Source organism: Hylaeus anthracinus, unplaced genomic scaffold (genome assembly GCF_026225885.1).
Source record: "Hylaeus anthracinus isolate JK02 unplaced genomic scaffold, UHH_iyHylAnth1.0_haploid 11981, whole genome shotgun sequence".
Classification (NCBI taxonomy): domain Eukaryota; kingdom Metazoa; phylum Arthropoda; class Insecta; order Hymenoptera; family Colletidae; genus Hylaeus; species Hylaeus anthracinus.
Genome location: NW_026534329.1, coordinates 1492716 through 1756524, shown reverse-complemented (window position 1 = coordinate 1756524; position 263809 = coordinate 1492716). Strand labels below are relative to the sequence as shown.

The window sequence follows — 263809 nt, the reverse complement described above, 5'->3', positions numbered from 1 at the left end:
GGCTGGGGCGGGGCAGATTGGCTGGCGTCTATCCTCTTCTTCGGAGCAGTTTCAGTGACGAACAATTATCCCCTCCAGGGTGGCGGATCGAGCAACGAGGCCTCGACGAAGTGACAGGCCAAGGGGTGCGCCTACGTCGCGCTCGCGTCTTCTAATGAATTTTAAATTGCCTGGCATTCATAATGCAGCCCCGTTGACAGTCGGGATGAACCGGAGATGACAAAGTAAAACACGGTAGACCTAATATTTCCGGGCGTGTGCGAGCACCAGAGCCTTCGTCGACACTCGAAAATTACCAAGAGTTCAAGAGTAAGAGAGGACGCCAAATTCTGCTGCTGGGATCCTCCAAATACATAATTGATTACGTCTCTTCTGTAATCTTTAGTTTCGAGTAGAATTCGAGTATTTCTAAATATTTTTTAATCCAAGTGTTGCATCAGTCCCGAATAGTTTAATCGACTCGAAAGTTTCTTATCAGGGGGTGACTAACGGATTGGCTATTTCCTCTCTAACGGAAATATAAATTTCTCGAGACAGGTTTAGGTCCAGCGTCGGGAACTTGTGAGCGGTTTATTGTTTCTAAGAGAGTGAGTCACTCGAGACAGGCCTCTCGAGTGACTCGCACGCGTTCGGAAGCTGCATCAACTGCTTCGAGTGCTCGCCGTCGAAGAGGACGTCGTGCGTATTCATCTATATTTTTATACGCCGCTCGAAATGATTGGCGCAACCCCCGATTCAAGTTACTTGACTTTCATGATATTATATCTCGACAGTTTGAGATTGAACTCGTAATTGCAAATGGGTATTTCGTAGACGAATCTTCCTTCTAAATAATAAATAATTTATTACCAAGGTCGTTTGCGTGAAATTCGTGCGAAACGCGACTCGCATAGCACGGTCAGCAGTTTTCTCTATAAAGCAGGCCCTCGTACCGCGAAAGGCAGGGCTGTTTTGACCCGTATAATTTCGCTGGGGCCGATTCCGATCGCAGGAGGGCCAATTATCCCGATACGTTCGCCGCTGTGGTTTCGTGCCGATCGTAGATTAAAGCGTATCATCGACAACGTTACAGTTATTTAATGGTGGACAGTGGCGGTCGTTGCGCACGATTTACATGCGTGTAAATTATTACTGCCTTCGCCGATCCCATCTGCCCGACCGCTTACATTGTGTTCCCTGCTCTTTAATTCGCCACGGTGCATCGATCCAGCGTAGATTAATTTTTTATGATACCGTTGAAATTAGTATTTATTAGAGAAGCCGGGAGGGAGCGGGCTTTTATCCCTTTGGGCGCTCTCGTCTTTGAAATTGACGGTGTTTAAAAATCGTTTAGGAGACAGACGGAAGCGATAATCATACTTATACCGTTATTTAAACGCGCGTGTCAAATTTTCGTTGGGAGTTAGAGTTTGAGAGAAGTTTATGACGGAGGCAGGAAGGTGTATTTTATTATCTTCCATATTTTTATTTCGATGCTTCGTAAATGTCTTGGGACCTTTTTAATTAATACGAGGCTTTATACTTTCTAATTCGTCTTTTCCATTATTCTTCAAAAAATTCGTATTTTTTTTGAATCCTCGGTTTTATCGTTGACGAAGCAACGCGACTCTTCGAAGGACACCGTTCCAAATCAATGAATATCTATCTGGACGAACGTACCGAAACCTCCCGAAACTCTGGAGCAAAGACGAATCGCATGGGCGGAAACACGGTCCAAGTAATTATCGTTCGGGACTAGGGGTAGCCATTCCGGAACCGCATTCTCCCCAAAAATACTCGAGCAGCGCGCGGCGCAGGGTTAACATTACAGCGTACCGTAAATTGGCAGCTGGTATACGAGTAGTTGCATCGAATTGCCGCGGCTTGACGTGCATAAACCGCGAACAATTCGCACGGCAGAACGCGAAGATGCTGACTGAGCCGCGGAATGGCCATCTTGGGAGTCGTACCGTTGCTCGTTGCACATGCAGTCCCGCGAGTCGTTCGCCAGGATCGGGTCGGTGTTAACTCTTTGTAGCACGATAGCTACCTCGAGTGACCGCCTAGAAACTGTCCATAGAGGCTCGGTGGTTACCACTGGCTACTATGCTTCGACGATGCACCCAAAATGTGAACATTGAACAACAAGACCGGTATTAAATTTGGTGGAATTCCACGGAATTCGAATCGCGACGTGTTTATTGTTCACGACCAGCACGAAGGAGCCTGTGCTCGAGAAAACACCGAGACAGGTAGCCGTTATGAGGGCGGCACGAAAATAGACGGCCAACAGCGTCTGGCCAACGTTCTCGACGCCGACGTACAGATAAACACGCTACTCGAGCTCATGGCAACGAAAAACCGCGCTATCGCGTCGCGATTCTTTCGTAGCGACTCGCGACTCGATCTCTTTGCGGTATAGGTTGATCAAAGGACCACACTGGTGATAGACAGTGCCTCTACGACCTCGATCTCCTTCGACGTCAAACGCAGCCGCTGATAGCTCTATCGACAGCCTCCAGTTGCGAGTCGATAGCAGGGGAACGTTGCCAAACGTGGACCACTTAAGATATTTTATCTCGTATTTTCTGTGGTACTAAATAAGAAGTTGTAATTTAACCTCCAAGACAGCTATTTATAGTGCAAGCCCTTTTTTTTGCAAGAACAAATTAATTCGCTGGTAAAAAGAAAGAACCTTGGTCTTTTCTCACGAGGACTTCTAATGTCTCTACAGCTTCTGCCACCGACTCTAACATCACAGTTTAAATCGATCCATGGCCTTGCGAATAACCAAGGAATAATTTTCTCGCTTTCCTTTTCCGAAAGACAAGATTCGTGCAAAGAGGTTGGGAACTTCAGTCGTTGGGTATCCGTTTGATTCCAAGTCCTTCGAAACCAGATAATCAGAATTGCTTCGAAGTCTGTCTCTGGTGTTCGCAGCGAGCAGAAGGGGATGATGGTTGCAAGGGTTGGGTGGTTTTCGTTGAGAGTACGCTGTCGGTGTCTGCGGCTGGATGTTGCATCGCTGATACAATCGGATGATACTTGGCGGCCCTGGGGCCATTTCCAGTCTGTAAGTTAGCCAGGTGCAATTACCGCGCGTCTCGAATGGAGCTGCCGTTACAACGTTCGGACGAATGTTATGGATGGATAGGGCAACCGACTGTTGGCCAACTTCTCGAGAACCAAGAGAGACGGATAAAGAGAGAGCGGATAGACGGTAGTTTTGACGAGCAGTAGCCCAACTCGAGACGCGAAGATTAAGTAACGGTTAATCGTTTCAGGCGCGAGTCGGTGCTGGTTAATAGGATGGTGTAACGCCAGAGTTACGTGATGGGAAAATAATAGAAGCATTACAGACAGCGTGCTCCGCTTGCCAGTGTGTTTAGAATAACCGAGTCTATAATAGAATATTTACATACCGTAGCAAAGGAGAATCGAGCGAGACTTTCAATCTTAAGAGGGAGCGCAGATGCTCATAGATTCGACCTATAAACTAAACTACCCCTCGTTCGCCTATTTCGGTTGGTTATAAAAATAAAAAAAATATTGAAACTCTTTCCTCTGTAAAAAAACAACAAAATCAAAATCTCGTTAAAATAGAGTGGACAGAAATTTTGGAAAATAATAAACACTTTTCCACGTTTCTATGCCAACGTGGAATTTATTTGAAGCATTTTCCAATATTTATTAAACAATCGTGTCGGTGCAGCGTAATATAACGCAAATATCGAAAGGTACGAGTATCGTATACGGGTCGTTTATCTCTCACGTAGCAGTAAGGTCAGTAGAACGTTGATTTATGAGACGAATATAATTTCAGGTAAATCTTAATACAAGTCGTTCTCTCTCCCATTTAACAATGTTGCATTCACGTATCGCGCGCTGCTACTTATTGGTCCTGATCTACTTAGAACTCTTGGCCTGCTACCTGTCTTAATTCTCTTTCACGATTCTCAACGTCTCACCGTGGGGAACCTGCATTGACGATCGATTTTTATGGACAAATGCACTTATATCGAGATAGTAGTTAATAGAAACGCTGGAGAAAGCTAGATGTGGTTTCGAGGGTGTGGGGAACGTCTGGAGTTTGATCGAATGCGCAAGAAGGTCGACACGCGCGATGACTGATGATTACGAGGAGCGTGAATATATTGCGCTCCGATTCGATTGATTACACTTGGACATTTAATTAGGGGAAAGACAGTTACGAAGCGGCAAGTTCACTGGGCACTTGAAATTAACGCGATTGCAAACGACTTGTGATTAGTTTTCTTTCTTCCTTTTAAACAAAAACTCAGTGTCATATTTTCATTAATCGCCGCAGAAGTGAATTTTGTCGAAAGTAGATTCTACGAAATTGTCATACGAAAATCGGTTATTCTAAACGCATTCAAGCCGTTCAAACAACTCTCGGATCATACATTTAGAGAGTGATTCCCGACTCAGACTTAATTGCTCTACAAACGAGCCGACCACGCTTCCATTTCCCACGAAATCGATAATACCTTCGCAAGTGGGTCATCCCCATGTCTCGATCGGAACGCGATATACGGTGTGGATAGGTGAGAACAGCACAGCGTGATTCTTTAAGAAAAAATGTATCCAGTTGATTAGAAAATAGCGAAATCAACAGCAAATAGATAGTACTGGACCCCTGTCAATGTTTATAACCGTTCATGCAAGTAGAAATGCCCAGCAATAGTCAGACACGTCGGCCAAGTCTCGGTCGATGAAACGATATCCAAAAGGAAGTCTCGTATTAATTTCAAAGCACATGAAAATGACTCTAAAGTAGCCGATAATAACAATTTTAATTGCGTTAAATATCCAATTCATTTCCGTGTAAAAAACAACCCGTGTTCGCCAGTATCAACCCTTGAGTGTACTCTGTGTACTCTGACGTCGCAAAAGGATTCTCCCTTACCTCGAGAAAAATAACAATTGGGGTGAACAATCTCTGTCGTTGATCCTCGAGCAAATTAGGAAGAAAGATAAAGAAATCTGATTGAGCGGCTTAAGTGGATGCAACCCTTTGCTAGCCTATAAATGTCGACGAAGCCTGTGGAATCTGTCACCCTGACAAGCTGCGGTACTTTTTTCCTCGGTTAAAGTGCCAGCAGGGTGCGTCTGGGAGGGGGATGAGATTTAAAACAATTACAAGGAGTCGGGGCAACGGAAGCAGAAGAGGGGAGCTAATCTTGAGGGCGGTTTAATTAAAAGTGGTGCCAACTGACGGGTGGCCATCGATCAACGCCGCCGCGTCGCCGACTGACGTTTACAACGGCATTCCGTATTATTCTATGACAGTCCTGGCGTGGCTTCGCGGAAACGAGCTCCACTTTTGTTCATAATAACTTCTAGTCACGGACCGGCTGCCGCGAATCAAATTTATCGCCCGTGATTCGCGCCACGGCGGTGGAGTAGTCCGTTCTCGATGACTGAGTGTCACTCGAATCCCTTTTCTTTCCCTTCACAGAACATTTTTCGAACGAGGAGCTAAATATTAGATGTGTTTCAGAATCGTGTACACCAAATAAAGCCCGCGTCTTCGAGAATATTTCATTTAATTTCTAAATATTTCTGATAATGAAGAAACGTTCTGTGTACTGTAATCATGTCACGTGCTTGATGTACCAACGAAACAGATAATGGAAAGGAATTTAATACGATAGTCCACTTTCTAAATTCATCATTTCTGCATCGGTAGAGTTAGAGTTTTTATACACGAATATTTTCAATCGTAGACATTTTAAGGTCTTGAGGGTTTCCATGTTCTGGCGCGATCAATCCTGAACGAATCTCGGCGTCACGACGCTCGACGAACGAAGGAAACGTGGAGGACGCGTCGGCATCTTGGAATCCTAAACATGTCCGATGAAAGGACCTAGGAAGGACGAGTCTGGAGAGATTCCTCTTGGTATTTCGGAGTCGATCGGTATGTGTCGAGAATGTCCACCGTGTGACGTTGTAACGCCACGTCGTCCTGTCGACCTTTGCGTGCCAAAGTATCCCCCTGGGACATTCCTCGGCTGCTGAGAAACGTCCGATCGTCTTGGAACATTAATTGTGGAAAAAGGGCACTCGTTAAGCTCCAATTCGCTGGCTTCGAGCTGCTGAATGGACGCTGAATTCGCTGGGAGGAAGCAATGACGTCGAAAGAGCGTTCCGTTAGCATTTAACGTTAGTTTCAGGGCAGTGAAAGAGCTTTATCGCAAATAACCGAGGAACTCTGAAAATTACAGACGTTTTATTTGCTTCATTCTTCCTACTCGCGTTCATTTGGTGGTTGCTACTGCTAGTTTTAACATTTCTCAAGTATTTGAAATGGATTGTCAAGTTTGGTAAAAATGAATATTTTCTCTAAAAGCACTATTTTCTACTTCTTTGTCGGTCAAACGCAGCTCACCCTCGCAACTAAAAATTCCATCCACTTCGACGAGACGAAATAGATAATACAACTAGCCCTCGACCACTGGCGAGGGTGGATAAATCGATCCTGAAATCTCGCTGAAAACAAAGATCAACCGACTCCGGTATCCAGCAAGGTGGATAAGAGCAAGGAAAGGCAGATGGGCCGCAGGGCTTGAAAGCAGGGGTGGAAAAAGATCATGGGACTTTGCGTGCAGGCTGGTCATCCCTCGTCTTCTCGGAGAATTTATGCTCGTTGTCCCTACGCCGTCCTAACTAGTCCACTCGCCTACTCGCTCACGGAGCTAAGGAACTCGCGGCGTTCTCCGTCCAAGGGGGCGGGCCACCCTTGAAATATCACCTCCCTGCCCTTCGCTCGACTTTATCGTGCTTGGACGGCTATCCTTGCTTTCTTCTATTTTTTTTTTCCTCTAACCTGGAGCGCGCAATCTCGTCGACACGACGAATCTCATCGCGCGGACGAGGGAATTTACATAGCGGCCAACAGTTTTATCGCCGACAAACCCCCCTTTCCTGGAGGGATTCGGCTACGCGGACTCTTGCCTCGAGATTAGCTTTCGAATTTAGTGGCGGACTTCGATCGGGACCAGTTGCATTTGAGGGTCGAACCCGATGTTTTTAACGTGATTGCCTCTTACGGGGGATGCTCAACCCTTGACTTCGTGACTTTTAAGCCCCCGCCTTTTATCGGTGATTCTGAAAGCTTTTTTCCCTCGAACGGACTGGGCGCCTGTACGGAGGAACGAGTATTGGCTGGAACTTTCATCGAATTTAGTCGAAACATCGAGTAGTGTTTTACAGCTAACGATAAATGGCTGTAATTGTTCGAGGAATTTTCCTGGACGTCCTGTAAAGTAATAAGAGCATTGTTAGTAGAAGAGCTCGATTTCGAATATCGCAGGTGAAAAGGAATGAGAAAGAAGACGAAGATCCGAAGAAACTTTGCGTGGAGTTAGTGGGACGGATTTATGGTCATCCCTAGGAAGGAGATGCAAATCGAAAGACTTTCGAAACTCCATCTCGAGAGCAATAGCTTTTCATTTGACGCAAGTTTTCCTCCAAGTTTTATCCGACTCTCCCCTCTCTCTAAATAATCACTGTGGATGTATCGAATGCGAGAGCAAAACACTTGAAATGCAATAGATACTTCCATCCTATTATAAACCATCCGAACAATTTACAACATCTTGCTATACATACGTTGCCATTTCCACCCACTCATACTTCCCCTACGGTTTACATCCATAATAAGTAGGTGTACAGTACCCCTCGTAATCGAACCTGTCGACGTTCCGTCGAGAACACGAGTCCGAGTCGAATTAATTAGAACTTTTATCGTATCGTTACAATGTAACCGGTGTACAGTAAAGAATATAACTGGCCCGTGGAAGGCAACCGAGAGCCCCATGCTATCGCTGGCGGGTGCTTTAACCGAATAGCTTGTAGAAGCTAGCCCTCGGCGGCCAGTCGTTACACGCGCCCCTCCGGTTTAACGAACCGCAAATGCGTTGTTTTAACGACGTCATTAATATTTAACCAAATATCTGGCCGCTATCTTGCGTGACCTAAGACCGTGCGGCCACGAAAACGTCACGGCCAGCCATTTGCACACGATTTACCTAATTCTTCGGAGCCACGTCGAATCCGATGGCTTCGATCAGCAAACCACACGCTGCAAAATACTCAAAGGCTTCATCACGAGGAATACACAATATAATTGTGATAATAGGTTAACGGAAGTAGGAAGTTCGTTATCTAATATTCATTTCTTCCCTCGTTTCAAAACGAAAGCACGAGCAACTCGAATTACAAATTCTCGCGAAAACGAACGCGTTTCCTCCTACTTTGCGTAGTTCCGAGTTTTTGGCAGACGAATGCCGGAGTGTTTAATTAGAATCGCGAAGGAGGAGCGGGCGAGGGGCAGCGGAAAGGGATGGGATAAACCTGGTAAAAGTTAAAATGCAGGGACATCCCGGTGAAAGGAATTTACGAGACAGCCGAGCTGCTCGCGCAGTTCTAATAAAATATATCGGCAATTAACTCCCTAAATATTCTCACAGCGAAACGTCGTGATCTATAGGAGTCCGCGTGCCCGCGCTAAATTACTTTGAATCGCCATTTTTCAGAGTCCGGGGCAATTGCCTCTCTGCGGTTACCAATTATTGTGGAACCGACGATTCTTGCTCCTTTTTCCCACCGTTCAACTTCCGCGTACGTCGAACGTTTCCAAAGACACGCTTTTTGGACTGGAATTCCTCCCCGGAATTTCATTAAGGGACTCGCAACTCGAATCGTTCTCCTTCCTGACGAAGGAGAGCACGGTGGATTTTTCGTCGGTGGTTCTGCTCTGCGCGTGAGGGGGCGAATGAAAATTGTAGAAATATACGCTCCTTCCATAGATAAACTAATAAAAACTTTATCGTAAGTTCTGATTTAAATGAAACTTTGCGCGAATGTGAAGCACAATGTATGCAAAGAAATTTATTTCATCAAATATTTTTGTGAAACTTATAGTTTCGGAGGTGCTAATAGTTATTGCCTCGCTCTGTATATGCCCTTCGCCCATCCGAACGTCGCAGGTGCCATATAATCGACCATTTCGGAGCCGATCTGCCGACTGGACGAACTTTCACCGTCCAGCTGACGTAACCGTTTCGAAATAAAAATCCATCACGTTCGTCGGCGATATTCCTGCTCGCTCTCTTGTCGGTCCAAGTCCGCTAACTAGACCGCTTCGAGCGGCTCTAACTCATTTTTCTAATTACGCTGGCATTTCTGTCGCAGCGGTGATCACGAAGAGAAAAAGAGAGTTCCTTGATAGACTTAGTCGTGGTACGTGCCAGGACGAGTGCTCGCGACTCGCGTCGAAGCAAGTTCTTCGAACGAGTGTGTCTGCGGAAAAGGGCATAGGGATGCGGGGTGAGGTCGTGGGGGGCAGACCCTTTGGTAGATCAAAGCGCCCCCAAAGATCAATACGCTCCTGAGACGCAGGGGCTGGTGGTGTGCTCGGGACGGGAGCAGAACAGAGGAAACGCCGCGCAGAACGGGAGGAGCGCGATATAGCGCTTGATTGAGGGCACAGGGCATTAGTGGTCCAGACTGTCCGTCTCTCTCGCCTTCGTCCAGCCTCTTCTTTTCTCTTTACAAACACGTCACGTACTACTTTTCGGCCAGCAGGAAGCAAAGGGGCATAAATAGGCGCAATTAAGGGAGTCGGCGCAAGGAAGCAATTTACAAGGGAACGTCGAGACTTATCCCCCTCAGAATCGTGTCAAGGTTTGCGTGGAAGTAGTAAGAACTCCGAGTAAGGCCAAGAGGTTGGAGACACCATTTCCAGACAAACTCAAGGCGTATCCACCCCGCTATTGTTCGTATAATATTTATTTCGTATCACGTCACGCTTAGCGGCCGTAAGCTTCCGTCTCTGTCAAAATACGTCTTCGGAATTATTACCACAAATTGTCTGAATGTCTTCGAAGCGTATTCATTGACGGAGTTCATGCCACGCGTAAAGTGAACGGAGCTAGGAAGAAGAGGCTCACCGACTGGGCGCGCTGCACGGTGGTGATCAAATTAACGGAAGGTTCTTAGACGAAGGCATATAGTCGCGATTATTTCAGGGTCCCAGCGAATATCGCTCACGGCTAAGACAGGCGGCAAGGGGAGACACAAACTTCCGTTGTCAAACGCATTTAGTTAGTACAAACGGGAACTTGAGAGGAACCCCTCGGGCTGTGTCGTCGAGACGTGGAGCTTAATTATAGGAACGCGACGACAAAGATCCAAGGAGCTGGAATCGAACGCATCGCATCGACGTGGGCGCTTGTTCCGTGATCGACGGGACTCTATAGAGATCAACGACATGGTGGATTAAATCTATTCGGAACAAGCGTCGTACCAGGTGACCAAGGTAAACAGTCAATGGTCGAGGCAATCTAAAAATAATTATTGGAAAATGTAGTTATCGAGGTAGAATTGAGACGAGAGAGCAGAAATGGCAAACACCATCCAGATTAACGGAATTATGCGAGCCTGGTCTTCAGTTATGCGGAATTCCCCGTGCACTGGACGCAAACACGTGCGCCCTCGCCCCTGTATAAACAATTATCAGTCAAAGGGTCAGTCGTTGACCCGTCGATTGGCATTGTCGTTTGATCCCATCGCGCTGCTCACCGTGCCAAGTGTCACGCGCTCGGCGAAAGGGTTTCCTCGTAGAAATCCCCCTGGGAAATTCTTGGGAAATAAAGGAAAACGCTGGACGACGGCCAGGCCCCTCCGAGTTTAGCCCTAATATTAATTTAATAACGTGGAACGCGGAACAATTGACAGGCAATAACAGGCTGGCAATCAGACGACGTCCGCCTCGATAGTTAAGAGCCCTTCCTGCCTGTACATCTCGAAGAAGGTCGAAAGAACCGACTGAGCCGGGAGGAACGGACGCGAAAGGGGCGAGGGGCGCGCCAACCCTTTCACGGATGTCACTCGAGGCACCGAGTGCCTTTGCCCGTCCGTACAATGGTGGTTGTTGTTCCTGTTGATTTCATCGCACGTCCGCGACCCTTCGGGAATCGAGAAGGGGTTGGAACGACATAAGGATTTAAGGGGCAGAGCCTCGAACGCTCCCATTATTCCTGAGAAGCTAGGCCCGATGGAATTTCGCCCGCTGGAGGGCGATCCTGCCAAACCCCTGGGATCACGTAGCTCCGTTGTAAACAGAAAAACGCGAGCAGCACGTTGATTCGGTTCCCTCTTCATTGAAACCGTTGACACACCCCCCCCCCCCCCCACGATTGTTGATTGAGCTTTATCGTTGGCTGTGCCTTGTTTTCGATGGATTCAAATAAAACGTCTGTCGAGTTCGTAATAATAATAATAGTATAATATAGTGTTTTGGGAGTGTTGACGAGATATCTATTGTTCTATACCATATCTACTCAGATGGAGTATTTCTTGAAAAATGTATTCTTCAAACGCAAAGTATCTCGCGGCCCTGGAGCGTCTAAATTTGCAGCGCTAACGTTAACAACGAACGAGCCAGTTTGATCGCGAGTTTGTTAAACCTGCAGACAGCATAAATCAGTCGCCGCGGTCACGTACGCGCGCTTTGCTCGCGGAAAAAATAGAATCCATCGGCAGAGACCGTGTCGCGAGGTCACCTCGTCGACGGTATAAATATTTGAAGTCCCGAATTAAGACGAGATGATAAAGCGGTTCCAAGTAAGCACGCCCTGGTTGGCTTCTGGCTCGTATCAGCTCGGCGGTCCGCTCTTGTGCAGGCGTCTCGAGGCGTCCTAATACTTTTCGCTATCCAACCTCCGCTGTTCCTCTTCCTCTCTGTTCAGCGCGCGTACTCCTCGAGCTAGCCGTCTCGTTTCACGCGTCTCAGGTCCCCGTCCCGGGACGGTGTCTTCTCGAGGGCTGTCAATCTCGAGTGACGGGACGAGAAGCGTCGGTTGATCCTATATCCAGAGGGGAGCAGACCGACCGCCACTTCACGAAAGCCGTCGTGACGTCAGACGGCGACGCCCGCCGTGAAAACGGGAACGTGCACGCGCTGCCACGGGCTCTACGCGCAGCTCGACACGAAATGGCCAACCGAGGCTAGGATCAAAGGGTGCTGGGTGTGACGGAAGTCGGGAGTAACATTGCGCAGGGTACACCTGGTAAAAATAGCGACGGATGACTAGGCTTCGCTCTGTCATGTGTTTGCTCATTTACTCGGTGCGTAAGGTGACTCTAACAGACGTTTGTCGGAACCTGAGCTATTCGTCGGAGTTCTTGCTTTCTATTTCGATGGTTATTGTTGGGGTCTGGGCAGAAATCCGTCTAATAATTTTGGAATCCATCTGTAATATATCGTTTTTTTCGTGACAGATTTATTATATTGTAAAAGTGTACGGTATTAATAGATGCAGAGCGTAATGTAGAGGCGTCTTTAGAGGCTAATCTCAGCCTACGTCAGTGCTTTAGCCATTAACGATAATGTTGTGTGGTCTAATTTTTGACGGTTGCAGAGACACGAGCACTTTAACATCTGAACGATAAATAACGAACGTTAATAATGTAGCACTCGGTAACTAGTTTTATCTGGCTACTTGTTGATGTATATTTTGATAGCGCATTTAAGAAAAAAGATTCCATTTGAGAAAAAAGTACAATTCGTTATTTAAATACAGAGAGGCCAATTCGTAATGAGTTCAAGTCGAGGAATTCAGGTCGTCGGATGACAAGTCCACCTTGTCCTGTCCTCTCGCTGTCACCGTCCATTAAGATACGTCGGTACTGGCGTGTTTTAAACCTATATATACGTAACGTCTGTCACGAACAGTTGATAGCTAATGCGCGACCCAATTCTCGACAACATTTTCTCAATATCTGTTAAGTGTTGGAAGCAACAAAAATTAAAAAAGGAAGAAACGAACGCGTCGTCGACGTTCGCAGTAAACAAATATGTATCAACGATTTTCCATCATTATAACGTCGCAGATAAATTGTTATACATCGGTGCGTTTCGCCATCTGTTACACTAATGGACTTTTGCCCATCTATGAAGATAGGATACAGACGAAACTGACACTGTTACGAGCGGTGGCAGCGCGTTATCTAAACGCTCGACTATGCCGGAGAGAATAAGAAGAGTCGAGCGTGGAGCATTCGTGAGTAAGAGCTTGCAGACACGCGTCAAGCTCGCGACCATGCGTCGGCGATAACCAACGTCCGCTCTCTCCGACAGAAATATCCCACGAACGCAGATAGACACCTACCGCGCTTCAACTGACGTGTTTCTGCATAAGAAATATTCGGGACATTACGTCGTGTCAAGTTGACCCTCGAGCTGCAGTATTCTCGGCTCGATCTAATTTAGGTTCGACAGTCGACGACTCTGTTTATTTATCCCTGGGTTGGATTTGTGATCTGAAACATTTTAGCCAAAGACCTTTACGTATTGTCATTATTAGACACGTGTTTCTCTAATTAACGCAGAGTATTCTGTCGTTAAGGTTCAGTACCCTGTCGATAATGTGATGCTTACATCGACAAGATCTAGCTAGATAAAAGTCTAATTGTTCGAAGGATTTATCAACAGTGTTCCACACACAAGCATAGAGTGTTACACGGCGTTTTGCCAAAAGAATACCGTAACCACTCGATTCTTTATTTAGGAGAAACATTGTGATCCTATGGTGTAGATTCACCCTAGAATAAAGAAGACTAGGCGAAGAGGAATTCGCGCGGCGTAGGTACGTAGAGCAGGTAGCAGTACGGTGAGATCGTTCGAGCCGCAATCCAGTAGGACGTGCCTTGATGCGCCGTGGTGGCTCGAGATACGTGCGCGAAGATGCTACTTCTTCTGTGCAACTAGCCAGGGTAATACACGGGACCAGCCGCCGCGCGGCAAGTGCATCGAGAGCACGCTGCAGCCGCCGCGGCCCGAGATAATTTGCCCTCCAGAAAATAACAGGGTGGCGCAGAGACGCCCGCCAAGGAACGACTTGCACCGTACCGGCCCTTTGCCGTTTCTGCGTACCTACTTACATACCTACGTCGTGGAAACCAACGGGGAGGGGAAGACCTCTGTAGCTACCTCGGTATCGGTATTATCGAGCCTCTGGACCCTTTTCACGATCCTCGCTTTGCATGAACAGTCGATGACTCGGGTCGAAGCGGATTATTTAGGAAAGAGGAGGCGCCGAGTGTGTGGTTCGCGTGCGACAGAGGAAGGATAACTTTCCCGGCTGAAATTTTTGGGACAAACCTGCCAAGGCGAGATCCACCACCGTGGAAGTACTTCTTAGATTGCAATTTTTCTCACGGGCCACTACGGATTCTCCTCGATACACACGGGGTATTTAAAGATTCGTAACATCAACGATTAGCGATCACTCGAACCATTGCTCCACCAGCCATGCAATTCCTTTCCCGATGGAGCTGCGTCATTTCATCCTGACGTAATAAAAGATTGAATCGAAGAGTTGTCGCGTCACTACGCGGACAAAACGATCGGTTACCCAGGGGACCCGACGTCAGGGACACCGATGTTTAACTATCAATGGGAAGCCATCACTGTCGACTTCTAACCCGCGCTTAATATCCCTGTGTCATCGTCACTGATGGTCGCAACGATCGACGAATGTCAATTTCGACCGAGGCCTTCGATCCTTTGGAAATTTGCAAGAGGTGAATAATGGATTCTTGACAAAGATACGTTCCTGATACACGCGGTTCCCTAACGAGACACGGGATAATCCTTGTGTTTGTGGTGGCGTGTCATCAAAGTCTACGGAAATTGACGTGATCTTGCGCAGAAGTCACGGTTGCGTACTTCTACCTTTGAACTGAAAGACAGATGTGAGAAAATTTTATGGTAGACTTCTCTGAAGACTAAAATTTTGAATAGCAGCGAAGCGTGTTTCGAAACGTCTACTGAGAAGTTTTGATTAGGAGGTCTGTCAAAGTATTGGTAGATAGCGTCGATAGTTTAAATAAAATCTATCGAAAAGGAAGTCTCTCGAATGCTGTAGACTTCAGGGTTCGAGAACCAACTAACCGCATCGGATTATATACTATCTCGCCATCTTAAGGATGAAACCGCCCGAAGACATCTTCATCGCGTGCAAATAATTTCTGCGCTCCGCCATTAGGTTCCAAGCACACATCCTCGATTGTTCGATCAAAGCAACCGAGCGACCAAAGTATCCGTCTACCGACTCGATCTCTGCCATCGATAACCCTCCAATTAAAACGTTCCAGCGTAGTCGGTAATTTCCCCGAAAATCGCGGCCACTTTTTCGCGCGGCGAGCATCCAGCGGCTCGGTTAATCTCTGCATCGGCGATGAATCGTCGCTGCAACCCTTTCCCGTGGCGCATCGGCAGGTGTGGCCGTGTATCGAAGTTTAATTCCAGCAGAAACGACCCCGAACGCGGCCGAGGGTGGCCGAGAGAGCCCACGAAAGCGGAGGAGCGGCACCCGTAGTCGCTTTAACAAGGCGAACTCATTACCATTCGTCAATTTGAGCTACGTTCCGCCGTAGTGACCAATGGCTCTCTATTCCGTGTAATGGGGTACGGTCCGACATCCGTCACCGTGGCACCCGGGGCCGTTATAACTGGAGCACCCCGTTACAGAGCCCCGACCAACGATCCTCCGAACATTCTCCAGCGACAGAGGGTATCTTCGCCCCGATGGAAAGTGTTTGGCCACGCGGGGGCGTCGTTACACCGACGGAATTGCGTCCAGAGTGGATTTGAAAATGTGATGGGGATAATTTAGGCACGGTTAGTCGGTAGTAATTGATACAATAATGGCAAATTAGCTAACACGAAGGTACCGAAGATAAACAAGGAGCAACCCGTGCGACGGACAAAGGACACTACCTACCTGTGTTTATGCACCAAAGCGATAATAAACCCCAGACTAACCGTGACAGCACGACAAGGCGTAAATTTCGGCTTTCAGTCGCGATTGCTCGAGCGCGAAGGGGACGGAATAGCGATCGAGAGTGACTAGGCGGCCCCAGGAATGACGGAGATGGAACGAGAAAGTGGAAGAGGATGGTACGGTCAGCGCCCATGGCACGAAACGTGGCCCCGGGGTTAAACGAGTTCCACTAACGAGTTGACAAATCGAGTCTCGGGGGGGTCGTGCCGAAGTAGACCTATAAAGCGAAGGTCGAGGGGGCTGGGGTTCGCGTCGTACGTATCACCCGTTACTGCACTCCGACACGTTTATTGCTCTTGTTCGCGGCCTCGTAACGAATGACTCCACGGCAGCCTCTGGTGGAGGGAGGAACACCCGGGGACGGAGAGACGGATGAGGGAGTAAGACGATCGGAGTTCGTTGTTCTCGTTAATGCCGCACGCACGGAAGGACCCGTCTTTGTTCCGAGACCGATCCTCGCGGATCCTTTACGGAGGTCGAAAGGCTGCTGGGTCGGCTGGAGCTCGAACGACCTCGAAGAAGATCGTCAAATGGAGCAACGATGAGTTCGGAGAAGCGTGCCTCTCTCTGTTCTCTTCGTGCGATCATTTTTCGAATTCGAAGAGCATCTGAAATGAGAGAAGCTGAAAAGTAGGAGCGACAACGTCGGTTCGATGACGAAATTTTCAAAGTCAACAGCTCTCAGTGCGGATAGTCGAGGACAGGTTTAAAACTCGATAGTCACCGAGCTTAGGGCTTGGCACGAGAACGCGATAAATTCTCCAGCTGGACGGATAGGCGCGATCGATAGGTTTAAAAGCACGTCTCTTCTGGATCCCCTTGCGGACCAGTCGGTCTGGACCGGGCCAAGTCGGCCGCAATACCTAACGAAGTTTATTCGACATTGTTGAATGGCGGCAGTTGTAAAAATGATAACGGATGACCCGTGAGGCTCAGGGGCCTTCTAGGTAATGAAGTACGGTCAGTACGGCCTTCCCCTTTGCCGAATGCCACGGAATCTCCTAGAACGCGTTCCCCTCGGACGACCTACACTCGGATTTACACCCCCAGCCTCGGACACCCGTCACTTTGTGGTCTCTGCTGGAGCACCGATAATATCCTGGGAGACTTCCTTGTAAACGATATCGCATGTCCAAAGTGCAACCAAGACACAGTGCTGGATGAATAGCATGTCGCAATCTTACCGTCCACCCACAATTTACTGCGCTCGTTCTCTGTTCTTGCTCCAAATCGAAGCAACAAAGTCGCCAGTCGTAAAAGCGGGGAAGGATACTCGACGACGTAACAGGACCAGGGTAAACGTCGAAGGGAGGGCGACGATACGCGTTGCAGCCTTCATAAAATTCCACACCAGTACCGGGAAACACAACGCAGCCTGTAATTAGCACTTGACGATGCATTAGTACCGTGCGGTCTCCCTCATCTCGCTCGGAGAACGCCCTTGTAATAAAGTTGAAATGACCAGCCGTCCGTCGTTAGCCGCCCGACCACCGCTCTTGGAAAACCGGGACCCTTCTTTCACGCTTCCTGAAGAAGGATTTCGCATTCTACCTAGTGTCAATGCCGCTACACTTCGATTCGGAGGCCGTTGGGAGAAACAGAGATCCTGGAATCTCTGAATATAGTTCTTGGAATTATTCGACGGCTCAAAATAACCAACTTTCCAACGGTATTATATTTGGTATAGATAAGGAAAAGGAGCGTACAGTTTCGTTAAATCGCTACCAGACGTTTAGTAATTAAAAGCGTCCTCGTTTCAAATTCCCTCCAGTCGGAGTTTAGCCTAAGCTCGAGGCGTGGTCGTAAAACAGACATCCCGAAGAAGCTCTTTCGAATGGAAAGAGAAATCCTGGCAAAGGACGCCGACCGCGCTCGCGCCATTTTCTGCTCGCATCGCTCTCGAACTGCTTTCACCATCCGTCTGGACTCTTTTCTGTCTCTTTGCTTCCGTGCACCACGAGGGAAAAATGCTCTATGCGCGGGCATTACGTGTGAATTCTGCAGTCTCGGTACGGTATTCCTTTCGCAAACGTGGCTCCTTGGAATGCTGAGCACACCTCGGCCCGCGTAATCCTCGAGTCGATTCTTCAACCAGCTCGGATCTAAGCGTGTATCCCGAATACGAGGATACAAAAATTACTAGTCTCCGGGTCCGAAACGTGCCAGCGATTTTGTCGTTTTCTCCAAGCGCGGTCTCTCATGTAGGCGTCAATCATGTTGCGAAACTCGCGGCGAGATCATGGAATAGAGACACCTAAAATCCGTCGGTTTCCATTCCAATGACCGTTTCCACGCGATTTGCGAGCGAATCATAGCGACTGTTGCAGGGATTCGATTCATACCACGACATTTCGTTCGCCGCGTAGGAGAGGTTCGATAAATGAAGCATTATTGCTGGAAAATTGCTTTATTTCTCGCGGCACGCAGACAAGGCATCGATCGCGGTGGTTTTAAAATCGTCAGACCAATTGTCGAGGATTGCGAAACAGTTCGATGGAGAAAGCAAAGATGAATTTCACACGGAATGGTATTTTTTACCAACTCGAAGTTGGAAATTTTTTTTGGAGATTACTTAGAATATTAAGATAACGAGGATATTAACTAACATACAACAAATTAATAATAATTGAATCTACGGTTTCGAGCAACAGTCCATTAAGACATATTCGATCCTGTAGGGGTAGGTTGACCATTCGCCCGCATTTTTCGAGTCTGAAATTGCACCTGGTAAATGGCAATTCTCAAGGAAGTATACATTTTCCGATACTTAATTTACAATTACGATCGTTAACGGGGTATGGGAGTAAAAGGACGAGCGACGATCAAGAGTCGATAATGAAGAATCGCCGGTATCTTGTTCGACAAGCGCACGGAGATCTTGAAAATTGCATCGCATAGACGTGCGGCACCGACCGCCTTGTGCAACATTGTGCACCATGCGAGCAGACGTCACGTTTTCTATGGACCAGTTCGCGTAACGGTTGGCAAGGAATTTTGATCCTTAACCGGTTCAGGAATTCGATGTTTCCTCGTTAGGAGCTGTTCGAACCGTTTTTTCTTCAAATCTGGTATTCCTTCACGAGAACGATTAGGCTTGAGATAACGGTAGCGCGTCTTATCGCGTGCTTCTCGCTTCGCGGTTCTGAATAATTTTAAATCGATCGAGAGACACGTTGAGTAGAATACTTCGATTCCTAAGCCTCCATCGAAATGAACCTTTCCAGGAAACGCGAGTAGTTCCGCAGGAATGTTAAATCTTTCAAAATCGCAGGTCCGTTGCACCGATAAAAAGAGGTTCGGGCAAATTGCCCCCGGATATTTTTCTGGTCTCGAGGACGCATGGACGCTTGGCTCTCGGTCGTAAAAACCGTTGGCCGAAAGTATCTCCGTGTTCGAAGGCATTACAGGTTCGGGGCGGGTGGTGACGGGGCAGGACGTTAAAAGGGAAGGCCGCGATCGCGTCGGTGTGTCGGACGGTGGCGGTGCAGCGTGCAGTCGGTTCAACGTGCAGTCGGTGCAATTGTCGGCGCGGTGGTGGGCGCGGCCGTTCTCCAGAGGCCGAGAGGTCGTCCTGAGCCGCTGGGAACCGGCGATTGTCGCTTGTGCCTGCGCTCCGAGGAGCACGCACTCCCGGTGCACGGCCATCGCGCGCTGCTGGTACTCTGGGTCCGCAGCAACCTGCGATTACCGGACGATTTTCAGATCGGTAGCGGCAGACCGTCCGGGATTTTTTCGCACGCTGCACGATCGCCCCGCGCGCGCAACTACTTCTCGGGACACGTTCCTCCGTTCCTCTCAACGACGCCGTTTCAACGGCTCCTGGTAGCACACTCGATGCTTCGTTTACACGCCAGATACGTTCCAAAGAATGAGAACGATGCGTTGTTCAAATAGATTTTTAATCAAGTTGTTCAACTTACCTGAACGATGGTAGTTGTGTTTCCTGTCTACAGGAATCAGAGATTTTAATACTTTCAGGGCCAGACATACTCGTGAAAATACTTGCGAAGCTAAAGTTACGATCTTAAACAATAGGAAGTTATATGGTATTTAGTTTTACGATCCAATTCATACACCGCGTGGACTAGTCGCAACAATCATCACGATTAACCAGGGGAAGTAGTTCACCCCGTAGATAGCGGTTCCGATTTCTGTGCTCGCATTAATCGCCCGTCGTGACGGGCCGAAAGACGGAAGTCGTAAAAATCCGAGCGGCGTTGCGAATACGTAGAAACGCAGCCAGAGGAGGGTATCACGCGATGCCGTCTTCCGTGGTCTCGAGCGGAATTTTTCCTTGGGACGTTATTGCTTCGGAAGCAATTATAAGTACGGTAGCCCCGGACAGAATTGCATACTGCACACCCAGTCCATCGGTCTCTCTCTCTCGGTCTATAATTGTTTCGACGATTCCTCTACCCCGCCGAGCGGAGGCAATTGCACCTGCTTCGATTTTGCTCGCTTTTTGTGGGAGGGGCGATCGCCTTGTTCCCATCCATCCCATCTCCGTGACCTCAAGCACGCAACCTCGAGATCCGATTGATACGACCCCGCCAGAGCCTGAATCGTTTCATCGTCGACCCTGAATCCTTCGCGCCTCGCGATACTCCTCCAGTTCGGTATTTCCATCGATCGCATCGTCCAGTTCGACGTCCCTTCGATCCTCCTTTCGGTCATCTAAATCCTCCAAGGACCAAGGATTCACCACTCTTTCGTTCCTCGAATCTCTCGAATTTTCATCTTCGGGTTGCTTTGGCTCTTTCCTCTTACTTTATGGATACTAAACGTATACAATTCTATATATTTTTATTGTATATCGTAATCTTTGTTTATCTCACACAAAGTAAAGAACCGTATATCGAAATAAATAAACGGCAATCGTCCCTTTACTTTGGTCCAGCCGTATTAATAATTGCCCGCGTCTGGTCCGTTGCCACGAATGCAATCTCCTCGTTAAAAATAATAAATACCTGTTGCGCGACGGTAATAGAATAAAAAAGCGACACTGTTAAGTGCGTGCTCCCGGCCGCCTCTCCCCTTAGACGTTCCCGTGGAAAAATAGTCTTCTTCGACGAGATAACGGGATCCGCCGCGTTTTCTCATTATCGCCGGTATTACGAGGCTATTCATTCAAATTTACTCCGATTCTGGCCGAGAATAAACTCGGGATACGCATACCATCGCGGTGAGTCACGATATTACGGCGACTCAATTAACCTTACCTCGCGTAAATTTTCAGGAACGTCCAGCCGATACAGGTGGATATGTTTTTTGCCTAGAATTTAATTCGCTCGTCGATCCAGTTGGCGTTAGATCACGCAGAAACAGGAAACGAAGACGAATATTGCACGTTCTGCCGTTTAGCGTGCGATTACACCCGTTCCGACGCTCCTTTATGGCGGCAGGATATACGTATTTTGTTTTTATTCTTGATTGTATATCTTGATTGCCAGTAATGGAATATATAAATTTTAACAAGTTGTTCGAGGATAGTTACACGGCCTTGAATTAATTAATATCGCTGAGTCCATCGGTTCATTTAACTTCGTGATCGTCGAGGCGACTTCTTCCGTTCGGTTCAGAATATTCAGGATGCTCGAGTCCATCCTCTGTGCTCCGTTTCGCCGAATCGTAAGGAACTGGATCCGCGGTGGCGGTGAAATTTCCTCGATGAAAGTTCCGATACCGTTCGGGGTGATCGGTTCTCTCGACGCCAGCCAAGGGGGCGGGGGATCCGCGAGAGGACGTCAGGGATAATTCCACGTCTGCGAAAGTAACGACTTCCGAGGATCAGCCATAAAACAGCGCAGTTTTACCGAAAGCCACGAACTCGGCGGAGTAATATAAATTTGTCGGGCGTGTTGCGATCACGGGGCCCCCTCCTCTCGCCTTCCGCGGTGCCCCACGATCGTGTGCCGGTCCACGAGGCACCAGCTCGCTCTCTTTGGTCATTATCCTTTTATTACCAGCGCGTTATTTAGAGAGCCGAGGGATCCTTGGGAGCGTTCATACTCGCGGCCGATCGCTCGACTGGAAAACGACCCATACGGGCCACGCTGCATCATCGCTGCAACGCCCGCCGCTGCATCTCGTAAATAAAATACCGTTCGATCGTGCACCATCACCCTTCCACCTTGATCTCCCCAACCCCCCACAACCCTTGGTGCTCTACCGGTTTCTTACCGTCGCGCTACTTTAGATTTACGGCGAATTTACCAACGGACTTCCTCTTAACGACACACGTACTTTTTTTACAGCCCACTGAACTCCAGTAGTCCTCCTAATGCTTCCTCTTACTACTGCACTAGGCCTATGTCGTACGTCGAAACCTAAGAATAAACACTGCTTTGTTTCGAAAACGTTGGCAAAAGCACGAATTCACTGTTTCCATATTTAATTCTACAACGGGGGAGCTTAATTACCGAGGAGGGATGTTCTCCCGACAAACAACGAGCTCACGAATCGAACGGCCGCAATCTTCGCCAGGGCAAACAGCAAACGAAAGCAGGATGGCACGACGCTCTCTTCCAGTGTATAAATATACCGGGCCACGGTTATCCGGGGCTGTTCCATCGAAAGGCACGCGCAGCTACTTCCGGTTCTACCCTCTCGAGCGTCGAAATATCCGGCCTGCTTTAGATCCTCGGTGTATCAATCTGGGAGCTCTTAAGAGGATCTCCCTCGAGTGGGATCGCGATAGTAATTAGCGTCGGAGATGCGACCGTAGAAACGTCCTAGCAAACACACAGAGTGTCTCTCTAGAAACAGGTCGCTACTATACTCTATTTTTATCCATCCTCGATACTTTTTATCCGAGAATTTATCGTTTTATCAGACCCTATCATCAACGCTAGATATGTTAAGCATCGGGCAATAAAATTCGCAACGTCGTTAATAATGCATAATATGGCCGACGCGTAATAATGGCGCCTATCTATCACGCTGGTAATTGGTCTTTCAAAATGCGATTACGTCTTTCCGATTATTGCGAGTCGTTCCGACCTGTTGACTTTACGCGAGACTATCCACCGAAGAATCCAGGTGACCTTTCGTCCACTTGGAGCATTTCTGGTTTCAAGGAAGTCGGTTCGGTGCTTGTAATATCGAGATTAATTTCTCCTCTGCGAGAACTCATGCGTGAAAATCGAATGTATCGGCTGCAGTCGAGGAGTACGGGTTTCTAGGTATCGGTGACTCAAACCCCACGGGTTGTGTGTACAATTCTTTGCTTTCCTTTTCGAATGGATAGGAGATGGTGCATATTTACATGATGCGAAGTGATTCGAACTAAACTTGGCGAGCGTATAGATTCATCGAGAGATACGAAAGTTTATTCTTCATTCTAAGTGTATGGTTCTGTATATCGGTAGGAACACTACCGTACACCTAGTATAACAAGTACATCGCGATTACATTCTAGAAAAATTACACATCGAGTCCGTTTCTAAAATATCCACGTCCCTCTCGCTTCCGACTCGAGTGTTCCACGGAATCGTGGACCTAGTTCTTCAAGACCCTCCTCAAGATACACCCAGAATACCTCCGTCGAAGTGGCCAGAGCCACCGCCACCTCCAAGACAATAAACTCGCGGTAAGGCGTGGCCCACGGATAAGGTCTAATTCACGCTATCCGACGGGCAACTGTTCGTCCAGCCTGTTGTAATATTCTTGAACGAGCATTGAACAAAGTATCAACTGGAAACGTAAAGTTATGACGATGCATGCACGCGTTTATAAAATGATACATTGTCGGCGAGCGATCGGAACGGTCGCTGGTGTTCACACGAGTGTGCGTACCCTCCTGCCTGCTGCGGGGCAATTAAAAAATTAGCCACGGCTGGGGAACGAATGGGAAGCGATCACTGTTGCCGCGATTTCTCGGCGATGTGTGCGAGCGAGTTAGAGAGCTAGCGCGTGCGTGCTGCTCGCGAAGTGCCCGGTAATTATTTCGACGGAATCGGCTCTGACGGGCTTAATGGCAGCGAGTCGGTCTCAGAGCACCGGCAATTAATCACTATTCATTAAGAGGCCGAGCCGGAAGCCTCGACAAGGAAAACGAAATTACAAGTCGGGCGTCTTGCCTCCTAATCTTTTCCGTTTCCACCGAAACCATGTTGCTTTGACGCGTCTTTTGACACAGAAAGATTTTAATGGATTCACCATCGATGCAATAGATTGTACACCCCTCTTATCACCAATATACAAGTTCGAGTGTGAGACCGCGCAAGACAAGATAGCGCAACACTGTCAAGAAATGGTTAAGTAGAATCAGTCATGCCAGATCCGACAAGAGTCGCTAGGACTGCAGGAATAGGAACGACTGCGACTCGAGTAGATTCAACTGGCGATGAGAGCGAACTCAGATCCAGGGTACGCTTAACCCAGATCTTGTATAGCGAATTAAAAAGATGAAGGAATCATCGAACCCAGTAAGGTTTTTTGTGCCTCAGATTTTCCCGATATTCGGCGGGGAACATTCCTTCGAGTCTCGACGGCAAACTGATAATTCGATCGATCAAAACAGCCCCGCTATCGATAAATACCACAGGAATATACGGATAAGCGAAAGGTTCGGTAAAAATGCACGAACCGATAACCAATTTCCCCTGCAATTTACATCCAGGCGAGAGAAACTAATGCCTGTACTCTATGCCATTGGGTATCGACTTTCACAGCTTCCTGGTCATCCGATGAAATTGTTGCTCTGGCTACATTCGATAAAAGAAACTAATGGGAGATCGCGTTATGTAAAACTACAATAGAAATAACCTACACGTTCAAGCTTCTGGCTTCGTACCATGAAACTTTAAAGAGCCATCGGAATTCATCGCAGCGACAGGATGAATCGCGGCGATCGGAAAGTGACTTTTATCGGTGATCCGTGGACCTGGAGCGCGTCGCAGTAAGTGTCGAGGTTTCCCCGAGGCTTTGGGTTACATCCTGTACGAGACCAAGGGGATCCAGGACCCTCTTTCCGACCGCTTTAAACAATTTTAAGGCTCATTTCCCCCCTTAAAGCGAATATCCTGCGAGAGGGGTCCTGGACGGGGACAAGGAAGAGGATAGCTCGAAATCCAACGCGAGGGAAAGAGAAATAAGAGAACCCGCGAGGCATCTTACTTTGGGCTCGTAGCCCATCCGCCAACCCCTTGGTGAAAACTGGAAGGTAACCCTCGTATTTACCAATTACCTAAGTAATCTGCGGCGGCCAGACTCCGTCTCTGTCCTCACGACTTCCCGCAGCTCTCCTTCTGCGGTATCCGGAGTCCCTCGCTAACTTTAACTAGCCCACGGCGGAGCAGACTCCGTATTTCGGGGCTCACCTCTGACAAACACGGGACATTATAGCCTCGCTGCACTTTAAACGACAAACGACCGTCTTCCGCCTCTGGTGCTCGCCTGGTCATCTTACGAATCCTCTCTTGGGACTTTATTCTTGCTCGTCTGCGAGTCGACTATTCTTTGAGGGGAGATCGCCTGCAACTGGCAGGTGATGATCGAGAAGATTCCATCAGTTGCTCTATTAGAAGCTCTGAGATAACTCTGCTATCGACTCAGCTCTGTCCATCGATGACCGAATGGTTCGAGAGAGTGTCGTAAAACGTGAATTAAAATGCCCAAACGTTCTCCAATTCCAGAAGGTCACCCATCTCCGATCAAGCCTAAGCCAGCGACGCGTAACGAAGCGGCTGGATTTCAATTACACTTTCGTCACGCGTACCATGGTGTATCGTCGGAGATCTAATCACAGATTCTTCCGCTATTAGCTGTCGACGGTGCAGGGTAAACGACACCGGAAACCGGATGGTAGCGGCGCGATTCCAGGGGCGGCTCACCACCCTGGTGCTCGTACGCGATAGGTAAGAGGATTCTCCTCTCCGAGGCTTATTCAATGAGACCTTGGGACCGTCATGCGTCCCGAGTCAGCTTCCGTGAGAAACACCGGGGACAAAGTGCGCGAGGAGCGCTAACATTGGACGGAGAGGCTCGAATCGACGCTCGAAACACTCCACACCGGAGGACGTGTTCCACGTACGTACGTGTAATGTATGCAGATTGCCGGAGTACCATTATATGTCTCTTTCGCGCGTATACTCGCGACTTTGTCCTCCTCTTCCCACTGACAGCCCCTGTTCTCCCATCTCCGCTTCTCCTCCTACCTCCGCCAGTCGTCTTCTACGAGTCACGGGACCCAACGCGATCCATTCCTGCGGAAAGCGTACCCGCGATGCCATGATAATTAGTCTTGATTACGCAATAATCACCGAGACGGCCATCTTCGTTCGGCCCCGAGCAGGAGACTCGCACGTCGACCTGCGGACGCCGTGGAATTCCGCGGTTCCGGCTGACCCAAGGGGTTAACAGACTCTTTTTTGGCGCGGAGGCTAAGTCATGCGAGTCGGGATTTCTGGGATTCTCGAACTCCTTTAGAGGAAAACGATAAACAATTTCACGTTACGGATGTAGAGAAAACTTCCTCTGTCGTACGAAATTAAACCGCGATGTGCTCCAGCGTCCCACGGCTTAGAAATCGCAGCGAGAAGAGGAGGTAGACGATCTTGGCAATCAGGTCCCGACGGATCGAGCGCGTAATTGAAATCTCGGATGATTTTCCCGGCGCGGCGGTTCGGTTCCCGAGGGCCCGAAAGGCTAATTCCGTGGGTATAATTAGCAGCGACCGATGGCACTGGTAGGTAGCACGGCACGTCTTCGCAGAAAATGTTCGTCGGTCGTGTACGTCGGGCCAGATGTTTACCAGCGGCAGCGATGGCGGATGGCGTTCATTAATTAATAGGCTCCGTAGTCCGCAGGCTCATTGGACGTCTCGTCTGACATTTCGAGTGACAAGCTAGTGTTCCTTCGTAGCGTGACTGGCCGTGTCCCGTGCATTTATTATTCAGCTCTCCGATAGGTTACGTCGTTGGCAGTTGGTACTTGGAACTCGCGTTCGCTGGCCCGTCACGCGTCCCATTAACCCTTAAAGGACGAGCGTTGCGTTGCAAAAGAGGCGTCGTTGTCGTAAAAAAGTTTGAAAGGGATCATTTTGTACGTTTCTTGAAAATTCGTGTTCATTGTACGAGAGATTGAGTTGGAAAATACTCGTGACTAAGCGCAGATTTTTATCAATCCTCGCGGAGAACCCCTGCAGGATTCGCGTGGGATCCGTTCGCGCGATTAACTTGTTCGCGTCGCGCGAAACGGGCTTAAATTGGCAGGAAAACGGGCAAACGTTGTTACCACTCCGACGCCTCGATGCATAAGCACGATTACGTGCGTTGCAATCGACGTTTGCGGCGATAGCTCGTACCGATAAGTGTGCAAATTTCAAGAATGTGGATAGCACTGCCAGATGGCATTAAAAAAACGTGGGAAACTGGTGGCAAGGTGGCAGAGCTTCGCGTCGCCTGTTTCGACGCGTGCTATTCGCATCGATTCAGTTTCGTCTTTTTGTAGATATCGAACAGGATGGCTTGGTAATGTTAGCGTTAACATCGGAAAGGACAATTTTGCTTATAACTCAAACCGCAGAAGGTCCTTTTTCTCTACGGAATACAGGCCATCGAGAAGACATCGTTTAGGTGGAATCACATCGCAGGTTCTCGCGGTCCTTCCCAGGAACGAGGCGTATCTTCCTTGACAAACCGCGTCCCATAAAGCGTCGTTAGCCCGGGTCTGCTCGTGGGCGTCGCGGGCATAATCGTAGATTCGAGGTCGTTGCATATTTGATGTCGCATGCTCCGCGATCGCCAGAATTTTCCCCGGGTGGATCGTGGCGGGCGGTCATAAGAGGCCCCAGTGATTGAGGGTTAGGGCAGAAGCCGATACGCCATCTCCCGGCTCTCGCAGCTCCCGTCCCGCCATTAACTTTTCATCTTTATATAATTCCACGGTCATAGAGCGCAGGAGCCCGTTGCTCCTCGCAGACTTTTTCCAGAAACAGCGTGCGCGCGCGCGCTCCTCTGCTGGCCCGTAATTGCTGGTCATAAAGATCCGCCGAGATACGGGCTCTCGTTACGAGATTTGCCACCGCTGGGACCGATCCGACGTCTCCGTGTCCTGTCCTCGTTCTCCCCTTCCCGCCGCCATTTGCGTATTCAACGGTGGACTTTTACGAGCCACGTTCGTGCTACGCTTTTCTGGGTAAATCACTCGTGAAACTGCCGATTAGTTCGCTCTATCTTCACGGGTATATGTACGTCAGTTGCGTGAGAAATCTTGGTATTTCCATCCTCGACCTTCTTCGCCGTCGCTTTCCTCTTCGTTCTCTGATTTCGATGCTCGACGTAACGAGCATCGACAAATTTCGCCCAACAATTAATTACCAGGTCGAGGAACCAGGTCCACCTAGGATATCGTCGAGGAGAATCGAAGCTCGAGACCCTCGAGGTCTGTAGCCGCAACCCATTTCGAATTTACGACAACAAAAGGAAGTCGACGAGGACGCCGGGAGTGTATCGACGGGGGTAAAAGATACGAGACGCTGGAGGACTTACTACGTCGTCGTGCCGGTTCGAGGGCCGAGGAACCACTTGGAAAGAAATCTATTGCATCCGTGGGTCGTGTTCGTCCGTGGGTCGGGGGAGGCCGAGTGTGGGCTCAAATGACACGGAATAAAAGTAATGCTCCGCGATACACACCGCCCCTGCTAAGAACACCCTTCTTCTCGCCCTTCGCCCTCGCCTGGCGCCCTTCTTAGTGCCACCGCGGCCTCGAGGGTTCCCGCTGGGAAGCGAGCAATCGATATCCGGGATAAGAAATGTCTGCTCGCAACGGACCAGGCCTTTTCCCCGACTATCGCCACAGCGATTATTCGCCGATACAATAGCGACCATTTCACGCTTGTGGCGTTGTTCCGTGATTATGCGCCGCGATACAAATGTAACACGCTGGAATTTCGAGCACGCGTTGGGCTTTATTTAAATTATCGTTTTGAAAGTTAACGATTTGGTACCTGTGGATCGACTGCGAAGGTTGATTAGCCGAGGAAGAGATAGATAGTCCAGTGGATTTCGAGCTTTAAGCATGACAAGCACCGAGTTGTTTCTACACACTGAGTTAGCATATCCACTATGCGTAGAACTAATTTAATAAATGATAGAAAAAATAAATCTTGGATAAAGTAAAATGTCGAGTGACTGACGCGTTCTGAATCTCGCGCTACTGACTCGAGATTCGTTCAGACTGCTTCCAGCTCCATTAAATCGTTCGATCGAGCCTCCACCGTATTACGCCGCCCAAAACGCCTAACCGAAAGCAGAGCTCGTCGTGTTCCATTCTTTGATTCTTTGTTCGCAATCTCGGGACGTAAAAGTCCACGCTGTAATTTTGCCTCGGAGCAGAATCGAAGCATAAATTACCCGCGTCGGGTCGGATCAATCCCTGTAAGTACGAACCACAGCCACGAAGATCGATCTCTAACTTATAAACCTGTAACTTATAAATTCCCGATTGGAAATCGACCGAGAGCGCCGCTCCCTATCCATAATTCGATCTTCGGGAACCGAGGTGGAGGGAGGGCTTGAAAACTGAAACGAAATTAACAGAATTAAAGACGAAACGGGGATACAAGTGCCAGGAATATTGAATTTTGATGGAACTATCACGAAAGGGTGAATGTACAATTGAAAAATGGATGAATATTTATAAACTGGGTTTCCCCAAACGACATACTGACCTAGTGAAGGGATACGTGGTATGACGTCACTCTGCTTTCCTACGTAGGGGTAATTCAGAACCGTGGGGTATGCTCCACCGTAGGATCGATATTTCGGTCCATGGGGTTTGTCGACATTAAAGAGGAGAAGACGTCTATCAGCCGAAACTTGCCCATATTGTAGCGCGGATATCGATCACTTCCTAAAGCTGTGTCACATGCGAGTTTGTTCGGAAACTCCGAAATTGTTTAGTGAAGAAAGAAAACTGAACATCCAGAGATATGTTAATTGACATAAAAGCAAAGGGCGGCAGGTTTTATTGTAATAGCGTTTGACGATCCATCGCAGGAATTTTTCCTCCGCGCTGCAAAAAAATCGAGCTGGGGTCGAATAAAAGGAAGCCAACTTGGTAGACTGCGCGAGGCAATTCCACTATCGGCTTAGCGCGTAGTCGCGTGAAAAAGCGTCGAGGACAAAAAGTCGCAAGCGGAACTCTGTCAATCTTGTTTGCCAGGGCAGCCAATGAGCCAGAGCGCCTGCGAAAGTTTTAATCGACCCCGTCCCTTCGATGACAAAGTCGACAGTCTGCTATTTTTCTTCTCATGTACCAGGTAAAGAGGAAGATAAGAGGTCCAGCTTAATGGAAAGCTCGTTATTCTTCCATGCCTAAAAGATTAAAATAATACGGATGCCAGAAACAAAGACGTTGAGCCTATTCGTGAAACCGGAGCATCCTTAACCACGCTCGTTTTAAAACAGCGTGGCACTCGAAGCAAAACGAACGAGGACCCACCGGGTGGACCAGAGTGTGCACGAGGGGCATTCAATTAAAATATTCCTCCATAATTCATTATCGTATAATCGTTGAGCGTGTCGAGCGAGATTAGCGCGTCTCTTCTTGTCGGGGATTGGCCCGAGGCCGATTACCTTCATCCCCTCGGCCACGCGTCCCTCGTATCCCGTCCAACGACAAAGCGACTAGCAAAACCTCCGTAATGGAGCGATCAAAAATCATTAGAAGAACAGAAGTTCGCAAATGAACGGGTATTATCGTCACTGGTAGCACCGTGGCGGTCGTAAAAATCCGAACAGCGAAGCAAGCGGATAATTTCGACGCGCAAGTCCACGGGATGGGCATCGCATTGTAATTAGCATCGATATTCGCGGACTAATCGCGTTCTAGCATCGTCGAAAGCCTCGCCGTAGGATGCAATTACTTGCTACTTTCTTAACAGCGAATCCATGAATTATTCGGCTAGCGATGCTCGTCGACGGGCGCCAAAACTGACCGAAAGGGGTTTTATGAACATCGCAGGTGGCCAGAATTTTAGTATTCTATATACTGTGGTGTATTATCACTCGTGAAAACTTGTTCGATCCTTACTTGTCTAGGTGGGAGTTTCGTGCAGCTCTGTCGCGTTGTCAAAGCACGCTGCAGGTGTTTGGGATCGAAGGAGCGCGACGAGCGGCGCGCAACGTCCGGTGTGCAATCTGCCTAACGATCTCCGCGGAGTGGATTAATAATCACGGTCGTTCCGAGTCCTACGAAACAGTCCGGCTTGGAATCTTATTTAAAAATAATTGCGTACCCAGTTGCGATGGTTTCCTGTGCTTGATTACGGCTAATTGTTCGGAATTTACAAGTATAATGGCGCGTTTAACGCGACCGACTATGTAACGGCCGTGACTGCTAGCCGTGCGAGCGACAGAGAGGGGAAGTCGTCCTGTCGTCCTGCAGGCAACTGCAATTCCTGTGCTAGGGAGCGAAAAATGTTATAAACTCGTGACGCGAATCGACCTCCTTCCGCGTTTCCACGGGGACCCCCGTTGCAGGAACTCCGTAGAACCTCCGAGGAATCCTTCGAGCGTAATTGTCGACGCGCCTCGTGGCCATACACGAGCAAAATCCTTATCTAAATCGAAATCACGAATAACGAATGAAATATAAACAACTCTTTATCCGTTACTCGTGGAATAAAAGTTGGAATTTCAATCGCGGCGTGAAATATTTCACAGTGAACGAAGGCATGTTTATTTACAGAGTAACGAGCGTTTTGTTGCTCGCATCGGAGTGACAAGTGTGCTAATAGTTTCTCCATTTTTTTTGATAAACGAGAGCAGCGATCTTTCTTTTTCTTGGCATGTTTTCGTCTAGAAAACGAAGGCTGAGCGATCCACATTCGAAAGCAAGTTACATCCACGTTATCGTACCGTAACATCCGAGCCTCGGAAGAATAACGCTTCACGGACACCAACCTAACTTCAACACGATCTTCAGGAGAGTTAATTAGTCGCTGAATTACGTAAATTCCGCGCTCGCTAGGAGGTCTCTCGCGAAAACGCGATTGACAAGCGTCCGTGGCTCGCAAAGCTGAGGCGGGCAATTAAATCGTACCTCGAAAAAAGTCCACGTTGCTTTAAGCGTCGAAATGCTTTTACGTCGTGTTAGGGCAATTTACAACGGGTGAAAATCATGATCATGTGCGGGGAATGGTTGTGGAGCCACGTCCAGGCTGATTCCTTGTGTAAAAGTACATTGAAAATGTGGGACACAATTGTTTTATTAGAGGAATTTAATTTTTAACACTCTTGGAGCTCGCATACGTTAGCAATTTACTTTTGCACAAAGCTTGTACTTTCCTATAGATTCGCAGTCTATTTAGCAGATTAGCAAACTCTGTAAAGTCGTCCGATAATGAAACACCGTTACCATCGTTCCGCGTTCTGTCGAGGTCCAATTGGGCGCAGTCCATTAATTAACAAATTCCCAAAGTCGGGCGCGGGCATTGGGCTTTGGTTTAAAATGATCCGGCGTAGGGGAAGTCCCTTGTCCAGCGGCGCCCTCCGGTCACAGCGGCCAGACACGCGAAAACGTCTTTATGCGGGGCAACGATACGTTTGGACATTTTCGCTATCGGTTTCAGCTATCAGCGAAATGACCATTCGCCACCGTATCGCGAGTCAGACAGAGATAACACGCGGCAGAGAAAGAGGAGCGTGGAATCGGCTACCGCCAATCTGTCGCTGGCTGCATTAGCCCAGGGGGTTGCCTTTTGAAAACGTCCCGTTTGATGAAGCGCTCTCCACGGCGCGAGCCCCCGGATACTTTTAAAGTAAATTAGCTTTTTAGTTTTCTGTGCCTAAAACCCGGGGAATATAACATGTATAAAAGGAAGAGGGCAGCTCGAGTCGGCGCGCGCGCTGCCCGAGGGTTCGACCGCCTGAATGCCTGAATGGGCTCCTTTCTCTCTTACTCCAGCGGTCCTGCGCCGAGTATCCGCTTCTCTGGCTCTTCTGTGCACCCGTGGGACCGTGTGTGTACATACCCTGCACCGCCTAAGTCGGCCGCGGTCTACGTACGTCTGAATGGCCAGAAACAAAACGCGTTGCATCTCGGACTGAAAGGCAACTGAAAGACTCGACGGCCAGATCGAACCGACCTTTCGACCGGCCAGCCACCGTTGACTCTTTGCGTCGCAAAAAGAACACCCCAGGATTCTTCCCAGCTCGAGATACTCGAGTTTTCAGCTTCGACGCTGCCCCGACCGCCGACGAAAAAAGTCTACGCCCGTAACCCTCTACCCGGAGTCTGCGAGTTTCCACGGAAAAACGACGGAGGCCCTTTTCCGAGGAGGAAAACCATCGGAAGGAAGACAGAAAAAGCTCGCTGGTTTTTTCAGCTTCTGCTACCTTTTTCGGGCCCAGCCAAGAACCGAAACATATTGTGGAATATATTTAAACGCTGCGCGAATTTTAGACTTCAGGCAAGCGGAGTGAAATAGATAATCGCGCGAGTCGTCTGAAAGGAAGTTCATGGATGGCGAGGATGGCGAGTTGCGGGCCAAGTTTCTATTAAATAGACGTGGGGAATAATGACGATGCATCGTCTAAACACTCTGATTTTCGTTACATTTACTGTCTTCTCTGCTGTACATTGACTCGAAAATTCAATACAGAGAAGAATCTCGTCGATCATCGAAGATCTCGTTAAACACGCGTTTCCTCTGATCCAGGAAGGAACGTAATCCAAATTCAGCATTAACTAGCCGTATAGATGATAAATAATCGAACGAGCGGAAGGATTTGAAACGAAAGAATAAAGACTGAGAAAAAAAGGGTTAAAGGCAAATACTCGTGGACTCCCCGCGAGGCGACCCCGACTGAACTTCTAGCAGACGTTGCGGGGGGTCTTCTAACGAGCCGTGCAATTAACATTTTTATTAGACGGTTCCTCTGCGCCGATCTGGACCTGCTCCACATGGGCAGCTGACGTCGATACCCTTCAACGACACGGAACGACTTCCTTCCATCTGCGAAATTAATTGTAACCCGTGCTTTGGGAACTGAAACCGCAGATTTAAGAACAACGACTAATAAACACGCAGTTATTGGCGCTAATAACGGCAGTTCAAGAGCAGTCTTGGACCTGGGAAGACTTGGAAGTGAGAGAAACTTCGATTCCATTGGTTACACATTTACACCTTTATGATATTAAGTTGAATCTGTGAAGAATGCAACATTCCAACGACACGTCTTTCAGTGCTTCATCAACGTACACCTGGTGGAGCAATCGTCTTGCACGGCGCGAATCACGTGCCCAAAACGAGATGGCCTCTACAGGTTCAAACGGACACTGCCCGAGGCGTTGCGCTATCGTCGATTCCCATACAGCTCTTAACGAAACCGAACAAAAGGAAGATTATCGGCTCGCGCCTTCTCGCCAAGGGAACACGAGTTACGGCTCCGGAAGAGTCACGGTTCACCAGCTCGCTTGGATCCACGCGAAAAATCCCACACGACCCGCGGTCGAGGATAGTCTTCGCACCTAGGATTATGATTATCCCGACACGAAGGTCCCTCTCGAGGAAAACAAACAAGAGTTATCGCCAAGTATTCTCGAATGCCTGTATACAACGCTGAAAGAGATAGAGAAAGATATGGAGTGGAATACAGAGGAAGAGAGACAGGTGGACGATGCGGAATGACGCCGAGCGGCGCCTGGATCGGTGCATCGAGCATTGTTCGGCATTCGATGTGCATCGGTGTGCTGCGTGCCGTACGGTGATTTGGCTAACCACACGTTGTTGAGCCATCGGCGGCATCCAGCATTGTTTGCTCGCTTTGATGAGGCCAATTCGCGTTTCGTACGCGCATGATTCCCCGGACGGTTCGTTCCAACGGCCGTCTACTTTGCGCGTGCACCCTCTCCCCCCCCCCCCCCCCCCCTCCCCCCTCCCCCCCGCAGGGTAGCGTCGGTGTCGGGGACGCACACCGACGCTCGCCGTTTCACCTAGCTGCGGCATTGTTCAGAAATTCAGCGCCAGTGCAGACGCGCGGCGTCATGTAACGTGGTTTTCATTTACGTTACCCCGTGCCCACCTAAACGAGACCAAATGACCTGGAAAAAGGATAGCTGCTCCTGGTATCGCGCGGTGTTTGCGCCAACGAGCGCTTTTTCGCTTTCGGGATTGTCGAATGAGTCTCGACGCTGCTCCGGGGAATCACTGTAAATCGCTGCTTTTATGCGACTCTGAGAATTTGAAATAATACGAGGGCACTGATAGTTTGAAAGCATTTCTGTTCGTACAATACGAGGGGACGAGTCTTTCTTAGAGTACAAAAGAGGTTGAAAGTAGATTTGGTGACTATTTTTATCATTTTTTGAATTCATCTCTCCCTTAGTACTACAGCAGATCGTTGATTCGTTAAAAATCAACGTATCGACCACGATGCTGGATCTTTGGAAAGCAGTACACCGAGATAGTAGAAGAGCAGGCGTGTGCGAACAGTCGAGCGTGCGTGTGCAAGGCTGCGTATGTCATTAGCGACCCCGAAGCTGACCCCGGGATTCTCTCTCACCGTACCAGGCTATCAACACCGACCACCGCGCGCACAGGGCTCCATTACACCTTTTCTAACGATCCTGCCTGCACGACACTGTCGCAGATTATAGTTACTCGCTTCGACGCGAACAGTTCCAGGTTTCCCTCCGCGTACTATCACGTGTTGCCGAGGTAATGGCAGGATACGCGTCTGGAGTATTGTTTCTCGTACTCTGATGCTAGACGAGGCTCCGGTGCATTCGTCGTATTCGCTACTGCGGATATTTATGCAAATTGTTGAGACTTTATATATCATTGCATTTGTGGACATCGTTATACATTTGGAGGCATCCATTCCTCGTGTTTCCATTTGCCATAAATGCATAATAACCCGCAGTCTGCGGATGACATTTGCAAAAGTTTCAATCTCGAGAGAATTGCTTATATGTTTGGGTAACATCCTGTATTCTGGCAAGCGATCGATAAGTGCATTTTGAAAAGACGCAGAGCAAAGGAGTGCGACGCGTTCGAAAGTCGTGACGAGCACGAGTCGGAAGGCGCGATCGATCCAGCATGGGACGGCCGTCTGGCCATAGAAGAGAGTACGTATGCGAAAGGTTCGCCTGTAACGATACCGCTCGTCGTTCTGGCCTGCCTCCACCGAACTGGTAACTGTTCCGCCGCTATTAAATGCAGACACGAGCGAGCACCGTCCGGAAATTGCCTAATTTCCTGAGTGCGCACGCCGATCCGTCAACCTGATGTGACGGGGACGTGGTTGCACGAACACCCCGTGACTTTTAATGTCAAGTGTCAAAAGAAACTCGGTGAACGCGGCGGTAATATCGCCAACTATACGCCTGGACCGAGTTTCGGTCCCGCAAACGAGCACGCTTGAAACTGAACGCCACGGGATTCACTTACGCGCCTCGGTTTTCATCGTTAGACCATCCGCGAACTTCATGAAAATCCTATCCAACCGCTAGTTTAACCCGAACGAAAAATAGTGCTGCGAACATGTTGAAAATGCCATTTTATATACTACGAATCCACGCAAAACTATGCAAGTACGCATCGATTTACACAGATACTTTAAACATCGATTAAGTTTCGAACATATGTATATGTAGTTGTAAATCAAACCACGAGGATTCATCTGACCCTGAAAGTATCATTCGAGCCGCGAAACGCATCGTTCGTATTTAATAGATTGGTTCGCGTTGATCCGAGGATCGATAATCCGTAATACCTGGCGGTGATTAATTAAGGATCACGAAATAGTGTATATTCGGTGAATCGGTGTACAGCGCGCGGTGCAGAGCGATATGGACAGCGATATTTGTCGAAGATGGTGGAGAATCCCGGATGGCGAAATGTATCGAGCAACCTAGCCACTGCTAGGTGCAATAAGCCCTCGATGCGAGTGGCTATCGAGGGAAAGATTAGGCGTGGGTTCGACGTGGGTCGTCAGTGATAGAGACACTAATCCCAGGGACTTAACGCAGCTCGTGCGAACAAGGGGATAGGGTGACAGTAGATAAGGGAAAAGCCACAATTAAGAGACGTCAATCGTCCAAGACGCTCTGAACGCATTAACTGGACTGTAAGCCTCGTCCAATGACGGACGTTCGTAGACCAAGCTGTCTCTGTCGTGGAAACGATTGCGCCACCATTATTCTGTGACGAAATTATAAACAAGCGCAGCTAATAGGTTGACGATGGTCGGTGTAAAAGGTAGAGGGAAATAAGTGGCGTTCGAATCGCATAAAAAAAGCGGGAGTATGCATAATTTTTCCAGTCGAGGTTTTACGGGGAAGTTGCGCATTTTTAAAAGGCAATTTCAGAGGCGATACCTTGTCCTCCTCTTACTTCCACCGGTCCTTCTCTCGCCGACGCAGTTTTCTTTGAGCGAATACGGTCATTTTGTTCGAGTAGACGTCCGTGGTCACGATCCATGACGATGAAGACCCGTAAGGAAATTTATGCGCATAGCTGCGGAGTCACTCGAGCCACTGAGTAGAACGCAGAAAAATAAAGTGATAGCTGAGTAAAATTTGAGGAACATCTTGAACAAAATACACACCTACAAAGTTACCGTGTGACGAAGACCGCGAATGAGATATATCGAGATAAACTGAGAGAGAAGGGAAATTTAAAGAGTTGGACGTACACGAGGCACACTTTGTGTCGAGCCGACAACGTATCGTGGACTATGTAGTGTGACCGCTCGAAAGAAAGAGGACGCTTGGGGAAACAAAGGCGTTGCCTAATTCCCTTGCCCTTATGCCATTCAGTTGGGAGATACCTCGCCAACTCTTGAGTACTGGACGTTACCTATATGCGTTCAAGGAACTAGTCATTTGCGATCGGTGCTGCCACGGTGGCGGCGTTTTGCACTTGTCTTTGAAGTCTGTGTCGTCGCTATGGTGGTACGATATTTTTTTCCAAGTACATATATTATTTTATGAACGGAAGGTATTATAAATATGTATTATTCTTTATCATCTCCTTCTAAGGAGTAGATTTGTTTCGATTAATTATTGCCACCAGACAATAGATTAGGTTGAAGGGGTAACGTAACATATGACATCGCTTCAAGTCGCATTGTTGCAGACCTAATTTCAACATAAGAGAACGATTATCTCGAGTCAGCGTCTGTCGCGCATACAAGCCTACAGTTTAGATGCAAACGCCACATGCGCCTCGAACCGCGCAGTCCAAGACATCCCCCACCACTGTCCCAGTGGGCGTGTGCGGTGTCCCCACCGCGCGGCTGCTTCCCCTACGGTCCCTCAGTCGGTGTCCCCACCACGCAGCTGAAGGACCGTGCGACCGCGATCACCGACACAGACGCGTTCGAGGAGCCGAGAAAGACAGAGGGACGGCTCGTGTCGCTCAAGAGTCCCCTTCTTTTCTGTGTCGTCCGCTCGCTGTCCTCTGCCTCCTGGATCCACGCCTTTCCACCTCCTCATTGGCTCGATCTGTCCCCCGACAGCTTGGTGACACACGCCCCCGTTTGCGATCGTTCTCCAGGAAACACTCTCCTCCAGGATCGACCGCGGCGCAGCTCCTCGCTGAAAATTGTTCACGAGATTGTACGCACAGTCGGATTTCGGTAAGTCGAAGCTGAAGAGAAATGAAAAATATTTCGGGCTGTACTGGTCTCATTTTCGAATGGCTTCGTTTTCAATTTCGATTTACCTACAGCTTTGCTGTTTTTATGCTTAATTAATGTCAGATACTGAGTGTCTGAACTGACTCCAAAATCTCATTCAATCTTTGGACCTATTTCGGAGCCACTAAAAGTAGATATACAACGTGTTTTGTATATTTTTCAAATTAAGTAGAATTTGCAAAGGGAATTGAACGAAGCTTCGATTTACAGAGGTTCGACTCGGAGTCGTTGAGTCGCAGAGGTCTCGCTATAGGTCGATATGAAATTGGAAAATAGATTACTCGACGAACAAGTTGCCGTGGTTTGCGCTGCTGGGCATCGCCGGGGAGATTGAGAGCCTGGGACTTGGGAATGTTCCTCTTATTCTGCGAACAGTGTCTCTGTTCTCAGTTCTCTGACTTCCGAAAGATAACCCAGAAATTTGCGTCATCGAAGCTCGAAGCAGCGCAGCCCCGGGAATAGAACTAATTTCTCGAGGATCGGTGTGTTCCAGCGGGGAGTATCACCGTGTAAACTAAACAAGCCGGTAATCGATGTACGCGCTTGACGTGGGCTTGTTTTTCTTTGCTCTACGATACCGCTTCCCCCATCCTGAGCTACGATCGGACAGCTGGGAAGCGTGGCCCGATTGCGTAACGAGGACCAGCTCTCCCCAGCTCGTAAAATATAATCGTTTTGCTTGGCTCAGCACTGCCGCGACGTTTATCGCGCGGGAAACGCGGCTGAAAAATCGACATCCGCGCTTGGAAAGGTCGCGGCCAATCTCGTCTGCGATTTTTCGGTCCCGATATGTCGCTGTCAACTGGTATCTCGATTCTGATGCTCTTCGGTTGTATCATGGATTATTTATTTTCCAACGAGCGATAAGCTTTCGAGATGGACGTTCAGTTCTCAGCGACGGAGAATGTGTCTTTGATCTGCACACTCATTTTTTATGGAGATGGTTATTTTTTAAATAATCACAAATTTCGTTATTCGTTTTACGATTCCGTATTTAAACAAAACTTCAAATGGAAGTTTGGGTTAAACCAGTGAAGTTGAGCGTGGGTAGGTAAGGTTAGTGTCTGGACGAGGTTAATTATCTAGGAATTCCCATGTGCTGTTATTTAGTAACTGATTACACAGTTTGGATCCTACCCGAAACTGTGTTGCACATCCATAGCAAATGATCAATATTGGTTAGGAACAAAATAGCACAGATTGTACTACACATGGAGTTCGTCTCTAATCGGTTAACTCACGTTTCGTGTTTATTATCCTCGGAATACCCTACAAAATTTAGTCGACCATAAGCTCGCTGAATCTGCAGGAGATTATTAAAAATCTTCGCGAAGGAAATGTCAAAAAACCGAAAAATTAGGTCCGTTCAATTCTTTTACCCTTTTGATTTGGCGCAACAGTCCTGCAACAAAGTGATGCTCGAACATCCATCGTCGTCCTTTCTAACCCTCGATGGTCACCCCGCCTCTACGTTCTGCGGAGCAAGAGATTCGATGTCCAGACCGAGAAAAAACGAGGAGCGAGAGAGGCCAACGGAAGATGGAGGCACGATAACGACGGTGGAAATTGAATTCTCTCACCAGTCATCCCGCTGCGAAAGTGCATGTACGCGGGACGGCGTCCTCCGCCAATCCCCGTTCGACTATCGAACGAAGGGAGACGAAGGGTCTTTGTTCCTTTTGTGTCGAAACCGGAGCACAGGTAGACGTACGTAGGTTACTCGCTAACTAGAATTTCGAAAAGCGGGCTACTTGGCGCGAAGATGGTATCCGTCATACTAATTACGATTAAATTGCGACCCACCATCTTTGTCCCGTTGCGTAACGCGGCGTTCTTAAGGCGATTGCTCGACGTACGGACGTTCTGCCCCCATCCATCGGAGTCGAGCGATGCCCGATGATCTAGTTAGCGAAATTGTAATTGAAAGCATGACCGTTCGACGTTACGGTAATTTATCACTCGAATAAATATTCGCCCGTGGCGTTCAGCCGTGTACGAGTATCAATTTACATGACGCAACGGATATGTATCGCGAATGGTAGTTCTCAACGGAAATCAACGCCGAGAATAACGTAGAATTGGAAACTATAGATCCTCAAATTGGCGAAAAAATGGAGTCGTCGAGTGTCGTTCGTATCGGTTCGATACGGCGCCTTTAAGCTCACGCCTTACCAGTTACGTATGCGACTTCAAAGGAGCCGCGCGTTTCTTTCATGTAAATCGTTCTTTTCTGCTCGCACGGCGTGTTTGCCGTGTATTAATGATGCTTTAATGGAATGGGAGTGTTCGCTAATCTCTCACGCTCGATATTTCTTTCCGTTAAGTGGCAGCATACAGGCGAGTAATTACGCATGGACGCGCTCCTCAAATAAAGCATACGGTAGATTTCTACGCTGTTTCTGTCATTAACACGTTTCGTATACGAACCGGAGAGTCTGACAGAAGGTGGGAATCGAGAATGTCTCGAATGTTTGAATCAAATATCAACCGCTCCAAAATTCGGAGCAGTTCGATTCGAATGACGTTCGTTCGAGGGGGTTGTGGTCCTCCGAGAGACCAAACCCCGTTAAGGTAGACGCATCGTGAAGAAGAGTAGCGTACGTAGTAAACCGTGAATAGAAGCGCACCGGTAAGATATCCCCGACAAAAGGTGAACCCACAAAGTGGGTCTGGCCGCGTAGGTACCGCGGAAGGCGGGAGGCAGCCGGCTGGCCGACTCCGTTGGTATAGAGCGGATATATAACACCGGTTCGGGTATGTTCGGTTCGGTTCGTGCGTCCTCGGCGATTGGTGGTGGCCGCGCACCTCCGCCAAGAGTTTCACGCTGCGTGGAACGAAACTCGTACGCGATCAGCTCGACCGAGGCAATCCGGCATCCTTATACCGCGTATGGCCGCTGCGTTGCGACCGATTTCGGTGTTTTCCTCATCGTGGAAACGACCCTCGCGGTCGGGGGTGTCGTCATCGCGATCTTCGATTCGCGAGTCGCGTTCGTTCGACCTTAGAGCGAGTTGGAGTCTCGCTGGATAGCAGGGCATCCTTCCGACGCTGGATTCTCGAGGCAGTGTACCGTAAAAAGTTCGCGGAAGACGGTGAAAACGCGCATCGCGGTGCCTTCACGCTCGGCGACGTCCGCTCGTCGAAGGAGGAGGCGACGGCAGTGGAGTGGGGGGAGTGGGAATCCCCCGAATCGTGGCGCGCTGTGACAATCCGCGTGCGGGTCGACTGCGAGTGACAACCCTCCCCGAGTGAAAAGCCTCTCCTTCTCTCTCGCGATCCGCGCAACCTACGCTCGACGAATGACGAGGAGGAAAGGGCCCCCGATAGGGCCAGGTAACGATCCGACCGCCGAAGGAAAATCCGAGTCGTAGGCGGGGCCTAAGGTCGGGGACACGTGACACGGAAACTGTCACGCCGCCCTTGTCCTCCCCTCCTTCACCCCCTCCACTCGGCCGAAAAGCACCGAGCCAGCCTGCTATACGAGCGCCGCTTCTACCAACCGACTGCGTGCCGTTGAACGCTTCTGTCCGCTCGAACCTCTCCGCTCGAGCCTCAGCGAGCTGATCATCTTTTTACACGCGGGAGTCAGCGACAGATGACTATGGCGGTGTTCCTGCAGGGTCACGTTTTCCTTTCCCCGATGCTCTACGCTTCGAAGCTCGTCTGCTCCAAGTTGCATCCGTTTTGAGGACGTTAAGCGTAACTCTCTAGGGAGAGTTACTACTTTTCTTGTAATATTCCGTGTTCATGGTTAAACATAGAAATGATCCGAATGTCAGTCGACCAGGTTGCTGCTGACAGCCGTATTATCCAAGGACTAGGATAATATTCAACTGGAATTCCTCGAAAGACTTTTCAAAGATTCAAGCGATGCATCCATTTCGATGACGAGGCGTTTCTTTCATGTGACATCCTGTGTAATAAATAAGAATGATCTGGAGGTCTGTCTTGCCACTGACAGATACTTCGCGCCAAGAAACAGGATAATATTCGATCCGAATCAGCGAGAGGTGTCAACGAGTCGACTGTCGGCCGTCCTGCGTCAATAATGCGCATCGCAGTGGATTGCGCCGTTCATTGTCCGGCCGTCGCACGGCTCGAGATTCCCCCGAGATTCGCGGCGGTCTGACGCGCGTTCCTGTCTCCACGTGCGATGCTCCCATCGAAAGGGCGTCGCGCGTGAACATCCCGAGAATGCAGCAGGGCAGCGTTGGCTGCGACGGGGACTCCGTTCCGAGTCCCTGCGTCAAATCGCCAAAGAGTTTCGCCGTAAAGGGCGAGATCGCAAACGACAGGAACTCGGCGGAGTCCGTCAGAGTCAAAGTCGAGGTTGCGGAATCGACGGAGGCGTTCGAGGTGAAGCGGGAGCCTCAGGATGAGTATCATCCACCGCGACACGACTATCGCTACGACAGGAAACCGATAGTTCCGCCCAAGTTTGACGGTTATCCCGACATCCCTGGTCAGTGTCAGCCGCAGCACCAAGGCTATAGGCCTGTGACCAGTTTACCGAATTCCTACGTGTTCCCTCACTTTTACGGGCCACAGGCGATGGTTCCGCCGTCGTTCCCCAGCCCCAGACCCACGCCAGATCGAATGGGAAAAATCGAGGAGCACGAGCGCGAGCACGAACGATTCCGCGTGGCTGCGTCCGGTGTGCACAACGACGGTTTCCTTCATCACGAACCTCATCGGTTCAAGATGGGCGACTATCACCATGGGAAACCTTCTGGATACCGTGGAATGCCTTACGCGGCGTTTCTGCCGTCGATGCAGCACCGTTCGCCGTACCCCGGCCACCAGAACAATAGCGGGTACAGGGCCGCGCAGTACCAGAACAGGCATCGCAAATCGACCAACGCTGCGCTTCGTGGACTGCACCCAGCGATACCTGTGAGTTTCTTACGCAATCATTTTTCTTCCTCGCGATGATTTCTCGTTTTTCTAATTCCAAGGGGTTTCGCGTGTAAAATCAATCCTCAGAATCAATTCTCTGTAAGATAAGAAATCGAAAAGTTTACCATTTTGCAGTTCGATGCTTCATTGCCTAGGTACAAGTTATTACAATTTACCGATCAGCTGACCGCGTGGATACGCGTGCACGCTTCTGACGGACGAGTAACGCGTGCCCACGCGTTCACATACGCGTGACAACTTCAACTGCTCATATCGCGAGAACGAAACCTCCAATTGCAAAATGAAACAGGACCCTATCTCTGACGACCACTCGTTCCAGGATGCGTTCTGCCCTCCACGGCTGTAACGCGGGTTATTATGTGCGAAATCGAAACGCAAATCCTCGTTTCTCAGTTCAGCTCCTCCTCGCGCGATTACCTTTCGTCGCGCCACCGCTTCGGCCATAACTCGTTAATATCGACGCGTACGCGAAGAATACCTTTTGTTCCGTAGACACGGAAGCAAACCGTCGCGATCTTACTTGCAGATTATTTTTAATTGCGCCCGTCGTTAACGATGTATTGAACGCCGCTTTCTTCAGCGCGTCGTGACGCACTGTAAACAAAAGGGTATGCATTATGCGAGGATGCATAAGCTCGCGTTTAATCGAGAAACCGACGAATATACTTTGACCAATATTTTATCGCGCGAGACCCGCTTGGCGCAGGGCCAAACGGTTTCGGCGCGCTCGTAAAGCAAAGAACAGGCCGAAGGCGGTTTTTTAAACTCTATCTGCTTCAACTCACAGCGATTACAAAGTACGAATGAACGTTCGTGGTTTCATTTTTTCAACAAGGATACATCGATTGAACTGTGAAGCTTTCGTAACGTATAAGCTCTTGCCAGATGATGCTACAAATTTAGAAACAATTTTCGGCGTTCAGGATTCGACAACTTTTGATTATTTATTTTTCTAGAGTGCTCGACTGCTCATACTTAATGTTCTACTCGCGAAAAATAGGACGTTTTCCTTGTACGAGAGAAAGGATGGCGCTGAGGGTAAACGACGTGTAACTCGGGTCCCTGGGATGGAACAGTCGCGAGTCTGTCACGTCGCGTTATCGTCGCACGACCTGCGAAAAACCGCCCGGGGTCCCCGGGACCCATTAATGAAATCGAATGAAATTTGGCGATCGTTCGGTGAAAAAATTACACTGGCGCGGTCCGTGACCGAAATTACAGTGATTACACGCGAGCGTGTCGGTTTGATCCCTCGGGGCCCAGGAGCTCACCGCGTTCCCTCTTGAATGGGGAGAGGCAACGGCGTATTAAGATTTTGTAAACCCCTGGGCTATAGGTACTACGAATACATATAATATTAATAATAGTATTCGTATTTATTATTACGACCAGTTACAAATTGATATTTGCATTTTCCTATACCGCATCTGTGCATTAGGGTTTAATATCCGTTGTGTGAAGAGAGTCAGCGATAGGCTGCTATTAAATCTAACCCAGTTTGTATGAGATTGAATTAAAATCTACATAAACATTATGTAGTATTAGGGTGAATCAAAAGGTAGAAAACAGTGCCACATTTTTCACTTTTTTGTTCCACTATTCAACCCCTTAGGCCCTCCAATTTGGTCTTGGAGAGAGGAGTTGCTGCAATGGGACCAACAGGGCCCGTTCGGCGGGGTCTGGGCCCGATCTGCGGACGGGAAAGTGGCCCAGCGCGGAACGGTTTGCTTGAACGATTATTATAATAATATCGGAGCATGAAAATAGATGCGCGTGCTTCGGAGTCTCGAGGCGCGCGTTCCGTCGATGACTTCTGGGTATCGCCGCCGCGCATTACGTATTCTATGGTTATATAATGCGTTGTACCGAAATAACGTAATGCCGTTACTTTACAAATTACGCCGCGGGCGTGATACAGGGAGGGCGAGGTTCGATTAATTCAAATTGCCCGTTCGCGGCGGTGTGTAGGGCGTGTAAATACAGCACCGCTCGAACGGCAGCGGAATTGACGAAAAGTGCGGGTTATGCGCGTGAAACGCAATATTTAATCAGAATTCCCCTTGTGTCGTAGGTATTTACGACTTGTAAATGATTAAGAGTATCCCACTGGATCACCGACTTGGGGATGTACCCTTTGTCCAATTAAGCAATCACCAAAGAATTACACGTACCTATTCGCACTTCGGCAATAGAAACAGATAAATTACTCGATGTCCCAGCACCTTTAACTGCAAGCGTCAAGCGTAGTGTTTGAGCGTGTCCCGCTGTGTTTATCACGCGAATCGCGCCAAAACGGGTCGGAAGAGACGCGAGCGCGCAGCTTCGTCGCTTCCGCGCCGAAAGATGTCCGGAGCAGTCGGTTGCAACGAAGCCCACGGTCTCTCATCTGCATATCGTTTCCTCTCTCTAACGACCGTTCATCTTCCGCGGTAGGACGCACGCACCTGTATCGAGATAACGCGGTGTAACGTATACCCGCGGCGAATAAGGGCATTGAATCGAAGCCGATCCCTTCACTCGGTCTTTTCCAGTCGCGCTCAGGCTCACGGATAACTCCAGGCGCGAATCAGTCTATAAATTTCGCGTCGGGAAATCGCGCACCTGCGGCCCAATCGTCTAATCGATTTCGAGATCCTGTCGGAACGCTTTCTGCTCTTTCGCTGCGAGGATACGTCGGAAGAACCCTATGCTATGTCCTGTCCTCTCCAGCGGGCGGTGCAACCCTTAGGAAGGGAGCTTTCTAGAGCTAACACGTTGGCTGCCAAGTTTGTTTTCTTAATTTTTTAAATTTCTCACTAAAAATCCTGATACCGTTTTTGGGTGACATGACGACCATCGCGTTAAAGCATCGCGAGTCGAAGACTATTGCCAGGTTGTTTCCTATCGATCCCGTTAGGGGCTACAAGACGCCCACTTAATAATTTCGTTGCGACCGAGGGACCGCCATTACGCTCGATCTCAACTATTGTGCCGTCAATAACGAGGATTACGGAAGTAACGGTCGCTTGTTTCGCGAGGCCACGACAGTTTGTTCTCTCCTCGTCTACCCCGTGTGCCTAATTTCCATAATTATATACATTTAATTACGCGGCTAACTGTAAACATTGCGCTGTGCACGGCTGACTCGTACTCACCGGTGGATACGCGTAATTATCCCATCTATTCTCGGTCTAGCAGTCAACTTTGTAATTTTCGCCTACCTTGAACGGTTATTCTTGGCCCGACGTATACGTACAACGTCGATTCCAAACGGAACATCCGGTGTAGTATTTAGTGTTCAATTGAGACGAGGGTGACTTTCAAGTAATGTCAAATTTAGACAACGTTTTGTCTGATAATCATTTTAAAAGAAACATTACGAAGACTTAATACTTTCGCTAAGTAAACTCGATGTTTTAAAGTACAATATTGTACCTTACAAAAAACGAGAACGCCCCCATAGACGGGGCCCAAGGCCCAGAGCGGTTCCGCTCGCCAGATGTGTTGGTAAACAGGGCCCTGGGTCCGTTTTTCTACCCTAAGGGCGTCCAATTGAGCGCAACACATGGCGCGATGCGCCGCGATGCTCTGCGCGCAGCAACGATTCGTCTCGTAAAAACAAGCCCATCGAAGACACAATACGCCTTTGAGCGTGCTTTAATCGAGTCCACGATTCGATAAAGAAAAAAATGGAGCACTGTTGGGCCGAGGACACGGTGGTTTTTTGGGAAAAATGCGGTGAAAAACTATGAAATCTTCCGTAAACATTCTTTGTACGAGGCGGAGCACGCGACTGGGTCCTCTTGTGTTACTTTTTGAGCACTTACAGGTGTCAGAATTTGCAGCTTATCCTAAGCTTTCTTCGGGATTTCATGTATAATTGGCCATTTTAATGCACACTTCGGTACATTATTTCAATAAATAATTTCCATACTTTTTCGTAAATACGTACAGGGCACGGATGCATTTGCATTCGTTGATTCACAATAGGCTGCGATTTCTATATAAAAAAAAAACGACGGCGCGCCTCTCGAGTTCGGGTCCTATTGTGCCCGGTTGCAAGCAGAGGCTACACGCTTTTCATCGTTAACAAGCATGCTAGACAAGGTTTGTTCACTGCCACCGGCCTGCCCGAAGCACCCTGGAACTTTTCTGCGGTAACGATAGCCGAAAGAATCCGGAATTGCAGACCGCTCGTGTTTTCTGGATCGTAAAGCGATTTAAGTGCCCGCTGCGAAGCCTGGGCGCCCATCGACTTGGTCGGCGAGCAGTGAGACACAATTTACGTGTTCTTTGTTTTTCAATGTAAATCTCGGCTCTTGCTATTCATATTCCACGTATAGAACACCGCGAACCTCGTCCAACATTTCTCAGTTCGCTCATAAGACTTTGCTTTCTTCTACGCGTAGTCTCTGCGATTCGTGGTCAGGCTTAGTGTTCCATAATAGTCTTATGGAAGTGAAACCGTGCTCTATTTAAAATGAGAGAATGAAAAATTATCCAAGCGTCGCGCAATTATTTCACGGATAAAGAACGTAATCACGACGATCACGCAAACACGACCAGGCGTGTCATTCGAGTCATTTTTTTTTCTCCCCCTGCCAGGAAACGCGTCGGCCGATTGCGCGCATCGAAATCAAAGAGGAACGCGACGAGGGTAAAAAGTAGGGCCGTAAACCCGTGCGCAGGAATAAAACGCAAGCCATTAATTATTCATGCGCTACAAAGTGACACGTAAAGCCACGCGATTACGCGGGCTGCAACGAAGGGAGTCCCCGCGTGAACACGCGTGCCAACAGTCGTCTCATGCGTATGCGCGGGGATCATGGGGATGCCCCCATTTCGCGGTAATAACACCGTGCTGGCTTTTTCCCGTCCAGCGGTTGTCGTTAACTCGACGATTTGAGGTAAATACGACCAATTTCACAACAACGTTTGTATTGTTTTTTTTTTTTTTTTTTTTTTGTCAGATTGTTCCGAGCCATCGAATCGTTAGTAACCGCCGAGATGCTTCGTCTTTCTTGTCAGTATCTTCCTGGTAGATTTCTATTTCCTGGAGGAATTTTAGTCAATTTTAGAAAAAGGAGGAATCGTACGTGGCGACAGGGGGAGAGGAATGGTCACGCTACGTCAAAAGGAAAGCATATTCAACGAATAAATAATTAGCGTGCGGCTTCGGAGCTGCGGTTACGTCGCGCACGCGCCCGTTCTCGTAGCTGTCGACGACTCCCGTCCTTTAATAACAACGCAAGGGCTGTTGGCTGCTCTTCCTTCCTTTTGTTTTGCCTACCACACCGAATCGCAGCCCCGAGAACGCCTAACAGACGATTCCCTTCGAGAGAACGGTCACAATTTTTCTGAAATTAATTCCATTTGAATCTGCAAATTTTATTTCACGGTGGTGCTGAAATCCGAGGACGTCACTTACTGTGAACAATGCACGATACATTGATTCTATACGCGTCCACTTACGGTGCCCATAAGCGCGCAGTCGACGTTATTGTAATGCGGCTAACGTTCCACGCTTAGCCGGCTGCATTGCAAAGACACGGCGCTCATCGTCCAGCCACTATGCTTTACGATCGCTGACACCTACCGACCCGACAGCGCTCGACGATCGCTGCCATTATGATCATGGCCATTAGAGTAATCGATGCTACGTAGAGGCCAGATACGCTTCTCATACGCTTGAACCTCGTCACATCCTAGAGCCTCCCGTGAATAATTTCGATTTAAACAATCTTAACGTCGAATTACCTTCATCGAACTTTCCTCGAGAAGAGGACCCTGACATTGACCCTTGTTCGCTCAACTATCGTAATAGCAGCGGCACCTCCTGTACTCGTTCTAACCGAAGCTTCCGGGTCTTAGTCATTTGGATAAGATCAGCATTCTTGCTTCTTCGTTATCAATTGCACTGGGTTAAAACTAAGGATCTGAAATGAAGTCCATGTTTTCTTTTGTTGCTTTAGGTGCGAGATAATTCAATAGGCATCAGGGTGTTATCTTAATATATTTATTTTCTTCAAACACTTTGCTCTTTGGAAGAGGTTCTGCAGTTACTATATCGTATTGCTCCAAAATCACGTGCATCGGATTGCACACGTATCTGATCTTTCAATATCCACAGAAAAAACGGTGTTCAGCGGTATCCCTTGAGTCGCTTCGCGTTAATGCTAGAGGATAAGTCATCCATGGAACAGGATTAACATTCTTAACGGCTGCATGACATACCAGTCGGAACAAAACGAAGCTCTGAAGGGACAATTCCAGTTTTTCAACGCGTAAGCAGGATCTCGGGGGTCTCCGGTGCACGACGTTCCCGCTGACGCTCTCCTTCTTCCCGCCATAACGAGGCAGATATGGTGGCTGGTCAAACACGACCCAGCGATTCTTTATGGGGCCATTAAAACCTCGCGGAGTCATAGTCGCATGGTAAACATTATTATAATCCGACTAGCGCGCCGGGGCCGTGCCGATTACTTTACAAAGGCACGAAACGACTGGTTTAGGGTCGCGAGTGCCCGTTTTACGAGCGCTGACGCTAGCCATGGGACTCGAGCTCTTCTCGACTCAACAGTCCCGAGGCGCTTTCGTTCGACCAGTCAACCATGAAACGTTTCACGATACTTCATTTCCTTCTCCTACCTGTGGAGCGAGACGCGAAATTTTCCTTCGAAAAGAGCTTCCATTTGTACCGTAATCGCAACAATCGCGAAGGCTGTGGAAGAAGATATGATCGTCTCTCTAAATTAGTTCACGTAACGAAGGTCCCACTGTATTTCTTCCGTGGTAACGCCATGAAGATATAGATAGAGCAGGGAAGACATAAGTCTGCCTGGAAGTGGAAATGTCCCACCGTTAGAAAGAGAAAGGAACCACGGTACTCTATTTATCTCTCAGTTTGCCCTCAGGGGCTGTAGCCATGATCGTAACTACAGTACGGGTTTAGCAACCCCGAGGTACCCAAGCTATAAGGGGGACCAGTGGGCCCCAAACGGACTACTGGCACACATTAATACGAGAATTATGAAGAGCTCTAAGCAAATGCAGATTAATGTGAAGCAATCCTTATAATTCGCTGACTAGTTTTCAACCGCTAGAGGACCAGTCGCAGAGGTTACACAGTGTACCAGCCCTAAACAGTTGAAGCGGCGTGTTTCGCGCTTCCTCTGGCGAATAATAATTTCTCATCCCCGAGTCCACGGAACGACTTCATCTCCCTGGGGCCGTCTCGCGACATTGTCTACCCCGCGGAGGCGCGGTGTAGCCCGAGGATTTAAAGAGCGGGTGAATCGCGTAGGCGGCTGCCTGCCACGGTGTAAACCGAGCTTTACGGCGCTCGTGGTCCCGTCGATCGTGAGATCGTATTAGAGCGGCGCGTCGGCGCCGAGTTTGGCTTAGGTCGAGGGTGTCGAGGAGAGGAAGGCTGCGAAGAGGAACTCTGCTTCTCGGTTGCATCGACGCGAGGGCGAGAGGGAAAAAGAGAGAAACCTAGTGAATACCAAGTGCAGTGAGTAAGAGAGAGCGAAGAGGAAAAATAAGAAGAAATAAATACTGTTACTGGGAGAGACGAAGAAACGAATCGAAGGATGAAGGAGGACGCGAGGATGAAGCGAGACAGAGGATGGAAGGAACAGCGTGTAACGATGTATCAAGCTGTTGCGCCCCTGGCGTGTCCGGCAATGGTGGATCGTCGCTTTGAGCTGGACCGCGCCGCTTCGGCTCTGCATCATGCCTTTACACGCTCCCAATGCCCAAACGAGGGACGATAATGCCTCGGACTCGTCGTCTTGTTCCCGCGCATAGACACTATTAATTTCGTATCCCTCGCCGCGCGCACGACCCATCTTGCGGTTTAACACAGCCCAAGCCGCGGTCTGCCTCTTCGATTGACTCGTTCACCTCCGCCGCGAGCACGTCTTTTCATGTCCTCCCGCGATCACGCCCAGGGAATTTTGCGTCGCGGTATTCCGCGCCAGCTTCTTCCTTTAACCCACTCGATATAGCATGGGATATGAGAATGGTTCACCGTAGGATCCTCACGCTGTTTTTCGAAAAAGTCGCGAAAATCCTACTCGGACGTATTGGTCCGCGACGTTCTAATTAAATTTTTGTAAGCCCCTAGACGTATGAGTTCAGCAACCCCTTGGACCGTAATTTTTCTAAAAATCTGCGCTTGCCTAGACCATCTTCCTAATCTGCGCTACAATTCCTGGATCGAGTAATTAATTCAGCATCTCCCCGGCTCGTCCGCGTTGCTCGTTAATGCGGATAGATTAAAGTTTTCCATTCGGCTGGCCGCCTTCTGGTCAGCGATAAATTCCATTAATAATGTTGCATGATACGCTTTGGCGAGCGAAGGCAGCGCTACACCTACCATATCGAGAACGGTAGATAATTATATGTGGAAAGATCGCGGTGTTGCGTGTGACGTTGTAACCCGTGCCTAAACGGCCGACCGATAATCTCCGAGCCTCGGTCTTGTTCCTGGCCACGGATACTATTAATTCCGTGTCCCTCGCTGAGCCGAGCGCCGCCGCGCCGTGTTTTTCGATTGACTCGTTTATCTTGCTTTCCGCCGATTTCGCCGTAATTAGAACTCTCGATGGGGAATTAATTCGTCGGGTTGCCGCGCGAGACCGAATCGGCTTCAGGATCTCCCGCGCAGAGCTCTATCGAACCATCGCGGCACTTTCAGTTAAGGGTTTTCTTCGAGGTACGCGATTCCAAAGAGAAATAAAACTCTAGCTGCGCGGAGAACGTGCTGACAACTTAGCAGTGCAATTTGTCTTGCATACATTTTTGCCTTCGCTTATTGAAGCAAACGACACTTCTCAACACACTCAACCTAAGGAACTGATTTCGAAACACTTACTATACATGTAATTGTGTGTAACTTGTGATACCGAATCCATGATACGTGGTCTCGAATTAAACGGAATGGCAAAAGGTTAAAGACTGGTGGTGTTTGCATCAAACTTCAATGCGATCCCACAAACGGTCACGGAACGATGTGATTCAGAGTCAGAGTCGAACAAAGTGACCTTGAACCACGGATACCTTCTGCCCCTGGTAAACCATGTCGATCGCTTTCCAGCAGCCGTAAGAGGGAAGTCTTCCGAGAACGCTTCGGCATCCAGTCGTAAACAACCGAGCCGCATCGGGCGCATATTTTTCCGCAGCCACCGCCATTCGAATCCGCGGCTCGTAAACGTGCCCGCGGGGCATACGCCGCGCTTTTATTGCCGCGGTTCCACATTTGAACCGAGCCAGAACGTCGGAGAGCCTCGTACATCACAGCGGGACCATTATTTCCGCGACTCACGGAACAGAAGTACCGGATGTGTAATGACACGTTGACAGGTGTGTAGCCAGAGCCGATCGACGCCCGTCGGTGTCCAGGCGCGCCGAACACGCACGCGAATGCCGACAGCCAATGAATGCGTGCGAGGAAACGCGTGTGCGGTTCGCACGTGCCACGCACGCCGTTACGCTTGGGAAGCTTCTACCAACGGCCCCGTTTTGCTACCTCGATTGACCGTCTACGCAACCAGTCGCTCCGTACCTTCTTCTCTCGCAACCAAACATCTCTGTCTAGATACGCGAAATGCGTCAGATGCGTTGATTCTGTCGACATTTTTCTAAGGGTTGTTGTTTTCTTCAGATGTGTTTACCACCCGAATCATTTTAGAAATCGTAATAACGCGACGGTAGTTACGTGACCGGAGTTAACTACTCGACATGGTGGTGGTAATTTCTTGGACGGATGGATAGGGCGGTCTTTGTCGAGGTAACATGACGCTGAAATACCCAAGCTCGGATAGAGATCCCCGGCAACCCTTTCCGGTGGGGGGGGGAGGGGGGGGGGTGCGAGGGGGATGCGAAAGGGTCTACGAGACAGAAACCCCGGGAAAGGGTATCTGTTGTCATGGTCCCTGATGCTCCATTATTGATTAAAGATGGCTGGCTGCCTCGATGGATGGATGGTGGAGTCGTGACGCCATTTTAATATGCGCAATTATAATGTGTACTCGGAGCCCCGGGGGATGATACCGTTCGGGTCAGAAGGGGGCGAGTGAACGTATTGTCGATGTTGCTGGGTGACCCTGCATCTTGAAACCGGCTCGCCTTCTTTGTTTGCTCCAAAATCGGAGGGGAACCGCGTAATTGACGAGTTAATTAGGACGCGTTCGTGGCTTTAATTGGGTTCTCTCGCCGTCCGTTCGTCCTTGACGGTTTGTTCTTCCCGCTGATCTCTCCCTCGTATGCTTCTCAACAGGTTGCACGCTTTCGGGATCGACAATTTTGTTTTGGCCTGTACTTCATTGTTGACTAGCAGTTTCCGAATGAAACGGAGAATTCTGTTTTCGGATACCAAAGAAATAATCGATCCTCTGCAACAATTGTTCACCAGTGAAATCATTTTTCGAAACACGCTTCCAGACATTCGTCAAATCTGCGCGAGCATGTTTCCCATTGGCGGAATACACGGTGTCAGCCTGTTCCACGGCAGAGTTGCCAACATCGTCGGGACTCTGTTTCGAGGGGGCGATGATTACAGGGGAATGCACCGGATATCAGGAGACTCGTGGAGAGATAACGGCGACGACAGCTCGTTAGCGCCATGGTGGGGTTGCAATGACGTCGCGACGCTCGATACCCGATAACGGCCGTCCGTGGGCGTACGTGGCGTAGGTACAATGCCAATAATGCCGGTGTACGTGCGCCACAATGCCCGTAATAGGAGAATTAATGCGTGTTGTGTGTGATCGCCTCGCACACCCCGGGGGCCTCGCGAGATCCGCGATAGCATTGTCCGCTTATAATTTCTGCGTATAATTAATTGAACCCGAAGGACCAGGCTTTGACGGCTTGACGTCTCCAACCCTCGCATGACTTCTGGCGAGCTTGACCTCTGTGGTCCCAGTGACCTCTGTCCAACTTTCACATTTATAGCTTTACATTCGATGTACTTACTGTGCATCAGGCTAACTCTAAATTTCTCCAAAAAAACATTTCTTTCCTTCCAAAGTGCGTCCACTTCCGAAATATATCCTTCATTATTTTTCTCGACACGATGGTATAAATAAGTCTCGGTTTTGCTACGGTTGCTCAGGCAGACTGTATATGGAGCTTAAAAACGGATCTTCCAAGCGGCACCGTACATCCCGTACTCGAACTTTGAACCATAATTTCCTCCCTAATAAGCATCGCAGCCGCGACAAGAGAGAATACAACTCTTCCACCGTGGACGAGCGCTCTTCCTTCGTTTGCCATAAAAACGACACCTGGTTTCTCGCGTGCAACGCGCCCGACATATTTATTAAACGTATTTCCACCACGGCGAAACCGCTCGATACCAGATAGGCTTTCGGAATGAACCTGCAAGGGGGATTCGTTGTTATTACCGCGAGACTGGTCATTAGTCTACAATTAGGCCTTCGCGTTTGTCCATCTTCGTAGAAGATTTACGTGCAACACACTGTGCCAACAAATATTCTTGCTTCTGAACTTTTAATGCTGTACCTTGGCAATGATAGGGTTAAAGAATAATCCGTAGAAAGAAACGCGCGGTTAATATTGCAACGACATTGTGAGTTTTCTGAGACTTGTGTTTATGGGGAACAATACTTTGGGCACGAAAACGTTAAATAAGAAATGGCATAATGTCACGGTAGCTCGCGAAGAACATGTGGAAAAAGGGAAAGACCTATTCCGGACATCAACGATCCTCCTAGCACGAGTTTCAAGCGTTGATTTGCGTGTTTTCCCAACGATTTATTTATTATCCACAGGTGCTACACGCAGGTTACTCGAATATGCATACACGTACGTCTGGCGCGAGAATTTTCTCCCCAGTTTCCTAGCGCCCTTGATACGCGGATTAATATTGAATTGCGCTGTATCGATGTAGACACCGTATATTTCGTATGAATTAACAAAATGGTATTAACGATACTTTTCTGCTTACCGTTATTTTACAATGGAGGAATATGCACGAATGAGAGGAACGATCGATGGATGAACACGTCAAGGTTATCTCAAGGTCGCTCATGGTATTTTAAACCAGGCATGTGGTGTGCTCCTGCATCTACTTCAAATTGTTCTAGCATTTCGATAAAATTAAACGTTTATTGGGGTGAAAAACTAAATAAAAGTTCGCAGAGGTAGTTCTAGGACTCGGAATCCTTTCATAAAGTGTGCATAAAATTGTCTTCTCGCTATATACACATATTTTAACCATAAATAGTTATATATCATTCTTACTACACACGACATCATCGTAAACGAGAGATTTTCCCTCGCCCAGTTCTTGTCTGCTTAGTTTCCATACAAGACCAAATAAATTGGGAAAATATTCAAGCATAACGGCGTTGTTCCGCATAAAACCACTCCGAATCTCATTAAAGCCCTCCGATTTCCTCTCGGGTGATCGTTTAGCGGACAAGGCCCGCAGCGTCGCGGAGAATTGCGGAAGCGGAAGTTGAGAGTGCTTGCGAGACCGACTCTTATCGGACACCCGTAAAGTGGACTAAGCGCGCACATTTGTAATATAACATTGAACTCTGTATTATTACCTGTCCCGCGTAAGCAGCCATTTATATGCTTAGAGCCTATAATAGCCGTAATATATCCAGCGACCAGCGCGTTAATAGCCAATAACCGAGGCCGTGAGGTACCATTCGCTCTCGACGAAAATTCTTGTTTTCCCCGTCACCGTGCAGCGCAACACAAAGTAATCTAGCGGCGACGAGGCCGTCGTTCGCTATGACTCACGTCCATTCGATTGATTATGCTCGCAGGTGACGGAGGCGGCGTTGGCGCTGGCGCTTGAGTTTTCTCATACGTCTCTTGAGAAAGATAATAATTATGTTTCGCACCGGGAAACGTCAATCTCGCCTTCTCGCGCGTTTGCGTCAGGGATTTACCGCGCTGCAGCTTTGCTTGAATTATCGCGTTTCCTCGCAGCGTCGACTCGCCTGGCCGCGCAGCTTTTATCATTATTTATGCATTTATTTCTTTTCTTTTTAACGACTTTATTCGCCGTAACGAGGGAGCAAAGAAATTATACAAAATTCACGCGAGGAGAACAAGCAAGGTGGAAAATCCACGTTTTAAATAACGATGGGGCTATCACTCAAGTTTCAGCTGTCAATGATTCGTGACACCTTGAATTAAGGATACCTTAAAATCACCAAAGCTCTTCCAAACCTACTCGTTTGGTCTCTCGTGATTCTAGAACCTGCTTCGTTACCTAAACAGCAGTATCCAACCTAAAGGACACGGTGTATACATAGAAGCCTCAACCTAGCCATGAAAGCATCAAATATCTCAAGAAATTACAACGTTGGTCGGTACAGAGGAGCTAGGGGAACTCCCCTTATGTCGACGTCCCGGCAAATTGAAAATTAATTTCATCCGCTCAAGCATGGATGTTATCTCGGTGTTAAAGCAAAAAAGAATCTCGATCGTTATCGCTTGGCTCGGCGCAAATTAATTCGTCGCCGTGGTGCGTGGCCGATCTGCGGAACTTAAAAGCTGGTCTGTTGTCACGTTATGCTGATGGCCTGGACGCTTTGTCGCAGGTAATTACGGGACATGAAGTGGGCGGCGCGTAGCGTGTCGCACGCGCGTACCGATGTCGTACTGGATTGCGCGAGCGCGTGACAAGAGCCTGTGACGCGCGTGACACACGTCGTTGTCACACCAGCCTGGGCAGAGTCTATCAGATAAAGGTGGTTAACTGGCCGTTTAACCAGTCTGAATATGAATCCTGTGCCTACTAAACACGCCTCTGCTCCGTGCCTGACGGTGTACTCTGAAAACTCTAACAGTTTTATGGTACCCAATTCGAATAAGGTTGGTTCTTGTAACGATTCGAAACGTGAACGAAACTGTGGTCGAATGGTTAGCTGCGAATCTTGTCATTCCATTGCAAATTCTGCAGTTACCCCAAACGAACGTTCATATCGCGATGGCTTTAGTTGTAAAATATATATTCAGATCCCAGCCGCGCCTCCCACTCGTTCACCAGAACCCACCTCTCATTCTCCATCATCGTCATCCCACGGCATCTGCCAAGAACCGTCCGAAAGAAAGAGCACCGTTCGAGGCTGAGTCGAAAATAGATACCGCGTAGAGTTCCGAACACGTCTCGCTGTTCCGTCACGCGGTGATACATTGAAACTTTCATGAGCCGGTCGATTGTTTTTCGTGGCAGCCAAGATTAACGCTCCCCGTCACTGGCAATGTATTAATGACGCGAATGATGGAGCGCCGCGATGATCGTCGACGTACTTACACGTACCTCGCCCGTTCTCCTCGTCGTTGAACGCTGTGCAAAGCTCGCGGACTAATTATCACAGCTGTCGGAGTTGCCGCTTCCTGATCACCGAGGGCATCCGTGGGTTGACGATCGGACGCTCTCGATGGCGCGCTTGCTGATCGATAAAAGCTTGTCCCTTAACTCTGCCACACAAGAACAGTAGGTCTGGAACTCTTATGCACGGGAAGAGTAAAAAAATAATGAAAGTGGTTAAATACATAAAAATGCGGTACTCTTGCAAGGTGGTGCGAACGAGCGAGGCAAACCGTTGGAGCGAGACTACTGGTGCTAACCACCTAAATGGACAGTGTTTAAGTGGTTTCCAAACCAGCCACCGTGCTGCACAGAGTTGACAAACTTGTTCGAGGTAACACACTGTGTTTCACCCAACGAATCTGGAATTTATGGAGTCTATTATTTCTATTATCTATCCCGCCTTGTGCGGGAGACGAGCGGTGTATGGAAGCGTGTACGCTCAGGATTTGCATAGGTCGAACACGAGCCTGAACCTCCGTCGCTTTTAGGCGTAGCGCCGTGACGAGCGTGGCGTGTCTCCCTCGAAATTGATGCCTGTCGCGGAATTGCATCGTCGCAAGCGTAATGTTCAATAAAACGCGTAATCAGCCCTCTTTGTTCCGAAAGTCCTCGTTGGGGGATGTTAACGGCGCGATGGCACGTCACTCTCTCTTCGAGGAGAGAGCTACACTTGGGCTCCGTAATTTGTCCTTAGAATTAGGGTCCTGTTTTCGAGCACGTCTAGCTTCTTTTAATCTTACTTAGTCTTGCTTTGATCAGAAAATGAACTTGTTACACATAAAGGAATGCAGCATGCTAATCCTATACAAATTTTAGATTTCGTGTATTTTAATTCATGTTTATTCTAACCACTATTTCAAGATGTTCTCTAATTTACACTTTGAACTATACATTCAACGGGCTAAAAGATAAATTTCTTCGAGACAGTTGACAGACGTTTTCGTCCCGAATTTCATCGATCCAGTTCGGCTCCGCGAATCAATTTCGCCGATCGCAATCGATAACCACACCGTCCTCGAAACGTGCAATCTGTCCTGCCGTGTAATTACGCCGTGGGCCCGTTTAATGATTCTTAAGCGACGATTACTGATTACGTACGAAGTGCGGGTCCTTTGGGTCAAATTGGAGAGTAACCAACGACCCGTTCTCGTCGATCGCAATCTCCGTCCAATTTCTTTTTCTTTCCGTCGCGACGGGAGGGAACACTGTTTATCATTCGATCCTTGATCAACGGGCCATTTTACGGTACATTAACCTAGAATATCGATTTGCTCTTGGAGCTTTCTCTAACAAAGTTTGCATTCCAGGTGTGGAAAATTATAAATTACCTTAACAATATTGTAATCAAAAAACAGTGATTTTATAATTATTGCGTAGTACCTAAATTACCCAAGTAACGGAGTAAACCTAAACTTTCTTATCGCGTTACCCGAAATAGGTACGTGTTTGTTAAAAAGCATCCGCGTGTTCGGAAGAATTACGTCGTCGTTTGCTATTTTCGGATCGCGGATGGTAGCGTTAAAAAAGTCACCCACCCTTCGTACATCACGATTATGATTGCGGCAATGGGCCCTGTCGTAGGATCGTCCCTGAGGGGCCAGTGATTAATTACAACGCAAATATTTTCCTTCGGCCCCGATAAGATCCACGCGAAGCTTCTACTTTGGTTACAGCTGACTATTCGATGACTCGCGAGCATGGTATTTGAAAAATCCCGCGCCACGTTTCCCCTAACTGGTACAAAAATAGTCCGCCGATATTACACGTGGCGACGCAACTATACTTGCTGGGACCGATTAGTACTAAATTTGAACATTTCCTAGAAATCTTGAACACTATCGAGACTACGACTGTCATTAAACAACTTTAGCAAAACTAATTCGAAAACCAAGAAAAACATTTCATCGTACCTTCACTGTCGCAGACATTTAATTTCAAGGACGTTTGGGGGCACGCGCGCGATGAAGTAACCACTACAGGAGGAGAGTGCTGCGAAACTGGAGCACAGGTCGCATCGGAAACGGTTGGGCACGTTCTCCGTTGATACATTTTTACCAAGGTCAGACGAAACGATTTCCGTTACACGGTGCAGTCTACGGTAAACCGTTCGCCGGTGTACAGAATGGCGGCGATAAACAGAAAATAACAGACCGTCGAAACCCCGACGCGGTGGCGTTAACTCACGCAGTTTAGGAGTTTGTTATTTCGGTTTTGGCGTTAACTCCCGCGAGCCAACGACAAGAGACATTCGCCAGACCACCCCGAAACCGTGTACCCCCTCGCGCTCCGGGTGCTAACTTTCAGTCGTGTCGTGACCAATCGGCCCCCCTCCATCCCCGTGCTCGAAAATAACCGAAACACGCGATATTACGGCACTCTGTGACGTAAGATTCTCATGGCTTGGACGGATTCCTACTATCCTTCAGCGATGGGCTCGATGCACCGCCGTTTAGGGTAACTAAGGTAGCGTCTATACTTGCCTTAATTTGTTGTGTATTCAATCTGGTTCACCACGTGTACAGTTTACATAAACTTTTATCGTTAACTATTACAGGACTCGTCAATTCCTGCGGATCCAACGCATTTGTTACGTCCCATTTAACGATATTAAATCTTCCGAACGATGAAGGTTGAAAGATAAAATAAGAGGAAGCGGTATGAGCAATGTACGACACGCCAGGCTGTGAGGGGTTAACGCACCCCCCTGTTGTATCGCGAGGCGATCGCATCGAGCACCGAATGCAGGCGTTTTGTCAGGACGTATCAACGGAATTCGTGTCGTCTGGTCCAGCAAGGCGATCAAAAGGTCTTTACGTACCACGGTGAACGGAACACGCCGTGGCTTCTTTTCATCCTCTCCCCTGGGCTCCTCCGTAAGAACACTTACAATGGACCACACGCACGGTGACCTCGAAGACGATTGCGCTTCTTACAGGGTCAGGGGCTTGTGTCATCTATCTTAGAGAGGTTCATATTCACTCGGCGACACTAATGCTCGAGTCTCCCTCCCGTAGTGGTTTTTATCTGCATGCTGGAAGTGCCCAGAGACGGGGATCCCTTTTCAGCGGGGAAAAAATGCTGTCGATGACAGGCAAACGGTCCAGCATCGTGGAAAAGTCCTCTCGATTGTCGGAAAGTGTTCGGATAACGATGACTCTTCCTTTCGTTCTTCCTTGGTTTCTTCCTTATCTTGGCGATAAAATGTCGAGGATGGTCGTTTGAATTACAGCCCTTTTCAACAAGTCTTTTTATGTGCATGAGGGATTGCTTGTCGAAAATCAAGACTCTATTTCTGTAGGTCGTGTCGGTGTTTCTTCGCGCGTTATCGACGTTCCTCCTTCTTATCTTTTTAAGAAATCCTTGGCCTATCAGAATCTACAATGTACAATTTGCAAATGCATAAATTACTTCATCCAATGGAAACGTTTTGAATTTTGTTTAATATGATTCGATCGTGTTATTGTTACAGTGGCCAATGTGCTTCTTTCGACCGGACCTTCCACTCGGCACGCCACTGCCTACAACTCACGCGTCCAATGCAAGTAGCATTCCCACGTCGTCACCCCTGTCGTCCAGGACACACTCGGAGATGCCTAAAGCTCCGGACTTCTTCGACACCAGCAAGATCCATGGGCAAACTCCGACGATATGCACGGTAAGACCGCGTACACTACTATATCTTAGATTTAGGCTAGAATATCCCTCGGTATTTCGCGAAACTTTCGATTCTACCATTGAATATCGAGCAAGAGGACAGAAAATATCGTGTCACTAAAATATACCGAAGCGTGACACGAATAGTTCCACGAAAACCATCGGAGGTCGATCGACGCCGTTCGATCGGCGATGAGAATCCCTTCGCCCACGGAACTCATTTTCGAGCTTCGGAAACAGAGCTAGGGGGTGTTTAATGGGCGACGACATGACACAGAAACCTGCAGTCGATCGATATTCAATTTACAGTTTTGTGACAATGGCACTGCCATTCGTGGAAGGCAAGCTGCGTCAGAAAGGGTTGGAGACACAAAAGTAAGGTTCAACTTAAAAAGATATCGAAGTAGTTCAATTTAGATAAAAAATAACAATTGTTTAAGGGTATCTAACAATGATCGATATACAGGTGTTTTTGGGGGCGCTGATTCCAAATCTGAAAATGACCGGATTTAAGTTCTGTGGAGCCTATAGAGAGGAGGAATCATTCGTCAAGATCGAAACGATGCTAACCCTGAAACGATATAATAGCGTGGGCGCGCGCGCGCGCGCGTCTCGTTAAGCCTCTGTCGTGGCCCCCTCGTTAGCACCGATGCGGCCGCCAACAAATGATTTAAATATAATACTTAATAACGCCGTGCGTCCCGGGTGTATTCAATGCGCCGACTTTTGTTTCTCGATTATGCATTATCCCGCCGCGTAAATCGTGTCCCGCGATATTAATGGGGCGCACGGGCCGAGCAGTCGCGGCAGCGATCAATCTCGTTGTCACAATTAAATGCCCAGCTCTGGCAAGCCGAAGAATAATTTATGTCCTGCTACCCACGTCAGGAACAAAAACTCGGGGAACACGGCGATCGAGATCGAATGAGCTCGCTATCGCAACCCACCAATAGCAGGGTTCACCCAATTTCGACATTAACCCAGTCATCGATGCTTTAAGTAAAAGCATTGTGCACTTTATTTCTAGAGATAATACGTATACTTTACGCAAGAACAACGAGACCAACGAAGCTCCTTCGTGGCACAGCACCGCGAGTAAACATTCTAATTTCTGAAATGCGAGCAGCAAGTTGGTTTTACGACCCGCTACAAATCCCAAATATGTACCTACAAAGAAACACCGGTTACGCAGTAAACTAGCCTACTTTCTACTAGCCTACTTCTCTTTCCACCCTTTACGAGGTGACGGATTGAAATAAATATACAATAATTGGTAGTATATTTGCTCGTTTCGCGAAATATTTTTATCTGTAAACAAAAACGTAGGTTGTTATTTAAACCCAGATATGGTAGCATCTAGCACGATCGAGAACTGAGATTGCTAATTATCCGTACGCGAAGCACAGGTGTCGCCGTAGCGAAGCGAATGGAGGGCAAAGGGCTGATCGGGTGCCGCGATCTTTGGAAAGACTTGGCGGCGCTGTCTCGCATACCTCGAGCATACTAGCGAAAGGAAACACAATCGTGGGCGCGCGAAACAATCAATGCTTCTATATATACGCATATAGGAGCGCGTGCGTGGAGTCAGTGCGCTAAATTAACGGGCCGCGCTAATTTTAGCATCGTTCCGCGGCGTGGCGGCCGCAGAAGCGAGATTAATGCCGCCCAGACGAGGGCGGTGAATTAAGGCTGATCCGTATCGTTAAGGACAGGCCAAGTTTGATACGAAGGGCAGCACGGGACCCGCGAGAGCGAGCGCGAACGATCTAATTAAACGTCGGCGCAATTAGATTCCGCCCGGCGGACGTTCTACTTCGCGGCGCGATACGACAGTTCCGAGCTGAAACTTTCGAAACGCTAATTACTTCGTTTCTACTTTTACTCGTTTTTCGAGCCGAGCGAAAGAATCCCCCTTTTAAACTGCAGTCCCCTAGCATCGGCGAGATTTCAACGTTGATCCGCGTACGACTTGCCGCAGTGCACGGAATCCTGAAGGGTTTCCGAGCATACGAGCGGTTTCAGCCGTGGTTGTCGGGGCGCAATCGAACCAAACTTTTCTCTTCGACGCGTGGAGTGATCCAGGATAACGGGACAGATGAGAATTTTCAGCGGGGGATTAATTATAGTAACAAAGGGCGATTAAAATATTAAGAAAAGTGGAGATGAATTGTAGAAAAAAACTATAATGTATTTTGTCCTCTTCCTGGATGGTTCTCCCTCACAACTTCAAGAAATGGTTAGACTGGAACAATAACCGCTTGCACAAAGTATCTTTTAATCGAAGATGATCATTCCTCGCCTCGATTCAATTCTTCCGCTAATAAAAAAGAAGGCACGAGCACTTATAAACCGCGACGTAGCACGACTTAGGCGACGCTCGTAATCAGAGATGTAAAAAATACGGAAGTACCGATCGAGCAGAGAAATATTTTCGTAATAACCGTAATTAGAGATTGCGTCGGGGACGGAGGCGCTCCCTCGGTCGAGGCGTGCAGTGAGAAGTGGCTTTGGCCGACAAAAAAATATGCTCCTCGACAAAAAGTCATCGTCATTAGCCGTTGGTCACCGGTCGTCGCTGCCTCGTCACCGCGTCGGCCCCTCTTTGAATCTCTCCCGTACGCCCGGTAAATGGTTACAGTTAATGATTAGTTAATGATTTTTTCTCTTTTATTAGCCGACTTCCACGGCCGCGACCGGTAGCGGGATTCCTTTCGGTGCATGCCACTGTCCGTGAATTGTTCCCCGTGAAATCGTAATTGACATCGTGTAACGTGAATTTAAGCGGCAATTAAGCGACGCGAATCCAAAGTCGCGGTATCGAGTACGTGGACTTTCAGAGTTGACATTCTTCGATACGTATTCAACGAAAAGGAATTTTATTTATCCTCGTTCCTTAAATAGAAAATTTTGTGAATTAATAGGAAACTTTTTTTGATAAGTAGGCTTTTGTGTTAATTATTCGCAATTGAAATTTGAAATAAGATAATCACGAAAACAGGGACCAAACCATATAATTCTTCAATTGAAATAAAAAATAGGGTGTGACGAATCGTTCGAATTCGGAACACTGGAACAAGGAGAAATAAAAGTATTCCGCGCGCAAAGTCGAGAACCCGAGGAAAAAGGCGCAGCTGCGAGTTCGCGGATAAAATTTAAGGGTGTGCAAGTACAGGGGGCAAATTGAAGACGAGTAAAATGAAAACGAGTTACGGGAGGGTTTCGAGGAACGAGCGATTTGTTCGTAAACCCGTTAATGTACGCGTTTCACGCGAACGAAATCGAATTGCTTCGCGAACGCGCTTCGACGCGACTCTAATAAACGACTGCAGCGCGGATAAACACCGTACGCAAAGATGCGAGTAAATGGATTATTGTGAAAAATAAAAATTGGTGACCGTAAGCGTGTACCCGTGGCAGTTCGATCGTGAACGCACGAATGCGAGAAAATAAAGTATAATAGAAGCAAAAAATCGAGATAAATGCATCCTATGACTCGTTGCGCGACCTCCGTTGCGCCGTTTACGCAACGATCTTTCCATACCAGAGAAACCTTTAATAGAATTACATGTTTACTACATCAACTCTACTTCATTTTGGATACAGCAGATTCATTTTCGAATCCATGTAGCGGTTGACCGTGTCATATTTCGGACGTCATAAATTACAGTATCGTAATTAATTACGGATAACAATGCTAGAGCAAAATACTCGCAGAGCAAAGAAAAAATAAAATGACTTCGTATCGTAAAAATACGCGAACAATGGTGTCTGAAGTATGTAGCTCATGGAAGCGAATCAAAGACATCGGTTCCGTCGGAATTGTAACAGTTTAAAACGATACCACACAGGATAAGAAGCAATCGGTCGTAAATCAATGGCAAATTAGACTCGAAGGAGAAACGCAACGCGTCGATTAAAGGCGGCCATGCGCGGGTACACGGGTAACCGAGTGAAAGATCATGCGTGGCTATTAGACGCATACTTGGGCCGAAAGGTTAAGATCGATTGCACGAAACGTGTACGCAATCGAGCCAGCTTTTTCTCGAAATTAATTACCCGCGTTATCGATTACTCGTGCACGCGATTCTAAGCCTCAATATTTGCCGTGGCCACTGTTAAACGGGGGTCCCTTTTGACTTTCGATTACAAGCACGGTTCGTCGAGAGACAATTAATCTACAAGTTCTTTACGAGGTCTATTTAGAGTTTTTCGATTAAACAATGTTATGGGTAGTACTGTACTCAAGAATCGCGTAGCAAAACCATCGATTAATATCATTTCAAATCTAGACACTTCAAGGAGCGACAAAATCTGTTCTACTCTTACACAATTCGCTAATTCTCAGGCTCCGGTTGGTCGAGGAGTTTCCATGGAGCGTCCCTGACCAACGACAGCGTCTATCACCGAGCAAGAAGGCATGCGCCTCGTTATTAGTTATTCGACCGGTCGCCGAACAAAAAACCCAATAATTTCACTGGTGCCAGTCCTAACGACGAGTCGCTCGACAAAAAGCTCAATCTATCAAATTGTCACTGGTCTTTCTATTTCATAGCTTCGTCTGACTCTCTAATAAGCAATCTTCGGTTCAGTACCGTAAATCGGTAGTCATCGAGTGAACGGGTTTTAACCGGTACCATCTTTGCCGACTTGGATCGTTGAACCTAATGTCATCGACGAAAATTATATCTTCGCGAACGACGTCACGGTTAGTCAAAGATATCGTACAACGAATGGATTAAAAATTAAATCTCCGAAACTGATGGTTCGACCCTGATTGTTCATTGTTCGGGATAACGAGACATTTTTCATTCGGAGCTCGTGAAAGCTCTCGAGGATGTCCAGGACGATGCCATCAGTCTCGCGTCTAGGCCGTTCTAGCGTCTAGTCGTTTATTCTCGTTCGTTTTATTCGCATAGTTTCTGGAAGTTCGAATCACCATAGCGGAGTGCACGCATCAGTCAATGGAATGGTCGAACGGTTCAACGTCCGTCTCGAACGTTCATCAGCCGCCAGATGCACAATCAGGCTAGGAGTCGCCGATCAGCGTCGTCATCGTTGGAAAACGAACAACTGCCGACTAATAACCTCTCGATCTTGTTGTCCTCTTTCTCGCCAAGCCTGAAAACCGACCACGCTAATAAGTCGCTTAGCCGAGCGTTGGATGTCGCCGCCTGCTCATGAACGACGTCCCTTCATGGACCCCACAGAACAACGTTTCATCGGCTGAAGACACTTTATCGCGGTTCGTTAATTATTTCCGAGAAAACGATAGCAGCGTTGCGTTTCGCGCGATAGCTCGTGGAACGGTTGCGAGCCTAATCCAATCAAAGGATCGGAATCCACCCAATGAATTATCTTCTCAACCTGATCCCTCAGAGAATTTGGAGCGTGGAAGTGATTCAAAGGAACATTGGTTAAAGATGTGTGCTACCATAGATCATCTTTTACTTTGAACTTTGGCGTAGAATTATATTCTACCAGATAACAGAGATAGATCATTGTTACCTCGCGTTTGTTGTTGCAAGGCTTCGTGGCTCCAAGCCTTGAAACGATGACTTAAACCCTCTCTAATTTTAGGTAGTTTACGACATACATCAATTTCATGAAAATCCCTGACTTCGATCACGGAATATTCCTCCCTTCTATCGTCAAAAACTATCGTTGGAAACCGATGTATTCAATTATTGACATCGATGATTGCAAGTTATTACGCACCAAGCAACTGAAAGTCAGACCGAAATAGAACAGACCGAATTTACGAGCGCTGACATTAAGGTGTGGTAGCCGCGAATCGTTAACCATTAAGTTTTTACTCGTCCTCGTCCTCCCGTGGTCGTCTTTGTCCACTCGCTGGTCCTTCCGCGCTTAATCGTCGCGCTGCTGTGCGAAGAAACGCGCTGATTGCCACGGGAACGTGACGAGGACCGACGCTGCTTTTACGAGGCTCGCGTGTGGTCGTCCTTCTGGCTAATTGTACGCTTTCGCGGGACCAAGTTGGAAAAATGAGGATTCCCGACCGCCCCGAACCGACCGCGATGGAAGAGACCGAGGGAACATCATCGCGGGGACACACTTGACGCAGACTCTTCTATGAAACTCGTCAAGCGACTGGTTGTCGGAAACGAAAGATTTGTGGTAACGTGGCTATTAGCACTTTCCTCTTAAGACCGAGGTGTGGAATATTGCTTGCCAATTTTTGTGTATCATAGTCATTCCGCGTATTGGAATTAATGGTTTAGATGCAAATGGTTTAGACTCGCTGGAAGGTTTCGTTTAGATCACTCAGGAATCTCGTTGGCTTTAGATTCAGTTGCATTTAAAACTATGAACCTGTTTTCTCGAAGTCTTTGACGCAGAGAAGAAAAACGTCCGCGTCGCGTGGTCCAGTCGCCAGATCGGTAGGACAGACGAGCCAAAGTTAAACGAGCGAAATTGCAATTTCATGTTCATTCAACAGGCGTGGAGACCCAATTTCCCAGAAAAGAGAGCAAAGAGGGGGGTACGCGAGTTATGATCGCGCAAAGGTCAAATAAATTGGTCGAGATCGCGTGACAACGCCGACGCGTTTGCATGGCGGTCACGCGCCGTGTTCATGCACCGATAAGGTTCGAATTAATACACAGCTTTTAGCTAATAACCTTTTCTTCGCGTGTGTCGGGGTCGTGCGCGTGCATATATACGAAATAAATGCATAATAATACGGGGTATTGCGTAATTTAACGGAGCCCCGTGCAGCATCCCCCGGAGTTTTGGGTAGAGAAAGCGGATCGGATGCCTGGGCATCATCACTGGGGAAAACAACCTTCTCGGCTAACAGCGGTACATTAATTCGGGCTTTATTAAATTTGCCGCGACCACCGTAATTTCGTATCCTCGTTTCTTATCAGCGGAAAGAATGCTACTCCCGCGGAATCTTGGCATCTACCTGTGCCTTGGGTTACTGTCCATGATGAGACGGTGTGTACGCGCCGGCATATACGTGACACCATTAATAATACGGCGCGTGTTGCGAAAAAACCGAGCGAGAACCGCCGGCCACCGCCACCACCGCCTCCTCCTCTCTCTGCAACGTGGAAAAGATCGGTAAGCACCGATACGTAAGCGATAGAGAGGCTGGTGCCGCGCGCATTAAAATGCCGCGCCGGAAACCGTGACCGGTTTTCGCTGCGTGCGGACCTTGGGAAACGGCGACAGTTTCAGCTGGTTGCCTAGGTCGGGTAGTCGCACGATGGTCATCGTCTTCAGCCTTGGTCAAACCACTCGGAAAATTAAGCGATTGGAGATCAGCCATGTCCTCTGTTCCGATGTATCGTTGAATTGAAGGTTTAGGCTATTACCCCTGATGAAACACATTTTTGGGTGGAAAGCAATCGAGAGTCCACGTCCCTGGGATCTCAATTCTTCGAGTGTCGATGCCTGGAGAACGACGTAAATCCGTTCATTTTAAATTCAACGGCTTCTAGTTTTCCCCTTTTGGTTTTTTTTAAACGTAATACTGGTTCTGAACTAAAATCCTGTAAATCCTGTCATCGATTGGGGCTGATACTCGGGAATCCAGACCAATGTCAGGTTGTCGCACAGTCGATCGTACGATTACGCGTTTATGATCGCCAGGAACGCGGAAGGCGAATCGTCGTCGCGATGTTTCTTTTCCATCTAAAACTATATTCTTCGGGCAAAACTGGATACATAGTTGCAGATTGGTGTTCAAATTACGAACGTTCGGAATCATCGTGCCAAGGGACAGCGTCTGAAACCGGTATACTAAACGGACAACCTCAAGCCGCTAAAGCTATCTCTCATACATTAACTTATAATGTATATTTGAACGTATGAAATGGAACCATAAACCTTCGAGTGGTGATCACGCTTGTACGCGTATAGATCGTTGGACCGCCTGCAGGCGCCTATGTGTATTCGAATCTTGGTACCCAAAATGATTGAGAGGTTAAGATAGAACGATAGATTGAAAGTGAAGGAGGAATTGAACATTTTTTCACGGATAGTTGCGAGACTTTACGGGGATGCTTATAGAGTACCTGAGAGTGGATACGTTAGGCTGTACGTTTACTAAATTTGTTGCTCAGTTATGCATGGAGCCACTATTTTACTCGTTAAATCGGTAACAGAAATTCTGTGCGTGTTAATGCATTTGAACACCGCTGTACACCATGGACAAGGCATCTCATCACACACCAGACCGTGGACCATCGACGAAGCAGCTCCAGAGCGAGGGAACAGTGGTCCTTTTGTTGAAAAAAAAAAAAATCAACCAAAAGAACTATGGACGAAAGACGAAAGACGAAAGGGGAACGGAAAGGGCGTCTTTGCAGTAGCGATGCGCGGGGGAGGCGGACGCCGTAGGAGTCTGGTGCTCGGGCGGGAACATCTGCGCCCTTAATTATTTTACAGATTTAGTAGATCGTTATGGCTTGTAAAATTACTGCCAATTTCACGCCCCTAAACTTATTTTATCCGCGCGTTAGCTGCCTATCGGTGGATCGCCGCAAAAGCATTCGAAGGATATTGGGCATTCCTCGTGGCTAAATTAATGGCCCTTTGTTTATGACTGCATCGGCAGCGGACACGCAACGATTCCGTCGCGAATTCCCGTAAATACCCCCGATAATAATGCAATCCTCCATCTTCATCCATCCTTTTCTCTTGCTTCGCTTCTTGGTTTGCTCCTTCCTCCTCGTTTCTACTATACCCTGGCGAACACTCGCCCCTGCGCTGGCCACCATCGGACCCTCCACTTCTTTTTTTCTTAGCCTCCACTCTCCATCGACACCCTTTTCGTGGATCGTTCCTCGAAATGACAAGAATTGAAATCCTCTTAAAGTGTCGAGCTCCGTGAAATGTTGAAATTCGAAGAAATCGAAACAAACTGTACTTGTATTAAGTTCTCATTTGGAGTTAATTTCGATAGAGGAATCAAATCGCAACGGACCGCGTTGAATTCCGTGGGTATCGATTAAAATTCACGACTGGTAATCGTCCCGGATCAGAGCAGCGACCCATTTTCCCTGGAGCGTCGATGGGATTCGTTTAATCGTCGCGCGGACGCGCTGGTAATCGGCCGCGAGATCTCGTAATCGAAATCGAAAAGCGACGAGCGGGAAGGGATCGCCGCGGAACGGGGATGCGCGACTACCGGATGCCCGGAGCCGGGACACGGATCACTGTAATTTAATAAATTACGAGAGCTGCCGTCCCGGGGCAAATTGTAGCATAATCGTTCATTAGTAGGTCGTGACTTCGCGTCCGCGTGGACGAGAGTTCGATACACGCGGCTAGGCATTACCCGAGGCTTCCTCGACCCGCGGAAGGCCGATGCAACCGAGACTCTATCGTTTCTGATTTCTCTCTCCTTCGTCTTGCCTCCTCGAGCACGCGTTCCATTCGGTTTAATCTCCTTCGAGAAATTAATGGTTCTAAAGAAAATCGTAGCTTTGCAATTGTAGCGGTCATTATGAAAGCGGGTCGATTTACGTTTTCTTCGTTTAAAGATACTATTAGGTACAGAAACGAATTCTATTCCTTTCTACGATAAACTTACCATTATATCGTAAAGGAAGTAAAATTCGTAGTTGTAAAATTTTACGAAAATTTGGCGTAGACGTGTATTTTTCAATGTTTTTTCCTACGTCAAGTGACTTAGATCATTCTCAGAATTGACCACTTTAGATATGAGAAATACTATTCGAAGCTTTGGACCCAGCACACGTTCGCGAAGACCCTAATGTTTATGAAACGGGCTCCAGCATCATCGACCGCATCGAGAGGGCCCCCGTTTATCGATTTAATCTCGATCGATGGAGGGGCGGTGCAATTAGTCGCGTTAATTTCCCATAATTAGCCAGGACCGTAATGAAGTTATCGCTGATCCGTGTCCCGAATCGCGCCTCATCTGCATAAATCGTCGCGCGACGAGCATGCACTTGAACGCGACGTCGTTAAACGGAGATTAACTACGAGTAGTGACCCGAAGGGAGATCGAAGGAATCAAAGTTCCTTCGATTTCCACGTTATTAATAATTAGATTAGCTTACCCATCAATATAGGCATCCCTGCAATTACCTTCGCGTTGTATATGATAATTGAACTTGCAGTACCTCTAGATTTTATAAAACTGGAAGTCGTTAATAATTTCCATAAACAAGAAGAGGTCCCTTTGTGAATTGGACGAGAATGTAGTTCATCTCTGCCTAGAACCAACCAGGTGCACAGTTGGCGGAAGTGGAGAATGTATTTGAAAAAAAGAGAAACGATAACGATCGTCAGAGATCACTTTTAACGCTTTATTTGCCGATTTGACTGTAGACGGTAATCGTGTGCCGCGATCGGTTAATTTTATGGTGGTTAATTTCAGCTTAGCTCCCGAGACTCGTTCGGATTACTGAAACGGTGATCGATAAAACGGAAAACATGTTTTTTTTTTTCCTAGTCGTTTGTCAGATTTAAAGGCAATTATTTAATCGAAGAACGAGTCGATACTCATTTGTTTGTGCATTTTGATGCAGTGAGTTGCAATAGTTACAGATTCGCAGCTAACGCTTAGATTGGACGGAATTTTGAAATTTTCGAGCGTTATTCCAAGCTACGATTCGTCGTCCACGGGATGAAAATACGTTACGCAGGATTGTCGAGCAATTTTTCGGATAGATTTTTCATCGCGGCCTTAATCGTGTAGCCGCGTTCACAATTTGAAGCGCTCAGAATTTCGAGGTTCGCGCGTCCAGTAATTTTTAGCGAGCGCGGCGGTTCTCGGCCCCTTGATTTATTTACTCGAAATTCTTTCCGGAATTTTCGACGGCGAATAAAATGTTTTCCGAACTTTATAGATATAGATCCAGGCCGGTAATGGTTTTAATACGTATCGAGAGCGGCCATGCTCCATTCCGCGGAGAACGGAACTCGAGCGCGATTGATTTGTTTTCTGGAAATGGAACATGGGAAACGACGATTTGTAACGTACAGAAAAAAAACGTGAACACTGCGTCCGGAATGAAAAATGTTTTTCTAACGTTCACTTGACTCCAGGCTAGAATTGGGCACTGTATATTTGCATAACATACGTTAAGCAAAGCGTGGAGTAATTAGTTTCTCGCAATAACTTGCGATGGTTCGTGTTGTGTAATAATTCTTTCAAAATACGTTGTCATTTCAGTGTTTTAACATTAATCATCAAATTACTTTCGGATCGTTCCTCATCTTAATAATGTCCTAATGGTCTTCTTGGTCGCTTAGCTCCCTTAAAAGTGCAGGAACCGTTCCTTTATCAGTTTCTCGTCTTTTTCGGCTCCTCGGGAGCAAAGCTGCGGCGGATCACGGCGGCGATCGAGCGTCGGATAGATCCCTGATCGCTCAATTCCGCGGCGATCGACTTGGACGCCTTTGTGTCTGGCAGAAAAAAAACCCTGAGAGCCCCAGGGCTATGGTGGCGCGTGAAAAGGGTTCCCGGGGAACATCGTTGCTCGAGAAAATTACAGAGTTCATTGTTTCGTGTTGGCCCTCGGGACGAGCACGAGCAAGCTCAACGCCGGCCCGCTTCATGTTTCCCACTCTCCTTTTGGCCGTTTTGCGAAAGTGCGTGCGTGAATCGATGGGAGATACAACTTTGGTCGTCTTTCCGTTTGCCGAGAAAATGGAGAGATATCTCTATTACAGTCTTTACTCGTAAATGTCATCGAGTTCTTCGCGAGATTTGTAGCAGTCCCTCTTCGATGCTCCGCTGATGGCAAAATAGCCTAAAGACACTAAGCGCGCTAGAAGAGGATCGTCTTCTTGGGAAGACCAATTGTAGACTGTATATAAAAATGATTGTGTGTGAAATTTATTTTTCACAGTACACGGCAGTGAAGAAAACAAAACAAAGATGGCAATTTAAATAAATGATCAGCGTTTTCTTCGAGGGCAAATAGACACTGGCTGGGGGATAGTGTACATTATTGAATTACGAGGAGGGAGATATTTGCTCGAATCGTAATTTATGCGGCGTGGATCGAGGAAAGTAAATCTGGAAAGGAAAGCGAACACGAGCCATTGATATCGATATTTATTCGAATCGCCAGGTCGAGTCTGTATTCGACTCGTGCGCCGTACTTTCCTTGGAGAGGGTCTCGATCGGCCCTCGATGCTACTCGTGGCTCTCCACCCTCGCTCCCTCCGAAGGAATTTAAAAAGGATTTCCATCGGGTATCGATGATACTCAAAGGAGCCGGAGGCGGGAGTTTGTAAACTTTTATCGAGCTATCGAAACGTTTGCGCTTTCAAGACGCTCAGGCCCGAGCGTTGTTCGTCGCGAGGAAACTCGAGGACTACCCGAAGTCTCGAGGATATCGACAGGGGACCCTTTCTTCCTCCCTATACCTTCCTCCCCTACTATTTTTAAGCTCGCTACATCCCGACCAACGGGGAAACTAACTTTTTATTAGCCGAACAATCTACGCCGTGCTTAGACGAGCTGTTTATAAAGACTCGTAGTCGCTGAATTCCTTTGCCAGCGAATTAAACGTTTCTTCGAGTTTTCCTAGACATTAGTCGGATCTGCTCTATTGTTCAGACCTCTAGAAAATAGCCTTATTGTTATTTAAAGCGTGGACTTTTTCTCAGGTTGGGCGAGTTGATTTCCAGACTGCATTAACAGGGCACTGATTGAACTATTGTTGTATGTATTCATTCTAACGAGTTGATGAGAGTTTAGAGTTACCTGAGGTAGTGTACGCAGGGGACTGAATACCTTCAGATTTTCCTTGTATCATAATTTATTCTTAGCTAGCGAGGTTCTGAAACTTTGAGCAACGACCAAAGAGTCCCAAGTTACGATGCTCTACAACCAAGCTTATTTTCCAGTGGCTCTCGTGCTGAACTTGGTGCACACAACCGTCCAAGAATCCCAAAGGTTACGACGTTCCGCAACAAATCGTATTCTCCAACAGTAGCTCGTTTAAAACTGAGACGTCGTGGAGAAAGGACCGCGGCGTTTCCATTGCATCGTTAAAAATTGGTCGCCATCGCTGGCACGTAAATTAGTCCGCGCGAACACGAGTAGTATAGCACAGGCCGTTTGTTTAATGCCTGTGGAAACAGCGCGGCGCGCAACGATCCCACGTGGTAATTTCAAAGTTACGCTCATTGGCGGATACAGTTATCCGCTGATTACACGTCTCCGTGGCTCTTAAGAGTAATATCCTAAATATCAATTACGCGGATTTCCCCCTGCATCGCTGCGCGGCACGACTTCCTACCGGGCAGCGACCGCCGGCGCCACGGTATCACTCGGCCCCGAACCGACCAAGCTAATTGGCTACGAACCTCTTAATGAAACTCGGCCCGTATCTCTACCTGGATCTAAGAAAAGTCACGGATAATCCGCACGGCCATCAACCACAGGACGCAAGTGCGCCTGCTCAGACGCGAATCTGGGTACCGAGGGTGCACAGGGAAAATAACGCCTGGAAAATGGTTCAAGGAAAAGGCTTGACAATTTGTTTAGTACTCTCACCTCGACGGTGACCAGCAGAGTCAGTTTTGAGATTGTTGACATGATTTGTTCAAGGCACTGAGCTTTCGCTAGCATACACGGTACAAGAAATAGAGCCACAGCGATACAGCTTTCTCCCTTGTTCTACGTGACGTCATGCTTGACTAAACGCGTTGAGCTTTCGTTGGCAGCTCTGAGGGTGACTGGCCAGTAGAATAACCTAGTTTACTACGGACAATCCATGACGAAGCATCAGTGATTCGTGGCTGCGATACGAGCACAGAATTTAGCGAACCGCGGGCACTGTTCCGACCGCCGTTAGAATCCCTGGCATCCGGCGGAATGAATCGACGCCGGCGTCGTTACATTGTAACCGATGCAACGCTGCGTGCGCCTGGGAAAATTCATGGGGAATACTTCCTCGTTTGATAGCGAGACCGCTCGCAATTATCGTTCGGATGCTGCGCCGATCCTGGAATCGGCTTTTAACCCGGCTCGGATGTTTCCCCCCGTTCGTGGGATCGGAAAAATGCACCACGCCGCGTTTTCGCGCGGCGATTCGGAATGCTCGTTCCACGAGTAGGGAAACGTTTATACGATTCCCAATCTAGAAGTTGGCTTTGCTTCCCCTTGTATTTAATCGAAAGATTTACTTTAGGACGGCGCTAAAACTACGAGAACTAAAGTCGCTCTCCTTTCCTAATCGAGGGAATCGAGCTCTTCCGTTGCCATCTTTCGCTACAACGATCCAAAACAATGTAGACCATCCCATCCTAGTCTTGCAGGCTGTCAGTCACAACTGACACAACGCGTTCGATAAGATCACGAGTGTGCCATTCCTCGAGGAGTCAACACCCTCTGCTCTCAATAAGAACCCGACGCACGAGGTGAAGCAATCAGGTCTCGGTCGACGCGTCCCCGATCGAAACGACGGCGAACAATACGCAAATTAGCGTATCGTCTTGCAAAAACAACACTGGCCAAGGGTGGATCGCGGCAATCCACATAGCGTGGTGGGCGTAGCGCCTACGCGGAGGCAGAGATCCAAGGAGTGAGAGAGCGAGATAGAGGAGACAGCCGATGCCTAGAGGTAAACTTCGGCGTTTGTCTTTAACGAGGTGCAACGAAGGATGCAACGAAAGCGCAGGTGTACCGTCCTGGCGCGCAGGGCGTGGTTCTTCTATTCGTTAACGCGGACAGATTCGACGGAGGAGGCTACGCGCTCAGAAGACGACCTTTTCCGCGATACGCCGTTAATCGACTCGTGGGATCGATTCGTTCGCCGACTGGAAGAAACACCGTAACGCAGATTTCTAATTTCCGCGAGCACGGCTGCGCCCTTAGACGATCATGCACAATGCCGTCATTGTTCCCTCGTCACTCGCTCGGTGAGAATATTACCATTTCCTAGTCGAGGCGATCCGATTCGTTTGCCCCGGGAGTCCGATGTGGGACGATGGGAAGATCCAAGAATGAATAGAAACTCGAGCGGTGCCCGCTAGCGACCATGGGGCGAAACGTGGTTATAATGAATGTTGCCTTCACTGCCGGAAGCCTTTGAGCTTTTCATCTTCTTCCGTCCGTATCCTGATTTCGTAATGTTCGTTAGCGGTCAACGCGTTGTTTCTCGTGCGAATCACACCTGCGATCGCCAATAATGAAACGTAACAATAATGATACAAGATAGAAAAGGCGAAGCATCCCATGATTTTTGGAAGAACACTATCGTACTTCTTATTTTCGTTACCATTGAACCCAACGCTTCACCCACTGCATACCTTTAACGCGTGCCCTACAAAAATCCCTTACGATTTCACTTACGGAGCTCGTCCCGATCCAAAAAGTATCTAACGAGCAAAGGAAGCCGCGTGGGAAATGCATCTTCGTCCTGGAAGACGCTCGGCGTCGGAGCACCGGAGGAGATCCGAAGCCCTCGGGCTAGAGATACTGCAGGGTGCTTAACGAGCAACGTCAAATTTTTTTTCTACAGCTCGACGCAATTAGACTCTGTCCCGTTCGACGGAGGGACGCGCGAAGAGTAATGGCGCCGCGCTAAATTGCACGTGGTCCGACCTGTCCGTCGAGCCACGGGATCGTCCTGACTGTCGAACGCTGTGTAAACGGCAACAAGGCCCCAGACCGACCCGTCTGATCTCATTTTTTCCCCGCGCCCCGCTGACAAATGCCCGTTCCCTCTCCTCTAGGGCTTTTTTCTTTCGACGTCGGTAATGACGTCGTTACGTATGCATCGCGTAAATACTGTTGCGACTTTTTTCAGCGCCGTTCAACGTCGCCCAACTGCTTGCTCGCGGAAAGTAACTGTATCGAGTCGGTGGTACTGTCTTCTCTTTGGATAGTCGATAACTCGGCTGCCTCCTTGGTAGAGCACGTCTCCCAGATTCATCATAGGAGGATAGCAAACGTTTGCCTATTTCTGCAACTTTAACATTAGCGCTAAATTGCTTCAAATAGTAGAGTTTTCTCCTCATAAACGTCTCGTGTCTAATGCACCTCGTACTAAGTACACGTTGACTGATGAGTACAAGTAGCAGATTCTCCGGATGGATAGCAAAAACTCTACTTTTGCGCGTATTTTGCATGAAAAACGATCTTCGATTTGCTACAAAGTTGTACGTGCTACATCCCTTCCCGCAGGCTCAAAATAAGACGAAATGCGACACGTTGCCTTAACACAATAAAATGCAATAAAAGCGCCCTTTGAAAACTTTTACTTTTATTTACCCTCGGGGGCTGTAGCTGTTCTTGGTTGCAGCTACGGTACGGGTTTGGCGAACCCGTGGTACCCGAGCTCCTTGTAGATCCATTGAATCTTATCTACCATAGCAGAGATGCCAAATAATAGAGCGATGAGAGTACGATATATAAAAGAGAAAAACAGATAAACCAACCAAATCTCATTTTTTAGTTCTAGCAGCCTCTAGAGCCTCAAAAATCTTTCGAGGGCCAATCACGGCCCTCGCCGAGCATACTTCAACGCCAGCTGCTCACGGGTCTCGATTTTTCACAAGCATCGGTCCTCGTTCCCAGTAATTCTTTAATTTAATCGCGCAGCGAGCCAGCGCGTTACACCAGCTCATCGGTCACGGACGGTTTAATAGATCTCTGGACATTAGCCGTCTCGTCCGGCCCTTTCGAAAAGATTAACGCAGACGACTGTGCGTTAACGACGCTAGACGCGTAATCGTTTCGTTGCCCGTCCAGTGGCGGGGTATTATCGCGAGGCGATGTGACACGCGTTCATGCTACCGTGATTGTCCTGCGGCAATTACGAGTGCCGCTACATTGCCACTGTTGCTGTTAGACTTAACGGCCGTAAACCAGCGAGAATCTCAATCGTGAAATTTTCCTTTACAACAAAATATATGGATAATGGACGTGGACTGCTGTAAGATTTTAAAGTTATCCTGCAAAGGATGAGTATGAAAGGGTCCTCGGAAGCTTGAATATCCTTGATGTAACTTCAGTTTGAGTAATCGATAACTGAACGCTACTGTACCTGTGTATTTGTATCGTCTTGCTGTTTAATGCTCCATTCGCAGCTCCACGATTTTGTTCATTTGCTTTTCTAGCTCGACGGTATTCGAAAAAGATAAAAAGAGCGTCGACTCTGCTTTGTTTTATTCCTTCGATCGATCAATCAAGCAGGGACTGACACCTCTCGTGGGAGCCATTAACTTAAACACGGTTTAATAGTCGCGAGGCTCGACTCGCGGCCGGTTTTCAGTGGGATTTTGATGCCTGGAGTTAATGTTTCCTACGATGATCGGGCCAGATGAATTCCTGACGGAGGAAGCGGGCGGTGAATAACATTTTAGAATTTATACTGTTAGCTCTGACGGGAGTTTGATCTCCCAATCCGATTGGGACTGTCTAGAACATTGCCAAAGAATTATTAATCGCGCGGGAATTAAATGGATAATCGAGTATCATCCGTATCGTGCGAGGATTTTGTAAAGACATCCATTTCTTCTGTTGCAGGTGAGTTCAGAGCTACGGGCAACGTTTCTCGCGGCTGTCTGTAAGTAACCCATGACGCAGACTTTAATTAATTAAAATGTAACGAAGGGAATGTTTGCGCATTGAAGTGAAAACAGGTTTGTCGATGGCGTGAGTTGAACGATCGAATCAAGATACGAATCTCTGCACGTTACGAATACTGGCGAGACTTCGAGACAGATTTGATTATCGAAATATTCATTAATCTATCGTCCAAACAGGGAATGACTTTCACTGACACTTTCCGATAGGATGTCTTCGAGTGTCCTCAGTCTCTCAGCTTTCTATGATGACTCTTCTCGAGTCGAGACTTTCCTTGTCTCGCGCCATTTCTCCTCAACACCTAGCACAATTTTCCAAAATCCAGTATCCAGTGCGCCAAGTCCTCGATGAGCCAACGCATCGAACGTTATCATTTGTTACCAATTATCGTGAGATCGCGGCAGGGAAAACCGCGGTTCGCATTAACGTCCAGACTCGCTCGCAGCGTTTTTCTCCTAGCGGTGGGATAAGCTGACTTGTGAAATAAGCGTCGGGCAGGCAAATATTTCCCGATCGGGTCGAGAGAAAGAACGAAGGAGAAAGGATCGAAAGTACAATCTGATCGTCGAGTAACATACGGAGAAACGGTACCACCCGGGTTTTAATGAGCACTCTACCGCCACGGTCGACCTCGGGTCATTGTTTGCCTCCGTGGGTGGAAATTAATGCGGTCTTACATTACCCGATCGCCGGGGATATAATAAGATGTTTAAATATGCGACTTCACACCTGCACCACCCCGGCCATATATTAGCATTTTTCACATTTACGGGGAACAATGGGCCTATCGTGACTTACCTTTTACCGTGGAAGCGGAAACCACGATATATTTTACACCCCGTTATCAGAAATCCGCGATACCCGCCCGTGACTCATTTTCCAACGACGCGGGTGTCCCTGAAAAGTCACTTATAACGGTGGATAAATGGTCTCTTTGTTTTAGACCTGTCTACTACATTTTGCACGTCGCGCGATGTAGATTCAGACACCCTGACCAGACCACGGAGCGTAAACATTCTGCAGCCTTGTGCAAGGCGTTGGGAAGGTCTTTCAGCTGCGCGATAAACGATCGTTGAAAGTGGTCTGAGAGTTCATTGCTAGACTTACGCATTTGTGACTTGCGTTAATACGGAACGCATGCAGAATACATTTCGTGAAATGGATAAAAAATGGAAAGTAAATACAGAGATTGCTCAGAAATCATCCCTCGATCCAAATCGTTACCAGCAACGCGGAACTCTCTCGAGTTCTCAAGGCTCTTATTAATTTTCCTCAAAAGGCTTACCTTTCGCCAAACAGGTTTCGCGGAAAGATGTACGCTCGCGATTCGCGAACGATACCGCGCAAACAAGATGTCTGCGTTCGTTTAATACAACGTAAAAAGCGACATCACTCGTGGAACGACCCGATCGAAGCCGAACGCATCCTCCAGCGCGATGAGCAGTCGATTTCCTACTCGAGTCGATTCATCCTCGGCGAGGTCAGCCGTCGATCTAGCAGGCACGTTCGCTGGATCTACTAAAAAGAACGGAGCCACCGGCTTGCTCGGCAATAAGACAAAATGGCGCGGCCAGGGAGGCTTGTTAATTGCAGTTTAGTGTTCTTGCTCGTAATTAGGTGGACCTCGAGCAGCTGGTCGAGCCGACTCTCGCACGACTTCGACTCCGCTCCTGGGATAATTACCGCGCGGGCAATCGGCCGTCGTACGTTCGCCCGCGAGCCGATTCCGCTACCTGCGCCGCGTCTCCTCGCTCTTCCGTACCCGCTACGTGCTTAGATCACGCTTAGATGCGTGATTCGCGTGATCGCTCCTTCTTTCGCGATTGATCGAGCCCTCGATCGACCTATGCCCATCCTTCGGACAGGGAACATTTTTACGCGACCGAGTTGGGTATTGGCAGCGCGATGAAAGCTTCCTCCTTTCGACGTCTGCTTCTTCAGGATAGACGTGGATAATCGTTAATTTTTTAGAAAATCAAAAGCTTCTTCCATAGTCGAAGCTTTCTCTAAATCGAAGGGAGCAAATAAGAAACCTTTTGTCGCAATTACAAGTCCTTGATCGATTGTTCTATTCAACTGATAGCCCTTGGCGAAACCATTGTCCAATTCCCTCGGCAGAATGGAGCAATTTTGGGCTGGCGATTGCGTCCAGCGATCCCGGATCGGTGCAGGTTGGGCAACGATCGCTCGCTATGGACATGTTTCTGAACGCTGATACGGAAATACGCGCGTACACATGCCGATGCATTTCGATCATCGGTATTATCGGCGGGTCGATCGGCGTACGCGGACTTTCTCACGGATCGGCTGGCTAGGAAATGACGCGAATCGAAGCGACTCCGGTCGACCGGCACCGACATCGACACCCGACACCGCGATGCCTAAATTAATGCTCGCTGCTCGTTACTGCGCAGCTTATTTGACGAACCTTTGATCCCCGACGGTTAATTATCGAATTAAATGCCACGAGAAACGAGCGCTCGCCGATTTCTAAACCGTGACGAGGGCCAGCGACGGACGCCTATTTAGACTTTACGCAACCACCATGTTCGGAAGCGTGGAAGAGACATCTGCAATAGACACAATTAACCCTTCGTACTCGAGAGGTGACAATCTTTGTTTACGTCGCAATCTAGGTCCATGATTAGCCTTCTCAGCTTTCCATGTATTTGTTTAGAAAGTGTGAAATAGTACACCTTGACATAACATGCCAACACATAGCCAATACAGTAGATTTCTCCAAATTTAAAAACCATAAAACGCTACATCTCGCAATAGCATATATCAAGACATCTCGCGATTGCTTTCCATCAGGCTACACCAACCCATAAAACCATATAAATCGACGTATAATTTAACTCCATTTAAAACTGTATGAAGTCAAAGTGAGTCACTTCTAAATATGGAATTTAATCGGAATGGAATGATTTTATTTTGTGCCATTACTTTCGTACCGTTACCTGCTATATTAATAATTTAACTATCGATACTAAACTCTAATCATTCGTGACGCGGATAGCCAGCGTGAAAACATATCCACGGGCCGTCGATTTCTGTAACGTTTCAACGGCGAATAAAACAAACGGCGAGATCGGAATCGCAACGGCGATCTCCTTGAGTCATAATACTCGAAGCTGTACGATAGGTATACGTACATATGTTGCATAGGCGTGTCATGCGAGCGATTACCATTTGGCAATATTAAGCCGCAGCGCAGATTATTTCTCGAGTCCCGTTTTTCCGCCTCCGCTGGACCCCGCTAAACCTATCATGTTTCTACTTGCTGGAACACGACTCCAATTCTATCTTCGCTTCAAATTCTGTGTCCACTTTTGTCTTGGGTGAAGGAGCAGAAAGCTAACTAGAATCTTTGACACGTGAATTTTTAACGACACTCGGATCGAGAATTGGCAAAGATTAACTTTGATAACGTTGATAAAATTCCGAACGTATAGATTCCCCGGGCGTTTCATGCTAAATGCCAGTTATGGATATCGGTATTACGCTTCAATTAGTCGTAGATATGAAATGATTGCAGTCTTCGCGGACACTATAATTTGCTTTATCAAGATGGAGTTCGGTAGCAAGTGGAAAGCGGGAGCTTGAAATCTTAAAGGAAACCATGGAATCAATTTCTTTCTCCGACGCCGTCCTGGGTTTATAAGTGGGAATAATTGGAACCCGTTGGCCACTACTAGTACATACAAATACTGATCGGTTTATTTGAGTGCGAATAACGCCTACAGGTATTTACCGAACATTCTTGATAAATAGAACTGCAAAATCTCCACTTAGGGTTTACAAATATTGGAAATGAATCGTATCGTGAAATGAAAATCTTTTCATTGCTTTTTTTTTTAAGTCAATCAACATTTTTTGTATTCGAAAGACAGCAATTTTAATTTCCATCATGTTTTAAGACACGAAAAATACTTTGGACATAAATCAAGATTCAGTTTTTGATTCTACGATTACGTATTCGGCTGCATTAACAACTTCCGTCTCGTTCCTCGAGCTCGTCGGCAGTCGGACTCGATCCAAGCCTTCGTCTTGCCACGGAGGTGTCCGCGGGCGACGTTTTCGCGTCCACCGTCTGCGCGATACCGAAAATACAGAGATGTATTCGGATAGAGGCGGTAATTATGCGAGCGGCATGAATAAAACTGTTTCCCCGTGTTGTTTTAATAAATGCAAAACTCGCCCTGAATATTCATGCCCGGCGGCGAGTGATTCCTTTTGTCGTTTGTGCCCGTTGCTCGGGTCTTAGCACCTGGAAAAATGGAGAACTACCCATGGAAAACACCCCGTTGCACGCGAAGACGTCTCAGTTACGCGAGGGTTTCATAAAGCGAGCATCTTGGATCGTGAAAATTTCGATGAATTAGAAAAACTGTTCTTTAACATTTATTCGATTCTTGTGGATCGTGTGGTCGATATTTTTATCGTAAGTACGGTCCACTTTCTTTGTTATTGGTTATTTCCATATCGAAAAGAGAGCAATAGTTTTCACCTAGCTTGTTACGGTTTGTTGTACAGATATTTAAAAAAAGACTTTGTTTTTCAGACATTGCGTCTACACCTCGTTTTCCTGGTCGTTATTACTCCACAGTGTACAGTGTAATTTCCTTCATTATGTAAGGGACGCAATAAACGTTCCATTAGACCGCCTGGCGAAGACTCGAGAACGACTTCTTCGTTAACTTGACTTTCTATCCATAAACAGTCATGCGAGGATCGCCGTGGCTTTTATTGATGGTATCGCTACTATTTCTGGTTGCACGAATGTATGGTTATCCGTTTATCTCTTTCGTTGGCCGGTTACGTCGGGTTGGTCATTAAGCCGGAAGATTAATTAAGTTAAAATCACATGTAACGGGCCCCGACAGCGTAACGGGTTGTTGTACAGCTTCACTTTGTCGAGGCTCCCTTAATTTGACAGGAAAACGAACGGAAAGGTACTGGTTGCTCGCATCGCGGATTAATGCCTGATTAATAGACGCCATGATTCAACGGTGCAATCGTTTAATGGTAATTAATAAACACGCTTTATTGGGCGAGAATAATACGAGTTATGTCATCTGCGTCTGCATCGCCGGTTACAGAGCGATTCAACGCGAGTGTTAGGAATTTTTCAAACATTTTACTTTCAAGAATATGAATCAAGGAGTGCTATTGAGTATGTGCATGAATTTTTTAACCATGAATCGTAAACATAATTGAAAGTTAAACCAATACACCCACAACTTGTACCTCCTTCATCGAGAATTTCTCTTCAGTTCTTCCCAACAAATTGCTACGACTTCGATGGTCTCTGATTGAAAGCCGCCCGACGTCGGTCCAAAGGGATCCCTCGATATTCGAGGATCCATTAAAGGGTGCACGTTAAGAGTTTTCCCTTTTGTGTGGCACGCAGACGGTCAGCCGGTTCCAGATTGTTTGCCCAAGTGTTTAGCTCGGTTGTCTCCGAATCGTCGCCCAGAAACGACGGTGCTTCGGCTCGCCGCCACCGCAATTAGCACCTGCAGGGTCGTTAACGTGTCCCAAGCTCCTGGGCTTTGCCTTTTCGGCCGCGTTCTCTCTGTCCCGGCTGTTTTCGTCTTTTTTTCCGTTTCTATTTCCCTGAACGCCGCGGCGGTGAACTCGAACGACCGAAAAACGGTTCATTGTTAAGCCTGGTGTTTGATCGAACCGGTAGCTGTCCCTACCGCGCTAAACGAATCTCTGTTTGCCCGAGAACGTCTTTCACGAACCCATTACGCGGACAGCTTTTCCTAGTCGTCTCCTAGAAACGTCGCTCTTATCTACTATTCGTTATCTTTGTTCGACGTTTGCTGGAGTAATCGTCCGTGCGCTCTTGGAGGAATACTGACTTTGGGTGAACAAGTGCGAAGAAGTCGGTAATAATATCGTGTTCAGAAACTCCTCACCTGTCTCCTCGGAACAGAAGAGCGGTATGCAAATTCTTAACGCACCTCTTTCGCCGCCTCCGATACGGAATAAAAAAGGAGAAAGGAAACGGGCCGAAAAGGAATACGCGAGACTCGCGCGTCGGACGACGTCCTAATAATTTCATTTAACGTGCGCGTTTAACGGACAGACGAAAATGGTAACGCGAGGAAACGGGCCGTTCCGCTAACGGAATTATCTTAATTACTAAATTAACGTGGCCAGTCTTTTTTTATCGGAAGAGACGCGGCGGGATCGTTCCCAGACGAGTTTTAACAACAGTTCCGGGGCCACGCGAAGCGCATCCCTTGCAGGGATTCGGTAACGCTACCGACGAACAGGGGCGGACGTTCTTAATTTCTTATTGTGTATTAACATGCCACACGTGTGATCACGCGAGCAGTATCGCACCACGGAGTTTTGTTTTTGCGGCCACGAAGGACCCGTGTGGGAGACGGCAGCTGTGCATTTCAGATAATGCGCCATAGCTGCCCTCGCGATCTCTGCATTACGCTCGGTCACGTTATCATCGATAAGGACGGGCGTGCACACACGATTTCTCGTCCTTTTCGAAGCCATCCGGACAACTTCCAAGTAGTCGTCGATGATCGTCGACATTATTGGTCAAATTGAGAATCAAGACGTAGGAGAAGGATTTAGAGATCCGTTATAGAAATCATTGGCGACTATAGACGCCAAGTTAATAAGTATTCCAAGTACTGTAAATGCAAATCCAGGGGTGTTGTTTCCCTGCTGGAACGTCAAACTTCACCCGGAGATGGGCACGCGCATACACACACGTTTAAACGAGCTGTCGTCGCGTACAGGAGGTTTCAAACGCAACCGACCGTGCGACTGTCAACGAAGCTGATTGTCACGGATGGAGGCCGATGGCGAAATTTCCATCGGTGCAGACGCTTCTCCTTTCACGCCTTATACGAGGAATGACAGCCTCGTAATCTACGTCCACCCACCCTACCACGGTCTCATTCCAGACCCCTCTGCTCTGCAACCCTTCTCTCGATCACCTTTTTGCTCGCTTTACACCTTCGTTCTACCCCGCCGTCATTTATTTCGGCTTGGATTAGCTTCTCCTTGTCGTTCTTAGCCCCCAGCTTCGCTACGATCGCTACGAAGACTCTTAGACAATTGTCTGTAATTTGCAGCAACCGAAATCCACTTGTGTAAACACGACCACCTTTTGCAAATTCTTCGAAGAAACCTTACCATTCCAAAGTTACGATTCAATCCAGTTGCACCACGCTCTTGCTCAACCGCTGCACACACGCTAATGCCTTCATTGTCATTGACATCACTCATCGAGGTTTATGCTGCAAAACAATTCTTTAGAAGTGAACCGACACATGCAGATTTCACGCGGTGGATCAACGCAACAAGAATCAACGAACGTCACGCACCATTAAGATCCCCGAGATCCGATCGCGCAATTAACGACGATCGCCTATTAATTACCCAGCGATTAACAGCGATGACGCGTCCCTGTGTCCGCGCGCGTTCAGCCCGTGCGAGCAATTAGTCCTGAGGAATTTTACGAGTAACCCGTTCTCCCCTTCGAGTCCTTCGCTCGATCTTCGTTTACTTCACTCTCCTTCTTTTCACCTGCAGCCTCGAACGGCACCTTTCCCTCGGCGAATTCAATGCTTCGAGCAACAATCGGTTATGCTTTGCGTACCTGCTGCAACTCTGCAAGTTGATTGCGAGACGAGTGAAAGTTGTACCTTCAATTTTAAATAGGAAAATTTTAATAATAACGAGAATGTAGATCCTGCACGTCAAACGACAAGTGCGCACGTACATGCAAAGGTAGAGAAAGCACGTCAGGTACTTTCTGCCCAAAGCAGCCACTTCGATCGCTCGTATCGATCGTTTAATATCAATTACCCTCGAGTGCGATACCGCACAGCTCGTACTTTTTTCTCCCCGTTTCGAGAACGCTTCTTTCACGAACGATCCATAAGAAAAAAAGGGACCAACCTCGAAGAACGTGTCTTCTTTTTGCTCGGCAAGAAGATGCATCGTACGTCAAAAGCGGCCCTAAAAGACGCGTTGCGAAGCGTCGTTGACCTAATTACACGTCGAGAATACAGTGTAACCTCTCTTCTCGAGGCGGCCGAGTTCGCGCTTGATACGTCTTTGCAACCGTGGATAAATGACTGGTGCCAGATTCGATCGTAGGCTGAAATTACCTCTTAATAGCGTAATTACAATTTCTGGTGGATGATAGCCATAATTTCGGTAAAATAGTAGGCGTAGATTTCAATTAATTTCTTCACGAGGGAAATATTGGAGGGAATAATTTTGATAATATTTGACATTGAAAGTTGAAGGTTTGAATTAATTTTTCCTCTATCGATTCACGAGTTTGATACCGTGGTGTCTGCTACTTTGGAAAACACTGGTTGACTGTCTTCGAGCTCGTGAGTACTGTAAGACAAAAGCGATAGTCCAGCAGGCCCGTTGACGGAAACTGGGACTGCCTTTCTGGAATATCTGACGCGGATAAACCAGCAACGAGCGGGTGTCAGCGTAATCCAGCGCTCAAAGAGCTGTTCCTTAGCTGGAGACGGAGTGGACGAAGAACAAGGATGGGACCACACAGCTCGCGCTGTTATTATGGTGCACGGAGGGCGCCACCACGGCGTTCAGCTTGATTAATTATCATTGCCGCGTCGGTCGCATTCACCATTCGGTCGGTACGCGGGCACGACATTGTAGCCCTATAAGGTATCGTGCTTCATAAACCAGGTCCCTTCATTTTTACCGTTCCTCCTCGACTGTGCCCTCTGCGTCGTCGATGAATCGCGAACCGATCACTGCGCATCCTACCTTGAATCTCGTTCAACCAAGCGACTATTTACGAGACATTTGTCTGGGTACTTAGCAGGAAGTTTTAACGACGCTAAGATCCGAGAGACGAGTCAAGATTGCACTGTTATCGAAGAAAATTTGCATTCGTATCGAGCAATAACACGACACAACCCCTCTGTTGCAAGCTGCTCCATTTAACGATAACCTCCAACGATGGAAGATGTTGGCCTGGAGAACTCGATAGATTACGAATCGCCTCAGAATCAACAGGCAGTTAAACTGGACAACGACGTAACGAGTTCACGGCTTGGAGGCTGGAAGACTCCTGACTCGCGATATTTAATCATCTTCGATCCGCTTAAAAAGGCCCCAGAGTCGTTATTTACGCGGCGTGACGAGTACCCCCCGGCGTTGGACGGTGATTCGGCGTTTCTTTGGAATCTTTGTTCTGCAAGGGACCACAAATTGTCTCGTGTTACACGCATCGTTCGACCAGAGGGAGACAGAAGAGGACCCGCGACGTCAAGATTCCTGGCTTTCACGGTTCCATCGTTAGCCGTCCCATTCGCACCTGCAGCATCACCGTTCATTGTGCACCTGTCATGTTTCACACTCTTAAAACAACAATCGCCGTTGACCCGACGGGATTACTCGCCGGACGAGGCGACGAGAGAGCTCGACCGCTCGTCTACGTTGCTTGTGACTCTTCAGGGCTTGCCAGAGTTCGAAAAATCACCGATTTATTTATTTACCTAGAGGCGGAGGCGCGGGATCAACGAAGAACGCCAGAAAGCCACGTCTGGTTCGTTCAGGTGTCGTGTTTACTCTGCCAACCCTAAATAAAGATCATTCATGTCATTGAAGGCGGATGACGAATAGTTGACGCGGAAGCCGTCAAAAATGTGTCGACAAGGAGGTGACTTGGAAGATGTTTCGAGATGAGGATTCTGGGAGAAAAGCCTGGTAGGGATTGTTCAGAATATTTAACGAAGAGGAACCACGGCAATAGATTTGCTAATTTCTATTAAATGTCTTCTAGTAAAAGTTAAGGAAATTTCAGGAAGGGCGCAAAACTACCAAATGCAATCGCAGGTATTTAACCGAGAAAGTAGGATACCAGCTCGTGCTATCGTGCATTGTTTGAGATCTTGGCCGATTTCAGTAAGGAATCTCCACTTCCTCTTCTCCTTCTCCGTCAGGCTCTCGAGAAGAGGACAGAGGTCGGCCAAGAAGGGTTTATTTGCGGAGCAAACAGAAAATGCGAACGAGGCGTTGGTCGAGACGGGAAGGGTCGCTAGAGGGAGGCAAGAAGAACGGATCCTTTCTCGAGAACTCGAGGAAGGGCTCCTGCGGCTCATTGTTTATCTTCCAGCCGCAACAGAATATTCTTTCGCGAGTGGCAGCGCGGATGGGAGCGTGTTCGTATACGGCCACCCTTCTCTTTCGCAATCGCGGTTTGACAGTCGCTGACGAGTCCATCAGTTCAGTGTATTTGCATCTTTACGAGATAGCTGCGTTCCCGCAGCCGCACCTGTACGACCGCCAGAGGATCTGTCGACGTTTCCGACCGTGCGCGTCTGTCTTCGGGCGGTGCTGTAACCTGGTTCGACCAACGCTTCTCCGTCTCTCGGACGAGCTGGTGTTCATCGCTTTGTTTCTTCCTACGTGCTAACCTCCAGGCCAGTGGTTCTTAATCGTTTTAAGCTCAGACCAACGTTCAAGCGGGGCCATGGCGTTTGGAAAAATTTGTCGAAGGTATCAAGTGTCAAACACAGATAATTAACAATTGGTTTTCCTTTGATATTTGTAATCATTTAGATTGAACAGCATTGACGACAATATTTTTGATGGATTCAAGGCTACGATTCAAGATCTTTGATCTATAGAAATTTGGAACAATACATGTGTGAGGAACAACAGAAGAGAAAGATTCGGGTTCTCTTTTCAGAATTGTTCTTGTCTGACTTACGTTCCTTAAACCGTCGTGAGAAATATTATTTTCTGACACTTCCCTCATTCAACACGTGTTCCAAAAAGATTAAGGGAAATTGGGAATATTACGCGAAATGAATTGAATTAGATTTGACGAGGACATCCGGAATTCGTGTTACGAGTGTCATTGCACAATGAGCCCGCGAAAGTACACGCAACGTATTGAAAGGATTGAACAGGTGCTGCTTTCTATGGTTATCGCGTGGGAAAGGTTGGATGACGGAAATGAGCGTGTTTACGGCAATACGAAGATAATATTGATGCCATTAGACGCTTTGTTGAGGTAACGTCTGAGTTGAATACCTTTTCAAGGAGAAAAAAAAAAAAGGAAAGTTGATAGAAGAACACTGACAGAATTTCTTCTGGTTCCAATTTCGACGAAATTCGCAGGAGGCTCGCACGACCCAGAAGAAGACTCCAAGAAGCCCCGATTATCTCTGGGGAAAACAGTAGGGTGAAGCTGAGGAATCCAAGAAAAAGAGAAAAGCCAGGACAAGGAGAAAAAGGCGAGAGAGAGAGACTCGGATGAAAAGGAAGAGAGGAGAGCCAGAGAGGAGAGATGGAACGGAGTAAAGTGCAGATCGTACTCGTCGTTCGGTTGCCAGGCAACGCGCTAATTAGCCCACCCAGCTCTCTGGAGTGGGTACTCGACGGGTACTTGGTAACCTCTCTCTCCCCCCGTCTCTTGCTCTCTTTGTCCGTCTCTCCAGCAGGGTAGTGACATCGTACCGGGAGGATCATTAATGCGGCAGTCAACGCAGCCGATCATGGATCGAGAAATCAGCGAAATCTGCTGATTTTCCAAACCAATGGGGGATACCTCGCTTAACATGGGCGAAATTCTCGGTCGGATAGCCGTTTCGAATAACGATTAAAGGATAAAGAATTTGAAACGAGAAATTCCTCTTTGCTCCCTTACAAGCAGTAGCACTAATCGAATCAATGAATTCGTTGGACTTGCCATACCAGAGATTATGTTTATTTTGAAAATAGATATCGCATTGAAACTTTTAGGGATTTACTCAGTCCTTTTCGTTGCCTACTATTCGAATGAAATTCTACCAATCTCCGACTTAAACCAATCGGTAGTCATAAAACTGGCTCTAGAAAATGGCTCGTCAACTTCTTCTCGCCTGTTTGATGACTCAACGTTGGTTTTATTTGTTTATGTAGAATATTGGTGCCCCGATCTAATTATAGGACGGAAATTGAACGCGCGCCCGGGGTCAACGTGTAATACGGCCTCGAGCCCGTTACCAGTAATAGATACTGATTGGAAGTCGTCGTTATTAGCTGCAGCTGAAAAATCCAACTTGAACCCGGCTGTTGAGATTTATGATCTTTATGTGGAGCCATTGGAATCGCGTGTTTAACGATTTTTTATAATTATAGCCTGTGAAACCCTAGCGAAGTGACCGATATAATCGAATCTCCGAACTAGCGCTGGAGGATGTAGTTTCTGAAAATTTTGCTTAAAGACTAGTATATAATCTGGTCGCATATTTATCTACTGCCTAATAGGACGTAAAATGAATATTACGTACAATGATTTGTTATTCAACGTTTTCCTCTATTGTTCCTCTCTTTCTTCAACTATGGAAGAGACGTGACCCGTGCGAATTGCATGACTCACCTATACAGGGGTTCCTCGAGTACGTCTAAGCCCCGATATTAGAATTGTACACTTTATTACTCTATAAGATTCGCTTGTAACGAACGAGTAACGCTCATTAAAGGTTAACGGAGACTCAAATATCACTTCAAGATCACGAATCGCACAGACCAAAGTGGATACGACCGATTAATCGGCGTATAGATGAACAATAGGCGATTTCTGCCGCACGAAAATGCCAATAGAAAATTGTGCAAGTAATTTATCGCGACTAGTAAATGATTCAGCAGCACCCGAACGGAGTCAAAATATCAGAAAGGAATAAGAATGCCTGCAAGTAACGCAGAACTTGAGAACCAAGGGACACATTTGTCCTTGTCAATTTTGAAGTTACCGTGTCACTTTCGCGAGGGGACAGGACGAAGTCTTCCGGTTCTTCGATGCCTGTCTAATGGCATCTGCGCTTGCCCCTCGACCTATAAAGAGGCTTCCAATTAAACGACGAGGATCTACCGCTGCTCTTCTCGCGTATTAATGATCCTAGCCAGTGATCTTTGTTGCGTGTCTCGTTAATGCCCGTTTTTCTCGACTCATCGATGCAGACGATTCGACCTCCGTCTATATCGAGGCTTCGATTTGAACGGACAGGCTCGCTAGTGGCCATTTAAATGCCAGAAGTTGGAAAACTAGCGCTCGCAGAGTTACGGCTGACCCTGTCTTGGATGCAGTAGCCCGTCTAAGCTGGCTCTAAACAGCTCTCGCGATCGCCGGAAGAATCGTTGAAAAGCTGTTAATCGCTCAAAGCTACCTTTCAGGTCGTAAAATCGATTTGCATAGAGAAAACGGAAATCGGCGGTCGAACCGACGGATTCAACGTAGAGTTTTTGAAACGCCTCTACTCAGTCGATAGGGAGGCATTCCATTCATTCGACGATCCACTCGAAACATGCAATTCAATTTTAATTTTGTTCGTCTCGATGTAAGCGTTGTTTATTGCATATTACAAGCGCATCATTCTCAGAATACTGTTTGCGGTAACCCGTTATTGCAATTTCTAACGAGTACATAATCCGAGCAACGAGGAGTGATTTATAATGAGTAATAGCCAGGAATGAACAATCAACTGTTTTCGAATAAACATGGCGGGGAGTTGTTCCATTTTCTATTTATGCGACGCGGAAGCACCGCGGAACATATTCATCTTTAAATAATAGGGTGTTAACTTCAAAAGTATGTAATTCATGAGATTGATGCGAAGATAGTGCTCATTAGTGTTCGAATAATTATGAACGATAGTGCACCTCCAACACGCGTTTCGTATTCCACGATGACGATGATGAAGATTTCGAAAGTAGTCGTGATTCAAATAAAGGAACAAGTCGGGAAGAATTCTGGCAGTTCGTTAAAATGGATGTGTACGTGTTTCTAAAAATATCACGGTAATCTACAGCGAGCAAAAAAACACGCCAATCGATATTTAATTTATTTGTCAACGTGATTCGCCATTAATTCATCGCTTCTCGCTTGCATACCCGTCAGACAGTTCGCAGACAAGCCTCCAAATCTCGGATCAAGGTTCCAAGTTTCGTAACGCGAAATAATTGCGTAAATTCGCCTGGTTGCGCAAGGATTCCAGCGCATCCTCTGGCATGGTTCAAGGATGTTGTGTCTGCGATTCCAAGTTCGACGGACAGACCTTTCCATTTCGACGGTTAACCTTTTCGAATTCACGGCACAGTTTAACAGATTTCTAATCATTTTCGACTTACAATAATTAGTCATCTTAAACTACTATCAATCGATTCTGAGTATGTTCAAGTAGATTCTCCATCGAGTCACCGACTTGACGTCATTCTTCTGTTCGAGGAACTCATTCTGCCGATCCCTTCATCCTAAAATCGATCACGATTAATCGGGGTTCATCCACAGTAGAGTCTCGGCGGTGCTTTGTGTAAGCGGTCGGTCCCATCGACGCTTCCATTTCGACTCGAACGGTGGCAAAGAATAAGGTTTCAGAGGAATCTCTCTTCGGGGTCTCCCCGTGGCATCCTCTGGTCCGTTTTGTCGGCGCTTCAAGCTGTGAAATTGCTCCGACTTATCATTCGAGCTAACGAGTCCCTAACCGTCTTCACACTTCACACTCTTCTCGCTCTGTCTATTCTCTGCACCTTTCACTGGCGTGGGACGCAGGGGACTTTGGATTTATGGAGATCTCTCGATCCTTGAACCTCTTCTTAGCTTCAGGAAGACGCGCGAGGAAGTGATTCTTATGAGGAAAGCAAACGTTACTTTTTTATGGAATAAAATGAATACATTCTTGCAGCTTTGGAAATGCGCAAGTGTAAAGCTCTGTAATATAATTGGAAAATATCTGCAAACCCGTGCATTGGTTAAATACCGTTAAGCGAAACATTATTTCTGGATTATATTGTGGGGCCAGGGCCGAAATGCGGTGAAGCGTTAATGAAATGTTGGATTTTTGTTGAAATGAAATATTCGCGAGAACTTTAATCATAAAAACGGACCGATTAAGTATTACTAACGCGCAAATGTTGGAATAATTCATTAACACGAAATACCTGCCTTGATAATTGTTTTTTCCCCGGGTGTTTGAAGCAAAAAGTAACCAAGTGCTTTCATTATTTGAAATTCACGTAGCTTCGAACAAATCAATCCGTTCAACTCGAACGAAACGCAGCCAGAGAAATTAATTGTTGCGTCAACATTTGCACCTGAAGTAGTCGCGATATTTTTTTTTAAATCCTAGCGTTGCGACGCCATTGCTTCTGAATCCTCAGGCTTGGCTTGTCACCCTATGGAACGCTGGTGGTTTCGAAAGATGCCACCAATCGCCTGTAATTTGCGCCTCGACCGACATCGACGACGCTCATTGTTATTTCATCCAGCATCCTCTCCTCACGCACATGCGCCGAAACCAGCGACGCATTTCAAAGTTTTCTTCCACAGAAATTGATGGCACCTTTTAAAGAAATTTAGATAAATTCTTTGTATGTCTACACTAATTGTGTTGTACTACAGACTTCATTCTATCCACAAAAGAACCAAATAAGGATACAACGAGCCCAAACAGGGCTTCAAAATTTCTTGTTAACGCGAAAATGGCGTCCCCCCCTTCGACGCCCAGGCACTCGACGCCGCGAAACAGCCTGAAAACAGCTGCACGTCTCGAAATAACGTGCGAGAAGTTAATAAATGCCATCTGTGAAGTATCGCCTTCGGAAACGTCAAAGCGTCTTCGCAAATGTCGATCTGCGGAGTCACCGTTCGCTCGTCGATGTCCAAGCTACTTTGCCTCCTGGAGATCGTCGATTCCGTCGTCACGGCCGCGTGTCGTCGTTCCTAGTCATTTGATTAACGAGGAAATTATCCAGGACACCGACACCCGGTTGCAAGAAACAGTTATTAGGAGCGACCTAACCGATCACCGTCCTCCAGCAACTGTTGCTCGCGACGACGTCATTGAATATGCCCGATTGTTACATCCGCGAACAACTCGGTAATCATCAATCACCAATTCCTCCGCGTTGTCGGCGCTAGCTGGCACCACGACACTCCGAATACTTCCTTCAATGGGTACAGGGCGATTCAAGGATTCGTCTTTGACGTTCAGGGCAAGCATTCCTTGTCGAAAGGGAATTTTTATTTAGTTATCACGTTTCGAATTACATTTGCTATTAATTAAAGGGCTATCATGAACACATCACCTGGAGGAGTTGAGGATTGTAGATTGCGGTAAAACACTATTGCTACAGCGGAACTCTATTTAGACGTACCTGTCCGAGAACAAGACGGTTCGGATGAATGGGCCGTCCTTGTAATAGTAGCTCTCTGATTTCTCCTCCGCCAACGTTTACTCGTTCGGATAATAAGAGTTTACGTTGAGACAACTGGATCGTCAGGTACCGATTCAGTTTCTCTGCGTTGATGTCCTTAATCCATGAGACCCGAGAAGCCTCAGACGCCACTGTCAAAATTGAACATACCTCGGGTAGCCCTCGAGTGTCGTCAAGTAATCCCTCCATCGTGTCAAGTAGAATAGTTATCGTTGTGAAAGATTTAGGCAAGAAGAAAGGAGTAGTGAACCTGGCCATGGCTACACGCGTGAATAGAAAGTATCGTGGAAGCTGTCGGGTCTCCACTCGAGAGCTCCTTAATTTCTCGCAGCCATCTAATACTCGAAGTCACCTGCTAATCAAAATCACCTCGTTATCTCTCGCTCATTAATCTCATTCGCCTCAATTTCGCAAGTCTAATGTTGTCAGACGAACGGCACCATTACCCTGAAACTATCTCCGAACTCGTCGAGAATGTCTATTCTCTCGTTTCCGTCGTCTTGACTCCGGGTCGAGAATTTCGCGTGCGTCTTCGAACGGTCTCAGCTTTTTGAATCGTCCTGTAGAGCGGAGTGGACGACACGGACTGGGTCTGGAATCCACGGATAAGCCTCTCGGGGCTCCGTTACATTAAAAGCTTATTCATCGTGCGTCGACATTGTCAACCGTTTTCATCGTGACGACTGAAACTTCAAGGGGTTTTAATTGCGCGAAGGTCGCACCGCTCAATCGTCCCCGATGACTGTCGACAATCGATGTTACCGTGACGCGTCCTCGTGGAAGCGACAAGAGTGACGTAACGACTCGACAATGAAACCGACGGGATAGAGTGATGCGGTTTTTCGATCCCGTGGATCGTGGTTTCGCGCCCGTCTCCCAGCTGTCGGCCGTCACCGCGGCTGCCTCCTTTCGAAACGCCGATCGGTTAACGATTTCTTATTCTCATTCTTGTTATTATTACCACCGTTCCCTCCTCTTCCTCTTCTTTCTGGGCTGACCTTTCCGATTCGGCCAGGTAGGACGTAATTGTCGCTATTTTTCGACGAGCTGTCCGCGCTCCCGCAACCGATTCCTCGTCAGGGTCCTAGGATAAGTCGTTTCATATCGGAAACCAAAAGATTCAGCGTTCGTGCGAATTTATGAGATGGCAACAGAGCGTCCCTCGACTTATATCTGACTACATATCACGGTAGTTGAAAGATCTCTATTTCGAGGCTTTCATCAAAGGCCACCACTTCGAATTTGCAAAAGCCCTGATACGAATTAGGTCCCACGATTCCCTCGGAATCCAGCGCGAGCAAATTAACATCGGGTCAGGTTCTCCCGGACACGTTCGCGTCATTTTCAAGAGGTTCACAATTTTGCGTGATCGGTCGCGGATCGATCGTCCGTCTAGCGTCTAGGGGTGGCGCAGAGGACGGTGATTAGGCTCGTGGTTTCTGGAGCGCCGCGTTTAAAGACACACATCGTCCGCTAGAAAACGATTCGCCGGACGAGGGAATGAGAAAGACAAGATTAGAATAATAGTCGTCGCTGCGAGTGGCGGTGGTCGTTTGGGACCGCTTAGAGAATAGTTTAAACTGTTTAACATAATAGCCGCCGCCGTCGCTCTGCGACGGACGTCGCTCCGATTCAGAGACCCAACAATTTGCCCGACTGTTCCCTAATGTCAACAGATTAGCCGTAATAGTGAAATTACACGTTCGTGTAATATCTCACATACGAAGTCACGTCGCCTTGCCGTAATCCTCGTGATCGCTCGTGGTCGTCCCGTCCTTCTTCTCCTTTCGTTCTGTCTCCTCGCTGGAGCCACCTTCAATCCCGTCCAAGAGATTTTGGTAATGCTAGGGTTAGACCTTATACCCTGGACGAGAGGTCAAACGGCTTTACGGGCCAGATTACATGCATTATTTTTGCGCTCTCTCGACGACGACGAAATGGCCGGTAATTCGAGCGGGACTGCCATCTTCTTTGTCTCGACTCGCCCTGGAGAGCTTTAGGGAGACACCGACACTTTCCAGGTAGACTCGACAAAGGCTCCAATCGCCTAGTAAAATTCAACCAGCTATGCTACCACTAGAATTCCAATTCCTTGTCGTTCAGACTCAAAGCCAAAGGTCTCGAAGGTTCCTGTACTCGCGCCGCACGTTATCCTTAACCAGATGGCAACCGCTACCAGTGACTCTTCGGACCCCTAATGAAGCCAGCTGCAATGTTAGCGAAACGCTGCAACACTCTTGCAACGGGACACGGCTTCTGACGGGATCAACTATTTGTCATGCGGCTGGCAAGTGACGCCAGCTTGCATTAATTTGGATTAACGTTCCGTGCCGCAGGTTCGGTAGCTATTCGAACGTAATGGACTCGAGTATTCTTTAATGGTCTCTAGTGGGAAGTACTTTGGCTTTCACTGGGATTGGAACGCAATCGAAAGTGCGAATAACATTGTTCGAGCGCATCGGAGCATTAAGAGGCCGTAAGATGAAGTAACTTCTTTGGACTGTCTTTTTTTTCAATTTTGAAATTAATAGAGGCGATGATTCACCTGCGAGCCGGTCGTATAAGGTAATCATTACTTAATGGTGGACGCGTTGAATGCTGCTAGGTAACAAGATTTCAAATGTGTGCTGCGCGATTAGGGATAACGATATTAATTCATCCTCTTTTTCTACTATGCATTTCTGTGATATACTACGAGAATGTAGACGAGTTTTAGAAAATTTGGAACCGAGATGTGAGATTTTTGGAGACAAGCAAACATCGAACGCGTCCTCCACGTATCATTGCTCGCAAGTCTTCATGGGCCAAGCTGACCCAGCCCAAAATCTCCGCAGGATCCACGAGCGTTTCGGGAAAGTTCCTCGAAACTTTCCGTTTCTGCTCACGTCGGCCCACTGGCAGATAAGTACACCTCGAAGGGCGTTCGAGACGTCGAAACGGATCGTGGAACGTGACGCGAGTCTTTTGACCGCGTCGGGAAGGAAGGACGGAAGCAGGGTGGCATACGCGAAGAAGGAAGGAAGGAAGCGGTGTACTCCCTGGATAATAATGATCTCAGAATCGACGGATGACGTACGACGGGGTCCCCGAGGGGGCCAGCAGCGGTTGATCCATTGTTACGCTATCTCTCCTATTCTGCCTCGCGTTTAATGCATAATCTATTACGGGCTTTTAACAATGCGAACCACCTCGCCGAGGCGAGCACTCGCCTCTTCATCCGAGGGTGCCACAGCGAATCGATCTTCCCCTTGGACTGCGCCCTCATATTTCACGAATGTTTTGACGTTTGCTACGTAAGCATCCGTCGAAGGGTGAATCGGTCACCGAGAGAAGGCGTCTTTGCTCCGAAGGGTCGCCAAGGGTGATACGTATGCGTCGCAGACGCGATTGGACGCTCCGATTCTGGTCGAAAGTGGCCTGACCAAACCCGGGGAAATCAGCAGCGATGATGCGAACGTGGTCCCCGTGTTACTGATTTCAGGGTGAAAGGAATAGGTGCGGATTAGCGAGAGCGGCTAAGCAAATTGGATTAAATGAACGTCGAAGTCTGCCATCTTTCGTTTGGGTTTGTTGACATCTAATACGATATGTTTAACCCCACAATGCGCACTGATTCGTAAATTTTAAAATGCAAAATACGCAGTAGAGTGTATATGCATCAACCATTCATAAAGTTCATCAATGGCGCCAAGTGTGAAACAGTCTAGCCATCACAAAATCATTCAAGATTTTTGTCTTTTTCTCTTTGGCTCTTACTTCAGCAGCGTTTTAATGGTAGGAAAAGAACAGTTCGATGCAAAGGAATAATTTAGCCATTAAACAGGCTGCTCAGAGATCGTCCATCGATCCAGTCGCGCAGGAAGTGGTCTTTTACACACGATCCCGTCATTGAATATGTATATAGAGAAGTGCATTGGCCTTGGAGCTCTGCCAATAGATTAATAGCCGCAGAGTGATGCTCGAGATTTCGTGGGTATATATCGCATTACGGGAAATGACGCGCCAGAATCTTCGAATGACTTCGCGAGGGAGAGCTGGATGAAACGAGCAATGCGAGGAAGCGAGACAGGGGGAGAGGAAGGAGTATAAAAGCAAACGGTGAAGATAGCAGAGGAGGGATCCCAACGAGATCGTATAATCACTCTTTCCTCTTTTTCTACGACGATCCTCCCTTTCTTTCGTCTTTTCTCTTCGACTCCGAACTCTTATCCCCTTTGGATCCCTCGACTTTCGTCGTTCAACAATTTTAAGACAACGATTGATCCCTTTCTCTGGAGAAATTCTATTTCGAACGCAATAATTACAGAGAAATTACCGATAGCCACGGTTTCCATCGAAACGGAAAGAGTAATCAAACGTAACTTCGCCTCGATCGGACAAGAATCTACAAATAATATGGAATCACCTACAGATTTTCAATTTCATCTTAATAACTCTGAGTTGCTCACGAAAGATTCTTTCTCAAGTTTCCCTTATCTTCGTTCCGTCTGCAACATTCCATTCGACGAACATCCGTGTTGTTTAACAACCGGATCGATCCACGCCAATTTGTCCACTCGCCGTACGCAGGCGAGCAGAGTCCGAGGAAGAGTCGTGACGTCGATTATCCTGACAAGCAAATGATCAATTACTGTCGGAGCGACAACGACCAGCAATCAGTGTCGAATTATGACGACATCGCGGCGATTAGTCGCTCTTTTCCCGACACGGACACTTCCCCGCTGTTTTCTCCGAGGGTCTCTTTCCTCTTCCTCTGGCTGGCGTCTCGCCTGTTGCGTGCAGGCGACTTCGATCGCCGCGGGGAAACCGTCTTGGGCCAATTCGTAAGCAGCCTCGTCGATAAGTAGCAGCTAAATTATGCTGTTATCTCGACGAATCTTTTAACTACGCGATGTAACTGGGTCGTTTCCGACGGACACCCACCCATCGGCCTCGTCCGCAATTTCAGCCTGGTTATCGCGGCTGGCGTTTTACAAGGAAATTCTTGACCCCGTTTTCGGACGTCTCCAGGATGGACGCGTGTCTGCCAGATTGCTTTGTTCCCTTTCATCGATCGTCCGATGAACGCTGACGATCCGGAAGATTTAATTGCTGAGGGGCGATTAGGGCTGGGTTCTCGATTGCTGGGGAAAGTCTGCATGGTCGATGGAATTCTTGGATTGAGTGTATCGTTGGAAGGTGTTGGGATTCGTTTTGGAAGGGATGATTAGGGTTTTGATAGGATTTTGGCTACTTTCATCCCTCAAATCCAAAGAAAATGTAGTTACCATGGCTGAAGCGAAAACGCCATGGACAGAAATGAGCGGTTTGCTCGGTTACCGCATAGCCGTATCAATCTCGATCCATGTATCCGTGAGGATCGACAGGGCTGCTCGGATTATCGCGGCTCCTCGTCATTAGAGAGCCGTGGAGGTCACACCTGGCGCCTCTAGCTACGGGCCTGGGTTAGGCTAATGGCGCGGCAGATGCGGATCATCGTTCGTTCTTCCCGAATCTTCATAAATATCCGATCGATATATAAATGTGTCTACGCCTTGCCCGGGGAACTGGCTAGCTCCTCTTCCTCGAGATCCTATTCCTGATCGGACTCCCACTCGATTGCCCTCCAGCTCTCGATCGATTCTCCCGATCGACGAAATAACCGGGGCCACAATTTCGTCCGATGTACCGATTAGAAGCGGGCTGGATCTCCAGTCGAGACAATACATTGCTCCTTTTTTACCTGAAGGAATATTAACAACATTGAAAGTGTAGTCTCGTTCCAGGTGCGTTTATTTTCAAGAAACATACTTTGCAAATGCAACTTCATCAACGATAAGGACACCTGACCGTCGATCGCGGACCAGTCGAGGGGGTTGAAATTTTTGGACGGTGCACCATCCACGAATTCTTTTCCAGATTGCAAGCAAAAATATCTTCGTTGGCATTCGACGCACGTAGGGTGCGGAATTTGAAAATTGAAACGCATTACGGACCCAAGTAATACACGTGCAATGTCTGGGAAGCTAGGATACGATGAAATTCTTCATTAGAGATTCAAATTCACGCTGTGTCTTACAATTTAATCTCTATTCTCTGGTATCCATGAAGACACAGGCTCTAAACACAGTTGCATCAACATCGAGACTTCATGGTCACCTAGCGCGCTGCCTAATACGCAACCCAAGCCAGCGTGCAGCTCGATCCAATTGTCTTCCTCGACCGTTGAATATACCAGCTCGGAAGCTGATCCACTGAAACTAATCGAGCGTCTCCATTCGATCGTTCTCCAGCCTCGGTCCAGGTTCCAGCGCCACGCGCGTCGACCCGGAAACTCGAAATCCCAATTATAAACGTAATAACCGCGCGTGTATTTTTCTCAGGCGGTCGATTCCCGAGGTAACGCGCGGACACGTTAACTGGAGGGTGATCGATGAGCAGATTACTGGTCGTTCTGCGGATACGGGGAACGAACGTTTCGAGAGAAACGACATTATGCCAGAGGGAGGAAGACAGGAAGAGATAACGAGCCGCAGAAAGGGGAAAAAAATCCTTTCTCGTAGCAGGTCGCGGCGTACGCGGCGAGCTGCAACTCGCGCGTACCGAGAGGAATTTCACCTACAACCTTTCCACGCGGAGGCTGCGCGCCAAGGTTTGGAGAGGACCTTGTTATTAATCACGACGCTGCCATCTCCCAGAGCAACGTTCGCTCGTTAGTCAAGGGGTTGGCGGGGATAAGAGACCTGGGGAGGGGGCCCCGGGGGTGGCCATCTCTTAATTACTTCCGCGCCAATTAACACCGCCTCGAATAAAAAAGGGGCTACTCGACCGCCAATGGGAGAGCCCGCTTCTGAAAAAGCCAGTTGCCTCGGAAGCGCTCGCTTTCGATTTAATATAGTGGCGTGTGTATGTGTGTGTGGAGGCGCGTGTATAGGAGAGTAGCCGACCATTTCTGAGGAATCGATGATCATCGGTGACGTTGCTTCCTCGTCGTCGCGGCTCCTCGCGGTTAAGTAATAGCCGATTAAAGCGGTTCCACGCTTCGAGACGAAGTTCCGAGACGATGCAGGGACCTACTGGTGGATCCATCATCGTATCTGTACTACAGAAGAGGCTGATGAAGTAGCCGAAGAGATCACATCTCGTCGCATCTTTCTTTCAAAAGGTTTTTAAAATATGATGGGTTTTGAGATTGGATCAATGAAACGAGTATCCATGTTCGTCTACCTGGAGTCTATGAGCAATATATCGTTAACACGAGGATCGCCAGCGTGGAACATAAAATCATCAACTGAGTAGCGAGTATCGACGAGCTCGGTGAAACGGAATCTACTCTGGGATAGGAATCGCGAGTCACCCCTTCGCGGCGAACGAAGAAAGGCCAGTTGATTGACTTCCCATGGGACTCCGCTTTCGGAAGAACACAGCTGATCCCTTCTGGCTATCCGGACCCGTTCCCTCAGCCTGTTTCCCTCTCTCTCGCACTCTCGGATCCCTTTGGAATCCACCAAACTCCATCCGAACGTGACTGGTTTACTTCGTCGCCGTCTGCGCGAAGTACTCGAGTAAATCACGTGGAGACGAAAAGCTTGTATCTACCAGCGATCTCGCTCGCCTCGTCCTCTTCGTGGACGTCCCAGATTAACAGCGAGCCGCCCTTCTCATATTTTTTCCGGTATCTTCTCGCGCATGATGCATGGCCTGGGCCTTCGCTGGCCGCTATCGCGAGGGTCGAACTCCTTGGACGCGGACCAAGTTCAATCATGTCGCAGATAAGAGCAATTAGAATAGTAGGTTCGCAGCGCAAACCCATTTCCAAAAATGTACACTCGAGGAAGGTAGCAAATGATTGCATTCGAACGGTGTCAGGGATGGAAACGGAGGAGTGACGGGTCGCAGTTCGCCCAATCAGGAAGAATCATTGGCCGCGCAAAGAGGGGTGCGCTTACGGTCGGCGTAATAAAGGTTACTCGCGTCGCGAGTAGCAGAACCGTCGAGGCTGAAACAAAACGTGGGCGCGTGTCGACGACGACGGGCAGCGAGGGTTGGGTTCAGGATATGGCGATATCGCAGGATATGGCGGTGGCGCGTGGGTTCAAAGGGGACGGGTCCGCAGGAGACCGACGACCGGCGCGGAGCAAGTAGAGGGTGAATTGAGTGTAGAAAGGGGTGGGGTGGCGGCTAGGTAGTCTGCTGGCCAAAGGAGGGAGGAGAAGTGGAGTGAGAGGGTGGCAGGGGAAGTTGACGGAGGGGGTGAGGTTGGCGATTGGCATTTAATTAGCGGCCGGATGACCGCCGCCGCCTCCGGATCAATACGCCGCCCCCGGGGGCCAGTGTGCAGGAGGCAGCAATCCCCTTTCGACCCTCTCCGTCCTCTTTCTCCTCTTCTAACCTCTTCTCCGCCGTCCTCTCCTCCGCTATGGCTCTCGCCACCCCCTTCCTCGGAACCGAGCAGACCGAACAGAACCGAACTCGTTTGCTCCGCGTCGGGGAAACCCTTTTCCATCCCCCGGGTGCCGCGTCGTCTCCACAGGCTGGACCCACGCCGAAGGATGGGAAGAACTGCCTCTGCTTCTCAAGAGACTACACCTAGACGCAAAAATTACTTTTATTCATTTTTTCTGGAAAAATGAAACACGAATCTTATTTAAGACCAAAAAATTAATTTTTTCCAGTAGGTACCCCGTGGAATTTCTTGTACTCCCGGCGAAGTGTGAATCGATGGTCGCGGTCAGCTTTTGCTCTCGTTCGCGCGAGGAGTTAATCACGGTAAACAGACTTCATTGTTCCATAACGCGCAGTTAAAAAGAACGTCCGCTGAACAACGGTGCTCGTGCCAAATCAGTGTTTACGCTTAAAATTATGGCCACTCGAGTAACAGCCTTTGGAAGTATCGTCGCCGGTCTCGAGGGTTCTCAATTCCTTTCTCTGCTCATTCTCATCGATTTTGCTTCCCTGATTCAACAGGGGGAAGTATTGCTACGGGTCAAAATTTGTTCTCCACTCTCACCCCAAATTTGTTTATATTCTGTCGATATTTCATGCAATTTGGTACGATGACTTTTATACGTTCCACGCCACTAAATTTAAAAAATAAATTAGAGCCACGAAAGTTCCACGCGATCCAAACAAATACAAGAAAATTTCAGCGTCAACGGTGCCATAGCTTTTTTCCCGACGCTTCGGCGTGGAAAGAAATCTAAAAAAGAGAAACAAAGAGCGCGAAACGAGGATAAATTGATATACCTGTCGGTTATCGCCGTAATAATTTACATTGACAGCGCTATCTATATGTAAATGCGCGATCGTCCTCTCGCGGCTGGCAATCGATATCCGATCGATCAAGAATTATTTACATTGTCCGTCGTCTCGGCGTAAGCGGGGGAATTTAAATACGTTTCAACGGATTAACGTCGTCCTAACGCGCGTTAATGGACGTCGGATCGCTCGACGAGGCCGCCAGCCTTTTATTTATGTCACGATTATTCAAGTTAAGCGTTTCACGCCGCGCCGCGGCCAAGCGATTTATGCGCCGGTTGACCTGGATGCGTTTCTGCGTTTCGAAGTTTCACGCTTACAAGCGGGGCGATCGTATCGATCAATCGCGTCGCGACGACGTGATCGAGCAGGATTATCGGGACAATACGGCATCTAAGTCAGAACTTTCAAATGCAGTGATCAACTTTCCATGACTGACATCGCCAATCTGGGTTGGTTCGAGTCGGTGAAATTTATTGGAAAATTCGATGGTGCACTGGGACAGGTTTAACGTTGGAGAGAAGGAGGAGAATTCTAGGTTATCGTGATTCAAATTTTTAGATGTACCAAATAAGTCCTCAAGTTCAGGACGATGGATGATATCGGTCATAGCGACCATTCTGAGTTGCTCAAGTCCATGCAGAGTCTCGAAGAAGAGGCCTGAATCGTCAACATTTATTTGCATGAAATAACTTTTATTTCAAGTATATCACCTCGGTGTAACGAAGACGTTTCTTATTATCGATGATGGAATTTGGAGAAAAGGGTGACGGAGCACCCCTGGGCCGGATGCTCCCCTTGGCAGCAGTCGAGCCGTTTCTGCAGGAGTGTATAAAATACGGGACTTGTTAACAATGTTCGCACCTACGGGTACGCGCGCTGGGGCCTTGCATACGTGTACCTGGTCACCCATAAACGCGCTGCGCCGCGGCGAGGGGCCCTTTCGGCGACGACGACCTTCGCCCCGAGATCCAACGGAGATATTTTATTCCCGGGGGATTTTTACGAGCCGATATATCACGTATCGACTCGGTCGGGGTTGGCGTTACACTCGTTCGGGCCCAGGCCGAAAAGGGCCTGGGCGCGACTCTCCTCGCCCTCCTGACCCCTCCGTTCGGGGCGCGGACTCGCGAACGGAGGTGCTGATCGATCTTCCCTCGCGATGTACTCGCTGCTATTGCGATAAATTACAAGCCTCGACGATTGAGTTCCAGGTGTGTAAGAACCTCGTGATAATCACGTCTTCGATCTAACGTGTGTTTTAATATTCCACGGAACAAGCTCGTTGAGGTGCCATGCACCTCTGCGTTGGCTGGTAATATGGTTGGGAATGCTTGTACCATACAGATGCAATATTATTATTATCTCTATGCAATTATCATCAACAAGGTTTTAGCATTCGTTTCGATTGAAACATTACACAATTTACTTCCCTTTTATTTTTGTCACTGTTGTGTACTCGTGAAAAATTACACCTGGCAAAGATGTCCAGCCCCCCCCCCCCCCAAAAAAATGCCAAAAATGACACAAAAAGCTGACGAACATCGCCAATATCCTAGAAGAGTCTCGAAGAGGTCTTGCACGCGGTCGTGACAGCGAGTTATGCCAGTCGATCCGCGGCCAATGAAGTATACGCAGCCACGTCTATTACGCATAGACGTACACGTGTTTATTATTCGTTTAGCGCGGCACACGTGCACGCAGCGCGCGTCGGGCCCTTGCGCGTTTATGTGCGTGCAATACGCGCGAAAGACAAGACCGCGGGACGTTCATAACTCATCGGAGGGGACCGAGAACGGCCGACGCGGCGAACACGAGCCGCGGAACTTATTGGCCCCGTCGCATCCTTAATATCCTTTTGAAATTCCGATTTATTTGAGAAACCTCGACTCTCTCTGGAGCGCCGACTCTCCTGAGAACGACCGTGTCCCAGGATACTCACGCTTGCGATCTTGTCTCCTGGTAACCATGTGACATCAATTTCAAATGCTTTAAATGAATCGTAGGGTTTCAACATTGTTCACCGATAACGTTGATCCTGTGTTTGCATAGATTTCTAAAGTTTCATTTTTACTGGAACCTCTTTTATCCTCCCAGTCCTTGAAATGGGAGAATTAATTGATCAAGGCTCTAGATTACATTTTCAGATATTTCTTTACACAGTGCCGCGCAAGATACGACGATCGCCGCGCGATATGTATCGACGACGACCTTTCGATTCGTTCAAGTCCTTGCTCCGCCCGCGAGAATTCCGCGGAAGCGGGCCGTCCGTTGGAATTCCATAATTGCAGTCGGTTATTATTTATTCGCCACCGCTGACACGCGCGTTCCTTTCGATCCAGGACCTTTCTACTCGCGAGAATTCCGATAGTCCGGGATCGATGTCCGTCGATCGTTCGCGTTTGTGCTTGATCATTCACTCGTCGAGCGGTGTGATACGTGCCGTTATCATTTTTATTTCGTTGACGATCCAATTCCTCGCATTGTTGATCTGCTGGTTGAATTGTTTATCCTGAAAAAATTGCACTAAAGATCTTATTACAAGTTCGTAGCCATTAGCTCGCTATTACTCGCGACGAAGGATTGTTCGTCACGAATAATACCGATTACCAGGTCTCACCACGCGAAGTTTGCTGCAACTTGAGACCCAGAGATAGAAGGAATCAAAGTAATTGTTATTAATGTTTAATCGAATGTATGTATCATACATCAGTATGCAACGTAGCATGCTTAAAGTTAACATGTAAGAACATAACCCAGAAGCTTCGTTGTATTACTTCTATTTGGATTGAAGAAAATATTCAACTCAAGACGTCGATATAAGACTAACGATATTCGCATAACCAATAACCATCAATTACGCTGTCCAAGGTTCGATCTATGTTCTAGTTATCGTGTCCTCGATTTATAAGATTGAAAATACAAGTATGATGTAAGGTGCGATAATAACAGTAACAATGGTTATAGATGTATCTATTCAATATTGTACGCTATAATATAATAAAGCGTGAAGTTCCCTGTTCTCGAGTATTAACAATTTAGTAACGCTTGAAATCATGGCACATATTACTGTTGTAATGTAATTGTAATGTACACGTAATTGTATACATGGTATAATTTACAAGTGACAAAATTCTATTCATTCGACGTACTAGGCACCTGACTTCTACATGTCTATTCTCGAAAAGTACTTAATTCGATCGCCTATCGTTTTCGATATTTTCTCCGAGGCCAAGTCGTTGCGTCGAGTCGTCCTTCGCGAGATTCGCTGCCGCCTAATCATCCTGGATGGGCGTAACCGATCGAACAGGAGGAAGGTTCCAAGTCACGACCCGTTCGCGGGGCAAAAGGCACGTTTACTAGGAAAGGTTGTCCCGTGTCAAGAAGCTATCAGCAACCATCGAGAGTCTCGACGACTCGGCTTGAGTGCTACTTGCTAAAATTGGCGAAACGCAAGCTACCATCGCGCGAACTTCCTCGGTGCGATGGTAATTATAATAACGAAGAGACGCAGAAATGATGAATAGTAAACGAAGAACAGTGGGTCACGCCCCAAAACCTTGACTGCAACTAACCAAAGGTTACTTTGCGCTTCCAAATCACGATCGATCGGAGTCCATCGTTCGAAGGTATCCAAGAGAAAGGGAATTTCCGACACTTTTCGATGTAAAAGCTCATTCCCCCAGGGCTGTTACAGGTAGAGTGTCACGTGTCGCGTGTAACGGCAGTGTTTCCCATCGGAGGAACGGCTTCCATCGGCCATTACGCTATTACGGTTCATTTTCGTCGAAGGATCGCGGGTAGACGCAAGGTGTGGCCGTCAGGATGAAAAGTCAAGTCGGGCCGAGACAATAGCGATCGATCCACGGGGGACGGCGACTCAATCGGAAATTGCCGATCAATAAGGACGATAGATGAAAACTCGCTCTATTAAAACGTCTAGTCATTTTTTTGGCCGCCTTCGCCGACCAAGATGGGCGCGAGATCCCGTCGATCCTTGCCGCGGGCAGCTGCTCGACTATCCCCCCTCCATCACGCCTGGAAAGATTTCTTACGATATCGCCTTACGATTATTATTATTGCTATTATTATTATGGACTTCCTTTGCCAAATCGTGCTAGTAGCTTGGATGTCTTCGAGGTGGAGCTTGATGCGTAGCATCGAAGCTGTTAACGCAATCGATTTCGCTGAACAAATCTTTTGACTTTATACTTTTCTATGGTAGAATGTAAAATTTATAGGTATTAACATTTACGTTTCTCGAAAAATACACCACTTTGCGCTGAACGCGAAAGTTTAGTTGCAACCGTGCAGAAGACCGTCGTCGCGGATCGTAAGTCTCAATTATTTAGGAAAATTGTTAACAGCCGCAAACCTGGGGGATCCCGAACCCGTGGGAAATGGTCCTCTCCAACCGGTGAGTAGAAAATTACTCGATCCCTCTTCTTTTTCATTTTTGTTTCCGCGTTCGCCGTTTACGCGCGCGCCGACAGGTAGCAAAAAGCCGGACGGAGGGTGCTTTTTAAATCTCATTATTACAGCTGGTGGGAAATGCGAAAAATAACCGAGGGTTATGTCCGGCCTGGAGCGGGGTTGGGGGAACGGGGTAGGAGGACTTAATCCTACGGGTTTAGCTATAAAACGACGATCGCTCCCGGAGTCCCGCTCGGCCACGCGCCGAGGATTTCTTTTTTAATGCGATAAGGAGAACAATGCCGCGATATTTCGCGTCCTCGGCACGGACACGCCTCCCCCAGGATTTAATAACTCGTCCTGGTTCAACCATTCGTTGAGCGCGAATGGAGCTGCCGGATATTGGGGCGCGATTTTAATTGAGAAATCGCACGCCAAGGGGATAGAACTCGGGCATTTAAATTTCTTCGCGAGGATTCAAATTGTCCTGACGCGTTCTTAACTCTTTGTTGTCCTATATCGAGTGAGACTTGACTGGACTTGAATAGTTAAAGTTAAACGATTAGTATTACCAAATATTTGTTTGAAGCAGTCAAGACGAAGGAAATATCTTTGCTATGAAATTCTTCCTTTAAGGATATTTCAAGAGGCAAGATTTCAAACAGGAAAACACGAGTGGTGTCTGTATGTGCATGTATACATCCTTTAGCGATTTTCCTGGGCGACTTGTTCCCGAAGAATCCCTCGCATGTTCTGCCCTCGAAGCGTCGGGACGTTTCACGCTACATGGATCAGGAGCGGCAATCGGGGTGATATTATTTCATCGGTCGGAAATAGAGAGAAGGGTCCGGCCAGACCGAAAGTTAGCATAGGCCGTGACTTAGTGCTCCTGAGGGTGCCGTCTGTCAACCCACGGGGCCGGCGAACCTTTCTTATTTTGCGATATTTTGTCGTCGCCACCGCGATATTTATCGTCCACGCAGGACTCCGTCCCTCTCCTTTCCACTACAACTCGACATCCTGTTTCTTTAGACGAAATAATCTTTGCCCCACGTTTTCCAAGAGGGAACTAATCGGCCCTGGTGTGAATTTTTCACTTTCCCTGAAACGACGACGCAGCAGGACTCGCCCGCGCCCAATTTGCATCGCTGTGAATTGCACTGGAAGAAAATTGTTGCGAAGATTGTTATTTTTTAGCACGTTTCATTTTGGGAGAGCTTGTTTATCCATTTATTTTATTTTATTGTATTTATGAAACGTTTTCACCGCAGAAAGAAAAATCTCGAGCAGAATCAATCGTTCATCCTCCGGATTTCGCAGAGGGGTTCGAAGGAATCCTGAAGAATTATTTATTCCTCGAATTTTTTGGCAAGCTTCGGCCACGAAATACGTGGCTCTTCCGCGGCCGTTCGTCCAGTTAATTCCGGTACATTTGAACGCGTCTCGGGAAAACGGGCACATATATCACGCAAATTGCCATTGTGGCCGCGACAATATGCTAACCGTAGCCAGGCTGTTAGCATTTCATTATTCCACCACACATAAAAACGTATCGGGATGAAGAACGGCTCTTTTTTCCTATTATGTTCCGCCGCGTTTCCCTGACGCGGACACGCGTCCCTGTGGTTTCCCGATCGACGGGGGTGCAGATTGCTTCCTTCTGGTGTTGCAACATCCAGCATTGCGTGTAACGAGTCAACAAATGTCCTCGATCTGGAATTGAAAGTATCTTTTCAGTGTCAGCTTGTTACTACGTGAATGTGATCTTGCAACATCCCCTAGAGCCTCGAAGGTGAACTTTCATAGAAGAGGAAAAGCAGAGATGGCAGTGACCAAGTAAAATCGATACATTTTTCTTAGAACTATACTTGTGAACGATCACCAAAGTGTTAAATATATATAACTGCGTTTCGGCTGAACTTAAACCTTGGGGAATAATGATAAATTTGTTGTGAGTTCTCTGGATCTGAACGTGGACATATAAACGTCACCCATACTTCATGGACTCGATTCGAATTCGGTTTTCGGGGGTCCTAACTTGACTCGTTCGGGCGAGTTAGCGCGGAGCGCGAGCTAAATAGTAACGGGACGAGGGATCCGATCAGCAAAACGCAGAGACCAGCTTAAACCCTCGAACTCATTAATGGGGGCTGCAACAGTCGACGCGAGCCGCTCGGCCGGCTTTATACTTGAGGTTTAATTCGCGCTGGTCAAATTAATTTGCAAACGATGAACAAGTCGCAGCCGGTGCGCTGTTAGCGTTGCATTTCGAACGGGAATGGTCGAGGTAGGGGAGAGGGGAGTGGGGATTAGCGGCGTTCATTAAACACGAATGCAGTACATCCGCTAGCCAGATTTGGCCGCGGTATATCGCATCGACATCATCGTCGCCGAGTGCTGTCGAGTTTTCGTACTTTCGTGCCTCCAACTGCTATCTCTATATATCTCTATTTCTGCATGTGTCTGTGTGTGCGTAATCAATCTCGAAATTGACTACAGTTGCAACTACGGGATACCGAATTTTAGGCGGATCAGCCTCGCGTGCGCTTACGTTGAAAACATCCTGGGGACAACTCGACGAATCTTTCTGTAATCAAATATTGTTTAACTTATAATTTCAAGAAGTGTAACGTGGTGCGGATAATAAATACAAATTTTTCGATTATTTTTTTTCACTCAGGGGCTGTAGCTACGATTATAGCTACAGTACGGGTTTAGCAACCCCGAGGTACCCGAGCTATGGGTGACTATTGGCATCCCTAATGGGGATAATATGACCACAACTATAAACTTTTCAAGTAGATTCAATCCTTATTGAAAGTAACGATTCCAGTTCCTCGTGAGTCTACCCAAAAGCACGGTTGAGATAGTTGCTATTCAATTGGCAAAAGCGTTGGATCGAGAGGCGAGGGTGGTAGAGATCGGAGTGTATCGACTCTGTGAGAGGTCATCGAGTCGGTTTCGAGTTAGATTTCGAGGCACAAGGAATGCCTGATGAAATTTCAAGTGCGAAACATCGAAACGTAGCTCTTTTTATTTTGAGTTTTCAGGGTGAATTCGTTCGGTGCAACGAACAAACTATATACATTTTTTGTTGACAGATTCTCCCAGCCGTACGCGTTTCGGAATGTAATTCGATTCCTCCCGTTATCGAATTACAACCATCGTCTGAATTTCCTGTTTGGGTGATATGTTTAACAATACGCGGGCGCATTGTACGTACCAGTACCGCGGATACGGTCGCAATTATAATGAGGATCATCATCGCCGGTGTTATCGACTGCAAATATACGTTCGGGCAATTCGTGTAATCCACATTCGTGCAATTAATTATGGTTCTCCGATACGTTGTAACATCCATCAATGCTTTCTCGATAGCCTCGTGTTTCGTTTGGATTCAACCACTGTGCTTCGATCCTAATGTTCGATCCCATTGTCGAGAACTCCTACGATACGCTCGATATCTAAAGATTCCATTTCAGAGTCGACTTTGACAGGGTTACTTCCTCTAAGATTAAATCGTCTTGCAAAGCAAGTTGGATAGTTCTTCTCCTTTCGAAAAACCAAAACCCCACGACGTTTGAGGGTGGCGATCGATCACGATCGACGACAGACGAGAATCGACGGTCGATAGGGGTCTTTTGAAAGTGGCGGCTGCAGTCGATGTTCCTGGACAAAAAAGCCGGCTGCTACGGGCGCTAATTTCGGGGCGCGTGCCGCGAGGCTTTTTCAGCGACGCGATACAATGAAAAGCGCGTGTAACGCCACGCGTCTAGAAAGTCGAGAGTGTTCGCACCTTGGGCCTCGTTAATTGCGTGTACTCCAACTGAATCTGCTGTTAACACTGTTGCATCGTTTTTATCCCTTTTACGAGAGGCGTTCCACTCTCTTATCTTGGCATCTTCATTAATGAATTTCCAGGCTTTTACATGTAGGGCAAGAAACGCGTTAAGGCGCGAGGGAAATTAATTGTTCATGTTTGGAATGAAATGAAGTGTTGTATCGTGTTTTGCATTTCTTGTGTAAATCAAGCAATTGTGTTGGCTATAACATGAATTATCGAAAAGGTGTGGAGGTGTAGCTTAATGAAACTATGATAAAGCTTGCACCCCTTATCCTTCCATGGGGAAAGGTAGCGTGAAACTTTCCACACCAGAAGCAAAGACGCTCCCGCGCGAATGTGCCCTGAGAGCAAAAGGGGGTGGCAAGCGTCGCCGTTATAGCGTTATAGCGTTTCAGCGGCGTGTGGCGATAATATAAAGACAAATGAAGCGAGGCGCGAGCTGCGTCGGTCGGCCATGTGTCTTTATACAGACAGCGTCCCATGCCACCGTGGAAGCGTATTCGCAGGAAATTTTCTGTCGCAGGAAAACCCCGCCGCGCAGAACGTCCCGACTGACAAAATTTCACAGCCAGCGAATTTTATTAGCCACGCAGCGGGTTATTTATTCGAAACAGCGACAGATTATATGGCGATATTAGCGGTTCCTAAGGTCGGGAGGGTGGCTCGCATAAAACAAAGTCCCTAGCACGACTTTTATATCTTTCACCCGTGACTCTTTGGAGAATTAATTGAATTCGAATATCCTGATATGCATTCAAACCGCGTGATGAAATTTCTGAATGTAGGTACCAATAGACTCATGTATTGCAACTGTCCTGTCCCACAAATGACTCCTGAATCCTTAAATTAAAACTTTCCCTATCCTCGCGTGATAATATGTGAAACTTTCGATTATTCATCATCCGATCACGCTCTGTTTGACCAAGGCCTTTCGACTCGAAGAGCCCATAGAACAAGTCGACACAAGGCACCTTCGATTCGAACTTCTGTCGCTTCCTCGTGGTGTCACGTAGGCAAACGACGCTTCCAACACATGGCTGCTCTTTTTCCACGAGGACACGGCGGTTGTTCTTCCTTCCTTTGCATACCCTTCGCTTCTTTCGCGCACTGTCTTTCGCTATCTCGGTGTACAGGAGGCAATAACATTTTTACGAGCCACGAAACATTTATTGCCGGCTCTCTGCCGGCGCGCGGCGTTTTATCATCGCCGTTCCTCTGCTTAATACTACCCGCTTAAGGACGCTGCTCGCAGCTTCTGTATATTCCTCGCGGTTGTATATCTTCCGATTAGACCCGGGAACAACGACGACGACCCTGCCAGCGCGCCGACGAGTTCATCAATTCGCTGTTTTTGAAAACAACTCCCCACCGAATGATTAATCGGCTCGTCCTGCGAGCTAATGAAACACGTTTGCGTTTCTTTGCGCGGTTATTGGCTGTCTGTGCGGCGAACCGAGTGACTGGTTGCGTTTCTAATGGCTGTTTCTTCGAGGAAATAACGGCAGAGGTGGTCGAGCTGAGAATCGGCCGTGAAAATTCACACCGAGGCAATCGTATCTGTTCGACGAGCTCGTGATAAATGTGACTCGCTTTTCTTTCTTCTTTTCTTGGGATTTTTTAAGCTATATACTTATGCAGGTCTGGAGTATGTATTTATTATTCGTTTGGGCTACTATTCCAGACTTTATTTCGTAAGACGAACCTCCACAGATTCGTTGAAAACCAAATTTAATTCGCGGTGCATATAAATAAAAAATTATCCCTCTGCTCGTCAGGTTGCGAACAAAACGGTAAATGCTCGTGAAACTTTCCTCGGCGAGTAGATTTTCCTGGAAGCTGGATGCGCCCTCGGCAGAGATTTCCAGGTCGTCTCGCGAAGCCATGATGAAAATGACGTCGGACGGTACAAGGGCGTCCGTTTAATAAGGATCGGAAGTTCCCCTTAGTGCGGATCCGTGTTTGTTAACGGGGAACTTTCGAACGCGTGAAAGATGGAAGAGGAGGAATTAATACTTTTTTTTCCCCTTGTTTCGGTCGCAACGAAGCACCGAGAGCCAAGGATACCTGTAGGTAACCGGGAACGGGGCGCAAAATAAACTTTTCCGCCGCGTACATAAAGTAATACCCGATCCAGGAGGTTGGTTGCTTCCTTTCAGCCGCGGGGGTCGGATTGGATGGTGGCTCCCAAGGGGTTAATTTCGTGCCGAAGGGCGGAAAATATTCACCGTTCCTTAAAATCCGACGAGCAGCCTCGTCTCTTACGAGCTTCCTCTGGGGTGGCGTTATGCCAAACGGTCACTCAAAATACCACACCCCCTTTTTTCCGACTCGCCCGTGGCAACGATCCTTTAATCCGCGCCAAACTGTCCGGGGATATTTCCTCCAGGCTGAAAAGTCGACGAATAAAACTCACTCTCAAGACGTTTCACCTTTTCAGTCTTAACGAACGACCACTGTTTTTCAACGTTTATCCAAGTCTCTCGCGTAACGAACTTCGATGATTGCTCGATCGTTTTTGACCTGATCTGTGATAAATGGAGTGGCGTCTAACAATGCCTAAGAAATAGAAAAGAATGTAAAATATGTCCGACCATTCTTTTACCAAGCGCAAACATTAATTTTAGCGACCAATTACTTTTCGTGCTGATCATTACTTTGTTTGCGTTACAGTCCATCAGGTGCACCATCACCGGATGCTCCTGCGATTCTTTCACGCCGGGGAAACGACACATCCGGTACTGCGACAAGTGTCACCATGGTTGGGTGCCCCACGGTGAGTACCTCAAGTTTTCCACCATTTATTTAATCAATACAATGAAACGAAGACTACAATCTTCGATATTTCCGAGTAATCCTTCTTTGAATTAGACGTACAACGATCTACAAGTGCTTGTAGTAAGTAATACAAAAGTATACAAATCTAAGACCGTGAAATTTACTCGTGAATTCCCAAACTTAAGAATACACCCCCAATTTAAGGATTCATCTTGGAGACGACCGAAATAGGTTGTCGAAGATTTTCCAGCGGTTGGGGGTTCAGGGTCGCGTGCACACGGTAAAACGCGAATTTTCCAACTGTCAGCATACTTCATCCGAGCGGCCCTCGGGGACGAAATTCAATTTTCCGACGATGACCAGTGGCCGTCCCTTCGCGGCCACCGCTTCACCCTTCTCTGTGGCGGCGCACGCGATCCGTTCCTAGCATAACGCCTATGTATGCATACGTATCGGCCGATATATATATATATATATATATATATAAAGAGAGAGAGAAGGGCGAGCTTTATGCCCTCGTAAGTTTCAGGATGTATAGAAGAAGCGATTGGTCCGTGTTCGTCGCTGTCCGCTACACTTGGAGCACAATGTTCGCGAATATACAGGGTGGAGCAGCTGGAATCTTGACCATTTATCCTCCCTGAAATGTTCCACACCAAATTGACCCTCGATGAGCCAGAAAACAAGTACTACTCACTTGTATCGAATGGAAGTATCCTACGATTCTCATGCAAGTCTGTAGCTTGTAAATCTGTGTGAGATCGTTTATAATAGAAAACTTATTTAGAAACGTCAAGTATCGTAGATCGTGGTCGTGGAGATGAGCCATGTAACTCAAAACCTAACGGGACACCCTGTACGTTACTGGTACAAAACACCCTCTTGGAGATCTGGATGTACGTTGGTGTGTATCGCGCTTAAAATTCCGGCTGCTTGACCCGCGATAGATTGGACGTGCCGCGGCGCGGAATACATATCAATTCTAGTCCCACGGGGACGCAGTTGCATTTTCCTCCGAGGTAGCCTCTTCTTCTTACCCTCCCCGTGTTCCAGAAAAGAAAGACAGGTCGCGAGAGAGCAGCTTCTCTGCCTCTTGTTTCGAAAACAAAGAAAGTAAAAAGACGTCATTATTTCCAAAGGAATCTGAAGCATTCTTTCTGTCTTCTTGAGCATACTTTTTAGTTTAAACAAATTTTCGCCTTTTTAACCCTCGAAGAAGTCATTATTCCTTGGTTGCTTGCACGTTTATCGATTAATTAATAAATAATACCAACTCCAAACAGATGAATCTTCTCGTTTACTAGAACAGTAGCGCTTATTCTCCTCGTTCGTCGTTCTAATCATCCCAATGGCCCGCTTTCGATGCGACGCCGACGTCGAGGCAGATCGTCCCTGTGCCATTCATCAAGATCGCTGGTACAAAAGACTATCGCAGCAATCGGCCGGGAATCTCGAAAACGCCAACGGAGTCATTTCCCTTTCGACATGGCCCATCGGATGTCTGGAATTAGAAATCCCGAATGGTCGAGGATTCGTCGCTGCTCCTTTTGTTCGCAACACGGACCGGTTCCGTTTCGTACGGCAAAAAACCATCGACGTCCTCGATCCTCCAGCGATCAGGACAATTTGTCGTTTCGGGACGAAACAATCGCAACGAAAGGAGATATCGGTTCCTCCGACAAGCTAACACGAGGCAGAAAGATCGCTCGGAGTATCGGAGCATACACGGTGCACGATTCAATCCTCGTCCTCGGCGCAAATCGTGATTCCTTCGAGCGACGTCGCTGATAAAACTATCGTTGGTGAGGAGGATGCTGGGTGCTGCATTAGAAACTGAGAAGTTGAATCGTGCTTACGAGTTAGGTTGGACTAGTGTTTATGTTCATCAACTAGTGTTAATTTTCGAGAAATTGCATCGTTTGAAAATATTCATCCGCTTTAAATTTGTACTCCATACGTTTTATGTTAAAAGAGAATTAGAAGTGCATGGGTAAAATTGACTGGCTTGGTAGTTGTTAGCCCTAAAGAGGAGAAGGTATGTAGACGAGTGAGATTGTCGACGTTCATCGTGAACTGGTAAATTAAGGAGTTCGGTTGTCGTTCGTGGAAGGACGAGGTCCTCGAAGGGTCCTCGAGGAGCGCTCGTTTCGCTGTCCCGAAGGTGACAGGCCCCTGACGCGCGAGCAAGTCGTGAGCTCGTAAGGAATCACGGTCAGAGTGTACACTCTGACAAAGGCCTTTTTAAATTGTAATGAGCTGCCAAAGAATGAATTATGTGCCGTCCAAGTGCCATCGAGTCCTCGGCCCGAAACCCCATCGTATAAAACTCCGTGTGTACGCGTATACATATATCTGACATCCCCGTGCCGCGAGCAGCCACCCCACGTCATGAATATATTTACATTGATCGTCCGTCTCGGCATTTTTCATTTGCCCCGTCGTTGTGTCAGCTCGAACCCTCTCCTCTATCCACCCTCCCTCCCCCGATACTTTATTTATATCGATGGGACGTGTCTGTCTTCTCGAGAGGGCCGCTTCAATACAGTTTTCATCGGACACCCGTGCGCCAACGAACCCCGTTGACCGCTAATGATCCTTTCGTCCTTCGTTCGAGTCTACCGCGGAAGTCCCTCGAGCATCCTGATACCATTCCGTTATGGTTAAAGTTTCATTCGGGTTCGACGCGTCGAATCGTCTTGCGAAAGCAACGATGGATGTCTGTCTTTGCGTCTAGAGGAAAGTTTGGAGAGAATCGAAGCGCAATGCATCGTACTCCAAATTTTCGACCCTTCTCTCCCACTAAAATTCATTGAAAATTAGAAAAGAAGTTCCCAAACATCATAAATCTGATCTGAGGAATCAGGAAGAGAAAGATTGCGATGGAGGACGTATCGATGCACGCGATGGATCGATAAGGGTTCGTGGACGCGCCCAATGGCCGGACAGACGGTGAAAAACAGTTAATTGGTGGCGGTGGATCGCGAATGAACGACGCAGATGACTGGTTTCCAGGCACGTAAAGTATTGGAAGGCGAACTTCGTGAAATTTTCCCTGGCCGGCTACGGCGAAATTGCTCGGCTCTCTGTATTACCAGGAAGAGCAACGGAATTCAAAGTATGCGTATCCGCTCGTTAAAGGTTAAACGGGAGCAGAAAGAAATTCTGCCGTGCGCCCCGACGGTTAATCGTCCCGCTTCGGCTCCAACTATTTATTAGATGCACGTACGTTCTGACTGAATTTTATTCTTTCAGCGCGTGCCTCGCGTGCTAGGCGCAAAGGATGCGTCCGAGGGGCGCTTTTCCCATGGCGAGGCTGCGTTTACAACGCAACAATCGTTTTCTTGGGACAAAATGGCCTTAAAGATGAGACCACAAGCCCAGTCATCATCCGCTACAATACAATCCACGTTACCTTCCCTGTTATTTCTTATAAGTGACTGCTTCACGGTCTTTACGTCCACTCCTCCAAAAGAGATATACTCCCTTTGCCAGAAATGGTCCGTTATTAAAACGACATTACCAAAATTCAGACACGTCGATCAAAGGTGCTCTTGCCTTGGGTACGGAAAGGAAAGCAGCTAGGCGTCCCGAGCGGTGACAGGGTTGAAACGCAACATCTGCGTTTCCATCTGCAGCGTCGATTCGACAGCAGCTGGAAGACAGAGGAAGGGCGGCCGCGGGCTAGCCGAAGGAAGACGCCACGGCGAACTCTGGCCCTGCGAAAGGGATTTACGCGTCTCGGGCGCGTGCACGATAAATCATCGGAATAGGCGTCGCCGGGAGTGACACGGCTGTGCTGGTTAATAAATGCACCGGCAAACCGTGAATTACATCGGATCAGGGGTTGCTCTCACCCCCTGTCGCGCCCTTTGTTTCGCCCTGCGGTCTCGCACGCTAATATCGAGACGTCGAATCTTCGTCTCGCGCGTTTACACGAGAAACCAGAATAAATTTACCTGTAATTGCCGGCCGAGAGGGACACAAATCGTTTTTTGGAGAATCACGGGGCTTGTGTGATTTGTGCACCGGAAACGATTACTGGCAATTCGGTGCTTTCGGCTGCGATAGTTTCTAGGGAAATCATTATGGAAATCAGACAAAGACGAACGAGGTAGATCATACTTTTGGAATATTTAAATATTTGGATTGTCCTTGCGAAAAATATAATGTTTACTGACGCGTGTTCTAGATAGAGATTTAACGGTGGATTCTACTTTGTTGGCTCAGAAAGTAACCGTTTTTTTTTTAAGTATCAAGACCAAACTTTCGATACTCTCAATTCTTTGAAAATTCCCACGGATCCCATTCGATTCTCGCTCGTAACGATTTCAATTTTGTACCATCCATCCGCTATCTCCGTTTTCGAGCGAAAGGAAGTCCCTCCTATAATCACCTTTCTCCCTATTGTCTCCCAGAGAAACAATGGCTCGGCCAGATGGCCAACGAAAGTACAAGTCACCGACGACAACGTTCCGTGAAAGTTTCCCGGGGGTGCATTACGCCCCATTAAGGCCTGGGGACGACGTCGCGGCTTTTAAGGTCTAAAACGCGCCTCTATTTGTTCTAATATGAAACCAATGTTAATGACGATATATCATTTCCCTTCCCGATTCACCAGCTCGGAGAACGTCACCATGAATCACAGCAGAGATGCTAATGTACCAATTTATCTTGGCTCAGCTTTATTAAGACTTAGTTTTTCTCCGCGCGAAGGGAACGCAGCTTTCACGCCACCTTCCTCTCTCTCTCTCTCCTACGCTTTCGATTCTTCTCTCCCTCGATTTTGATTCGTGGGCACACGTACACGAGCGCGTACAAAGGAAGATCGATATCGAGAGGTCGAAGGAACACCTATGGGCATCCACGGACAGGGTCTGACAAATTCCAGCGACGGAATACACGCTCGTAAATCACCGTCCGGTTTGCTGCTCGCGCGAAGACGTCCCTTCTCGATCTCTTTGAGTCTCCTGGCCCGGTCGATTATTTCTTCTTTCGGTCGCTTTGTCTTCTGGGTGCGGGGACTGGACCTTGATGACTCGAGTTCGGTGGCAACGCTAGTTATCGACTGTGGTGTTTCTGTAGATAGCAGGACGTTCTTGAAACTAAAAGACCTCTCGCCAATCCTAACATAGAATTGGAAATATCTGGTATGTACCAAAAATCGACTCTTCCCAACTACCTTGATAGGCTTTAGGCTCACTTTAAACGTCAATCGGAAGAGCTTTGATCACAACGCTCCGCGACGAATCTCTTCGCCATGAAGACGCAAAATACCGATGGGGTAACTCCTACCCTTCGATACAGAGGGATGAAACCGTTCCTAGCGACAGAAACCTATTCGACAGCTAATCGTTTCCTCTGCTCGCGATCGGAGTGGATACACTTGTCGAGGGAGGGAAGGGATCGCACCTCGCGGTCGAAAATAGCTGGCGTGGCTACCATATGGTCGCGGCACGGGCCAGAATGTCGCTCGATAAATCTGGCCAACATAGAAGATTTGTCACGCGGTCGAAAATAGACGTGAAATAAGTAGAGAGGTTTGATGCGACCGAAGCTCGAGCTCGAGCGAGGAAGAGAGACGGGCAGAGAGTGTCGATGGAAAGGGATGACGCGGTTGGTGGGCCTCGACGTCTCCGCGTAAACACGAAGGCGCCGCGGCGCTTTACGACGCCCCGGGACCGCGGGCCGTGTTTAACTTATCCGAGACTTTCTGGCACAAACCATTTTCACTGCCGGCTTCGAGCGACGACACGCGCGTCGACCCGTGGCAATCCCCCTCCGCGCACCAACCGAGCGCCGCGACGCCTTCCGTAAACCGTCAGCCAGCCCGAGGAAAGGCTACGTCGCGACGCTTTGGATCTTCGAACGACTTCCATACGGACAACGTGTTCTTGGCGATTTTTCAACTTTGATCGCTATGAAACGTTAAACGGTTTTGGAAATGGGGGAAACTAGCCCTAGCGTGAACGTTTTAGGATCTTCAGCCTCTCTTCTTACCTTAATTAAATTCAGCATTTTCGAACATTTCAATCACAAACTCTAGAGATTTTTTATTTCTTCCATCACTCGTGTTCGCTTCGGAAGTAATTCGACGTTATCGCCAGAGTAAATAAGTTGGCATCCGTATCCTGACGCGCTAATAGATTCCCCTAGGAGGGTGAATCTCGGAGCGAGTGCCCTCCCTAGCGACACAGTTCATCATAACAGAATGGAACGGGGTTGAACGACTGCCGCGAAGGCCGTGGCGAATCTGGAGATAAAGGGAGAAACTGAGCAGATAAGAGGGCCAGACGATCCTTGGAACGTCAGAGGTGGTAATAGAACCTCTTCCTTCTTCAAGATTGGATGATCGAGGGATAGGTCCTTGATGTATGATGAGATCGTTGACTGCATGGACCATTTTTAATAGATAACATTCAAAGCAATCTAACTATTAGTCAGAATTCAATGTCTGGGATAATTATATGGATTGAGTTTGAATTTGTATACAGTTCTAGCTGCAATTGCAATATTGCATTCGATCTTGGACATTTCTCTCTCTCTCTCTCTCTCTCTCTCTGTCTCTCCTTTGGGATGGACGATCGAAGGGTGGATACGCTCCTCTGTCTATCCTTTTGGCGAGCACCGGAGACGAGAGACAAATCACTCTTGGGTCGCGCGAATAGATCGAGCCATGGAGAATCCACATTAATCTGTATCAAGCTTGCCATCAATATTTAATCCTAATCCCGAGAATTGCCGCGTCGACCTTGGGATACCGTCGCAACTCGACGGGATTCGATGTCATAGTTCATAGTTGGGCCTCATATGATGAAATTGAACTGTTTATTATCGTTTATTAATCGAAATTCCTATCAAATAAATTAAATCTCAATCATCGTAACAACTTCTCTTCCAACCTTAAGCTTCGACTCACACTCTTACTTGTCGATTTCAAGATCGCGTTACAACCTCCTCGGCCAAGGTCGTCCAATACTCAAGGCCACCGGTTCGTCGATATCCTCAAGGGCGACGTATAAATCTAACCCTTGATTCTCGCTCAGGATGAAAAATAAACAAAAAGAACGATCCTCCCTGTCGCGCGAACGTCCCAAAAGGAGAAGTAGAGACCGCGCCAAGTCCCTCCGATTAAAGAGTGCTGCGTAACGAGTGTTTCGTCCGATCGTTCGTGTAATTAATGGCGGGACAGTGCGCCTGGACAGGCCGCGCCGTGTAATAATCGGTAATTACTCACGGTAATTAAATAATGCGTTTATCGGTGCGATCGGCCGAATGGGTGGCCCGAGTCGCGCTGCCTCCAGACCCATGCTGTATTCCGCGGCTCACGACACGCCGGCCCGATAAATCTCTTCCACTTTACTCCCGTCCCGCTTCCTCCGTCCTTCTCTGAAACCCAAGCGCCTTTGGTAACGTTTCGTTGAGCCCCCGTGTGAAAGGATCAGTCTTCACGCGCAGACACCTCTGGGCCCCAAAGTTTCCTTCGATTGACAGCAAATGGTGAATTGTGACCCTGTGCTAGCTTCTGAACATATTCCAATCTTTTGCGCCAAGTCACGTGCAAGTGTAGCTTCTGAAACTTTTCGTTCTCTACGCTCCATTCACTAGGGAATGATAAGTCCGTAGCCTGATGGAACACCTAGCTTCGTCTCTTCAAATGGAGGGTGAAGAAAAAATCAAATTGGCATAAATCGATTTCCTTGTCTACTAGTCTCTAAACAATGATCTCCAATGCACTTCAAAACAATTCCTATTAACTTGTATTAATTCAATGCCAGAAAAGTAACGCCTAGTCCTAGTTCATCAGTGTCGTCAGGAAGATGGTGGCAACACCTTCACCCGTGTCTTGGCTGGTTTAGCGAAGCGCGAATTAGCCTGAGCGATATCGGGCCAAACAAATGACGCTATTCCTGCTGGAAACGCGGCACTTAATAACGCGGATAACCCCGCCGTCCGTTTCTCATCCGTAAAGACGTCCGGCTACGCCTCCCTGAGCATTTGTCAGCCACGGTCAGTTTTTGCGGACGTCGCTGTCCGTGATCGGATATTCCTCTTACGTGCGCCGCGCATGAAAATTCGAGACCCCGTGAAATGTACCATAACATAATTGGAACCACCAAAAACACGTTGCTTATTTATGGAAAAAATGGAGCAGTGGGGATAGCGGATCTTGGAAAGAGGTATTCGGAACGTGGACGATGTTATGCTATGATTCCAGATTTTCTAGGCAATATTTTCTATCACAATTGAAACAGATATTCAGATGATACACCCTGTATATGATCTCTAGCATCTGCCTCTGTTTTGTTTAACCACCGAAAGGTCGGTTCAGAGACCATCGCCTGTAGACTTCACACTTGCCGAAAGAATCTTCTTTGGTGGCGCCCAGTGAAAGGTGTTCGATGTCAAAGGGAGCAGTGGCAATCCTCCACGGAGGTTGAAGAGCCACAACCGCGGCCACGAGAGGGCAATCCGAAGTTCTCGAGGTACGACAAAGCGTCAGGAGGCAGGCGTGGACGATTCCCGCGGCTTGCAGCCAGTAAAAAGGAGGAGCGCAGCGAGAGACGAGGTCGTGAGGTTCGTTTGACCGCAGAAGAGGAGTGGACGTTGTGCGGTCAACGGGCTCTTCTTGAGATTAATGTGTCGCCTCCTATCACCGGTGATTGACAGCCCCGTGACCGCGACAAAGCGCCGACTCCCTAACGCGATTCCTCCCCCTTTTCTCCGCAGTTGCTGTTACGAATGCTTCGGGCAAGTTTCGAACATTTCCTGGGGTCCATCAAGTTATTAAAACGAGTATTTGAACCGCACGAACACCTAGCTCCACTTGCATTCGATTACAATTTCTACACGGATATTTGAAGCTTCCTCGATCGATTAAATTCGAGTGAAAGAAACGCGCGCAGTGATGTATCGCGGCTTTTATTGTATCGTTAAAAGTTGTGAAAGAGGATGAGTTACGAGCATGTCTTTTAGTCTCGGTCGCGAGGGAAGGACGCAATCAATTGAAAGATAATGTTTCCTTGCCACTCACCGACCATCGTAAGAATTAATTACCGGGGAGTTAAAATAAACTTATCAGTTGCCCGATAAGGGGAACCGTTTCGGTACATTTCTTGCAATAATTCCATTCCAAGCGTATCGCGTTCGTAAACGACCGACGATTAAACGAAATTGCTTTATTGCATAGTCTCGGACTATAGTTTGTCTAGGATCGATAAGATAAAACGGTAAACGATGCAGATCTTCGCTAAAAAGAATGCTGGTTGTTTTCTCCGCTCGAGTTAGATTATTTCTGAGCTAATGGAACGTGTACACGCGCGACAGAGCTGGAGGAAATTGTTCGCAGGGCAGGTAGAATCACTTTCCAGTCGATCCCGCGGGTCCCGCCGGCAATCGGTCTAGCTAATTAGATGAAGGTTTAATTGCAGGGAACGTCGGAGGCAAGGCTGTCTCCTAGGTGCAATTCCCGGCATATTTACATCCCCCGCGGGACGAGAAGGGATGGGTCCAGGGAAGGGTATATAAGGCAGGAAAGGAGCGCCTTCTCAACCCTTTTCCGCTGGCTTTACCGCTCCCCCCGGTCGTCTTAAAAGAAAGGGTTAATTAAAAACAACAAAAGCTATCCGCGCCATTAGCGGCCGTTTGTATGCGCCGCGTTAGCGTTATGTCCGGTGCTTTTCGAGCCAGCCCTTCTGCCCGACGACCTTAACGAGTTCGAGGCTGCGTCACGGACCCGAAGAATCCTCTTGGTAGCTCCTTTCATTCTTTTTCCCGGTCCCTCCGACCCCGCCACCTCTTTTCTTATGCCGAAAGATCAAAGTGGAAATTGTTCCACGCTGGAATTATGAAATGAAGCGCCCCTCCTCGCTCTCCTTCTTTGTCGACACGTCTCACTGTGAAGTAATTGTACGACGATGCCTGACTCTTGAGATCGCTTCTGTTTCCTGTAACGAATATTAACTGTGCGACTAGTATGTGTTCGATTTCGACAGTTATCTTCCATCAACATATCTGACAGGTGTTTCCGAAACTCGTCTTCGGTCCCATCGCTCCACTTTCGCGCTCGCAACAAACTGGCAGACGTTAGTTTCGCGTGTGGTCGCGTTTTTGCTTCATAATCGTTCCCCCGCCCGGTCGAATGCCGCACGCAGCCAAAGTTTTAAGCCAACAATTTTAGCGCAGCCCGTGCAATTTGGAAAAAAGAATAGCATCGCGTGATTAACGCCCGTCGAGTTCCTTTCGGCGAACTCGAAACGAATGGGAAAACGTTGCACCGGGTCCGAAAAACGGCCGAAACGGCGCTACTTTGCAATATTCCCGCTGACGTGCGTCATTATCATTTGGGTAATTGAGTTAGTTTCGCAGCCAGTTGGGAGGATGCCTCGATTAAACGTTTTTCCTCGAAGCGTTGGTCGTTTGCTTGTGACGCGGTCTCGTCTTTGAACGGATGAGAGGTTTGCGGAGCATGTAATAAGAATTCTGATAAATATCGTGTTCGATCATTTTCTTATTGGAACATCGAACAGGTAACCGAATGGGGTGGGGTACATTTTCGAACCTGGAGTGAGTAGTTGACTTTGATCCAATTACAAGAAAGTTTAGTTTTGGCTATGGGCTACACACAAATGGGACAGGTACGCGTAGCTGATGAACAGTTACGCTGTTTTATTAATAGAGGGCTGCTCCGCCATGTTTAAGGAAACGACGAATCGAGAAAAATAAATAATCAGCGTCGGAAGGATTCGAATAGAAAGGAACGAAGCGTAGAATCGAACCGAGACACGAAGCCCGCGCGTGATTTCAGCTTAACGATCGAGGAAGTCTATAAAATTCTGGAAACGATACGTTCCCCAAATAAACTACTTCGGGGATCATTTATCTTTTATTGCGAACTTCGTTATGGCGTCACGGTTCGCGCGCGCCACTGTAAATCGAGTCGTCTCGGAAGCGGCGCGAATCGAGAAAGAAACTTTACGATCGTCGCGAGATTTGCTTATTAAATTGTCCGGTTACGCCATCCGTTGCTCGACGTCTCATTTAAGAGCCACATGATAGATTTATGTAGTTACCGCAGTTCGATTACTTTAAAAGAAAATGAAGACCGAACCTGAGAGCTCCTGATTCTTCGACGATTTACATTTTATAGCTTCGGAGACATGTTTCTTCCACGCAAGAAGACCGAACCATCTCGTCTCGGAGAAGAATACCCTGCCAGAAATGAACAAACCTTTGTACCACCAGGAACGAGGTGACAATTATTCATTTCGACGAACAAACAGCTCCATCCCTTTCGTTTCGTCGAGTGTCGCATCAAGGGAAACGCTGGAAGAGCCCTTATTGGCAAACGGTTTCATTTTTCCGAACGGCGCGCAATAAATAACGTCGTATCTATTATTCGCGAAGAGGCTACGAATCTTGGCCGTCGTTTACGCGACTGGCCAGCCCCCTCCCCACCGCGCTGTAACCAGAGTTATCTCCCCCGCAAATATATATTAATGCGAGTGATATATCAGCCCAGCCGCGAGGGACAAAACCTTAAATATTGGATAAGTTGGTCCGCGGTCGGCCCGTGGAGACCAAATCTCGGTGATGGATAGTCCGCCGCTGACTGTCATAACAACTTCGGTCCTTTCATTTCTCGATTCTTGGCCGTGGACGACCGTGCTTCGCTGGAAAGACGAAGAAACCATCGAACCTCCTCGTCAAGGAGTCGTCACCGAACTTGGAAACGTGATTCCGCGATTGGACAAAGGAAGTCCTTGCGACCGTGGCTTTTGGCCATGGGATCTGTCGTTTGAAGTCTCGGGGGAGTCGAGCCTGAAACATTTGGATATAAGAGAATTTAGGAAGGGGTGAAACTAAAGTATTTCTCAGGGTCCTATCAACGTACGAACTTTTACAAAGACCTTTCAGTCGGTTAACATATCGCCTAAGAATAATGTTAGTATATCTGATTTTTAGTATATTTGATTCTGATCAAATTCTTACCAGTAGATCCCTCAGGGGCTGTAGCTATGATTATAGCTATAGTACGGGTTTAGCAATCCCGAGGTACCCAAGCTATAGGGGGCCAGAGGGCCTCAACAGATTACAAACATCCCTAATGGGAGAATTATTAAGAGAACCTAAGCAAATGCAAAGTAATGTAAAGCAAGAATTAAATGAGTGTAAAGAATGAACAAGCGGTACTCGCTCGGTCACTCTTACCTGCAAATTACAGTAAGCTCAGATAGGCACACACAGCGAGGTGCGAGCTATAGCAAGTCGTGGGAATGCGTTTCACGGAGCAACGAGCCTGTGGGAGTAGCCGATCATGGAGAAATTGATTGCAGCGTGATATAAACGCGAGAAATCGTCCATTAGGACGTCCGACGGTTGTCTAGACGGTTGAAACATTTTATTTCCAGCTCTCAAGTTTCAATTGAATATTTTTTTGTTTCATTGGGACACTTAACGGAACGTTGGAGTGCGAGCTAATAAAGTTCATCTATAAACGATACGTTTTATTGCATCGCAATCTATACCCAGAAACGTGTGATATGGTGAACGTCGTGCTTGCGGAGATCGCTGCAAAAGGATGGAGACACGAATTCCTCGAAAAGCAAATGACCTGAAATCTCGTTATTTAATCGAATGTTTTGCAGCGTTATGGCACGCCTGACGTTTCGTAATTGATAAAGTGTTCGAACGATAATCGAGGAACTTGTCTCCAAAATGATTAAACTTAACGGATACGAAATCGAGACATTTCTGAAGACACATATTTTTAGTACGAAGTGTGTTATTATTAAAGAATGCAGACAATACTGCAACGAAACAAGCCATTATGGAAATAACACGCATTTATCGTCACAGGAGATAGCACTCATTGAAAATATATTATTGGAGTCTCGAACATAACATGATGCAGCAATTTTATTTAGAACCCCTGTTCGTAAACAGTTCTTACAAATTCCATTCTTGTATTAATGATATTTTCGAAAAAATGTAGTCTCAGTAAAATTCAGGAATATTAGACAAGGAGTTTAGAACATTTTGTGCACGCATCCCTATTATCGCCGACAAAATTCACCCTCCCCTTGTTACGGATCCCACCAACCGTTCTTATTGCAAATAAGTTCGTTCTGCATGTGTTCGGCTAACACACAATTTGCCTGGAGGCGATTCCCGTCATAGTTCTCGTTCGTTACTGTTCGAAGCGTGCAGGGGACGGTCTCGAATCTTAATTCATTGCGGTACATATTCCGCGGTTCTCGTTATTGGATTCCTCCTGATAATTCTGCCCTAAATCATCCCTCTCTCCGGCGTGCGCCGGATTGAAGAGGGGCCTCTAATTTCGTGCGTCTCCACGGGGTCGTGGATTATGCAGGAACTGGCAAAGGGTTGATCCTCAGGGGACGCTTGCGCCGACGTGACACTACTTGGCCCCGCTTTAATAGAATATCGTCTTCCTGTAAACATAGAGCGCCGGAAGAACCTAGGGCTTTCGTCGACCGTGGTTGCTCTATGGATCGTCGAACAACGGGACTCTTAAAGCTAATCCGCTCTTATGATTTTACGCTACACCTATTTACTCTGCATCAAGCCAATTCGAACCGCGTATCTTCTTCTTAAAATGACTGAAACATTCCCAAATTTTTGCTACCATTTCCAACGACAATTATTTCAATTCACATATGCTAACACTGTACAGCCAAAGTAACAAAAACATTTCCAACCGTTATGTATTAACTCTGGAGAGCCTGCCCCACAACGAGTTGTGCCAGCTAAGAGGAGCTTCCGTGACGCGCAAAACGTTCGGCAATCAGCCGTTATCGCGGGCGTAGAAAGTCCGTGGCGAGAGAAAGAATTCGGTATGCAACTGGGATTCGTGGAAACGATAACTACCAGGCGATGTCACGAGAAGGGGTTATCGGTAGACGACCGGCCTATGACATCGATCACCCCGTGTCGCTCGATGAACTCCGTATCGCTTAACATTAATTATTATTGCCTGCTCGACACTTTTCCAGCGGCGAAGCGCGCGCTGAACGGCGCGGGCGTGCACGTCCCGGCGATAACCACGATAATCCTTCGAGCAGTTCGCCACGAGCGTCACGAAAATCGGGGCCGGATCGAACCGAGCTCTCATTGTGCTCCCCTCGCGATAGATACCGATACACCGCTTGCGTCAGCGCCGCAGCACGCGCGCCAAACACCCGTAAATTTGATCGGTATCTCGAACCGCGCTCCAACTTTGGCCTATCGGGCTGTACCTGAGAGTTATCACCCGATGAAGTGGAGCAATTTCTCTTGGATGCTTGTCGTTGGGCTGCTCGACGCTTCCGCGACAATCTTAGGACTCCCACACCTCACGGGAGGATGTAATACACGAATGATGTCATTCAAATTTCCTTAAGTCGCTTCTCCACTGTTTCTTCTTCCTGAAACTTAATTTCGTAGTGCCTGCTTTAGTCCTAGGAGCTAAGAATCTCAGTCAACGTACCACTAAGTGTCCAAAATAGCTGGAGTCCAAGCATTCTTCCGCGACTATATCCGTCGAGACGATGGAATACCAGGCTATTTGCAATCGAAAGTCCCTAGGAACACCAAATAGGAAATACCTCGACAAGCGGTAACCAAATAAACCCCGTCGGCGGAAAGATACATAATCGGTCAGCGAAGCTGGAACCCGCGGAACGAAGCAGCCTCGTAACCGGCCTACTTCGCCGCACCTAATATAACACCCGATCGCGCGACCAGCTTTATGGTGTAAACAGACCGTCGCCGCGGCTGCCGTCACTTCGCGGATAAACTCGTCTTGACAGAGTGCAGGTCCCCCAGGAAACGACCAACGAAAATCCAGCCATCGACGAGAGAATCCCTTTCCTCGAACGAGGGGAAGAAGAAAGCGAGATCAATTTTCTAGTCGAGTCCTCGAGGACCATTCTCGGTGGTCCTGTTCAGATACGAAGGAGATCTTGGGTGATCTTGACTCGTGGCCTCTTGCATGAGGTTGGCCAGATGCTGGATTGACGCTCGAGGGAATTGCTTTTTGTCAAGTGTATTAGAATCGGAGGCAATTGTTTATAAAGCGTGTCCAATAGGATGCTTGTTGAGGTGGTGGTTTCTGAAAGTTGTCAAGATGATGCGAACGACTAGTGGCTCTGAATTGGAATTTGTAAGGGATTTAGCATTTAGTCTTTGAGGCCTCGAATGGGTTCCAGCGAGGCTCAGGCGTAAAATCTAGGCGTATGTGCGAGCAGGCTTCACGAATGGAGGGCAGTGTACGGTGGCGTCGATACGCGAAGCGTGCGCGAGGTTAGTTACGCACGGTTTGCTGGCCCCAGGGGTGTTCGCCGACGGAGCGACAGCGCTAGGAGGGTGCTATCGCAACGTGGTTCTCGTGTTACCGAGGACAGACGTATCGCGGCCCTCGAGCTTACCTCGAAGAAACTTAAGCAGTTCGAGGGGTCGTTGACAAGGACTTGGGGTGCGGAGAGACACAGTGGCCCCTGTGAGTCGGTTATTATTTCACCGTGCACGGACGTCGATGGTTGTTCCTCGGTGATTTAGGTTCTGTTTACATGGTCAAGTGGGGCTTGTTTCGTGTCACTGGAGATCGACTTAACGGGTGATTTAAACCTTCACTGGGTTTCTTTGATAATGCAAAGATTTGACGGCTCTATGCTCTGCTAGAAGCCTTTCCAGAGGTCCAAGGGTCTTGTCCTGTTCAGATTTATAGCTGAATCTGAGACTACCATGCTACTCGAGCCATGAGAGGTCGCGTCACTTAGAAAGAATTTAACACTTTCTGTCTCTTATCCGTTTCTGTGGTTTTATTTATTTAGCGAGCTAGGACTTCCATGGTGTCTCGTTTGAAGCTGTTCTTGCGGCCCATCTTGGAATGACGAATTATAGGAAAAGTCAAACGAGTATCGATATTGAAATTTTTAGAATATTTTTACATTACTTACACGTTTGATTCAACGACATTTCCCTTTTGCTGATTTAAACATTCGCGCGAATAAATGTGTATCTTTGTCTCGAAAGCTTTCCCCGTTCGAAAACAACTATGTATCACCCGCCAACAATTGAGATCGACTATCGAAAAATAGCAGCGCGCGTTTAAGGAAACAATGCATAGATAAAATCATCGCCGCAATCGATCGTTCCAGTTTGATCGCACCGTGAATTATGCGATTTCGTAACGCGAAGATTCTATCGATACGCTGGCACGTCGTTCGTCTAGTAGCCTGTCAAATATCTAAATAATATCGCCGGTAATTCGTTTACGATATGATCGGGTTTAACGCTCTGCCCGTTTAATCGTTCGATTGCGTTAAATTTCATTGATGCGGTCGACGAGATGGGGAAACTGATAATTAATGATGTCGATGATATCGCAACAGTTATTACAGCAACTTATCGTTTCACTTAACGCAACTCCACGCGATTTATCTATCAAAGTTGATTCCCCATTTTCCTGTTTCATTCGAAATCTAACTCACGAAAATTCGGTAAATGTCGAGTTTTCTATTTACATTTTCATGAAATTTCGAAACGTTTGTATTAAACCCATGCTCGCAGTTTTAAAAATACTGAACTTTAGCAACGCGTTTAAATAAGGTCAATTAGCTTTGTTTATGATCGATTGCACCCGAATGACTATTAATTTGAACATGTAATTCCGATGAAATTGCCTGGAAATAAGATACAATACTCTTGTATTACCACACCTCAAACATGCCTCGCTTATCCAATGTCTACGTAATATGAAATATCAAACATACATAACTCGATACTATTCGAGTCTTTAATTGTATGATTTGCTATAACAGATTGAAATATGATTGACTCCGCTGCACCACGACTATTATTATTAATCAAGAAACGTTTAAATGATCAAAATGAAAGTGAAAAAGAAACGCTATGTTTCTGTAATTAAATAAATTCTTAAATATACGAGCGAATATCTCAATCGTTGCAAAATCAAAAAGTCCACACACCTGCCATTGCGAAATCCTGGAGGTGAAGACTCTGAGGCCATCAGCCCACCAATTTGCGTTCTCCGCTAGCGAGGAGGAGGAAACTGCGGGTCCTTCGGGCTCGGCGCTCCTTTCACGCATCCGTCAACGTATTCAGTGACAAAAAACGGGAGAACGTGCCTGGAGCGATGTATTATGGATGGGCTCGGACAGAGATCCGTTTGTGCTCGCATTATCATCGTGCAGTGGCGTAGACCTCGTTAGAAACCGCCGCTACGACAACGTTTCAACGTTTCTACTCTTGAGACCACGTTGTTAGAGAAAAAACAAAGGTCGTTTCGATGATACCAGTCGACTAAGTTGTTGGATGGAAGTTTGATAAGTAAAGGAATTTACCTCCGAGTGTGATCTTTCGGTAAAGTAGACTACTCGGTAATACAGAGCACTCGTTCGTTCAAACAGATTGTTTTATCGATAATGTAAAGTAACCTGTTGATAAATCCTGCAACCAACTGGGGTTCTACCTTACCAACTGTTACCAACAACGTGCACTGACTTGCCAACAGAGAACCTTACCGATCAGCGTGTCACACAGATTTGCATTAGACGTTGCATTAGAAGTTAATAGTTGAAATATTGCATAAAACGTCACTAAATATGAAATTAATAAAAAGATCGATACTGTTATCTACCTGTAGAGAAAAATGTAGTCTGCTGCACCAGGTCTGTCTAAGGTTAAGTTCTCTTTCCGAAGAACTTTTGTGGAACGGCGCTACGCCTATGAAAAGGCGCGTAATTTCACATGAGACGGCCATAAAGGGGAACGTTGAGTGGTGTACCGTCGATCGCAGTTAATAACTGTCTAGTAACAGTGGTACCGTTTCTTTCGTGGACTGCGTTGCACAGCAATTAGCGGCGCGTTGCGACACGTCGTAGTGTGCCACGCTTAGCACCAGTCGTTATCACTTTCGCGTTTCTATAAATCAGCGGTGGTGGGCGGAAGTCGAGGGATAACGAAGCGGCGCGATCAATTGGCGCTGTTTTGACGGGGTGAACGGTAATGCATGAGCTCGGGGGGATTGATGAAGCTGCGTGGATGGAATCGTGGGAATTGGAGACGCGAGAAATCGTAAATTTAAACCAAGTTTTATTGTGCTGCTCAAAATAATTACAGGGTAGAGCATCTGTAGATTCTAGGTAGATCTCTAAGAATTTTAGAGGAGTTTTGATGATCGTAACGAATGCCAGAAATGACGGAAGCATATATCATCTGGAATTTATATATTGCAATAAGCCGGGAGATGGAATAGCGTAGGAATATGGCGGTGGCGATATTGAGTTAATTTTGCGCCGACTTCAGTGCGATAATTTGTGGAAGTAGAGACTGAATATTAATTTTAAATTAAGTCTAATGCGAAGGTCTGTAGTGGCAAGAATATTATAGGAATACTATTTTAGTAGTACTAGAATTATAGTAACATTAGGTCAGTGGTACGAATCAATCCAGAGTTTAGGCGAAGGGGAGTAGCAGCGGAATACCAAGGGTATCCAATCGGTAAGATGGAGTACTCCGTAAACAAGGATCGATAACGTCGAGTACTCGACTTGGCAAGATAGTTACCGATCTCCGATCCGTCTCCGCGACGGAAAATTCTACAGGTCTTACTACAGGTTCACTGTGAAGTTAGATTAATAACAGTATCATTCAGCTTCTGTTGGCGTTCTGATTTGACATAATTTACAGGAACTTGATTTAATTAAATCCAGCTTAAACCGATGGAGGATGCCCGACCACCTTGATTCCTGTCCGACGCGAATGTCGTTATTGCGGAGATCATAAAGAGAAAGCAACGACCGCCTTGCCAGGGCAGTAATAAAGTTAAGTGGACAGGCTTATAAGCTTTTCGAAGGACGAAAAAGAGGTCGTTCCCCGTACTTCTTGCGCCATATTCGAGCCTGAACGCGACGAAATTACGGATGTCGACGGTCACCCTTGTCCTTTCGGATAATGGCCGATGGAGTTTGATTCGACTGCATCCCACGGCCAGTAAAAACGTAAGTGGGACCGCTTACAGGGGCCCCGAACGATGAACGAGGGAAATGAGGGAGCCGACAACCGAGAGCGGACACGCTGGCGTGTTTTTAACGATAATTTCTGTTATCTCCAGCCAGCACATGCTGTCCAGAGCTGTGTGCCACGAGTCGTACGTATCCAGCTGGCGTAGTCGAGCCGTCCGAGACACTCGCAAATTAGATCCAGAACTCCTTGCTCGAAGATTAGCGCAGTGCTCGAGTTGCTTTACCGTTGATGAACCTCGGGGCTTTAATCGATCAACAGGAATCGCTGCACGTACTTCCAAATGGGCCTATTGTATTTTAAGAGGTGGTATCATGCCTTCTCTGTCAGTTACAGAATTTTAGATAATACCTTGTACGCAAACATTATGGCCTGATTACCAGTCGGATATCCTTCTCGGAAAATAAAAAGCAAAGAATCGTTCAGAGCCTTCCCCGTCGTTTCCTCGAGGACTTTCAAAGCAACAAACGAGCAATCAAAAGCAATCAACAGGGAAAGAGCAATCGCTAGCCTGGTAGCGTTACGTACCGAATTCTGAAGCCCAAGGTTCCGCAGATAGGAAACAAATCTCAGCATTCTGGGATTATTAATCGGGGGAAAAATATGAGAGAGTTCTCGTCTAGACGGAGCTGGGTCGCGGGTAAAAGACTCAGCGGGATAATCGCGGACTGATTAACCGACGTCGATAAAACCTTTGGTCCAGCCCAGGGTCCATTATTCCACTCAGAGAAAAATAAAACCTGCATAATCCTCGGGGTAATCCCAAATACGCGTCGACCCGCCAAGGGCGAATTACCTTAATTCGGCAAGTTCGACCGATAATCACGCCCTCCCACCCCCGACCGTCGTGCCACTCTTTTTCCAAGCCACGTCTCACCCCTCCTGCTTCCCTCCACTATACATGGCTGCGCATAAAAACGACCGTTCCATAATTGATTTTGTTCTTCGAAAGTTGGTATGCACTCCGCGGGGGCGGCGGCCACGCGGCAACGCGAAACTTGCAGCCGAGGCTGCCTCGAGTGGCTCCTCTCGAACCCGTTAAAACTTTTGTAACGACCCCATCGTAGAAATACCCGATCGCCCAACCACCGACGGACCGACCTCACTCGACAACTGCGAACAGAAAACAAAATTTACAGCCAGCCTCGCGATGTCGCGACGACCTTTCACGGAGAGCTGTCGATGAGGATTGGTATATCTGGAGGCAAATTAACCCCTTGTCCTATCAATTGCTTCGAGATCTTCAAAATCAGACATAGGAAACAGTATCTTCATCGTACTATTTCTTCGTTTATACCATGATTACTAACACTATTATTCCAACCGTAGAGCTGCATTGCTTCAGAGCCATTAAATTGAAAGCGTAATCCTCGTTTTCAGTAATTACTAGTGTACATCTGTTCCATGCACTGAAAATTAACGAATTTCGGTCCCATACCTCTGCTAACAGAGTTGCAAAAAAATTGTAATTCGTGTTGTATCTCCAGCCAGTGATTATCCACTCTCTGTGAAATCTTTTGAACGAATAAGCGACGATTTTAATTTTCCGCGGAGGAACGTAGGTCGGCGGTGATCCACTAATTCGCGAAACGCGGCTCCCTTAAATAACAAGGTAACGATATTGCGAGCATTAATAACTTCAAATCCCCGTCCGTTTTTACGCGTGTTTCCAACTCTCACAGCTTTCAAGCTGCTTAGCCCCCGGAGTTGCCAGGAATAACAGCACTGCGCGCTCTGTTCGCCGCTAGTGATTTCAAATCCGGTAAAAGCGGACGTATTCGTGTCGATTTTGATCAGGCCTCTCAGCTGACAGGAGCCCCTGACTTCTTCTGTATGGTGACCATAACGTTACCAACGGACCAATTATCCTCTCGTTATCTCTCCGCTATACCATAATATTTGCACAAGTATAGTACGTTTAGGTTGCAAACAATAAACATCAAACGTCACTGCCGAATATTATCAGTGAACGTTACGTATCGCTGGATTAATTGGATTTTGTAATCATAGTTATTTCAGCTTGACACGTTCCGTCCCAATCACGGTTTAAAATCCCTCCTGGACGATTTCAGCATCGAATCTCGGTTACAGTATCGGAAAGTGGATGTTTCATTTCGACGTTAACGCCAAACTGGACGTCGCTTGATGAATGTTGGCAGAACTGGCAATTATTATCCAGTATTACGGCAATAAGCGTGCGTAGCCGTCATTGGTATTACCATATAGTGTTGTTTCCGTTCCGCCTTCGCAGGTGTCTCTAATGATAGCGTTGCTCTACCTGCCACCCTCTTCGCGCCACATTTCTTCAACCCCTTTCTATCTTCCATATTCCTCTCTTTCCTGACAATATGCACGTTACCGTATACACGAAGCCGGGGTTCTTCCAGGATATTCTTAGTTCTTATTCATTGCAATTACGATGAATTTTCCATCGGGAAATGTACTATTTATTCGAGAAGTCGAGGAGTTGAAAGACAGTGCAGTTAGAAATAGCTGCGTGCCACGAGCCGTGAAAAACATCACGATAATCCATGTAAAAGTTTTTACGAAAAAGAGCTAAGGTGTCAATGTACTATAAACCAAAATTACTGTTCCTCCCCTTTTCGTATCCCCCGTCAAAGATTGTCCTACCCTCCATGGAAGTTTCTCGTCCCCACAATTCACGCGAGACCGATTGCCGCGAGACAAACGAGTTAAACGAGAATTTAGGTGTACACATAGCGTATACTTAAAGGACTTAGCGAGTCCCGGAGGGGGATCACCGGGAGAGGGACGGCGTCGAGGTGGACACGCCACCCTGAAGTAAGACTCTGGCGAACGACTCCTCGAGTTCCAGCCGACAGTCCACCTTGTATAAATCATCCTAATAACCGTGCGGTTCCACCTGCGGACTCGCCAAAACGTGCGCGCGTGTACACGTATATACAATACCGTTCGCCTATATTTCGTTCGGCCGCGCGAATATCGCATGCATTATTCAAGGACCGCTGAGACTGGCTGCACCACCGCGAGAGGTCGGCTTTGCATAAGCGCTGACGAGGAAAGCTGCACCCACGCAGCGTTTTCGATTCGTATTCATCGATAACCAACCCCCTCGCCAAAGTGTCATAACCAACCACCAGCTCAATTTTCACGACGTTTTTCCTTCTGTGCTTCTAGACGACGCTTGGCAAGGTTGACCAGGTGACACTATTATTTTCCGCGGATCAAAGAAGGTTTAAAGCTTTCGGTATTACAATTACAGCAGAAATATTCGTGGAAATACCTTCGTGACCTCATCCTGGCCAGACGAGACAGTTTTCAAAGCGCCGCGGGCGGTCGTGAGCCGGCCGCAACTCAATTAGCACTCGATAATTAGCGCGGCGACGCTCGATTAGCAGGAGACAGCGTCCCGATGGGCATTGTTCGCGACTGACAATAATCTCGCGTCTGCGTGGGCCGTCGGGTACGTGTTAACAAAGCCGTCGTTGGCTGCGCAAAAAGAAGGACGACACCTACGTTGCACCTGACGTACTTTCAGCGCAGCGGAGCTCGAGCGGGCTCGTTAAGGGCCGTTTGAAATTATCGTTCATCGACGAGCGAACGCGCGATCGTTAAGCCCCTCGATTGATCCACAGGTAATACGATTTTTTTCCTCCGATAAATTGTGCTCCATCAATTTTTTTTTTGCGATCGAAGAATGCTTTCCCTGGAAGTGCCAGGAAACCACGGGTATTAACCATTCTAATGATATTGGGACACCGGGGGTACGGCTTTGATGATATCTGGAGTGGTCAGTTGAATTATCGAACCTCTATCGAGCCGTCTGCTATCAAACTATATCGTAGATCGTATCCAGTTACCGCAACGTTGGCTCCTGCCATCTCGGAGAAGAGATAGATGGAGAACTAAGTGAACTTGAGTTACCAGAATGTATCTGTCATTGTAATAGTCTCCTCTAAATTTACAAATAACACTTAACCCCAACCTTACCTTTTTGACTCAACGAGGGTAAGAATCCTCGCGACACTCCACGCGACTTCGATCGAAACAACCTCGCAATCGACAAGGATGCACCCTGTTCCACCATTTTCTCCGATCTTACAATTCATAGAAACGCGTGTCAGTTTGCAGCAGAGCAACCTCTAATTAGCTCCAGTCGCTAGCGAAGAGGGTCTTCCGTTCCAAGTTGATGGAAGAGCCATGCGCTCCGGGTCGTAAAAGCGTACTTGGTCGACCGGCAATTAAGAGAACCAACAAAGTGTTCCACTAATGCCGCCGCGAGAGACAAGATTCGCAAATTGGTAGTCGGGTATCGGTGCCCGGAAGGGTTTGGGGGGCCCATTAAAAGAAATTATACCAGCCGCTCGGGCGACGCGTACACTTCCGCGCGGCGTGCACCGCACGGAACATCGTTCCAAGGGAATGTATCGTGACGGCTATTATCGTTAACATGTAAATGCTGCGGGGTCTAATGGTGTCTTAATTGAGTCGACCATTAGACCCTCGTGTAACGCGCGCGCCTCCATGCGCCGGGGCAATATTAAGATATTAGGATCGTTCGTATAATAAAGGTATTAAAAAGGATCCCGGGACCAGGATTTGTTTGATTTTTGACTTCTCGACGAAGAGCAGTTGAAATTTTGGCTGCAAGCTGGCTCTGGTAGTCTAAAGTCGCTTACGGGAGGCAACGAGGATTTGTGACCTCGGGAAATTATAGCGATAAGTGATCTACGTTTACAAGAAGACTGCACAAACTCCGCTTTTCAGAGACTAACTTTAAATCTCGCACAAACCTCGAATATTTCTCTCACCCTGGTGGAGTATCGCGGAGAACACCCATGATTTTTCCATCATCCAAGCCATGGATCATCATCGAGATTCAGTTATCGTGGCATTAGCTCGATTCAGCATCCGCGAACGGTCACGCAAGGAACACTAACGTATAGAAAAAAAGAGGAGCGATGGAGGGTCCTGGTAGCAGTCGACTGATAGAGCCATAAATAGGGCCATAGCTCATTGATCCGCGTAATCGCATGCATTACCGCTCCTCACCAGCAGCGATTCGCTCGCGGTTTTCGCTTTTCGAGCCGGCGGGGCTCTGTGCCGTCTGTATTATTATGCCGACGAACGAGAACGAAGGGCCATCCCTCTCCTCTCATCCATACCGTGGTCCAACGCGGATACGACGCGTACACTCGGCTTCCTCGGTGTTTCGCTGCTGGTTGTTCGAGTGATTCGCGCCACTCGATCCGCGGCTGATAAAAGCGCTTCCTCCGCTCGGTTAACGCTGATGGATGCGCATTGTGACAGGTGAATGGTAAATACCCATGTCGAGGACCGATCGAGACAGGCTGAATGTTAGGTTTTGTGAAAATGTGAGACGAGTTATGATCAATTTTTTTCTTTCACCATGAAAAGTGATTCGGAGGGTCTTCTTCTTGGGACAAGTCGATGTCTCGAAGCGCACAGACATCCATTTTATGTCGATGGAGATGCACTTGCCCGGAGTTGGAATGATTGTCTGTATGTAACTCGTAACTAGACCTAATTTTTGAGGCTCCCTCTTATTTGTTGAATGAAAGTAGACTATATTGTTTCGACTTAGCTCTATGGAGCTCTAATTTCTTAAAAACTGCCTTCTCTATGTTGAGAACGTTGAAAACTTTCAAAAGGGAAGCCGAAGGATGATGGTCTCGTCGTTTGGAATATCGATGACCACGTGCATCGTAAGCTAGACCGAAGAGTCGAGAGCATTCCCGAAAAAAAGGTGAAAAGTGGGCTTGGTAGAGGTTGGAAGAGGGGAGAAGCGGCGCACGGCGTCCCGCGGGGGCGGCGGCTTTGACCCGGTAATGGCGTGCCGAGAAGAATGGGAAATGTCACCAGGGGGCGCGGACCTTCCTCCAGGTCGAGTCAACCTGGTTTCTTTTTGTTCGAGCCGACGACTGCGCAACACGGTCGAGCCACATGGGGTTGGATCATTCTCGTGGCGTCATTAGTCGTCCCGACGACGTGACCGCATACTTCTCCGCCGATGGAAACGTCCTGGTCTCGCGACCGAAGAACAGGCTTCGCCATCGCTTTGGAAGACTATGCTTCGGGGCAACACATCTGGCCAAAAGGGAAAATATTATATTGATCATGACTCGTCTCACATTTTCACAAAACCTAACGTTCAGCCTGTCTCGATCGGTCCTCGACATGGGTATTTACCATTCACCTGTAATAAACCATTTCACTCTTCTTTAACCCTTCGACTTGGAGAACGATTTTTGTTGATAATTCGAAGGGACGTGTCACTCAAACAGAGTTGCAATTTAAGCGCGAAAATTCACTAAGTCGCTTATTAAAAAATGTCATGGTAATGTTAATTTTAATTTCGAAAAGAGTGACTATACGAAATGGAATCGAGTTGTCACCTGGTCGATTCCATTCTTTCCTTCTTTTCTTTACCGATGAAGTAATTATCCGCGCGAGGAACGCGTCTACCGTTCGCGGATGCTCGTGTGCGACGCTACGTCGCGTTGAAAGGGGGCGCTACTTTTTTCGAGCGCGTCAAGTTGACCAAGCAGCTGCGGAGCACTTCGTTTTTAACGTTCCATTATCGAGACGTGATCCTGATTGTCCGACAGCTCGTTCTTCTTTCTCTTCCGTGGCCATCCGTGCACGCGTTTTTGCGCCGGAACCGCTTTGTCGAGGATGACGGAAGTTAGTATGCTGTTTTAATTGCCGTATCGCCGTCGGAGCTGAGTTTCTCGATGACGCTTCTGCGAGGAGGATTTCAATTATTTGGAGAGGAGGTTGTCGAGGTAATTGAATTTTAAGGAAACATTTTAAAGCGGGGTTTCGATGGTTGTCCATAGAGCACTGGTCCTTGACAAGTCGAAATATCGACATATACACCAGAATGTGTGCAAGTGCAAAATTATATAAAAGTATTTAACATGAAGGAACAAACAAGCACTGACACACTCCAGGTGACTGATAGCGAGCGGCTGTGCGACGTAAAGAAAATTTGAGTGACTGATAACTTGATTGGCCAAGAGAGAGGAAGGTATACAGCGTGTAAAAGACGGTGAGTGCGCGACGACAGGTGCGCAACAGTAGTGCGAGAGTCGTTTGAATGAGAAATAGTCGTGCCTGGTAGCAAAAATTGCGTGGAGAGAAATAAAGGACCATTACCGTTGAGTGATTTGATTGCTTCTTCGATAATAAGAGTAATATTGCGATAAAGCAACTAAACGAATTTAATAATGGTAATTGAACTGTAATTGCATAACGTTACATACCATACGTTTCATAAACCTTATCTACAGTTCTGTCCCCTCCAACGAAGAAGGGTAAAATATGGTTCCAGCTTTGAAAAAGGGATCCACGGGATAGATTTCAAGAGATCCATATTTCTTTCTAACACCCAGTCCTTGGCTGAAACGTACACGTGTTTGACGAGCAGGACAAAGAACCGAGAGCTGGTCGACGTAACCGCGCTCGACCAACGCGAGGGTTATCAAGGTTACCATAGTTATCAGGTAGACAGGTCAGGTAGATCCGTAGGTGTGGGAAGGCTGGCCCGTGCCGTGGAGCGAGATGGTCGCTGGGAGATCGCTATCTTTTTCGTAGCACGCGCCCGCTACGCGATTACACGGAATCCCAGCAGTCGAAGAAAAGAAACGCGCGCCTCCGGAATGGCGCCACGCTGATCGAACGCCATGGAGGCCTGGCAGATGGTAATGTTTCGACCCGACCAACCGAGAACGAACTTGATTCCTTTTAGAAAATATGCGTTGATTTCGTGAAACATTCGACGACTGCTTCCAGGTTTCCATCTTTTTTCAAATCGTTAACCTTGGGCAGACTGTAAAGTTATGGTGTAATTTGATAAATGAATTCATATAACCCGAGTGCCGAGAGAATCATCGTCTTGACAATTAAGGAGTACGTCACGTAACATCGTGCACATGCCAAAAATAATATACAAGCCCAATTATATCGGAACACCTCGTTACGAACGTCCTACCCAGGTTGTTACGCCATTTTGTTCCTCGTACCCCCACAAAACATTAAAGAAAACAGGTTCGGACTTCGTCGATGACGCCAAGCGTCAACGGTGATATCTGGAGGGATGGAATGATACCTCGCGTGATGGATACGAAGCATGCAAAGGACGAGCCTACCGTCAGGAGCAAAAAGGCCCCTGTCCCTCGTCGGGACCGAAAGCCCTCGCAGATTAAAAGTAAAAGAAGCCGAGGGACCGAGGCGACGTCGAATCTGTGGAACGAGAGAGAGGAGAAACAAAGGGCCAGAGGGGAGAAGAAGGTGGCCCTCTCTAAAAGCCAATCAAAGAAATGACAGTCCGCTGCCCGCCTCGTAACCTTCAAAAGGGCTGGCCAAGGGCTGCCGCCGGATTGGGCACTCGGCTACTCCATATTGATGAGTGACCGGTCCGCTCTCGCTTCGAAACAATTGCGGCGCTTTCGGTGCCGTGCGAGACCGATCGCCGAGATTTCAATAATCGGCAGAGTCATTCGGGGTGCCTTTATCCCTTGGCCTTTTCCGCCATTGGATATCCACCGCCTGGAAAACGGTACAAGGAGAATGTAAAATGACGATCGACAAGAAGAGGCGAGAAGGATGTTTTAGGGTGGAATCCGATTTAGGGACTAGAACTGTTGGAATAGCAGGAGGAATAATAAAATTTACCATGTCTTAACCTTCGGGGGCTGTAGCTATGATCGTAGCATCACATGTTACACGACTTCTTGTCTTCTTCGACGCGATCTTCGACAATAAACATCTCCATCTCGGCGTATCGGTAACCTCTAGTCTTTTTACTCGAATTGTAGCGCTCTATATCAGCAGTGACACGAACAGATCATCGTTTCGCGATCCGAAGTCTGTCAACACGTCCCAGCTGTGGCATGGTCCCTGGTCAAGGACAGGGGTCACAGGGGTCGGCAGTAACAGCCGAGACAGCGACGTTTTCTGCGGATCGGGCAAAAAATCGCGAGTCCGCGCGCCGCGGAGCGCGATCGAGATTCGCTCTGATGCGAGACACGTGCGTTGACACTACCGTCGTTGTTCGCGAAACGCTCCCGTTTCACGTTCCAGAGGGGAAGGGCCGGGGGATATCGGTTGGGTTTATCAGTCGGGGTTATCCAAGAAGACACAACTAACGGCATGTCGTTCGAACTGCGTCAACTGCGTGTCATCGTTTATCGTTTTAATGGCTCTCTAATTAGCGTCCCCTTGCTTTATTGGCCGCCTCCCATCTCTGCCGCTCGCGTTCGACGACTCGCGTTTCTCTATCGTGCTCCATTGTCTGGTCCGCGAAATTCACAGTCGGGAAGAAGAAGTTGGTTCGAACAATCGGTCGACGCTGGAATTTCGTTCGTTACTTCCCTTGTTTCGATAGGGAATATTCTTATCTATTTACGAATGTAGATTTGACACTGGTATCGAGGATTTTGGTTTACAATACACAAGATAGAAAACAGACAATTATTTTACCGATATTACTATATTACCGCAACGTTTGTTGGCGAAGGAAACATGGGATAGGTATATTTTTAATATAGAAACGAGTGAGAAACCGCTCCATCCGCTAATATCCGTAAGCACGGTGTAATTAACGTAGGAGATCGGTACGCCTTCTGCTATAACACGAATCAGTGTTCGGAAAGTTCAACAGGTCTGCAAGAAAGTAACGCATCCTCCCGAAGGCTGTTCCCCGAGCAAACTCATTCCTCCCTACACATGAATCCCTAAAAGAGAAACGTCCGCGACGTCTGTTCGAACGACGGGCAGAGCTCGAGAAACAACAGGTTACCGATCACCAGAAGCGTTCCGTCGAGCCCCGAAGGAGGCGTAGCCGGCCCAGCCGCATAACTCTCGGGCACAGAGGGCAATCTCTTAGGCCGACAATGCGTCGGTGATTGTGGAAGAGAACGTCCCGGGCGAGGAACACCTCGAAGAAAAGAGAGGATCGCGAACGCCAACCGAACGAACACGTGGACGATGAAGAGGGAGGACCCCGAAGATCGACGGCGAAGCGATGGAAGAAAAGGGGCAAGGCTGCGAGGAGGACCAGGTGAGATCGGAGAGATGACGGATACCCGGTTTCACCCCGTGGAAGTCACAACAATGTTTGTTAGCCGGCGTTAGGCCCGGCACGCAGAGAACCCTTCCATCACGTTTCCTGGTTAGACTAATGGCTGGCACGTCGTGAGGTCCTGCGGGATGACTGGGCGCACGGCGCACTGAAAACAGCGCATTTGTTAGGCCGAGTTCTCGCGGGATTATTACGGCGCGGGGTTGGAAGGCATCGGGATAGACGAGCACCGCGGACGGGGTTAGGTCTGGCGACGAAACAAAAGAACCTGGAAGACCGATGCTCGGGGATAAATCAAGACTAACCAGCTCAGCGCAGTCTTTAATTCGTGCGCGTGGGATGCGCTTCTTGGGACGGTACCTCTGTGTTGGGACTGCGTCAGAGATTCGACAAGGGGGCGCAGAGGGGATCAGCGATGCTGGGAGGATCGTAAGATGGGGGACTTTTGTTCGAAGAGCATGGAAGTTCGCGCCTCTGTTCTCCAAGTACGCACGTGAATATTATCGAAATCCTTTCAGATGTATGCGACGCTTCTATTTCAGGATCTAAGCTTTACTGGGACGTTTAACTCGAGCGGAATCTCTGAGTACCGAGATAACTTTGATCCAGTCTCACCCGCAAGGCGAGGACAACGCTCAGTTTCAATTTCCATCATCGATACTTTTATTTACTACATCTTCTAGGTAGTACACGGACAGTTTTCCAGTTTCTTCAAGTAAATAAAAGTAAAAGAAGCAAGGAGTTAGGCTGGCGTGGCCCTGTGTGGGTTAAACGTCGGACCACGAAGGGCCACGACGCTAAGTATCGGCGCGAGCGCGCCCGGTAGCAATTTATTCATTGCGCCCGCTAACTGGCCGCGCATTGAAAACCCGCCACGGTAATCTGCATTCATTTGAATAAATAACCGATCGATAACCAATAATAAGTTGGCCAATACCTGGTTTGTCATCTTGGCAATTCCGCCCGACGCGGCCTGATGTATACGCCCTACATTGTCGCGAATTTACGTTGGCCCTTCAACTATCATGTCATTTTGGTAATTGATTGAACCGTTCGTACCTGGCATGAATATTTATGCACGATTCGGTAATTTGCCTGTACTTCTGTGCCCTCGAAGATTAACAAGAGCGAACTTCTATGCTTCGTTTACCACTCCATCCTATATGAGATCCTCTCTTTGAAGATGTGATCGATTCGTTTATCACCAGTAGCATCGAGCATAGACTATGCTCTGTCGTAGGCTTATTTAGATAAGGCCTTGGTATTACAATTGTTTATTCTCGAGAGCAACACAGCAGGAAGATAGTTTTACGAGAGATAGCGAGGATCCTGGAGGATCTTTTCGGCGAGAAAGAACGTGCGAACGTCTCGTCAACCTGGTGGTACTCAATTTCACTTGCAAATGCGGTTCCCCTGGTCTCAGACCGCGTGTGTGGTAGCGCCTTCCTTCGATGGAGCGAGGAAGGTGGGGTGTAGCGCCGTAGAAGAACGTGCAGAAAGAAGAAGAAGACGCGGAATAAGGGAACGAAAAGGTGGAGAGAAAGGCAGACCGAAGAGGGCGCCGTACGACGAGTCCAGGGCCCCGGCAAGCCAATTTGTGACTGACGAGGCGATTGGTAATAAGCAACGGAGGGACTCAAATTGCTTGAGTTTTTCTGCGGTCGTTCATTGGGTGTTGTCGTCGAGGTAGCGCACGAGACTTTCTCAGAGCCCCGTACGAGCGGAATCGAGAAGCGAAGAAAAGGGTAATCGGGCCCCGAGAGGTTGGGGGAGAAGGACGATACCGATGGTTGCTCGATCCTCTCTTTTGCGAGGTTTTAGGGAACTGGACGGTACTGAACATCCGCAGTACCACTGACGAGGATTCTCAGAGAGAGGAGGATCCTCTTGGAAACATAAATAACAATCGTGGAACGGATAGAAGAATTCATTTTTAATACACGCCATGGTCCATAAAGCGTTTCTTTTAAAACAAATTTCTTCAGTTATCAACAGTACCTCGCGTTCGAAGGGATGAGAAGCATCTTGAGCCCATCGCTTACAGCGATCCCATTAACCATGGCCTCCCTATCTTCTTCGGCAAAAGGCACGGGGCAAAGGGAGTCCTCGAGAGGGCACCGCCCCCCGTGCTGCGTGTCCCTGCGCCCTGATCGAGAATCAGGCCCCTTCTACGAGGACTCGAACGTCTTCTACGAATAATAGAGGGAAAAGGATATTCTTCCTCGCTCTCTTCCTTTTTTAGTCGGTCCCTGCCAGTCTCGTTGCCTGGGCGCTCCACGAAGATCGATTGCTATCATGTTTTTAATACCTTCGTTACATTACATCTCGTGCTGATTCGTCTTGACGTTGGATTGCTGTTATCGGTGCATAGACTGATGAATACTCGAGGATTTAGGACCTATCCTTAATTCACACTCACAATGATCTGATACTGGCTGTTCAACAATAAGAAACATCTTTCTGCATGGGTACAGAGAAGGGACGAAAACAAAGAGGGAGCGGGTGAACGAAAACAGGGATACAGGACGACGATCCAGGGCGATCCCATTAACCAGGACCTATATTCTCCATCGGCGGGGTGGTGGAGAGGGATACAGGTGCCCGCCCTTCCGTGTGTGTCTCTGTGGGCCGCTTCTGCTGCAGCTCGAGCGACTGGAGGGTGGGGAGGGCGAATTGGAAGGAAAGGGGACAGAGATAGGGCCTTCGGTCCCTATATTTTAAGCAGCCCCGAACGTGTTGCAATCATCTCGAGACAATGGCCCACCGATCGGTCCGCCTCGCAAAAAGACCGGGGCTCGATAATAGCCGCGACGCATCGTCCACCACGCTTCGGGCGATTCGCCCTTCCCCTCCGTTTCTTCATCTTCTTTCACCCCCTCCCCTTCTGCCACAATACTTCTCTTTTATTTTTCTTCCCTCGGCGCATTCCTCCTGCTCGCTGGCGACGCTTCGTGAACTCCTCCAGTCGCTCGTGTCTGAAAAGTGGGACTTGTTCTGTGACATCAAGAGTAACGAACTCTAGGCTTATTATCCAAGATTTCTGTTTTATCCAACTCTTTCTATATTTCCTCACACGTAGATATTGGCAATCAGCTCTGTAATAAGGATCGTATCCACGATGCATCACGTCTGTTCAAATGGCTTACATCCTAAACACGTCTAGGGATCGCTAGGACCAGCGATCGAGAATCTACTTAGAGCCGGCGGTTTTTTCCCGTAATTTGTAGTTAATGATTTAATGGGCGCACAGTAGTGTAATTCGAGCGTGATCGAATGGGAATCGGTTTGGTCGTTGATCGAACACTGTGAAACAGATATCGTTTATTTTGGCGCGATGATGCACGGGACTGCGGCAATTACGCAAGGCCGGGGCTCGTTCAATTTGCCTTGATTTTCGACGGCTATCAGAGGAACGACGCGTGAAACTAGGAATACTTTTTAATGCAGGGATCGCGGTGGCTGTCAGTGATGAGACTTCGGGCTCGTCTCGATCGCCGCTGAACGAGAATAAAATATAATTAATGACTTATTTACCCGTGGAAAAAAAAGCCGTAGACTGTAACGAAGTCTCGTTACGTAACGCTGGTCAAGGAAATTCCACGTCTGGGATGTGGGATATCGTGACACGAAGATTACATGTTATAACAGAGATGGGTTCGAAATTGATCAGTAGTACAGAGTGACTACAAATTCACGGACCGATAACGTTGCGAAATTAATTGTACATTGAAGCAACAAACTCGGGTAAAGCAAAAATTGGAGTGCAGGTTCTTTGTGATTGCTTTCGTGATGGATTTCTTTATTACGGTGTTTAATGACTTCGAGAAAATTAAGGAATTGACGTTACAGGTTTACGAATTAACTTAACACGAGATGGTAGAAATATCTTATTCCGTTGAATTGTTCCTGAAGTTCTTCATTAGTAGATCCAGAACGAAAGCCAATCCTCAACTTCATTTCCTTGGCTCATTCAGCCACACTAAAATGATAAAGTAAAAAGAGCACGGACTAACAAGTTTACGGTCTTGCGATAACCTGGCTGCAAATTACCTGCGTTAACATCGTTTTCCTAAGTAACGTGAACAGGCGATGGTCCTTACCTATCGTTGGCACACGAGAAAAACGATCCATGCGTGACATCTGGCCCAAACCAATTTCGTTCAATCAATAGACGTCACTCTTTTTAAACCAAAACCGCCAATACTGTCTCGATGGATACGAGAGGTCCATTCTCCTCGCGTGCCAACGGTAGTTTTCACTTTCATCCAACGAGCAACCCATCGATTGTTTCTCGCGCCGTAAAAAAGCTCGAGACGGAGGTCGTGCTCGCGTCGGGCAGTAAAATGATAAAACGAGCGTAAGAGACTCGCCAGACGAAGGTGGAGGGGGGTCCGCGGGCCCCGTTCTTGGAAGCTAGGGGGCTAATTGGTCCGCAGGACGAGACAGGACCATAAACTGTCGCCTGCAATCAACGGTGCGCGACTCTAGCCCGCGGGTGGACCTCGTGCCCTCTCTCGGGCCACGAGTTTGTTTGCAACGCGCGGAGAAAGAGTTCCAAGTTTTATAAGGACCCCTCCCCCCGGCCTCCGGGCGCTGCGCCGGTGAGACAGAGAGCCCTGGGACCGTGTACGAATTTACATTTAGAAAATATAATGAAGCAGCGTGAAGCGACCATTAGTCGTTCGGAGATGACAGACGATTTCGGACCCCCGCAGCTCCTCCCCCTCGGACCGCGCGCCCGCGCTCCCGGGTCCCGACACCAGCCAATGAAACAAAGACCGCAAGACGAGAGGAAAGAGGAACGGGAGCCCCCTTAATGACAGTGGCCCCAGTGGTTTTCATTAAGGTCGTCGCGCTTCGGTGGATCGCTCTTGCGACTAATGGGGCCGACTTGGGACCGTCGACGACGAAGAAGAACTTGGAAAAGCTCGTCGACGTCGCTGTGTGTTGAGAAATAAGGACAGTGGACCTGAAGAAAGGATGAACAAGAGGGAAGAGTTTAATATTAACGGTAATAGACTTTCAAGGTTATGGTGACACTTTTGGACCAGGCCCGAGTAGTGATTTGGGCCAGTAATTTATATTGAGAGCAGGAATGTGCACAGGAATGGGTCGGATAAAATATCAACAAATTTCCACGGATTCTCCTTCTAAAACGGAAGAAGCGGTCGGCGTTGTGGGCCTGACGGGGCCCGTAATTAAAGCCGCCCCGTCGTCGGAATCGCTCCAGTTCGATTTCAACTCGCAGCCGGTCATCGTAAATCAACGTAGACAGAAAAGGTCAGAGGAGATGTCGGCGTCGCGGTCTATACTTCTAGTCCAAAAGTCGCCTAAAGCGCGAATCGATCGTGGAGGAAGAGACGAGGGGCCTCGATTATAAAACGGAGGATTCGAATCGAAAACGGACGAAGATGAGGGGGTCTAGGGACGGACATCTGACAACGAAGATCAAGTAAATAATAATTACGCGTCCCTGTCACTCGAGACACCAAAGCTAAATTTGTATCGAGCTATACCTATGCCACGATACCGAAAACTCTGGCTATCTGTCTCTCTAGCCTCGGGAGGATCGACAGACGGATGCAGAGAGAGAAAGATAGAAGAACGAGAGCCTGGAGGCGTGTCCCCTGATTATTATAATTATTCCAGCGCTGGCAAGGGGCCCCGGGACCGTAATTAACGCAACCACGGGCCCAGGACATCTTGACAGATCCGAATTCCCGGTAATGATAAAAAATAGCCGTCCGCCAACGGGCAGCGGACCCGTTCTCAATTACCACGGAGGACGCTGGCGGAATTGACGAGGCAGGAAGACAATTCGCGCGCGGTATTTGGCCCCGGTGATCCTCGAAGGGGAAGACCTAGTCCTGGATCAGGGCCCAGGACCTGCCACGCCTGGCAATTAACCGGCCCAGTCCAGCGGAGCGTCATCTTCGGATCGTTTCGACGCGCGTAAAAAAGGTGTCGCCTAATGATCTAGAAAATAACTCGGAATGGCCAACCACGCGGAGAAACGGTTCCGTGGGGTTGATGATTTTTACGAGAGGGAAGTCTTGCGGTCGTTGCGACGCGCTGGCTAATGGTTTACGGCTCATTGGGTTCTAGAATGATTTCACGTCTATTGAGATCTAGGAACTGGAATAAGATTTTCTAGGTAAATAGAATAATTAATAAATAAGTGGATAGCTTCGTATGTTCAGTTGCATCAACTCGATCTTCATGGATGGCTCAGAAGCTTCTCACGCAATCCTGACAATGACGATTCATTGAAACAACGGGCGGAAAGCTTCGATCTTTCCATATCTGTTTACGCGACCGTCACGCGCTGACACGTAAAAAACACTCGATACCAGACCGACGTGATTGCGATAATCGATGCGACAGCTCGTTAAATTAGGTTCGACAACGCGTTAATCGCTTCGCGACACGGATTAATTTCCATGCAACGGCTACGGGATCGTTCGATAACAACTTTCGCTGGTCGGTTTATCGTACGACTTGCTGACGGGGTCGCCACTTTGGGCAAATTAAACAAACATAAAGATGAGATAGAACGCTTCCCCCCCTCCCTGAGGTCCGTGCGACCCTCTGACCTCCGACTCCCCAGTGAAATCCCGAGGAGACCAATGGTCGATTGGCGAGCGCCAATAACGACCGCCGATCCGATAATTAAATCAGAGAGTTATTCTCGTCACGCGTCCGCGCAATTATAATTAAGGATTTATTAGCGTCGGCCGCCGCCTCTTTGCCCTGGACCCACCTTCCCCCGCGCCCCATCTGCCCCCAGGGCTGCGCCACAACACCGTAGAAACGCCTCTTCGGCTTCTAACGACTAACAGGTCGAAAACTTCTTAAAGACCGAGGCCCTGACTCTGTCTCTGTTCGTCGCTCGTGTCCTCGAATCGACTCGCTCTCTCGTCGCTGGCCCCTTCACCGACATCCCCCGAGGGAGAACAAATTAAAAACTGTCCCAGTGGCCGTAAATAAAACGTTCGCCGGCATTCCGCCCATCTCTGTATATACGCTTTTAAAGAAGGCCTCTAGACACGCACCCCATGCGAGATCTATACCGGGTGCCGGCTGCTCTGGATACCGATCCCTTCCGATGGGGTGGTCCTCGGCCTTCCCTGGCTCAAAAAAGAGTCTGCGTGCCGATTGGAACGATTTCATTCTTGAACCTCTTGCTTGTGGTACAGGTAACGTTGACGTTTCTTGCTGACTTTGAATCTGTAACCGTGGGGGTGGTTTGAAAAGTCGTACAAGAGGTTTCTCAGCTTTGTATTATTTTACAATGATTCGATATTCATCTTGAATTCGAAATGAAATAAATTGTCGACCATTGTGACTCGTAATTTCCAAAGCTTTATTTCTCGTCTACGACGTACGCGCTACGGCGAGGTGCGAAGCGAATGGGGAACGTGAATTGCTATGCGCGTCGCGCGCGTATCGTTCTTTGCTTTTTAACGCGTAACGGTACGACGGTCGCGGTTAATGTGAAATCGAGCGGTTACCTGATAAATCGTATCGGCACAATTATCGAATGCACGAAAGAGAGTATTAATTACGGCCGGAGGGAGAGATGCGGCCCGCGATCCGTAGTATTTACGAGCAATAATCATTTTTAAGAGAAAGAGTCGACGGATCGTGATTAATGGTTTCAGGATAGTCGGACGATCGGTGTCGGATAATTGCCCTCGCGTTACTGTCGCGAGTACCAAGCACTCCGCTCCAACTTAATAAAAAGTGTCGGGAAATATATCTCTTCCTCGCAGCTACGACGAAATCGTTAATCGACGTTCCACGTCGATAGTTTCTCGAAAGATTCCCTCGATGAATATCACCTCGTTCCGATTTAATTAAATTCCTAGACTTTCTTATAGAGATATATACAGTTGGACATTCGAAAAGATGTTTTTTTACTAATTTAGAGTACAGTTCGTGAACATGTTTTAAAAAGGAGAATTATGAAATTACTGTCAAAGTAAAGTAATTATAATTAGAACGTCATTATGGTGTAGTTTGTTACCGATTTACGATTAGAATATCTCCAACACCCGGTGAATGGATGATGCGGTCCACGCTGCGTTTTAGGGGAAGGATGAGATACTGGGTCCTGGCGCCGCGCGGTTCAAAATAATGACACCGGGGCCCGGACCGCGGTCCCATCGGGGGAACTTTTAATTACAAACTGATGACCAAGCCAAACCTAAAAATATTGTCTTCGGCCGGGTCGTATCCTTGAAAGGCTGAATACATTAGCGCAAAGATCGATCGGCACGTTGCCGTGGCGGCGAAGTGCGATCCATTATTTATTTAGAACCGCTTTTTCGCGCCGCGTTACTAAATCGTCCCGATATTTATCGGTTGCTATTGTGCGTCGCTTCGAAATAATTACGGGATCTACCGGTACAACATTGAAGGCGTAAGCGTGCTGCATAAGTTAGACACGCGAGTTGAAAATATTGCTACCCGAGGGTCTTAAAGGGCAGGGTAGAATTGATTTAAAAGCCCGATGTTAACGATAACAAGACTCATAGTTCTTAGCACGGTCGAGAGCAAACGGTTCACGTAAATTGAGAGTACTCCAAAATTATGCATTTTCAATTCATCTTTCCCGACGAATCCACCCCCTACCCTCGAACGTTGCTTCTCACGGGTTAGTTTGCATACTTCTCCAGCGTTTATCTCGAAAAATTCCCACGACTAACGGAATTACATTCGCTCCCGTTCGCTATAAAGTGAACCGAGTCTCGCGTGCAAAGAGGGGAGCCACATTCTCCGGCAAGCAGGGCAATTTACCGAAATCTTTTTCCAAAGGTGGATGGGTCAGAAAATAAATACGAAACAACTAAATACAATGTATCACGAAGTGGACGCGGGACGCCAAGACGAAGAAAGAGCTCGCGTGAGTTAGTCCTCTCGCATGGAACCCTATAATTAAAAGCGAGCAACGTATCTGTCATATCTCAGCCTCGTCCGAGCCACTCTAGTTCCATCCAGCGCTGCTTTCACCGTCTTCGTCTTTTTCTGTACGCCTACTTTACATTTTACTCCCAGCGCTCGGCCGTCGCCGGAGAAAATTGCTAGAAATCACGTTGGATAAAAGTCTGTAATTTCTTTCTCCCGCGTCTCAGACGGGTGACCCGAAATTGTTCGAGATCCGTAACGATCTCGTGTCTTAGGGAACGCGTACGATACACACGCGAGCCACGAGCTTCGTCTATCATTCAAGGATCAAGAGTTCCACGAAATACAGCTCCTAAATGTAGTCTAACTAAAACGCGAAAGGACGGTTTCCTGGAGGCTCTCCTTTACCTGTCGCAAAACTGCAGGTGGCAATCGCGGATGTCGTCCTTCGCCACGTCGAAACGTGACCTCTGGAACGTTTGTTACCAAAAGAGGAGAGATTGGTCGAGTTCAGAGTCCTCGACTAGCCCGGTATTCATGACGCAGAGGTAGTCTCGCGAAGATGTCGTCGTTGTTGTTCCGCAGTTCACGAGTCGAAACGGGAAGACGCTGTAGCGAACAGCTGATCGCTCGATCGTGGCTACCTCGCGTGCTGCGCTCGCGCTGGCAGCGATTACGTAATTAACATTCAGTTTAATTACCTCTTCGTGGGGCTTAACGGCTAGGCAACGGGTCCGCCCGTTGCCCTGGTCACCGCCCGCTCCTCTCGCGGAAGTCTACTGCCTTCTCGTGTTGCTTCTCGTTAGCCGGCCCCCGACACCTGGCCAGCTCCGCGCTCATTTATTTATACGCTGGCCGAGGTGTAATTGCGCCGGGGTATCGCGGCCGTGACGATGACTCTACGCGCCATCCGGTTTCCCTGGTTCTGGGAGACGAACTGCGGTGCTGGTTAGTCAGCTTGCTCGAATGGATACCCGAGATTATCGTTTCCTGACAGGGATCTTTGCTTCCTTGATGTCTGTGGGCATGTTTGCGAAGCTCATCGGAAGGCAAACCGATAGGATGCAAGGTTACTTGACAAGCGTATGCTTCTGTTCCTGTCTTGAGTTTAACTAGCATCGACTGGCGCTATTTGCAGGGTTGATAGTTTAGAGTTTGGATGGTGTCAGAGTTATCGCGTAGGAGGAAGCTTTTCGAATTTGATTTCTTTTCTCCGAATAACATGTATTTAACAGAGCGAAGCTTGCGTGGTCTCGCTAAATCTCAATCTAAATGGTCATCCAACTAAATACTCCACAGCGAACCCTGCGCCAATAATCCATGCCTCATGAAACATGAATGACCATATACTGGATGTGCTAGATACACGTTCTTCCAAGATTGTGTAGACTTCTCAACCACCTGCCTACGGTACGGCTCTGCTTGCTCCTTTGCTTCGTCGTCCTCTCTTTCATTTTCTAGCCTCCGATCGAGAGCACAGTTACGCCAGTTTCCTCTATCGCGATAAGAGCCGAAGAAGCTATTGCCAGGTACGTAATGGCGATTGAGAAAAAATGGAGCGCCAAATCGAAGCACCTCGATCAAGAAAAAACGCGTTTGGGCCGACAGACATCGGCGAATAAAGCGTAACCTTTAGAGGTCCGGGAGATCGTTTTAATAAAGCCAGGCAGAGCAGTAACTCTAACTTGGGCAATCCTGGCGGACGGACAGAAAGAAGTTGCGTCAATTTTAGGCTTGTCCTAGTTGTTTCGACAGTTTCGGCTCGCAACAAGAATCACCGATATCACGAACTCACGACCACTGTTCGCTGGGATGTCGAGAGTCTACTCGCCAGTCGAATATTTCAACTTGGGTGAAAATAAACTCGGTTGCTCTGCGGACCATCGATAACTGATCGAGGTTCGAGCGCTTAATTTACGTTATGTCACTTGGAACTGGAACTAATTGTATCTTCAATTTTATTCTGGCTGGTTTAAATGTGGTCTAACTCAATTGATGGCCGGAGCAAGCGTAGAGTTTAAAGTGGTACAAGCGAGGAACATGTCTCTGTGGAAGTTAGAAGAATGATGCTATGATCTTGGGTATTCAAATTGACTTGAATCGACAAGTAGACATTGATCCCTGCTTCACCGCCAAAAAGATAAATAAATACCAAATTCTCAGCGAGCAATAGACACTTTAAACGATAACATTCATTTCTCCGTACCTCTGAAGTCCGAAGATCCCACCTAGTCCACCACCTAGTCCCATTCATCCAAGGAAAGAGCAACATCGGTGAAAACAGCGTCGTTTAGGTGCAGGGGGTTCATCGTATGTTCAACAGTTCCCTGGATCCAGCGACGCGGAACGGCATTGACCAAATAAGAAGCAGCTAGAAGGGAAGCTTGCGTCGGAACGAGATCGAAGACCATGGAGAAACCCGGAGGTGAGCTAAAGACAGAGTCTTCTCCCACCAGAGGCTGCCCCCAGCGAACCTCCCTTCCTTTGGGGGGTCTCTGACGTAATCGAAGAAGCCCAGGCCAGCAGATTACAGATTAAACAACACTCGAGTCCTTCTCCTCGATAATTACTCAGGCCAGGGTAATTGCTGCAATCCGAGAACGGCATGCAGCTACAGGCAGATAATTCAGCGAACGGTGATTTCGAGTCAGATTGCCCGGGTAGAAGTTACGTTATACGCGCGCGCCTCCACCAAAGTTGGAATTGGTTGAGGTAGAAATTCAGATAGAGAGAGAGAAAGAGAGAGAGAGAGAGAGAGATCCCTTGGTTTTCACCCCATCGCGAATGCAATCCTCGTGAAATCGCCGAGGATTACGCGTTCGCACCTGCGTGCGAGGGATGTGTCGATTCGTCACGAGATCGTCATGCCACCACGAGTTGGGGATGCTTGGCTCGCGTGCACCCAAGGAGTGCTGAGGGAGATCCTATCGGTGGAACGTTAGCTGTTCGAAGTATGTTTTAAACGGAAAGGAATGTTCAGGGAAGGACAGCTATCGAAGGTGTTTAAACAGTTCAACCTTCATTTATTTTGCGCTCGGATTGAAAAAACTGTTAACAGAGTACAACAGAGAATATTGATGCACATCACGCACACCCTCGCGGGGGTAGGTATGTGCCCTAGAAGCACTAAAGTCTCGACGTCATTCTCGATCCTAGCGGATGGGCGAAGACAACAAAGAGAGAAAAACGGTAGTGGAAGCCTGGATACAAGGTGAAAATAAAAGGAACGGGAAAAGGGTGGGCAGCAGAGGGTAGGTAAAAGGGAGAAAGAAGCACGGACGCAAAGAGAGAGCACATATAACATCCAGCTCGAGGAAGGAGGTGGCGGTACGTCGGGTAGCGAAGGTGGACGAGGTGCAAGAGGAGAGAAAAGAAGAGAAGAGAAGAGAAGAGGCCGGGAGCTATGCGTGCTCCGCCCCGCCCACGCTTTCAGAGACCCAGGACTCAACTTGTCCACCTTCTTCTCGACGTACAGCCACCCACAAGAGTGGCTGATGCACCGTGCCACCCTGATTACAGATTCCTCCTCGTGTCCAACCGCTGAGAGGCTCTCAGGCATCCTTGGATTCGTTTCTACTTTCCCAGCTGTTATTAACGAAGAGGAGGCTAGCCATGTCGAACATGTAACCCTGAGGTGCCCTGAAACCAAACGTATAAAGTGCATTCGTCGGCACGAATACTGAAATTTGGTGAGTTGTAAACGAATGCCAGGAATATCTTGTTCGTCGCGGAAATAAGCTGAAGGTTGAGCGATAGGTAGCTCGAGCAGTGCAGGATTTTGCAGAAGAGGTTTCTGGTATAGATGGTAGGTCTTATAGAACAACTGCCTTCGAGCTGACGGACAGCAAATGGGATGGAGAAAATATGTAACGACCCGTTTAGATTGGAATTGCATCGGTGGAGAAGAATGCTTTGATCGAGGTACTTGGGGGACGCAGGATGCGATAGACGGTTCGCTATTGCATTGGTTTGCTGCGCTTTGCAGAACATTTATACGATGTTATGACGATAAGGATGCATTGCTATGCCATCAGAGTGGTAGAACAATACGAACCGAAGAATTAACCCTTTTGTAAGTAACATTTCATCTATTATCTATTGCTGTCACTTTAGAAGAAACTCTTGTACCCAGATATAAAGCACCCCTGCCCTCTTAAAAGTTCAATAAACTTTCAATCTCGAGTCCACTTCTCCCAGGTCTCAAAGCACCACCGCAAGACCAGAACACCCAGGTATTAATGGTTATTCTTCGACTCCCTGCCGGCTGCGCGGCAGTTCAAGCCTGGACAACCGACAATCTGGACGGAACCGCAATCGTAGAAACAACTGGTAGCCGAACGACACCCATCAAAGTTCCGAGTCAATCAAAGAAAAGCGTGCATTTTCTCGATACGCGCTGGGTAGTCGAGTGCGTAGCTGGTCGAACCTGCAATCAGCATCGATACACCCTGGGGTACGGAGAAGCAATTCCCTGGAATTTTCATCGTGCGTTTCTGTCTCGTAGGTGGCGGGGTGCCTTTTGGCGCGGACCGTACAGGGTCCCAGGGCCGCGGGCGCCATCTCCTGGATCGCTTATCCTGGTGGATCCGTGCAAGCCTCCGCCCGCGAGCCCGTGTCCCTCTAGCCGCATTACCATAGCTCCGGCTCTCTCCCGAACGTCTACTCCGAGCTGGCCATTATTCTAATAATTCCTCCGCGGTAGTTTTCTTTGCCCTTTTGCCCGGGCTATTTAGATTAATCTCGCCGGTTTCCACTTCGCTGCCGTACGCAGACTGTCCCGTTACGAATCCGCCCGTGGGCCAAACGAGAACGTTCGTTTCGGGCGAGGAAACTCCCACAAGCTTGGTGCTTGTTTTTCGTTACTCTTGGAAGTATCGAGGGTGATCGAACATATTTCGGTAATTATTTGGCAAAATTAGGGACAAATATATCTTAGATAGTATTCGTTGATATCACGCGACCAGTATATGTTAAAATAAGGGGTCAAACCGTGGCCCGGCGAAGCGTTAAACCGAGTTACTCACGGTGCTCCAACGGAACGAAGCGGTGGCCACAAAAGCGACCACTCTCGTCGAGCAAATATCGAAACGTTAAGCGTATCCGTGGCTGTGGGTCGCGTGGGAGTGTTTGGAAACACTGTTAAAACACAGAGCTGGAAACGAGCAACGGTTGGCGCGCATTGTCCGTGGCCCGAGACACAAAACCCGCGGCTCGGCCTTTTCTGCGGCTGAATGGACCCCGGCGCAGGGCGAAAGACCAAAAAGAACCACGGCGAGAACCTTTTGTCTTTTAATCGTCGCGCCCCTGCCGAAGGGGATGCCGCTGCGAGAGAGGGTAGCTCCGAAGTCGCCTGACAAATGGCTACCGACTCTTTCCGAGGCTCCCTTCTGACCGCCGCCGCAATTCAACTCGATTTTCAATGCCCAGTTTTATTCGTTTCGAGAAATCGACCGACGTCGATCCTTGGATGATCGAATGTCCGACCTGGAATGCCCTCTCCGACCGACGATGAATTATTTTCCACGTCTTTCGGGGGGCCGTTTTGACCACGCGGGGAGGTCGTTGATGGAGTCTCTCGCGAGGAGTTTTCAATGTAATTGATGACTTCTTCTATGTACGCCTGTTAGCTCTGGTGAAAAATATGGGGAAATTAGGGATCGTGGGACACGCATAATTAATGAAATAAATTTAGGTCGTTAGCGCGAGGAGGCCTGAGCAGTCTTCTTGCGAAGGGTTGCGATGGCATTGTAGTTTCTTCATTACTTTTTCGTCAAAGTTAACCCTTATCGATTCAAAAGTATTTCAAACTTACTTACCGTTTCGAATAGATACAAATAATTATAATTCAGAACTTCTCCATCTCCATAGTTTCTCAGCTCGTTTTTCTCGATGAATTAGAAGGTTGGTTCGTGGCTGTGTGTCGCACAACCGCAAACTACTGCCTCGAAAAGCGATTTATATAGATCGTCGCCGCGGGAGGCTCATTGTCTCTAAACGGAGCAAAGCCATGCCGCCGACCTTGCCTCCTCCCACGAGGAGGCTTTTTCGTTCGTACCTCCCGTTTCCGAGAGACGTACGCCGATCAGCTTTTGGAATTCGTGTTGGACGCCGCGGGTGGCCGTTGCTCGCCCCGCGATCCTAATAATTACAGCGCCGGGAACGAGGTCTTTATCGTGGGACAGCGCTTTCTGGCTCCATCCAATCCTTTTCTCACATCCTCATCGCTGCGAGTAGTGGTCCTTCGATATACGCGGAACTCTTCATAATCGACTTTATACAAATTCTGAAGGTCTGTAAATTCGTAGGAAAAAGCGTGGGAAAACATTCTTCTTCCTTGTCGAAATTAATTACAGACTACTTCCATTGTATATCGTTACACGATGCTTGGCATGCACAAGCAATACTTCCCTTATTCTACAACTCTATCTGAACATCGAGATATCGCATTTCCATAAACAATATCAGGTTTTCTAGAAACTTTATCCGCCAACATTTTTAATCAACGAATTCTTATTTCTGGGCGCTGCTATTCCTTCCGCAACTCCATCGTCGATGGTTTACAAATCCAGCGAAAAAAAAACCGTTCCTAAAGCTGGAGGAACTCCAAACAAGCGTTCTCGTTGGCGTTCACGCGTCGCGTCTGTATATCGAATCGACTCGTCGCTTCGTAAATAAAACTGTCCGCGGGCGAGCGTTTCTCTTCCGTCTTCGCAGTGTGACGCACTAGATGTGGCGAAGCACTGTTCCCGTTTAACTAACTATAACACTTTATTTAGGCCACGACAAAGTTCGAGATCGCTCCAGCTATTTCTACTGGATCTGTTACACCCAGCACTCCCCTTATAATTTTACACCCATTAATGTTAAAGTTAAGATGCATGTAGGAAGATGAAGATAAAGAATCTGAGAATCGCTATGAAACTTAAATATGTTACTTGCGAGTCCAAATGTAATTGGCTTGAGAATCACTACTTTCTTGATTCTTGGAGCTAGTGTGCAATCTCTAGATCTCCAAAAGGGTCTATGTATGTCATACGAGTACCATGAAACCATACTTTCGAATACAAATGAAATCGGTGCTTTCGTTCCGATACGTTTCAACAATTAAAAATATTAATTTTGGCCACGATGTCGAGAATCGTGTGGTGCTGAGCCGAGCGAGAATTCTTTCTGTTTACGTTATCACGGCAGCCAGGGCAGCCCTTTCGCGCCCGTGGGGTCTATTTCTGTGTCATCGGTATACACACCCACGATCACGGCGAGCGATCGGTCGTGGAGGGGGCTCGAGAAAACAAATTACGAGCGATTCTTGACGGGAGACTCGATCCGAGACGCGCCCCTCGAAAGTGGATATTTCCGAGAGGCTGAAGAACGACCGCTCGCGGTCCAGAGGAACGCTAGGCGCGCTCCCTTCAACGGGACGTCTCGAGGACTCTATTTCCGTGTCATTGATATTACAATGCTCGAGAACCGCGGCCCAGGGGAACACGAGCCGAGAACACGAATTATAATGACACTCGAACGCCGGACCGACTCCTCGGTAGCAAACACGACGGCCAGAAACAGTTCGTGTATACGTTTACCAGTTTCTCGAGTTGGCTATGAATCGCTGCTTCTGTTTTGCGTGGATCTCGATTCTTATTGCAAAATTGAGCCTTATAATTGGATATCTACCAGTAAATTATAATATCTTTGCTTTCCCTTTTGTAGAATGAAACATATTTTTCTACTTTGAGAGAGAAAGCTGTCAATGTATAGCGTAGAGGTCATACAAGTTGCATCACCTTAAAAATATCTATATAGTACAACACCAAAGTTGATTTGTTTAAAAAAGAACCAAACGGAGCCCTCAGTCGTAAGCACGTCCGAAAGAACGACAGAAAGTGGCGTCCAAAGTGTGGTCGGCCGCCAAAAATTCCTCCAGCACGAGATATCCGATCCCGAAGCCACGATACACATGGACAGGTTCAATTCAGAGTCTGGTTTACACGCGGTGACTCGTAATCCTTGCAGCCGAGATCTCTCGAGGACTCTTCGCCTGGTTCCAGCGAGAATGTTTACATTTGTCTCTGGTGGCGAGCGCCCGCTGGCTCGGTTGCACCGCGAACACAAAGAACGTTTTATAGTCTGGGTCCCCCAGCCGATGGACGTAGAAATTCCACCCTCGTCACGGCGTGTCGCGGCCGGCGACAAAACACCAACAAAGCCAGCCTTGTTAATTACAGCAGGCGTAACCGGCTCCATCTGCATCCGCCGGGCCCCGTTTTCCGAATCACGCAAAAAGTCCCATCATTGAACGCGACCATTGCGATCCTATCGGTACCTCGTACCAGCAGTTGCTGGAACCGCGGCCAAGGAAACCGTTCCCAGTTCTTGCACTCCATATTTGCGATTTTCCACTGATTCGACAGACTGTGACTAATTATCAAACTCATCAATTTTATAGAAATCTTCTCCACATTTTTTTTTTTTTTAATTATTTATATAGTCCCGAAGAAAGTCTATTTCCAGAAAGGAGACTAACACGTTAGATCTCTACTTAGATTCTAATAAAGCATCAAACGACCCTATTTTTGTATCCGCAATTCCCAGGAGGATCTAGGAACGCGTAGGCGCCACGGAATCATCGATCGTCGATCGACGAACCCGCCGTCTCGACCGCGACCGTTTTATTCCGGAACGGCGATCGTCGGTCGTTGCTTGTTTATACTGGGTGGGACAGAAATATAAGAGTGTCGCTGGGACGCGAAACATCTGTCGCGGTGAACCTGCAGACGCCGCCCCGCCCCGGTCACGCCGCGACTATTTTCGCTTCGTGCCACGCGATTACGCAGCTGACAGCCGACGACAACCGCTTTCTCGCTGGATTTTCTCATAGGTAACCAAGTTGACAGCGTCCAGAGACACTTCCTTCGAGTCGTTCGTCGACCACCCATGTCTATACCATCGCTGCCGTTCGGAATCCAGCGTTGAAACGGCGCACCCTGTTGCATTTTCGACGAAATTCGAGACTAATTGATCGCGTTGCCGACGATTCGATGGGTTTTTGCGATAAGACGCGTTCAACTGAACGAGTTGGAAAGTTTAGTTTAATTGATGCACCTCTGGTATCACTTCTGCCTCTCGACTGTTCCGTTAACCGAACTATGCTCAGTAAAACTATCCTTAAACAAAGTATAGCAACTACGTATCATTATTAATTCAATTTACAATAGAGTATACGTTGCGTCTAAAGGTATTGAGAGTTTAACCATAGAAATGCGTTCTCAAGACTACGAAATTACACGTATTACCGTAATCAGAAATTAATTCAGCGCTGTTGCATCTACGCGTACCCTCCATGCCCATTTTCTGTTCGGTGCTTTAAGTCTGAGCGACATTCGTCGAACATTAACCGGGACATCACGGTACGTACAATTATCAAGGACAGAAATTGAAGTCTGCGCCACGTACGAAGTTAAACACACGCTCTCCTCCGGAGTTAAACACACAACCCAGCTCGGTGGCTCCACCTTACGCCAAAGCACATTCAGAAAACTGCGAAGGTATAATTCGAGCAGCAATCAAGTAACGATTGAAACACTCTATCGATCAATTTACAATAATTTACATACATTCTCTGCTCGTTCCATCTCCCCTACCCCAAAGTCCAGGGAGCAACTCCATATTTTTCGTGAGTCAGCGGCAAAAAGCAACCCGAAATTAACTCCCCCCTTCGTTTTCGAGTGAATCCAAGTCCATCCACGAATGGACAAACCCAGAATTAAATCCTTTTGCGCGACACGATCGGACAGCTGGCCCTGCGCGAGCATAATATTATATTTCCTCCAGCGAAACGGAGTGGCGAACGTGACCGGGGGTGGCGTTTCAATTTATTAAACGACCGGTGTCGCGTGATCTTGATCCTGGCCGACAAATCCCCGCTGGTTTCGTCGTCCCCGCGGTCAGCCTGCAGAACCTATCGTTAGGCAAAGTGTCGCCTGGCGGGCTTGCGTGCAGGAATGCGACGCGAACCGGCCATTACGCGACGCGGTGTCACCCGGAGCAGGGCAATTTCGTCGAAAGTCGAGGATCGCGGCCCTCCGACCGCAAAAACGCTTGGGTCCTGGCATTCTTACGATTCAGGCGATTTTGTGAGCCCTCGCGACCGCCAAAATTCTCCTGTATCGAGGATGAGGAATCTGCGAACTTCTCAGGTGTTCTGGCCGGATGTTTTGTACATTCTGGCGATTGTTGTTTAGTATTCAGTGGTGTGGCAGATGGATAAAACAGCAGAGACACTTGGCTTGTCACAGAATCATACATGGATTCACGGTGAATCGTGAAATTCAAAGTCCTTGTGTTATCGAGGTAGAATATTTTGCTTTCTAAGTTGATTCAAATTGCCTAGCTTCTACGTTAGGAGAACCAGTGAACCCCCAAAAGACCACTGGCATCCTTAATGGCGATGTCAAACTCGCTCTTTATTCTTTTAAATTTCTTGTACCTACGTGTTACAACGTATTACATTAACTTTTTCTTCTATACAATGAATGTACACCTTTTTTCTTTTTCCTGTGCGCCCTGCTTTGTCTCTCTGGTTGCCTCTAAATTATTTCGTTCCACTTTTCGCCATGGGACTAACTTGCAGCGGAACGATCTTTTACCGCGATCGCGACCGCCACGGTTTTGTCCACCTCAAGGACTCCGCCTCCGCAAATGCCTACATAGCAAGAAAAATCTCGATCGTGGGGAGACTTCAGGCTTTTTAAGGACGCCTGGGGCCCGATACGCTCGCTGGACGTGTCGCTGTCGAGAGTCCAAGGGACTCAACGATCGCAACCATGCTCTAAGAAGTACTACCTTAAACAAAATTCTATTTCGCGTAGCTATCAATGAAAGTCACGAACACTCTAATCGTTTCACCGTTGGCGGGAAAAATTTTGAAACGCCGTCTACACGCCCCTGCAAGCGAAGCGGTTAATCCAGCCAGATGGTCCGAGTAAAATGGTAAACAACGAAAAAGTACGGAGAGAAAGAGAAGGAATTCGCTGGTACTCGTGGTACGAAATCGACATTAAACCGCAAATGTATATGGTCCACGCAAATTAGACGTTGACCGGAAACGAACGACATTATTAATCGCGTTTAATGTACGGGGATATTATGCAATCGGAGGACCTGGAGACCCGATGTATAAATCAACAAAATAATGTGACGGCCAAGTGGCATCATTTTCCTTTTCACGACATCTCCATCCGGGGCTGTCTTGGTTTCCGCCACGACAATGGTCCCGGGGCGTTTCCTTCGCGCTGTTGTTTTCATTCCTACCCTCGTAGACTGCGGGTTCGACGATTGGGAACACGCACGCGAGATCCACGGACCTACGCGAATTTATTCCTCGACGATGGTACGTGTATCTAGGTCCTGGTGCTTGGAAACATCTGTTACTCGTGGCCTGCAGGGGTTGGGGAACAAAGGGGCATCGAGGGCTGATCGATAAACTACGATAAATCCGGATTCACCTGGAAATCTTTTCACGCTAATTATTCCATTTCAGTTGAAAGTTTCCGTAGTACAGTGGAAGTAATTTGCAAACTAATTTCATTTATATATATAGGCTATTGCCGTATGGAAACGAGATAAGAAGCAATTATTAACTTTACTCTTGTCTACTTAAAAATTTCTATTAACGCGATACAAATTTGAACCGAATTTCATGGCAAAAACAAAGCATACGAATAGCCATGTCACTGCGTTTGATCGTAGGAAGTTACGAAGTCTGTTCGCTGTTCATGAAAAATGATCTACGAGAGAAAAGGAGGACCGCCGAGGGACGGTGGAAAGAGCGTCGAAGGTGTGACCGTGCCCCGCCTTCGAAGGTGCTCGCCACGAAAGGAAATTACGAGCTAAACAGTACTTTCACCCGGCCCGGTTATTTGTATTATTTCTGACACCCTGGGTGCCATTGTTTCCGGACGTCGAGGGCCAGAGAAGCGCGCGTTGCCAGCCTAATGACCAGCGTGCTGGCCGCAAATCGGCAAAACGAGCCGATAATTGCGGCTTTCGTTATTTTTCCAGGGAGGGGAACGGGGACGGGGAGCCACCGACGAAAACGCGCACCGTCATTGCATTCCCAATTTGTATCGATTGGATTCCTCGTTCTTATTCTCGTTCCGCCTCCCTCGACACAGGTCGCTCACGAGGTTTCTTGTTCTCCTCCGCTTTCCTTGTCTTCTTTCTGCCTTCGTTACGGAGGACTGACTGGAGCTATTAGGGCATCGACGGCGTTCATCGGCTTCCGGCGAAACAATGCGACATCGAGGTATATCCAGAAATATCGATGTCGCGTTTCAGTGAATGTTAAAACCATCATCGATAGCATGAGTATGGACATAATTAATTACCGAAGAAAGTAACGCAATACTAGTCGATAACATTTAATCTTCTGCTTCGGTAGGCGATTCTCCTCGACTTGTCCGGCCTGCAATCCCAGTGCAATCCTTCCTAGAACAGATACATACAATTTATCAATATTTCCCAGTTGAATGTTGTGCTATTCTTTTAACGAAACGTCACAGTCATCCAAGTGCATTGTTTTTGCGCGGAAAGTCTAGTGTCATCGTCTCCGCCCCTTATCGGGGAAAGAAAGCACCGGCGTGACGAAGGATCCCGATGCAAGTCCGAGTCGAATGGGTCAAAGACTTGGCAAGGATCCACCAGTGTTGACCAAAACAGCATCTGCTTTGAGGACACGGTTTTTACCTTCCTCGAGCTTCCTCGTCTCCTGGGTCGTGAGAGAGTCGACAGAGTAGACATTGATCAATTAAAATGTTTGTGAAAAGGATTTCTGATATTTCAGGGCGATTCCTGTTAATGTATCAGGATTAGGGATTAGGGTTCCAGATTGCCAAGATTTGCAGATAGGATACACCACATTGCCATCAAAGTACTTTCGAAAAAAATGTTCACTCGAAACGTGGAACGACTGAATTTAATCGGGGGACGAAGTAGACCCCGATAGAAAAGCGGTTTCCATTTCGCGTCGGTCCTGGCTTCCAGGATCCAGGTAAAGACGCCAAGCTAGGACACAATGCGCCTCTCAGCAGGCAAGTTATTATTACCGGCTTGCCATTGTCCAGCTGTCAACAATTAGTTTAGATGATGCTTTAACATTCTGTCGAACAATGCCACCTGAGCTGCGTGCCTCGCCTCGGGCTTCGTGGAAAATGGCATCGTTCGGGGAACGCGATCTCCCCTTTTCGAGTTTCGAGCCAGATTTGCGCAATTTTCGTGTATCCCTTCAACGTCCTCTCGCTAGAGATTAGCGTTTCTCTTATGACCTGACGTTTGGTTACCCTATAGTTTTCAATCGAACGCCATCGACCGTTTTCTTCACCAGTCCGTAATACCGGAAACATCGTTTTCGTCATCCATTCGGCGATGCCACTCGAAATGAAACTGGACCGCCAAAAACGCGAGCCCCTAATGCCAGACTCCCTTCGTAACACGTCGAACTTCATCATCCTCAGGATTTTCCTGTTCCATTCCCGGAGGGTCCTTTGTCCGCGCGTCATATGAAATTCCAGAGACACGTTGCGCACCGACCGAGAAAATATGATATTCTTTAACCCATAGACGCGTTCCGCTCCACCCGGAACAGAGGAAGGTAAGAGAGGGTCCTGGAGAAAAGGAAGAAGCGGGAGAGCCTGGAAAGGACCCAGTTTCGGCTGTCTCTCCCCCATTGTCGAGATACTTTTTTCCCCAGGTCCCGCGGACTCGACCAGGTAACGTCATATTCAATGGCGGGCCAATCACAATATTTTTGACGAGTTATGCCGCGGCATAATGGCCCCACGGCCAAAGGGGAAGTTTTTCCAGCATGAAAGTTCCGCGGGCCCGACGCATTCAGCCGCGTCCTGTGCACACGCGGCCTCCACGGCGTTCCTCGGCCCTGCAGGACACCACAATGGGGTCCTCGAGCCTTTAAAAGCACAAAGACACGCGCGTCCTTTTCCCACCGACGACGTCTTCTCCGATCCCGTCTCTGTCAGACGCATCCTGCTTATCCCGTGAGCACCGCCGCCGTCCCTCGGGATATAGACGCCGTGGAGCGTGCGTAACGCGCTCACCGGCCCGTGAGTTATGAGGGAAACGCGCGCAATATTAATATTTTGTATCATCCTTGCGCAGCCTGCCCTTCGTCGTTGCGGGATGCAACGGGTCCTACGGAACCCTCGTCTTTTGTCGTGTCCTCGGCGCCTGACGCTTTTGGGACGCGGAAGACTCGCTGAGCTTCCTCGAAGACACGGTTTGGGATTGTTTTTGTTGACTTGAGTGATTTGGTTGCGTTGGGGATGATGTAAAGAGAGATCAGACTGCAATAACTCGAACAAGCTAAACGTCGTCGGAATCCTCGCGTCGCGCAACTTGCGCGGCGCAAGCATGGGTGTTCCATCGTCCGAGGGCTCAGTGCTCGCTATCGTCGGCAACCCCGTTCCCCGACCGGGACCAGTTCTGGTCCAAGTACAGAAATCTTGAGCCTAGGAAGACGTTCCTTTGGCAAACCGCGAGTCAAACCGAACGGGGCGGACGTGTATCACGGATCCACGGGACCGAGCCCTTTATCCGCTTTCAGAGCTGCCGCGATGATGTTGCAAATTTAATCATCTGCATACTTGCCGATTACACGGAACACCGATCACAGGGGATGGCCCGCGGGGGTTGCTCCGTCCGAACTCCGTTTACGTTCAGGCCACATACTTTGTGCGTCTGTAGAGACGGCATCGGCACCCCTCGCCGGAAGCGCATCGAGATGCTTCCGCGCTTTTCCATCGCTTTGTGCGGGCCCGCCGCGGGCCCATCGATTCTGCTTACGATTTGTCCTCCCGGCTGAAACGCTGTCGCGATTTTACGCCTATGGAAATACCTATGAAACCTCCCTATGAAATCTGTCGAAACTGATTACAATGGTTTCGTCGCGATGAATGTTTCATATCGATCGAATACCAACGACGACGGAGTGAATGGTTAAACGAGTAGAGGGATCCGCGGCGAATCCAAACGACAGGTTTACAGATACAATATTATTCCGCATTAGCGGAGGGATCACGACAAGGGGCGGAGACGGAAAGAAAAGCAGGGACGGTCGGTGTCGCGACACGGGGAGCAACAAGTGGTAGATGCGAAAGAGAGATCGACGGATGTCAAGTCGTGGGGAAATAAAAAAGTCACCCTTATCCCTGAGGGGGGGCGGCGAGGCTAATAAAGGCTTGCGACAACAAGCGACAAGAGGGGTCGCCGTGACTGAAACGAGAGGAATCGGAGGGTAAACCAGAAGGAAACCAAGAGGCTTAAACGTTCCTCGGCGACACAATAGAATTTTATCGGGGTGTTTTCACTTTTTTTCCTCTCTTCTCACCCTCGCTCCTTGGAATTTGGATATCCGCCGCCTGATATAATTTCCTCTGCCCGTAAAGAGATCGTTCCTCTTCTACCTGAGGGATATTAGGCCATTTACGTCACACGAAAAAATGGAAAATTCGTTCTTATTACCAGTATTTTACTTGAATTCGATTGCCAAGTAAATTGCGCTAATGATGCAAATGGATTGACCGTTGTTCTTTTTTCTTTGCTCTTTTGAAACATATCGTGATCTAAAAACGATGTGATTCGAGTGATACATCTATGATAGTGTCTTCGTTCGCATCTCAAAATTCCGTTACTCCTACGTCCGTTTCTGTCTGGTATTCAGCCCCGTGCAAGGGTGGAGGGGTTGCAGTGCTCGACACAGAGACGCAAAAAAAAAAAAAAAAAGAAAAGGAACCGCCCTATCGAGGAAGCCGGCATTTAATTAATTCTAGATCGAGGCTTTGATCGGAATATCGCGAGTTCACCCCGACGGAAAACAAATCCGCGCAATAGCCGGCTGCTTAGCATTACGTAAAAACCAATTACGCGGGAATGCCTCTGTTGATTGGTAACAGAGATGGCTCGCGGCGTAATCGGGATCGAGAATGCCTCGGGTCTGTTGTTCCAACGAAATGTATCCGATGTCAAAAGCTGGAGTGTGGGTCGGAGACGACATCGAGAGACGAGGGGGTGGACGGCACGTGTCACTTTGAAGAACGTCCGTGGGGAGGAGGAGCGCATAACGGAGGCAGAAATTTTCCAGCAAATCTCGTTAAGTTTTCATTTGCCAAATGCAGATGCCAGCCCTGGACTCTGAGTGACTCCTGACCATTCGGCCGATTGCGATGCCCGTGGCAATTTTCGAGCCCTTTTTTTTTGTTACACGTGCGATTATCGATCTTGCAGAAGTGTGTAAAAACAGTTTTACACGTGTTGCCAACTTCTACATTCATAGGTTCACGTATCCAAGAACAGAAATTAATTTCTTCGCACGGAAAGTATCTATTTCAGTCCGGAAAATCTGATTATATAAATAATGAAGCAGCAGTCTGGGAAGTGGCCGACCAGCGGCGTTTATTACGATCGGAATTTGATGAATGTTGTAGCCGCCAATGACGCGCGCCGCGGATCATCCCAGAAATTACATCATTCGGCACGAAATTTCGCAAGATTGGTCGTGGCGCGAGATATTTCTCTCCTCTCCTTCTGTCTCCCACGTCCTCCCCATCTCACCGCTCTGGTCCGAGTCGAGAGGGCCCGACGATGTTCGGGGCCTTATTCTCGTGTAATCCTCGCTGCCCGAGAACCACCGTAATTCATATTGTCGTTATACGTGCACGCGGACCCCCGACTTGATTACCAATAACGCTGGAATGGATACATACGTAGAGTGGGCCGGGGTCTCTCGTGGCCCTGAAAAACGAAAAGAAGGACAGAGGGTTCGCGAAGGTAGCGATGGGACCAATCCGGTGACGTATACGCTAATATGCCAGAGCGATGGTAGACGCAGGAGAAGAATATTTCATGGCATACGTGTAACAATAAGGAAGGACAAAGCTATGTAGAGATTACGAGCGAGCATGAATTATTTTATTGAAGAGGTTTTTATCGAGATGGTTCTTCGTGGTTACATTCGAGGATTTTCCTTTTATTTTCATAGAATCGTTTGAAGTTTGCGTGGATAAGAAATGCAATAATACTTTTGAAATAGAAATGCAACGTTGACTGTTAGGTTGGTAGATTATGGCATGACATCGTCTGACAACCTTCCATCTGCGAACATAGCGAAACCTCGATAGCTGCCAAAAAAGTATATTACAGGCATAAGATTGGGGGTGCCACTGGAACATCCGTGGCGTTGTTTTGCTCGTCAGCCGAAATTGAGAACCGCTGGATGAAACCGCAAACCGCGGGCCAATATAATGAGATTTAAATTACTGTGGGACTGTAACATAGTGTCCTTTTTACAAATCGTTGCCTCCGCGACTCCTCCGCCCGGTAACCAATTAGGAATGGAAATTTTATTCGAAGCTCCATCCCGAAATAATCGATTATCGCGCTGAGACCCATCTCGATTCGCAACCCTGTGTTCCGTCGAGATTTGTCGATACAGTGTGAAAAAAACTCCAGTACAACTTCGTCGCTTGGATTAAAATTTCGAAATTCGATGTTTCGTATATTCGATAAATAAATGGTGGAACAATTTCAAGGTGAAATAAAGCGTACACTTGGGATTCGATCGTCATCCAATTCCCGGCGGGCCGGCGGCGGGGTAGAATATTAAATGTCTATTCGAGCATTACAGTTGATTCTCACCCAGGTGAAATAGAGTGTAATCCTTCACCGCTGCTCCAACCCCACTCTCAGAACCTGGAATCGATATCTGATATCGAAACGGACGCAATCCAGGCCACCAAGTATTATACTATCACTGGTCAACAAAATTTTCTACCCGATTACTTCCATCATTCGATTCTGAATGAAATTTGAATTAGTACGTGAAAGTTAGTAGAACAGAAAAATAGAAGAATTCTTCTCTAGTGTTAATGAACGCTGGAACCACATTTAGAGGTACGCCCACGCGTCGCGAAAGAGTCTGTACATTAAAAACCAAGTGGTATTGTCCACGTCTGAACATCAACGACACCGTTAACCCCAGGATCTACACGCGGCGGCTAAACGCGTGGCGAAGCACCGCATTAAGGGACGATTTGTCAGGTAGCTGATCACGGTTCGACCGACGAAACGAAACGAAAGAAAGGAAGAAAGAAAGCGGGAATGACACGGCGCGGCAGCTGCCCGTACACGCCGCGTTATGTTCCAGCCAGGTAACGGCGCTGGCTTTTTTCCGGTTGGCGCTTTTTGTCAATCAATTAAAGCGCATTCGCCGCAATTTAGAACGCATTAAGACGCCCCACGGCAGCATTCCGCGCGTCCTCTTCTTCGGCGACCTCGTCAGCCGCCATTTCTGAATACACCGTTGGAGACAGCTCGACGCGAACATTTCTAACGCCACGTTCTTTCTCATCCTGGAGTTATGTGTTGTCGTAGAATTTTTTCGGAAAGAATTATACGAAAATATTCAAGGCAGTAGGAAAAACAGTGCTGGCCAAGTCCAGGTAAAACATTCGGTACCGTTCTATTATAATATTTTCCAGCGATGGGCGCCAGGGGATGGAATGGAAATCCCGTAGAATATTTTGTTGGCTGTTCAGTTTGCTAGGAATCGATTTCAGGGGTCGGATAAAAGTCGAGTAGAAATATAGGCGGAATATTCCAACCCGTTCCACCCTCCCTAGGATGACGTTAATGGCTGGATAGATGTTCGATACTCTGACCTGACCTGTTACGTTCTGTCATTTACTGCTTCAGTAATTATTAATCGATGACGATTACAGTGATGTTGATTGCAACGTGTCGCGTGTAGCATTCTACCGATTACATTCATCGATCGTTAACGAAACGGTGCTTGGAAATAAACGTCACCGTTGGGATGTCAGCTAATCGAGGAGTGAGTCGATGTGTGTTAATTACAGTGGAACAGAAAAGTTAATCGAGGACTATGGCAAGGGTGTGTTTAAACTCATCCTTCAAAGGATTCATTATTTAAGACATCAACCCGTTTTGTAACGTCTTCTATCAAATGCACGGATGGTCCCGCAAAACCACCAACATTCACAGTCCACGTCACGCATTCCTCAGCGAAGATTCCACCTTCTTATTTGTTGCAACATCCTTTTGACTCGCCAAACATCATCAACCATTCCTCGCGCTTAGAGTTTAAGAACGGAGCGTCCGCTTCCAGAACGATCCACACCTGTCACCCTCGGAGACTGCATTAACGTAGCTTCGTGTGTGTTCCCGTCCCATCCTCGGCGATCATTCCAACCGACGTCTGAGGAGTGTCCGTGACGCGCGTGTCGCAAGAGCGTTCGCGTGTGAAGAGGCAACGCGACCGCGACATCAGCCTGGGCGGTTAAAATACACGAAAATGGACGGGAGCACCAGGAGCTGCCGACGTCTTCTCCCACGGTGGCTGATGTCAGAAGACGTGCACGACAAAGTACGTGTCACGCCACTCCCGGTTCGTTTAAGTTAATCGTTGAGGCTTCTCCGCGTCCCTCCTGCGCCCGCCATTTCTACCCTGACCAATTTCGTCGCTGTCTTTCGATGCTTTTCCCCCTTCCTTCAGATATCCTGCCACGTCATCCCGTCCGAATAAAACGTTGCGATTACGCGGTGAAACGTTCGAGACCCTTTCCGACAATTTTTCCAAGATCGTGATCGATGGTCCCTGGACCTGGCCACTTCGTTTAAGATGATGGGGAAAGTTTAGGAAGATCAGGGGAACTTGGCCCAGGGTGATGAATTGTTTGGGTGGATTTATTACTTTCAAAGATTGTTCTACATACTCTTCTTTACATCTGAGAAAAAAATTCTGATTAAAAAATTCGGAACACACTTGGCGATATCTCCTCGTAAGCTCGTCAAGTCTTGCACACTTCCTCTGCACCCTGGGTCTCTTGAATTTAAAGACAACGTCCGACTAGTCGAAGGTATAAACAAAATTAAATTATTCCTTTGGAAAGCAAATCGTCCGCATACTCGAAGAATGGCATCCGTAGTACCGGTTGAATGGCAACAAAAACATGATCCTCGGCGTAGAGAAGGAAACGAGGGTAAAGAAGCTTTCAAGGAGAATAATTATCCGCTTAGCTCGGTGGACGGTGAATCTTTGACAAGATTGACGACTGCGCGTCCAACGAACCGGCGCGACGCGTCCACGCTCTGTCCCTTGAACAACGTCCTTTCTGCGAGTGCTTACCTGCTCCTCGCTTACGCTCACGGACAATTAGCCGCGTTCACACGCGAATAGAGCTAGTGGTCGCGGTAATAGCTGACGATGGTACGCGAGGATGCCTGGTTGTCTTTGCAGGGTGGATTATAGTCAATCGTTGCTCTTTTCTTGGTATTTCCTTCTTCCTATTTTATGTTTTACTCGTAAGAAATTAGAAACATCCGAGTAATAGTAGGAGTGTCTCCTCTGACACTATCAAAATTAACCACTTGCTCTATAATCAGATCATCGAGGAAAATTTCTCAAAAGACTATGTCGAAAACATTCACCTCCTAATTTCGTAAATTCGACGATCCTCGCCTACGATAACAAGCTTTCAGCTTATCACCTCGTCGATAAACCTATGCAGATTTCCTCAACATTCTCCCACAGTAAAAAGGGTTAACCTAAGTACAGACCAGCGTGGTGCCATTCTTCGCGACAGGTTGCATGCAGTCAATGGACCCCATGTCACCGTCGGGACAAGCTCTCCCCGAGAGTCCTTAATCTTCCCATCGAGCCGTAATTCCAGGGCAGGAAAATGTCGCCGAGGCGCGACAAAGCGCTCGACTTCCCTGTCGGGAGATCTCCAATGGGGATAATCCTGTTACGCTTTTGCGGATCGTTGACGTGCACGTGACGTCACTGGCTCGTCGTCGTTCACAATGGCCCTGGTGACTCGACTCGAATCGGCTGAAAGCACGCTCAGATCCCCTCGATCCTTCTATGGATCCCCGAGGCTCGACCGCCCGGAAACTGTCACGGGGTGTCACCTGTCCAGGTAAGGCCACTTGCGAACGGTCTGTTGGAACCGCCCGCGCGTGTCCTTTTCTCTGCGACCGCGACAAGTGTCGTTTCTCTATTGAAAATCGAGGCGACCTGACGCGAAACGAGGGTACCTCGATACCTGTGCACGCGTAAAAATCGACGTCCCTTCGAATCGTTGGCCTGATTTCTGCATTCTTGTCCTGTGATTTCTTTTGGTAGCCTCCTGACTTTTGGGGTGGGTAAACAATCGATATATCCTTGTCTAATAATCACTTATAAATTCTCAGTTAATCTGTGAGTATATTCTACGTCACCTTCGTACAATCATATGCTCAGTTAGAACACTTCTGCTACCCACAAACATCGAGGCGACCATTAACTCAGCCCTGTCTCCAGTTTCTCGCATTTGTACACGCCAAGGAGCAGTTCCGCGATCGGGACAACCAAAAAGACATTCATCTTTGGTCTTCCCAGCGTTGAACACGGCTGTATTAGCGGAACACCCACGGTCTATCATTCTCTTCTGTCAAAGAACTGTCGTTACACGCTGCGGTGTAAAATTACGGACGCGCTCGAACGCGGAAGGCTCGCGTGGGTCGTTCGTTCGCTCTCGGTCGACAGAAGTGACCGTGGATTTCATTAAACGCGAGTGTTTCGCCAAGATTAATGTTTCTACGCGCGGCCAAACCGCCGCCCACGCCTCGCGTTGCATCACGAGCCTCTCTCTAATGTCTCTGCCCTTATTTCTGTTACAGGTAAGCGGAACTATGACTATCAGGGATGCTGGTCCACGACCCGTCAAGTCTCCTTGCTAAACGACTCGCTTTGCAGTCCGAGTCCCCACCTGGGGGTGTCGAAGGCTTGCTCTTAAAGTGTAATAATCACCTTCATTTTGGGCACTAAGGCTTGAATCACCTAACATATTTATTCCAAAGCTTTGAAACAGTTCACCCAATAGTTCACCCTTCTCTCAGACGTCAGAGAGTAAATCATCACTCAAACTTTTCATTAAAAAAAATTTCCAACAATCTCCCTAGCATCGCTCCTTAACAACAACTCGGATAAATTCAAATAACTACGGTTAGTTCAAGTACTGTGACGTTGTCAAGATAAGATACGACAGAAGCGTGGCGGACGATCGTTAAAAATTCGCGGAACGTCGTAATCGACTGGGTTGCTGTTACGTAACGGAGCGAGACAAGTATCTGCGCGGTAGATCAGGCGAATGCCTACGCGAACGTGAAGGCGTGACCGATCCCGACCGTCCTTGGCACTCGTAATTTATGCAGGATTTGTCATTACGGGAGAAGATCGACGAGAGGCGATCGCAACGGTCACGCCTATCCTCGAAAATGGAAGATCGGTTAATTAGCGACCTGGTTGGCTAATGCATCCCTTTGTCTCCGAGACTCGAGTTATCTGATTCCATTGGCCATTGCCGTGCTGGCTTCTATTCGACGGTAGATAAGGAGCCCTGATAGAGTCAGCTGACGGAAGAGTCCTTTGGGAACCGCTCGTAGAACGAGACTACGAAGAGACTTGGTCTACCTCTCGTTTCTGACTTTCAATTCTTGGTCCTAAGACACTCACCTTTTTACCACGGCTAAGAGGTGTATTTCAATCAGGACAAAAGTCAGATTAGCGCTTTGTTTGCTATTTTAATTCATTGTAAATTATGTCTGTGCAGCTCGCAGCGAATGAATCAGTTTCACGCGAGTCAAGTGTGAATAGGACATTTAGGAATCAAGGAATTGGAGATCAAGATGCTAATTGATCGACCGAGGAATGAAAAAGTGTGGCCTGTGATTAATGTTCCGTGACACGAGCACGGTTATATCCACGATAGAGATAACAACCGTAGGTCTGAGAATGACTTGAAATCTATCGTAGAAATGTCACGTTTCGAAGTCGTACATTTATCCTTCGTATTCGGTATTCGACATCTTTTATCCAGAAAATTTCGCCTACCTTTTACGGTGTCGAAAGTGAAAGAGCAGACCTGTCCGCGAGGGGACTAATGACTGGCATAATCTTTTTCGTTGGTAAGAAAAACGGTGAACTTTGCGGATCACCGGACATCGTCGACAATGCCACACCCACGCGACAGTCTCCGTTTATTTATGCGCGCGGCTGTTATTTTATTCCTCCCCTCGTCTCGCGCAGCCACGCGATCGCCAGCGACGGCGCTTTCTACTCGTTGCCGACAGACCAACCAGATTTAATCTCCCGCTGTTATAATTATTTATTTGCTAATTAACCTTTCGACTGCCATAGGCATTTCCATCGACGCCTTTCGAGATGCCGAACAATTCCTTCGCAGGCATTATGTTCGTGCTATGTCGTTCTGTATCCACAAAAGCTGATAATAACACACGAACTAGCTATCATATTCAAGCTCTTGTCTACAGATTTCTAATTAGTCGACGATGACTATCGATCCGAAGATTAACATAGCCAAAGATGAAAAAGCTCGACCGCGGAAGTACGCCGAACCATATCGAGTATAATTACTTCGTGGAGGAAAAAACTTGTCTCATCTACAGCTGGTTCAGGTTGGCGTTTCCCTTCTCGAGGGAATCAATTACTTTCCTTTATTTTCCCGCGGCTACGGCGATCGTCGCGATAGACCAAGGTCGGGATGCGTTGATGCATCATCGGGTCGAGCTATCATCGCCATCGACTAATTATCTGCGTTTACGCGCTTCGCGCTATCGGGACCCGCGTATCTGCGACTCATCCTTGCTCCTGCACGTGCGAGCAGGCAATTTATCAAAACACGCGGCCGATCGAATCGCGCGCGGCTGTCACCGTGGCTCGCTTCTACCGATATGTCCGAGCCTGCAACCTGTGGAGAGGCGCTTTAACGACAACTGCTGCCACTCAAATGAGCCCCGCTAAAGGACAACGACCTCCCTGTTGCGAAATCACTCGAAACAGCCAAAATAGATTCGGGCTGGGACTCTTTTAGAGAAAATTGTATATACATGTATAAATCGACGTACCAAATTTCAAGAGTTTGCGTCAAGCACTTCAGCTGCAAGGAAAAAACTACCCCTTTAACTAATTATTTGTACAGTGCTACGTTTCCCTAGGAAAACGTAAAAGTTCCTTCCTAACGGCTTTCGATGTAACATGACTCCAACAACCTATCGTTTGCGATTCCAAGAATTCCCACGTCGCGAGGTGCAATAATTCCATCGTTCACCTGTGCGAGTACGTCGTCGAACGGGCACCGAGTGCGGGAAACTCTTCTGGTAAGGTCTCTGGTTATCCACCCGTTCTAGCCCGCAGCGTTCGGTTTCGCCCAATGCAAATGCGCGCAGAGACGCAGAGACATTTATCCCACGATATCGACTCGCCATTAATTGCGATCGTGAGGATCGACGCGCCGGCACGGGGTCACGACGCTTCGATTCCTTCGCGCTATCGACACATCGATGAGGCCAGGGGTCTAACCTGGCCTCTCACTACCGTATCTCGGCGTGTAGCTTTTCCTGTAGATCCAACCGATACTCTCCTGTGTAATTCGATTAGGACGGGTAGGCAGTTCCAATATTTAATTGCCGGGGATCGTCGATCGATGGTAGCTTTATTCGCCTTTAATTAGCCGTTGTTTACTGTTTCTCGGAGATGGAGAAACAGGAGGGTCGCCGTAATCGAGCAATAATGTCTGTATCGTGTTGAAGCGAATATGATCCCAAGGCCTCCCAATTTCTGCCATCTGAGGAATTGAAAAACCAGAAATCCTCGAACTATGTTAGAAGCCAATTCCTCTACACGAGAAGAGTCCCGAGATATCTGGATGAAGGAGGACAAGTGCGAACTCGTCGCAGGAAATTCTGGGCGACCGGAAGCCCCGTCGGTCGTGCTCCTGAGCGGGAGTTTGGCGTCGTCGTCGTTGTCGGAGTAGCGTAAACGATGCAGAGTCATCTCTGTAGCCGGGGATGGATGGCGGTCCGTATTAGCATGACAAAGAGACGCTGGGACGCCTTCTCCTCGCTTCTGCTTCCACACCGAGGGGCTGCTGCCTCTCAATTCAAATGCGATGGGCGTATGCTATGCTAATATTCTGATCCACCGGCGTTAATGCATTATCAGACGCGGCGAGGTGCATTGGGGCGCGCGCGCGCGCCTCTCGCGCTTTGCCTTCGATGCGCGATGCGCATACATCACATCCAAGACTGTGCGTGTCGCGGCGCCCGTTGACGTCTCTATCAACGTTCGCTGAATTCCCCCTCGACGCTGCCAACCCCTTTTCTTACCTGTCGAATGGAACAGCCACGCGTAGACGCGCTTTCCATTCGAGATATCGATTCAGGAAAGGTTAGCAGGGCGTAAGATGAGGAAAGTACAGGACATTGGATTGCTTAGGACATTTCTTGCATCTAAATTCTGCGACCAGGCGCGAAACCTTTGGCATTGTTGAGCCAACAAGCCATCCCTCCGTCTAGGAACCTGATCGCCATCTATTTCTACTCAATTAATTACCCGTGCCGACGAAAGAGAAAACAATGAGACAACAGAGCAAACTAGGAGATGATGCATCCAGAGCAAAAAGAGACCGGAACACGGCGCGAAAGTTTCGCGAGGCCGGGGTGGCGAAAAGGCGACGAAGAGAGGAACGGAGCGAGGAGGACGAGGCGACACCCCAACAATGGCAAGTCGGCACGCTCACGCGACTCCGCACAATGGCAAAACGCGGGGCACTGTCAAAGCGGTGTCAACTGTCGACCGTTCCGTGGGGTGGCAGACCGTGGAGACACAGCGAACGGGATACAAACGACGCCCCGGTGCCGCGAGACGCCAAGCGTGAACGGGAGAGAATCGCTCGACCGTTTTACGTACCATCGAGACGCCAAGGAACCTACTTCTTGGGAACGGAATATTTATGGTGTGTTTGACATTTGAAACAGTCCCAGAGAAATATTAGTGTCCGTTTGAAGACACTCTGACATCTTGGTCCCACTGTGAAAAGCCTCGAGACTTCTCGAGGGACCACTGAGTATGAGGATGTGTGACGATGTGCAAGAATGCAAAAATAACAGAAAATATCGACAATAATCTGTTTAGAAGATAAGACACACTGTAATTTGAACTCTTTCTCGATTCTTTAGCTCAATCTGTCGCAACATGAATTTGCATAAATATCTACAGGCTGGCTACCAATGTCCAAGGTATTTCTATTACCAAGCATTCCGGTATACTTTAACCCCGACTTTCACTCCACTGTATTTCCCTCTGGTCTCAATTACAGCACTATTTTACGCGTCCGTTTTGTCAAACGTTTCATACACTTCTCTCCGCGCGTGTTCCTCTCGGTCGACGCGTTTCCCCCTTTTTTTTCACCCTGTTGTTTTCCTCCCCATTCTCTGAACCACCGCTCTCTCGCCGCGACACGCGTAAATGAATAATTTAACGACAGAGACAGAACCGCGTGGAATTCGCGGCGTGGAATCCGCGCGGATGTCATGGCCGCATGGACAGCGAGACACGCGTGTTCGCGCGACTGACGCGCCCCTCGGTTTTTCGCCTTTTATTCGAAACGCCGACCGGAGGGTGGTTTCGCTCTCCATTGTGTCGAGCGGGGGTGCGCTTGAACTGCGTGTACACAGAGGCAGGGGGCACCCAATACGGGAAGTTCATCGCCAGTGATGCTGTTTAGAATTCCTCGACTGCTTTCAACCCTTTTGTGAATCCATTTGTATATTTTTTGATCGCTCGCGAATTTAGTATTAAATACGTAATGTTATTATCTCGAATGACAAACATTACCATATTCACAATTTCACTAATTTCACGTATTATCCACTGCGATAGTGTATTACAAGAAATCATATTATCAATCCGAAGCTTTAATAAGTGTCACTGTCACTTATTTAACCCACAATCAACATAAAGCTGTGGTCTGCGCGATCCTGAAACTCGGGGTGCTCGTTCCTTTCCCGTCTGTTTATCAGCTCTTAAACGAACCGTTTAGAGCTTCGTATTTTAATGGGTCGATATACTCAACGACATCGGAAGAGAAAATTCATAAGAGGGCATTTAGTGCGGTCGTTAAAATTCTGTAAAAGTCGTAAAACCCGACCGAGTACGACGCACCAACGGCGGTAGGGTTCCCTGCCACCTGGTGAACCACCATCCAGGAGGAACGAGTTTATGGAGGCAAAAACTGTACCGACGACACCGCGGAGCCTCCTTTTTCGTCGTCCTCGCCATACGCCCGTGCATATCCAAAGCCTCCACGCAATCCCACGTCTTTGGAGTTATTTCGCTACCCTCTTTCCATCCCCTTTCACGGACGACAGTCATTCGTCGGGCCATAATAAAACCTGAAGCGGAAAATCTCAAAGCTTCTTCCCGGTTGTTTGCCCGCTAATCGAATTTGGCTGTTTTACTTCAGCCGATGGAGTCTGTCGATGTTAGTTTGAAGAATTGTGCTGCTGCAATTCGAAACTTTTTTCCTTTTGTCGTGTTTTGCTTCTTTTGTGGCGGTGCTCGGGGTACCTGTTTGGGAGTGCAACAAAGGGCCTCTGCCGTTGCAATGAAATCTTTGTTTAGTATTGGTAGAGAGGGACTAGATACTTTTTGGGAGTACGAGAGACTATTACTCTACACAATCATTCTACAAATCTAGATCTAGCTACTTGTAGTTCTATGACAGTTCTATGTAAACAACATTCTCACATATAATACATCGAGTAGATACACCTTCCATATCCGCTACCAAGAATTGAATTGAAATTAAATGGCTGTCGAACCAGCCTCGGAGACCTGTATTTTCTCACAATGTGTGACCTACACCTGACGTCAATAGCCAGGTAAAGGTCGCCTCCACGCGACACTCGATCCGCCAAGAATTTCCTTCGAGTGTTGTTGCCATCGACGATTCATGACTCACGATCGACGGTAGAATGACGATGACCTATGGCGTGGCTGCGCGATAGAGACAGTAAAAGGCCTTGATGTCTCTTCGCGGGCTCGGTTACGCGGCTCTTTGCGTAAAGGCGTAAAATCCATCGATAGCTCTTTAATGCAGCGTGCCTTCGTTGAAACTTAATCGATCGTTGCGTTCCTATACGTCGTATGTTAATGAACCTGTCAGACACGTGTACACGCCAGCGATCGCACGTGTTGCTGTAGTTAATATACGCGGCAATTGCTTTTCTTCGGCTAAACAAAATTGCAAACTTTATTTGGAATTTTGTGGTCGTTCAAATTAGGGTTGCTTTCATAGGGGTCTCTAGAGTCATCTATCTATATGTATAATAAAATTATATTAATATAATATAATAATATAATATAAATCTTGGGAGTTGTTCTCTCTCAATTCACACGAAATGCTTTTCAAACATTACACAACGAAAGTACACCACGTACATTTTCATTGGACATGTATTATTCGATTATAAAATTATGTCCACCTTTGCGTTAAAGTCACATGGTCGCACAAGCATCGTCTCGCGGAGCTCTGGACAGATTTGGGTCAGTTAGGTTTACGAGCAACGGCGAGCACTTGGCGTATAGTTCTGAGAGGTCGTGCGCACCTGTGCAGGTACCAGGCGGAGGGCGCTCGCGTGATGCATATTTTTCACGAACTCGCCACCTTCCGTGACACGGCGGAGTACGGGCCCTTCTGCGAACGTATCCGCTCTCCCATCTCCGGCTACTCGTAAAGCGACCTTATTTTTTACGACTTCTCAGTCACGATTAGCGGAAAGAAGCGGAATGAGAGTCGAGAGACGTTCCTCGCCGTTTTCTGTGCCCCTTGTCTTCTCTCGGGTCGAACATCCGCATGGTTCGGTGATCGATGGCTTTTGGATGAAGTATACTTGCTCTGACTTTGCAGTCTAAAACGGAATTTGGGTAGAAACGTCTGATGATTCCGGACATTTTCATTGCGACACTTCCGAGGTATAAAGGGTTCTCTTCCAATAGTTATATTTTAAATGCTTGTATTTGCTACGAAGAAGAAGTAGAAGATTTTTTCTCAGCTAAAAGTGAGGATAAAGAAAAGAGCGTTTCGGAATGATCGAGAGCATCACACGTGGAAGCAAGCGCGATGAAAGATTGGTATCGCGGAATTTATTAAAGGCTCGGTTTCACGCGAATTAACATAACCCGTAAATATCAATTTGTACCGAGCAATTTGGCGACGAAAGGAAGTTAGCAAGCATAATCGCGCGTGTACGCATATCGGATTTTATCGGCGTTGTTATCGTAACACTCCTTAATCGGGGACACCGTAAGATTTTTATATAAGCCATTACGCGAGCTGTGTCCCCGATAATTAATGAGTTAAAGGTGCGCCCGCTGGACGGCGAAATTAAGGACTCCGCATAAAAGATTAATATTTCGTCGCATTCTTCTTCGGACAGACGCGTCGGGGCAATCACGATTACTCGAAACTTGGAACGATTTGAGTACTGCGCCGCTTTCAGGCCCACTTTTTATAACGGGATTTTTGTCAGCTCTGAATTTTATCTTGTATTGTAATATATCCTTGTCCGTTGGGATTACGGAAATTAGTGTAACGAGATTTTAATAATCATTCTTGAATTTACAATTTGGTATAATTGATTTTGACTTGATTGCTGTATGGAGCAACTGTACAGTCATATTTACAATTATTCATTTGTTCGGTCCATATCTTTAGACATTTTAAAACGATACTTTTCATGTCTCAAGTCCATGTTCCTTTCGTAATGTAATTCCAAATTCGACTTTGAAAGTGTCGTTGCACTTCTTTAGAAATGGTCACAACATCCTTGCGAGTGTTTTCGATTCTCATGGCAGCGTGTGCACGCACGCGCCGGTAATCATAATTAGCGCACGGCCCTCCGAGAAAGGTCTTAATTACGAGGCGCGGTCCACAATGGGGGCCAGGCCGGTGCTCCCTTTAATAAATTTCGCCTCGGTAACGGGACACCGGTCGAAAATTTCGGGCGTCTTGCAATTTTCGATCGTTAAGTCACGAGGGCCGGGTGTAACGAGCGCCGCGACAGCGGGAACACCGAGGAATGGTGGAAGAACCATGAAGATCCACCCTGAGGCGAAGCGCCAGCGTCTCAGGACCCGAAAGTATCGCCGTCGGTGCACCGTAATGGGAAACTTATAGTGATTTATCGACGAACTAGCCCAGCGAGGCCGCGACCGCCTTTTTACGATGAAAACTGGACCTAACTGCCTGCGCGCGTTCTCTCCTGGAACCTCACATCCATCTTGCTTCTGGAATGTGTCGCTTGGAACATTAAACAGTCGCGCGTAGAGGCATTTCACGTCTAATCTCTCCACCTTCGATATTTATACATAATAAAATTTGGAAGTGGTTCCTTCGATAAATGACTCCAGTACATCTTCTACTTTTCGAGAAAATTGATGAAGAAAATTTTCAAGATAAAATACGGTGTTGGATCGTGTCTGCACCTGAAGGATCTCTCTCGAAGGAAAAGAATCACCTTCCCTTGGACGGCATCCAAGAAGTTAAAAAGTATTTTCGATAGGATTACCGCGAGCAAGTAATGGACCGTTGGCTCGAGGAAACATATATTTTCTTATGTTCGCTTTTAACGCAAACAATAGCAGCTCAGAGTGCAAAGTCACCTCACAGCAAGATGTTTACGTATCTGGCATTGCTTTGGAATCTGGCATTAGTCTATTTCGAGTCTCAACAGCGGACGCTTGTGCCCGTGCGAATCGTCGTTCATCGAACATAATAAACACGTTTCGTATTATTAAACAGTTAGCTCTAGAAACACAACACAAACTGACGACAAACCTGGTTGATCTTTGATTCTTTCAGGACCTGTAGCGTTGTCTTTTGTGCGTCCTTGTGAGAAGCGTATCGAGGACCCTGCGGATCGTCTGGATCGTAAATGAAAGGAGTCTGGGACGATGGGACGCGACGCGAACGACGGGATTCCATCGCGGTAATAAATACACAATTAAGCGGCGTTGTTGTCGATACCAGGTCCAACGGGGCCGTTTAACGACGCGATAAAATCGGGTGACAAGTGTCACAGCAAGAGGACCGGTATTATAGCCAACCAGCGTACAATAGGGACAAATCCCTGGCCAGAGGGCGCGTCTCCCGACCATAATTTAAGTTGCCCGATGATTTCTCGAAGGTACTTTATTAAATCCTCTCGAGAAAAGTTTGGGACGAGTCAGATCCCAAGAAGGGCAACAGATCTCACGAAAAAGGAACGAAAATACGATCGTGGTTATTCAAGCAGGAAATACCTAATAATCAAATAATGGAAAAGGTAATTTATCAAGGCATATTTTTAAAATGGAGCGAACTGGAAATTTTTACAAGTGTTCTTTGAAACTAGTAAATTGTGATCGAGTAACGTGAAATTTCGCATGGAAATTAAGGGGTTGGCAGTCATCTTTCAACTTGAGACGTTAAACGCCACCGTAATGCAATATCGACGATCCTCAACCGCGATCGCTTTGTCGCTGAAAGTGTCTGGCCGCGAGAAATGCGATTACGCTGGCCGAATTTCGAATTCACCCTCGGTCCACGTTTCACCCGAGTATTATTCGAATCCACTTTGGACTCCCGCTGGCGCAAGGACACCCACCCCCGTCCTCGAGGCCGACGAAATGCGCTTTGCGATTTAAATTTTTGTCGCGAGACAAATTGCCTGACAAATCGGATTTTCACCGCGACTCACCACCACGAGCGACGATCAAAAGCCTGGCTTCGTGTCCTCTTCATCCTTTTTTCCCTCTGTCGCTTTGTACCCTCTTCGCAGGACCGCAATTCACCGCCAATCGGTCGACTGTCCAAAACGGTTTGCGCGGACTCTCTCGATCCGTGAAAGTTCATTACGTTTGAATCGTGTTCTATGGCAGGATGAAGCATCTGCCTACGTTGGATCTATCAAAATTGGGAACCATTTATATTTTTTTTTTTTTTTTTTAAGAGAACTTCTGGATTAATCATATCAGTTGGAAATTTTGTAAGGCAGTGACACTGCTAGCTTCAAGCCTGCTGCGTTTCTCGTTGAAATTCTCGAACAATTAATGAAATGTATTCACTTCACATGTTTCAATTTGTTATTATCTTTACGTCGAATCAATTAAGTCTTTCGTCATCGTGCTTCCAATCGTTACCACGTGGAAAATATTGCGTAACTCGCAATTAGTAATAGGAATAATCGTCTTCTAACACAGGAAGTTGTTAATTTGCAGCATCTGTATGCGAAACAGATTTTCAATCACTGTGGAGATCATTGTCGCTCGTCAAATGTCGCAATTAAACGTGGAAAATCTCTACATTGTGTACAGATTCGTGAAGCATCTCCTCTGCATTGTCCAAAGTTATGACATTGAAATTTATGCATAACAAATGAGTATAGCGTTCACTTTTATTCCATTTTGTTTAAAGAAATACGCAATTCCAAATTGTGGTATGAATGAACAGACATTAAAAAATATATATATATATATACATGTCGAATTGAGTAGCCTCCTCCTTTTCGAAGTCGGTTAATAAAATATGAATTATTTGATACTTAGTTTCTGCAACAGATATGCTTGCGATCTTCCAATTTAGGGGACTCAGTTTGAAAAAAACGTTGAATGGACCACTCGTGGCACGTTTTCGGTAATCACGACAGGACGCGGTGCTTTCTTCCTCCTGAATAGAAGGATTCCTCGAGAACGGAGGACCCAGCCGCGGCATCCGCCACTCCTGGCTGATTCTTTGTAGAGACGATGCTCGCAGCTTTTAATTAAGTGGCGTCTCCTTTTTTACTCCAGCGAAGAGGCCACGCCGCGAATGGCGGAGGCCGCGAAATGAAAGCCTTTTTCGAAACTCGGCGATGTTGTTGCGACGTGGCTCTTCCCTCGTGGACTTCGCTTTCAATATGGCCCTCTGAACAGAACTCAGCTTCGAATTACTTAAAACAGCCGAAATGGCCTTCTTTATATCGTTCCCTACGCCAACAACGTTCGCTGGTTCACTCGATACCGTGGAGGGGTTCGACCTTCCCTCTAGACCACCCCAAGACATCAGGAATGAGCAGTCTTGGGATGAAGATGTGTTTTCATATCACCTATACAGGTGCATACTCTTTTCTTATTCGAGAGCGAGTAAGCAACCGAGCAGCGTTCGAAATTTTCTACGTTCGGATCAAATACGTTTTGGTTGATTAATTGATGCGCTCGTCGCTGGGAAATAATTATTCCGATACCGGAGAATGTTACTCCAAATAAACCGGTATCCGGTTACATATCATTTCGAAACGCTCTAATTAATTATTCGAAACAATTATGCGTACAAAGTTTCGCGAAATAATATCTCCACTCGTTCGATTTTCAGAATCATTTCATGAAAGTGTGTCATCGAGTACCGTGAGAGCAATACGTTTTAAATAATGCATTGCTCGCTTGATCCTGTCAAGCGATCGTATTTCTCTTCAAATTTGATATATTCCAACCTTCTGTTTGAAATATTTGGAAGGGGTGACTGGTGTGTGAAAAATCACAGCGTGACGTCCATTTGTCGTTGGAGATCGATGTCTGTGTAACAAGGTCCCTTCTCATCGCGCCATAATTAAGGAAAGGGAAATAATTTGGTGGACTTCTCTCATCGCTGTCCCCTGGATCGATTTTATCAAGCCCAATTTCACCGACCTCTACGCATCGTGGTCGTCGATAATTGCCTCGAGATTACGGAATCGCGTGAGGCAGCGGAGTTGAAGGCCAAATAGTTTGCGAATCGGAGAAATGTGTTTTTAACGAGGGATTCCAGACGAGCCAACCTTTGTTATAACGAAAATTAATGATCTACAACTAGGAGAATTTGAAACAACATTTTTTACATTTATGTAAAACGTAAATGTAAGACACACATATATCGATTCAGTGTAGATATTAAGCACTGTGTTCTTTGCACCCATTCTTTTCGAATTTCGCGCCTCACTTTCATACCAAACTGGGGGCCCCCCCGTCTTCCAGGCCAGCACTCAGGCCGATTGGCATCGCGGAGAGCAGTCATCGAAGATCGGATCGCAACCTTAACGCGTAACGCGCGTAAACTTTTACGGTCTCTGCCCCCTCCCTCGCTCTATAATACCCAAAACACCCAGAGCATCGTTGCAAGGCACAATTTAAAGATTACCCTTGGACAAAGAGAGAACACGCGCGTCTCTTTCGAGCATCCGGCGCGCATAAATTCCCCCATCGCGATGGCGTTCCCTTTGGCCAGGAAATTCGGTAATGGGGTGAGAAAGGAGGCTCGATTTCGCGCGGCGACGCGGTCGGATGCAATTTCTAGCAGCGGGAGAGGAAAGCCCCGGGGCGTTTCGTGAGCGCACGTGGCCCCCGCGCTGTATCAATTCTGTCAATTGTCAATTCGTCGCCGGTGGCTCGAAGGTGTGGGGGGTTACGGGGGTGAATAAAGCGGCGTTTGAAGTGCGGGATCCGAGTAATCCCATTTGCAAGCTGTGGCTGCCGAGACACGCGAGCAGACCCTGCCACCACAACCACCCCCTCGCACTTCTTCCTCTTTTGCGAATTAGGTAGCCAAATTCGCCTCTTCCGCGGGATCGAATCTCATCCTGGTAAAGGCTCCCTTATCCCAGGGCTCGTTTCGCTCGATGGTTCACCAGTTCTCTCTCCTTTTTTTCTATCCCCTCCCCACCCCACGACTGGACTTCGTCAGTTTACCAGTCGTTCTCTCCTTTTTTGTATCCAACCCCCCACCTCTGACCCTGTGGCCAGACTTTTTCCATCCTCTAAGCTTTTCTTTCCCGCTGCTCCTCGGAGAGAGTCTTTGCACGCACGGAAAGCAATCGCAACGGAGTGCTCCCTCGAACTGCTCGAGCCTGCTCGTCGAGTCTCCGCAACCACGGTTTCTTTAACGACTGCTCTTTTATCCTTTTGTCCAAGTTTTTTTCTTCCCGAAGTTGCTTTGTTTCGACCTCTTTTAATTCCTGGCATCGACGAGTCCAGCTCGCGAGATTTTTGGTTATCAGACCTTTGCCCTAGGGTGAATCATTCACTCGCATGAAGGATTCGTGTCTAAGGAGTTCCAAGTAAGGGATGGTTCGTGAATTATGTTAATTAAGATCTAGATTATCTATTTCTCGAAATTTTCTCACCACAAAGACACGGGACACCATGGCACACCTTCGAGACACTATTCGATCGAACCGTTAGCTCGAAAAGTGTCCCACCCCCGAAGAAACCCACCCACAACGAAATTAATTCGCCGTCGGAAGCAGTGGAGCGAAATCGATTGTATCGGCTGGCGACCCGGTGCCGCAACAACCATCGAAATTTCTCTCCGATGGCAATTTCCCTCCCCCGGGTTTCCAAGGGCGGCGCCAGCACGATGGGACGCGATATTTCGGGGGTGCGTATTGTGGCCGCGAGCATCCTGGCTGGGCCGGGTGACTCATTATTTTCGGCTAGCCATTCTCATCCTTTCCGACCCACCGACCCACCCCCAACCCCTCTCGAGGAACACGTACGCCACGGAGAGCACGAACACGGGCTGGAAACGCGAATGTGTGGTGGAATCTCGATACACGGACCGACCAAACCCCCTACCCCCACGGCCTGTCCGATTTCACTTCGCTGGCGTATAATAATTTCAATAATCCCGGGACCCCACGATGCCCAGGATTAATACCTATTCGCTGCTCGGAGAACCAGACCACGGAGAAGCTCGTGGACGAAGGAGGGGCAAACGGGGGTTGGAGGGACGAGTGGTCCATTGAAAGAAGAAGGGCGCCGATTAATTTCAACTCGTTGCGCGGCCCACCTTTCCACCCCACGCGTCCTCTGCCTCTCGACAAGGGAAGCAGGGTTTTCCAGGATCCTAGAGTGATTTGCTGCGGTGTGTTTCTTTTCTTTTCGCTTCGAAATGGGAGAGGTGAAGATCAAAATAGTTGTTCGTCTGCGAGGGTTAATTGTTCGCAGGTTATCTTGGTTTTCTTTTACTCTAAAGAGTCCTCCAAACAGTCGTGTTCGTTCAAGAGACGCGTGGGAAGACAAAGTTTAAGAAACACTGACTCAATTGATCCCATTTATCTGTTTATAAACTCTCAATATCTCGCGTTTGACCTTGTACTTACTATTCTATTAATACTATCTCACTACATTCCGTGAGTCACTTGATTTCACTGCGGTGAAGTTTAATGGTACGCGATTGAAGTCGCCAACCCTCGTTTGAAGTTTGCATACAAACACATGGCGTGTACTAGAGAGTTCGAAGCAGCCTGAGACCTTGCATCGAATTTAATATATGACAAATAAGAGTAAGACATATCATCGAAGCTGTCTCTATTTTATTTAAACAGCACAAATCTGATTTTCGTTTTCGTCAAACATCACGATTATTTACCAAATTAACCGATCGAAGTTTTACTCGTAGAACTTTTTACATTGTTAATGAGCCCATTAAGTTTTAATCATCGAGAGAACACAGAACCGATCGAGAGACCGAAAAAGGCAATTGGAAATAATCACCGTGATCAAGATTGGTTTTTAATGCGGCGAAATCGAGAAAGGAAGATAAGTCGTCGATTACAGAGCTAGAAAAATGAAAAGATGACCGATCGATCGAGCATCTCGTCTCCTCGCTGGGAACACGCGTTGCACGACACATACGAGCGAACTTAATCGCTAGTAAACGCGCGTGCAACTTATAATCGACTTACGAAACAATCTCATCAATAACTCCGCTCGACAAGCGTAATTTACGAGCAGACGTAAATAATTAAGCGAACGTGATAGTCGACGCTGGCTCGGTCGGTCAACGATCACCTCCATGGCCGCAACGTTTTTGCATCGATGAATCCACACCAGCCGAATCACCGTGGGAATTCAGTGTTTTGCGTCGCCATGCATTTCATTAACCAATTTCAAAATGTCTGAATACTCTTATATACACAGGGTGGTTTCGCGTGACTTGTTCAATTAAATTCTATGGATTTTACGAAGAAATACAATATTTACAAATGCTAATACAATTTCGTCATAAACTGTATGCATGGGAAGTGGACAGGGGTAAAAAGAAAAGACGGAGATCCCGGAAACGCGAATCTGGGGGGAATCCGTGAAACGACACGCGAGGGGAAGAAAATTCTAGCCGTCCAGCTTCGGCGATTTATCGATAATAAAATTCAGATAGCTGCACCGAAAACATTCCAACGTCCACACGGCACTCCGCCCCTCGTCGACGTGCAGAGTCGGAAAGAGAGAGAACCAGCCCTTAATACCTGCTAGGGGTGCGGCCAAAGAGGGCGTAGACCTCGTAGAACCCTAGGTCACCCCTTTCGAGACGGAACAATCTTTGAACGCACGCGGGAAACCGTTATCGACCTTGTCCGCGAGTTAAGGAGGCCGCTTTCGAGATCCTGCGGGGCCCCTTTTCAGTCGTGCCCTCGCGTGTCCAGGCTACGCTTGTTCCCCTTTCGTGCGCGCGCCCCGCTTCTTGCATCTGCTAATGCGTCGTTTATCGCGCCGTGCTTTTCGTTTCCGCGTGATCCTCGCTGGGCTCTGGGTTTCTTTGATCTTCTCGGAAGAAAACACTGTTCAGGTGAGGCATTTTATTTCTGGATATGAGAAAGATCAGGAACTGATAGTGAGTGTGCCTTTCAAATCACACGCAATTTAGTGAAGTTTTTTTTAACGAAATTCCAATTTTTCTATCCGACACGGAAACCACTCGACAACTCCTCGACGACCATCGTTAAGAATAAAATTACAATGCTAAATTAAACGCGAACCTTCCGCCATCGTCGCGTGGATGTAACGTACCGATGCTATTAATTGGCGGCGTATCTGCATGAATACAGGGCGGCACGGGTCTGTTCTGTTTCGATACAGTCGTTGATACAAGCGAACAGCTGCCCTTGGATTTTCATTGCAGAATTTATAAGTGAAATCGTCATCTGCGTATTTTTCATCCAAGTGTATCGAAAACAACAGCCGAGTAACGTTGCGAAATATTATTTTCGAACGAACGTACCCCTACAACTATTGCGTGACACGATCAATAAATTTAGTTATTCCAATTAACTGAACTCTACAATTATTGGTAACACCGCGCAGAAATGCAACGGCTATTCGAAAGGGCAGCCTCTGTTGAATTTTTGTGGGGAAACCGGTCGAAATAAAAATTCAAACTTAAAAGTATAAATTACGCGGAAACTAGAATGGTGTCCAGGGAAAGTTTCACCGCAACGGCTTGTTTTTTTTTTCCTTGCTTATTTCTTGGGTATCGCGGTTCACTCGAAACGGATAGTTAAGGCACAGCGCGATAATGAACGGTTGCAGAGCGCGATGGCGAATGTCTGCCGCTCACGTGAGATCGAACGTCGCGCATGGAACGATACGGGTGTTCGACAGGTGTTCCCATGCCGAGAAGGAAGTGATTTTGTACGGCAGTTACCGTGGTTAAGGTGTTAATGTGCGAATTAATATAGCGGTCACTCTGGAACGCTGATCGCGCATCGCGAATCCCTGACGGATATTGCCGCCAAGCATGGAACGACGATCTCGAAACTCTCGATATTTTCATTGGCTTGTGAAGCGCGATGAAAGAAAGCGGTGGGATCCTTTTTAATAAACTCAAAATGTCCTTGTACCGATGCTTGTCTTGACGATGATGTGTGCATCGAGAGGAAAAATAGATTAAAAGAAGTAATTCCTCACATGAGACATGTTATACACGAAGCATGCTCCTTAATTTATTAAAACCTGCGGACGTTCATGCATTTATGATGAGTACAAATATATAACAATACGTAAGAATATGCATAAATGCGTTGGTTATACAAAAATAGCATGGACTTGGTTCGTGATCGAGTGATTCAAAAATTGATCCAAGCCGGGTAAAAGTAGCAACGAAACGTTGAAAAGAAAATGATATGCAGCAGATAACGATCACGCGCCAGGCAAGTAGCAACCTCGACGCGCAACCTATTAAGTCAACAGCCGCGGAATCGGTAATATCGTTTGGAGTATCTCCCCCGTGCCGACAAAAATTTCACCACGGCAGAGGAGGACGTCGTCGGGTCGTCGTTATCCTCCCTGCTCCCCGTCAGAGCCGCACGGGATACCTTTCTCTCGATTAATTGCCGTGACGGTGCCGGAGCGCCGGCTCCTTTTCCCTAATTAATTCGTATTGCAAATTTCTGCGCGGCATGCAGAGGCGGTGTGCACGAGGGCCCCGCCGTCGAGCGGCAGATCTGGTATCGCAATTTTCGGCTTCCTGCGACAAGCGGCCCTCCCCCGGCCGCAGGATATCGAGCGTATTGCGTGCCAGTGGCCCAGCCAAAAATTCTCAAAGCCAGAAGACCGTCAGCGTAATTGCCGTCGCTCTGTGCTACGCGATTCGTTTAATTGCCCATGTCCCTTCCTGTCCTGCCATCTCGATCCTCCACGCTGATTCTTCGCGAGATGTCACCCGTTACGTGATCCTTCGTGCTTGGAAAGGATATGCGCGACAGACTTTCATTTCTTTGTTAATTCTCAAACTTTGTCTGGCTACTTATTCGTTGACGATTGCAATGGTTTCAGTATCCTAGTGATCTTCTAGAGATGTAGATATAGTTTCATTTAAATACGAATCTATACAGTAAAACGTAGATGAATAGTAAGCTTCCTGGTATTTCCAAGCTTTGAGTAGCAAAACCAAACAATATAGCTCTGCTCGAGTTACCCTATAACTACTATACCTCTTTTCTCTCATATATTAATGAAGTCAAGCCGTCCCCGAACAGCCACGAAACTTGTTCCATTGTTGGGTATCGATAGCATACTAGGAGCAAAGCGAAGGAGTCCTATCGGCACGGAAATAGCATACGCGATCGGCGCGGCGTAACGAATGGGACGCGAAAATATGAAAATTAAATGGAGCCAGTAGCCGGCGGAAGATTCCAATCGCCGGTGGCTTCCTGTGCACGTAAATGCCGTCAGCTCTCCGCAGAATTCCGATCGAATGCCAACGATTTCGCGGGGGCAAAAATGTTGCGACTGACCGCCGGCACCGGCGTTTGACGACGTCGCGCCGCGATGCCGCTCGGTTAATTACCGTGCTCGACCTGTAACGTCTGCGAATCGCCCAGGGGACGCGGATACGGGCTAACATTAGCGAGGTGACTCCTTTTTGCCCATCTACACCGTGTCCTGCCAGAAACAGGATAGTTTGAGAAGGAATTCCGTTTTTGACGTGTCGAAATAGAGAGTATCTCCGTGACTTTTATTCGAACAAGTACTGCCCCTTTTTAAAAGAAATATAAAGAAATACTGACTTCCTTCCGTTTAAAGGCCTTACGTAATTTATGGATTTCGTAACCCCTTCACTGAGTTATTAGAATTGTAAACTCTGAACGGCTATGTCGCGTGTTGACCTAACACAAGAGAAACCTGTGCATACTACCCCGAGTTTCCGTTTATTTATGCTCCCCTGCGACAGTCTTCTCTTTTGTATGTGCAAGGTATAAATCGTTTTGGAATTAATATTTTTGTACATTTGGTTCGTTTAAGTATATCCTTGTGTCATATCACAATTAGAAGCATCGGTCGTTATAATCACTGAACCTCAACCTCATAGAAAGGAGTGGGATGACTCTTTTTACAATCAATCCAACCAGGATAAGTGTCCTGATACTTACGTGTACTTCTACATCTATAAAAGTACGTAAAATCTCGAAAACAACGTTAATCTCTTACATTACGGTCGCGTGCTTACTTAGTCCGTAACGAATATCAAACGTGCACGTTTTCCACGTGCACACGCGCGTACAGCTATGGCGGTCCGCTTGAAATTGCGGGCTTACACGCACGGCTTGGCTCGCGGGCGATTACCCTCCGCCCAGACCGAAGGGAAAACTTGTCAACGATGCCGCCTTTCGTTTCCACGATAAAGCCACATCGTCGGGACAATAATTCGCAAAGTATGTTTCCTGTCGGCGGTCTGGTATCGCCGATCGGCATCCGTACCTACGTAAGAGCCTGAAATTATGTATATACCTTACGCTCAGCTGCCGCGGCCGGGAGACGGGCTTCCGGTTATGAAATCGCTCTGCCCCGACCCGCTCCTCTTCTTTATCGGTAAGTGATTCCGATTTTACGAGCGCCACTGGAACGGAATTCTCTCCTGCGAGACGGAACCAAGCTTCGTCGAGTCCTCCACGTTCAGAACCATTCCAGAACGTCGCCTGTACAGGGCGATCGCAACTCTTAACTTGGAACTATGTTGTTACTTTTTAATTGAGCCTTTTGATGTATTTTCAGCCAGTGTTCCAGGTGATTGGTAGTTTGCTAGGTGTGGGTGGTTTCTGGAGACAAAGATCGATCTTTGTATCTTGACTCGGGTAGGTGCTTCATCTGGTCCTGGTTACCATTTAATTCTCTCCCTCCATCCCTCTCGAATTTTAAAATATACCAATTTCTGCAATAGCGCTTATAATAAACCACCTCGTCCACTGCGGGGGTGATGTAAGTTCGAATTACTTCCAAGACTGGAAGCACGACGAGGAGTTTCTCGCGCCAACGCGATGCTATTAGAACAAAAAGAAAAGCTCCGACTAAAGTATTTCCCCCGGATACTCGGCGAAGATCGACTCTGCGATAAGCTATACTCGCGCATCCCCCGAACGAGGCATACGTGGTCTATTCCATATCGAGTTCGCGGTTTGAGCCCACCACCTCTCTAGACTCCGCTTAAAATCAGGAACCGTATATCAGCCGAAGCTCGAAAGTTTCGAGATGGAAATTCGATCCGCGGCACCGACGACCCGGGACGAGCGCCCAGATATAACTGGAAATGAGATAAAGAAAATTGCGAATAATTCAAATCCAAATTGCCCCGGACATGTTCCATCGACGGACGGCGATTCGATCGGGCAGAGTTGAAACGACGTGCCAGAGAGAAATAGCGAACCTATCCCGATGGTGTCTAAGAGAGACAGACGGGGGAGGGGCAAGAGCGAGAGGGCGAGGAAGAGAGATCGAAGCGCGAGCGCGCGAAACCACTCTACAACTTTTGATATCGATGCATCATCTCGATCCTCGCACCGGGTTCTCTGATCGATTTTCATTCCGCGGGTTGCATGGCGGCTCGCTATCCGGGCGCTATCTTCAACCACCTCGCCTTCGACGACTCACAGCTACAGGGTGATCGAGAAGTATGCCTCCGAAGTGCTGGACGAGGATATGTTTTGATCTAGGCGATAAATCTCGAATTAGGACTCAAGAGGTTATTACGAATCTTCAAATATGAATTTTCAAAGTCTCTTCCTTTCCGAAATGAATTCTGTATCCTTGCATGGTGTCATTACATGTGGAGGGAAGATTAAAAGTGGTATAATTTTTCTTTATAAATAAATAATAAGTTTACCTCGATAAAATGAGATACTCGGTTTAAATGCAGCCATATAATTTATTCCTCGAAACAGTTATTTGGACTTCACCTTACTTTATTTCATAATTACGGTGTTTATCCTTATTCGATCAATAACGGACAGACATTTTTTTATTGTTTCCATGTTACATTTTTGATTGCTTCCTCGTTACTGTAAATTTCTGCCCGGCTTAAGAAGTTCGTATCGTCTTTGGTCAGGATGTACTTAAAAGATTGCGTAACTTCTGGAACGATGAACATGTAACGGCAATTGAAGCGTAATTTTTGCGACGGGGTAATCAGTCCGACCACGAAATACTTCTTCCCTAAAATTACTCGTCCGACGACCAACATCTTGAACGCGGATTGCTACCCGTACGAAGGCTGGAGCACCTGTGGCGCGCACCTGTGGCGCACAATACACACGTCGACGTTTAAATGTGCAAATAAATATTCCGTGTAATATCGTGTCGCACGATAATTACGCTTTCTCGGTATCAGAGGACCGATGAAATGTCCATCCATCACAGAGGTGGGCAAAATTCTTGTATAGATAAAAGCTGAGACAAAGAGGGTGGTAGATTGGTCTAATACATCATTTTACTGAATCTGAAAAGGGAAATCAAAATTGGGCATGATAACACGAGAAACGTGTTTACGATACGAGAACTTGGTATTAATAGAAGTAAAACTGAATCGCAAAAAGGACTTCTCGATGTTTGAACTTTTCAGAAAGTCTGCAAGTTTGCGTTACAGCTTCTAGGTTTTCACAAATAAAAAAAATACACCACGGATATTCGAGAAAATTTCTCGATCTCCAAGAGAATTCCGTGGGTTTCCTCGAAACGTCTATGATTTCTCGAGGAAACCGTGCAAGATTTCAAGAAGCACCTAGAAAGAAAAACCATGGATTGTTTTCATATCGTAAATGCTGAAAAAAGACTGCATTAAAAAAAAAAAATAGAAAACTTACACTTTATACATGTATTTCAGAACCAAGTAACGAGTACAATTTCAGTAAATACAGTTCCATAAGTATTGGTACCCACTGTTGGAAGAAATGTAAATTAAGGACACTACAAAGATAGTATGATAATGGATAGTAAATAAAAAAAGTTTCTGATTACAACCAATGGTGATCAGCGAATCGATTTTCTGGAAAGCCTTTCCTGGGACTGCACGAGCTCTCTTGGAAAATTTTTGGAAGTAATGAACGACTTTTGATAATACCAGAAGCAACGGATCGGTTGTAAGAGCGCACTAGGTACACCTTGTATAAAGGTACGTGTAAAGGCCCCCGGTCGACAGGCTGTGTAAGATATCAGCTAAGAAACGGGCCCGTCCAAGACTTTACGACCGCTCTTATAATTATCTCCAATAAATATCTCCGCGGCACGAGAGCGTATATCGAAATACTTGGGGGGGTCAGAGGTGAACTCCATGGCTCCATCTTTCGATCAACGCGTTTCTTTTGGTCGCCCGGTTCTCACTGATAAATTTATAATGTTAAAGCGCGAGAGCCAGAACCTGGCGATGAGCAATGGACTTGCTTAATAAGTATGGTGACCACACGCGAACGTGGCGCCGATCCAGTGCGCGAGCGTCCACCGACGGACCAATTTCGCCCCTTCTCGAATCTCGATTAGTCCTCCAGGTATCCCCCCTTGTACAAGGTGGCTGCGAAGTAGCTGGAAGACTCTAGCTGGAGAATAATCTTATGCTTCACGACGTGAAATTAATCGAAGAACTTCCTTTTAAAGTATTAAGTCATTGCGTGGTTCGTTTTTCTCGTCTAGGTGAGTAAAATACGTCTCTAAACTTGGACTTCGTGGCTGATAAACACCCCGTACATGCGAACTGATACATTTAATTGCACGCGTGGCTCGCGTGTTGCGATCAGCCTCGGACTCTTTGGAAGTCTGTCGATACATCACGCCACTTAGGCGAGGCGGTTTGCGATTGTTCTTTTGCTGAACGATTCGGTGGGTGAAGTCATTTAGAAAATGGTAATTACCACGCTTTAAAATTGAAGCATTTCGTTTGTTCAGCGCCGTTTACACGGGTAATTAGAGTAGTTAGCTCTGTAGGCGGAGGTGTACCGTGGATACGTAGACGGCGGCCATTTTCGAATTAGCATACTCGCAAGGGAACGTCCCGTTTCTTCTTCTCCTCGTACTGGCATAAATGTTAAACAATTCTTTGAAACTTTAAATGACGTACAATGCTAGTCACGGTTCAATTCAATCGGGAATTACAGCATTTCGATATAACAAACTTTTATGCAAGTTTCAATTTGCGTTCTGTGAAAATACGAATTTGTATAAATGTCTCTAATCATCGCCGAAGGAATTAATCCCGCGAGATGCCTGAACCGTGACCCAGCGCGAACCAAAGTGAAATCATTAGTGCCCCCGTGTGATCTCTAGCTGGTTCAAGTCCCGAGGGAAGACGAGCAGACGGAAGAGCTAGCGTAACGAAAAAGGATCATCGGTATCTGGGTTAGAAGTCGCCTGGGTGATGTCCATTTGTCTTAGCGCGCAGGAGAAGAAGAAACCGCGACCACTCGCAGGCATCGGTTCTCTAACCGCTAATTAAACACAGTTACGGCCGTCGGTTAGATGCTCAACCATCGTTTAATAACAACGCGACTCGCTGATTCGTCGAATCGCAGACTGAAAGACATGGACCTCCAAGAGATTCTTCCCGAAGTTCTTTGCTCGGAATTGCAGGAACTAAATAGATTACCAGTAAGGTTAAGTTGGTATTGAATTTTTTCGAAATGCAAAGATTGCAAGTATTGAAAATTAGTTTTGGTTAAATCCTCCACTGTATTTGAGATCAATTATTATGGAACGGAACTGAGGCAGTTGGATCGACGAGTGCTACGTTTGGATGACGTCTGAATAATGATTTCTTGCGCAGTTATTAATTCGTTAATTATTCTTGATTCCAGCTAATCTACCGGTGATGCGCAACACTCGGTCATAAATCATTAAACTTCCGTTCCCACGAAGCTTTGATTGCTGAAAACTAGAAATTCCCAGGTTCTATGCGCGAATGGCCGCCTTTTCGAGCATTAAACTTATGGAAAAGGGGGTTCCTCGACGATAGAGCTTAAAAGATCTTGCGGTGTCTTACGAAACAACGACTCGTGGAAAATCGAAAAGGTGGGGGGGGGGGGGGGGGCAAAGGGAACGAAGTCACGGAAATGGATCGTGGTAAATGTTCTGTGAAGAGGGAACCGTGTATCTTGATCTCGTTACGTTGCCAACTGTCGTGCGTAACGCGAAAGGCGAAGATAGGATGTGAATGCAAAGCATAATATTTGAACGCGAACAAACATCGGACGCGACATCGTTACACCCACGTACGATCGTTTGTTTCAACGAAGACCAAAATTGAACGAGCGTGAGACTTGAAACGAAACGTTGGTCACTGGATACGCATCGAAATTTTCCTGAAATGGATTCTTTTCTCAAACGTTCCGCGTAAACCGCAGCTTGTGCGTTCTCGAGTTAGAAAATAACGCAAGATATTCTAATTGTTTGGACTGGTCGCAGGCTCGTGCAATTGTACGCCATAAAACGATACAAATCAACGTTTATCGCTCAACGGGAACATTTTCGAGGCGATTCCCCCGTAATGAGGGAACAAAAGGTGGCTCGGCGGGGAAGGGACGCAGGCGAAGGAAAAAGGGGAGATCTCAGCTGTCCGAGATTCACCTAATTATCCTTTCCATTTGGACTGCTTCTTTAGCCGAGCGTGTACGCGCGGGAAGGAGTCGTGTGACCTGGCGCCGAGCACCGGAACGAACCGCGGCCTGTGCGATGCAACGCAACGCGATGCGCTTGCGCGTGCACACGCGCGTGCGTGTTGCGCGCCTAAGTGCCGGGAATTTCCCGCGTTGAATTCGAGCCGCGTAACGGGAAAGCGTGGCGAGGGAAAAATCCACGCACCCGGGAAACTTAATTGACACGTAATTAAGTAATGCGCAATCGTGGTGCTCGCCTCGGCGTCTGCGCTCCGATTATAGCTGCCCGTTGGACAAAAACTGGCTTATCCTCCCATTAGCACGCTCTTCGAGACGACAGATTTCCAAAAATAAGTTACTGTAAAGGAAAATTATCGGTTATTCGTGGCAGATGAAAGGAGCTGATCCCTGCCCGATAAATTGGAAGCTGATTAGCATAAGGGCGAACGAGGATGATGGCAGGAGTCCATTGTGTGGCCACGGGGACGAGGAGGACTCGGTTTCGGCCGTCCGTGTCCGCTGGGGATCTCCTCGAGCGTGTCGCGACGCGATGTCTCAACGAGAGAGTCGGATGTGCTGTGAAAGCGAGTAGTGCCCCGTCCGATTCCTCTCCGTCATCGCGGCCCTCCTCGTTGCTCGGAGTCTTCGTCATTTTCACACGCCGCTGCGCCGGAATCGGCGCTGCTCTACTGTGACTCGCTTGCGTAACCCGAGCGGACGCGGTCACCCGAGCAGCCAGCCCCGGGTCGATGTCTCTTCCTTTCCTTTTCACCGTTTAGGCTGTATCGAGACTGAAACTCGCGACCATTCGTCCAGGATGCGCAACGCGAGGAGCTACGAAGATGATGTAACGTCACCACAGGGGCAATCGTTTTGATTTTCTCGATTGTTTTCGTGCCAGATCAGGAGTCTTCGTTATGGAGAAGACGAAGTGGTCTACTTCTTGTTGGGCATCGCGCGAGCAACTTCTACCTTAGAATTTTGTATGGTAGCACTTATCGTACACCCTGTATACGCGTCTAAGATCCATGTGGACCTCTCGGTTTGAAGAAGGATCAGCGATTGTCGCCCGGTGAACACCGAATTCCAGCGAGGAGTAGCGCGGTGACTTTTATTCCCGATAATGACAGAGAGCGCCAAGAGAGTGGTCCCGGCGCGGTACGTGATCAATTTTCGGGCCTCGTCCCCGTCGGTGGTGAAGCTGTCCGTCTAACTACGATTTCGGCGTAATTATAGACCGTGTCCACGGTCACAATATACCATAAATCGACTGGTCCTCTCTCTGGAATCCTTCGCGGCTTGTGATCAGCGCGATAAACCGCGCTCGACAGTCGAGTCCGTGGTCACCCGATTACGCATCGCTTCTCTCCATTTTCTTGGTTGTTCTTTTGCTGGAACAAGAGTTTCCCTTGGCCCAATATCGCATAATACACGTAACAATTCTTGCTACTCTTTCGAGTTTTATTGTGGGAGCATTGCTCGTTTCCAGGTAAAGATATCCCAAGTTGAATTGGAATCGATTTCGTTCGCGACTCGACCATGACATTCGAGGTACGTGACACTCAGTGACAGTACCAAAGGACACTTCAAACGACACGCAAAACCTCAATCTCCTCTTTCCACTCCGTTCCCTCCGTCCCCCTTAAACCACACGACTCGCGACCGCCCCCAGTCGTCAGACACCAATTTCATCGCCTCGTTGCCTCATCCCCTGCCATCATCGACTCGTTTCGTGATCTTCGCGACAAACCGCGGTCACGGTTGGGCTGGAACGTCGACGCTTCGTGGCCGAAAACCCTGATGCTAGAGCTGGAGGACGCCACAGGTGCGGGAGGCGCGGGAACGACGACGAGAGAAGGTTGTCGAAGGATGAGCGGTCATCGGGTCTCCCGGAGGAGCAGATGGCCACGAGACGAACGTAATTGGCGAGCCATCGAGATTATTGCCCGTGACTCGTTCCTTCTTTCTCTTTTTTCACCCTGCGTTTCTCTCTTTATTACTCCACCTCCCGACTTTCGAAGATCGAGGCTAGAATCCTGCGTTTCTACGATACCTAGAATCCTGTGGAATTCAGGACGACCGTGTTGTCTCCGTATGCCAGGACGGGAATGGCTGTCGATAGCTTCGTCGCACACCTGCTTGAACTTGTTGTTCGTCGTTTAAGTGAAAAAAGGCTGGGCGAAGAGAATAGTTGGAGAAAAAGTCGCGTCATTCTCCTCAAGTGGTATCAAAAGGTTCCAAAAAGAATTGTCGGTTGAAACTTGAATTCACTTGAAATCTTCAGATTCGGTAATTAAAATCTTTATACTCTCGGAACACTTGTGCCTCGGATGCAAACCATACACAGAACGTTCAAGCATCACCTATTCCTGACGTTCATCCAGCAAGATTTCACGTAGCAGTGGAAGACATGATCATATCCTCGACCACCTCCGTACGAAAGAACGACGCCAGGAATCTTGAGCACGTCAAACCCAAGAGGTAAGACGCGAGGAAAGACACGGAGCCAAATTGCCGACTATTAAAATACTTTGCCTCCGGGAAAGAAACAAAACGAAGCGCGTGTTTCTTGAACGCTGGTTTACCCTGTCCCCCTCGGGTTCAAAGGTGAGGGTCCGTGTCAAGGAATAGTTAGCTTCGAAGCCTGTCCGCTTCTCCCCCGTAGAGGGGTAGCGACGCAAAAGTAGCGCCAGGCGAAGGCAATTTCTCGCGCGGCGTTAAAAGTGCTGCCCTTAAAAGCCTAGAAGCGTTTCAGGAACGCTCTCGTCCGCGAGTCGACAGCACGCGAGGGAAACGACGACAACGAGCTGGTATCTCCAGGCTCACTCGCGTCCAATGGCGGATCTAGACTCGTAGGAACCTCAAGCCAACGAAGACGTACTTTTCCTTTTCTTCGATGTTTTGTAAAAGGGAAATTATCGTGAAAATATCGATTACCTGGCTATGTTGAATTCTTTGTTCTGATAACAAAATTAAGGGTAACTTGGAAAGAGTTGGTTTACAGGGCGAAAATTGAGTGCTTGTTTCTCAAGTCTACAGCAATCCCTCGTTAAAAAGTTCATTTTCATCACAGCTCAGAACGTTTTAACAAGGAGTTATTTATTCGAGCCACGTTATTTTTCAGAAAAATGAAGTTGTTTCTCTATACTCCTAAATCTTGTGAAGTGTCCAAGTAGAAAAGTGAACAGATAACGAGATCTTGGGAGGCCTAAGGCAGAGGATTCATTACGTTCACGATGATCCGCCCCTGCCCGCAGCGCGCGGGTCACCTGTCCTTCCCGCGAGCGTGTAAAGTGACTTTTACGACGAGCAGTCGTTCCGTCCGGTGTCCACAGGAGGTCCGTGAAGAGGGTTGACCTCTCGCCGCAACGAGGTGTCTCGTTCGATTCCGCCTGACACCGATCCAACCCGACTCCGTAAACGTCGTATAAATTTTATTCGGTGGTTTTATCGCGCGACCGTAATTTACGGCGCGTACGCGCTAGCTGGCATCCTGCACGCGGAACTCGCCACGCGGCGTATCCGCCTTGGAAATTGCTGGTTCGCGCCATCTTCGACGAGCCTCGATCATCCGTAGAATTCCTGGCTGAAACCTGGATCGCAGTACCCTATTTGACACATCGAAAATGACTGTCAAGGCAGTAAGGTATTTTTCAGAAATGATACACTCTAGGCCCTAGGACCTTCCACTCGAAGGGAGGAAGGATCAAGCAGAGGACAAAAGCAATCAAGGTTCGAAGGGTGAACGACTCAGAGGCGAACGAAAGGAAAAACGCGAGTCAGGAAACAAAAACAGAAATCCTTTTAGGCTGCAGGCTAATTGCCAGCTGGTTTTCGCGGACACGCGTGCATCTTTGTCGGCTGCCTCGCGTGATGTACGCGCGGCGCAGGTACATTAAACGTATGTATGTACATCGCCACGACAACTTATGCGCCTTGCTCGACAACGCGCGCCGCTGATTTTACGAGCCACGAGCTGCTTACTGCTTTCTCGTCGAGAACGTTGGCAACGATTAAGTGAGACTTAATATCGTGTACCTCGCGTATGCTTTGCTCGAGGAACGGCTGAGCCAAGGTTCAGGGCAGGCGGGGACGAAAGTTTTAGGTACCTCGTGTTCAACTGGCGTTTTGACTAGAAATCAAAAGACAAGTTAAGGCAAGTCAGTTGGAGGAGAATTGAGAAGGAAACTAAACATCTAAGGGATGTCTGTAGCGTTGTTACTTTCACTAAGGGAGAGCAGCTTTCTTGATTGTTTCTCGCATAGACTAGACAGTTCCTAACCCATTTCTTCCTAAAAATGCTTCACAGCATCGAATTGAACAAAACGAGGGCATTCGACGGTTTGTACTTTCCTTCTCCATCAATCTTCGTCAGTGTTACAGGTGTAAGGAGTTGTAGGTTACAAATATAATCAGTCGTGTTGGGAATATCACGAAATCTCGCACATGCCTTGCCGAAGGGGTGAGGCAAGGATGAAGACATATAAGGATAAGAATCTGTTCAAGTTGGTACTCAACCCTCTTTCGAACAATCTATAGCTACAGCTTGCTGGCGATGGCGTTCTCGAACAGCCTCGTACAATGTTACAAATAACAGAGACTCGTTGCAAACTCTGCGCAACCCCTAATAAATTGACTTCGATCGTTCGAGAGCGACAGTGGCTGAGGGGTGTCGAGTCCTCAGGTGTGTCGTTGGCGAGATAATTTCAGCGAGGCGTCCGCGGATCGACAGGACAACGGCATGCTCGACAAGGTGTACACGTCCGATTTTACGAGGCAGCGAGCGGGGCTCGCCGCTTTCTTGACAGGGACATTACGAGGAGAGCTGGTAGGCAGGCCAGTAAGCGAGGCGGTTGGTCACAGTGGTTGCTTCCGCGGACCCGACTCGCACGCATTTCCATACAATGGCAACCGCACGCCATTTCCATACGCGTCGAGTCGCACTCCCGCGTTTCACACGCGCCACACGCTGCGCGTTTTTTCGCAACGTCGACGCACCGTGTGTGTACTCGTCCTCACGACGAGTCGTGGCTGTCACGCTCCTCTGATCTGGGTCATCCGAAGAGTCATCGCGCGCCTACGGAGATCCGCACCAAGATCCTTGTTTCCTTGTTCCGCGTGCTGGACCAACTGGGACGATTCGACGATTCTTCACCTTTTTATGCGATGTAGTGTAAAAGAATACGCTTTGCCACGTGAGGCACGTATATGGTTTGTGTGGAGGTTTTAATTAGAGGAAAGGATGGTGTCGTGGTCCCTCAATTGCTTTTTTTGAGGAAATCTGAGTATCAAATGACACAGTAACATCGTCATATACAGGAATATCAGAGATCTACTTTTGGTGAGTTAAACGTCCCTTCCTGTATCAATTCTCAGGGAACGAAGATTGCTCAATTTCCTATATTGTTGACTGTCAGACAAGGCTATCCAATAAAGAGGCTATGTGGCAGCAGTCCCACGCAATGGGTGGTAATTCTTTGTTTTCACATAGCCGGCGATGAACGAAAGCGAGCAAGTCGCTCGTAAACGCTACCGGATCAGAATTTATATACCTGGCTTCGATATAACGATTTTTTCCTCCACTTTTAGAAAGTTCAATGAGCTTCTGAATTTTGTATTCCTTGCACGTTAACACCCCGCGTGATTAATGTCGCTATAACGTTGTTCGGCTCCTCATTAATAGAGATTAATATTCCCGTTGACGTGAGAGCGGCGTCACGGACAGTGGTACTTAAAAAACGAAACACGACAGTTATTTCTTGTACCGTCGTAATTATTCGCGACGACAGTTTTACGATTTGAGAATTAGAAAAGATTCCATGCATAATTCATATTTTACCGTTCGTTTATGTGTCTCGTTAACCACATACTTAAGAAGGTTCAAAAACACGCTAATTAGCTGGCGCGAGATTCACCTAATTAACAAGGGAATGCTCTTCGTTAATAAAAGCATTAGAAGCATCCAGGGATCCGTGCATCGATCACTTCTACAATCAATTCTCGACAGCTCATACCGAATCGCTACTTTTCTCGGAAAACGTTTCACAGCTGGCGGAAGCGAACCCTTTCCCAACTGATTCGAATCGATGCAAATTCGATTCTCATAGAAAAAATTAAGTAAATATAAAGTAACTTCTCGTAACGAAAAATTAAAAGCGATATTCGCAGTTTTCTGTTATCGTTCGTATCAACGATTGAGACGTTTACCTTAATCGTGGATTCGGACCTGCTCCAGAGAACCATTCGATCGACTCCTTTCCCACAAACTGTCCAAGTCGTTCTACGATTGCTACGCACGGTAAAAAATAATGATCGAAAGGAATCCAAATGAAAACCAAGCGAAAAGTTTTCTTCGTATAGTTTCCAGATGAGTATCATTGCGTTTCGGTGCGAAATTCACATGGAAATCGCACGACTGGCCGCTGATTAATGCTCGGCTCGCAACGTACGCTTACTTCACGCATATTAATCCTCTTCTCGCCGCCTCGCCATTAAACGTCCAGGTACGGCGTCCTCTTATCTGCTCTTCTCCTTGCATATCCGCGATCGTCGAAGTGTAATTAGCGGAACGCGACTGACTGGTACCGTGGATGCTCGAAGAGATCCTCGACATTGTTTTTTTCTGCCATTCGACGACAGGCAGAGAGTTAAACATTGGCGAAATATATATTTATTCCAACAAACCTTCGTTAGAATTCTTTAACTCTAGTTCTTTTTGAGCTTTGTTGTTTATCGTGCGTTAATATTCGAAAGAATGTCCATACATCATCTACCATATGGTAATCTACTTGCTCAGAGTTCGTATCAAGGGCTGCCAACATTACTGTCATTAATCCATCCAAACGAGACGATCCAGCACAAAATTCATCATAAAAATTCATCGAACGCACCAACCCCAAGACCATCCCCTGCTCGCGACATCAAACATCCATCCCCCATCAGCTAACACGAGAACAGGATGATCGCCTGGTCCTCCCCCTTCGTTCATTCATTATACATTCGACTCCACGCGTAGGATCCTCCCAGCACTCATCCTCCAGCGGATCGACGGGATCAGGGGCGGAATCCAGGTCGTGAAGACGAGCGGTGTTCCACGACAAAGCCTCCGAGGCCGCAACAAGGACGCGTACGCAGCTTTGGAAAGAAAGGTTCGGGCTGCTGACGAGGGAAGAAGCGATCCAGAAGGCAATAAAATTCGAGTTGCGTCGTTCGCGAGCACGGTGGTCGCCAGGCATCCCGCTGATGGCGTGTCACCTGCGAAACGCTCAAGAGACCACGGGAACTAATTTCTACGGGCATCGTCCAACGACACTGGCACCGCCCAAGCTCGTTTTCGAACTTTCCTACCTGGAAGAAAGTCGTGGAGATTTTTCGGCCACGAGTTACGAGCGACTCGACGACCCTGGCTTTTGGCCATCCTCGACCCGGATTCACCCGAGCACAAAGAACGCTGGAACGCGCGTGGCGGGTTAATCGGTCGACGTAAATCTCGGGATGCTTGTCAACGATGCGTCCTGTATTATTGCTCGAAGAGGGATATTCAATTTTCTTTCATGGCGCGTTTCCTTCCAGCGGAGATCAAAGGATTCGTCGATGGAAGCGAAGAGTGCTTGAGGATAGCGTTGTAATGGTATGACTTTGAGATCGGCTGAGACTTGATACAGTAATGGTAGTCAAGATGAGACTAGGTTTAATTTTCAAGTTCAGAAATTTAAAATCCAGAGCTTTCGCTCACCTGAATTGAGAATGGAAAAAATTAGCAGTGATTGCTTTATCACATAAACAATTCTCTCCCACTGCTCCACATATTGGTAACTGGCAATCTGTATTCTCGATTATTGTGTGGAGCTAGGTGTATCCATTAGTATCACTCGCCAGCAAAAATGACAAGCCACAATACCGAAAGAAACTTAGAAGCTAGGCTAGCGAACGCAACCGGACGCACGTCGTTCAACCCTGCTAGACAGAGCCCGGTGCAAAAGTTGCTCCACTTGCAAGCGGGTGACACGTTGACACGTGAAACGTGCCAGCCAGGAGGTTCCCTGCCTCAAGTTGGCCACGTTACATTCGTGCATCTTTATTCGAGCAGAAAAGGGATCGATGGCAAGGCTGAAGGCTATCGTGACCAGGGCATAGGGCTCGGGAGGGTGGTCGACGCGCGTCTTCCGGGAGGAGTCGCGCGATTTCACGGAGACTTCCGTTAATTTTGTTCCGCGGCCGCGTTAGTTTCCTATTAACGATCACGAATACAAACGGGGCCCCCTACTGTACCCCGCCCAACGAAACTCATTAAACGTCTGTCCGTTTGTCTCGATCCACACACGGAACACACGCCGTCGTGAGGCTTCACGTATGCGTCCGCCGCGGAAGTTGTAAACGAATTAACGACGTGTCGTAGATCGGCCTCGACGCTGGGCGATATTATTCTCATCGCACGGAACAATTACTTTTCTCCCACGGAATCCGCGGCCCACGTCGATCAACCCATCCCCACCCCCCTCCCTTCGCATCAAGAAACTTGTCTGATGTCGCGAACAGCCTTTCCGCGATCCTCCTGAAAATTAAAATTAGTCTTACGAGAAATCTTTAGGTTTCATTTCTCTCGACATTATTTATAATCATCGATTTTTCTGGTTACACGAACGAATCGATTTTTGGCTGGCATTGTACCCGCTCGATTGGTCAGGAGAATCCTCTTGTCGTCAGATCCGGCCACCGACATATGGCAGGTCAGACCACGACTGACGCGCGCCACCACGTCAGGCGATCTGCGGTTTCTGTCATTTTTTGATAATCGCTCGCTGCTCATTCCAGGATACACCAGGACGTCCCCTGTTAATACTCGCTTCCGGCTTCGACCTAAGTGCATCTAGGACACGCGCTGTCGAACCGTTACGGAAATCGAAACTTATCGACCTCGAGCATGCCTAATTGCAGGTTTGCCATGAACCCAAAAATTGGGGACTGTTGCGTCACGCTTCCTACGCTACCCTGTTCCAAGAGTAACAAAGCAAGCGTAATCTAAATGGATTTTAACGACTCGAGCGTTGCTGGTTGGTTCAACTTCACGATGTTCGATCTATTTCGTTCATCCTCTTGACAGGTGCCTTGGAACATGGTATTATTGTCGCACGGTTTCTCCAATAATATGCGTTAAACTCCAAGGCTGAAGTCGCCTGAAAAGTGGACAGATGTTGTAGAGGGAGAGGGCGATTATGTGCCGCCCTGAAAGATGGTATTATGAAAGAAATGTCTTCATTTCCAACGTCTGAGACGATACTAATTTTCTGGCTCTAAATTTTTTGTTCGTTGCGCTCGTCCATTAAGAGCTAAGGTTCCATGTATGGGAGGTCTTTTGAAAGTTGAAGTGGAATTTAGAAAATGATGCATTATTCTTTGGAATTTTCCACCAGGTGCTTCATTCTACGGTGCTTTTCTTAATCTTCTATTTAATCGTCGTCCGCTATCACGTCGATGCGACAACGTTCTTTATGGTTCTCTGGCGACGAGGACGCGGAGTCTGCACGATAGGATCGTTCCTCAGGACTGAAACGAGGGTAGGACAGCGTGTTCCCTGTCGCGTTCCTCTTTTTCTGCCGTGACGGCCTCGAGAGTCCTTAATTTCCTCGCCGCTGCATTTTCGCGTGCGACACGAGTATTAAGTCGACTCAAAATGAAAAGCACCCGCCCAGCACGTCGTTTTTGCGGACTGACAGCTCTGCGACGAAACCACGGGAATTATTTAGGTGGCTTTTGTTCTCGACGCGTTGGATACGTTAGGTGCTGCCAGAAGAATTTATGAAGTAACGTTAAAATTTCAATCTGCGTGAAACTTTTGGAAAAATGGAGCGTCGTACTTAGGAAAATGGACTGCTTTTTTATTTTCAAAATTTCATTAAGATCGACTCCAAGCTTTGTTAAATAATGTAGTGATACAGTAGTAGTAGAAGGAACAATGTTTTTCATATATTGAAGATTTTTTAAAATAGGGTCCCTGTACTCCATTGTGCGCGACAGGATCAGCTCGGTTACAAGCCCTGCCCCCTCCCCTATCGAACATTTACTAGGGACGGTAAACATTCAGGACACGCAACGAGACCGTTTCAGTTTCTCTCTCTCTCTCTCTCTCTTTCTCCAGCTTGTATCGTGTCTCTCGGGCTTCGCAAAGGGGTTCGATCCACCCTAACGTTTCGCTTTTTCATAATAAAATCGTCATGCGGTGGCCCGATTGGTTGAGATCGCTCGAGGGGTCCCACAATACACCGTGGGCTTGCCCGTCGCGATATTTCGAGGGGTCGAAAGGGTGACTGAGAACGAACTAAGAGAGAAAAAACGACAAAATAAGAGAGAGAAAGGTAGAACGAGAGAGGGAGGCCTTCCTCTGTCTCATAGTCGGAGGCTGTCGCTGTGTAAATAGGGTACACACCAAGAGACACACGCCCCGCGCATTGTGTGTGCTCTCTCGTCTGAAGGGGCACCCTTCTGTCCTGCACAAAAGGGTTGTCCCGGGGCAGGCCGGTTTGAAAACTGAATTTTTTATCCGCTCGACAGGAAAGCGGCCATCATAGGCCGCGTTCACGAGGTCTCTGTCATTTTTAGCTTCCATGCGGGCCCGTGTCCCTCTTTCCATCCCTCTCTCGCGACATTCGACGGGACCTTATGGCGTCGTTTACGAATTAAGCATTGCCAAGGACAGGTTCACTCTGTAGCCGTGATTTGGCTGTCTATGGGAGTCTGGGATGGATTTTTGTTGATCACTGGCGATGGATAGATGTTATTGTATTCTCAATGACAGGAATCGATTTTAGTGTGATGCATACAAAAATCCCAGAATTTATTCGAGACGAATGGAAGCAAGAAAGTGCTCCACCGTGATCACAATGACGACAGCTGCACGCCTCAAACTCCAAAAAGAACTCGGATCCAATTTTCACAAGGGGGTGCATCATCTTCCTCAATGTTTACGAAGCCCAGGCGAAAACAATTACAAATTTCGAGCACCCCTCTGCAGACCCCCGCGAAATCCCTGCGAAATGAAATCATTCCGTCCAAGGTAGTCTTGGGTAGGGGGCGAAAGTACACAAAACCCAATGGCCGGGAACTCGAATCGCGTCTCTTAATTATATCCACCCCTCCCAGAAGCGCTGGAGAAATAATAATCCGGGGCACAACAGTGGCATCCCATTGTTTCGCGTGCGTCGTGGGACGCTGGCAACGTCGAAGGGTTTATTAAATGGGGCAAAGTCGCCATCGTCCTAAGCAGCGACGTTCCTAGGGTTGTTTTATGTTGAACGTGATTCATGGAACCTAACTATTTGCAATCAATTCGTCACGAATTCTTTCTGATAATTAATTATGTAAATCTAAACAAGAGTATTGTTTAGTCTTTATCCGCCAATAATGAATGTAGATAATCGAAAAATGAAAATTTTTAGGCAAGTTTCGAGGTTACAGTGACTGGTCCTGCAACTCTCGACTTGCCCCTCGAAAGGAGGGGGTGGGTTCCCTGGGTGCACACGATGACGAAGGGTGGAGGCGGGACCACTAAGTCCACAGATGCACGCGCGCACACGAAGGGCGCCTGCCAGAGGTACTTACAGCCCCGCGCACGAGTGATTAGCGATATTTTATTTCGCATGGGAAAGCAGAGGGATGAGAGAGAACTAGTTGAGTAGGAGCTCAGCTCTCTTTCATTAGGGAGACCCTCTCCCCCACACGGTTGCCACCCTCCACCTTTTCTGTGCCGCTCCTAGAACCTTTCGTCAATGCTCCCCGGACGCTGTCATGATGGCGTTACGTCCAATATTCGCTGGTCGAGTGATTCAAAATGGACAGATTTGGGCACGGTTACCCAAGGTCTATGGGACTCCACGAACGCTGCGATTTAATGAAATTTTTTATACTACATAGAGAATTGAAGAAATATTACAGATGAAATGTTTCATCCTGTATCACTCTTTCTCCTCTTGAAAGAATTAGCATAGGACAACTGAATACAAAACAAAAATCCCGAGGCACCCGAGCTATAGATAGTCCCAATAGATATGTAAATAAATGAAATGCGAGACATGGTATTATTGGTCCGTTAGATCACCCTTAACCCAATCAATTATTACTAAGACAAAAATCTCAGGTCTGCTCTTCCCAGTCTACAGCCATCTCTTCAATAGAGCAACTCGAGCACTCAGAGTTACCAAATAGCATACGCTCGCAACAAGAGTCTCCAGAGGGGATGAGAAGAATCGAAGACAGCTTCCCGTCAGAGGAAAATGAAACACGAGCGAGGCCAGGGACTTTAATATCAAGAATCGTGATCCGCCATTCTTCCAACGGGCGTGGAATCATCAGTTGGCTCGCGAACACATAGTAAACGCTCACGCACGCGTTTGTCACCAACACCGAGACACCCGGAGCTTGGCAAACCCGTCCTTGTTAGCAGCTGCGTAGCATCCCCCGCCTGTTACACAATACCCTCTCTCGGTCCCCTGAAAAACGATGGGTGGATTAATGACGTCACGGGAAGCGAAGAACGCACCTGGCTTCCAACGGGAATCCACCAATCGACGCAACCCTCCCTCCGCCATCCGAGCTTATGGTCGAACTACGGGTGACACACGCGACATATCCACCCCCCTGAACCCTCCTAGGTGAACTCGACGCCATTTCGTCCCGCGCATGCTCAGCCATCTTCTTTGACAAACGCCCACTCTGTTCGTACTCTGCATTTATTACCTTATATTCTTTTTAATCAATTTTACATTACTCCAAATTTGAATTTGTTGCAAATATACGCCCCTGGAAATGACTTACTTTTTCACCCTATGATCCAGAACCCTGCCTTAACGAGTTAATTGTAAATGAACCGAGCGCCGCACGAGAACTGGAGGGTCGGCGCGGAAATGAATTGAACAAACGCAGGGTTGAATTGTTCCTTGAATGAGGAGGGCCGTCGTCGCTCTTTCGCAGCGTGTTGTTTCTGCGCGAACATTTGATGGTCGCTCCGACGAGTTGGTGGGAAATTTCGGACGGTTTGTTAACGATGAATAATTACGGCGTACAATAAAATTTAGATTTCATAAATTCCGATTTAAAAAACAAACGACCGTCTCCTATATAGGAACACCTCCAAGTTATACGCTATGTAATCACGAAGCTAATTATCGTTTAGAATCTGTAATTAGAGCAACAAGTTTTTAGATCATTCTCCCTTTCAGAGAAGTAACATATGTACGACTAGAAATTCACGAAAAGTGTTAAAGAAGAAAGAGTGATCATCTTCATTTTTCTAAAATGGTGAAAGTATCCGAACACGACCAAAGAGAACCTAGGGAGAATTTAATACCTTCCCCGGTCTTTTCACAGTCTATATCTGGAGTCCTACCCGCCCCATTAGCGTACCTAATTTATGCATCATCAGCGAGGGCACAACCCTTTCCCCTTCCTGCATCCATCTTTTCGACTGAAAAGTTTCTAAAGATTTTCACCCGGCAACGGTGCGCGTCTTAATTACGCAGAGAAAAGGTTCCGTCTTTTCAGGGTTGCGCAACACGGAAAGCGTCCTTACACCCACCGCCTCCCCCCCCCCCCGTGTCTCCACCCTTTACCTCGGGTGGCCAACAACAAAGGGCCCAATAAACGGTAGGTAGCTGCCCGTTGGATTACCGGCCACCGCCACAAAGCCTCAGCAATAAATTCATAAACGTGTCGTGAAGTTCCTCAATAGAGAATCAAAGGGATCACGAGGCGTTGCAATAGGACAATAAAACTCCCCGAAAAGCTGCGGATCAAACAGTGCCGTGGGCTTCTCTGTTTGGCGTCCTATGAACGACACTTTCGAAATTTTTCGGGAGTCTGTGAATTCCTTCCTCTTATTGTTCTCTGTCCTCTGTTGCCGCTTAACTTGTAACTCTCTTAGCTTTTCTATTTACGTCCAGAGGTATTCTTCCTCCTCATCTCCCTAAAAAGACCTCTATTTTCAATAAGAAAATTTCAAGTAAAAGTACGATCGCATGCCTCGTTTCCCAGCCCACATGAATCCTCGAGGAGCAATCACGCTCGTGTACAGCAGGATTCAAGTCTGGTAGCCATTGTCCTACGAGGTCACGTACGCTCGAGTACGATTGGCCTGGAGAAGGTCTTCGCGAAGGTACGGCGAGCAATAATTCCGTGGCCCCCCCCTTGGTCCCCACCCAGCCCCTTCTCGTGGAACTCAGGGTCGATCGTCATCCAAACAACACCCCCGCCCGCAGGCTCGACGCGTTTCAGGTCGTACCTGCTCTCCTCGATCGTTGACGACCATTCACGGTCGGCGTTTCACGCTAATCAAGAGCTCGTATCGGAGGAATCATTAGGGGTGCCGTGATCTTGGATCGTTATCGACCATCTTCGCTCGCCGCGGTCCGAGAGGGGTTGGCCAGGATCGGGAATGCGTTTGGACCTTCAATTTCGCTCGTTCTCACGATTCTGATGAGAATTTCTACTGTTAACAGAGATCGAGAGATTGAGTGTTGGATGTTTATTGGACGAGAGTATCTCTTGAAGGCTAAATAATATTTGTATACAAGGATAGTATAGATGGTACTAGGACAGATTCAATAAGGTGATGAAAGCCTAAGTAGGAATATATAATACACTAATATTATATACGACAAAAGGGGTTTTAACACAGAAACTCAAGAAATTGAATCCACGAAGACACCTGCTATGAGAAACGGCCCGTTCTCCCACCTGAAGAGGTCTTTTCTAATCTACCAAGCCATGCACAGTCGACGAGCAACTAAACAAATTCCCGTCGAACGATCCGCGATCGGTGATTCGACGATCGTGGGATCCAGGTTGCAGAAAAAGGCGGTAAACAAAAGGAAATCTCGGATGGAGTATTTGTATACACGGGTGGAACGAGGCTATCGGAGTGGCGATTGGCTTTAATTTGAAGCGGGCGTCAAAACCGAGTCCGATGATAGTAACCGTCGAGTCAAAATGGATGGTTTTCAGCGGACGGTGCTCGCTGATGTTATCTGGCTACGGTGGGAGGCATCCGCCGATATGTATACAATGCCATAGGTCCGCTGGGATTATTACAGCCTTGACAAATTGCCGCGGTGAAGGCCGATCCCGGTAATTACGGGGCAGAGAGGACGCCAGATATAAGGACCTACACACAGCTAACGTATACATACTCGGACGCGATCGTGTACGTTTCTGTTCGCGAACGGTTACGTTCTCACTCTGATTGCCAGACCACGGTGCTCGTTCCTATTGGAAAAGGTTTTTCATCCGCGGCGGTTCACGACATCGAACGTGACGGGCGCGCACCGTGGAAGTGGATTCCAACCGGTGAAATTGCGATCACGATGCGTTCCATCCTCGCAAGGACTCGGGTTACCAGTTGCTACTATGCGTGCCTCGGCTCTGATTAGGCTGAATTTGCCGGTTTAAATCTTTGTTTCTTCCGAGCAGAGCAATTCACTCCTAACTGAAGTATCCTCAACGTTGCAATGAACAGCACCCCTCTTCAACGGTGCCTGCGAATACCTCCTCGGCACACCCTATCCAACCCTTTCGTGTCACCGTACTCGACTCTGGTAACAATATCCTCGCCAACCCCCTCGACGAATGGAACCGTTTTTCAGTATGAAGGACCGTTCCCAGGAGGACGTGGCAGGAAACAGCCTCGCTGGAAAGGAACGAGTCGTCGAAAAGAGAGGAGAGACAGGCTGGTTGGATGTACATACAACGTGACTATCCACATCTCTTGCTTCTCCTCCTCCCTCCCTCCCTCTTTTTCACTATAAAACCCCCTGGCCGGATCTCGGTTAATGGTGGATGGCAGTTGCAGGGGCCAGGACGTCAGGTCTGCGCAACGGAGTGCGAGCATCCACCTATCTTGATGAGATCTTGTTTTCCGTGGGATCCCCGCGGCGAGCCGCGATTCGTTCATCGTGTTCCGTTCCTGTTCGCGTTCCAGCGTCGGAAAATCACCGATAGAACTGCAGGACGGACGTCGCGAACATCGAATCGTAAGTTCGAGGATGGCCAAGGGTCGTTTCCTAGAAAGGAAAGTTTTAACTGATGGAAAACAAATATCTGGATCACCTAACGGTTGGAGGGTATATTGAAAAGTTTCTTTATGTTGTAAATGGAGGAAAGAGGACCCCCTGCTGGGACATAGGCACGCCATATTTTTTATATATCACGATATTAATCGTTTGAGGAGTCTCCAATTACTCGATGGTTTATTAGTCGATGATTAGTTTGAACAGAGTGTTCGAACGATTAATAGCGTCTAAGACAGGATCTGCTAGGCAAGCCATATCGATCAGCAAGTTGATTTGAAACTAACACAGCGATATTGCCCTTTGGACCTCAAGCATTATTATCGTTTTATGGATTGATTATAGTATCACAGAAATGTCTTACTTATCTCTTCGATGGAACGAAGCTTTCATATGTATTTAGCTTTAAATTGAGATCGATACAGAGCCACAAACTTGAGAATTGGTTTTACTACTGGACTTTCAACTCACTCTGTATACGAGGAAAAGGGATGTTAGAAAAAAAGTAAACATCAAATCACGTAGAGCGATTTCGGGTTCTTGTTACTATCACATCTTTTACGACCGTCTCTAAATAGGGTGTCCCACCAGAAATGTAACAATTAGAAAAATTCTTGTCGCAAAGGATTAACCGCCCTTTAACTGAAAATGTTACCAACGAACGTGCCGAATGAACCGGAATGCCAATCTATAAATTAAATCGCCCCGATAAGAGCGAAAAAAGAGTGAAACGCACAAGGAAGAGAACCGACGATCGCTGACCAACGATTAATTACTTCATTCACTGGAACGTTGCAGAAATTCTTCCCTCTCCGGAGTAAACGAACCGTTTTTTCCGTCCGCGTGGTGGCCCCAGGGTCTCCCCTTCCGGAGGATGTTTGCAGGAAGCCCCGGAGATTCAACCCTAAAATGGAGCCCGACAAAAAAACGGGGGAAGACTTTACTGCGTCCTAATTGGAATGACAGAGACGTCAATGGCGGCGACGGTCAAAGAGGCCGTAAACGTTGGTTACGGGTGTAAACTACGGATTTTAGTGTCACCGGGGGTTTTCTTGGTGCCTAGACGCCATAAGACGCCCTGTTTATGAGGTTGTGTAACCGCCCTCGTAAACTAAAGTGTGTATTAACAAATGGAACGATTACACGGTGCACCGCATGGCGTTTACCTATGTATTCCCATTCGAGGGTCATTTCCACAGTGCACGATACAATAGACACAAAAACGTAAGAATATCATGTTTAAACTGATCAAAAAAGATCTACGTAACCGAGTCTCACTTGAATAGCGCAGTGCACTAGCAGCGGAGTACTTGAAACGCGTATAAACAGGATCGCAGACTACCCTCATTAGTTTTACAACGTGAAACGTAGTCTAATACATGATGTCGTCATGGAAAACGCACCGATCCTACCGATTTCTGTATTATTTCGACATTTTTCCACGTTCTTCCTCTGTATTCGCTTCCCTTTCGTCGAAACCAGAGATTCAAGAGAGAACCGAACGGAATGATAACGATGGCAATGCCAGGAATAACGACGTTTGTTAGCGAATTAATTAAAACCGAGGCGCAGGCATAATAATCGCTCGGCGAGCCATTCTAATGAACTTAATTATCGGGCTTAAGCTCGCGGGACCGCGCATTGTATGCAACGTTACGAGAACGGGTGTGATGTAAACTAGAAGCTGATTAGTATTCCAGCGACGTGCAGCTGGTCGCTGACTATTTATATCCTGGATCGCGCGTGTACATGGACAACCGAGTATTTATATTCCACTTATTAATATATCACGTGCACGCACCGCCGCGTAATTGACTGCGAATCACCGGAGAACAATTGGACTGTAGAACGCGAAGAATGAATTTGTGTGCATGTGATGGGGAGGGCGAAGTGGTGCGCGTGTACGACTCCTGATGGAAAGGTTGGCCTGGTGAAAAGGATAAACAACGAGGAAGGGAACGAAACGCACACCGTGGCTAATCACCTGTAAATAAACCGGAGCAATCGGTCGTCGCTGGAATTCACTCGCTGAATTCTATTTGCCACAGTGCCCTCTGTGGATCTATGCTAATCGATCGATTCTGGAATTTCATACTTAACGTTTGCAGAGTTTTATGCTAGAATTAATACTAGATTCGATCAATTGTTATTTAACTCAATTGTTATTTAAGTTTCTCTTGCAAAAGATGAATTAAATTGATAGAAAATCGACGCAACATTCGTCGTCTAATGGCTTCCAACGTCCATTCAACGTCCATTTATCAGGCCTCTACTTAGCCTGAACCTCCTCTTTCTATAATTCATCCCTCGACACAGCTTCGCGTCGAGTTCGCCATGCGAAACTATCTCAAACGCAGCGATACTAAATCCCGCTGGAAAACAAGCCGTGGGTCTGGTGAATATTAAAAAAATAGAAAATTTAAGAGAGACCTCCTCGAAGTTACCGGGTACCAGAGAGGACAGAGCCGTTCCCTCGAGGGTGAGGCATAAACAACGGTAATCGTTGTCGCCCATGTCGATCTCGGGGTCGATTAATTACAAAGAAGGATCCGCTGGTGGAACGGAATCGCATGGATTTCGACCTCGGCCACGAGGCTTGGCCGTATGATAATCGCGCGTTTGCTTTCTTGTAATTAGAAATTTATGCACTAGTTGGCGGGCTTGTTATTCAAATGTGACACCACACTTCGGCCCGGGCCCGCGCCGTGTATCCGTGGCGGATAATAATATGCGATATTTATGCTCGTGCGAACGCCCGCCATTAATTATCGCCCTAATGGGACTCGGTGGACAACGCGCGTTACACGCAAATTAAAAACCTAACCCACCGCTGCTCGAACTCGCCCTTTCGGTTTGCAACGTTCGTTCGCGTTGAAATTTCATCGACGCTCCTCCTGCCACAATCGCTGGTACTCTACAGGTTGCTGCGATCGACGTGTGAATTTATATTGCAAGCTGATAACCTCAGCTTTCCTTATCTAGGCTCTTTTCAGTTCCAAAAGTATCGTTCTTAGGTGATGCAACTGTACACAACAAGAGAGGGAAAAAAAGGAGCCAACCCTTGACTGAGCAACCCCCAGGGTGAAGCACTAGCTTCTTAACGCCGCGGCAACAAGACCTAGATAACAATCCCCGCGTCTATGCGTGCCGCATAAACGTTTGTTACTTGGCGCGATTAGCAGCGCGAGCTTTCATTACCTTGATACTCTGGAGATTTCATTAGTCAGATTTATGAAGTCTGAAGACTGAACTCTCTTTTCGGACACGTCTGCGAGTTCTACAGGAAGACGTCGAGGGTCACCTGACTAACGAGGCGTAACGTCGTTGAATTCGGACGCGCAACGATACAATCGATTGTTTCGTTATGATCTCGAAAGGAGGAAGGTGACAGGAGGTCGAGGAGAACGGGAGAAAAGAGTCGTGATCTCTTTCAAGACACACCCGTCCAGGATAATCGGAAACGGGCGGGGATCTGACCATGGTGGTGCGATTTCGCAGTCGAATCAACCTTTCCATCGATAATGCTCCACCTGTGCTGTATCGATTGTTCTAGGAACGCTGGAATCTCCCGATCATTCGTTTCTTCCCTTTTTTTATTTCCTCTTTCTCTTCCGCCATCGATCCACGATAGAGACCGCGTCTTCGAGATCCGGCCGACCTTTCTCCGTTCCCACGCGTGAAATCGGGACGTGGACTGGACGATTTCTTCGAATACACCTGTGGATACTTTGTCAAAGCAATAGTCATAAGATAAACCTCCTCGAACCTTCTAACTTTTTCCTGTAAGACTCTTTTGTATTCACGATAGTTTAGGTATTATCGCTCTGTAATAGTTGAGCTGCCTCACCCCTGTAGATTGGACGACGCGAACAGAGACTCGGACAGGTTGGCAGGTTATTCCTGACGCGAACGGTATACGGAGCAAGTGCTCGAAGAAGGAGATCCGTATCTTCACGCTGCGTGCTCGCGTTGCCAGAGATGGAACGCCGACAGCTTGACAAATTACTCCCTGATTCGCGTTTTCGCTAAAATCAATCACCCTCTGCCGTTGCCGTGTCACCTTTGCACTCCGCTGAGCCTGTAATTGCCAGATTCTCAGCTAATTACGTTTCATTGCCGCACAATGCAACGCCGATTAGGTTCCCTCCGAACGGCAGCTCCGAGTTAGACTCTTCGGGACCTGCCGCGATAACGGTTTGTTTCGTCGTAAATGATTGCTTTTTAATAACGTGCTTCGCATACTGCAACAGGGAGGTTAAGGACTGTGCTTCGAGGACATTTTATTTTGTAAAGCGAACGTGGTAAATGGGTTGATCTTCGCTGCCATTCTCTTCATGGTGGCGTGTAACGCATGATGATATAGAAGTGGCCGTTTTTAAAGACAATAAGAACGTAGTGTTGCTTCACGTTAAAAGTACCCTTGACGTAACGCACGGTGGAAAGTTTCCTTGACGCGGTGTTCAGGATTAATCAATTACTTCAAACGTGTTCATCAATCATCGGGATGTGTGTCAGACATTGTACTGTTTAGTAAACTGAATCAGCGGTTGGAAGATGTCAGCATCTTGGCACTGGATTGTTTTATTGGATAATTGAAATCTCCTTGAATGATTCTGTTAACGACCATCAGAAAACTTCTTCTCTCCATCTATACAGAAATCATCATCATCGTAGATCCTCTTTTATCCTGAAGTTATTCCTGAATACATTTTGTTGCAGCTCGGTGTATATTCTTGCGGAAAATTTGTAATGCATGCGATATCGATCAGGATAGACCAAGGATGTTTCAATAAAGATGTGGCGAAATATTGCTTCTTTCGGTGTGCGTAAGGTGTTTAATGAGGAGACCAGTGCTACACCTGCCTGCCATGGCTACCGTATAACAATTCATCACTTGTGATGCAAGTGCTTCAGTTGCTACATTGTGTGGGTTGAAACAGGCTAATTGAAAGCTGTTGTTGGGAAGGAAAGTAAGAGGCGGTGAAGTCTTGGAGCTCGGGGAGCTTCTACGTGCCTTTCAAGATGAGAAACACTTGGTAAAACACTTCGTAACTTGGAACAAAATAATCATTAGGCTCCACTGTATCAAGCACTAGTTTTATATATTTTAAATTGATCGAATCATCGACCATAGATTAAACCGTAGTTAGATTACTAAAGACACTCGAATATACGGGGAAATGCGTGAAAAGGGGAGAAAAATCCTTCTCCTGACCTAGGTAGCCTAATTAATCGGAGCAGTCATCCCGTAAATGAAAGATCTACTTAAAGTACCCGCGCTCGTGTCACGGATCTCTGATTACGAACCACAGGTCCTAATTAGCCAACTGATCAATTAGAGAGTGGGTCGAGAATGCTCCAGGCGGTATTCAAATGATAGCCAGTGTCTCTTACTAATTGGGGTATTACAGCATTTCTAAGGATCTTCCAGCATCTTTACGAGTACGTGGTGAACATTAGAATTACTATTGCTACCAGAAGTACAAGTTCTTCAGAAAAAGATTATCGTTCGTTGCATCAAGTTAGAAAGCTTTCTAGCGCTTGAGCATCTGTCAGCTGATACCTAGACGCAAACACCGCGATTATTTATACAAAAAGGCAAAGTGATAATTCGCAAGCTGTACAGAGGCCCCGCCCCGCGGTTGTTTCAGCGTGTCGGAGGGGAAAACCAAGCCGAGAGGGTCGATATTGCCCATTGTCTTTCTCGAAAGTGGCAATGATAGCGTCCGTTCGCCAGTAAAATTAATTACACTTTCGAGAGCGGCGGCCAGCCTCGAAAGGAAGCTCGAGGAATCGTTGCTGGGATGTTCTTGCTGACGCATGGTGCACGCCGTGTATCAGCGTCCTCTTTATGGCGCGCGCGAGCGAGCTGATCTCTCGGCGAGAAACCCGGAGGCCAGGGAGAAATCGGGACCCAGGCTCTAATAAAAAGATATAGGAAGACGATAATGCAGTCTCCAGAAGGTCCTTCGGAGGCACAATGGGATGTATCATGACTGGATGACACGGCCGTTTCTGTCAATGGCTACCCACAGCCTGGCCATTGTGCCGTAAGGTCTCTATATCTTCGTACATTTCTTCCACCATCTTTCTTCATCTTTGGGAACCTCTCGCTTTCTCTTGGAAGCGAGTCGCGCGTCATCCTGCGAACCTACGGGAACGACCTTCGATAGACTGCCCTCAAAAAGGTTGATACTGTCGTCGAATTGGACTGTTGCGATCGAATGATCTCGCGCGTCAAATACCAAAGGCCGTGACATTTTCATTCCAGTAGACTTTCGAATGACTTGTCAAATTTTAAGTAACTAGTTCACGGAGTCACGATTCGGAGGATCGATGAATTTGCATAAATATCCACGGCCTACATATAATATTTCAAGACTATTTAGTCTTTTTAGATAATTACACAATCATTACTATACATTATAAGAGAAGCTCTGCAACTTTGTTACCATCGATTTCAGCGAATCATGGCGGACACGTAGTCCAGGGAAGTAACCAAAAGGCAAAGGGGTGTAATGCGATTCGATCTTCCTAGATCCTTCCGTGTGGTCCCCCAGAGAGGCCGGTGACAAGGGAACAATAGACCGCCGGCAGGCTTTTGCGGGCAGAGCAGTGTTTTCCAAAATTCGTAGCAGCGGGCAGCGATTGTCCTAAGCGCCTCGGGGGCCCTTACAAAGGGAGTCACCCGCTGACGATCTCATTGCCCTCGCAACTATCCGCCAGCGTTTGCCGCGCGGCATTCTCAGCCAGGACGGATCTCGATAATTTCGATAATTCCTTTGTCGTTTTTCCCTTTTTGTTCGCTCGTTGCTCGCGCACGAGAAAACTTCAAAAGGGGCAATTCTTGAAACTTGACCTTTTTAACGAAATTGTTCGTTTCGCCACTGACAAGCTTGGTTTTCTAGTAGCCTGTGAAAAGTGTACGAAAGAATATGAAAGAAACAATTGATAGCTTCGCAATTATTTATTTCAAGTTTCAATTTGTGCTCTATAAACACCACCCTCGTTTATTTTTTATATCCACCCATCAAAACGACGAAATCAGGAATCGAACATTTTCCTGTAAATGTTGGAAAATCGATCGAATCGCGGGTATCGAGCGAGGGCGAGCGATTAATATCTATTAGAGCGTCGGAAGCCAGAGGCGTCGTATCGCGGGGGGACGCTCCGGACGGATGACGCGGCGGTGACGTCACTGCCGGTCAACTACAAGTATTTCGCATTAGCAGCCGGCCAGCCACGCTAATTAATTGGGTTAAAAAGACGTTAGACGAATTGATCGGTCCATTCAAGGTGGCCACGAGCCGAGATAAAGTTATTATTCGACCATATCAATTTGCTGGGGCGCGAGCGATCGCGTGCCATCTCGCTATATCTCGCCTTATCGCGTTCAATTCGCTGCGGCGACCATGGGAAAAACCACCGCCAGCTCTTTTTCCCGCCGTAACTTTCGCTGGCCCTCCAGTATCAGTCCGATGAATAGTTCCTGGTGCGAAGGCGGGCAGCCATCATCATTCGTGAGCGCTTGATTTTATTGAGACTTGCACTGGAAGTTAGAGAATGTGGTCTCGGTTAATCTTTTAATATTGTTTAAAATCCACGTGTTAAATTTTCTCCTCGCTACACTACCAATGAAAACTATACCACAGTCTGCACAGTCAAGCTGACTAAACATTCGAGTCACACGTGTAAGATAAAGGACACCCCAACATCCCAACATTCTTCTTCCTCAGGGTCACAAATCTGGCCTCCGAAAAGCCAGAAACTCCGATCCAAAGCAGAGTTCCGCAATCTAAACAAACCGCCTACATCCTTCCGCGATCGAAAGAGTTAGCCCGCGGTAGGCAACCAACGAACTAAACGGTGTTTAGAGTAGAAACAAATTTGTCCTCGAGATCCCAGGCCTATCCAAACAGCCGCGGAACCAGCAACCCGAACCCGAGATTCAGCCGTGCGTACCTGGCGGGGTCCGAGTCAACTTGATTTATCTTGAACGGGCAACGAGGGATTGGCTTCTGTTTTTGCTAGACTGCGCTGGAACACCAGCGGATCCGTTTAGCATTTCGACTAATCCAGGTTCGCCGATCAGAGATCTGGAAAAATCGACGCAGAGCCTCTTCCAGGCAATTTCAGGTGGACAGACGACGACGACGACGCAGGACCCAGGTTGACGGGGAGTTAAACCTATTATTATCGTGCCTCGTCCCCCGTAGTGAAAATGTCAAACGGGCATCGTGCATCGGTGATTCCGGTCGTCCTGGGGCCCCAGTCGTGGCGGTCACATCAAAGCGCGCGATGGGACCACGAGACTCGGGCCCCGAGTGGTTCTCGCGAACGTCACGCGACAGGACACGTCGGTCCCTTGTCCCAACTATTTTATCCGCCTGTATCTCCGCCTGCTGCTCGCGTGCGCGCCGATGCAGCCCATCGGCGGATACGTTCCCCTGGATCTCGAGATTGCAGGGCGTGGACTGTTCTTGGTAAGAATCTGACGATAAATCGGGAAGGGTACGGGCTCTCTCGAGCGGAAGATCGTTGAAACGGTATCCTTAACGAGGAAAAAGCGGTTGGCAACATTGTAAAATGTATAACGTTGCTTCGATTTTAATAGTCGAAGACTCAAGCATTCGAAGAGTAGAACGAAAAGAAAAAATTGAATTAAATTTTTTTTTTATTTCAATGAACGTATTTGTTTCCAAACAGATTGTCTCTCCCATAAATATTTGAATCCAACGATAGAGGCATGGTGCAATTATCAGAGGCGAAGGGTCTAGAAAGGCCCAGCGAGAAGCGAGTAGAGAAAACGAATCGAGGAGAAAAGGTGTCTCAAAAAGAGCCATCGACAGGGACGAAACCGATAAAATCCACCAGGGCGGAGGCTGAAAGACCTGGCAGAAACATCAATCGTTGACTCATCCCATTTGGATCACAAAAGTACGTCGAATTGGGTCGTCTGGTGTCGGGTATAGGTCCCAGGGTATAGGGGCCCCGAGCTCATCGGACGAACAATTATTTTGCGGGTCCATCTCTCTCTCTCTCTCTCGATCTCCTGGTCTCACCTTTCTCTCAGCTTCAGCCTCTTCTTCGCTTCGGGACAGAATGGTATATCCCGCAGCGCGACGTCCACCGACGCGCTGCAAGACAAATGGCCTCGTGACGGCGGCTACATTACGTTTCAAAACTGGCCTAATCGTCGGCTTTCCGGATGAGAAACAGCCTCGATATTATAGAGAACCGTGTACACACTACCTGAAGTTTTTGGTGCATCGTGGAACGCATTGTTTTTTCTGCAACGTTGCGAAGGCTCCTCAGCTTTTCTGAGTTTCCTTCGTGCTTCTTCGTCTCCCTATTCGTTAAGTACTAATTTACTTCACTGAAAAAATCAAAATCGCAAGCTTAGAGCTTAGCTTAGTTTCAAGATCTGATGAAAACATTCGAAAAGAAACGTATTACAGAGTATCCAAACGACAAAGTGAACACTTTCCACCAGAAACCGAGTATTACATTATTAACAGAATCACGATAGCTTCGTGTCAGGTAGATAATTTGACGCGGGGGATTGGAAACGGCCGCCATGAATATTTTGGTCGAATTTTCTGCAACGCAGGCGGCTAATCTTCCTGGAGAATAGCCGGAAATCGGGTTGTTGTTCGTCGAACGTTGCGTTAAAAAAAAAAAAAAGAGGAGGCGCGAAAAAAATCGATTGTAACCACCGAAGGTCCGCAGGGACCCTGCGGATTCAATACTCCGGCGATTCGCGTTCCGAAAAAACGAAAACCGGGAGCAAACCAAAATGTCCGTCACGATGGAATACCGAGGCAAAGGGAACACGCCGAAGGAAATTGCATCGCTCGAGCTGCACAGCTTGCAGTTATTTAATACGTTACGATTTTAATGGCGTGTATGCGCAAGAGCTAAACAATATTACGCGAACACAGCAGACGTTGGAATATTTTTCTGTTATCAAATAATTGCTCGTTAATCGGCTCGAAATTCGTTGATCGATGGTAATTAATGATCTGCAATTCCTGACTAAAACTCTTCGATCAAACACATTAATAAAAAATTTCCTACAAATATTCACGTTTTGGAGTAATAATTTATTGTTATATATAATTGAAACTGATGAGGAATTAGCGATGGTTGAATATGAAGTTAATAAAGAAAACTTCAACTTTCATTTGTCATAAAAAAGGATAAAGCGAAGAAAAGAAAGGGAAAAAGTTTTTACGCTGCACCGTTCCGCATACGTGAAAAATCCGTTCGTTGAACAGTTGTTCGAGAGGAGCAATCTGTAAAACGGCAGATCAGCGATCGTAGAGCCTCGAACGGGTCTTGTTCATGGGGCGTGACGCGTTTCCACGGGGTCTCATTGTCCGCGCTATTCACCGCCAAGAATACCCCATAGAAGGTAACTATGGGACAGGAAAGAAAGATTTGCGTGAGGTATCGTTGGCGTAACTAAAAGCTACCGAATAGAAGACCTGTCGCGGGCTCCCCCATGGCGTATAAAGGGAGGGAAAACAGGGATCGACATGCAAATTTCAGGTCCAGGGGGAACAAATTTTCAACTGCCCTCCACGCCCGTTTGTTTTTAGTCCAAGTCGAGCTCAGAACCGATCGACGACTCTTGAAGCCGTTTCCTTTGAGAGGCTCCTCTTTCTTTGTCGCGGAAAGGCTTTTGGAAAGTTCAGGTCGCTGGACGAAAATCGACGAACACATATTTGCGTGACGGTATTAGGAAAGAGTCCATGCAAATTCGAAACCGAATTTCGTGGCATTGTCTCAGGCCTCCGTCGAGCTTCCCTGGCTGACGTCTTTCGGGACTTCCGTCTATTGTTCCACGAGACCTGTCAACAGGTCGGTCACGCCGCGTTTCCGGAAGAATTCGCGCTTCCCCAGGGTTATCGTGCACTTTTAGACAATGGTCTGGCACCTGCTGCCCATTGACACTCCGCGGCAGGTTCAAGGGACGCTGCCCCGAAAATGGCCAAACGAAAGGAGCCGCTAATTATGAAAACTATCATTTGTTACCGAACGGGGGGGGCACCGCATGGGGCGCACAGTCTTCTGCGCACGAAACGCATCGTTAACTTCCTCTCGCGTGAAACCGCCTTTTTAGTCCTCTATTTTCCATTTACTTCTGGTTTTGTTTTCCCCCTGTTGATGACTTTTCAACTTTCGTCGTGCTGGTGGTGCTGGAATAACGATGGTCAGACTTTTGATTTTAAATTTAAACTATGTTTCGAATTGGTTTTGAAAAGTATCGAGTTGGACGTGAAAGAGTTAAATAAACTCCACTTCAAAGTTTGCTAGACTCTCGATGTCCCCTCGCATCCGAGTGCAAAGGGTTAAGCGATTCATAGAAAATTGTAGTTGGAAAGTTCAGAGTTCAACGTTCTTCTTTCACCCTCCCTTCCACCACCCCTCCATCCTACAGGGACGTTTTCCAAAAACAAAAAATCCTGACGTTACGGCGTGTTGGTGCTTTTTGACCTTTGTAAAAAATACGAAAAAAAAAAACGAGGGAAAACTGAAAGCCCCCGACACCGAGCGGTCGATCGGAGCCAGGCAGCCACGAAATGGAGATTCGAGTGCATGCATACATAACCAAACACGGGACGCGACGTGATGCCGGGACGTAATATCAATACGCCACGGAGGCAGGATAGTCGCGTCTGATTTTCCGAGCGCATCGGCACGTGGATAATGTTTTAATGGAGTTTGCGGAGTGCGAGGAGGGACGACGAACGGGATACGCTCGGGCCAAGGGTGAAGCCGCCCAACGGTTTACATACCATTTACTCGCGCCCTGTAACCTCGGGTACCCGGCTGTTTACAGTGCTGTACAAACTGCGCCGGCGACGATGCCTTCCTCGCGATCTTTCCTTTCATCGATATCGCGACGATCGTCGAGAATTGATAAGAGGCTCGCCAGCCGTACACCAAATGCTCCATTCTGAGAATAGAAGGAGGAAATTCCTCAGTCTCGATGTGAAAAGTCTTCCGAAATAAATACTTATAGATAAAACAATTACATCTCTACATAACGAGTAGCGAAACATACACAACAATAATATACAACATACAAGAAACGCTTGAATGAAGATGCTCACGCATAAAATAATAAAATATAAAAAGAATAATACATTTAGCAACGGGTGCGCATAGACGCTATTAACAGATGTCCATCCACTGCGTCTACATATCAGGGGAAACGTCGCTGCAGGGTTGGTGAAATTCGCGAATGAAACGTCGAGTGCTTCGGGAGACATTGCTACGCATTCACCGTATAAACTGCAGCGTAAACACTGTCTTTTGCGAAGTCCATCGATACACGAGCAGACAAAAATAATACCACCGTCGAAATTCCGTGAAATTCGACGGACGGCTGACCACCGCACGCGCACACGTCTCGCAAAAATGTGTTTCGCGTAAATCCGGCTAACGCACCCGACACCGTGCCACCCCTTCTCTTTCATCGACGTTCGTTCGTCGGAAAATTCGTTGTCGCGTGCAACCATCGGGGCGATCCATGGTGAAAAAAAGAGAGAATGAAAAAATATACAATAACACAGCCGCGCCGCGGGAAAACAGATCGAGGGCTCGTGAATCGGCGGGACGAACACGTTTCTGTTTTATTTGCAATTAGCGAGGCTTGTTTGTTCAACTCCTTTGAGATTACCAACAGCGTTTTGGGTAGAGTCGACGTTGCATTTAGAAAACGGGAGAAAAAAATCGATGGCTCGAAGTTACCTTTGATTAAAGTGGTTCATCCGTTCCAAAGAATGTCTTTTGAAACCTAAGCGTTTCAATCCGATTCCCAAACATACTTGACCTCTAAATTATCAATGCTGCAGGTTTGCTTCGGATATCACGGTGTAGCGTAATCCCTCCTAATTGAGCGTATTAACATTTTTACGACACCTGTGTCAGCTTTGAGAATATTTCAAGGTAATTCTCACAGAATTATAATGGGGTGAAAGGAAGTCGGTGAGAGGGAACCTCCACGATCATCTTCGCCTTCGCGTTGCACTTCCTTCCTGCTTTATCGCTACTTTAACCCTGACTCCTCGATACGGGCGAGGATTAAACGCATTTTAGCAGTTTTACTATTGAAACGGCACTGCCTCTTCCCAGGTTAAGTAGACTCGGTTCTTCCTTGTAACATTAGAATAATTTGCTTCTATACTGCGAACCGTAATCATGGGAGAACACCGTTGTAATTCTAATTAACAACGCGAATATAAAATTAGATTTAACACTTTCAGTGCTCAACGATGACTGACTTTGAGACTGAGACGAAATCTCAGCGATAAAAGCCTCATCGGAAACGAAAGCATCGATTAACGGGGACCCACGAAGAACTCGTTCCAGAAACTGATTCCCCCTGTCGTTTTCGTGAAAGAGGAGGGGGGAGGCTAGGTGGGAAGATCGTCATCGCGGTTTAATTAAATCGAAAATCGGATAGTCATTAATGACAAGTGGCGCCCAATCGCGATGACTCCGTGATTTCTATTGATCCCACGCTGGGACCGCTGCGAGGGTCGGACCGCTCGCGGAGTCCCCGAGGGGCCCCGATATGGCACCTACAACGACAATCATCGCCGTTGCCCCTACGTCGCCCCCAGCCGTCCAGCAACAAACCGCGCCGCCCTCTTAATGTTATCGCTGGAACAAAAAGGACACGCGTAATGGATCCTCCCGCGTACGCGTACAAGACCATTTCCCCATTGGGCCGATACGACAATGAGTGATTATCTTCTCGTGCCTGGGGGCCCCACGTTTCGGGACCAGCTTTGTTTAGGTTGAACGGCCCTCACCAATTCCACCTTGGGTAAAACGTGCGTAGGACTCGTGATGGTTGCGTAGTATTCATGATGCGCTTCAAATTTCTGGATTTAAATTTGCAATTAACAGATTCGGAGTAGCTAATCCTATTACGCATCGCTAAGCAACGCGTAAACGTTACAAATGCAGTAATCTTGTTCAAACATCCCTCGACAGAATTTTCCTGATATTCCCGATACATAAGAACATCGTGCTTTTACAGATCGTATCGTACGAACATCTGCCGTAATTAAAAGAATTAAACGGGGCGATCGAATCGAACATTGATCTTCGAAAATGAAGCCGTACATATCCCTGATTACGCGATCGTATCGCGCAGAAAATGAAATATAACGAAATACAATTAAACGACCGACATTGGAACTCCCATGTCGGCCAACCCAAGAGTCGTCAAGTGTAGATTGTACTAATTACTCGTATAGGTGCAATAAACGTAATGCTTCAAGTACATGCTGTAAATTAAACGTGCAATACGAAACTGAATATTTATATCATCATTTCACAAAGTACATTCTACTTATATTTTGCAAACGATTACTATACCAACAGACGACGGATGCGTAAAATTTGTAGTCCAACTTGATCAAGTCTAGCAAACTGTACCAAGGTTCGATACCGTTCCGTGACTCGTTGGACTCAACGATACCTCCTCTTTCTAGGGTTAATCTCGTCGATCCATGAATTCGCCAATGATTCGAGGCGGATCGATGAGAACCACAGATAGAGAGAGGAAAGATTAACGCGGCCAGTTTCGATTAATGTTTTCGTCGTACGCGAAACCCTGGAACCGATACCATCGTCGAGTGTGTCTGCACGGTAAGAAGGCCCATAAACTTTCGTGTCCCGAGATAGGAATCGTCAGGTGCGAAAAGCGTGACGGTTCTGGAGGGAAAGCGCCTCGAGACCTTACGGGTGTTCCCCGACGACTATATACGTTGGAGCAGTCGGTGTCTCTGAGAAAGCAACTCGGCCCGCCGCCGCCGTGTCCGCGGGCGTTTTCCCTTCGTGAAATATACGCTCGCGATTGTTCCACCGTTAATTCTCCTCCGTGAATTGTTTGACGTTCCGTTGACGCGAGCGTTAACGGAAAAATGATGATCTACGGAAGTTGATTTACTCGAGACATCGGGTTCGTTGCACTGGTTACCGCTGCATCTTCTAGAGCCATTTCATTTTGGAGCAGGGCTATTTACGTTCGATGTAGAGGAATTAAACATGGAACCATATTCTCAGACTAAAGAGAAATGTATAATACGCTTCCGGCAAGGTAGAATTTCTTAATACTCCTATGTTATGAAAATCTGAAGCTTCTCGGGTATGCCAAGGGATGATTATTAAGTAAGATTCTCCGAGCAGCCCTTCGACAGCTCAGCTGGTTGGAGCGGTTTCAACGCTGTTTGAATAATCCAGAAAAGGAATCGGAGTAATCAAAGGTGCTCCACAATGATATGTACTCGACACTCATCCCTGTGAATCTAGCTATTTAGTGATGTTATCTTGACGCATCCGCTAGTAGAATTTTTGTAAAAATTGTTCCTCGTGAGAGAACGTTTACAAAATCGATTAAATAGGCGGCGGAAGCGTTACTCTGGGTTCCTCGAACCGATTCGGAGCCGGTAGTGTGCGGCTGATAGTACAGGCGATCGCCGTCTAAACCGCGACACCGTGGAGGCAGCAGCAGGTTGATGGACGCCGAGTCTCATGAGAAAATCCAACTGGTGGGGATGCTCGCGACTGCCCGTGCATTCCTGCCCGCACAGTATTGGTAGCGAGCGCGGGCTTCGGTGTGTCGGTGACAGCCACGTGTGTTGGTAGCCTGATAGGGTGGGGGGAAGTCCAGTGACATGGTGGGGGGTAAGTAAGTACCCTCGGTGCCACGACGACCCTAGGTTGCGTCCGTACGATACCCGGAGAGACAGAAGCGAGAGAGACACATGGAACGGTCGGCAGAGCGAGTCGGGAGAAGGCTCGAGGCCGCGAAAGGAGACAGAAACAAAACGAAAGGACAGAACGGAGCACGGTGGTGGGTTTTGGATGGTGGGGGTGCGAAACGCGGGGGTGGGAGGTTCCGTGGACCATAGCGCGTTGGTGGGGGGGTGGCCGTTTGTCCACGGTCACCAACACACGCGCTAATCCGCGGTGGCGCGCACTGCGGCCAAACAGACGACTCTCTCTCTAACCCCGTCTCCTCTCCTCTCTGTTGTTCCAGCGCTGGCGCGACTGTCGGGCCTCCGCCAGCTGCGGAGTGGGGATGTCGTCTCCAGCCCCCGTGGCACTGGAAGGGAGGACAAAAGCGGCGGAGGGAGGGCAAAGCAGGCGACGCCGACGACCACGGTGACGACGACGCCGACGACGACCGCGTCGAGGGAAGGGGGCGGAGGTGGGGGTGGCGGCTGTGCCGGCGATGGATGTGTCGATGGTGGGGTCCGAGCGTTTGGTGGGGGGTCCGATGGTGGGGAACGGATCGGTGGAGGTGGCAACGGCGATGGTGGGGGCGGCGATGTCGCGGAGAAGGAGGAGAGGCCACCGGCTTCAGAGAGTGTCGAGCCGACGGCCGCGTTTGACGTCGCATCCCTCGTACTCTACGGCTCGCTCGCACTACCGATACGCCTTAAGATCTTGCTCGATCAGTTGTTTAACAAGTTGCCGCACGCGCAAGTGACACGTTTACTAGCCGCTTTCGGCTGGACGTACGAGGATTACACACGGGGATACATACTGCAGGTGAGTCGATACATTTCAACAAAACCGCGAGTCGGTGCTAGACGCCGTCAACGAGACGAGATGAGACCAAGAGACGTGTCCCGAGGTGACGGACCGATAAGGGTTCTGCGGACGGGACGGGGTGTGTGACCTTCTGGGGTGGAAGACATTGACAGACGCGAGAGTGACAGTTGGTGACGGTATGCTAGGGTTGTTTCGTTGTTGTCGGTGATGTGGAGTAGGGCGGTGACAGGTGATCAGGCTTGTCGCTGATTTGTCCAAGTTTGTTGATCCTAACTTGTAAAGGTCGACTGTGTTGGCTTAGTATAGCGTACAATGACAGACAACGGACCGACAAATACGCTGAAATGTCCCAGACTCACGAACCAAACAGAGCAGGAGACGGTAGGACTATCAAAGTAGGAGAATCATAAATTCCTAAAACCACAGCACATGAAATAAAATTAATCGTTTCGTAAACCTCGGTGCAACGGACTCAAAGTACACTAATGGGGGGGTTGAAACAAAGTGAGTCGCCGCGTAACCACAAGTGACAACGTGTGATCACGGTTCGCCTAACGTCGAACTTCGACAGTGCTCTCGAAGTCTGTGCGAATCGAATTCAGGAAGAAAGGACAGTGAGAACGTTTCGAGGAACTGTGTTTGAAAGTGCATCGCGGAGAAGTGCTCGTTGTGTCTGTTGGATCAAGATACGAGGCTGAAACGGAGTGCTGGCGCGATCACATGGAAATCGGAATGGGAATTTCGTCGAGCGCATCCGGCGCAATGTCCTCCAGCGGAGGATAGAGAAGAGCAGATTGCAGAACTCGACTCTGTGGTGCCATGGACCTCGTTGGAAAAAAAATGATTTCTGTTGGGTTCGAGTGGTGATGACCAGACGGAAGATACAAGCAGCAACATTGGAAAACTTGAGTAAACGTGTGGTTCTAGTGGATTAGAAGATACTGGAAAGAGGATCGCAGAAAATGAGTATTGCGAGGTTTGACATGTGCAGTGGCTTCATGGATCGTGGTAAAGAACTTTGTGTTTGTCGAATCGGGCGCCAATGGACATTTTTGGGAATGTGAAATTCAGTGGGACACCTTTGTTCGAGTAAGTAGTGATCTGTCAGATGGAAAACGTAAAGATTTTCTGTGACAATTGGTGACTGACATCTTTTGGAAAACTTGTGGGCCTGTGCGTCGAATGAATAAGGAGAAGAAAAATGCCAATACTTGGCTGTTTCAAGAAGTAATCTACCCAAATAGACCCTAACAAATGCTATAATGGTGCTGAAAATATCTTGAAAAGTTTGTGAATCCTTGCGACACGAGGCTCAAGTTCCTGATTAGGTTTGGAAACCTGTCATGCAAACGGAGTCACTTGTGTTATCACTGTGCACAAATGGACACCTGTGTAGGAGCATCTAGTTACCAACCACAGTGCTGCAAGTGAATCGAACAGAAGATCCAGAAGAGAATCTAATCTCTAGAAAGATTGACCAAAGAAAATTTATCACAGGCTGCCCATTTTTCAAAAAAACAGTGACCACTGCTCCCGATCAGTTACCAGGAATCTTGTGACACGAAAATTCCAATAGTGCGCGATGCACTACCAATGGCTTCAAATTTACACCTGGTGGAACCTATATCGTCGCCAGTTTACCCAGTGCGTGTCCTCGCGATCGAAATCGTGGACAGTGACGAAGTGTCACACTCGTAAACAACAGTAACCGTTGGAAAAGCCACGCAGATTCTCACGGTGACTGGTCGATACCAGAAATCAATCTGGCGCTAATTAACGCTCGGTGCCCGAGGCGAGTGCGCGAAAAATAATTAATCCTCGTCGATCAGCCGCGATCGAGACCGGTGCGGTGCACCGCGAAAAGGAAGAAAGAGTGTCGCGCGAGGAGAGCCGCCGCCTGGACGAGAGCTCAATTAGCCCTGGGGCCGATCGCGCGGATGATTAAGATCGAAAACGTCGTGGGAGTGCCGAAGGACACGGAGGAAAAGGAAGAGGTCGCGTCGCGAGTTCCTGGGAAAGGTGTCGCCGCGTAAATTCCGCGGAACCGCGAAAAGACGAATACGGTTGGACGTTAATCTCGCGAGCCGCGCTGGAAAATGGCCAGCATCCGTGTAAACTGAACTGCGCCGATGTCAGCGTGAAATTAAAACGTATGGAAAACCGGTTTCTGGCCGATGGTTGCGCTCACGCACGCTGCCCTGTCCGCGTGCCTCGCCACGACGCCGAGGAATTATAATCGGACGAGCGGAGTTTCGCGCCGCAACCGCTCCAACCCGAAATCGTCTTGATCTTTGACCGCGAGCGGGATCGAAGCACACAGACGATCGAGGTACATCGAGTTCGTTTGGTAGAGGGGTCGAGTTTACGGACAGGCTTCGTAAAATTGTTCTGGTCACCTCGGGTCGCGGGGAACTAACCATTCGTAAGAATAAACATAGCTGAAATGTTGGGTTATCTAGTCTCGAGATTTAATCCGGTAACCACTGCATCGAATTTGTCATTTGAAGGTTCGTTTACGGGACATCAAAGTCCTGACGCTAGTTATCAAATAACAAACGCGTAGAGCTCAATTAACTCTCGCGTATCAAAGATAGATCTTCTGGATCTATCGCCGTTTGCGGAAGGCGTGCAAAGTCGCCACTAACAAGACTGGGTAAACTTGTAGTAAACAGGTTTCATGAGAATCGGCGTTCTGGTTATCGTGGGTCGCGAGGAGCTGACTATTGACACAAGTTAACGTAGCTGAGATATTGCGTTTCCTTCGAATGTTTGGTAATTGTCACCTCAGCGTTCACTGCGCGAAGGTTACTCAAACTCTGTTGATACGAGTTGATGTAATTGGATAATAAGAATGCAAGATTTCCATTTGAAGTGAAAGTTCGCGATTACATCAAAACCGTCTTGATCTCTCACAGCCTGTGGATCAAACGATCTGAAATTATCGTAGAGAGAAACTCAAACAATCGTATTGCGTTGATTCTTACAGATTCTTACAGACTAGATTTTATCCAGAAATTTGCTAAAGATAGACAGCGGATTTTATGCATTTATGGCATCCATATGAAAAACATACAAAAAATACACGTGATGAATGTAGAATATACTCTGTTAATTAACGTAATGATATTGATACTTCGTTTTGCGTAGATTCATGTACATTTTGTTTATGTTTATCATATATTTGTCACATGAAATTCGAAGTTTAGCGATAACCAATAAAGTTAATTAAATTGTATTCGTCAAACATAGTCTATATAGTCCGACAAACCCTATCGTTGGAGTTAACGTGACAAATAAGCGGTGTCTATGGCTTTTTCTTCTTCTTTGGCGGTCGAGCACTGTCTCCTCGGTGATTTGCGCGCGTGCACGCGATTCTCTGGTTAGGTGACTCTGGAATTAAATCAAACCAGCGCGTGAAATTCATAATCCGGATTAAAGACTCGCGAAACGTGAATGAAAGTAACGCGAGCGATGGCGTTCTAGCAACTTTAAATCCCCCTGCACGAAGATAGACATTTCTCAAACACGAGGCGCGAAAAAATGCCAGCAGTTCCACTGACAGTTGAACTTTACTCCTGACAGCTCAATTGCAATCAATGATTTCCATGAGAGATTAGACGATGGCTGCTTCCACGGTTCTAGTTTTTGACGTCGCAGAATTTTACACGATGTTTCTAGTTTCTACGTTTGCACGTTCAAGGATAAATGAATATTTAAATATTTGATCGAATTTGTCATTAAATAAATGGAGACTTACTTGGGTAAAAGTGTAATAGAATTAACGCGAGGAATGGTGTTTTTATTCGTCATTTATTATTCTATTTATTACCGCTAGGCGCTATCTATACTATTCAGGTTACACCTACGCAAGACTGTAATAGTCCCTCGGTGTCGTAGGTCGTGCGAAACGCGTACGATTACTTAAAACCGGCGGAACGTTTCTGGAATGCCAAGGCGGGCCGCCCTCTATTTCTCGTTGGACCTTTTTTCTGCGAGTCGGAGCCACCCCGAGGGCATCTCGTACTTGAAATCACGATAATGGGTGATTACGACGCCTGGAGGGCGATAATTTTCCCAGAATTTATGTCCGTTTCGTTGCGAATCGAAATTTGTGATATGTACACCCCTAATCGGCAGTTCCGGGGTGGGCTCGGACTTGTCCAAGGAAAAACTCACGTTCTTAGATCCTAACTAACGAGAGAATAGATCGTATATATTATCTTTAATTTATCTCGGAAATCAAGAAAATAAAAATCTATAATGTAACGTACAAATAACTGTGAAAGTGCGTAAGAGACGAACTACAGTTGAAGTATTATAATTATACCTTGTTTCGACGTCGACCCTTTTGCGTAGATACGAAGTACCTTAACTAACATTACATCCAAGGCATATACAGTCTACCCTGTACAGTCGATGCAGTAAGTATTTGAACCCTATCAATTTAGACAAATTTCTTTGATAGATAAGAAGGGAATGGATACTTATAGAACGGTCTATATGTAACGACTATTTCATAATTGGTATGACAGAGTATTGCAACTGGCGCAACTGTTTTCTGGGACATCGCAAGCTACACTTCCGTACAACAAATAATTCAGTAACCTTCTCCTTCGTCAAAGCGTGTGTCTCGAAAGCCAAGCCCAAGTAGCTTATACGGATTCGATCGGTGTGGACTCGTGGAACGCGTGTAGCGAAAATTAAAGGGGCATGGTAACGCTTTTTAATCCCTGTCATGGTGTATTAGCTCGAGGTGTTTCTGCCAGAGTCCAGACAGTGTTGTAGAAATTCGCTGGATGCGCTAATAATGCCGATGTTACCGTCCAAACGAGAAAGTCAATGGATATTTATACAAGCTTAACACGCGAAACCGAAGTTACATTCGGCACTTTCACTGCGGGATCGCCTTGCCAAGCGATCTACCTTCGCTGCCGTAATGCATCTTGCAGGGGCGCAATCGGTACGAACACCAATCATCTCCATTTTTAGTCATTTCCAGCTTAGAACGCTTTCGAATAAGTATATCAGTAGTACGAAAGAATGTATCTCTTTAAATACCACTCTGGTAATTTCATTTCATTCCCTGAGAAACCTTCAATTTTAAGAGCGATCGTTTTTTGTATCATAGTCCTCTATTTTATTAGCCTAATGAATCCGTCTGCTGTCTTCTGGTCTCGAGTTACCAGCTCCCATTGTGCGGAGGAATTCTAGCTAAACTTGGCGACGGACAAGTGGACGTTCGGATTGGTCGCGTTGGTTACATTAAATGACGGATTTAGCATAATCGACCGTCCCGTCGAAGGTTCTTCCGTTTGCTCCTCGTTCTGGCCGGACAGGTAAATAAACGCCGCGAATTCTCTAAAATAACTAATCGGGGGCATTTAATCAGACGTGACAGACACATGGGTGGTCTGAAGGATTATTGTTTGACAATCTTTTGGAACGCTATATAAACATATTAGGTGGTTATTTTTATGATACAATTTCTATGATTCTAAATAACGTATGTGTTCTATATCCTTCAAGAAGATCGTTGATTATACATGCTTTAAACTTTGACAGATATTTATTTGGCATCGTGTACAATTAAACCCATCAAAGATTGCTCTTGCTTCCAATAGTTCTTCTTCGTTGTCCAGCTGAACGATAGAACGGGACGTCTGAATCAGTCGCGAAGAATAATTCCTCTTGAAATTGCAAGTCCGTCGCGTGGGTCTAGGTAAATGTCAAGGAGACCGTAAACCTGTTTTCTGTGTACTTAGATTGTCAAAATGTCTTCTCGAAGAAATTATCGAGTCCTGGAGAAAAAGTTTATTATCATCAGAGCCATTAAATTGGAGGTTTGATTCAAAAAGCCATGGCAGTCTCTTCCTCCTACTGGACTAGTGTGAAAGTGCGAATAGCTTGCAATTTCGAAACAGGAAGAAGCTTTACACGAGTGTAAACACGACATACGTTTATGTTCTTCTAAATGCATCATTTCGCTATTAACGGGCTGCAATCGACGTCTGACTTTGGTATACTAACAAATATCGGCGGTTTAATCCCCTACAGTGTTCTGGAGCGACTATCCTAATATTTCTGAAACTGGAGGTGCCAATTCTGCATTCCATCGTTATAATTCATCGAGTTTAGGGTTATTGAGGTAATAATATTTTTATCAAACGAAAGATTAACTAATTATATCAATTGACTATAACTAATTCCTTATTTAATCTGTTACGAAGGTCGCTGACGCGGAAATACGAGGTGTCCAAGATAGAAAACACATAGAAACGGACTTGAAGAGTCCTAGGAATATCTAGAACGTAGCACGCAAAATGAAATCGGGAAGTTTGCAGGCAAACACGATCAATCAAATTTACAGTGTGACGAGTAACTCGAGTCGTTAACGCGAAACCGAACATTGAAGTGAAACGGGATGAAGTGAATTCGAATCGTGATGAGTTCGCGGATTTTTCGACTGAATCGGGGCCCCTAATGAAGATGCAACGTTCTATAAAATTGAATAGTTGTATGGAAAACGAACAGAGACCGACGAAGAATTATAACAAGTGGCGGAACAGGAGAAAGTGCGACGAATTCTAGAGAATCGAGGAATGCAATCAATCAAGATGACAGTGTGTCTATTCAAGACTAGGACTCATTAATGTGAAACCGAACATTAGTACAAAGTAAATCTGTGTCATCCAATGCGAGCAATTTTCGTCGCAGTGGAAATCTCTTATTAAGCTTGCGGTAGCTGGATAGAGAAACAATAAAAATAGGAAAACAATTATAAAAATTAACATTCGCCTGCATTCACGGAATAGTCCAATCGTCTCGTCAGTCGCGCATTGCTTATTCTGGTGATTTCAATGCGTGGGCAATGATTCTTCGCGGTACACGAGTTCCTCATACATATCCGCGTGTCTACCATTGCCAAAAGTCTTTGCACTGTTATATTCTACGTGAAATAAGTACATGGAAAAAGTAATTCGTTCGTCGAGTTTCTAAAATCCCAATTATATCGAATACTATATCATCCTTATTGCTTTCAAATCTTATACATTCAACACAATATTCGACAGGCTATATTTTTAAGGAGTGGTGCAGTTTCTATCTTTCAACTATTCTAAATATCTGAACATGAAAACAAAACGTCCTCTTCATATATCAGTAAGGAAGCAGAACAAAACTTCTTTAAAAGAATTCATTATAATTTTTTCCCGAGTTATTCAATGAAAAATTGTGGCACGTCCATCTTGGGGATTTTTTCGTCATTGAAATCGAGTCCGTTCCAGGGCCCAAGGTATGAGGGACCAGGATGGGGAGCAGGGTATCGCGGTATCTCGCTGCAGAAACGAAGGGAGGTCGCGGACGTGGAAACGGTAAATCATATCGCGGCGTCGGTCCGTATCGAGTACGTTTCGCGTAGTGGAAGCCAATTTCGCACGACAAGCTGACGGTAGAGGCCCCGTGGAATCCGGTAGGGTTTCGCTGGGAGCCAGAAGCGTTGCAGTTTACTGCGGGATGCCTCGACGGAACGCTTTAGAACGTGAAACCGCCTTCTGCGTCGCGGCCGCGCCAGATTTACGAGCGAATTCTGCGCCAGAGAGCGCGTCGCGAATCGCTCCGGCCCCGGAGGAAACAGAGACGGTGGATGGGTAGACTTTCGAGTGATGTCGATAGCCCTTTGTCGAAGCCCCAGCCTCGATTCTTCGACGGTTTCGTCGGGAATCGTTTGACGCGCGCGGAAGCTCGAGTCGCTGTTTCGAATATTCAGAGCTCCGTTTCGCGGAGGGATGCCGAGGGCAACGTTTCCGCAACAAACCCTTCCAGAACAGCGTTCGCCACAATGATGGGCGAGCTTCCTGTGTAGATAAAAGTTTCGACGCGAGACCAAGTAGAAAAATAATTTTATCACCGTGAATTTCCATGGTTAAGATTGCATCTATGGTTAAGTGAATCACACCGATCTGAAAGTTAAATAAATTGCGGGTCCAGGTGGCGAGAACCACTCGATGATATCTCTGGTCGAGAACGTCAGGTGTTTTATCTCAATGTCCGTTGACAGCCGTAATGGTACGATAGGTTTTTTGCCCATTTCTTATTAGCGCGACTATTCATCGACGCGCCTGCGATTTTTCTCCCTAGCGCGTCAGACGTGAAAGGGCCGCGGGCAACCGTGACGAATTTATCCGTGAACGTCGATTCGAATGGAAAACGAAAGCGACGATATCGTCGACGGCCCCTCGCATATTCCATCGAGGAACAAAGGACGAAGGAGGCGGGTTTTCAGCGAATGGTCGCGAGTTGCGCGCGATCGCGACGTCGAGCGTCACTCTAGCCGGGCGGAAGCTCGTTTGCGCGGATGGCGTGTCTCGATCGGTGTTGGATGGAGTTTTGAAATTTTTTCATTGGCAGGAAGAACGTTAGATTTCTAATAATTGTGTACTGAAACGTAGGAGACTGTTGTATAGGTAGATATAGATCCACAGTCTCAAATATTTCTAATCTTATACAAATAAGAATAAATACTGAACACTCTTGCAGCGATAATTTTCTAGACTGAAGTTTTCCTTTCGTTATTATCAATTCAAACCTCCATTTTCAACTACAAACAAAGAAACCAAAATCGCGAACAAAAGAAAGATTGCGAGGTTGCTTTCCCGCGCAAATACTCAAGCGTGCATGGTTTATGCAGTCCGTCGTAATTTCAAGTTCGCCTGAACAACAAGAACCCGAAGATTTAATCTGTTACAGGCACGGGGAAATACTGTGATTACCCATGGATGGTATTAAACACTGGCATTACGCATTAGTACATTAATAAAAAATCCATTGGATTGTTATCGATCGGCGCGATCGGCCACCGAATCGGCCCCCACTAAATTCAGCCTGATCCTCTCGGATAGATCTTTAATACCTCATGGCAGGGACGGATATACCATGAAGCTAATGAAGATTTGAGACCTCGGGCTTCTTACTTGTTGATTTTTTTCAATTTATAGCTTTGATTCGAAGGAAAATTTCATTCATCTTCCTTAATAAAAGAGGATTTAATTCCTAAAAGATCAAAATCTCAAAGCAGAAAATCATTTAGGATCTGTAGTTTAAAGTATTTCAAACGTACTCGAGTCAGTTAAGGAGCAACTATGTACTCCCTATTTAAATTTAGAGTCCCTAAACTTTCTAGCCGCTGAAGCTCGAATCCTGAGCTCGAGGCCCCGTTAACGCTGGACCCACCACTGCCTCCTGGTCCTGTTGTCCCCGAGTCCGGACGTAAAAGCAGGACAAACTCGTACCAGAACCGACCATTATCGATGGGTATCGGGCCAGGTAATTTTTCCATACCGCGACGACGCTACTCTGCTCGCGATCACCGCGAGGCATTGCGAGCGCGCACAAGCGTTCTCCGTCGTTGGAAAGATGAGCAATGTGAGTTTGATCGGGCCGTTCCGTGCGTTTAACGCTGCCATTATCGCGGACTAATAATAATTCCGAGTCGCCCTGGGCTACCCGCCACGAAATCGTCCCCGTGAATCGCGCTACAGAGACTTCCTTTCCCGAACGCCGACCACGAGTTCGATTTACATGTGAAACGTGTTTCTCGACGGAACAAGGAGGCGTGGCGATTTTTGGCAGACGTTGGAGACAACGCGACACCGATCCACCGGCAAACGGTACACCTTTCGGTCGACCAATGAAACCAGTCGCTCTCACCGAAGGTTTCACGACCGTGTTTGCGAAATTGATGGCCTCTAAAAACATTTCACAAGTAGGAGTACTACCATCACGATCCTATTCGCTTATGAATCTATCCTTTGTGAATCTTTTCATTGTGAATCTATCTTTTCTTTGAAAAATATCAAAAAATCGTATCCTAACACCACTCACAGAACGATATCTTCGATCTTCAATCCTTCCACAGTCTTAAACTGAATCTGGTTCACACAATCGTGTTCTACGCTCGCAGAACGATGTTCCTTTCGCTGTGTACTCTTTGTACAACGGAACAATGACCCAACGTTCGCCAACCATCAGCAAACTCGGCGCTCCGTCATCCAATGAGTTCTCAGACGACTCTGCGAGCATCGGAGACGCATGATTAACGATAGGTACGCGGCAGCACGAATGCCAAGTCTCTCAGGACTCGACCCTGGCCTGGCCTCGGAGCACCCCGTAATTTTTTCAATTTCTGGGCCTCCTTCATTCTTTTCCCTTTCGTTTCTCGTGTCTGCTTCTGTCTCTGCCCCCTCTGGACGTATCGGTAGTCGATGTAAATGCCACCCGTCGGAGTTTTAATTTTCCTCGAGCCGATCGCCCGATCCATTTACGTTTCCACTCGAGTGATCGACCCTTCGACGCTTCAATTCTCTTCCTCGCTTATTCCTAACAGTGATGGGCACGATTCTTTCCACAAATTTCAAATAGAGAAGGAAACGTCTGTTATTTGTAGAATGAAGATTTGAATTAGAAGTTTTAGTCCATTTTTCCTTTCTTAATTCCATTGTTGTTTCTTTTGTTTTGTGTCGGTTGTTATCTATTCGACTAGAAATTTGCCCATCCTTTCATCTCCTCGCCTCACTTCCCCTCCCATCATTTGGCTGACTCGTTTCCTCCATCCCCTCGCGTATACGCGTCTCTCCTCCAGGATGCTCCGTAATTTACGGTTTTGGATCATGCTTCTTCCATCGAGGTGGAGTAATGACAGGTCGATCGGCTCCAGGCTACCATCTTTGCCTGTTTCCGCTCTCCGCCTCGCGTCTACTTACCGTTGCCACTTTCGATCTTACCAATATCGACCCACACTTGCTTTTTTCATCGGTCAGTTTCGTGGATTGAGGCTCTAGCTGTAGTATACCGAATTTCTGTGGCATTATCCGCACGAAACGCTGGTTGGTTATAAGATGACTGGCTGTAGCGACTCTTTGTGGCTTTGTCTCGTCTGAAAGTTAAGTAGAGGCGATTTTAAGTTGATTTCTTTGGACTGTTAAGGACGAAGATTGTGTCAAACAGTGATTCCTAGACTTTCTGAGCTCAATTGGAGGGTTCTTAATTTTGTTGTACTTGGAGTATAATTTAGAGGGAATTTGTTTTGAAAACTAATTGAAAATTTATTTTGACTCCAACCTAAGGTGATAGTTACTTGTGGTATTCCAAGTATCGCAAAAAGATCAACGTATAAAATATAAGTCTTGGAAGTGCGATCGTCAGAAAATGATAGAATTGAAGAAAGAGAGTTATGGTGGAAGCGATTAAGATACCCGAGGTGTTGTTTAGACATTCGTTAGCCGATGTCCCGTTACTTGAAAACATAAATCGAATGAAAGATCCATCGAGAAGAAAGCAGTGTTGCCTGTCACAATGCAAGGTTATAGACATCGTAATCGTAGTCATCGTGAAGCCATTCAAGAACGCGTAACAGCGAAAAAATGGTGCCTACGCAAATAGTTTGGACGTGAAACGAACCAGGTTCAAAATAACAGACTTGTGAACTCACGGTATTGAAAACATTTTCTCATTCGATGGCTAACAGATGACGGTGTATCTGCCATCTTAGCTGAGAATCCAACAGTTTCGACCTAATAGCATTTTTAAATTTCAGTAGAATTGGATAAATTCTTCAATTAAATAACCCTTTTTTAGTTTAGAACGCGATCAAGTCTGCGATGCAGCTGAGACATCTCGCTAAAAATTATGAAATTATATTTATCCGTTAAATTTCATCGTATAAACGGTCCAATTAAGTTTCACTTTCCACCTGTATTAAAATTAATTATAGTAAAAGAGGATATTGCATCGATCAGTAATTGCAAGAACAGGAATTGAAATCTCCTGAATCGACGCAATTACAAAACGTTTCCAAAGCAAGTGTATTGGCGATGTAGTCTTTCGTTTCTTACAGAACGATTCAACATTAATGACTGAACTTGAACGTTAGTGATTCAACTCGATTCGACTGAATTACCTGCGATTGCAATAAAAAAGAATACACTGTAGCATTATCTGTAACTTGTCACACGAGAGTCGCGTTGAAATTGCTCGAAACTCATTTAAATCAAACCAGGTTAACTCCATAATATTCACGTATCGTTGACGTACATTTTCAATATTAGAATACAAATTACTGCTACTTTAAATAATTATGCTGTGTTGCCCTTGTTGACAGGAATACGTAAACTCAGTGCAGAACGTGTCTATAGTATCTATTAGTTTCCCAGTTCCAACGACAGGCGTTGAAATTATCTGTGAAATATTCCAATTTTATGTAAATCGATCTCAATGCGACAAGTGTCGAGCGCTTTCATTTACTAAACACGTTGAAATACAGAGTATACGTTCTACTATTGATAACGATAGACTCGAAAATAGGGCTTTGAATCTAAATTCATTTGGTAAATTCTGTTGATGTTAGATTGGGAACATTCTTTTAGTCGAACTCTCTTTTCAAACGATTAACGGGTCTCTAATTTCAGGCAATAATGCCTTTATTATTTAACACGTTTGTCCCACGTGTAAGCATTTACATAGCCGTGCAACGACGGTATTATATAATACAAAGAAGTAGATATAAGAATATCCAAAACCAAGGGAAAAACTGAGCTCCAGGGAGAAGGAGAAACGCAGCGACAGAAACAATCTGAGAGGGAGGGGGGGAGAAAGAGAGACTGCAGGTAGCTGCAATCCAATTTAGAGGCGGATATCCACGCGAGATCTTCACGATTTCTACACACGAATAAGACGCGCCGAGCACCGGCCGTGAAATCGTATGCGGTGTCCAGTCACGGATGGCATTGCCGTCGCGATCGCTTGTCTCTCCTTTCGAAGGGAAATCCCGCGGCTCGGATAGTAGGTGATCGAGCCGACAGATGGCACCAGCCACTGGAACCAAGAAAACGTTCGCCAGCTAGCTCAGCTAGCTGGTGTAGATTGCGTTAGGCACGTTGCAAGCGTACAGTATAGCGCAGTGGTTCTTCGCCATCGTAGAAAGACACATCTCGTTGTAAATATCTCAAAATATTATAAATTATAAATTAATGGATTAACAAATTTTTAATTTAACAGGTGACTCCACTATCGACCATTAATTTCTATACACCACGCATTTGTGAAGAGGGGCACTAAAGTAAGAAGCTATTCTACGATGAATTCATATTTAGACTTGGAATCATTACTGTTGTCGTTACGAAATTATTAATTCGATTACTACCGTGAGAAGAACGTTTTGATTAGTGGATTAGCGACTAGTCGGCGCGGTTTCTTTGATCGTCATCAGGGGAACTCATTTTTCAGATGGAAAATTAGTTCTCTGGTAGCATGGGAATACGTTGCACTACTTGGAGGCGTCAGCGACGTTGATTTCATTGCGCAACGCATAATCATGCCGGGCGTTGCTAGAACTGTGATTCGCGCGTTTCGTTTTCCTCCGTCCCGACGTCCCCGTTTCGCTGTCAAAATTGTTGTTCTTGAGTATTGTTGTTTCTAGACGCAAACACCTTAATTTAGAAGGACGCGTGAGAATCATCCTTCTAATCTGCATTAGGAGAATTTAGGATTGACACTGTCAAAATGGAAACTGGGAAGACCAATATTTAACAGTTTTGAAACAAACAACAATGGTACAAAGAAATTTTTAATTATTTTCGATACTTAATCCTAGCATTCCAGTGCTAAATTATTCGAATGGTCCTAGACCCACGTCTTAGCTGTGATAATAGTAATTGTTTCGACGATTTCATTAGCGTGGCTGATTTTTCCGTGAGAAGACCCAGAGGGGGCACGGTCTGAACCACTTGAAACGGGTTAAACGCGATTCGCATCGTTCCGATTCTCACCGAGCTCGTATGATTTATTTTTTGTTTAAATTAGCAACCATCCTAGTCGGACGGTTTCCTTTCTTTTGTTTACGCGCCGGATTGCCGAGCGCGATCGACGTCCACGGTAGGGAAAGGAAGCGGAACGTGCCGTTAATTTTCAGGATGGATAAAGAAAGGAAAAAAAGGGAAGAGGAGCACTTGGTTCGCGCCGATCCATATTTTACGTCGTTGAAGGTGATTGATTTATTGCCAGAGATGATCGCGAAATGAAACTTTATGAAAATTTAATTGGAAAAGTTAAAGAGAAACGGTACTTTTGAAAGTCCCGCGTATCTGGAGGAAATCACTTGTTACGCTGTTATGCGAATGACCGAGTGAACTTGGGACCATTAGCAAGTGTTGATTTACCAAGACAGAAAGAATGTAAAAATGTTGTAAATGTGTGCAGTAAAATATATCAAATTCTAATGCATTGCATAATCGATTTGGGGTTCTTCGAGCCTGAGTATTTCTCCTTGAGTCGAAGGAATGTCCAGGAAGAGGAGTTAAACTCGCGATGACTATAGAATAAAATACACAAGAACTAACCGCACCTCAGGCGATTTAAGAGACAGCAAATGGCGCATGAACGGTCTCGCTGACAGCGGGGTTGTCAGCTTGACGTAGTCAACTTTTCGTGTTTGCATTCGATTCTTCTTGGTGTCATTATAATTCATCAGTACACAACCCTACTCGCGCCTATGCCTAAACGAAAAACTCGTGGAACTCTTCGGTCGATCCTAACGTCGCGAAATAGCTTCAGTGATTTTTCCAACTCTAGTTATAACGCACAAAAACTCGGACATTCGTTAGGCAAGGCCTTGTAAATGAAGTATAAAATTTCTATCTATTACGAAACAGTTGCTCCGATAAATCAAACGAAATCAAAACGAGGTTACGGTTATTGCTCCGTTTTACGACCCGTTGCTGAAATCAATATCTGTTCCAGTTAAACGTCATCGGTAGATAATCTTATTTAATTGCCGTCAGCGTTCATGTTATTTTCATGCCTTCATTCGTCATTCGAGCTAATGAAAACCGGAGGATTTCACGGGGGATGAACGGGATACGAGATATTCGAGTTCATCGGCCAACTTAAAGGACATTAGATCCTCGAAAAGGCCTGGAGACCTCGCGGTAGTGGCAAGAAATTGATCATCGCCCCGAGGAAGCAGCAGACTGCGCGCAAAAAGAGACATTCTGGCGTGCAGAAAGATACTACCGATTACACGGCAATTTAATGAACGCTCTCGCGTACGCGTGAGTTGGCTAATTCGTCTGTTACCGTTGGCACTCCGATTCGTGTGAGCTCACGGTTTCGATCATTACCAATTGCCTTCGAGCGAATTTCGCGTGCTCGGTTTCGCATTCGTTAAATTTCCAACTGTCCATTTGTACTTTGTCTTCTTCCCGGTGTTATTTTTGGACACACCGCAAGGACGTCCGCTTGCACCAATTTTTTAAAGTACGCGCCATTCATGCCTGCGGCCATTGTGCACTCGTGCAACGATTTAAATAATATAGCTGTATTTATATAAAGAAACATAATTAATTCAATGAGCCTGAAAAACAAAAACGATACAATTCATCGATTCAACATAATGAATTCCCTTCAAGCTTGCCTTCAAACTATTATACAAAACTTTACCCATCGTACAGATCACATTTGTGAAGTATAACCGATCCTAGCAGACATTCTTCGCCTCGAATTCTTCCCGAACTATTCGCACGAACTTCGCCTGTGTATTCTACCCAACAGACCAAGATAGTTCCTCTACCTTGAACGCTACAGATTTGTAGAATCTGTACGTTCGCGTGCGGAATGAAATTCGAGTCCCACGGTGCACACGGTGGCTCCACGTTCTCAGACACGACCGTTTAGGTCCTGGCGTTCCCTTTCGCGTAACGACGAACAGTTTAGTCGTTTCGCGGAACACCTTTTCGCTCTGGGGGCCTCTTCTGGTCACGCACACGCGCGATGATTAGTCATGAGACGAACGCTATGCCTGGCGAGGAAAATCCGCGTGGGAAAACAACGAGGAAGGATCGAGAGTCGAAGAAGAAACGCAGAATTCCTTCGTTTTTGGAGTCACTGGAACCTACCTGGTAAAAAAAGTGTCTCTTTTCCTAGTCACAAACGTTTAAAGGTGAAAGTGGAGAGTTCGAGGGAACGGATGGTTTTTATCAATGGCGACTCGAGTTTTCCCAGAGACAAGTGTCGTTCCTGAATCTTACGACGGTGCCAATTCAATCCTTAACTGTAACTTTCGCTTCAGTTCTTCGTAGAGTATCAAAAGGAGATTTTATTATTACGATTATTCAAGCCCTTGAAAATTTATAAAATATTCGACTATCGAAATAGTCCAAGGTTTAATTGCAACGACCTAGACTTCTTCTTTTCTTCGTACTCGTTTACAGAAATTCTGATTACTCGCCTACAGATTAATACATCGATTGGAAACTGTTTCATTAAATTGTTTGCGTTGCTGTTGTAACGGATATGGATTAGAGTGCTTCTCCCATTAATTGCCATTAAGTAAAGAGGAAGCAGTCGAGGCAAAACGAATGACGACAGAAAACAGAAGAAAAGATCGAGGAATGCGATACAAGAGTTTCTTTGCGGTCAATTTGAAGCGTGACGAAGTAAAAAACTATTAAATCGTGGCCTCCAGGAGTGTCACGCTAGCTCTTGCGTCGTCATTGCCATAATTTTCAACGGGTAAAGCTCGATCTACGCTATCCATCGATATACTCTTCTCAACAAAACAAAATTCACTTTGAGAATTTATTCGTAACAGGCTGCGATATTTTTTGGACACCATAACATTTTGCGTTATAATTAGAAATTAATTCTCTGCTTACCTAAAGTTTAGGAATCGTTTTCCAATGACTTATAATACGAATCTAGTCGAACTCCCTAACTGTAATTCTCTTGTTCGGTAATTCATTATCGCGCGTCCGCGTCGCAATTAGAACGTCGACTTTCGCTCGTTGAATAATAGCAGCCGTTCGACGATCGACGAGTTCGCAAGGCGTCACGGCGCTAGGTTTCGACGAACGGTATTATATTTAGCGAACGTAACTGCAAATCGCAGAAAGAGACGATGGCGGTTGGCATTTTTGGGCGAGTCTGACGCTGGGTTTGGAGAATTTTCGGTATCTGGATTCTTTTACGGAAAACAATTGTTGATCTTGGATGCTGTATCAACGTTTGTTTTCCAGATTTTCGGCCAAATTTTATCAGGATATTCCTTATCGAAACGTTGAAGACTCGTTGCAAAAATGATCCCTACCTACGAGGAGAAATGCGTTGGTTTCGCTAGCGAAAGCAGAGAGTTTTTCGTGTTGTTTCTCTTTCTGTTCTCTCAATTTATTAACAGTGTTCCATGGAGACACTTTACGGAACCGTGTTAAAATTCTGTTGCTTTTAAAATTCAGTTTTCAGCCGGGTCAGCGTCCTCGTGTCCGGGACGTGTCCCGTAATCCACCGTTTAAGTCTCGCAACGAAATTACAGGCCACCTTTCCTCGCCAACTGTAGCATCGTCTGGGGTGGGGTCAACAAATTAATTACCCATAATTTCTTAGGAGAACAAAATTCGAGGAACCGATCGGTTCTCGTGATACCTATAATTCGTGCAATTTACTGGCAGAACTTTCTATTATTTTTGCGTCTAACAAGGTGTCACAAGCGCCTGTGGAAACAAAAATGTTGTCAGTTGAAATATATGTAAGATTTAAATGAAACATTACTTTAGCGTTGAATGCAATTTAAAGAAAACAACACACTGAGAAAAGAAAGCACTCCTAAGTTCCATAGCACTGAAAAATCTAAACTAGAGTTAAAAACGACTGAATCTAAAGTCACAGAAGTAAATTCCTACACCTACCGTCTATGGCGGTAGCTGAAAAACAAACGAATAAATCTTCCATAGCTAAGGAACCAAGTATCCAAGGAACCGCGATGCTGAAGAAGACGCTCGATTTCGCGGAACAGCGAACGACTATGGACGACAAGACCGTGCACCGTTCTTCAGGGTAGGCAAACGAAAACGAGGCTGGGTCCTCGCGACAAAGAAGAAAATGGCGGTTGTCTCGTGTTACTGTTGTAGCGGTTTTCGGTGGCTGCGGTCAGCAGCTCGGGCGCGAAAAATAACGCGAACGCTTTCGGCGCTGGTGCGGATTCGGAGTGGCGTCGGCCGTGAGTTCACGCAAGCCGTATGTCGTTCGCTGGCCGCGTGTGCGTGCTTGAAGAAATATACACGGGACGCGGGCGAAAAGCGTCGCGGCGCTGGGCGTCCTGCGTTACGTCGAGCCCGTCGGTATGCGTAAATATACAAGACCCGCGAGAGAGACAAGCTTACGGCCCGGTCTATATACGCCGGCCACCCCGATTTTAGAAGAACCCGTGACTCCGACAGTCGATACGTGACGTTCGAGCGGTAAACCCTCGAAAAACTGGACCGCGACCGAAATATTGAACAGGTCTTTGTGGGTTAACGTCGCTAAAACTAGTCAAATTTGGTCAGGATAGTTAAAAAATGCATTTAAAGAGACTGCCTAGTGTAAGGTCTTAAAAACAAGATGATGTTTGGGAATTTTTTTAAATAAATCTATAAAGTATAGCAATTCCAAACTAATGGAATAACTAACTAAACAATGTTAACACTGGATGTCTCCTAAATTATGATCTGTCCACGTAGAAGGCCGTATATTATTAGCTGCGGCATTCCAAGCCCTATTATTATGCAGAAGGCCGTTAAAAAGTGACCGTCACACTTGAGAACCTCTCCTTTCTTACTATGCAGAGGTCAGAACTGAATCAATTTCATGGAAATTGAAGTTAGATGAGAATCAACGGGAACGGGAGTTAACTAGGTGTCATCTCGTAACAAGTGCAAGAAATAGTCTACAACCTTTCTTTTGGTTCTTCTATCCTGAAACGCGTTCAGATATTGATCCGATTTCTTCCACGATCGACAAGAAACATCAATCTTTCGCTTATTTAGATTGCTAACACCTCGACAATGGGAAAGTGTCTTAATTTTTTAAAATAATAAATTGCTTCTGTTTTTTCTCAATAAATTAAAATTCTAATACGAATTTGCTGTTTCCCAGAAATTAGTTAGTCAAAGTGTAGCGATACTTGAATTCAGTTAAGGTCGCTCCGCGGTTCGCTCGATTTTCTCTTTCGCGTTCTTGATTTCGATACACCTGTTCTTTGCCACGCAGCATCGAAAGTCAAGAGCACTTCTTAGCGATCGATTAACAGGGCGTGATAATATTTTCGGTTCTTACTACCGAGTGGCTCGATCGAGGATCGACCGGGTAACATCGATTCGTTCCTCGCGATCCGACTTTCTAATTACTGTAATGTAATTAGGGAGTGGACGTTTCGTAACATTCTCCAGTCTACTTAAAATAGTAGTATATATTCACCTAAAAATTACTTTATACAATAAAGTAGCCAACCCTTTGCAACCTTACAACGCGTGAGTGTTATCTAACAAATGTTGTTACTCGTTTTTCGCAGCTAACTGTCAAAAACCATCAGACCTAACATTTGTGCTAGACTTGCTCCTAATTTCCCGTTCGAGCAGGTTTTAATCGTAACCGATTAAAGGAACGAGACTTAGGCTCGATCGAATTTGACGTTAGTTGGTAACATAGACTCGCGGCGCTTAGCTCGTCGCGACAACTGAAGCAGAACTGATTGCGTGCGTTACTAGATGGAATGAATTAATTTCGTTATTTATTGATCCGCGCCTGTTAATCGTACATTGTACGCAAAGTGACGCAAACGGCCTTCCACGTGGAATAACAGAAGCATTTTTATCCGAACGCGGAACGATCGTGCGCTGGTCGCGCCAGCTGGGCTGGATCGTGCTTTTTCATAGCGATTAGGGACAACAAAATCGCCAGGAAACAGTAGTATCAACTTTTTTCTTCCTGGCGGTACGGGATAATTATAGAATAACGCAATGTAAACGAACGTAGAATTGTAGTTGGTAATATAGTTTCTGACTTTGTGCTGTCAATCATCCAGTAATTCCGCGACATAGTGATATTGATAAAAACACAGTGAACCGATTGTTTACGTAACGTTTCAATGACGGAAGACCATGACACATTAGGTTTTCTTGTTCTCCACGTTTTTTTTCTCTCACCGATAATCACGTCCTCGACTTTGCCAAAGAGAGTTCAATTCGTTCTGACCTTTTGTCCCATTTATTTGAATGAAAAGAGTCGCCTGACACAAAATTACATAGGGGAATTTTTTACAATCTGATACATAGTATCGAACGGTAAACATCGATTTGTGTACAACGATAATTAATACCTGTGTATCGTGTTATCAGAATTACCTTCGATGGTATGAGAAATTTCCATGTTAATAGGAAATAGAATTCTGCTTGAAGTTTGTAAAGATGTCGTGTACAAAACTTTTTGGTCCAGATGCTGAGACTGTATCAAGGTCACTGCCATTTTTTTAAATGGACCCATGAGATTTTGTTTACAGGTTATTATTTACACGTTACACTTTGAACTAACGCGATCGCATGATTTGTCCGCAGGACTTGCAGAACGGCCCGGTGCTGGACGGATGGAGCATCTGTTCGCCTGAAGAGGAGCCGCTGGTGTTGCAGCAGTTCCTCAGGTTCGCCGAGACGCGTCCGTTTGTGCAGCAGTTGCTGCTGGCCGCCGGGACGCCGGGGACGGATGCTATGTCACCAAGCAGACGACCTTCGCCGCCGACGATGCCACTAGCACACCTACCGCCTTCGTTGCACCTCCTCCACTGCGGTCTTCCGCCGCCTCTGCCCCCGCCGCCGCCGCCGCCATCCGTCTCGCATCCGTCTATGTCGCCAACTGCCCAGAAGCACTACTCCACGTCCTCCGGAGGTAACTCCGTCGGGCTGACGAGTAGCGCGAACTCGCCTCCTAGAAGTCTGGATCCCCATCTGACGGTGTCGCCGCTCAACAGACTTCAGAGCATGCAGCCCTTCGACTTCAGGAAGCTGAGTACCCTGGGTCTCCCTGCGTTTCCACCGCTACCGCCGCCCCCGTCCACGGAGCAACTGCTGCAGAGCAGAAAATCCATGAGGAACCCCCAGAGCCCTCACAGTCCGCCTCATCACTCGAGCAGCAATCACTTGCAGAGGCATCACATGCCACCAGTGGCGCCTGTTTCCTCTTCTGCTCTCAATTTCGGTCATCCTCTGTCTGTGGCGGTGTCCTCTGGCGCTCTGCCACCGAGTTTTCCTGCTCACTTTCCACCACCTTCCATGGGGAAGCCCTCCATGTGCGTCGCGGGCATGACGATTCCCTCGGACGTCCACAGCGGAGGCGAGAAGAACAGCGAGTTCGAGTCCGAGGACGACGACGAGGACGACGAGAACTCGGACAGCGCCCTGAACCTCAGCAGACGCGATTCCGCATCCAAGCACGCCGCCGAGCATCGACATCACCCGTCGCTACCTCTTCAGGCTGCCCCTCTGGGCAGGCCTCCTGGTATACCTGGAAGAAAACCTCATTCTCCTGGGAAACGACCGGGTAGCCAGTGGGCTGGATCGGTCAACATACCTCCCAATCTCGGCACACCCTTCATCAATCCAACCACTGGTAAGAAGAGGGTGCAGTGCAACGTCTGCTTGAAGACCTTCTGCGACAAGGGGGCTCTGAAAATACACTACAGCGCGGTGCACCTGCGGGAGATGCACCAGTGCACCGTGAAAGGGTGCAGCATGATGTTCAGTTCAAGGAGGTCGCGAAACAGACACAGCGCCAATCCTAACCCTAAGCTTCACTCGCCTCATCTCCGACGAAAGATCTCGCCACACGACGGTCGCTCGTCCATGGCGCACGCCCTGGTCTTGCCACCTCAGGTTGGCCTACCCGTCCCAGCCACGGGGATGAATCACATTTCACCTTTCGGGTCGTTCCCGTTGTTGACTCCACCGCCTGACCTTCGATCGCCTGCCTCGTTGTGCGCTTTGGACTTCAAGCATTTGGATCTGTCCTCCACCCAGAGCCAAGGTAGACCGTACGAAGACACGCTCCAGCAGCGCATGAGTGCGAGCGCGAACCTCTCGACAACGACGGTGCTGACTACTGCCACCGTGGCGATGACGACTGCCGCAGAAACCTCAAGCACCGCCGTCACAAACAGAGGATCCTACTCGAGCAGCAGCGCGGCCGACACGGTGTCCCCTTCCACTCAGGCCTCGACAGCAGCGCAAGAGGGCGAAGAAGACGACGACGACGACGACGGTGGCATCGTGGTGGTCGCGGAGGACGACACGAGCAACTTGCCATCGAGGCTGCCCCTACGGTCCGGGGAGGAAGACGACGAACAACCCGCAGACTTCAGTTTGGCGAAGCGACCAAAGTTATATTTCGGCGACACCGCGGACGAGGATCTCGTGAGCAATCCGGACAGCAACGAAGACAACGACTCGATGGGCACGGTCGACCAGCACAGCTTCTCCATGAGCCAACACTCGTTGAACTCGACGTCCATGCACAGCAGAGGCGTTCGAAAGAGAAAGTCCCAACATCCTACTCGATGCGCCGTTCTGACCGAGATGCACTCGTCGTCTACCGACGGGGATTCGTCCAACGACGAGGAGCGACTCAAACAACGCTGTATAACAGACAACACGGGCGTTTCGTCGCTGAACGACTTCCAGAGTCAGCCAGAGGACATGTCGATGTCGCGACTGGAGGCGGAGGAGCGAAAAACCACGCCAAACTCCCCCAAGAATCTCAGTTTTAACGACCAAGACTCGAGTTCCCGTTCGCCAGAAGTCGGCAACAGAGAAACGGCATCGATCGGAGGAGCTCGACGCGACACTGTCTCCTCCCAGGACAACAGGGAGGATCTACCTCAAGACGAGCCGCGGGATCTGAGCTCGAGGGCGAGCAGCGTCAAGTCGCCTAAAAGACAGATCAGTCCCGAACCAAAGACGTCCCACGACGCGGCGGAAGCTCGCTCCGCGGAGGCCGCCCTCCCAGCACCCTCGATCGCCCCGAAGGATTTGAACTCCTCGGATCAAGGTGAGAGACTGAAAAGTGATTGCGAGGAGACGACGAGGGAGGACGAGCCGACGAGAGCGTTCGTGAAGAAGGAGTCCGAGGCAGAGGAAAAAGTAAAGGAAGAGGAACACCAGGATGAGGAGGAGGAGGAGGAGGAGGAGGAACCAATGGAGGAGGTCGAGTTGGAGGAGGAGGATGAGGAGGTGAACGACGCGCTGCGTAATCAAGAAGGTGAGCGTCCCGATGATCCCTCCCGTGCCCCGAGCTCGGTCGATAGCCGTCCGACGACAGCCGACGACCTCTCCCACGACTCCTCGACCAACACTTTGCGTCAACTCGAGTCCTTGTCGCAGGGTCGCGCGATGCAGTACACCGGGATGCAGCGGGTGGCTTCGAGGTCTGGCCGCGGCTCTACCAGCCCCGTCAGCCTCACGACGCACCAGGAGACCACCATGGACAATTCCTCACATGGCTCTCGTTCATCCAGCGCCTCACCCTCCACAGCGGCCATGGATACGGACAATAGCCTGATAACGTATGCTCGATTCGAAAACGGGGGATTCGTCAGCACCCAGGAGGTGCCGTTGGACCGTGACAATCCTCGTCGTTGCACCGCGTGTGGCAAAGTGTTTCAAAATCACTTCGGGGTCAAGACACACTATCAGAACGTCCACTTGAAGCTGATGCATCGGTGCAGCGTGGACGGGTGCAACGCGGCCTTTCCCTCGAAGAGGTCTCGCGACAGGCACTCGGCGAATCTGAACCTCCATCGAAAGCTGTTGTCTACCTCGTCGAGTCCACCGTTGTCTTCGAGTCTGCCGCCGAGCCTGTCACCCAGGGTGGACGACTCCCAGATGAATCCTTTGCTGCACAACGAGTTCCTCGCGAGATTATACGCGGACGCTGGCATCGGGGCTCTAGGTGCTTACCCTCTGACCTCAGGACTACCGTCAGCGGTCGATCTCGCGGCAAGAATACCGCCTCCGCATCCTTTGCTGTTACCACCGCACCTGGGAGCTACGTTCTCGGGACTGTCCTCGTTCGCCTCCCACCTGGCGGGCTTGAACGGGCTGACCCATCAGCATCTGAACCATTTGAGCAGGATGTCCCAGGAGCAAGGGAACAGACACGCCTCTGGTTCGGGGTCGCCGTTGTCCTCGCCAGGTTCGGAGGATCGAAAGGAAGAGGCCAGGTGTACAGTGCCTGGCTGCGATCGAGTTTTCGGTTCCAGGGCAGTCAGAGACGCTCACTCGAGAGACCCACAGGCCCACCGCGATCTACCGGTTCTGTCGACCAGTGGCTCGTGACCGATCCCCTTCTGCGGCCGCGACTATTACCCCCTACTGTGATGCCAAAATTCTGACGATTCGACCGATCGCCAATGATCTCGATTAAAGAGGGTCGGTGGCAGACCGGAAACTCGCGACTCCGGCTGAACACCGGCTTCGTTGTTCGATGCAAACGTGCAATATCGAACGGGACACCTCCCAACGCTGCACCGCGTCCATTGGATCTAGCCGCGCGTGTTCCTGTCGTTTCGTGTGACAGCAGGACGATCCGGTTTCGGGTGCATTGCCAACAACAGTGCGGTTCCGTGGTTCCCAACGAAAGTTCCAACTTATCCTGATCCTATGAATCCCGTCGACAACTAGCTCCTATCTAGATTCGACTGTACCAATACTCATTTTACCCTTTCCTTCTTATTTTGTTATCCTTCAACCTCCAAACATCTCAGATGAAAAGGATCCGAATTACCAAGACTTTTCGATAGCAAACGCGTTGCTTTCCTTTGGGACCATTCACCACAGACGTATTCTTTCCCAGTTCTCGAGTTGATTTTCGTAAAACGTAAGGTGCTCACAATCTAGTCAATTCGGAAGTCTTCAGTCACGGCGCTGGAGTCGAAAAAAAATTCATTCACTTCGCAGCAACGCTTGGCCCCCGAATTCCGACGATGTTCCTTTGGCTCGAAGATGGTAACGTTTTCCGTGAACAGGAAAAGAGTACGCGAAACGAAAAAAAAAAAAAAAAAATAAAAATAACGCGGTGTAAAAATTCAAAGTGACGATGGTGGATTCTCGAGGACGCCAAAGCATGATTCGTAGTCGAGTCACATGTCTACGTCACGTGATTCGAGGACACCTAGTCGACGCGGTGCATCCGCGTATATCGAGGAGGTTCCCGTTCCAGTCCGCGTGTCACGAAGCACCAATAACAGAGAGCTGGTCGACCTGTGACCAATTGATTCCGTTGTACCCACCACCGTCGATCAAAGATCGAGTGAACTAAGAACGGAGGGGTGGGCGGTGGGGAGAAACGAGCAGGGGGTCGAACACGGTTTCGATCTCGCCGCTGATTTTATCATCGTTGTGATAACGTAACGTTTAGTAAATATGCCACTATTTAATCAGTAATCATTCGCTACTGCTGTATATATAAACATAGTACCTTTCGATGTATCGCGCAATTAATCAATTAAGCTATCGACGCGACACGATAATCTCCCACGGAGACACACGCGATAGTTTTGTAATGGCGGACCGACCTGGGCCTGGAAAATCGAGGAGAGACATTGGGTCTTAAACGGCAGCTAGGAGCGTCGACGCGTTCACTGTTGGGCACGCCATTTTGGTGAACCCTCGACGACTTGCATTTATTTTTCAGTAAAGGAAAAGAAATTCAAAATTACTTTCGACTTAAACTTGACGTTGCCAAGTGGCGTGCTCCAAACACCGGTACCGATATCAACGATACTCAAACACAGCCGGCTCCTGTGACGCTTTTTCGAGATTTCTATCAACGGTGAACGCGTCGAGGCTGACAGAGGATTAAGGAAGAGGACGAGCATCGACCATTAACCCTCCGCGGTCCTACGTCGGATAGGACTCGACAAACATGCACCGAAATCGGAAACTCTGGACCGCGCAGGGCTGAATAAACGTGACGGACATCGTCTCGCGTTAGATAAATGAGAATAGATAGATTTTATTTATTGTTTCCTAGGAATCCTACAAGACACACACACTGTACCAGCGGCCAGTAGCGGGCACTGCCGCGAAGACTTCCTTCTCATAGAGTCGAAGTAACGAGTAATATGTTCAACGAACGCGGCGGCGTCGTCGACCTGCCGTTGATTCTTTCTTTCGGTTGTACATACGTTGTATACCTTGTTTACGTAGTCTCCGCGTCGATTTTTCTAAGCGACATGGCCAGGACACAGAATCGGGAACGAAAATAGAGTACGATGAACTTTTTTCTACGCGCCTGAGTCTACGTTTTACACTCTCGCCTCGCCGTATGGCAGCTCGCGACACACGACGAACCCACTACTAATTACACTCCTAAGGGTGAACCAGATTTACAATTGTAATTATGTATAAACCGAATGCTATGATGTATGATATTATAGATCGATTATAAAGAACACTCATCATTATGAAAATAAATACCTATCGAAATCAATCGAGCCCGATTCCTACACGTGCGTCCTCTATTCAAAAATCTTTTCCATTTCAAGGTAAACTCTATCACGTATTCCAACCTCATGGACCATCGACAGGACAATCCTTCCATTCTGTGAGCATCTATTCTTACATCCATCCTCTGTATATGTATTCTTTTTCGACTATCTTCTATCTTCGAGAGATTACGATTATAGAAACGCCAAGAAGTAAAAGATACCAGAAGAAGATGCTTGCAACTGTAGGTAAGATCGATATAGGATATTATACCTCATATTAACTTTGTTGTAAGACAAATTAGAAACAATCTGCCTAGAACCTAGCCTGCCTAGCTTCTGAGCACAATGATTTGGAATCATCGATTCCTATTACTTGACCGGTCAAGACACCGGTCAAGATATTAACGAAACGCTGTTATCACAACACCAATGTAACTTCTCCCATCGATACACCGTTTCTTCGCGAAGGGACCCTCGGAAAGATGAAAAACCGCGGACTCCGCCTACGACCTCGAACGCTCGACCTCGTTTCCTGCAAAAAAAATCCTCTCGAAACGAGGGACGATGGCTCGTTTATCAGGGATCTCGCGGGCGTACACGCGCACGCCTACCAATCCTCGTGCCACGAGGAACCACAGACCAAGAAGAAGAAGAAGAAGAAGAAGAAGAAGAAGAGGAATGCGTTGCAGAGGAAGGGAAAAAGTTGCTAAGATTGCCTTAATTTCGTGACGGACCACAGAGCCGTGAATTCCGTTGCAAACAGGGGAAAAGGTCCGCTGACACTCGACCACGGTAATTAGAAGTGTCCCGATGGGGTTCACCAGCCGGCACTATGAGAGGATGGTTAATTATACTTGCGCAGGGTCGGCCAGCTCGCAACATGGCCCAGGCCTCCCTCACGGAACTCACCGCCGACCTTTAATCGTTCAGGCAGATTGGATTAGCACCTTCGATTCTCTGGACCTCTAACGCACGACCTGACCGTATAATAACGGCTGCACGTGAGATCCAAACTCGCTGGGATGCGACTCACGGTTTAAACTCGATTCGCAGAGATAGGGTACTCGTGAGGTAGAGTTGATAGATGTTTTGATGGCGGAAGAAGGTTCTAGAGTGTCATTTGGTAGAGTATCAGTGTCAATTGGAGCGATGTTCCTTGGAAGTAGAAATTTCCTGCCACCTCTCCGAGCTGGTCGAACAGCGCACGACAGGTGTAGCGTGGGAGAACGAGGGTTGGAGGGGGAGGGCAGCAGAAGCGGGTATATGGACGGTCAGAGAGCAGAAGAGGAGGATACGGGGGACCCGGAGACGAGGCAGAAAAAGAAGAAAACGGGATAAAGAACGAGAAGGCGGTCTTCGGTTAACGTTGGCTCGCCCATCGATCCCCCGCACACCCCCGTCGCGACCTAACCACCATGCTGCCACTTCGAACCACCCCACCATACGTTTCATGCGGCTACTTCGCTGCAGCCGTGACAATGAAACTCCTGGATTTATCCCTTCGTGCCGGAATGCGCCATGATGGGTGTGTCAGGTATGGTTGAGAAAATGTGGACAGAATCGTGACTGAGGAATCTTCCTCGAGGACGTTGGAACACGTCTTGGAAGTTGCGAAGGGTGGGCGAAGGGCCTTATGCAAATCGCGAGATTCTAACGTGTCGAGCGCCACCGTTATACCAAGAAATTTACACGTTCATGTTGAGTTTAAAACAATCTGCTTATTAAAAATGGATAGAGTGGCCAGTGCAAACAGTAACGGTTTTCGGTGAACCTTTAAGTACAGAGTGTAGACGGTAATTCGATGCGGCGACAAGACCGCGAAAACGCTCTTCCTGGAGTCGAAGTTGATCGATGGTGCCTCGAGGAAACGCATGACATCGAGGGGGACAATAAATTGCCAGTTTTCGGGATCATCGTCATAGCGGAAATTGCCCTGCAATTATAACCCCACCTCGTCGATAGCCGATAACGACAAAGTTATAACGGCGTATCGAGTTCACGTGACGAAAACGACCGTCGAAGCCTGTCACATTGCTGACTCGTAAGTACACCGTTCGTGTCAGAACACCTGCGATCCATTGATCGCTATCAGGTTGGATGATTCGCGTTCATTGAATTTTTATCTGCAAGGTAAACATTAAAGAAAGTAACGAGCCCTCGGTCTAGCGCGAGCAATTTATTAGCCTTCGTGTCTATGTTTTGGAGTCACTCGAAGAGAACAGGCAAAGAGAAAAATGTAGGTCGCGAAGGTTTGAATGTTCACTGCAACTAGGGTAAGAAAGAGCGTAACAACGACGAAGTTACCAAGTTGTTTCAGAGTAAGTTTCGAAGCGTACTATTATGCGCTAAGGTTACTCGTTCTTGGGAGTAATTGACAGAAGGAATCGTCGAAAATTATCGACAATGGCGGAAATAGGAGTCGAAGACTTACGTTCTTCCATCTTAACGATATTGAGTAGAATACCGATTATTCAAATGCGTAATGACAAAGAATATACCTGTTCCATCGTACTGACGAAACGGTTTCCACATTCGAATACGAGAATTCCTGATTATATACCTGGGATAGTCGGCAGCCTGGATAATTGGTGTTCGAATGATTGGCATTCGATTGTACGTACAGCTTCTGAACAATTTAGCAGTGACTCGAGCCGGCATTTATTAGTTCCTAAAACCGTTTCTGATCGCCGGCAGCGGTACGATTATTTCCCACAGTGACTTCCACTCGATCGTAACCGATTGCTTGAAATTGGTCAAAACCAGTGATACGTGCATTTCGTGCATGTACGTCGTTGGTGGGAAATAATCTCTCAACGAGTTCTGAATGCCAATCGCATCGAGAAATGTACTGCATCGTCAGCCAGAGAGAAGGAACATTCTTACGTGTTTCATTATAAAAAAAATTCACACATTTTCCTGAAATGTGTGCCAACTAACTCACAAAGTTTGAAGTATGTATCGACAACGATGTTACAGAAAAAAATTCACGAACTCGCGCCTCTTTTCAACACTCCAAAGTTTGTCGAGAAGACCCCTTTAATTTCCAAGAATTAAATTTATCGCCTTCCCCTGATAGAGTATCTTCCATTATTTCTATACCAACTTGTTGACCTCCGTGGGTATACCTCGCTAATCGTCGTGGTACGAGCAGGTACCGTGGGCCTGGTCCCCCGTTCATGGCGTATAAGCGCGCTCTAAATACACGTTAGACGCGCGTGGCCACTCGGTCGTTTAATCAGACGCCGCAGGCGAACTTCCATGTCGAACCGTGAATATCGGCCCCTCGTATCTCGGCCAGATAAAAATCGCCACGGTAATTTCGGCGTCGTGCACATGTCGCGTCCCATCCGGTCTGAATCGCGCGAGGAGCCGCTGGGAGGAACCAGGACTTTATCGTTCTCCGGGGATCTATCGATCCCGATGCGCGGTGTCGATCGCCACGGTGCTTCTAATCGTTGGCCCACGTAGACGAGCGCCCAATTTGTACGAAGATTCTTCCAAGGGAGAGCTCGAGGAGTGCAGCTGCAACGTTTCTGCTTTGTGTTTGCAATTTTTATGGAAGAAATAATTCCATTTTCTTTGAAGTGTTTAGAAGTTTAGAAGAGATATTCAAAAAGAAATTTCCATTTTCTCGTGATAGCTTCTTCCAAAAGAGATCTTTCTGCTTCCTCATTTTTCAGAGAAAGCGACGAAATTCCAGATGACAGGCGTCCCCAAGGTGCATTTTTATTGTGCCTAATGAGATCGTTGTAATGCCGTCCGGAACGAGCCTAACAGTCATTAATGACAATAGACATGCCCACCTTTATCGTTATTACGCGATCGTTAACGCGTTCACGCGCACGCATGCACGAGGTGTCTCATTTTGATCCTGTCACGCGATTATCTTTTAAATTGACTCTCATTCGAAACGCCATTTCAAACTACGGTTATCCTGCATTTAAAAGGGAACATGTGGGACTCTGTCATTAAACTGGAATTAATATAAAGGTCTCAAAGCACTTGTCACAAAAATAGAGAATTCTAGAATCTATATGGTATCATAGACTAAGCACGAATCTTTCACTTTCACTGTCTTTGTAAAAATAACAGTGCACAACGTATGGTGAAAAAAAAACTGACTAGAACTCTTCGAACTCTTCCACCCGGCCCAGAAATTTTTCAATCTCCTACGGTGATGCATCACTATTAAATCTCATAAACGGAAAGCAAGGTTCGACCAAACACCCAGGATCGATGTTCAGTAGCAAATTGGAAGGCGGACGCTGGACGATGCACATAAACATTGTTGCCCGGTGAAGATTGAAGCGGACACTTTGACGAGAGGATTTACTTGTAAATCAATTTATACGTTGACGTGCCTCGTGCGGAGAAACGTTGCCACCTTATTAAAATTCGGGACGCATGGTCGAATTTAATAGTCGGGGAAGGCACTGGACAAGATATAGGTCGATGAAGCAGAGGTATTTGTTTGGGAACGTGATGGACTACCTCGAGGAAGTCTGACGGGAAGTCAACTCGTTGGAAATTATCAACCATCGACGGAGGGAATAAATTGATACGAAAATATGGAGGTGACGTGTGAATTAAATTTAATTCTATTTAAATCCAATCTCTTCCTCTTGAAATAAATAGAGGAAGATTCTCTCGACATGTTTATGCGTGAAATCGGATGATGTGAGATTGAGATTTAAATAATGAACGAATTGGAGTAATTTAACAATCTAAATTGGAGTTGATGAAAAAATGAAAGGGTAAGGGTTTGGATGAAATCTCGGAAGGATCGTTTCTCAGGCTCGACCACAGAGCTTTTCCGGTGCGACCCCACGTCAGCTGGAGTGACAGCGCACGCGATGCGCCCAAGCCATCTGGTACCATCGCGATTGTCGTTGGTCGAACGTGACAAGTTCTCCAGGTTGACCATCGATCCTGACGACGGGATTTTCGAATCCCTTTTGCGGCGATCGTTCGGTGACACGCGATTTCTTCCAACGGAGTTCGTTCACCGAGGCCCGTCCTTTGTTCGACAGTTTGGGAACATCACCTTTCGCGTGTCGAGGGTGTCACCGACGATGATTCCCTCTTTTCACTCGATTGAACGTCTTACACTAGGTTTACGTGAAATAATATTTTTTATAAAAACTGTAGGTCAACAAAGCTTACAGAAAACATAAAATTACATTTCGAAACTCGGAGTAGAAAGTAGACGAAGATTATCGCATACG

The 263809-nt window shown here is 47.5% G+C and overlaps 1 protein-coding gene across 1 annotated transcript; it reads left to right on the top strand.

Moving 5' to 3' along the window:
- The first annotated feature begins 42694 nt into the window (after positions 1-42694).
- On the top strand, positions 42695-258568 carry LOC128885569 (uncharacterized). Its single transcript, XM_054139667.1, has 5 exons — positions 42695-43393; positions 61231-61416; positions 115358-115460; positions 231732-232246; positions 252664-258568. The coding sequence occupies exons 1-5, from the start codon at positions 42695-42697 to the stop codon at positions 256429-256431; spliced, it is 5271 nt and encodes a 1756-aa protein (XP_053995642.1). The 3' UTR covers positions 256432-258568.
- The last annotated feature ends 5241 nt before the right edge of the window (positions 258569-263809 follow it).

What these genes read in the sequence shown, in the direction of transcription:
- LOC128885569 (XM_054139667.1), top strand. Translation starts at nt 42,695, where the DNA reads ATGCAGCAGGGCAGCGTTGGCTGCGACGGGGACTCCGTTCCGAGTCCC. An exon ending in AAACTCCGACGATATGCACG is followed by an intron (nt 61,417 to 115,357) that starts GTAAGACCGCGT and finishes TTTGCGTTACAG; the next exon opens with TCCATCAGGTGCACCATCAC. An exon ending in CCATGGTTGGGTGCCCCACG is followed by an intron (nt 115,461 to 231,731) that starts GTGAGTACCTCA and finishes CTGTTGTTCCAG; the next exon opens with CGCTGGCGCGACTGTCGGGC.